Source organism: Trachinotus anak, unplaced genomic scaffold (genome assembly GCF_046630095.1).
Source record: "Trachinotus anak isolate AG129_WGS33_773 ecotype Australia unplaced genomic scaffold, CSIRO_AGI_Tana_v1 ptg000015l, whole genome shotgun sequence".
Classification (NCBI taxonomy): Eukaryota; Metazoa; Chordata; class Actinopteri; order Carangiformes; family Carangidae; genus Trachinotus; species Trachinotus anak.
Window position 1 is genome coordinate 2,961,243 of NW_027273866.1, and position 277,675 is coordinate 3,238,917.

Below are 277,675 nucleotides of genomic sequence, written 5' to 3' on the forward strand. Positions count from 1 at the left end.
ATCTCTTGAAGGCTAATTTCTTCCGAGAGCACTTCTTCATCTAACGCCTCTAACATGTCTAACTATAACTTACTGTACACTTTCAGAGCATGTATTTGCCTGATCTTCTTGTATTTTGCCTTATTGAATAGATTTTATGCCAAGATTTCCTTCTGTGCTGAAGCTTTAATGTTGTCCCTCACTTGTAAGGGGCTTTGGATAAAAGCATTTACCATTAAATAAATAATCATGAAGTCCATATGTAGGCCTCTCCAGTCTGAACACACTGGTACTAAACTAGTAATGTCTTTAGCTAACAGCAGCTTCCTAGAACATCTAAAACAACACTGTGCCAAAAAAACACGTGAGAGACATGATAGCAGGGACACAAATAAGCACACACACACACACACACACACACACACACACACACACACACACATTCATGCACAGTTTTGTAATATTGACAGAGCTGCTACCTCATATCCTTACATCCTTAATTCATAAACAAGTGACACACAATGAAGATTTCTGAGGCCAGGGGGATATCCAAGAACCCAAGAAGTTAAAATAACAAGAGAGTAACAAAAGATTTAAGATTTTCATGAGACAATTCACATAAAAGAGAGCAGGATGTAAAAATACAAGCACACACACTCACTCACCCTCTCACCCACACGCACAGTTTTGTAATATTGACAGAGCAGTCGCCTCCCACAGATGAAAGTGACATGCTGGGGAATCCTGAGTAAAAAACTGAGTGGCCAAAGGGATATCCAGAGATGATTTCAAATGAGGACGACAGTACAAATGGAAAATCATTACACCACAAGAGCAGCACAAGAAGCAAAGGTTGGCACATGTTATTTAAACTTCCTCCATAATGCATTTACTAAACCTACTGTATTATTATCTGTCGTTTACTCTGAGGTCATATCAAAGTGTCTGTTTGTTCAGGATCTATGTCCACGGTCAGAGTTGGGTCCAGAAATCTTCCACTGTATCCACTGGTTATCGTGTGTTTAGGCCTGCTAAACACTGTTCTGCTGTTAACTGCTGTTGTTATTGGGATTTACTGTGAGTAAAACTGGTCCAAGGAAGTTGTTGAATCCCTACTCCACTTACTTAGAGTCAGTTTAACGTACAATGTACTAAACAACTCAATAGACACCATTTATTAAACATATATCATTAACTGTCTTTACCCTCTATATACCCAGTAATATGAATTGGTAAAATATATAAAAACTCAAACTTGTTTTCTGAACATCAGTGGCCTTCTTATCTCTGTTAATCACAGGTGGCAAAGTCTTTGAGGAATCCAATCCCCATGAAATAACGGCAGAGGCACTCTTCATTGAGAAGAATCAATTTCAAATAATTATGAATGAAGCTGTCACATCTCAAAAAGAGGCCGAACAAGCATTTAAGCAACAGTTCGGGAAACATCAGCAACTTAAACTGCAGTTAGAGCGGAACAAGACCCTCAGTGACAACCTTCAGAAGCAGCTTGAGATGCTACTAGTGGAGAGAGCAACACTACAGTCCAGTACATCTGATATGTGTGAGAGGCCATTGCATGAATCTTAGGTGCACTCTGGAATCAAACCATTTCTTCTTGTTGTACCTTCTACTAATATTCCTCTTTTAATAGTGGAAAGCTGTGGACAATGCCTCCCTGGATGGTTTTTATTAAACACTTCGTGCTACTTCCATGCTAAATCACAATCCAATCCCTTAAAGAACTGGATGGACAGCAGAGCAGACTGTATCAGCCGTGGGGCCGACCTTGCTGTGATTGATACCCAGGAAGAGCAGGTGAGTCCACTATGCAGTAAACCAGTGGGGAAATGGTGAGCAGCTGTGATAGTCTTCTTCTTCTTCTTGATATTTTTACGTACAGTTTACTTAAAAAGTTTGTTATCTGCATGGTACAGGCTGACAAAATAATCAAGGCCCCTTCACAACCCTTAAAGTGATGAGGGAGTGGCTGTGTCTTGGACAAAATGCCAGAAACACATAATACAGTCACTACAGCACCACCACAACAAAGTACATTCTCAATAGGTTCAAATATAACTAACTCAACACATAAACAGCTTAGTAGAACAGTAAGAACATTAAGAAGTAAGGTAAATACTATTTATTTGCACTGTGTTTCACAGGCTATTGTATTTTTCATGTTGAGCTCACTGTGGGCCAAAATGGAATCAGTATAAGATCAGAACTCAGACCTCACCTCTGTTTACCTTCAGGTAAATCTTTTTGAGCACCTGCCAAAACTAGGGTCAAGTGGTTCAATGTGGTGGAAAAGGTCTTCGGGACTTTGGATTGGTCTCACGGATATTCAAACAGAGGGTACTTGGATGTGGGTGAATAATGTGGTTCTGCGGGATGGAGGGTAAGCGCTTTAACACTTACTATGCACTGTTGGTGTGTTAATGAGTTTCAGATCAGTTGATGTAAACATCATAACCCAGGAAGACCATAAACCTTGTGAACAGTTGTTGGAAATTTGCAGGATTGATGTAAAATTAGGTATTCATGAAACCACAAGTTGAATCTCCCTGTGCTTTTATCAAGTAAATTGAGAAAGAAACACATTGAATTTGTGATTATATATACACTGATTTAATAAATTTTAGTGTGTTAGTCATTTAACATTTTCATTGGTTACATGCTGAATATAACTTGAGCCATGCTTTAGGTACTGGATGTCCGGGGAGCCCAACGACTATGGAGCAGAGGGTGAGGACTGTGCAGCAGTTGTGAATAGGGACAACCCTATGAAGACATGGTTTGACGTAAATTGCGACCTGACCAAGGAATGGTTATGTGAAATGGAATTCAGCCATTCAGGTTGACTTTAAGTGTCAAACAAGCCGTTATATGACAAGAGACAACAAACACCCAGTTCTCTTTCATAGTAAAAATGTATTGTTCGGAGGTTCATTTACTCATTAATAAATGCATTGATTACATGTAAACATCAGTTTCTCTTCACTGCAGTTGTGCTTGAATAGAAAGCAGGTTTAAACCAATTAGCCAATTGGGCAGTTTATTCCATTTGTTTCTACCCTGGAGCACCGAGAATCTAATACAGTAACTTGAACAATTCACCCCCACTTGGATTTTGTAATGTTGAATCACAATAGAGTGCTATTTTTGTAGGCCAACCTGAAAGTTAGCATCACCCTGGTTCCTTCAACAAAAAGCCAATGGAATATTTATATTGACCTTTAAATTACTGCAGACAAAAAGCTGTGAAACAAACAAAAGTTTATGATACTTAGGCTACATGTTTTGCACAGAAAGATAATCTTCATAGATAAACACAACTTTTATTAAAAATACAATCAGTTACGTAAAAAAAACTTATATTAGCCTACAAACAAACAACAGTAGTTTGATTTAGCATGCTTACCTTTTCTAATAAACCTTTCCTCTTACAAAGTTAGTAATAGTTTGCAAAAGTGTGAGTATAAACACAATGAGGCTTTCAAACCTGACTGGTCAGAAGATCAGTTTTCGTGTTAGGCATAATGACATTTAATGTCCACGACAACCTCTGTGGTCTCAATTATCCACTTGTTAGTAACCAGTCTTTTTTTTTTTTTTTTTTTTTTTTTTTTTTGGAGAAGTTAAAGCATAAAGAAATCATGACTCAGGTATTTGTGTATTTTATGTTGTAGAATAAAACCACACACACACTTTATTTCAGTCATTTTACCAAAAACCTATTTAAAAAACAAGGGCTTAGGGACAAGGGAATCAGAAGTGCTGAAATGCTAATTACTCGTTCCTGCAGCACTCTAATAATATAATGGAAAAAATAAATATGCCAGAATAAAAATAAAAAAACCAAATGTCTCATATTTATATTAGCAGCAAGATAAGTGGGTCTAGATGTGAACACAAAACCACTGAATGTTGTATTTACAGTGCATCCAGAAAGTATACACAGCGCTTCACTTTTTCCACAATTTGTTATGTTACGGCCTTATTTCAAAATTGATTAAATTAATTTTTTACCTCAAAATTCTACACACAATACCCCATAATGACGAAGTGAAAAAACATTGCTTAAAATTTTTGCAAATATATTTAAAAAATATAATAAAAAGGCACATGTACATAAATATTCACAGCCTTTGCTCAATACTTTGTTGAAGCACCTTTGGCAGCAATTACAGCCTCAAGGCTTTTTGAGTATGATGCTACGAGCTTGGCACACCTACATTTGGGCAGTTTCTCACATTCCTCTTTGCAGAACCTATCAAGCTCCATCAGGTTGGATGGGGAGCGTCGGTGCACAGCCATTTTCAGATCTCTCCAGAGATGCTCCATCGGGTTCAAGTCTGGGCTCTGGCTGGGCCACTCAAGGACATTCACAGAGTTGTCCCGAAGTTGCTCCTTTGTTATCTTGGCTGTGTGCTTAGGGTTGTTGACCTGTTGGAAGATGAACCTTGGTCCCAGTCTGAGGTCCAGTTCCTGCTGCCAAAAAACATCCCCACAGCATGATGCTGCCTCCACCATGCTTCACTGTAGGGATGGTACTGGCCAGGTGATGAGCGGTGCCTGGTTTCCTCCAGACATGACGCTTGGCATTCAGACCAAAGAGTTCAATCTTTGTTTCATCAGACCAGAGAAGTTTCTTTCTCATGGTCTGAGAGTCCTTCAGGTGCCTTCTGGCAAACTCCAGGCAGGCTGTCGTGTGCCTTTTACTGAGGGGTGGCTTCCGTCTGTTTTCTGTACCCTTTCCCAGATCTGTGCCTCGATACAATCCTGTCTCGGAGGTCTACAGACGATTCCTTGGACTTCATTGCTTGGTTTTGCTCTGACATGTACTGTCAACTATGGGACCTTATATAGACGGGTGTGTGCCTTTCCAAATCATGTCCAATCAACTGAACTGACCACAGGTGGACTCCAATCAAGTTGTAGAAACATCTGAAGGATGATCAGTGGAAACAGGATGCATATGAGCTCAATTTTTCACTTTGTCATTATGCTGTGTAGAATTTTGAGGTAAAAAATGAATTTAATCTATTTTGGAATAAGGCTGTTACATAACAAATTGTGGAAAAAGTGAAGCGTTGTGAATACTTTCCGGATGTGCTGTACCTCCTTTAATATGAGCTAAAATAACTTCATCACAGGTGTAGCAGTTCTTTTAAAAATCACCTAATGAATTTAGTGGAGATAATTTCTCTGATAATTAAGACATGATGAGTGATTTTTAGGTTAAATACAACTGTATTTATGCCATAAAAAGTTAAGTCAAAAGTTAGGGAGCCCAGTAATACAAAGAAGCACTCACGTTCAAGCCACTCTGCTTCTTGAGGGTATAAAATAAGTGGCACATAAAATGTTGGGTAGTACCTGCCTCAATGGCATGGAGTAGCTACAGAGGAGGGAAAATGGTAGACAAACATTTCCAGGCAGTCTATGGAAAATTTGGAAAGGGTATGAAATTTTCTGACAAATTTCCTTCTTTGTCCAGTTTGTCTAGGCCAATACATTATTTGTGGTCAGTCATCTTGCTGTTGAGTTTCTCAAATTAATTTTTTTTATTTCTACATACAAATAAATTCAACTAATTTCAGTTTCATTTTCGTAATATTCACATGTTTAGATAACACTAGGAAGTAAAGAGGGAAATATGCTGGGAAATATTTCTCTTTTATTTATTGGAAGCTTTAAGATGACAACATTTTCATGGACTGTAATCACAGGAGGATCCACTTTTCCTAACGACCAACTGATAATACTGTGTCCAGCACTGTTGAATGTGGTTTTGCTGATATCTGCTGTTGTCATTGGGGTTAACTATAAGTATGACAGTTGAGAAAAAGTTTCATTTCCTTCTTCTGTGCACTTTCACTGACATAAGACTGCAGAATAGACATTTTTTAACTTATACAAGGGTTACAATTGTTTCAAGCTATGTTCAACTATGCTTTACAGAATGAGAAAATTATGTAGAAAAGTTTGTTCAAAAACATCATTAGGAGTTTTCAAAGAGTATTATTTTCATGATTTTATATGATTTACAAATGGTCTCCATTTTTAACTAGACCTGTCAAACGGGAATCCCACAATTGGTCAACCAGACTTACAAATACTTCCAAATTTGTAAGTATGACCACGTAACAAAACAGAGAAAAGCAGTTTCAATATCCAACTTTACTAATAAAATAGTTTTGGACTACACCATTATACACAGCTTAAGACAGTTGTCTTTGTGACATTGTATTTTCACCTCTTCAACTTATAGATCCACTAATCTTTGGAAGACTCCCTTTGATGAAAACTGTGACGAGCATCGGTTACAGTAGATATGTGAAATGCCATCAAAATGAACTCTGTATACACTCCTGAAGTACTGCTCAAGCAGAAAACATGAACAGACAAGTTACTGTTCTGAGCAAGATACTTAAATGTGTGTTATATGTCTGAGCATTGTTCACTTGAATTTATTGTAACTTAAATATTTTGCAAAGAATAATAAAAACTGTATGAAAATGGATGAGTCAATAATCAATGAATAATATATGTTATTGTAATAAGGCCACACCACAACACATAGTTCAAGCTGATGAAAATAAATTTAGGGGTGGATTTCCAGTATTGGTGGGAATATAAAAGAGAGGGCGAACAGATCAGCGGGCGGTAACTACTGTTCTGCAAAAATGGAGAAACAACAGAGAAAAATGAATGAGAGGCACAAAGGGTCATTTCTAAGAAAAGTTTTCTTCAACAAGGATGAACATTCTCACTCTTCCTATGGAATATTTGGACAAGGTATGATTTCAAAATCTGACGCATTTCTAACATTTTTTCCCCATTCCTTCATCGTGGCTTTCTTTATTCTGTCTTTCTCTGTGCAAATTGCATTGTGATTTTTAAATAAACTAATGGTGTTGTTATCCAAATGTTACTGAATGGAGCATATTCATTATATTCAAGACCTCTTAACAATTATTACATTTCATGCTCTTTTACCTTGCTTTCACTAGTATCGCTTAAAATGAGCATAAATATTTCAAAGGGTCTCTTCACCCAAACTGACAGTTTTGGTTGTATTTCCATCATCTACTGTGTCGTCTTGCACCACCTCAATGAAATGGAAATGAACAGATGTTGTGTATGGTGGTCAAGGTATTGAGTAAATACTCAGAACACTGACAAAAATCAATTCACTAACCTACAGATATCTCAAAACCAAAGCTATCTACATCACTAAATACCAGAAATTCAGAAGGAAAACACATATTTTTTGTATTTCACATTACTGCTCCTGTAAGTGTCTATGAATTACAATATTACAGGTAGAAACAGATCCAACAAATGGGTTATACTGTGTCTGGGACTGCTGAACATTGTTCTGCTGACAGTTGCTGTTGTTCTTGGGATTAACTGTAAGTATGACGATGCTATTTCCTTTTTCCCCTTATGTGGATTTTCACTGTAATTAACAAAACTGAAATGACCCTGTACACACAAACAACACAAACAGCACGAGGTCAAGAGCAACATCAGCAGATTTATGAGGCCATTCTCATGCACAGCAGTGCTTTGAACTACATTACATCAACCTGCTAATATGCTGACAATCAGTCTTTTAAAATGCTAACGTTTTGCAGATATTAGCCAGTTACCTTACAATAATTTGTTCATCCAAAACATTTGGTTTGACAGCATCTGAATTTTTTAGTCATGAATGAAGATTTCTGCTGACACACAAATAAAAATGGGGAAATGTTACAACCTTGCTTACCCTTATTTTAATGAGAAAAGGAAGTGGAAGTTGTATTGTAAAACAACGGATGAACTAAGGACACACCAGAAACAAACAAACAACCAAAAAAAAAAAAATATATATATATATATATAAACACTTTTCTTGCAGGAGCTTTTTAAGGTTACCATTTGATTACCTTTGTACTTTGCACATATTGCATCATAAACAACTAACGTTAACAATGTTCGGTATCTTACTTTGGCATGTTAGCATTTTAACATTTGCTGATTAGCACTAAACCCAAACCTAAGGCTGATGGGAATGTCATTAGTTTTGCAGGTATTTCATTGATCAAAAACCAAATGTCTGCAACAGACTCCATGCTGATCCTTCCAGTACTGTCGAGATATCTCACTCAAAACCACAAATATCAGCATAAAGGTGGTGCTTATCAATGTACACGTAAAGACTGTGACCTGCTGTTGGTGCTCCAGCTGCTCCATTTTGCCATCTCAGGAGCCAAACTGCTGACCACATGAGGCCTTATGCACATTTCCTTCCAGAAATATCTAAAAATTACAAATCACTGTAAATCAATATGATTATATGTATTACAGTATAAACTGTAACATTTAGATGTAGGCTACTGTATGTCAATATAAATATGTTATGTAACATTTCAGTTGTCAGCTACAGTATGAAAACTTTAAGAAATGGTATCTGAGTTTTTACCATGTAATTTACGCCCTGATTAAATCCACAATAAAAAAATTTGAAACTCAAACTTTCACGCACGTACAAGTTTCTGCATTTTTCCTCAACAGAGTTCAACAAAAAGTTTTAAGACAGTGGTCTATGTCTTTGTGACACATTGTGTTTTCATCCCTTCAGGTGCCAAAGTCAAAGAGGGTTCCCTCCAGGTTTCCCACTCAGCTGCAACACAGCTCATTAATGAGCTGAACTACCTCCGTAGCAACCACAGCGATGTGATCGAGGCCGAAGAGGAGGCCAAGAAGGCGTTAGAGAGGGCGATCAAAAACCATGCACAGCTAAAGGTGCAAATTCAGCAGCTGACGACCATCAATGACGGTTATCAGAGACAGATTGAGGCTCTGAAAACAGAGAAGACAAATCTGAAGTCCAATATATCAGCTTTGGGTGAGACGAACTGTATTATAGTTTATAAAAACTTTTTTATAAGTTTATAATTTTTCATTTCATCTGTTAAGTTAGAAAACTAAAAAGCACTCAAAGTGAACAGGACTCTTTTGTTTCTCCCAGAGGGAACCTGTGGCAAATGCCTCTCTGGATGGATTCTTTTCAACTCATCCTGCTATTTCTTTTCTTATACTGAATCCTCCACTGTCATAAAGAACTGGCCTGATAGCAGAGCAGACTGTATCAGCCGTGGAGCCGACCTGGTTGTGATTGATAACCCGGAGGAGCAGGTGGGATGTAAAGAAACAAGGAAGAGGGGGAAATACTGTGGAGAATACACTGTGCCAATAATGATGTTGAAATGAATATTTTTTAATTATTATAAATGGGGCCTTTAAAATATCAACCTCTTTGTTTGCTTACGCAGACATTTGTGAGTGACAACATCAAAATTTTGAAAGGTCGTCGTGGCAACTGGGAGAGCGGATTCTGGATCGGCCTCACTGACATAGAGACAGAGGGGACGTGGGTCTGGATTAATAATGTCACTGAGGTGGAACAGAGGTGATGGATTCTTTACGATTATTTTCACCTTCTTACGTTCATTTGATGACAATAAGTGATGCCCCGTCACCATGACTAAGTAAAATGGAGTAACTGTTTTTTTGAATGATTTCTCTAAGGTACTGGGTAGATGGAGAGCCAAACAATCACGGACAACGGGGAGAGGACTGTGGACTAGCAGTTTATAGAGCCACGAATCCCTGGAAGACCTGGTTTGATGGAAAGTGTGAGGATCATAGGTTTCACTGGATATGTGAAATGCCATCAAGATAAACGGTGTATACACTCCTGAAGCACTGCTCAAGCAGAAAACATGAGCAAATGTTTGGAAGTGTCTTGAATAAAATACCTGTAAGATGTGTGCTGTGCTTCTGGACATTCACTTGAAGATATTCTAACTGTATTTCAGTTGTCATTATGTGGTATACTTACAGACATCTGCACGCACTGCTAGCGGCTACCCTGCAAGACACAATACTTATTTTGTTGTTTTATGCACACAAAATAAAAGATAAAAATCTACCAAATCCCAAATGAACAATATTTTTTTTTACCACCGCGTCGTCTAAATTTACTTTCAGACGGGACGTGGCAACGTCACCGCTGCGCTCTGAACCCCATTATTTCCAAAGGCTGACGCGCAGGCGCAGAGCAGCCATGGATGAGCGCGACGCGCAGCTCGCTGAGCGTTTTTAAGTATTTAAAGTTCCATGTAGTTGACCTTTGACCGCTGTGACGAACACCTGCGCGGCAAATAGATACAAACTAAAGTAAACGGAAAGTCGACCTGGAAGCGGTTGCTATGGAAAGAGAGCCCCTTCACAAGCCTAAATTCCCCCGAGCTGCTGTCTCTACCTGAGGACGCCAACACCAAGCCGCTTCTTGCCGCTTCACTTTTTCTTATTAACGGGGCTAATGCTAACACTTGTTTCTTAGCACTGGAATGAAAAATCTGTGTTGCTGGCAACATCCATGCTCTACACACGGCGGGAGCTACCTGCTTCGTTGTGACGTGTCCCGCTAGAAGTTTTGAAAACTCCGCCTATGTTTTCTCTGTCTTCCGGCAGCTGTGTACTCGACCGTTAACCAAAACGTCTGCAATATCCTCAGCATTAAATATGATTAAACTGCCCTCTGTGACTGTGTGAAAACATATGTTTATGCCACATTGATGAGATTCCCATGAGCCTAAACCTGTTAGCATGCTGCCCTAATGCAGCCCGGCAGTGCTGCTAGCGTGGCAGAGGACTCTTGGTCATCTAAGAAACCATCCGTGTGGGAATCGAAAAGAGGAATACTGAGCCACTGAAACACCAAGTCACTTCAACACATTCTTGCATTTCTGAGGAAGTGATACAGAACACATGCAAGCACACGAAACCTTGATGAAAACCACCCTGTGTTCTCCATGAAACACTTGATTTTCCTAAGAACACATCTGCAGCGAACTGGACATCAGTGAGAAATGAACAGATATTTAAGGGGTGGATTCACACTCAGACAAGCTCGTCCTCTTTAGAGATACTAAAGGAGAAGGCAAAAAGGTCATTGGGCAGTTCCTGCAGCACTGCAATGGAGAATCCACAAAGGACAAATAATAGGCAGAAAATATCATTTATACCAAAGTCTTCTCAGGTTTTCTTCAACAGCAACGGAGATTTTCATTCTCGCTATAAAATATTTGGACAAGGTAGGACTTTAAAATCTTAAACCGTGTCAGATACATTTTTTTACTTCCTTTCCATTTTTCTTCATTGCATTCTTTTTTTACTCTTTCTCTCGACACGTGAAATCATGAGTCATCTATAAAAGCAGATCATTTTTAAGTAGCTGAATGTTATTAGTAAGATGTAATTGAATAAAGAGCATTGCTGTGGATAATCTGTTAGGCTAAGTCTTACTACCAAGCCTCAGTGTTTGTAGCTATAAAGTTGTATAGTTCCCATGGTTATCACCTATCAAACCCTTTACTTTGTTTCACAAATGTGATTTAAAATGAGCAGAAATATTTTTTAAGGGTCACTTCACCCAAATTGATAGTTTTGGATTTAGTTGCTACATCTGTTGACTCCTCTTCCACCATCTCAATAAACTGGGTGTGAACAGATTTATTGTGGTCAAAGCACTGAAAAAATGCAATTGACAAAATGCAAAAATGACAATATTCACAGGTGGAGATGGATTTAAGCGACCAGCTATTCTGTGTCTTGGACTGCTGAACCTTGCTCTGCTGATAGTTGCCATTGTTCTTGGGATTAACTGTGAGTATGACAGTTCATATGAAAATGAAACCTCATTTCTCTCCTCTGAGGTATGCTATGAACTTTGGGTAATTCCCTCAGGCAAAGTCTGCAGAAATGCAGATTTACAGGAAATTTGCTTAAAGGGCTTAAATGTCTGGTAGACAGCCCTCATGCCCTTGATGGTTTTACAGTTGCACAACCCTAAGCCTTCATATAATTACTGGGAATGCACCTCAATGTCTGTGAGTCTTTGAGGGTGGACATTGGGATTGGGCCCTTATACAAGAGATAATTAATTACAAACAGCACCAATGGTATGAAATGGTATACACTTCCTGTCTCAAAAATGGTCAAAAATGGACATAGGCTCTGTGTCTGAAAAGTGAAGCAAATGCAGAAGTGCCTTAAACCTGCATTCTATCTAATGACCATCAGGGGCGACTCCACTGGTTGCAAAAAGTCCAATTGTATTGAAGTCTATGGGAAAATGGTCCCCCTTATCATTTGATTCATTACAGCAGTACATGCAGCAAAGAGTTGCCCTCACAACTCGGCTATCAGGTTGCTCCTGAACAATATTTCATGGCCAATACTTATTGAGACGTTTTACCTTTAGGGGCTATTTGTAAATTTTAATCTGTCACTGAATATGGTTTCTTGCCAAACTTACAAATAGCTCCTTTAAAACCACAAAGCTCAACCTCAAACCAACATTGCCATCCATAGAACTGTGCTGAAAATGCAGCTGAAATAAATATTGACAAAAGTGAATCTTGCCATTGGGCCATTTGAAAATTAAAAATGTTTTACCATGTAACAATTTGTTCATTAGGAACATTCAGTTCAACAGTAGCTGAATTTTTACCAATAAATTTGAAGATTTCTTCTGACAAAACAAATACAAATGGGGAAATGTTGCAACCTTGCTTAACCATCATTTTTAGGATGAGAGGAAGTGAAAGTTTGTTCCACAATGTTACATAACATATTTATTAAAATATTAACATGTGATTAGCACTAAACCCAAACCTAAGGCTGATGGGAATGTCATTAGTTTTATATATCAATTGCACATTTCCTTCCAGAAATATCTAAAAATTACAAATCATTGTAAATCAATATGATTATATGTATTACAGTATAAACTGTAACATTTAGATGTAGGCTACTGTATGTCAATATAAATATGTTATGTAACATTTCAGATCATAACTGTTGGCGTTTGGTTTCATGAGTGTTTCTGAAGATAAATATTTTAAACTAGAATATAACAGGATTTCAGAATGTGCAGAGTTGTCAGCTACAGTATGAAAACTTTAAGAAATGGTATCTGAACTTTTACCATGTAATTTACGCCCTGATTAAATCCACAATAAAAAAATTTGAAACTCAAACTTTCACACACATACAAGTTTCTGCATTTTTCCTCAACAGAGTTCAACAAAAAGTTTTAAGACAGTGGTCTATGTCTTTGTGACACATTGTGTTTTCATCCCTTCAGGTGCCAAAGTCAAAGAGGGTTCCCTCCAGGTTTCCCACTCAGCTGCAACACAGCTCATTAATGAGCTGAACTACCTCCGTAGCAACCACAGCGATGTGATCGAGGCCGAAGAGGAGGCCAAGAAGGCGTTAGAGAGGGCGATCAAAAACCATGCACAGCTAAAGGTGCAAATTCAGCAGCTGACGACCATCAATGACGGTTATCAGAGACAGATTGAGGCTCTGAGAACAGAGAAGACAAATCTGAAGTCCAATATATCAGCTTTGGGTGAGACGAACTGTATTATAGTTTATAAAAACTTTTTTATAAGTTTATAATTTTTCATTTCATCTGTTAAGTTAGAAAACTAAAAAGCACTCAAAGTGAACAGGACTCTTTTGTTTCTCCCAGAGGGAACCTGTGGCAAATGCCTCTCTGGATGGATTCTTTTCAACTCATCCTGCTATTTCTTTTCTTATACTGAATCCTCCACTGTCATAAAGAACTGGCCTGATAGCAGAGCAGACTGTATCAGCCGTGGAGCCGACCTGGTTGTGATTGATAACCCGGAGGAGCAGGTGGGATGTAAAGAAACAAGGAAGAGGGGGAAATACTGTGGAGAATACACTGTGCCAATAATGATGTTGAAATGAATGTTTTTTCATTTTTACAAATGGGCCCTTTAAAATATCAACTTCTTTGTTTGCTTATGCAGAAATTTGTGAGTGACAAAATCCAGAATATGAAAATCAGTTCTGAGTGGTGGCTGAACGGATTCTGGATGGGTCTCAGTGACACAGAGACAGAGGGGATGTGGGTCTGGATTAATAATGTCACTGAGGTGGAACAAAGGTGAGAGCTGGAGAATATTGTTGTTAATGTTGTAGTGATTTTGGAATATTAATGAATAAACAAAATGGAGTAACTGTGTTTCTTCTGAATGATTTGTCTCAGGTACTGGATGATAGGAGAACCAAACGACCAAAATGGAGAGGACTGTGGGATTGCAGTTTCTAGCTTTGATAATCCCTGGAGGACCCGGTTTGATGGAAACTGCCACAGGAAGCAGTTACACTGGATATGTGAAATGCCATCAGAATAAACTGTGGATACACTCCTGATGCTCTGCTGAAGCACAAAATGAAAGCATATTTTTGGAAGTGTCTTTAATAAAATACCCTCAAATGTATGTTATGTGTCAGAGCATTTTTCACCAAGTCCACACTGTCAGCTGTTATTCCTTTTTTTTTTTTTTTTTTTAAATCTATTTACCTCTAACCAGGAAATATCTGTGTCAGGAGAGCAAAATACTGGGCTATTAAAACACTAAAGCAGGAAAACATACACTGAGAGCATGGAAGAAGTTTCAGAGGACACACACACGCGCACACACACACACACACACACACACACACACACACACACACAAAAACACAAGTAGGGCTGGATTATTCAGTCAAATAGACTAAAATTTCAAACGATTTTCTCGAGCAAACTTACAAGTTCACACTCAGCTTGCTGCTTTATTTAGTAACTTGTTCATGATAAATATGAAATTTGACTCAAATTGTAGAAGTGCTCCACAAAAATAACAATATTTAACATGGCTGTAGGGGAATGTTAGGGAATAAACACATTTACTTGAACAGGGGCATGAGTGCTATGGCCTTTAATGTGATACGCTCTATGTGCAGAATTTCATTAACCTTGCACTATTACACAGAAACTTTTAGGGTTAAGATTCTTATAGATTATTGCTCTTGCTATTTCTTCATAGCAAAACAGTACATAAAAGCCATATTAAACTGTGAGATTATGTGATACTGCAGCCACAGGAACATGCTGCATGGTAATTGGATTAAACAGAAATTAATTTAGGAATGTATGTGAAGTAGGCAAAGTCTCAGCTGAAATAGTGAAGGTCTTCAAGATAGATTCTATAAAACTGGACCTCAAGAAAGAAAGTGGAATCCACCATAAGGTCCTCATTATGTCATCATGTGTCATTGCTGTAGTAGACGATGTTCCAAAAATTACTTTATGAAACTTTATCATTCTATAAACTTTGTACGAGGCCTCTACTTAGGTGGTTCCCAGGAATTATTTCACAATAGGAAGCAAAGCCTTATCCTTGATCCTTCTTGTGAAATTGTTTATAATTTCACTTCTCTTTCCTGGTGAATTACAGTAACTCAGACTCCATTACGAAGAATCTATTGTTGAGCTCAGCACTGGCAGCATCAAGTGTCAAAACACGGCAATGTCCTGACAAATCATCTTTAGCATGTGCTCTCATACGACGGATCTCATCTAAACAGTCAGAATGGAGAGGACAGGAGCCTCAAATCATGATTTCGATGGCGGATTAAACACACTGATTTGTCAAGAGGACTTGTATGACGAGGAGCACCCCCCTTACCAAAACAAGCAACAAGGTACAAAAAAGCATATTTAAACTCAACTGCTGGTGAGCACATTAACAGTAAAATGGTCCTGGAATATGTGCCACTACGATAATAGAGTGTTGTTAGTACAGTTTTGGGATTCATGATATTGAGTTATTATCTGTGTCTAGTGTCCATGTCCATTATAGCACCTGGGAGACATGGCAGGCTGGCTGCAGTGATCCTGGTGCTACTCGCCGCTGTGCTACTGATAGTTGATATAAGTCTTGGGGTCCACTGTAAGTCAATATTTGTGATTGTTTTCTTGATTCATTAATTAATTGGTAGTATGTTATATCAGAAAATAGAATATGTCTATTACAATTTTATTAATGTCATTAGATATATAGTTTTGTCCATCAAAGAGTCCGAGGCAAAAAGATATTCACTTAACTGTGATGTGAGCAGCAAATTCTCACATTTAAGAGGAACCAGGCATTTTTGCTTGAAAATTGACTTGAGCGATTAATCAGTTATCAGAATAGGTATTAATTAATTTTCTGTAGTTGGGCTTATCAATTATTTGACTAATCATTGCGTCTGTAGCCTGAGCTAATGTCGCTTATTGCTTGTTTTGTATAACCTTAATGTTAATGCTGAACAGAGAATTTTTTTTTTTACATTTTTGCACAAGGAATTATTTTAATTATCTGATTAATTGAAATAAGTAGTTTTCTGTCAATCAGCTGATTCATTAATTGTTTCAGTTCTGTCTTTGATGAAACAGTGTACGGAAACGCTACACATTAAAAAAAAATCTTTCTCTTTCTAGAAAAACTAGTTAAGTGATAGGTCAGGTACATACTGTGTGTGCAGCAGCTTTAACAAATGTGCATTCTGAATACGTCTAGGGACTGAATGTACTATTTTTGTTCATGCTGGACATTTCAGTGAATAATTTTGGAATGCATTAATCTTCTAGTTTAAATACTTTTTTATGGTGTTTTAGCTGAGTGTTTGCCATACTCTAGCAGGGAGAGAGACGAGACACAAATCTGGAGGAGTAAAAAAAAAAAAAAAAGAACAACAACAACAATGAGAGAAACAAAAAGACACGCTATGAAAAACTGTCTGTCTTCAACACTTTCAGACAACAAACTCAAAGATACCCACCTCACAATTGCGGACACAGAAAACATCGCAAACGAGTTGAACAAACTCCAGGAAACTTACAAGACTGCCATCGAAACCATGAACGGTGCGAATAAGGAGCTGGACAGTGAGAAGAGTCGACAGGCACAAACCAACTGGGAGCTTGAGCACCAGACAAGAAGAAAGGATGACTACGAGAAGCAGATTAATACAATTACAAGGGACATTGAATCAATGAGATTGCACCTACCACTTATTAGTGAGACCTCTTTTACTATTTTTGTATAGCAAATGTATTGAAAGCATACTGATATGTTTATTTCTGTCGTTTTATATCTTTGTGTTATTCACTGTTATTTTCTTTGGCAACAGGTAATGGCTGCAGACATTGTCCCCCAGGATGGATTTTGATGAACTTCATGTGTTATTACTTCCCTTTCTCGGACACTGGTGGAGTGAAAACCTGGCAAAAAGCCAGAGATTTCTGTCAGACGTATGGTGGTGATCTTATTGTCATAGACAGCAAAGACAAAGAGGTTGGTTGATATTTCTTTGCAACACTGTTTTTCTAAAATTTCAAAATAACAAAAATGTATTTTTTTAATTGTGTGTAATTGTGTGTTTATATTTCTATTTGTTAGAACTCAACTGTAAATTACTTGAGAAATCATATTGACCACTCAAAACCCCTCAGTGGCTTCTGGATTGGACTGAGAGATTTGCAAAATGATGGGATTTGGAAATGGTTGGATGGAACAGTATTGGTTGAAGGGTAAGAGTTAAATATGTCTCAAAAAATTCATAAAACAAGAGCCAGATTTTATAGGACTTTCTCAACATAACATCGCAGACGAGGTCAATTTCTGGTACATCCAGTTAGGTAGTGAAGATTTACAGGATTTACATTTTTATTTTTAAAAGGAAATTCCTACTAATTGATTGTATCCTCTTGCATAATTAGTTGGAACAGGAAGGGATTATATTTTACCTGCTATACCTTAACCACAAGCAACAGCAAAAAGTTTGCTGAACAGTCTGTTCTCTCCACTGCTTTGCCATAAAATAATGTAACTTTGACAAAAAATGAAAGACGACGCTAATGAATTACCAATTACATATTGTTTTTCAAACAAATGTGACATGAACAGACATGATTGGCCACCAGGACATTTGGGAAAACAAATTTTAGCTTGAGCTTTTGTAAAGGGGTGGGAAACAATGTCAAGAATTTAATAAAAAAAATTAAATTCATGTAAGAGAGGTCAACCAGGGGCTTGCTGACCGAATATTTCAATCACTGATTTTTTTCTTTTTGATTCCCATTCATTTGAGACAGCAGGGAAAAAAATGAAGATGCAGACTGAGGGAAAGCAAATATTATGTCTCAGTAAACGAATCTATTATTTTCTCCAGGTACTGGGATGACAATGAACCAAATAATGTCAACAGTGACAACTGTGCAGCATTGAATCCCAGTGAAAACTTCTTCAAGGCTTGGAAGGATGTTTTTTGTGGTGTTATGATGAAATGGATTTGTGAAAAAGCTCCAACTTCTATGAATTAGAGGAGTGTGTTGCCTGATTTGCTCGCAAACGCACAGAATTTTTACCGAATCAGTGCTTTGGCCTACAGGCTACATACTGTACACATGTGCATGCTACCGTTACAGAGATCTCTGTGAGCTTAGTCTAATAATCTAACAACTGTACACAACAATTTCAGTGTTTTCATAATTGCTGTTTGTCCTGATGTCTGATAGCTAACACTGTAGTGTAACAAAGATTCATTTTAATGGATACTAAACCATTTATAAATGCCTTATGAATTTGCAATAAGGTGGTGTTAGTATGTAAATATGGATTGCTTCATCAAGCTTTAATGGGTAATCAAGTCTGCAGTAAATTAATATTAAAAGAGCTGGGTAAAAAGACCAAGCAAATTACATTTAAGAATACAAATGATATACAAATTGTTAATCTGTTTATAAATATTTTATTGGCTATTAATTAGAACATAAACCTGTGTTTAAATATGATCTATTAAAAAGTGGCATTGATTTACAGTGGAGATTGTTTGTTCAATCAATATCTTTAGCTCTAGAAAGCACCTTGTAAGTATTATTTCCCATTTTGCAACTCATATATGAAGCTCCGGCTTCTAGCCAGTTAGCTTAGCTTAGCATAAAGACTGGAAATGGAGATACAAGTTGCCTGGCTTTATTTGACGGTTATGAATTCTGTATTTCATAAATGTTAATCAGCACCTCATAAATTCAATTGACGCAACAGCCTGCAAACAAGCTTACAAGCACAGAGTGAACAGTGGTGTTATATTTAACATTTATATGTGAAAATGAGTTGTACTGTAATGAGTTCCACAGGGGGTTGACAATGGTATTGTAACATACTTAAATGAAAAACTCAAACTACACGTGCATCTGTATGAATGATGTTTTACCAACTATAATCCAGTCACACAAAGGCATCCAGACCAGGGTTCAAACACACACGTCTGCCTTATCACAGGCACAGACAAGAGACAAACAGATCAATAGGTACTACTTTCACCAGTGTAATGGAGAACTTGCAGTCACGGTCAGAACATGAGGAGGAAATGTCAGTCGAACAAAAGCTTTCTCAACTTTTCAGCACAGATGGGCATAGGCGCTCTCAACGTTATGCATTAGGACAAGGTACAAATCACTTTAAAATTAAATCTTCTGACTTGTCTTTCACACCATCACTTCACTCTTTTCTCTCTTTACTCCCTGGAACTAACCCTGTGTGACTTTAGCTCATTCAGTGACATAGATTTTAAATATATGTGAAAAATGTAATAATTTTTAAAATATTCTGTGGTTTACAACCGAAAATGAGATGACTAAACTACAATGATATTTGTGCTTTCCCCTGTAACCTATCAGTAGGTAAAAAGTCACACTGATAATGCTCTTGAGTGCTTACTTGTGGTGATATACATTAGTAAGATTTTAATTCAGAGGAACATTTTCAAGGTCTGTTGACAAAGGGAGCTGGATCTGCGTTTCCACCCCACCGACTGGTATTACTGGGTCTGGGCCTACTGAATGCTGTTCTGCTGATAGCTGGTGTTGTCACTGGGATTTATTGTGAGTATGAGAGTTCACAGAAAACTGCAGATTGCTTATAAGTAACGTACAATCGCTGTCCTTTTGCATTCTCAATTTCTCAACATGTGCTGTACGGGCATGTACTGCATCCAGTGGCCATTTTACAGCTGTTACAGCAGGAATGTGCATCTCAACCTTTCAGGCAGATTTGTTGTATATCATGATATGCAGTGAATTATGTGATCATAAACACACTTAAGCAGCAAGTGAAAATGACTGAAGACTTAATTCAGCTCTGTTTCAATGCAGTTTGATGTGGTGTGAAACGAAAGGGTCGTATCTAATACTTTGTCATTTCATGGACTGATATTTTGGTCTGTAAAATGTCTTAAAATAGAGACAAAGTATCATCACAAGTTCCCAGAGCCCATGGTGACATCCTCAGGTTGTTTGTTTTGTCTGAACACCAGTTCTTAAACCAAAGGTACTCAATTTACAATTATGTGAGACAAAGAAATGCTAATACAAATTGAATCCATTATCAGACTTGTTGCTGATTAAATTATTGTTGATCAGCTGATTCATTAACTGTTTCAAGTCTTCACGATAAAATGCATTTTAAAACAATGAGAGTCTCTAGTAGTGACACTGTACTTAGGCACTGCTGTGTTTAAGTGCTAAAAATGGCCTGCTCCCATCTTCACAAAGATAGTGCTAACATGCTAATGTTAAGCAGGTATAATTTCTCTCCATCAGCGGGTTAGCATGCTAACATTTGCTAATTAGCACTAAACAAAAAGTGTAGCTGTGGCTGATGGGTATGTCATTAGTTTTTACAAGGTATTTGGTCATAAACCAAAGTATTTTCACTAATTAAAATATCATGAGTGTCAGTGTTGTGGCAGTTCATTTTGTTGATGTTGAGATATTTTTATTGGGTTAGTGAAACGGTGATCATCAAAGTCTGTCCTTCTCTTAGTCTGAGGACCTTTGATTCCCAGAATCCAACAGTTGTTGAGATAATTCATTCATGATAATTCTGCCACAGTTCCTCTTTCTGTTTGTTATGATGAGCTTTTATGCCTCAGGTGCCAAAGCCCAAGACCTTCAAATTTCTTATTCAGCTGCTGCACCCCTCATTGCTGAGCTCAACCATCTCCGCAATCACAGTGGTATCATCAAAGCTAAAGTGGAGGCCCAGGCAGCATTAATGAGAGAGCGTGCCAGCCACCTGCAACTAAAGCTGCAAGTCAACCAGAAGAAGACAATCAGCGATGGCCTTCAGGAACAGCTTGAGACCCTTTACACAGAGAAGACAAATATAAAGAGTAATCTAACTGCTTTAGGTAAGGCAGACTTCCAAAATGTTCAAGAAAAAAGAAAATGTCATGGTTGAAATTGTGGAATACATGTCATATCGTTTCTAAAATAGTCTTTGACAGGACTTTTTTTTCTCTTGTTGCAACAGAGGAAAGCTGTGGCAGATGCCTACAAGGATGGATGTTTCTTAAATCATCCTGCTATTATTTTTCTTATCGCTCTTCTAAAAACAAGAAGAACTGGCCTGATAGCAGAGCAGACTGTATTAGTCAAGGGGGTGACCTGCTTGTGATCAATAACTTTGAGGAGCAGGTGGGTAAAAAAAAAAAATAAAATAAATGCAGAAAAGGGTTTCAGTCTCAGAAAAATACAAAGATTATAAGGAATAATACCTCTCACTTCTTTGGATGTCTCTACACCTGATTTTAAAGTCTCATAAAGTTCATATGTCATGGGTCAGTTGTTCACGTTTAGTATGGAGGAGAAAATAAATGTATCTTAGGTGAAAATGTGTTCATTGATATCTAACTCATGTTGGACTGCATGAATATTCCTTTAAAAATTAGTTTCATATCTGTGAGATTAAAGCTGTTATAAGTGATGTTTTTATATCAACATGACAATGTGATGAACCCACAGAGCGTTATCATCCAAGTCTGCAGCTCCCCCTGGCTTTACAGACATATATAGTGAGATTCAGCTCATTGTTTCTCTGTTTGGTCCATAAAGTTACTGATTTGGTTCATTCTGACCACTTTTAAAGGGTAATTTTCTCCGTACATAGAAGAGAAAAAAAATAATTGATTGACTTTCCCCAGGCAACACACAGTAAGAGATTCACCCTACAACTCTCCTCACAATTCCTCAAATATTGCTACATCCTGACTGGAGCCTGCATGTTTTATCTGTCCCTTCAAACCAGGGACTCTCTGACCCCATTGCGTAAGAAGCAAAGTGAGAAAACAGATCAGGGAAAATAGGGACTTCACAGGCTATTTGATTCATTTATGCAATTAATGTATTAACTCCTGTGTATGCGTTTTTAAAGCAACTCATGAGTGACAACTTTCCAAAGCTGATGAGCAGTGGTTCATATTTTGAACAAGGCTTCTGGATCGGCCTCAGTGAAAATGTGGCAGAAGAGAAATGGGTCTGGGTTGACAACACAACTGTGGTGGAAACAATGTAAGCATGTCACAGATGGCCATCACTTACTGCTGATTACTACGATTTGAATTTGAATTGTCATGACGAACAGACATAATGGAACTAAATTCCTCTTCTGAATGACTTTATGATTTATTCCAGGTACTGGAGAAATGGACAGCCGAGCCGTAATGAACCTCAGAGCCGGGGCTGTGCTGCTTTTAATTACTATTCCGATGCAAGGAGGACATGGTATAATGCAAACTGCCATGACCATGAGTTGAAATGGATATGTGAAATGGAGCCAAACTAGACATGATGTCCCTCAAGAAGAAATCCCAATAGCAGGACCATTAATTTGTGTCTATGCAAAATCTTTAAAATAAACAACAATAAACTTCAGCTTAATACATTAGCATCCATGTTGTATGTGATCATTCAAGGTACACACACTTCTTCAGGTAAATGAAGAATGACATCAAGCACCTGGTTTACAGTATAGTTGCTCTGCAGCATACAATTTAATTTAATTTCATGGTAATTTAGTTATGTTTTGGCAGAAAACAGTAATTTGAAAATGCCAAAAAACTACCAAAAGAAACACTAGAGACTACACACATGCACACATACACACACAAACACACACACACACACACACATTTGCTCATGATACCATTTCACTTGTTGATTCCTTTGGAGGTCCATGGCCATAACAGAGCAAACAGGTACAACTAAAAAAATAAAGGAGCTGACTGATGAGTTGATCCCGCTGATTTATATACGGTAAATGAAATAAATCATACTTCACTAAATGAAACAAAGAGTGACACCTAAAGAGTCATGTCTTACAAACTGAGTAAATTAAAAACCATTTTGTTTAGGTGATTCAGAAAATGGCGCAGCTTTTCAAATTACCTGCACTCCCTGTAAATATTTAACAAATGAACTTGACTTTCTGTTTGTTATGTCCCACACCCCCCTACACACGGGGCAATGTCCTGACAAATAGTCTGTCTCAGGGACAATCACGTCCAACTGCTCTCATCTCAACAGGCAAAATGGAGGACAAAGAAAACTTAGCTGGCACTTTTGATAGCACATATGACAAACTGGACAGTCAGGAGGACTTCAACACAGATGATCAAGCTTTATACTCAAACCAAGATAAGCAACAAGGTATACATTGACATTTAATTATTTGGTCAGTATCTAAAGTGACTTAGAAGTGAATGAGACGTGAATAATCGACAGTGTACATCAGCAAGAATCTGATTATGCTTGTTCTTTGTGCCAGACTCTAAAAAAGTGCTCGAAACACATTACTGTGTTTATTTCTGTCATTCTTTATACACATCCTTGTTTTCCTGCAAGTTATTAAGTGCATGCTTTGAATCTGTTTTTTTTTTATTACTCTATATCTTAATCATTAATTATCATCAACAACCAACATAAGACATCTTAGTGAGGTGTTATAAACATCCCTGCTCGTTTAGTCTGGTTATTTCTTTAGCTTTATCACCTGTCTGTATGTGGCTCTGACATTGATCCACTACTTCTCTGTGTCCGTGTCTCCAGTGTCCATGTCTGTGGTGAGACCTGAATCCATTATGAATCATTACAGGCGGCTTGCAGTGAGCCTGACAGTGCTTGCTGTCATTCTTCTAGTCATTGATATTGGCCTGGGCGTCTATTGTAAGTCACTGTTAACCTATAGGACTTATAGATTTTTAATATTGCAAAAATATTGCATTAAACATATTATGAGGTGACATGCAATCACAATGTCAAAGGTAAAAAATAATCTTTGAAGTAACAAAAGTAAAGTCAACAGAGGAGGTACAGCTATTAATCATTGACATATTGAACATGATTTACTTTAAAGATGCTATAAGCAATATCTTTAATATTGACTGTGTGTAATGTAAAATGTGTCACTCGGAGCGGCGACCACACCTGACAGTCTATGCAGCATTTTGACTTCTTTTAACACACTGTTTTGGTTTTGCAGCTCACAACTTTATGCTGTTCTGGTTCACCACTGTCACTGATCCCATCAGCTGCACGCCACCTGCTCAGCACTAAACAGCAGAAGTATTTAGCAGCTAAAGAGCCAGATATTTCCCTTAGGGGGAAATATATAATATATAATTAATTCATTAGGAAGACACTATCTGCTCTGTGCCTGCTAACAATTATTACTGCTAAATTCTGGTTACTTACAGCTTGTGTGACACTTAAACTCAAAAAAAAGGCACCACTGAAAAAAAAATGTGAACTCTCTATATCACATGTGATGGTGGGAGCATATAGTCTCTAGCTCGAGTGCCAGCACTGAAACATTTCTCTTACAGCTCAGCAGGACCCTGCTGTGAACTAATGTTTCATGACACCTTGCAGAGATTATACACAAAAAATACAATAAATTAAACTTTCTGGAGCTGAACATGACAAATAAATCTTTGACCATATCAAGAGTGAAAAGTTGAGAGTAGAAGTCTGATAAGTGTTAAATGTTTTTACAAAGCAGTTACACAAGCCTGTGCAGTGTGCATCGATAGTGTTATTATATAATGGTTTTTCAATTAAATATTTTTCTGCTACTACTCCTGTGATCACTTTTGACTTTGAATTTACACTGTACAGCAGGTAAGTACAGGTGTCCTGAAAAGAGTGTAAAATGATGTTTACCATGCTTTTCAAAAACTTCAGCTGATTGCTCGACTCCAGTAACGCTATGTCTCTTCACCACTTACAGATAGCAAACTTACTGGTGGGCACATGACAATAACAGACGTCAACAGAGAGATCACCAAACTGCAGGCTGTTTACAATGCTGCAATCCAAAGCAGGGATGACACCAAGAAGGAGTTGGCAAAAGAGATCAGTGAACAGCAACATACCACTTGGGAGTTGGAACATCAGGGTAGAAGAAACAAAGACTATGAAAAGCAGGTCGACAAGATGAAGACAAGAATTTCAGTATTGAAAACCCACCTACCAATGATTAGTAAGAGCTTTTTTTACCTGTTTGTATTATCGAAGTATTAAATACATAATTATCATAGTCCAAACCAAACTAAATGTTTCCATTTTCAGCGGAAGGCTGCAGACACTGTCTCCCCGGATGGACTTTCATGAACTCAGCATGTTACTACTTTCCTTTCTCTGACACTATTTCGCGGAGACCATGGAATGAAGCAAGACAGTTTTGCAAGAATCAAGGAGGAGACTTGGCAGTGATAGAAAGTGTAGAGAAAAATGTAAGACCATAAAATTAGTCAGTGCATTGATATTTCTGGACGTTATGCATAACGTCTGTATTTGTGTGTGTATATTTCTGTTGACAGATGGGAGTGACTAACTTGATAAACAGTTATAATGACCCCACAAGGCCCCTAAGCCAGAGTGGCTTCTGGATTGGACTGAGAGATGTAGAAGAAGAAGGGATTTGGAAATGGCTGGATGGAAGAAGACTGTATGAGGGGTAACAGTTACACACCTGAGCATACTGAAAAAATGGAGTTAATATTCTCATTGTAGAAGCTTTCAGTGTTGTAAATAGGAGATATTACGGCTCAACAAAGAAACCTATCATTTGTTTCAGGTACTGGAATGACGGTGAGCCCAACAACCAAAATAATGAGGACTGTGCAGCTACGTATCCCAGAAGCAACCATTTTATGGCCTGGAATGATGCTCCATGCAGTTATAACCTGAAATGGATTTGTGAAATGGCGCCAAGGTCTGGAAGTTAATGTAATTTTTTTTTTTTTAATCACATGAAGTTTTTGTTTAATTATTTGAATGAAGAATTGACTCCACCTTAAAGATTTTTATGTATCTTCTCAACTGTTCTTTTTATTACCATGTCAAGCTACAAAATTACAAGTAAGGTTAAAATATGAAAAATACATATGATTTGTGAAATGAACTATAAAATGTAGATTCATTATTTTACTGTAATAAACTTAATATTTACTTTAACTATGTACACGTGTATTACTACTATACAGATCTGTACACTAGTTTACCAGTTTATCAGGAAAATACACACCTTCAGATAAATTGTACATTCCTTCAAGTCATATGATGCAAGAAGTGTGGCATAAAGCATGCAGAGCAGAGTTTGGAGTGTGATTTAGCAGGAAGTTAATGTCATAGACATTAATCATTACATAAACTATAAAAACCACTTAGTTGAACTTAATCACTGGAGCCAGGTTGTTTGGTTCTAGCATTTTCCAAATAGCTGCCATCTTGGCCTTTTCACACCCTGCTGCTGCAAGGATTTCTTAAGAATGATGTGAAAAGCAAAGAACTACCAGTGACCATGGATTTTGTAGGTAGAACCAGCTGGTAGATCAAACAGACATCCTAACAAGGTAAAATTGGGCAATACACAACATATGCACCACTGTATCCTATGGGAAACTCACTCTGTTAAACTTTACCTATTACATAAGGTATACCTGAAAACTGGCAATTTAGTGTGTATACACAAACTAAAACTAAGGCTCATTTCTTGATTTCCATGTCAGCCTTTTAGCATTTTAATGACTTTGAGTCTTAAAGCCTGATGGCTATCCCTACGTGCAGTGTCTCTGATCTCACAGCAGCATCATTCAAATCGCACCCCTCTTCCTATGCACGTTGGTCGGACGCTCACAGCACTGCAAAGTGCTGCCGAAGTTGCTTGAGAAGCTGCTGAGTGTCGACATGCTCGGGAAAGGCATCCTCAGACTTCTGGGCTGCAGTGTAGCTGCTCTGAAGGTCTCCAATCTAGACACAGACAAAAAGATCACTTTGGTAAACTTTATCATTTTGTTTATTGTCTCTTTAACGACTGCATAGTGTAGATGTTCAGATCAATAAACAGTAATAAATTACCTTTTCAGAAAGAATGGAAAGATTGAAGTGTGGCTCATACATGTGAGGGGCCAGTGATGCAGCGGTCTGTAGGAAGGCTTTAGACTGGATCAAAGATAGGACAATCATTTATATTGTCAACAGGATGATATTTAAAGTAAATTTAACTGAAAAGAACTCTTAGCTTATTTTCAACCCTAATCTTTTCATTGTATTGGGAGGATGTGAAAAGTTAATATAAAATGTCTCACTGTTTTTTGTGTCTGCAGAGCTCACCTCCACCACCTCTATGCCAGATAACACATTTTACATCACTTGAGAGACAGTACATCATTTTGTTCTCTTTCTGCTCAGTGGCATTTTAAGTTCAGCTCGAACACAATAGCTGTTTTTTATTTTCTGGAGAATGTACATAAACAACTTTTATTATTATTGATGCACTGTGGCAATCAGACTTTTAGGCCAACAAAACAAAATGAACCACAGGTATATTTTTCTGCCGTTTCACATCTAAACATCCCCACACAATATTAGTATTATTAGTATTTGTACTGCAGGTGATGGCTGGCACCAAGCTGCATGTGACACGCATGTGACACTCAGCCCAGGGAGCAGGCACACACTCTGTTCTGCTGTAGGATAACCACAATTTCATACAGTACTGTATATCCCATAATATCTTGTCTTATATCATGATATTAATGCTAAATTGATTTATAACCCAGCTCTTAGGAAACATTTTAAAACAGTCAATACTGTACTGTGTGTATTTGAGAAATATCTCTTGGTAATACAAGTTGGTATAACATTAATAATAATGATAGTTTAATGACTCTCTAATCGTGGGCTATGTAACATCATCCTCCAGCATTTAAAAGGAAGGCAATTTGATCTCATACCTCATATTTTAACAGACTAAAAGATATGACTTCACCTGTTCAATATGACCTTTGCGCAGCTCCAGCACAGCCAAGTTGTTGTAGGCCTCAGCATGGTCATTATTAAAAGCCAAAGCCAGTTTAAAACACTGATAGGCCAGTGTCAGGTCTCCTATGCCCTGTAAACATAGAACACAGGCACTTTATACCAGCTTCTATTTGTATGTTGTAAGCTTGTGAGCTCTGTTTGAGAGCAGTTAATATTTGGTTTGTTTTAACTGTAAACTATACATATTATTAAATCATCAGACATTTTGGGATATATTTGGGTGTTGCTAACTCACCACAGCAACGTGTCCTATATTGTACCAGACATCAGCCTGCTCCTCATCATTGTCCACCAGGGTCAGAGCCCTCTCAAATGAGGACAGAGTCATGTCATACTGCTGGGCATAGAAGCAGCACAGGCCCAGGTTGTTGTACAGCTGGCAGTTATACACCCCCATCTGGAGCAGCCGTCTAACAAAGGGAGAATTACATTTAATCATAGATGGCAAATAGCTCCTCATTACCTATAGTGTAACAGTGTACTAAATAAATTATACATAAAAGTTAGTCTGACCTGTAGAACCTCAGGGCGATCTCCGGCTGATCAGTATAGAAGTGATTGCTGCCTATACAGGCTATAGCTTCCACATGAGTGTTGTCCTGCTTCAGGACATCTTTGTAGTACTCTGTGGCTGATGAAATGTTGTTCATCTCCTGCAAGAATATCACAATATAGACAATAAATATGGTTTCCTATGTCTTTTGGTCGTTCTGCCTCGGGGGTGGAGTACAGGGAGTCTATACTAATAACCATCATGACATATTTTACCTCATGAATGCGAGCAATTCCTGTTAGAAGAGTGACCTCACCAGGGAAGTGGTCCAGGCCTTGTTTGAAAAGGTTGAGTGCTGTTATTGGTTGATCAAGACGCTGGTAAACCTATGGGAAAAAAAACACACAAGGTTTGTTATTTCATTTATTAGCAAACATTTGGCTCAGAAATAGGTAAGAAGGAATATTTTCCATTGTGCAACAAGCTGGTAATGTGATGTTTTGCTATGATGTCTCCATCACTACCTTTGCCAGGTAGAGATATGTATCCACCACCTCTTGGTGATTGAGAGCTGAACGAAACTGTTTTTCTGCCTCTCTATACAAACCAAGCCTGCAAAGGTCAGAAATATCAATCATTAAAGATTATAAGAGTGCACTTTTTAGAAATGGAAATGATATACTGAGCTAAAATAATGTGGATGTTTACTTGCCTGTAGTAACATTTTCCCAGCTGAACTTTCCACCACCAGTCTTTGAACTGAGCATGTTCAGTAGCTTGAGCAGCCAAATCTAGAGCCTGGTGAAGAAATATTAAGTTTTTGTTGCATGACTAACAGTCAGCCAATTCTCTTTATGCTGTAAATCTATGCACTACTTACATTTTTCACATCGTTTTCATGATGGAAGATGTACTCAAACAGTGTCTGAGGAGGGAAATGATGGTTACTTGACATTTGAGAAAAAGCAATGATCTTAATTAATTTTTGCAAGTCATAGTCTCAGTCTTACCCTGGATAAATTGGGCTTCTGGGAGTACTTGGCCAGATTTAGTCTTGACAAGTTAATAAATGGTCCATCGGGATTGGTTAGCATTGACGCCTGGAGAAACAGTGAAACAACATATCATGCTAAATGACACAGGCTTTCTTCATCGTCAGTAAAATGTATAACACAATAAATAATAAATATATATGATTTATAGGAAAGTGCAATAGAAAAATGTTACCAATCTGACAATGATAACATATTAAGTCATGTGACAAAATTCTATACAAATACATCAATAAAGGTTTGTTCTATTTTGGTCAGAAACTGTGTTTCCCACATGCACATGCAGCCTTTATGTTGCTGCAAACTTTCAGGCATGTTTACTCACTGTTCCCAGACGAATGAATCTACCAGAAGCACTAGTGACAGGGCGAGCAGTGCTTGCAGTGCGGGGAGTTTTGATGGCCTGCTCCATTGTCCCAGGTCGCCCTGACTGTGTGCTGGGTCTCACAAATCCTGTGATAGGACGCCCTGATTGTGTCATAGGCCTTGAATTCAGAAAAGAAAACACAGATCAGGCATCTATTAATTTATTGAAAATGTCATCAATGATAAAATTTCAAGGCAAATTTTTAAGCATTGCCTGGCAGACTGTACCTGACAGCTGGTGTGGGCCCTCCGCCCTGACTTGTTCCAGGGAGCCTCAGTGATGTTCCAGGGCCTTGAAGAAAGTCAGATCTTATCAGTCTAACAAATTTAACCATTTGGTATCAGTAAAAAAAAAAAAAAAAAGTAGAGTTTAAACTTACGTGCAACTTGAGCAATAGAGCTCTCATCCAGCATCATCTCAGCAATCCCCTCCTGATCAACCTCAATTTCATCTATATATACCATCTCTGTTAGAGCACGAGTTTTCAAGCTCCATGCAGCCTATAAAAAACACCATGTCACAGCTTACAATCACTAGGTAAACATGTTGCAGTAAGGACCACTGTCACAAGACAAAAGATTTTAAAAAATGACAGAGAGGAATAGTCTGCAATCGAGGTTACCTCTGCGATAAACAAGGAGGAGTCCTTAAAACAGCATGCATTGAGTTAGTGAGAAAAGAGGAAAGTTGAGGACAGATGTGAATAAACGAAAATAGAAAGGAAAAAATTAAAATAATTGAAATAATAGTGCAGAAGAAATCAAAGGTTAAATGAAATGCAATGTCCAGGGTATCTTCCAGCACAATGAGTCAAGAGATACCAGTAAATTCAACATTAGCTAAATGAGACTATAAAAAACTACTAGGATTAATCGGGGCTATGCACCAGTTTCTACAGGTTGCCTGTGTTAGCAAATTATAAGGCTTCGCTTAATAGATAATCGCTAGCATGCTAGGCTAGCCCGGCTAACTGTGTCACAGTACCTGGTCATATGGGTTGTCTTGCAATATTTTTGTACAAATATCTGAACACTGTTGTAGTTTCCGCCTCCTGTAATAGCTCCACGCCAGAAACAAAGGGTCCATCGTCACTTCCATTGCTTTGGCCGGTAAGAAAAAAGGTGCAGAAATGGATTAGCAAGCTGTTTAGCAAAGCTGGGACGACGGCGAAGCTTCCTCTGTCGCTGGGCAACAGCGGAGGAGGTGGTCCTTCAATGACGTATTTCCGCTAATGAAAGAAATGCCTAATTAACCTTTTTTTTTTTTTTCAGAATTTTTGAAACGAAACGACAGAGCAAGAGTGACATACATAACATGAAATAACAGTGTTTGTATCATGCATTGAATAGATAAAGTCCTAAATGTCAAAAAAGAAAAAATAAATTTACTAATTTGGCAGACGCCTTTGTCCAAAGCGACTTACAAGTGAGTAAAGCTCCAGTGCAGTAGGAAACCTTGGCGTAAGTACAAAGTACAACATCTATTTAATAAGTGCAAGGAAAATGAGGATAAAAAAAACAAAAGAATAGAATAGAAATAAAATGTTTTTAAACAACTTAATATGAATAATATTAAGTGCAAACGGTACATCTTCCTCAGATCTCTATTGATAAGCTTAAAAGACTCAGTGCAGTTTCCAAACACAAAAATGAATAGTTCACAAAAAACAATATATATCAATATATTTCACAATTCTGTTAAATATATATTTATTTTAGGGGAGTGTTTTTTCTCTCTGTGTGTAAAATTCACCCATTAATAGAAGGAGTCAATACTAAATTAATCAAATTAAATCATTGCCAGTTTTATGTTATCCTTGTATAATTGCTTGAGTCGTGACGAGCGTGTCCTCTCCTGCTTTGTTTTCCTCTGCTCCTGATTTAAAAGATCTGATTGGAGGGCAGGCTGCTCCGTCATCTTTGTGGGCGGTGCTTGCGGAATAACAGTACAGCTCCATCTTTGTAGGATTTGACAGGAGCTTTGACCTGGAGCCGAGGAGGACCGCGATCCCGGGACCGAAGAAGTACAAGCAGATTCTCACAATGAACACAACCGCTTAGAAACCCGCTTCTCAAAACAGAGACAGAGGGCTTTCATCTTACCAGACAGCGAGACTATCAGCTCACACGCCCCTCAGAAATGCCCAGTTTCAACGCTCTCCCTGGACTGGTGAAAATCCAGCGGAACTGATGGGACACACGGGCTTAAAATAAATCCTTTTTGGTGAATGACACTGTATCAGAAAGCCTACGTGATAGCGACAGAGAGACACACACGGAAGTGCGGACATGGCTGACAGGACTGCTCCCAGCTGCCACCTGAGACTGGAGTGGGTGTACGGATACCGGGGACACCAGTGCCGCAACAACCTGTACTACACCGCCGCCAAGGAGATAGTCTATTTTGTCGCCGGTGTGGGGGTTGTGTACAACACCAGGGAACACAAGCAGAAATTTTACCTGGGACACAACGATGACATAATAAGGTAGTGTAATTATACATATATGCACACACACACACACACACACAACAGTTTGTTTCAGCACCTCGGACAGCACCAGACTCACAGCAGCAGAAGATGAATTGATCCTGTAGTGTTGTCATTGTTGGTGCTGGTGTCACCTTGTGTAATGTAATTTGATATTTTCTAGCCCCATAGGGAACACACACCTACACAGCACCGCCCCCCTAGTTTGTAATGGGGTCCAGTGTCTTGCTCAAGGACGCTCCAGCAGGGAGATGCCTTGAACCAGCTCTCCAGATTGGAGCTTCCTCTCTCTCACTACTAAAGATCACTCTGCTGCCACTCCTGATGTCATCTCTTCTAGTTGCCGGGCTGCTAGATTAGTATATCAGGCTTAAACATTAAAAACTGTATTAATCATTTAATCTACAAAATAGGGAAAATGCTGCTCATAATCTCCCAGAGGTCAAGGTGACAAGATTTTTGTCAAATTAACAGTCTAAAACTCAAAGATACTTAATTTGTAATCACACTGAACAAAAAGCAGCAAATTCAGTCATCAGAGAATGTGGACAAAAAAGAAATTGCTTAATAAAGGTCTTGATTAATCAGTTATCAGAATAGTTGACTGCCAATTTTCTGTAGATTGTCTAATCAATTACTCAAATTGTATCTCTTTTATGACTGGTAGCAGACATGTTTCAACATATTTTAAAGCTTTTCATCTTCCCATGACAGTGGGAGCAGTTAAGTGCACATCTGAAAAATGCACTTGGGCATAGCTGTCCTTGAAGGAATCCTTGGATTGGAAAGGGTTAACTCATCTCTGCATGGCCAGACGGACCTGTTCTTTGATGAAACACAGCAAAGTAACCAGTGTTACATCACACATCTAATGATCCTGCCTTTCAAACCGTTTCTCAGTGTGCCACACAACAACAACCTGTGTCCAACGCTCCAGTGCTTGTGTTGACATGTGTGTGTGGGTTGGCCTGGAGATGACTAACATTATATTCTGTGTCGGTAGTCAGCTGGGCTCCTGCTCCATTATTAATCGGACAATAGAGATACTAACCCTCCGCTGCCCTGTGGGTGAAGTGCCTGATTCTTAGCCGCAGGAGTCACTGACTGATCCATATTTGATACAACAATGCAACATGTATTTGTATTACTAATAAATAGCCAAAAGTAATGAATTGATTAAAGAATCAAATTCATCATCCATACATCTGTGTTCAGTATTTTGGGCCTTTGGTTGCCACATTTTTTTCTGCAGCCAGGCAGTTTAAAATACATAAGACCTTCTGTGATATGAACACACAGTATTTACACTACAAGCTATGCAGATCTCTTTGGGCTGTCCATCATTGCTGACACAGACCAGGCAATAGCCACACTTGTAACAGTCATTTTAAACTCAGATCTCAGAGAAGGGCTTGTGAAGCTCTCATAAACACTCCCTTAAGGCTGCTATGGCACAGCCAGGAGCAATCCTCAGCAGATTCAGCGCTGAATAACTGTCGGACTGCTCTCACGTTGCACTAACTCATGTGGAATAGATGCAGCCCCCTCAGATAGCACTGGGATTCAGATCCCTCTCTCTCTTTTGCCCTTATTTTTCTTTTTCCTGGTCTATTTTGATTGCTGCTGTATCTTGTTTGTGGGCTACATATAAATTGGTGTTTTACCTCATGAGTTAATTGCTGGCCTTGTTTCTCGCTCATGGTTTTACCTCGCCCTGCAGCCTCTTTTAACTGCTCTCCCAGTCTGACATGGAGGAGCTAATAGGCAGGGTCTCACATGAATGAAAGGATGGTCTGGTCTGTGTTTAGTGATGCTTTTTGAGGAATATAAATGGACATGGTACCGGGCAATAGCAGAATAGACTGAGAAGAATGTTAATAACCTGTAATTAAAACACAGTTCACTTTGAGGCATGTTAGTAAAATGAGTAGATGATAGTAAAAACGGTTATTTGCAATCCTTTCCTCGCAACTGTTGTTGTTCCACGTTGCATTTATTCTAGTCTGAAACGCAAAGAACCCAAGGCTACTGCTAAAAAACCTGCAGGCGTTTGTCCATACTACAAAGCTTAATCTCTCCCTTTTTGCAGTTATGCTGACATGCAGGACATGCACATGCACATGAATGCACACAACAGTAAGACATGCACACCAAAAATAAATCGGGGCAAATAAGCTTGAAACCTTATTTGTTGTTTCTGCACCAGAATCTAAAAGCTTCAGTCGTCAGATGCTTTATTTTGTCACTCTAAATCTTAGCTGATTCATGTTGTTTGTTGGGATAGTGAGTGAGAGTTAATGAGAAGCTGTTATGGACACAGGAATAAAAGGCTGTCTCATATTACAATATCTTGTTAACTTTATGATGGAGCACAGCCAGAGTTATGGATTATAGAAGCCAGTCCGAGGCTGGTCTTGTTTCAGTGGGCTTTGAAAGATGCAGTGAATACATTTCTATTCATATTGTTGAAGAATTTTCATTCAGCTCCTGATAAATTTTTTTTTTTTAAATCAGTGTGAAGATTCATACAATAAATGTGTCAGGTTTGCAGGCGAGAGTCTGTATGAGGGTAATGGTGTGAACCAACGCTCCATATTAACGTGAAAGTCTGAAACTGTCAACCATGTTGTGTAAAGACATTATAGTGTGCTTTAATATATAATATGTCTCTAACAATATTACTTTTGCACAAATTGAAGCCTTGCATGTAAAAACTAATAACTCTGGTGTAATAAGCGAGTGTGTGGGAATGTGCGTTCAGGTTATTATAGCTGACAGTGGCCATGAGAGGTAAAAGACATGATTCACATTTTACTGTATCCATCTTGCTTTGTTTTAATCCTGTTTAATAGAGAGTCATGGTCTGTGGCCTGTCTTCTGCTTACTTTCCTTCTGGTCTCAGTAGATTGTCAGTTGCTCCTGTGCTCAGTCATTTATGATTGGGAAATGATTTGGTTGTTTTTATTCAGTCCACAAGCTCATAAATTCCAACCACTGTCACCATGAGGAAAAGCAGAAGTGGCTCCAGTAAAAAGGATCTATTAAGGAGATTGTAGAAACAGCCAATCATAATAATAACCTTTTCTGCTGGTGACAGTTGGGTCTGTTTCCTTCTCTGTCTTACCTTTACACACATTTGCAGGTGCCCGTGCAGAGTGTCAGTGAGATGCTGAGGTCTCAGGTCTCAGGTCTCCATCATCACCGCGAGTAGCAGCCAGGCCACTCACTCTGTGAAAGGCAGCTTGGTCTCTAAAGAGCAGATCTGTCTTCCTCGATTAGGATCCTCCAGAGTTCAGTACAGTTACTTAGCGCAATGGCATGATTCAGCATAGACATTGCTGGGATTTAAAAAATAAACTCGGGCAGGTGTTGGTTATCTGATGAATGTTTTATCCAGATGAGGTGGAGGTAGCTCAGGTATTGCTCTTATCATTACTGTACTCTGACTTAGATGGAGCCAAACTTTAATTTTATTATAGTGCATTTAGAAGTCAGTAATGACAAAATTAAATATCACAATATTTTTTGACCAAGTACTTAATATTAATGATGTATACAATGGCATATACAGTATTGTGGAATTAAATACTGGTGCTTTTATGAGATATTTACAGTATTGATTGGTAATGTGGATACAATGAGAAATTATTCTTGTTTAACTATTCACTTTTAAATGTATTGTTTAAAAAATGTCAAACAATATCCAGTTCCAGTTTCTAAATGGTGAAGATTTGCTGGTGTTATGTTTCAGTAAACTGTATATATTTGAGTCTTGGACAGTTTCTTTACATTTCATAGACCAACCAATGAATTGATTCATCTAAATGATAAGTAGAAGATTGCAGCTTTTCAAACAAGGTGAGATCTGTATCAAAAATCTCAGGACAAAATAATATATATTCTCTAAATATAAAACATAAATGATTTCACTTATTGCTTGATTATTAAATTAATGAATTATTTACTTAATTGTTTCAACACTGATATTGATAGACAGCACCAGCACAAGTGACCTTGGTTTTCAGAAGAATTACTTCTGAAACGTTTATATTATTCTGAGTGAAGCTTTTCCTCACTTGGGCCAGAAACCAGCCCAGGGTCTTAGCCCATGTCACCCCCTTTAACTCCCTCCCCTTTTCTGTCCCTTTAACTCTCTAATCAAGCCAAGCACCACTGTACTCACCCACTGCTTTCTTTCATTTTATCCCCTCTATTTTTAGTTTTAAGTGCCTGCTGTATGGGCAGGTGTTTCAGATGGGGCTTGGTGAGCAGCTGTATTAAAAACACTTTGTACAGTCCTGGGAAATATCCCAAGCTGTTTAAACCTTCAGAAATGTGCTAATCGTCCGCTTCCTTTTAATCCACTGTAAGAAAAATCAGACAAAGGAAACTACTGCTGGAGAATGTGAATCAGAGTTGTCTCAGGAGCTCGCCATATCATCAGGGACTGGCGTCATTCTTCCCCATGTGTAGCTGTCTCCATTCATGAGTCAAAGATAGATTGCTATACTCGTGATGCAGAAGGGAAAACAGTGGGTAAAGGTGTAACTCATGCCCTTCTGTCTGACTTAGTCGACCTTCGTCTCCTCCTTTTCTGTATCTAAGTGTGAAATCAGCTCTCCAGGCTGTTTATCTGCCTCATATCTACATGAAAACAGGCTGTTTAATTGCTGCAGTATTTAGCTAGTTTTGTACTACAGTTCCTGCCAGATGGAGACAGCCGCATCAAACAGCCGCAGCCTATATCAAACAGGAGAACCGTGGTGATGTACTGCAGGCTAAGTCATTAGCGATGGCATTTAGCAAGCTTTTCAGCTGACAGACATGTAAGTGAAACAGCAATCTTGTTGTTGCTGGTTTTAAGACTGCATTGATTTTCACCAAGCTGTAACACAGACATACTACACTTATTAAAGCCATAAGTAAAGTGATTCCAAATAAGTATCAGTGTCTCCTGCACATATTTTTGACCTGTGTCAAACCAGATAGATCTGTCGTGCTGTACTTGTTTGAGCCAAAGCAGTTTTCTCTGCTGTGTCTGTCTGCATCTCAAAGTGTTCCAATCATTTTTCTCTTCCTCTGAGTGCTATTATTAGCTGCTTTGCTCTGATTATGTAATTCATATAAAAGTAAGATGAGAAATTGTGCCAGGTTGGAGAGAGGTTCAACAAAGAAGGTGGGGAAGCGGATGTGATGGGAGAGAACAAGGAGGGAAGGTTGAGGGAGGACAGAGATCAGACCTGTCACGTCTAACCCACCTCAGCTTCGAGAGACGTTACACCAGCAGAGCTCTGTCAAGTCCTTGGTGACAGCATGTTTCGAATGCAGATGAGGTGTCACGAGTCAGACAGAGCGATTCACACTGAAAACTTGGAGAGGAGTGAAAGTGGAAGGCCACGTTTGTCGTGAGCTGCTTTGACTCAGCAGGTTGATGCTGCACAGCCTGCGAGGCCTCTCTGACCTGCTGTCTCAATACGCACCAGGATTAGAAATTCTGGAGAGCAGTTGGCAAAACAGGCAGTCTGATTGTAAAGGAGGGAGCTCCGTCGCAGCAAGAAATATATAGGCCAGGACAAGGCAAGAGGAAGAATTGCCCAGTGAATCACTCAGGCCTGCCTGGAACGTGACTGGCGGCCACTGAAGGGGGGGGGGGGCTTTATACAGCAGGCTGTTGCTCAGCTGTAGAGTGGGATTGCTTGTAGGTGGGGGGACGTACAAGTGAGGAGGGGAGGTTATGTAACAGTGTTACAAACATATGCCTGGTGATGCGAGGAAACCCCAGATGAATTAGAAAAGGTGAAAGGGGCAGAGAAGGGTCCATGGGCTGCTGGGAAAATGAACCAAAATGGAGAGAAATTAAATTCACAGATTCACCAATACTGCTTTTTATATTCTGTGAGCACGCTGTAGGCACGCATGAAGCCAAGCTGCATGTGTGTATTTGAGCATGACTGAGTTAATTGAACCATGTCACCTCATCAAGCTGCCCCTCTGCTTCCATATTCAGGCCCATCACAGACTTAATGTGTTCATCTCATCCCAGTGGTTTCTGCCGCCTCTTTGCTCTCAGCACACACACGAACACACTCTCACAAGCGTGCAAAATGGTAATGCTAACCAGATGTTTTGCCTCCCCTTTCACTCTCTCTCTGTACAGTTTAGCTCTCCATCCGGAGCGTGTGTTGGTGGCCACGGGGCAGGTGGGCAAGGAGCCTTACATCTGTGTATGGGACTCCTACACTGTGCAGACTGTGTCCATCCTCAAGGATGTGCACACACATGGCATCGCCTGCCTGGCCTTTGACCTCGAGGGACAGGTACTGTTGAGACCCGATGATACTCATTTTAATGAAAGAAAGAATATGTCACAAAATAAAAAGAACAGTGCTGTCTTTGTCTAAATAAGGTGTGATGTCAGAGGATATAGACAGAGACAAAAGTGTCAACGGAAAAGTTCGGTTTGAGCAGCACAGCAGCAGCATCAATCAGAACTCCACTCAAAAGCTGTGGGCTTTTTGCAGCTCGCCTGCTGGGCTGAGTTTCTGAATGACACATCTGTGATTACTCCAGCAGCATTAGCTGGACAGCTGCACACAGACATGCTCTGCTTGAGAGATTTTAAAGAAAAACAGTCATTAGTGTTTATACTACTGCATCGCAGAGGCTGGCAGCACCGAGCAGTGTTAAGGTGAGAGAAGCTTTAGCACATGGCAATCCTTAAAATACTCAGTGGGACCATGCAACATATACACATCATTTTGTTAATCACCAGAACATTCAAGAAAGCTTCCTTTTCAGCCGTTTCATGTTATATTTTTAGCCTACTCTCTGCAGACCTGACACCAGTTAATGTTTACACATTGCTGCCTCCACCTAATAAAAATCGATAAAGTGCGGAACCATCTCTTGGTTTTTATCTTTGCGTGTCTCTCTCTTACTCCTGTAGGAGCTCCCAGAGCGGAGCTATACCTCCTGTATTTTGCAGTAAAAGACAGGGAGATGACCCTGTGCTATTTTCCTGCTCGGGTAGAGAGCTGGGGATTTAGATGGAATATGACAGTGTTTAAAGCCAGAGGAGGCTCCATCGCTTCTCAGTTTAGCGGCTCTGTTTACTCTCCATTTCTCCCCTTCCTTGATCAGTGGAAGTCAGAGCTGAACTACGGACAATCCAGAGGAATCCCTCTTGCCATTACCCTATCCATCTATTAAAGCAATATCAAAAAATACACTGATGTTTGAGACATCTCTTCTAGATATTTCAGTAGGAGATGCGGTTGTGCTGTAAACTCATGACCTTTCTTTTCACTTTATACTAGTTGTTCTGACTATTCTAACCAGATCTCTACATGCCACATAATTCTGGGGCTGATGTCATATTAAGGATACAATAACATTTGTATATGGTCGCTCATGTCTTGATTAAAAACTTTTGCTCGGTATATTTCCCCATGAAACTCTCATTAATCCTCAACATGACTGAGAGTCTGCAGCCATGCTAGTGGCTCTGTGCCTCAAGCTAACATCCACATGTTAACATGCTCACAGTGACAATTCTAACACGCTGATGTTTAGCTGCTATAATCTTTACCCTGTGACCCATGTTAGTTTACCATGTTAGCACGCCACCATTAGCTAATTACTGTCGCACCAAACACAATGTACAGCTGAGGCTGACGGGAATGTCATTAGCTTTGCAGGTGTTTAGCATGGGTGCATTATGGGAGCTTTTAATTCATCCATTGTATTTGGTCACAAAACAAAGCACTGGGCAAAATTTCAACCTGAGGATGGTTTCATATACAGCTAATTTGCCACAGCAATGACATTTTATAGGAAATGTAATTTGACTGGATTACGTTTACGTACAGAAAAATTACGTTTTCTATAAATGTAGTGATGGTATATTGTTAATTCATGTATTTGGTAAAAGTGTCAGTAAAATGGTCATAAACAGTGTTTTTGTTCTATGCCAAAATATCCAGTCTTGCAGTACAATATCCACTTATGGTGGCTACGGCATAATTAAGTTATTACAGTCAGTTGTTTTTAGGCAACAAAAGCGCTTGGTTAATGTTTGGGAACTCTGGCCTCCTGTGTGAAAGTTGAGAACTTTGTATTGTATCCACCTCTACCACCTCCTGGTAACGCTTCTTTCATTAAAAACCACAAAGTAATCAGGAAAACAGTTTAGTAGTATATGAACTTAATTTTTAGGAGACTGGGTTGTTCATCCTGATGGAAACATAAATGTCCCCACAAAATTTCATGGCGTGGCTGACCAGCTGACATCCCTAAAGGCTACACCATACGCAACCCCATCATCCACATGGTTTCACTGGATTCACACAGGACCTTTTTTACTTATCAATAAAACACAGACAAATCCAAGTTAAAACAGTGCCTCACCAGAGACCATAGCCAAACACTGATTCAGCAGTAGATCAAAGAGGACATCCTGTAACATGTAAAGCAAGCTGGAGACGGGTTTCCATAAGAGCTGCGCTCTTCTTTTCTGCTCCACTGCTGCTGCTGCTGCTGCTGCCTACTCACTCAGTCAGCTATAGGAGGCTCCTCCAGCAAAAGCACTTAAACGTGCTCACTGGAAGTGCCAGGGGCTGGACAACTGTTCTGTTCTGCTCTGTAGCTGTTATTAGCCCTTTCATCGTGGCCTGACCATGCTACAGTGGAGGTAGCTAAGTTTGTTTTGCAGTGATTAGTGCAACAGAGCAGAGTCTGTTCAATCTGTGATGTGAGTCTTTTTCTTTGCTCTCTTTGCAGTGTTTGGTGTCCGTGGGCTTGGACTCTAAAAACACAATCTGTGTGTGGGACTGGAGGAGAGGGAAGGTTCTGGCAGCCGCTCCCGGTCACACAGACAGAGTAAACACTTTCTTCCTCCCCTGTTTCCATCACAAGCTCTGTATCGACTGCCTCAATTAGCTATAAACGAAGGATGGACAGCCTGCCCGAAGGGGACATAAATAAGTTAGACCTGATTGATTGTGAGCTTTTCAGAGCCCGTCTGAAAAGTTGCACAGCTAATGAAAAGGAATTTTAAAAAGATGAAATACAAGCAGCTGTTGCCCACACACACACACTATAACACAACCAGTGCAAACACACACACATTTCTCTCTTTTGATTACCTCCTTTTTAAACCATTTTGATCATTACAAATCTAGACTCTAGACCAATATTTAATGTATTGTATGTTTTCTTCCCACAGATATTTGACATATCCTGGGATTTGTACCAGCCGAGCAAACTCGTAAGCTGTGGCGTCAAACATATCAAGGTACAGACGCTTCCTGGTCATTTTGCGCGCTGTAGTTGGCTCAGAGAGCTGAAGTTCTTGTGCCTCATTAGCATAAATATCTGAAAACAGATTATCATTATTAGAAAGTTTGAAGAATCTGTTGACTCTGTGACCCTTTCTCCCTTGCCTTCTCCACTTTGTCACCATGACCATATCAAAGCCTTAAAATAGATGTATGCAAATTCACTTTATTCCAGAATTCATGCTTATTAGGCACTTAACATAAGTAGGAGAGGCAATGACTCACAGTCTCTTCTCTCAAATTTGGAGTAATCTGCACTGCAGAGAGGGAAAATGTTCTCTTTTTATGGGGGACCATGACTCTGCTGCTCAGCTCCCCTTTCAGCTCTCCTCATTCAGCTTTGAAAAAAAACCTCTGCTGTACAAACTGCAGCTGTGCTTGTTTCTCTGCACAGGCCTATCTCTGTCACTGCTTTTTTACAGAAGAGTGGTGTTCATAAATCTTCAATGAGTTCATGCAGGGTGTCGTCACCAAGCCTTCCCTTGGGATACATAGTAGTGTTACTTGAGTGGCGTGGCCATTAGGAAATAACAAGGAGTTCAGAGCCGCAGAGGAAGCTTATTTCCTAAACACTGGGAAAAGAGTGAATCATGCTCGGATAGGAAACGTGCCCACTGGTCCTGCGAGGCTAAACATTGCGGCACGCTCAAATGGGTTTGATGCAGTTGGGCGGCTTAGCCTACTGTACGTATTCCCCAGTGGTGTAACATCTCACTGATGACTCTCTCTTCTCAATCCTGCTTGACCTGCCTCCTCTTGTAGTAATTCCCCCCTGAACTCTTCCCCCACTGCCGTGGCACAGATAGCCCCTCCGGCCACCGCACCCAACCCCCCCAGTCCCTGCTGAATCCCCTGGTCTCTCTCTTCTTCCTCTCTTTCCCTCCCTTCTGGTTTTCTGATGTCAAGGCAATCCAGCAATTGTCCCACATAATTCCTCAGCCTTCACCCTGCAGACCATGTGACATCTGCTCCCCGGCCCTGTGCTCGCTCAGCGATTATAGCACTCAGAGCATCCAGGAGATTTAGCCCCAGTAATCCACTCACTAGCAGGCTGAGGAAAACGCAGCCTCTATGATGAGGACTGGGGTCGCTGGCAACGTTTTACTCCTCACAGGCCTCCTCCAAGCTAATCAAATAGACTTTTGTGTTTAGATTTGTTTCAGACCGCTTAGACCTTAAGCCCCCCACCCCCCTCCCAACACACACACACACACACACACACACACACACACACACACACACACAATCCACCTACCAGTCATTCACCCACTGTCTGACTGGATGCTGATTAAATACCACTGGTTTTGCATATCGTAGCCCAGTGGATCCCAACATTTTTGGCTTGTGAACCCTCAAAACCAAGCAATATATGTTAATCTTAAATTGTAGTCTTTTATTTTTTGAGGTCTGAATAGATACGATCGTTCAGTAATTTACCAAAACAGCAATAAACTTAATAAATAAACTTTTTTTTTTTTTTTTACAAATTCATGTCTGGTTAATTACCTCTGGACCCATCAGATTTATCTTCCATTTATTATAAATCCTGTATACTCAACATCACAGTTAACCAATTGCAGACCATGCTGATGTGTTTCAGAGGTTTGAAGATATTTTTTCTATGTTGTCGTTGAGCTAAACCTTGAAAACACACCAGCACTGTCCAATAAGGAAACTGTGAGTGCAAGTGTTCTGACACATGTATGTTTTGTGTGTGTTTGTGGATCTCAAACTGCCTCAGAGGTGAAGTTGAGTTTGACACCATGTGGATGGATGACAGCAGCTTTGAGGCAAGGAGCTCCCAGCAATGCTGACAGTCAGTCATTTAGTTTTCCCTCCAGCGAGCTGCCACAGAATTGACCTCTGCTAGCGTAGCATTTAAGACTCTGACACCATTCAGGGTCATTGCAGTCTGACAAAAGGGATATTATTAGATAAAGGAGCGAGGGGCGCTTCAGTGCAGTAGCTCATGAGTTACAACCTTTTCTGCATTAATTACATTTTAAAGGTTTTTCTTGGAGTGATGGTTAAGGTAACTGAGCTAATGACATACCACTTATCCTGGGTTAAGAGAAGCAGCTTCCACTGTGCCACGGGTGTTATGGCAAATGCGTAAGAAATTATATTCAGAGGAACCCACAATGTTTACTAGGTCTTGATTTCAACTTAAAGCAGTTTCATTTTCCAGCACATATCCACCTTTCCACTGTGCTTCTCCTCTCCCTCTGTGCCTTTCTCCCCTGTGCCTGGCCTCATTATAAACCCTTCCAGCATCCCGTCTCCTCTCCGTAATTCAGCAGTGAGGGGATTAGCGGGCGCCCGCGTCTCACTGCCTTATCAGTTGCGGGCAGGGAGGGCTGTGCAGTCATGCCGCATCCATCCCTGCTGCCTCTGCAACAGGCTGGGCCACAAACCCCCCCCCCCCCCCCCCCCCTCCCCAACCAACCCTTACACATACCCAGCACTTGACGCACTTCAGCCAGCACATACAGCACACCTTCCCAGATTACTCACCCACCTACGATCTTCACTACTTAACCTTCAGCCTCGACCCCACAAGGAAGCTCAGGCACATGCAAATGCTTGCTCAAGAGCTCAGTCAGGAGCTCAGGTTCAGGAAAAGTCCTGATCTGTTGAGGTGCGTACACGCCTCGGATGTTTGATGGCAGGCCTGTATCTGAGGCTGTGATGTCTGTCTCTGATAATCGATCCCTCCTGCCAGCACACAGCAGCCCTATCAGTACGGAGGATAGGTGTTAGTGAGGGTGTGACAGGGTGTCGCTGTCAAAGAGCTCATTTCTTCTCTCTGCGAGTGTTTATAAAGCCAGTGCAGATCAGTTTTTCTCTGCTCACAAACAGCACACCACCATCTACATTTTCTGCCTTTTCGAGCAGTATCAACATGGTTTGAGGAATCACCTTTAATATATTTTTGCAATGAACTCATGTCGGCTAATGTGGGGGTGAATCCTCCTTTAAGGAGAGCAGAAAAAGGAGCTGTCTCTCTGTCATTTTCATGTGCCGACGGCCGTGTCTCAGCATGCGAGACTCCGCGAGCTTCCCTCCCTGTGATCTCATCTCCATGCAGACAGAGCGTCGTCTCTCTTTACGCTCTCTCCTCCTCCGTTTGATGGATTTAGCCCTCAGACGAGGCCGTGCCCGTGCATCCCGATGACCTTGTTCATAGATAATGAGCCTGCGTGTATGCGTGCGTGCTGCCTGTGTCTGTGCATGTTGATCAGGTGGTTACGGCACTGACCCCCAGCAAGAGTTCCCAGTATCACATGCACAGGAAGTGGGGTGGGGGAATTTGAATTTGACTTTGCTTTTTTCAAGGTCTTTGTGTGTGTGTGTGTCTGTCAAGCATAAATGACTTGATTGTTTTCACTGTGTAGTATACAAATACTACATAATTGTCCATTTACTCTTTCAGGACAGGATTACACGGGGGATTATTAGCCACCATACTCTTTCACTCTTCCCGTTTGTATTTGCAGTTTTGGAGCTTATGTGGTAATGCTCTGACACCCAAACGTGGTGTTTTTGGCAAAACGGGGGATCTCCAAACCATCCTCTGCCTTGCATGCGCCAAGGATGAGGTCACGTATTCAGGTGCCTTGAATGGTGACATCTACGTGTGGAAAGGGATCAACCTGATGAGGACGGTTCAAGGAGCTCATGGGGTGAGTTTACAAAATCAGGGGTTGTTTTTGTGCTTTGTGGCTCAGGCGTCTGCACCATTTACAGAAGAGACGCAGCCAAAGCATCGACTAAACTTAACCATGATCGAAGCCATGCATGCTGGCTTCATTTGATTCTGCTCAGTAGAAAAGGATCAGCCTTTTGCTCAACAGGATTAAATGATATCTATGGGATCAACAGCTGGGTGAGGGGATGGGTGGATGGGGGAGGGGATAATAACTACAGTGCATGTTCATTCCTGCTTTTTGTACCACCAAATGCCTCACTGGGGCCCCAACAAGGTACCTCTCTGTGTATACAGTAACTCTAATGAGTCCATCAGTAAAGCCTTCCAATAATAATAAAATATGACACTTCCTGTCACCTAGTTCTGCATTATCTTGAGGCCACAGTAGCAGGTTTGTGATTGTGAAAGCCTTGTTAAACAAATGCCCGGCTGAGCATCAGCCACGCTACGCAGTCTGTAGCTGGGGCTGGTTCTGTCGTTGCTCATTTATTGTGCAGATCCTTACTGACAGCCTGTCATTTCCTCCAGTCAGGGATTTTCAGCATGAATGCCTGTGAAGAGGGCTTCGCCACCGGGGGCCGAGACGGCTGCGTCCGGCTGTGGGATCTCAACTTCAAACCAATTACTGTCATTGATCTCAGGGAAACAGATCAAGGATATAAAGGTGATGTCAGGCGGCCTTCTTTTTTTTCCTTTAATCTGCAGACAGAAAGGTTGCAGGCCAAATTGTGGTCTCCTGAGGCACTGAAAGAGTTGTATAAATCTACAAGCAGTACATCCTGTTAGATGAAAAAGCCATTTCTCTTCTCCTTACTAACATTTTCTGTCTTGTTTCTCTATTTTCTCCATCTCCTTTATTTGTAATCTTGGACCTAACAGTAGCTAGAGGTGAAAATAGCCGAGGTGGGTAAAGTCATTGAGGGCGGAGTTAACAACCATGTCAGTCTGTTCGTAACAGTCCCCATATTGTTCTGCTGTTCCTCTTGTTGTTAGTAAGTCTGAGTTCTGTTGCAGATGTCCTGTTCACATATGTAAAGAGCACATGCTTCCTCCATCTTATTCTTGCTGTATTACCCAGAGTTAGTTGCGGATTGGCTTAACAACATGTGCTGTCCTGTTACAATTTCTGTCCTAGGTAGCCTGCAGACGGCTATTATCAGCTCCTGTTGTTATTATCCCTGTTGTGTCTCTTATAATAACTGTATAAGCATTGGCAAATGTCTGTCTGCTCTCATGTTTGCATGTGTTTTTGTTTTTTTTTATTATAAGTTTTGTCTGATTTTTATGTGCGTGTTTATAATAGGGCTGTCTGTGCGGAGTGTGTGCTGGCGCGGAGATCACATCCTGGTGGGCACGCAAGACAGCGAGATCTTTGAGGTGGTGGTCCACGACCGCAACAAGCCGTTCCTCATCATGCAGGGTCACTGTGAGGGCGAGCTGTGGGCGCTGGCCGTGCATCCCACCAAGCCTCTGGCCATGACAGGAAGTGACGACCGCTCCGTCAGGTGAAGCTTCAGTGTCAGCCTGAGAGTAGCACGGACAGCGGGAGATGCATACAGCTTTGGAGGAAAAGATGATGTCTTGTTACCTTTATTTTGTTAAGTTCCAGGCATTCGTACTCACTGAATATCTACTATACTTGTTTTAAAAATACTAAAGGGGAGTACACTCATTGATAATGTCTTCTGTTTTATTGTTATGTTTTGGTTTTTTTCCAAAATTTAACAAAAATAAAGGGCTTCAAACTGTCGGTGTGCCGCCATAAACCAAATACACAACAGGAAAGACGCCACAAACACCATCGCCTATTCAATTTGTACTGGCAGACCTTTTCTCTTATTGCATTTATGCTCTGGTTGTTTGAATCTTTGTAATCTCATCACTGCTTTGCTTCTTCATTTGTCCTACTCCCAAAGGATATGGAGCCTTATAGATCACGCGCTGATAGCCCGCTGTAATATGGAGGAGCCTATCCGCTGTGCCGCTGTGAGCACTGATGGCATTCACCTGGCGCTGGGAATGAAGGATGGCTCATTCACTGTTCTAAGAGTCAGGTGGGTACACAACTCAAAGGGCATATGGAGAAAATTGATCCCCAGTGAATAACCTGTAAAATGAAAGGTTCCATTATATTTTGTCCATTTGAGCTCTTCATTTAAGCTACATTTGTCTTCTTCCCTTCAGAGATATGACAGAGGTGGTCCACATCAAGGACAGGAAGGAGGCCATCCATGAGCTGAAGTATTCTCCTGACGGCGCCCATTTGGCCGTCGGCTCCAATGATAACTCAGTGGACATCTATGGTGTGGTGCAGAGGTACAAGAAAGTGGGCGAGTGCATCGGCTCCAACAGCTTCATCACACACATGGACTGGTCCACGGACAGCAAGTACCTGCAGACCAACAATGGCAGCGGCAGGAGGCTTTTCTATAGGATGCCAAGTAAGCACAAGGCAGTCGATTTTACAGTGTTGCCAGCTGAATTAGTTTTATTCCAGGACTAATATTAAAGAAATATTAAGTCAGAAAGAGGAGTGTTTCTAGGATGTAATGTTGTTACAGAGCTGCATCGTGAGATAAAATATGTCTGTCCTCTGTTGAGGTGGGAAGGAGGTGACCAACAGGGAAGAGCTGAAGCTGGTACAGTGGGCTTCATGGACATGTGTGTTGGGCCCTGAGGTTAATGGGATATGGCCCAAATACTCAGATATCAATGACATCAACTCTGTGGATGCCAACTTCAACAATCAAGTCTTAGTAACAGCTGACGACTATGGATTAGTCAAACTTTTACGGTATCCATGTGTAAAAAAAGGTAAAGAAGATCTCAGTATCGAAGTACAAAGTTTCTGATATTATCATCTGCTGTGTCACTGATATGTTTCCTCTTGATTTTAGGTGCAAAATTTAAAAAGTATTTAGGTCATTCAGCCCACATAACCAACGCTAGATGGTCACATGACTACCAGTGGGTAATAACTATCGGTGGTGCTGATCACTCCGTGTTCCAGTGGAAGTTTGTCCCTGAAAGGAAGTCTAAAGAAGCTCTGCATATAGCACCGCAAGGTTAGATGACGCCACTATTTATATCATTGTTTACTGTCATATGGGAATAATTTATCATTTTCCTCCTAAAATTTTAGGATTTACATTTTACCTTCCAATCAATCCATTTAGGAATATTGCAGTGTTATTTTTTGACGTAGCTTTCTGTGGAGGCCGACGACTTGCATCACTGATATTACTTGCTTCACAAAATCTGTGGCTGTTGCCAACAAGACATTATCAAATTAGGCTAAGTGGTGTACCTTGATGGAAATTTTGATCTCTACTCAATCTCCTACTCAAATAACGCAGAACAGAGTGTGCGGGAAAAATTCCTAAAAGAGTTGTAGTTTTTCATCCTGAGAGTTAGATGATGATTCCTCTTTCCTGTCTGTGCATTGCATATGGAGTTGGAGCCAGGAGGTGATCAAGCTAGCTTAGCATAAACACTGGAAAAAGAAGGAGACGGCCTGTCAGGCTCTATCCAAAGTCTATCCAAAACAAATATGTCTGCAACACTGCCAACACAAACAGACTAGCATCATTATTATCTGTCTGAAATTATGACTATGTCTGCTACTTCAACAGTGATTATTGTAAAGTCAACCCATTAAAAGAAATAATGTGTCATGGTACGTTTCTTAGTTACCTGTAAAGGGTTGTATGAATGTAGCTCACGTAATGTGTGCACCCATACTGCTCCCGCCAACCTCATGAACTTGATGTGCTGAACCCCCAGAGAGAAATGTACTCGATTGTTCCATTCCCGTCCTTTTTTTTCTTTCTTTTTTCTTTTTATTGAAGTATCATTTCCATAAAGCTCTACAAAGGAGCGGCCATCACATTAATTAAGACAAATCCAATAAAAGTGAATGAAGCTTGGAAAGTATAATTGCATTGTCATTCCCAAGTCATATTTCTTCCAGAGGCAGAGCGCAGCTGTGCTTTCTGAAATTAAAGCACATCCTAACTGCCTTTCCTTTTAATTTTCCTAATGGGTCTTGTGAGTGGCCGCCCTTAGCTGCCAGTTCCGCTTATTGCCTTGTCTTGGCACGGCTGCACTGTGCTGCATCAGCATTTTTATACATTTGTCTTCAGCGATGTCACTGTGAAGCATGACTGCCTGATAAATAGGAGATGTCACAGTATTATTACAAGATCGACCCTCACTCCTACTGAAACGGGGTGCGGTGTTTTGTTTTTTTACTGTGTGTGCAGTGGGATATTTGTCTGATATAGAGGCAGGGGAGGATATTACACATGAGCTATGATGCAACCTTGTTTCCACTTGCAGAGACCTTGGCAGACTCCAACAGTGAAGAATCAGACTCTGATCAGTCAGACGTACCTGAGATGGACTCGGAAATCGAGCAGGAGACACAGCTCACGTATCGGAGACAGGTTTGTAACAAAATCAAGCGCACACTCCTCTGTAAAACATGTCTCAATGGAAATCATAGGATTTATTAAAGATAGAGAAAGTACACACTTTTCTTTGTGCGTCCAGGTGTATAAAGAAGATCTACCTCAGCTCAAAGAGCAGTGCAAAGAGAAGCATCGAGCGACGGCCATGAAGAAGAGAGAGCGAGCACCAGGGAGCGGGGTGAAGCTGCATTTCATCCATGGGTAGGCAGAGCCCGTAATATCACAAGGCCAATACTGAAAGATGAATTTAAATTAGCCAAGCATTTCCAAAATGGAGACCTTAACCCCTTCTTACTGTCTCCTTCCCCTCAATCATTCTACAATGTGCTTTTTTTGTTTTCAGCTACAGAGGGTACGATTGCAGGAGCAACCTGTTCTACACCCAGACCGGGGAGATAGTCTACCACGTGGCTGCCGTTGGGGTTGTGTACAACAGACAACAGAATACACAACGTTTCTACTTGGGCCATGATGATGACATCCTCTGTCTGGCTATCCACCCCCTCAAAGACTTTGTAGCAACAGGCCAGGTAGCTGCCAGCACATCTAACTTAAAATATTCAAGTTTTTTCTGTGATTAAGGCTTCTTGGAGCTGAGAGAAGCTTGCTGTTTATCTACATCAAAATTCCAGTGTAAAGTAGAGACTTGTTTTGGTCTGTTCAGGTTGGCAGAGATTCGTCCATCCACATATGGGACACAGAAATGTTGAAACCCATGTCGGTGTTGAAGGGCTTCCACCAGCTCGGAGTGTGCGCTCTGGACTTTTCTGGTAACACACTGCTTTTAATTCACCTATCAAGACAGATTCAAGATAACATATGTTTTATATTCACAAATCCCCCCAGACATCCTGCTTTCATAGTGGAACAAAAAACCTCTCTCACACATGAGAAGAAATGGGTAAATTCACAAGACACCCAATTTACAAGCAGCACTGCTGTCTTATAGTCGCAGCGGTCTGACAGCATCAAGGTAGAGCTGTTCATCTCGCTTCCCTTAATTGGCCCCAGACAGAAACAGCACAGTGATCTGTATGTCAGTGTCAGTGAATCACCTGCCATAGATCAAACCCACCGGGCTGCTTTCATGTTGCTAACAAGGGCCAAACTTCACTGAACCAAAGCAGCAGCCGGCTCCATCTGTGCTGCACTGAATGGTTTTGGTTTTTCCCTCCACAGCGGATGGCAAACGGCTGGCCTCCGTGGGCCTGGACGACAATCACACCATTGTGCTGTGGGACTGGAGGAAGGGAGAGAAGCTCTCTGCCATGCGGTTAGTAGAGTCATATTAGAGTGTTTACATGGCTGCAGGTCGGCCTTTCAGCACGCAGCAGCTGCTGTCCCCACATCCGGAAAGCTCTGACAAACCCTCCTGTTCGTTCTAAAGATTGTTTGAGCGCTCTTCGTTTAAATATGGACATTTATAGATGAGGGTTAAATTGAAGCCACTTTGCTGTGCAGGGCTGAGAGCATGATCGATGGAGGAGAGGAAAGAGGGAGAATTACCTTTTAGATTAGAAGGCTGCTCCACTGCAACACAACCTGACAGAGCCTGAATTGTTCTCAGCTGTAGATCCGTGATTAAAGAGAATTACTTTAAATTTACATCTTCCATGGGATTATCCTGGTGAGTTTGGGCTCCTAAACGTATTAGATTTTATTTTGAGATGGAAACATATTAAGAAAAATGTGTTTTTAAAGGAAGTACAAATAATACATAAAAGCAAATGAGTTAGAAAAACAATAAGTGATTAGAGGATGATAGAAAGTAACAGGAAGTAGTAAAGGCAATTGCGCACAGTTTGCCCTGATGGCTTAAACAAATTGGACCATAAAGACTGAGTATAAATCTTAGGTCTTGTAACTTAAAAGAGCATTAAGATAAAGGAAGACATACTCTGGCTGCATTTGTTCCGAGCCAAAGAGTGTCCTGATCCTGAGCACAAGTGTGTGTGACAGACTGATTTCCTATACCGCCCAGTGAGACAATGATGCAAATGACTGCTGCTCACATAAGATGTAGCGATACACGTGACCAGATATGGGGCACACACACCAGGCATGTGCATCTGATGCAAGTGGATTACTCTACCAGACCTGCGTTATGAATTGCTGTAAAGCATGTAAAGCATGAGTTGTTAATTTGTTCAGAACATAATGAATGCTCAATTTACATAATGAATTCCAATTTCATGGTAGATGAAGTTATATAACCTGGAAACCAGAGGGGCCCAAAAGTATCTAACTGGAAAACATCTGCATCCCAAAATAGCTTTGCTTTTGCTTTGTTGCTTGATGTTCATGTTTAGTATCTACTCCATTGAAACACCCCGTGGCTAGTGTGGAGCAGTGCATTGCGGGTTGCTCTCCTGCGTGTTGTGTGCCAGGCTCTCACTGTAGCTCAGGGACAGAGAGGATCAGAGCTGCACTGATCTCCTTTTGCAGACCCTGGTGGGCAGTGCAGTGAGGCGGGCAGAGGGAAATGGGGCCTGACAGAGTCTGGCTTGTACACTGCCACTGTCTCATCTTCAGCTGGGTGTGAGCAGGAGAGGCTGGAAGAGGGTGCAGGGTAGGAGGGAATACGGAGAGGTGGGAAATGTAATCAGGAGGGGCTGAGCTAAGAAAACATGGAAACAAACAGGGAGGAGATGGGCGTAATGTTTCTCTAGCTTCACTGAGAGTGAGATTAATGCAGCACCACAAAGGGCAACAATTAGAGAACTTTAAGTGTCAGGCATGGTCCATTGCATCAGACATGACCAGCCACTGGTCCTTAATGTTCATATTGTGTAGATTAGCAGGCAGGAACAAGAAGACAGTCACAGTTTGCTGGATTCTTCTTCTGGTGTGTTGGTAATAGTTGTTAGGGAGCTAAAAACAGGGGGTGGTCCCTTTGTTATTATTGTACACTCTGTCTCTCTGTTTGAGAGCTCACAGGGCTGATCGTTTGAATGGAAAAATGATGAATCAATAGGATTTAGTCCATAAAATACACGCTTACATTTTTTTAGCATCAGTTGTACAATCCCTCGAGTGCCACATTCAGTGGCATTTTTTTTGTTTCTGAACATTTTTGACAAAATCAACACCTAATTCCTTTGAGTTCACTTGTGTCTTTGGGGGGTATTCAGATGGAGCTAGTTCATTGGGCTAATTGTTCAGTTTTGTTATAATAACATGTAGTGTCATTGTAAATTCAGTAACATTTTGATGCAAACAGTGCAACTCATTATGGTTTTAATCACAACCAGAGCTGTACCATTTCTTTGCCATGATCAACAGTCCTCGGTGTAGCCTGCTTCGTGATCCTCTTTAAATTTAAAGTTCAAGTTTATGTGATAATCTAACTGTTAAAAATAATGAAGTTATATATTATTTCTCTGAAGGTCCATACATAAGAATAGATGAAACATAAAAACATCTTGAGAAAACTTTGTGATACGTTTCAGGGGGAGCAAGGACAAGATTTTCGTTGTCAAAATAAACCCCTACCTGCCTGACAAGCTCATCACAGCTGGTGTGAAACATATGAAGTTTTGGCATAAAGCTGGTAAGACCCCTCTTTTCTTTTTTTTTCTTTTTTTTTTATTGGCGAGGAGTGACTCTAACAAGCAGAGCTCTGGCTTAGCTGTGACACGTCTTGCTGTGAGCTGACGGTCTGTTTCTCTTTCAGGTGGTGGTCTAATTGGACGCAAGGGGAACATGGGGAAGACGGAGACAATGATGTGTGCAGTGTACGGCTGGTCGGAAGAGATGGTGTTTTCAGGAACATGCACGGGGGACATTTGCATCTGGAGGGACATGTTCCTGATGAAGACCGTCAAAGCTCATGATGGCCCTGTTTTCAGTATGCATGCCTTAGAAAAGGTATGTCAGTCCCTGTCTTACTCACTTCTTAGCTGAAAACACATCATGACCATCTAGACTTCTGTTTTACAACTAAATGAGTTAACAGTTTAATTAAAAGTTTAATGTAAAGGCCTAGTTTTGTGAGCAATTTCTTACTATCAATGTGACAGACATTTCTATTCTAGCCATCCTCTCTGTTATGTTTCTGTTGTATCAGTGTCAGTCACATCTGAAGTATCTGTTGTATGTGCCTTTTTTTTGTAACTTCTTCCTCTCATAGCTTATTGTATGTAAAACAAAATTTATTCTGTTAGTGACATGTTCAGTCTGCAGAGATCTTTGCGGCTTTAAACGTGCTAATGTGCTCCTGTAGGGATTTGTGACTGGAGGAAAGGATGGTATCGTAGCTCTGTGGGATGACACTTTCGAGAGATGCCTCAAGACCTACGCCATCAAGAGAGCAGTCCTAGCTCCAGGCTCGAAAGGTAAAAAGGTCATCCTGTTCTCAATGGCCCTTCTCTGCCCTTGAATCATTGTTATGCCTCTGTGGTTCCATAGATATAATAAACCATCCAATGCAAATCCATTCAATGCTTTTAGCTGAAATGAAGATTGCCTCCTGTGCCCTGGTTCAAGTTAAGGTCTCTGACTTTATGCTATAATTCCTCGACTCTGCAGGGTTGCTGCTGGAAGACAACCCTTCCATACGTGCCATATCTCTGGGCCATGGCCACATCCTGGTGGGGACTAAGAATGGTGAGATCTTAGAGGTGGACAAGAGTGGCCCCATCACTCTACTGGTCCAGGTAAGATAAAGATAAAAAATAACCCCAACTCCTGTTGCACATCTACTGTAATATTACACAGTCCATCAGCTCCAACTTGTGCTTCACTATTTCAGACAGAGTATTCATGAGGACGTTAGCCTCTCCTGCAGTATAATGAGCTGGGGGCCTGTAAGGTCAGAGCCTTTGTCAGGGTGAACTTTTTCCAAGTTAGTGACGGTTTGAAAGGTTGAAGATGCACTGGATGTCTGGTGGACATCACAGTGAAACAACCTCTCTCTGTCTTTGTCAAAGTAAAATGTTGTTATGAAACTTTTGCTTTGATGGTTTGTTCAAGGACACTCTAACTAAAGATAATGTTAGACTTTAAATTTCTCACACCTTTTATGACACAATGAATTACTGCTGCTGAATTTAGTTAAGTGGTCCCGCAGTGCCTCCCTCCCAGGCTCCCCTGATTGTGCGCAGACAGATCAAATGCTATTGATTGCCCTTTTCAAATGCTTTAAATGTCCAAACACATTCTGATGGACGGGATCCACCGACAAGAGATGAGAACCAAAGGTTGTACAGGTAACAGGCTTACTATGTTTGTCATTCAAGAAGAGGAAGAAGAAGAAGAAGAAGAACAGGGAGGATACAGATGTTGCTGCAAAGAAAAAGCAGTTCATGGGAAACTAAATGATATAATTAATATATTGTGTTTAATACATACTATATAACTATATATATATATATATATATATATATATATATATATATATACTATATAGTACACTAATGACAGTCACTCACAGAGATATATGGATGTAGTTATGCATGTAAGAAAAAGAGAAGTGGACAGCCACACTTGTTGCACTGTGACTGAAATCAAATTGAGGGCAAATACAAAACAACAAAGAATTAAATTATATAAATGAACAAGCAAACTCTACTCAGTAGTCTTAAAAGCAGCCGTCCTTACTTTCACAAACTCAGCTTACTCATAATGGATATCTTATAATGTAATAATACTTTTTTGAATTGAAAGTGCTCAGACTAATCCTACAGTATTATTTAACTAATATATTTGTAACAAGTTTAGCCACATCTAAATATAGAAGGAAAAAAAAAGAAAAGGTTTTCCAAAATAAAATCCTCAATGTTCATGTTAAGTAAATTCTTTTTTTTTTCCTTTTTCAGGGTTTTTATGCTCCTTTTTTCCTTTGTCACCTAAGAGTAAGTTGGCCAACAAAAATTTAAACTTTATGTTATTGTATGTGTCTACAGGGCCATATGGAGGGTGAAGTGTGGGGCCTGGCCACTCATCCCCATCTCCCTCTCTGTGCCACTGTCAGCGATGACAAGACCCTGCGCATATGGGACCTCTCACCCAGTCACTGCATGCTGGCTGTACGCAAGCTCAGGAAAGGTGAGTCACTGTTATGAACATATGAGTATATTTTCAGCCTGACAAGAAATTCACCGGTCCCAGGGGTTTAACAAGCACCTTGTCCTCCACAGGCGGCCGTTGCTGCTGCTTCTCTCCTGATGGCAAAGCCTTGGCGGTGGGCCTGAATGACGGCAGTTTCCTCATTGTGAACGCAGACACCCTGGAGGACCTGGTGTCCTTCCACCACCGCAAGGACATCATATCGGATATCAGATTCTCTCCAGGTCTGCACCTCACCTCTGCATTTCTTCTTCAGTGCAAAACTCCCTTCAAATCGAATCCTGTCTGTGAAGCAAATCGGCCTCTAAAATCTCTGTGCGCTTCAAAGCTTTATGTAGGATGCTGTGCAAAAGTTCTGCAGGTATACATATTTCCCTCCCAATGTAAGTTGGGGAGATATAGCTGCAGGCCTGACCTAAATTGATGGCTTTCTGTAATAAGGCCAGACGGAGAGACAGCAAGAGAGGAATGGGAAACAGTAGGGGTGGACAAAGTGAGAACAAGAAACTAAACTCTCTTTCGCATGGACACTTAACCTCAATCCACACTGCAAGTGATCCTGTTTCTCAACCCAACACCCATGAACCCCTGAGAGCCTACATCTTAGACTTGAAGTCACTGTATAGAGCAGAGTAACACTAAGCAGGAAATAGGTTTTAGTATGGTTGAAACACTGAATCTCCTTTAACATTTCTTATTTTTTAAAAAAGTACACTTGCACTTTGTTTCACAGTTGATGCTGCCTGCGTGTTGTATGTAGTAGCAGCTTAGCTGGTGCATTTTCTTTGTTTTTTAATACCATTAAGTTCCTGCATTTACACATGTTATTGTTTATGTTGCCAGAAGAGGAAAGGTCAGGGGATCACCAGTTGTTTGAAAAGACTGTGTGATTATCATTAATGACTGTGTAGAATCATGCGGCGGTAAAACTAGTCGACGATGAGACATTTCACAGGATAAAAGAAAACTTTGAACTTTGCAAAAGGAAAAGTCAGGAGATTGCCACAATCAGCAGGATTCATCCACTGGGTACCATGAATAGCTGTACAATCATGGCAATCCATCCAAGAGTTGTTTAGATATTTCGGTCTGGATGAAAGTACCAAACCCCCAGCCAACTGACACACAGACTCACATGATTAGTTTGGTTAAAACTCCTCAGTCCTGTTGATCCTTGGTGAAGATTATTATATATTAGATATTATAGAGACTGAAACTTTTCTCTCTTTTGTTGGCTCAGGTGCTGGGAAGTATCTTGCAGTGGCGTCAGGAGACACTTTTGTGGATATTTACAATGTAATGAGCAGCAAAAGAGTTGGAGTCTGCAAAGGATGCCTCAACTACATTACCCATCTGGACTGGGACAAGAGAGGTAAACATGCTTCCTTATTGTCTTTGGAAATCTTTGTAAATAAATGCTTAAGAGCCAATTATGCATTCAAAATGTCTCACTTAAAAACACCATGCCCCTCTGGGCTCTTTCACACACAGGAAAACTACTTCAAGTCAACACAGGTGCTAAAGAGCAGTTTTTTTTCGAAGCTCCTCGCGGCAAAAGGCAGACCATCCCGGCCACAGAGGTAAGCAGGGAGAAAAGGCACAGGAGCAGCCGTGGTTATGGCGCTGTTGGCCCACATTTTCCCCTTGGGATCAGAGGAGGCTCGGGGAAGGGCAGTGAAGCATTAACACGGCCCACTTTTCACCAGTATCATTCTAATTTTGGCAGTGGAAGTGGGATAGTGTTTAGGGTCCCTTTAATACAGTGAGACATTCAGGCACCTTGCGAGGCACACAGCGGAGGGGAGCATGGAGAAAACAAGCGTCAGAGATGATAGATGCTGCTGGGTCTAGGCTTGGTGGCGCCGCCGATGTCCTCTATTACATTTGCTCTTCCATCTCACCTCATTGTGTTGCATTTATTCTCTTGTGCACTTGATCACAGGATCGTCATTAACAGGCTGAGACAGCAGTCTGCTCTTGGCCCTGTTTTATTTTCTATGGATTTGCAACCATTCGGCATTTTAATGTGGCCGTCTCAGCAGACTGTCTGGACTCTATGTGAAGCTCAGTGTCCCAAACCTTTCTCAGTTTAAGTTAGGTGAGAACTGCTTTTTATTATCGGACACAACACCCTGCAGTAGCCTCTGGAACCTTTTAAAGGAAAAATTAATCACTTTTGGAGAAAGGCTTTCTTGCATAGAGTCAGATGAGAAGGTTGACAGGTGGTAGGTGGATTTATCACACTCTTCATGGTGAAGCACTTGAGTGCATTTCTGAATTGTGTTATATTTTGCTGTCCTTATGTTTGATATTTAATACTTTTCATGTGAAGTGCTGTGTTGTTTGGTAAACACATACATCTTTACCTCCGCACTGACATGGCTCAGGTGGAGAAGATCGACTGGAGCACGTGGACGTGTGTCCTGGGAACGTCTGTTGAGGGCGTCTGGCCTGTGATCAGTGAGGTGACAGAGGTGACCGCTGCCTGCCTTAGTAACGACAGGAAGGTGCTGGCAACAGGAGATGATTTGGGATACGTCAAGCTCTTCAGATACCCTGTCAAGGTAATACCACAATCCACATCTCTTGGTATTATGTGGTTTGAACATCTCAGGTTTAAAGTTTTTACAAATCTTAATTTCTGTGTTGATGTCACAAGTGTTACAGAAATGTTGTCCCTCTGCCACAGGGGAAGTATGCAAAGTTCAAACGCTACGTGGCCCACAGCGCACACGTTACCAATGTGCGATGGACCCATGACGACAGCCTCTTGGTGACAGTGGGTGGGGGTGACACTTGCCTCATGATCTGGGCCCATGAGCCTGAGGGCCACCGGGAATTCAAACAGTGTGACAGCGAGGAGTCAGACATCGAGAGTGAGGATGACGGAGGTGAGAGACTTTCTTTAAAGGTTTTTTTTTTTTTTTTCGCTTCTGTTGCTGAAGCAAAAATCCGTCTTCCATCAGGTTATGACAGTGATGTTACGAGAGAGAACGAGATCAACTACACCATCAAGGCCTTATCCACCAACATGCGACCCATGACTGGTGTGAAACCCCACTTGCAGCTGAAAGAGCCCTCTGTGGATGAGAGGTATTTTAAATGAAGCTGTGGAGAGGATTTGCAGATGCTCGGGCGCGCTTGAGCAGTCAGTGAACAACTCTTAGGAATTTCAGCCAATCACAGTACAAATAATAGCGCCTCTGCATCAACATAAAGCCAGTCCTGCCTTCCTCAGTCAACATATCTTTTCTTTTCCTGCGTGAAACTCTGACCCTGTCCCTGCCCTTTTGAAATAACTCAGCTTTTTCTGCTTTTCTTCTTTCCTTTCATGGCTGTCCATCTGTCATTATCCTGCTTCGTTCTTTAAATCCATTTGAAGACAAGGGGTGGTCAGGTAAGCTCTACGTATATTGACTGATTGAAAAGATAAAGCATCCGGCAGTAGTAGTTAAGATATGTGTAAACTGTTTATCTGACTGCAGTAGTTTGTTATAGTCTGTGGGCTACATTAGAGACCATGTATGGCATGTTCACTGTATGAAAAAAAATCAAGACAGGAAGTTATTTATAAGTGCATTAAAGGTAAAAGTAGTAAAGAACAGCGGAGGAATTTACTCTTTCACTTCCTATAGATTTGCGTCTGTGAAGTTTCCTCTATAAAAACCTATCCATCTTAGTAATTCACTTTTTTTTTCATGTAGTAATGAAGTAGCTGTTTTGGTGTCAATTCACTCAATAATGAGCTGCTGTTCTGACAAAGTGGGCTAAGAGTTAAAGTGGAGCTTGAATTTAATTTGTTTTAGTGTCCACATTAACAGTGAGCAGAATGAAATCTGAACGGTTGTACGTGAAGTGTTTTTAATTGTCAGTGACTCCAGGGAAATGACTTGATTAAAGTGGATCAAGTTTTAACTTCATACATCAAAGTCTTTTTAAGGAAGTATTGATTATATGGCTGGTTTTAAACACTGTTTACAAGCTTTATCGCATTTTTCGTCATTATAAAACATGTAAAGTAAAATAATGTCACAGACTTTAGATGCCTCAGGTTTATTGATTCATTAGTTTAGTGACAACTTCCAGATTTGTTTTTGTTTTTTTACAATGATGCAAACATCCGCGTAGCATCTTCTTGGCAGCAGTTGTCATAGAAATGGACTTTGGTTGTCATGGCTACATGACGGTGCTGACTCCTGTATTTTATGTCCTCAGTGGCTGTGGTGTTGTGTTACGTGTGTCCAGCAAGCAGCAGTGAACACTGCAGGAAACCTTTGTTCTAATTCTTGCTTTTTCTTTGTTATTGCTGCCATGAAGAGGGTCAAGGTAAGTCACTTATTCTGCTGTTCATTCATATTTTCTCCTTACTGTTACTTTTTTGGCCTTATTTGGACATTTGTAGATAGACATAAAGAGATTGGAGTCTTGGCCTGCCTGTTATAGACACTTGATAGTGTTTACCCCTCCACACACTGCCCTGTCTGTAAAACAAGGTCATGATGGTAACAGTTCATCCATACAGTCTTTGCATTATTAATTGTTTTCCATACCATTGTGTTTTAAACATACACTTAGTAATTACAGACATGTTTTTTTCTAAAGGAGGCAGGAGCCAGCTGTTACTCAGCTGACCCGATAAATGAAAAGGACTCCAAAACTTTGCTGTCTGGTTGTTAGAACAAAGACAACTGTATTTTTCAGCCCATAATCCTGATGTAGGTTTAATATTAATATTAGTGATGTTTTTGAATGATGTAGCAGGACTGTCTGAAGATGTGTGGACAGACAGACAAAGCAGCTTTGATTATGTGGTTCTGATATTTCATATTTGTTGTCAGGTATAGTTTTATTTTTACATTTAGGGATAGGGTTACTTCTACTTCCATTGCTTTGCTGGTAATACAGACCCTGTACACACTTGTGATGCAAGAAGCCATAACATAAAAAAATATATATATTTCATCCCAGCTTGATAATGGTAACTCCTGTCATTTCAGAAAAAAAGTGTACAGAATGTTATTTCCTGGATCTTGAGATAGAAGTCACTTTTTGTTCAGATAATCATGTAGTATTATATAGAACAGTCCCAACAGTAAACAGTGTAATATTATCATTATCATCATCATCATCATTATAATTATCAGTATGATAAGCAGGTCCTCAGCCGCCCTCTAATCCCAGCTGTCTGTTTCAGGCCTCCTGTCAGCAGAGCACTGCCTCAGCCGGAGAAGCTGCAGACCAACAATGTTGGCAAAAAGAAGAGACCGATCGAGGTGAGGTGGACTTCACATGCTTAGCAAAACAACAACAAACTAATAGATACAGATGGTGAATTTTATGTACACAGAAGGACGCTCCAAAATGCTGGTCTCTAATGTGATTATTTCAGCTGAAGATGCTGTGTGCTCGCACTCAGTGTGTGCAGACAGCGTCACTGGAGACTCTGATTATTCTGTAATCGAATAATGACGCCATGCTTCAGCCATGAGCTGGCTCTCAGCATCTTAATTGTCATGGTGTTGACCTTTCTGACTTTCTGGCGGTGTTTTTCTGACTCTCCCACAGGACCTGGTGTTGGACCTGGTATTTGGTTACCGTGGCAATGACTGCCGCAATAACGTGCACTACCTGAACGAGGGGGCGGACATCATCTACCACACAGCCTCAGTTGGCATCGTGCTCAACTTGACGACCTGTAAGTAGACAGGCTGGCAGTCGAGAAGACATGCTAACAGAGTTGCTATTTGCTGCCTGAAAAGCAAACATAACATATATGTATTTTACCTTATATGTGTGTGCGATGTGTGTGTGTGTGTGTGTGTATGTGTGATTTGGGTGCGGTTTTCTTGCAGCCTGCCAAAGTTTCTATGTAGAACACAGTGACGACATTCTGTGCCTGACAATCAATCAACATCCCAAATTCCCCAACGTGGTGGCAACTGGCCAAGTAGGTATGTTTGTGAGAAGTTGACCTCCTGTGTCACCAGCCGCCTTGTTTTTCTTCCCTGTATCCTGTGTTGTGCAATGTGCAGGGGGATTATTGTACATGACTGACAGTCATACCCCTCCCATAAGCTTATCAGTGCTATAAAGCAACTAATGAGCAAATTAGCTGATCATTTTTGCATGCAGGAATAGCTGTGGGGTTGTCACTCTATACTGGATTCTTATACAAACCTTCCACGAGGAGTAAAAAACAGGATGGGGGATTTTACTCACAGCTGAAACTCTGAAAGTTAACACATAATTTGTGGGCCCTGTAAATTAATCTTATTTTCTTTAATTTCAGGTGATACTGGTGACATGTCAGGTAAGGACAGTATGAGATTAATCTTCATATAAATATAGAACCATGTTGTTTTTAAGTGTTCATTGGAAATCTGTACGGTTTTAACTCAATTATATTCTTTACATCACTGCCACCTAGTGGTTATCTGATTTGAGACATATCTTTCCCCATGTAAACTTGCTTTATTTCAAATTGGAATAAACGATCCTAAAAAATTATTGAAAAGCTATGAAAATAATACGCTAAACTAGCCTTTACCATTTTAGTTTACATTTTGTCTTCATTCAAATGTGAACTTGTAGAAACCCTATAGAACCAGCACTGAACAATTTCAATTTTAACTTCAAGTAATTCATAAATTTGCTAAGGTTTGCACATGACACAAGTGACAATTAAAAGCAAACGGGAAAAAAATGTCATGAAAATTAGATTCCAAAACATTCGTTTCATCTTGCGTCTTCCTCAGCCACATCTCCATCTATTCATGTGTGGGACGCCATGACCAAGCAGACGCTGTCGGTGCTGCGCTGTTTCCACTCTGGAGGGGTTTGTTCTGTCAGCTTCAGCGCCACAGGAAAACTCCTGCTGTCTGTGGGCCTGGATCCTGAACACACTGTCACCATCTGGAAGTGGCAGGAAGGTAAAAAAAAAAAAAAAACTTAATTCCTTCAATTTTGGAGATTGTGCGGAATTGAAAACCGCTCACTGCACTCTGCTTTGTTTCTCAGGTGCCAAAGTGGCCAGCCGGATAGGCCACACTCAGAGGATATTTGTGGCCGAGTTTCGTCCAGACTCAGACACACACTTCGTGTCTGTGGGGATCAAACATGTGCGTTTCTGGACGTTAGCTGGTCGAGCTCTGCTCAGCAAGAAAGGTGTGCTGAGCTCCATAGAGGACGCCCGGATGCAGACCATGCTGTCTGTAGCATTTGGAGCTGTAAGTGATTTCCAACCACTGTAATACACAATGTCTATTTTTGTTCAAATGTCTAAATGATCCTAACTAAAACCAGTTTTGTGAAATCTTCAAATGTTGCTTGTTCTTACCAGATATTACATTTTACGTCATAATTTGAATCTGCTCATATTTAAAGCTCATCATCCCAGACTGTCTGCTTCGGTGTGCTGTGAATTGTTTCTGCATTGCTCGCTCTGCTCTCTTAGGCCACTAGATTAGTGCAGATTTGTTTTCTTTTCAGAATAACTTGACATTTACAGGTACCATAAGTGGGGATGTGTGTGTGTGGAAGGAACACATTCTAGTAAGAATAGTGGCCAAAGCTCATACGGGCCCTGTGTTCACCATGTACACCACACTGAGAGATGGCCTCATTGTCACCGGAGGCAAAGAAAGACCGTAAGTGCTACTCTGTTGTATTAGTACATTTGATCACCCATCAGTTAGCTCCACTATTCACATATTGATGGACAGCAGGGGTAGATGGCGATTTAAATTTTATCATATATATGACAATCTTTGGAAAGGATATTTTGATATGAGTTGTAATACCTTAATTACAGTATGTAAACTGAAGTTTTTCCACAAGATGACAAATTTCACGTCATGTCAGTTACATGGCTTTGGTTTTATAACTGTGTGACATTAATGATATTGTTTCTCACATTACCATGAAAAAAAATGTAAAGGTCATAGCAGGAAAAGCAGGTTTAATTCATACCTTTGGTCTGCCACTTTCAGCTATAGGCCTTTTTCATTTTGACTCGTCATAGAAGGAAAAGCACAGCTTTTTGTGTATGTAAATAATTATGTACATATTCAGATTAATGTAATAATAAGATTAAATATATAAAAGAAAGAAATACATGCTGTAGATGTACATCACTGCCCCTATGATCACCATGATATGTGTTTATCTTTAAATTACCCACATCTTGTCTACAGTAAATTGCATCGTGAATTTAGAACATGAATTACATAAAGGTGTAATTTTCCTCAGATAGTGGATGAAACAGAAGATGTTTTCCTCCACAGGTCAAAAGAGGGAGGTGCTCTAAAGCTCTGGGACCAGGAGCTGAAACGCTGCAGAGCCTTTCGATTAGAAACTGGACAGATCATAGACTGTGTTCGCTCTGTATGCAGAGGAAAGGTACTTTACAGATAATATGCTGCTCAATATATTCCTCCGCTCTCATTTTACGCTTCACTGTCTGTCTGTATTTTGACACTTTTTCACTCTGTGCTGTGTCAGGGTAAAATCCTTGTGGGGACCAGAAATGCAGAGATCATTGAAGTAGGCGAGAAGAACGCAGCGTGCAACATCCTGGTGAACGGACACATGGACGGACCCATCTGGGGCTTGGGGACGCATCCGTCTAGAGACGTATTTCTGTCTGCTGCAGAGGATGGGACTGTTCGCTTGTGGGACATCCCAGAGAAGGTCAGCTATGTCACCTCCAGCCCCTCACAGCCACTCAGTCTGATGACAAAACTATCAGCATTTACATATTTCTCTCATGTTATCAGGATGTTCACAGTTCATTTCTATAGTGGAAACTTTAAGCTGATTTATAACAATTTGTGATCGCCTTGCATTGTCTTGTGGGGAAACAGAAGATGCTGAATAAGGTGAACCTGGGCCACCCGGCACATACCATCAGCTACAGTCCTGAGGGAGACATGGTGGCCATTGGCATGAAGAATGGAGAGTTCATCATCCTGCTGGTTGCCTCACTCAAAATCTGGGGCAAGAAAAGAGACCGGCGCTCCCCTATCCAGGATATCAGGTACTGGTAGTAGAGTAGAGCAGCAAATATATTAGCTTAGTGATATAAGGGAAAAGTAGTGTCTTGAGCCAGAACTCACCTTTTATGAAATAACTGATTAGCATGTCTGTGTTGTACCCTTCAGTAGCTCTTCAGAAAATTATCAGCTTTTTGTCAGCAGTCTAAGCCAACGTGTTCATGTGGACCTCAGGGTGATTTAGTGGGTGCCAAATGGGTGTGGATTAAGACCAAGAAATTTTCAAGATTCTTTTCATTTTTTTACCATTTACAACTGTTCTGGTTCAGGTTTCAGCTTTCAGTTAAAAATTCAAAAAGCTTTGTTCTTGAGGTGAAAAATGCCATCGTAGCATGGGTAAAAGGCCAAAATAGAGAAAAACATGCAAATTTAATTTGGAGCTAATGGCCATCATCTTGACCCGGTACACACTGTCCAGTTGCGGTTCCATATAAAACCCAATCAAAACACACACAGTACCTGTTTGGGCAAACACCAGTGGCTCCTCCGGGGAAGCTGCAGACACAAACAGCTCAGCCCAGTTTTAATCCTGTTTGGGTTGATATTGAAATGTTGCCGGCGATCAGGATGCATTTCAGTTTGCATTCGCAGTGGTTTCCTGGCTTACTGCTTATTCAAATGATTTCCATGTATATTATGTGGACTATTATGTTTATGTGTAAATGAATATGTATTAAAACTGCGTTTATTTATTTATCTGTATGTTAAAATTAAGTAAAGATATTAGATATACAGCACAAAATCAGAAACCTGTCAAACCTGAGTCTACACTGCATCTCTCCCTCCAGGTTCAGTCCAAATTCCCGTTACCTGGCTGTGGGCTCCACTGAGAGCGCAGTGGACTTCTACGACCTGACGCTCGGCCCACAGCTGAACCGCATCAACTGCTGCAGGGACATCCCCAGCTTTGTGATGCAGATGGACTTCTCTGCTGACAGCGCTTACATCCAGGTTTGGAAACATCACAGGCTCATCATCTTTGCAGTGAGAGGTGATGGCTCTTTTCACCTCTAACCTCCGATGTCTTGAATCAGATATCCACAGGTGCTTATAAACGACTCGTGTACGAGGTGCCGTCTGGGAAGCAGGTGACAGAGCAGACCCACATCGACAGGATTACCTGGGCCACGTGGACGAGGTGAGGGACACACACCATCATCATACGTATGTTGAAAAAGGTGAAGATGACGTGCTGAGTCTGAACCCCAAATGTTGTTTCTCTCTCTCTCTCTCTCTGTGTTACCAGTGTCCTCGGGGACGAGGTCATTGGGATCTGGTCCCGTAACACAGACAAAGCAGACGTCACCTGTGCCTGTGTGTCCCACTCAGGCCTTAACATTGTCACAGGCGACGACTTTGGAATGGTAAAGCTGTTTGACTTTCCATGTCCAGAGAAGTTTGTAAGTATAACTAAATAATACTATTATTACAGTTTGTTTGTTTTTTTTGAATGTTTTGGATAGTAATGTGATGAAAATATTACTGCATAATTTTAAATGTGAAGTTTTTCTCCTTTCTGAGCTGAGCTCTTAAAGAAACTGTAAATGATTTAAAAATTCATCAGCGCCCTCCAGTGGTAGAATCATGAAAAAGCACTAACCCTCCAAACACTGCAGCATGGTCTCATTTTCCAACAAATAAAAAGTCTTTAGAATAATTTGATGCTATGATGCTATGATCATATAAAAAGTCTTCATATAGTCAATTTAAATTCATTACAATACCATCAATTTTTTCAACCTGTGATCTACATTATTGTGCTATTACATCAGTCAGCTTTTCAACTACTCAGAAAATAGTATTGCTAAATTTGTGTGTTGACTTAACTGATTTTATAGCATGTTTCACTGTAAATGTGTGCTGTAAAACAATAAAACTGTTAACAGTAGTTTGAAAAATGCATCTTGAATGATGTGAATATGATCTCTTTCAGGCCAAACACAAACGCTTTCTAGGTCATTCTGCTCACTTGACAAACATACGCTTCACAAACGGAGATCGCTTTGTGGTCAGTGCCGGTGGAGATGACAGAAGGTATGACTGAGGATCCAAATAAAACCTTGAGTTTACCAATCACATGACAATCAAATATTAAATTTGTCCTCTCCTTTTTCTTTTTTTTTTAAATCTACTCTCTAGCCTCTTTGTGTGGAGGTGTGTTCATGCCCCTCATTGAGGATCACGTTTGGATCCTCCTGCCTCAGAAAGTCCAGGTGTCTCCCAGCACGGCTCTCCAGAGAAAAGAATCAGCTAAAAGATGCATCTCAAGAAAAACGGAGGAGGACAGACCTGGCAGCCTGTAAATGAGGAAAAGCGGTAATGCGAATTACTGCCTCAAAAACTAGGTGCATGCATATGTGCAAGGCTCATTTTCATCACAGCATCCGTCCCGATTGTGAACACAGGTGGAGGGCGTACAGCCCTGCTCTCACAGCATCACATCATTATTGAGGGAAAAAAAAAAATCATCTCTCTAACACAGTGTGTGCATATCATTTCAGTGATACATTTTTAGAATGAGCGAATCTGTGTACATGTCCCAAATGGCAATTTTGCCACTTGGCAGGCCTATGAACGTGTGTTAGTGACAATGCCATTTTTTAAACATGTAGCAAACTGAATTAGCCTTAATCTGAGTGTTCAATTTATGAGGGTTTGGATTCTTTTTGTATTATGTTTGTTTTACTTTTTGGATCATGTAGTCATTTGTTTGTTCTATTTTTACTGGTAATTCCAAATCCTGTGGCCTTCCTCCTGAATGTAACATCCACTGTTATGTTCTGGATGTCAGCATGCCAAAGCATACTATGCACTGTACACCTGACCTGGTCACTGTGTTACCCTGATGGTTCATTTATGGTTTGTTCATGTGGTTGTGTTGTTGACTGGTTGACCTCAGACCTCCCTCAGCAGTGTTCCCCTCATGACATGTTAACGTGCGTACTCGTTTGAGGATCAGTGTGTGGTTAATGGGTGTGCATGGCTTACTGGAAGACAATCTGTCCGAACCAAATTCCTCAGAAAACAAAAAGAACAGTTGTAAATTGATGTTTCAATGCACTGTTGCAGTTCTTTCAGTCACTTTTCAGTGTGCTGCTACTGTATGATGTATTATTGTTGCATTTTCAAGAATATGAATGGTGTGACTTTTTTCAACAGTAAGTTAATGTTTTGTGTAATCAGATATATTGCTTAAATGGAATGTTTTATCAGAGAAAATATGAAAAGTGCAAAACATTTTGCTCCTTGTATTAAGACTAACTAAGAAAAAACGTTGCTGCATATTTTGATTTACATTACACCAGTGTAAATATCATTTGTAGATATTCTTTTTGTATATTTTTTGTGAGATGTTTCTTAAATTCCACTTTAATAAAAAAGGCAACCATGGACTTGAGCTATGACTGAAAAGCGTTCACTGAGTGAAAACTAAATCAGTAATATAATAATTCATAATGCTGAGGAACCAATGTAATGACACCAGCAGTGCGCAAACTAACCTTTTATCAATTATCAATAAATAGAAAGATTTCCTTGCTGCTCTTTCATGATTCTGTTGTGAGGAAGTGGTTCATGTGAGTGCTATTTAAAATGCACAACAGGATGATAACTTAGGACGTACATATATTTTACACATACATATAATTTTCATATCATAGAGAAAAGACTGAAGGATGAAAATATCTGATATTCACTCAATTTTATTAGAGATGAAACAAATATAACATATCTCTTTATATTCATAGATATGGCCTATATACATATTTTACATACAAAGGCAAATCTAAGCACTGAATAGTCCAACACTTCAACTGATCCTTTGCTTTGTTTGAGCTCATGACAAACTGTGAACTCTGCTCTCAGTGAGCATTGTTGACGATCACTATCTGCAATGATTAATCACAGCCTCTGCCCTTCATTCAAAAAAAAGTGCAAGACTATCTACCGGTTTTACTGTTGACACAAAATGTAGTTATTAGCAAACTGAATTAAGAATTCAAAATATCAGATAGTTCAATATAACATAATACCCCGAGCTAACAGTTTATTAGGTACACATTTACTGTTATAGACAATCCAATATAATAGCACTGCAATAAATTATACCTTTGTGAAGCTTATAATGATCAGTTTTTGTTGACGTTGTGTAAGAGAGGTTTTGATTCATCCCTATGGTAATTCTTTGTAACATGGTAGGCTGAAATACTTCTAATAGTTTACTGTATTTTGTAAATGTGTACCTGATAAATTGGTAAATCGGTGTATTAAGTAATATTAATGTGGGTGACAGGGAAGCAGGGTCATAGTTTGACAGAGAAGGAGCTGCCACAGGAGCAGCCATGATCAGCTTGAGGATTCTTCAGCACTAGGAATGTGGAGCGGATCAGCTCCTGGCTGAAATCCACAGTGGCTCCTTTCACAAACTCCAGGCTGTCCTGGTCGACGATAATGCCCACTCCTCCCTGCTCAAATACTCTGGGGAACAGAGAGGACAGAAGTGATTTAGTAAGGATACAATGTGCCTTTCAGGAAAGAAAGGCTTGAAAGGTAGATTAGTGGCAGCTTACCTGTCATCCTCATTCCTGTTACTATCAACAGAAAATTTATACTGGAACCCGGAGCAGCCTCCTCCCTCCACGTGTATTCTCAGATACTCGCCCTTCTCCATGATCTCCCCTAGTCTCTGAATTAGAGGGGGGGGGACATGAGCATGACAAATGAAGCGCAAAGCACAAACACTTCACATACATTCATTAAAATAAGAGGCTGTATGGAAAGTGAATCACATTTTAGATATCACAATCACACTGCAACCAGTCATAATGCAATTACATCTACATGCAGCGATGATGCTCGAAATGATCATGTACTGTCCTTCAACACATCACATGCCAAATGACAAGTGGAGACCTCGATCATTTTGCTTTGATTGGTCAAAGACAAGTTATCAGTGTGGTGACACCACAGAGCCTTGTGTCTAGGATCAAACATTTTGATCTGTGATCAAACCTGCACACTATTGATCACTTGTTCTCACATTATTTACAATATTTGGGTCTTCAGACCGTCACCAATATGTGAAAACATTGTTGGTAGAGTGAGCACAGTAACTGACAGTGTGTAGGAGCCTTTGGTTTCTTCACAGGCAAACATTTCAGATGTAGAGGAACCACGGCACATGAATGTTTGTCTGAGGCTCCCTATAAAGTTAGACTCTAACCTGATGTAATGGAGTGGCATTCTTAATACAGCTTTTTAATATACCCACATCCCCATAGATTCTTAATCGTAGAAATGTGCTGACCTTGACACATGACTCGGTGAGGGTAACTTTATCTTCAGATGGACCTGACGCCGCTGACTTCTCCTGGGCTGAGGCGCTGCTGAAGCGCTGGAGCCCGGCTGTGAGGTTTGGAGGCGGCCGGAGAAGCCGCTGACTCACGCCAGGGTTGTTCAGGAGAGCAGAAACCCTGCAAAACATTGACACGTTAAGTTGAGATCGTATGAAAGCAGGACTAGTAACGTTACTGGCCCTAGTGGTACTTTGGTAGCGTTAAAGGCTAGCTTGCTAACTATCTGGCAAATGTCAACACACAGCTATTTTTCTACCGAAGAGGTTGCTTAAATGTTAAAATTTAGATCGGGGACATCCCCAATAATGTATACGATGTTCAGAATATAAACGTTACCTTGCAAGGCTCAACAATTTTGACTTTGACGCAGATATCATTGCTCCTCTCACGTATGACATCTTCCATAACAAATGTTGGTAAGTCCCGCCCCTTCAGATGACGAAATAATGGCCTCACTCTCATTGGCTAGATTGGATGTCTTGTGAAAATGAACTCGCCCATATTGGTAGAATGCGGCCAGTTGATTCGTCAGTTTACCTGCCAATCATGAGGCATTCGGGCTAAGCCCTGTCAGATGACTTCGGGCTTTCGGTACCGTGGTTTTGCCTCTCAGGCACAGCTCGACCGGGTTGTATGCCGCCTCCTACAAGAGCCACCGATCAAATAATTACACTGAGTTCACATTTACAAGTAATTGGTTTCGTGTTGTGCTTGAGGCTCGAATCTGCCACTTACAGCGCGGGAAACGGGAGCTGTGGGATGAGGGGGTTTCCTGACAGGCTACACTTCGGGCGATAAAAACATCGGTAACATATAAATAGGCGTTGCTTGAATCGCATGATACAGGGAAATAAAGAGTGAGGGGTTCAGTAGCATTTCCAGTTCGGACGCCGACTGAAGCTCATCAAAGGTACAGTTTGTCAACTCAAAGTCTGTCAAACGTCTTTGTCCTGTATCATTTTTGAGAATCACGATGTTTGTGCTGTTTTACAACATGGCTGGGTAGTCGAAGAGTATTCTCCCTGTTTGTGTTCAACTTTGTAATCACTGTTACATTGGAGACATTTGGGGAAACAAACAAGAAGTCATGTGATTCAGCACTTTCTGCTGACTACTCGAAGGCAGAGTGGTGCGATTAAGTTCACTTTAACATTGCATCATGGATATTTCCTCATTTTAGGGTCACACAGAAAGAAAGAAAGAAAGAAAGAGAAAGAAACATGGATGTCCGGACTGGTTTCATCGTCTCACTCTGCCTGATAGGATTCACCTGTGCGGTGCCAGTGAAGTATTTAGACTGCGGTGAGTTTCACCAGACATTTCTCCCGAACATCTACACATGAAGACTTACTTCCCTCTGTGTTTTAACCGGAGATCGGCCCATAGTTGTGCTATTACCTTTTTAAAATATCAGGACAAAAAAAAAAGAGACCATATTGATATTTTCAGGTGTCTTGTTTTGTTCGGCCATCACTCCAAAATCCAAAGACTCTAAAACGACTTTGATTGAATAGTTTGCATCTCTCACGCCTTAATCTGCATATGTCCCACAGGCATTGTTTCTTATCCAGCTCACAGTATGTGCTCATGTGGTCAGAGGTCACGCTCCTGCGGAGATAAATGTCCCACGACTCTGTGTCGCATAGATTTTATTTTATTTTTTTTTTTCCCCCACAGGAAATTATTCAGCCGAGTAGCACAGCTCATCCCAGCAAACTGTCCCCAAGAAAAATCAGTGGCGTGCCTGTTTCACTTCCTGTGTTAACCTAACCCATACAGCCACAGTCAGTCGGTTTCCAGTCAAATAGTTTTGACATAAGGTCACTTCATGAATGCAAGAAATGTGTGGTTAGTGTGATAATCCGCTGTAATACCTAATACCTATGAATAATCTCACACAATACTTTTGTATTACTTGAAGTAACATGCTTGTCCCCCATACTTCACTATGCACTATATCAAGAGTCAGATTAAATCTATTGTCTTGGTTTAGTGATAAGTCTGAATCTTCCTTTACAGTAGTGTGTGTGTGTGTGTGTGTGTGTGTGTGTGTGTGTGTGTGTGTGTGTGTGTGTTTTTATTTTTTGGCACTGTGTGCTGAGAGCTACTGGAAACTAGAGTTGATTCTGAAATTAAAATGTCCTACATGACTTTTTTTGTGTTTAGTCTAAAGTGAATTCATGTTAAAATCTAAGATTTGTCTTTAAGCACGTGTCAGATCAACCTAAAATGTTTTTTTTAAATCTTTAATTGCTTAAGTAAAAATCAGTAACAGTGTCTTAAGTTTGATTATTATTGGCTCCCTAAAGCATGAAGCAGTCAGATGGCTTTGGTGTTTGAAATGTGTTGGTCACTTCTAATGGAAAAAAAACATTCAGTATAAATATATTGGTATAATATTTATTATGTTTTTAAAAAGGCTTTCCCCCCATGTTTTCTACAGGCTCCACTACTGGCAAAGTGGCCCTGGTGGACATTGCTCCTTGTGCCAGTCAGCCATGCCAGCTACACAAAGGACAGTCCTACAGTGTCAATGTGACATTCAGCAGTGGTGAGTGGACTATGATTTTAGAAATTTCAAGAGTCACAGCACAGGTGATTTTGTTTGCTTGTGTGTTTTTTTTTTTTTTTTTTTTTTTTTTTTTTTTTAAAAAAACCTTTGCTCTCATTATATCATGTCTTGACTTGTTGTAGCTGTGGATAGCCAGACGAGCAAAGCAGTGGTTCATGGTATCATTGCTGGAGTTCCAGTCCCCTTCCCTATTCCCATGGAAGATGGCTGCAAGTCTGGAATCCAGTGTCCCATCCAGAAGCAGCAGAGCTATCACTATCTAAACTCTCTACCTGTGAAGTCTGAGTATCCCGCAGTAAGTACGACATGTGACATTGGCAACCATCATTTCTAAGATGGGGTTTGTTTTTTTTTGTTTGTTTTCTTAATAACAAATTAAGAATCTGTAACTGTTCAACAATGGATATGCTACATAAAAACTATGCAAGTATTATTGGCAAAATGTATTTGGTATTAAAACTGTATATAAAGTTTTTTAGTAAAGAAACTAGCCGCCACTAATTAAACCAGTGAAGGGGGTAAAATGTGCTATTTCCTCTATAAACTAGTGTGAAATGAAAATACTCAAAGCACAAGTACTTCAAATGTGTACAATATGTATTCAGGTCCATGCTACTACTTGAAATTGGATAGCATTTACTGATATCTAGTCAGCCATGAATTAAAAAAATAAGGCAAATGCATGTTGTATTACACTACTTGCATCTTCAGTTATTCAGTTCAACCCACACACTTTTGCTCTTGGATTGAACTGGGTCCATGTTGGATGATAAAATATTTTGTCTCATACTCAGCGATAGGAGGGGGGGGGGGGGTTTTTTTTTTTTTTTTTTTGCGCCTCTTTTTTAAATACAGGTAAAGATGTAGGTTTCTCTCTCTCCCTTGTCTCGGTGATTATTTTGGCCTCTTACCTCTTACTTGTGTGTTCCCTTTTTTCTTTTTTAAATAAAAGGTCAGAGAAATGATGTGCACCTGGTTCACTAACTACTCCTTTTTCACATTTCTAGATAAAGCTGGTTGTGGAGTGGGAACTGAGAGATGACAACAAACAAGACTTGTTCTGCATCAGGTTCCCAGTTCAGATTGTGAGCTAAATTGGCAACAACACCTCAGACATGTATTATTTTCTTTTTTTAAAAAAAAAAAAAAGGGATTCAGCTTTGAGTAAAAATGTAAAGATCTCCATTTTATTCATTCATTCATTCATTCATTAAATTGATTTTTAAGATGTCTTTCACGAGTTTGCAAGACTTTGCCTCATACACGCATCTTAAATCCTACTGAAACAAATGAAAGATTGATTACTTTTTTTTCGCTGTGATCTTCCTAACAGTTGATTTTTAAGAGTTGTGTAAGTGAAATGACACAGGTTAATGTTTGTGTGAATGATCCTGGCTCAACTACATTTCACTATGATGCAAATGTCTTGGCTTACTGGCTGCTGTGTAGTCAGAAAAGGTACACACTGTACTTTTTCTTTACTTCAACTTTTGTAATATTTCTTACTGACCTCGTGCTGTCATATGAAAAGTAAATTCTAATAAAGAAATCTAATGTGTACCCAAGTTTCACTGTATGTGAATCTGACATGTGTAACTGTTAAGTTGTTTAAGCAGTTTCTTTTTAGTAAAATTTGTGCTAAAAGGACTGTTACAGCTGTTATCAGCCTTTGTTACATAGCTGTCAGTCAGTGTAGCTGATGGTAGTACTGCGCAGCCCAGCTTTGCAACACCTGGTCATGGTGGTAAGATATGAAGATTAACAGAGCCTTAAAATGAGTTTAAGACTTTACTGGGGAAATAAAAGAAGCCTTGACATACTTTTGAGATTTTATTGGTCTGAGCAAAGGCCAGCAGCAAGGAATAACAGTATGTATGCAAAGAGAACACATTTTCTTAAAGATTTTCTAAGACTGACATGGGATCATAACCAGGTCACGTACGATAAATCAACAAACTAAAAGCAGCTCTAGAAGTCCTTCCTGAATAGAAGCAAAGGCTGTTTGAGGAAAAGACAAAAGTATATAGTTAAACCTCCACAGAGAAAGCTACAGTCTGGAATGCAAGCTTGAGATGTAATGTACTGTGGGCTATGGAGGGAAAAAACTAATATCTAAACACAATTAACTGTAATACTGAATACAGTGTCAGTCTATAACATAATTAGAACCTTCAAAAAAAGTTTTTTTTCACCTAGTGTCCATATGAAAGAACAGTCCCACAAATTCATAAACTCCCTCAACATAAAATAAGTAAAACATAATGTGTTAATTTTTGTACTTTTCTAACCAAAAGTCAGTCGTTAAGGCAATATGAGTTAGAGAGAGAGAGAGAGAACAGCTTTGGCTCTTTCACTGAGACACCTGCTGAATGAGAACTAGTTGAATATATTTGCGCAGATATCAGTCATCAGGTCACAGCTTTAGTGCAAGCAGGGCAGAGGGAGAAACTGAAGTACTATCAATACAACTTGCTGCTTCTTTCTCAGATCGCTTTGATGAGTACAAAAGGTTCACAGTTACAAATTTGCAACGTGGAAACTGAAAGATCTTTCCACAGTTTAAGTCAACAACACAATGTTGCAACACATCCCATACAGCCAATCCCTAGCACTCACTGAAGTATCAAACATGGAGTCATTCGATGATATGAAACTCGGAACAAAGCAAAGTTGATAGGGCAGGGTACCCCTTATTGTAGTGGTAGCTAGGCAGGTGGACATCACATGATAGGCTATAATATTTGACCAGACTTGGTTATTATTGGCTCACAGCCAAATACACCCACATCATCAGCCCCTGTTTCGCTTGTATAACTTATGCAGCATCTCGGTCCCTTTTTCTATCGTCCATTTTGCTTCAGCCTCTCGAGCCGCTGGAGCAAAGCATTTCCAAAAGCTTCTCTGTAACCTGGACTCAGCGTGTCCAGAAGCGAGTAAACAGTCTCATGATACTGGTTGCTCAAATCTTCGTCCACTTGATCGAAAGCATGGCCCACCACCTGTTTGGGTAGAAATGAGTGTGTTATTGTGAAACTCTGCATGGTTTGGGGTCTTTAAAGTGCACATGATGAGGAATAAAACAAGAAACCACTGTCTCACTGTGTCTTACCCTCAGTCCTGCCTCTGTGAGTTCCAGACAATAGCGATTTCCCTCTCTTGTTTCCACGTTTATGTACGCCACGTCCGACGCACTGTTGAGGCTTTGTGACACGTGCATTTCAGTGACAGCGAAGAGTACGTCATTGACCACTGCTTCTGCCTCCAATCTCATGTCCTTGACGTCACCAAGCTCAACACAGTCCTCATCAAATGAAGAGACAATGGGCTCCTCAGGCTGGCAGTCTATCTCCATCCCCTATGACAGAACATCAACATTACTGACTGACTCAGCTGGAGCCCAGACTTGACTGTATTCTAATAAAATTAGCTGATTCCCAAAAGGAAAAAAAAAAAAAAAAAAAGAGTTCCCCATCCACATGAGTACACTTCAGTAACACTACAGATTTCTAGGACAGTGTCAGAACAAGCTGTTGTTCACTGTCATGGCAACAAACCATCCTGTGAAGTATTATCTATACTGAGAACATAGTACACCGAATGAAGGTTTTTTAAACTACATCTCTAACAGCTGGTCATAAACACTTAAAGATGTGTGTTTGTGCGACAGTCCGCAGCATTGTAATATTACAAGGGTTCATACAACTGCAGTCCTTCAGACATAATGTAAGCATCACAAGATGCGTCTGAAACAGAAGTGAAACACACGTGCATCTGACTGCTCTCTGAACTCTTTTTTTAGAGTGCAAAAGAGGAAATGTTAAACCAGTATTTCAAGAACTTAATCACCATGTTGAACCTACTTTAATATTTCATTAATTTACCGAACCTACACAAGTGCCAGAGATAAATTGGTATTTTGTAACAAATTTGAAGTATTCAACGCAGAAAACTTTCAGAGAAAATGGTTTAGTGGGTCCCGACTAGGTTTAGTTGTTATCTATCAAGTCACAGAAAGCCCAGATTTAAACCCTGCTTTAACCCCAGTTTAACCCATCTTAACTCCACTTAAACTCTAGTTCACTGATGCTTCTCATGCAATCTGACAGATTCTGCCAGGGAGACTTATCCATGAAGACTCAAAGCTACAGTATACCTGCTGCCAAAAGGGGGTTTCTACAAAGTACCAAATTAATGGTTTCAGTTTTTGATTTTTAATGAATTTACAAAAATTTTCTAAATCTACAAAACATAAAACATAAAGGGATCTGAATAATTTCTATACACACAAACACACACAAAATTTCTGATTAATAGTTTTGGTGTTTAAGTATCATTTCATTCAGATGCTGCTTCAGTCACTGAAGATCACTCTGAATATAACAAACTGCTAAATAACAACTCAAACACCTGTTCCAGTTCTACACACCTACTATTTGTACTCTGGTACATTTGTTGAAACTTGTCATGTCCCATTTATGTCAAGAGGTATTACGTTGTGCATTCCTGTATGAGCCTTTTTCCTGCATGTCAGCTGTAGCATGTTGCTTCTCATCAGGTTTTGTCACCTTTCATTCTGCTGCCTGGATGCCTTTATTGGTGAGGAGCCCTTGTTAGCAAGTATGATTATGATTTTATGATTTGTTCCTTTTAAACTGTATATTAAACCACCTCAAAGTGCCAGGGCTCCAAGTTGACAGCACCACCACAAGATCCCATTGTGCCCATTTTCATGCATTCAGTAAGAATAAGCAGATTAGAGTTAGATACAGATTTCAATAGGATATACATTTATTATTATCACTATTTTGTTTTTTCAGGGTTTCTTTTTTGGGTTTTGATTAAACTGGCTCGAGACAAGACTTGTTGACATTTGCCATTCCTGAAGTTTTCTAGACTGAACCCTTAATGCTGTGTTGGCAAATCAACGAATCGACAGATTAAAAGATAGCTGAAGACCTACTGGCAAATGCACCTCAGCAGCGGTGGAAGTATTTTGATTCTTTACTCAAGTAAAAGTCGCAACACTACAATGGAAAACACTCAATTACAAGTAAAAGCACTTCTTTCAGAATTGTTACTTAAGTTATAGTATTCATGTACATGTGACATTATGTTACTGTAGTTGGTCGAGGTGGAGCTTATTCCAACAATATCATACAGTGCTGAGTAGTCTGATCTATAAATATGCGTCATGTTTTATAAGATGCTTATATGTTTTGCGTGTAAAATCTTAATTTGTAAAGTAACTAGTAATTACAGGTGCCAAATAAATGTAGTGGAGTAAAATAAATACAACATTTCCCTCGAAACTGTAATGGGGTAGAATCATAAAGTAGCATGAAATACTGAAGAGCTCAACTTTGTGCTGAAATGCAGTACTTGAGTAGTACACTGCCAGAAGTACACATGTACCACCGCCCACCACCCAGGTAATAGCGTTAATGTGAGTGATATATTAATTACATGAACATCACAGCGACATCTTGAGGACTCTGAGCAGCCCTCTTGTTTAGCTAGCTGAAGCAAAACAAGTGTTTTTTACTGTCATTACAGACATCATAGTTGGTGGTGAATCAATGCGTGAGTTTCATGCAAATGTTATATATCAGCTCATTCATATAGTAATCTAGGCTGCTCTTCTGTGGCTAACTTAGATGTCAAACATTTGCTGTATTTTGGGGTAAACTCTGGGAGAAGTAACAGCTAAGTCACTGCTCTGTTTAACGGTGGCAAAATAATCGACCGCTCTGTAGGCTATAAACGTATCTCAATCGCTTTGTTTAAAAATGAATATAACATGATGTTAAAAGAGGTAATCGCGTTTGAGCTGAGTACGCTGCAAAAATCCTTTCAAACCAAACTGCGTTCATTTTTCTCACCTCCTCGCTGGTTGTGTTCTTCCGGCTTGTGGAAGCTTCCAGCCCACACCGGGCTATGTGGAGAAGGTTCAGTCAAGTGAGAGTCACCAAACGTTAGATAGATATTTAAGTTTAGACTCAGATTTATGCACAGCCAGAATAAAATAAATAAATAAATTTAAAAAAAAAATCAGTTTAACGCACTATGCTTCCTGTTTCTAGCTTATCTCATGTGTCTAGATAATTACCTCAAATAAATCTTGACCCAATGGTGGACTGCACAGGTCCGCTACGTAATGACATCATTGTCTAATCCCTTCCCGGAGTGTGCAGGCTTAGTCGGTGCGGAGTCATGAAAGTGTTTGTAAACAACTCAGACAGAAGGTAACTTAAGAGCTGCATTAATATCTTCAACTCTGCTCACTAACTCATGCATGTCGGTGTATCTTATTGGCATATATATGTATATTGTTTTTGTCAGTGTACATCTGTCGTGTGTTGGTAGATAACTTGGGAAATGTTGGCTTTTAGGTTAGCTAGCTCACTAGCAAGCATGTACCATTTCAACCTTAGCCCGCTGTTAGCCGACAATGCTAATGTGCCCTCACTCTGCCGACAACAGTGGAGTTCGCTAGCCTCACACTTGCTAGCCGGCTAGTTAGCTTGTTGACATGCCTTTGTCTAGCCAGCGGTCAAAACGCAGCTCCCGTCTCCTAAGTACGATGACAGCCGTGTTTAAGTAAACACAGCTAAGGGTAGCTGATGACTAGCAAGATTGTGGCATGCTAACAGCTATTTCGCAAGCGCGTTTAGCTAGTTTGTACTGGCTGTAGAATGGGGGCAAATGTGTGCTGAGAATAACACTTGACAGTTCATGTGGCACTGTTTGATAACGCTACTCAGTAAAACCTTAAACCGGTCTCTGTCTTAAACGAACACATTCTTGGTGGTCGTTGTTTTCGGCTGTGTTGCAAACATCATGTGTTGAGTCTCATGTTGTGTGAAGTGTCAAATTACAAAAGGGGGCACCATGTGTATGTGTTTTCTGTAGGCGCAGCAAACTGGAGTCGGACCAATTCCCAGACGCATCCCTGAGAGTCAACGCATCCTCCAAAGTGTCCCTAATCTTGGGATATGAAGGATGTTTGAACTCACGATTTCTTGATGTCTTTAAGTCGACAGGATGACACAACTGTAACACCACTGATTAATTCATAGCTGTTTGAGTAGCTATAGCATTCCGGTTGCAGAGCCTCAAAATCCCTTTCATTGCCAGTGTACTGTACACCTGTTGAGTTAAAATGCCTTGGCCATTTTCGGAGTCCATCAAGAAGCGGGCCTGCAGATACCTCTTGCATCGCTACCTTGGTAACTTTCTGCAGGAGAAGCTGAGCTTGGATCAGCTCAGCCTAGACCTCTATCAAGGCACTGGATCACTTGCCCAAGTGCCATTGGATAAATGGGTATGTGTAATGTTACCTTTGTAGCAAAAAATACAGCAGATGAATGTATTTGATTTAAATACAGAATCTGCATGAACTAAGAGAGCCTTCAACATTATGTCTTTTTCCTCAGTCTCTCAATGAGCTCCTAGAGACTGCAGATGCCCCTTTTGAGGTAATCGCAGGGTTCATCCAGACAATTTCTCTAACCGTCCCATGGGCAGCCCTACTGCAGGAAAACTGTGCCCTAGAGGTCAAGGGTTTGGAGATGGTGCTCAGACCAAGGCCGAGAGTGGGTAAGGCCACTACAACACTACCTGTGAAAAAAGGGTTGCGAAAATATGTTTACATTTTATGTAATTTTGTAAAGGTGTAAGCAAGTTGGTAATTAATTTTACTGAAAAGCAAATTAATGTGTCACCACTGGCTGTTTTTTCCAGCATCTGGCATTGAGCCCATGTACTGGTCCAGTTTCATGACGAGCAGCATGCAGCTTGCCAAAGAATGTCTGAGCCAGAAACTCACCGACGATATGGGAGAGAGCTTTCAGCCTTTTGAGGGATTAGAGAAGTTTGCAGAAACGATAGAGACAGGTAATATGATCATAACGTTAAGCAACATTTTATTTTAAGAATTTTACTTTGCTAGCATTAAGAGGTTAAGATGTTTACTTTGCTAGCATTACATAAACTGATTTTTCTTTTCTCTCTTGCAGTTCTGAGAAGGGTTAAAGTGACATTTTTAGACACCATTCTCAGAGTCGAACACATTCCGGAAAATTCTAAAACTGGAATTGCTCTTGAGATACGAATCGACAAGTAAGTTTGGACAGTCAGCGGGACAACAGTTGACTTTCCATAATAATAGAAACATTTATCAACACTTAATAACTGAATCCAGGTAAAAGTCGTAGTCACGTATTCATTTCCACTCTTAAATCTAAAACTATTATCAATCACAAAGGAAAAGTCGTAGATGAGGGGAAGCATTAAAGATAGAATTACAGTTTCAGTGTGAAAAATGGCTGCTGCCCTATGGAAGATGACCCCAGTTTGAAGTACATACTGTATAATGTAAATCAGTTGTTGATGCATCAATCTTCACTGTCATACTGTAGCTCCTCGTCATGCTAATTTTGTATTGTGGTTATTTTCAGGATTGTTTACTGCGATGAAACAGGCGAGGAGAGTTCAAGTGTGAATGTGCATCAGCCAACCACTTTTGCACATAAAAACCTGCAGATGGAAGGCATCACCATATTTTGGGATGAGTTTTCCGATGTGTCTCGAGCTGGCTGTAAATCTTCACCCACTCCAATGGTTGGTGTAGCGAGTCTTTGAAATTTGGCGTAAAAGGGTTGTATGTATAAACCTTTTTTTAAAAATATATCTTATTTTCCAGGAAACTGAGCCAAAGCTCTCCCCTAGCTGGAATCCCAAAATAATTTGTGAGCCTCATCCCCAGTTCACAGAGCCTGTGTCCTCTACTACACCCTTTGAACCTGTGCAGGTTGGGAGCCTTGGTGGTAGAATTGAGTTGTCGCTCACTCTGAAAAACAACCTAGCTATGCCTGGAGCAAAGGTAAATCAAATTACAAAATATTATAAAAATGTCCCTGATTATTTACTCAGTATATTGCACTTGTAATGTCAATAATCAGGCTGTCTGACATGCTTTGCTTTTCAGCTGGATGTTGTTGGACATATTGATACTCTTATTTTCCTGCTGTCCCCGCGCCAAGTTCATCTTCTTCTGGACTTGTTTGGAGCTTTCTCTGGTGGAGGTGAGCACCAATCTGTTGATGGATGACTTGGACCAAACGGGGTAAAATTGTCCCCACATGAGTTATTTACAAATAGAGCAAACAGAGTATTTCTTGCTCTTTGTGTGAAGGTGCCCGGGAATGGGCTAAGGATAGGAAGAGTCGACCCATACAGCAGGAAGATGAATATCGTCTCCATATGGAGCTGAACCGCTGTCTGAAGAAGGATACCGCTGTGCCAGGAACAGACCCCGACCTCTTTGAAAGCCAGACCACCAGAACTGTGTCAAGTCGAGGTTGGATTCAAACACTCTAACCTTGTAATTTCTTACAAGTCAGATGTCATTGTTGCTTTTATCTAATAAAATGTGTCCCTTTCTTTATTTTTTGGTTGCTGATGTAGATGATGTGTTCTTCTCCATGGCTGACATGGACATGTCTCACAGTTTGTCATCTCTGCCTCCTCTGGGTGAACCACCTACTGTTGACTTGGATTTGTCACTTAATAGCAACTACTCTGCCTCCCCAGGAGAATCTCCCTCTGGAAACGCTGCAGTAAGTCCCAAAGTCATAGAGAAACATTGAAATATAATGTAGCTGAGTGCGTGGACTGTCAGTGATCTGGTTACTTAATTAGTTAATTAGAAAGCAAGGAGGTATTTAAATGTTTTGGTTTTTTTTTATCATTTGTGTTGTAGCTTGAAAATATTCCAAATGAATTGTTCTCACACAATCTGGCATCATATCTGTGTTTGCAGGCTCTGTGGGATGATTACATGGATGTACCAAGACAAAGAGAGAAGCAGGCTAATGAAACCCCTGTCCAGTCACGGGATTCACAGCTCCCTCAAAAATTACTGAGACAGACTTGTAAGTATAACAGTACGACAGTATATTTTTAGAGTGTTTATACAAGTAACTGTTAAATACTACTCCCTCTGCAACCATGTGCTTTCAAGAGGGAAATTAATTTGCATGTTTTCATTCAAACCAAAGATTACATCAGCTTATCTCCCTGACTGCTTCCCCCTCTCTGGTTGCAAGTGTGCTAATCAGTGATATCAACTGATAAAGTGTTTCTTTGGTCACTTTATCTGCAACTCTCTCCCCTCTGACCCTGAGTTTTTAAAAGACTGAAAATAAAGTTTCTGTATGTAATGTATATCTGTCATTGTTGCATTTCAGCCCATCCATCAAAAACCCATGGTGATGAGTCAAGGCCAGAGCTGGTGTTAAAGCTGACACTGAGCAGCCTGGCTGTCTCTGTCCTCCACATCGACCCGCTGCCACCACCAGATGCTGCTCCCAGTCCCCTTGGCCCCATGGCTGCACATTTCTTCAGCATGGTGGGACCAGGCCTGCTCGCCCCAACTGCTTTCCTTCAGTCCCGGACAGTGTTTAATCAGGCTTGTCCCCATGACCACCTCAGGTGCGCTTTTATTTTCCACTAATTCCTGTTGTGCAAGGTTGTATTTGTTGTCTTGCTTACTGTACGACAGGGTGAATGATTTTGGTGTGTAAATACCTGTCTGGCCTGGCCTTATATCTGCAGGTTTGTGGGCCAGGGTCTGAAGATAAACTATGAGCACTGTCAGGGATCAAGCTTGCGGACTTTTAGCACCGACGTCTCCCTTAACCAGATGGAATTTCTGGAGTGTCTCTTCCCCTCTGATGCTGTCATTGGTGGCTCCCAAAGAGGCATTCAGTACACTGAGGTTAGAGTTTCAAGCCTGAGCTCAGCACATTTTGCACTTCACTGAGCTTTAGTTGGTTAAACACTGCATATAAACTCATTTGCAGCTGGCATGGCATTAGGAGTGTTTCTCAATAGTGTTTCTGTCACACTTCAGCTCCTGACATTTGACACCACAGCCAGTGCTGACGCGCAGCTTACCACCTGCCTTCACCTGCTTTACAAACAGGCTGAGCGCAGGGGCCCTCAGGTAATAGCATTTGTTAGTCCAATAAGGAACCAAAACACCAGCTCTTAATACACAAAAACTTCATTTTTTTCTGCATGGTTGTCTGCCATCCACTTTGCTTCTCTGAGCAGGGCGGCCAGGTTCGCCTCAGCACCATTCCCAGGAAAGCTGAGATCCAGGTGGAGCTGGGCCCTGTGCGCTCTGAGCTGGACATCAGCATCGTAGACCGTCTCAACTCACTGCTACAACCTCAGAAGTTGGCCACCACAGAGATGATGGCCTCCCATATGTATACATCCTATAATAAACATGTCAGCTTGGTAAGGTTCCTCCTAGCAACCGTTGGTTTAATATTAAAATAATTTTTTGAAATATGAATAACTAAGGTATAAAGATATAATGTCTCAATAATAATTATTATTGTACTCTGTCACTATCTTAAACTGAGATTAAAAAAGGTAAATCAGTTGCATCTTTACCAGCTTTATATCATTGTATATAATCCACATCTTTGTGTCACTGAACTAATTTCACAGCACAAGGCCTTTACAGAGGTGTTCCTTGACGACAGCCACACTCCAGCCAACTGTCATGTATCGCTGACTGTCAATGCCCCAGTCCTGGGCCTTGCAGTCCGCTTCCCCATCCCTGACCTGCGCTCTGATCAGGAGAGGGGCCCTTGGTTCAAGAAGTCCCTGCAGAAGGAAGTACTCTACCTGGAGTTTGAAGACCTGGAAGTGAAAACGGAGTTTATAGGTGGCAGCTCCCCCGACCAAACCAAGATGGAGCTCACTTTTAGGGACCTTATTGGTAGGTGGTCCAAAAAGTTTCCAAACTGCTTTTTAAAGATTTATTCTAAATGAGGAGCTGCTTTCTACCTGCTCTATATTTTTTTCCTTTATTTACAGGGAAGTTCCAAGAGGAGCCAGATCAACCAGCTGCCCGGTTCCTCAGAGTGTCCCACACCATGGACGGAGACATGGCAACATCTGAAAGTGTAAAGTTTGACTGGCCGAGGTAAATTTATCTAATCAATCTCAAACTGACCTGTCCATTCAGGGGGATCCTTCATTGATGTTACATTTTTCTGAGCAGGGTTGTGCTGAAGATGAACCCCACTGCAGTCCACTCGATCCTTGAGCGTGTGACAGCTGAAGATGATGAGGGGGCTGAAGATCACTCTCTTGAGGAGGAAGAGGAGGAAGGAGCTGCTCATTCACTGAAGGATGTGTGTGACTTTGGGAAACCAGAGCCGTCACCCTTTTCTTCGCGTAGGGTTATGTATGAGAATGAGGAGGTGGGTCATGGCTGAAGAGCAGCATTCATTAAAAATGTTAAAAAAACAGACAACTACTGTTCATATTAAAAATTAAGTGAATGCAGTGGAGCTTAAAACATCTGCTAAATATATTGGCTTAGAAATTATCCAGGTGTATAAACACTACTCTTTTTATATCATTTGTCAAACTCAAAATCCTCCCAGTTTGAACCAAAGTTAATGACATGTTGTAAATGCACAGATATGCTTGACAGGAGGATAAGACTCATTTGATGTGCAGCAGAAAATATATTTCCTTATATTTGAAAACATTTCTTTGTAAATTTGCTTAATCGAAAATTTGGTGTTGCAGTATTGATGATGACATTGGTCCAAAGCAGGTGGACTTTGTGCAGGTGCATGAATTTGCATTCAGGAGCGAGGCAATCCTCAGGATGATGTATGACAGATGCATCATTATGCAAAAAGCAACATGAGCACTGCTTTGCATTCCTAACCTGTTGACAGAGCATGTGGTGATGAGCCCATGTTTATAATTTTTTTTTGAATTTATTTTTATTCCAGATGGTTATTCCTGGTGATGTTGCTGAGATGACAGAGTTCCAGGAAAAAACCATGAACAACTCTCGCTTCATCCTTGAGATGTGTTTCCCCAATGTGCAATTAGCGCTACCCAGCAAGGCATTTTATGAAAAACTACACAACAGGTATGGAATTAATAATATTATATTAAAAAGCAGCATGGCAATAAAAGTACAGCAGAACAAGTTGGTAAATATTAGAGTTAAGGTCATGGAAAGAAAGATGGCTAAAGTCTGGGTGATGTGTTTGGCCAGTAAAGCAATTGAATCTAAAATCAATGTTCATAATATTTTAGGATAAACAATGACCTGCTGTTGTGGGAGCCCACTGCTCCATCTCCAGTGGAAACCGTTGAGAACATGCCATATGGAGTTGGCCTCTCTGTCGCCAGTCAGCTGATCAACACTTACTCCAAGGACAGCTTCAGCCAGTTCCGCTCTACTGGACCTGACGGTGAGGCAGCAAAAACTTTTCACATAATTTCTCAGACTACATTTTTTAGTAACAATTTGTGATATGGGGTCAGTTTAAAACACCCTGCAGCTTTAATCACTGCATTGACATGCTTTGTGTTGTGCTTTCAGAGGAGACTAGCGGCTCAGAAGAAGAGAACATGCACTATTACTCTCCTGCCTCTGACCTGGGCCCTAGGTCTCGCAAAAAGAAAAAGCCCAAAACCCAGAGCAAGACCTCCCAGAGTCTGTTCTCTGTCATCCTCAGTGTCAATCATGGCCTGGTAGCTCTTCAAACTAATGCTAAGGTAATCTTTGTGAAATACTTACTGTTCTCACAGGTTTCTAACATTTTGTTTATCAGATAGTGGGGTTGAGCCTCAATCTTTTTATTTTTTACAGAAGGAGGATAAAAGTGTTCTGAAAAACAAACATGGCGAGTTCTGGCTGGAGGTTAAAAACACTGTGCTGTTCAGTGTAACGCAGTATGAAGGCTACAAAGACCAACACTACATCTGCTTCCACACCAGTAGCATTTGCATGTATCACCAAGGTAAACCAACTGCACTGGTTCACTATAATATTATGTTCTTGTAAATATGTGATATTTGTTAACAATGTGAGTACTCTTCTACTGTATCTACTGTCTGCTGTTCTGTCATTCATATAGTTGTTTTTTTTTCACTCTGTCAATCTGCTCAGGACTTATGGAAGGAGGCACTTCTGTCTCAGACATCAAGTTGCCTTGCAGGACACATCCCCATTGGCTAGAGCCAACTATCTACCAGTCAGAGACGTCTCCTGAGAGATCCTCAACACCCTCAGAGGGTATTGGTCTGGAGGCCCGCAGCATGGTGTCTGTCGCTGTCAAAATCTCATCACAGAATGCAGAACGCAACGTCAAGGTAGAGACTCAGATAAACCTACAGGTTGGCCTCAGAACACCTTGATATAAATTTTTGTTCTGTCCCCTTATCAAAGTGACCTCAGGATCACATGCTGCATTAGAGTAGTGTATTTGAATAACCTTTAGAGGCCTGAAGATGTAAAATGATCAAAGGAAAAAAGCAAAGATTAGAGAAAAGTTGGGAAAAATATAATAGAACTTTTCTTCTTTCTTATCCTGTTGTGACCCCGCAGGTTTACCTTGTGACACTGCCTGGACATTTCCCACAGGGGTCAATTTCTTAGCTCTAATGACTAAGACTGCCTTGGTACTAAATACTGTGGTTGTCATTTCTGCAGACTCAACCTCAGAGCCTTTCGTGGCCAAATTTGCCCTGCAGATGGGGCTAAAGTCAAAATTAGTGTTTTTTTCTGTTTGTTCTCTCAGTTCTAAACCTTGACCTTGCCATATAAGAGCACAGTAAATACTTGTGTTTTATAAATGGGTCCATTGAGCTCTCGCAGTCATGCCACAGTAGGAAAATAATTGGCAGTTAAGTCAACGTTTTTTCTGCTAGGAACCACCAGACATGATTATCAGTTGATTATTGATTCATTTCCAAAACGACACCCATGCAGTTGCATCTGTTTTAACACAGATTCATTCAGTCAGGCAGCAGCTCTATTTGGGGAGAATTATTGTTGAAAGAATATCAGCCAGCTTGCTTTTGGTTAGCTGCTGACTGTGGTGATGTGTGTTAATGCAGGAATTTCTGGTTGCTGTTGGAGTGAGAGGGGCCACACTTCAGCACAGAGTTGTCCCCCCCAGCCTGGGTTGGTATGACCAGGTAAGACAAAATGGCTCCACCATTTCACTACCTCTTACTAACCAAAGAACAGTTGAAGAAAATATCTTGCAATAAAATCAAACCTTTGTAATCTTATTGCTGATTTATGTTCAACAGATTGTTGACTTTCTGAATGTTTCTGATGAGCCTGTGCTGGGTTACGCCCCTCCTACATCTGTCACCACCCTACATCTACACCTATGGAGCTGCTCTCTAGACTACAGGTAAAGAGCACCTCAAAACTCAAACTCAAACTCATTTAAAGGTTATGTGTTCTCCTTGCATTTATTCGTGTGCTGTTCTCTTCACAGACCCCTTTACCTGCCACTCAGATCGCTCCTGATTGTAGAGACGTTCAGCATCTCCAGCAGTGTCTCTTTAGATCACTCTTCTTCAACACTCAGGTATAAAATAGTCTACAGTCTCTGGTTTTGTAGCTGGTACGAGATTGAAAGACATAATTGCAACTGAGTTATAGAAACATTTGTCTTCGCTAAGCAGAACATGTTGATTGCAGGATAATTTTGGACGAAGCTGCTCTGTTCCTCTCAGACAAGAGTAATGCAGTTTCAGTTAATCTAGCACGTGGTAAGTTGACTTCAGTGGTTTTGAGTAAACTGCTTGACATGTTTTAAAATGCAGCATTGACCAATGTTTATTTTTGGTTTTTGTCACAGATTATGTCCAAGTGGTAGACATGGGGACACTGGAGCTGAGGATTACAGCTGTCAAACCTGGAGTGGATGGAAAGTTGGTAAGAGTTCTCTCTCTCTCTCTCTCTCTCTCTCACTCTCTCACTCTCTCACTCTCTCTAAATGGCATTGACATTTTAGACTTTTTCTCTCAAGAACAAAGATCACACATTTCTTTCTACTTTTTCACCATCTCTTGGGTGACAGTCGGAGCCCAGATTTGAGCTGCGCTGCTCCAGTGATGTCATTCACATCAGAACATGTTCAGACTCCTGTGCCGCCCTTATGAACCTTATCCAGTATGTAGCCAGCTATGGAGACTTGCTGCCCCCTGCAGAACCAGAGGCCAAGCACAGCAGCACTTCACAAAGAACCAAGGTCAGTGGTGACCCAGATCATGAGCCAATATTACATAGTTACAATACAATTTCAAACCCCCACCCGTCATGTGTGCTTAGTCTGAGTGTATTTTTGGACAGGCGGAGTTTCCCAGCCGGCCCACATCTCAGACCCCCCTGCTCGCTGAGACTGAGCAGCAGATGTTGCAGGATCTGATGAGTGAAGCCATGGAGGAGACTGATGGGCAGCATACACCAGGCCCACAGCAGAATGGTGCGGAGCTTGTTAAGTTAGGATTAAAGTTGTAAATCCTTGACTGATGTAACTGCACTTTATGTGATTTTGTAACATTTCACACATCTGCAGGTGCACACGAGGAGCGGAACCATGACCATGACCCACCTCGCTCAGACCTGTTCCTGTTCCCAGATGAGAGTGGCAATTTTAACCAAGATTCAAGCCCCACTTACCCCATGCTTCACTCTCCTCTCATCACTCCTGTCCCTAACCTGGCCCAAGAGACGGATGACTTTTGTATCCTGGAAACACCTGGTTCTAGAGGAGAGGTTGGGATATACTCATTCAGACAGTTTTGGCTTTGTGACAGTGATTGACTGTGATTTTATATAACTTGTGTTGCCTCACTATAAGAAATCTTTGTCTCAGGATCGTGATCAGGAGCCAGTGGTGAAGCAGCTTACTTCAGACCCAGTGCAAATCAAAGATGACCACTTCAGTCAACCTCTGGATGGGAGTGATTCCAGTCGTGGAGCCATGAACTTTCCCATCCCAGAGGTGCGCTACCTCATCAAGGAGATCTCTGTTATCTGGCACCTTTATGGTGGGAAAGACTTTGGGAGTGCAACTTTCACAGCCTCTCCTGCTCGAAGCCGGGGGTGAGTCATGCAACATGCTGTTAAATTGTGAAGACAATTTGACAATTGTTTGAACGTGCTTAATAGGAAACAGACTGTTTTAATTTTAAATTTTTTCTCACGCATGCAGGTCTACACCTCATAGCTCCCCCTCTCAAACTCCAGTCCGACAGGCCAGGGCTTCAGGACGGGCGGGAGGTGGAAAAGGAAGGAACCCCGACGTCCTGATGGAGATCCAACTCAGCAAGGTAAAGTTATTTTCGGTTTATTATGATACACTCAATCAAATGCCTTCGGTCATTTCTTCACTGTTTACCATCTTTTCCTTTACCTTAGGTGAGATTTCAACATGAGGTGTACCCGCAGGCCCAGGCGGCTTCTGGGTCAGCAGTGGACCAGCCAGTCTCCCGACAGGTGTTTGTTGTGCAGGACTTGGAGATTCGAGACAGACTGGCTACTTCACAGATGAACAAGTTCCTCTACTTGTACTCCAGCAAAGAAATGCCCCGGAAAGCCCATTCTAACATGGTGAGAAAGGCAACACACTCAAATTAACCCAGTCTGAAGTGTTGTCCTGGTGTAACTTATTGTGTGCTTTGGCTCTTAGTTGACAGTTAAGGCACTGCACATGTGTCCAGAGTCAGGCCAGGCTCCTCAGGAGTGCTGTCTGCGTGTTTCCTTGATGCCTCTTCGTCTCAATATCGATCAGGTACAAGACTCAATACAGATCCTTTTTCCATTGTTTCAAATATATGGAAAACTCAACATCCTTAGTAAAATTTTCGAAGTGATAATCCTGTTTTTTTTGTTTGTTTGAAGGATGCACTATTCTTCTTGAAGGACTTCTTTACTAGTCTTGCCACTGAAGTTGAGTTTTTCTCACCGCCTGCACAAGAAGGTAAAACTGATCTTTCACACAAACATCCTTTGTTGTAAACCATATTTTCAAGGCAAAGCTCCTGATGATGTTTTGTTTTGCAGCTGTTTGTGTTTCCATGAAGAAAGCAGCTGCCCCTGAGATCTCCTGCAGCTTCTCCAAGCACATTGGCAGCAGCCAGGACCCGGCTCCCATCATCTCAGTGCCTGCTCAGAGACGTTTGAGCCACAATGGTTTCTCCACATCTGGCAGGGAAGAAGTGACTGATGAAGCTTCTGCTCCTTCTTTCACGGACCAGCCAATCTTCTTTAGGTCAGTGTTAAAGAAATGAAATAATGAAACCCCTTGGAAGTTGGAGTGAAATATTTAGATTTGGTCACGATTTCTTTTCCTAACAGGGAGTTTCGATTTACCTCTGAGGTTCCTATTCGCTTGGATTACCATGGGAAACATGTTTCAATGGAGCAGGTACATGGTCTAAGAGCACTTTGCGTTAATTCCACATCATGTTATTGGTGCTTTGTGAATAACTTAATAACTTTTTTCTTTCAGGGAACATTTGCAGGGATCATTATCGGGCTGACACAGCTGAATTGTTCAGAGCTGAAACTGAGACGGTTGTGCTACAGACAAGGGTATGTTTATCTCAGTAATACTGTATATCATGTGAGGGTTTTTTGTTTATTAGTTGCAATTTTTCCACACACCACAAAACATGATGCATCAAGCATGTAATTCACTATTCCCAATATACTAATACTTGTCTTTCTTTCAGATTATTAGGTGTGGATAAGCTGTTTTCCTATGCAATAAACGAGTGGCTAAATGACATAAAGAAGAACCAGCTGCCAGGTCTACTGGGTGGTGTTGGACCTATTCACTCACTGGTACAGCTGGGTGAGTACAACGCATGTTCCTAACCCAGCATAAGCTGTTTTGTGTTGATTTTGTGTTTTCAGATGCATTTATATTTCAGAATGCACATTGAAAGGTATCATACATGATAAAAGCAAAAAGTAAAACCAGTAATATTGTGAGATTCAGCTTCTACTGCTGAACTTAAAAGCTTCCTTTCCTTTTTCACTACCATATTCAATACAATAAATGTTATGATTTACTTAATAGAGCACTGTGAATATACATGTGCAGTATGTGAGTTTACTGATCCAGGTATGACTCTCAGGTTCTGTATTTCCCTGTTCTTATGATGAATGTTTTGTTCAGTTCAGGGATTCAGGGACTTGGTCTGGCTCCCGATTGAGCAGTACAGGAAAGATGGTCGGATAGTCCGCGGGTTTCAGCGCGGCACTGCCTCCTTTGGAACCTCTACTGCTATGGCTGCTCTGGAGCTCACCAACAGGATGGTGCGAACTATACAGGTAAACTGGCCTGTCCACTGTCACTAAAGTGACTGTATTCATTAGTACTGCCTCCGTGAAGCATCAAATAATTACACAGCTTTGTCTGATTTTTAGGCAGCAGCTGAGACAGCTTATGACATGGTGTCTCCAGTGCCTGATGAGAGAGACACAAAGAGGATAAAACGGTTCTCCCATTATGGACTGGCTCATCAGCCTGTGGACCTGAGGGAAGGTGTAGCCAAAGCCTATACTGTGGTAAAAGAGGTAAAACAAGCTTAAAGGAATATTTCCACTGCAGTGACATTAATGGGAATAAACTGTTGTTTATATATGTAATCGTATGGTGTTTCCATCTACAGGGGATCACAGACACTGCACTGACCATCTATGACACAGCCACTCGGGAGCATGAGCAGCGTGGGATGACGGGGGCAGTGGGTGGAGTTCTCCGACAGCTCCCTCCAGCAGTAGTCAAGCCACTCATTATGGCCACCGAGGCCACCTCCAATGTTTTGGGTGGGATGAGGAACCAGATTCACCCTGATGCTCGCCAGGAGGAGTCGCAGAAATGGAGGCAGGGCGAGGAGTAACTGTTGTTGCCATAATGGTACCTGAAACCATGACTGTGCAGACGCAAAGAGCTAATAAATGTGTTGGATACTTTCTTCAGAGCATTTCTGAAGAGGAACATCTCAGCTGTGCATTACAGCCCTAGTGTAAATAAAATACTGCTCATCTCGTGGCAATTTGAGCTCCTGTGATTCAGCTTGTGTCAGCTTACCAGTTCCCTCACAGTGCCTTCATGGTTATCAGCATAGTCTGACTGTGTGTTAAGTCAAAGGGATGTATGATGAATGAATGAGCCACATATCATCTTTATGTGGATTTTGTTCTGTTGTAGAATAGACAATGGCATTTTAAATATAAAATAATGAAGAAATACGCTGTTGTCTCATGAGGTGCAAACATTTGCTTCATTCTCAAACAGCTGTTTACAAGTTGTGTGGTTGCATTCGCTTATCCTACATTGTGTTGACGAACACTAATGTTATAGGTGTAATGACCCTTAATTTATATAACATGTACTGTATGTGGCCGTTTGTTATTTACTGTAAATATTCCTAATGTGTAACATTTCATGCAAATATAAGAGCACTAATATAGAGACTGAATGTGTTACAGCTGTGTAAAGTTCTGTAATCAGCACTTTTAAGTGACTTGAAGGGTTATTTGCCCAAATTTATGATAGATGGGAAGATCACCCAAATTTGATATAAAGTTTCACAATTTCATTTTGAGCTGTGATCAACGTTGTGTAATTTTCACGAAAGCTGCTGTCCTGAAAAGCTGCTTTTTACATTTAAAAACAGTTTCAAATGGGTTTTTTTTTTTTGTCAGTCTGCTGCTCACATTTCCAAATTGTAGATACAAACTTGTAAAAGGAACTACATCAACTCAAATTCTTCAAGCAAAGTCTTAACATTCTGCTCGATGGATTTTTTTTTTTTTAAGTACATGTTTGAATATTGGTACTTGCCGTGATATGTTGTGTTGCAGATATTTGATTTGCTTATTTTCTTGTTTATGTGGAAAGAATATTTCTTGTACATACGTGTACAGATGATCCTTGAATTTGTATTAAAAGCATGAAAGGGAATTAAAAATGGTTCAAGTCACCACAATGGAGTGTGGCTTGGGTGATCTTGCTTTTCATAATCTGAATCTAATGGACTTGTAGGTGTTACTATAAATCTATACATTCACACCGGTCTGATATGGGAGATTTTCACGGATGGATTTTTCTGTTTCGGGTTTTTTTTTTTTTTTTTTTTTTTTTGATGAAAATATTTTTATTTTGATATGCAGTCGCTTAACTCGTGCTTTTATTATGAAAAACCAAGGTTGTGAAATATATAACCCGTTAAATCGGAAGTTGTCCTTGTTGGCATGGCAACGGAACGACGGAGCAGTTGCTTTACTATGTTTTTAGGTTTGTTCGCGTCCACTTTCTGTAAACATCAGCTCTGTTAAACCCTCGGCGATGGTGGACGTAGCTGCCGATTTGAGCAGTTTTTCTTTTGAGACTGGACTAACTGAAGATGAGGAGAAGTTACTTTACCTTCGTGGACGAGCGGCGGGACTCGCTTTCTGCGGGTGCGCGCACGCCCTTTACCTGTGCAAACTCATCCGCTCACTGAGGTAACTTATCTTTTCAGTCCGTGAGGGATACATTCACAGTGGCTATACTGAGAGTCTGCGGCAGTGATTTCGGTCTCTCTGACTCATTCAGACGTGTGCTCAGAAGCCCCACAGCACAGACAGACTCAGTGGCGTCAGGTGACCTCTGTGTGGGGATACTTGGCCTGGGTCACATGGGGAAACAGCTGCTTCTCTCCCTCCTGGAGATGACTGACATCAAACCATCACACATTAAGGTCTCCACAAGAAGACCAGAAACTGCAGGTACACTGATATATATATATATTTATCCTAGGGATCCTTGTGGCCGATTGAAAGCTCATTCAGTTGTTCCAGTGTAGTGAAACTTACTAAATTAGCCAGGGTGGTTTAATGTTGACTCATAAATACTAATAAATGCATTTTTTCCCCCCTTTTTATTGCTAATTTGTCACAAAATCCTAATAATCCCAATGCTAATCACAAAAAAAGCAGACAGCTGTCACCACTAATGTAAATACATTGACATGCTCAGTTTAGACATTGAGTAGTTTTGAGGTGCTGGTCATAACCACAATATATTCATGAGTTAGTTATTAAACATGAGTGTCTTTGATTAAATTGCACCATGAGCCTACACTGAAAAAGTAATATTTACATACTCAAGATCCTGTTGTTACGTTCGTTTTGTTGCTTTTGTGTTTCAGCAGAATTTGTCCAGACCGGGGTCGAATGCTTCTTTGACAATCGCAGACTGGCAACATGGGCAGACGTTCTGTTCCTCTGCTGCCTGCCTTCTCACCTCCCCAAGGTTGGTGGTGATCTCCACTGTCGCCTGTCAAAACACTGCCTCGTGTACAGCGTCACCTCGGCTGTGCCTGTCACCAGGTACTCATACTCATGCAAACACTCAGCTGACATTCTTCTGTATTTTCTGTCAGTGTATCCTGTATTCTGCTTTGGATTTCTGTTTCAGATTAGCTGAACTTCTTGGACACAACTTCATTATAAAACCTCAGTACGAGGTTGTGGGTGGTGACACTGCAGATTTGTGGCTTTCCTGCACTGATCTGTCCGCAGCTTTGAAAGATTCCTTGCTGATAGAGGCATCATGTCCTCTTACAATGAGTGGTATGTCATGTTGATTTATTGTAGATGTTGAACTTGTCATGTCATGTCACGCTTTGCCCTTGATTTGACATTTATTTGTATTAATTCAGCTGCGTTCCTCTATAGCTGTCTTGTGACCCTCATATACCATAGGTGCCATCACTCTGAGTCCGAACTGGGTGTGTGCAGTGTTGTACAGCCTGCTGAATATCTGCACCTCTGCCAGTCTGCCATCCAGTGATGCCCTCTCTCTGATCAACGGCCTCTTCAAGGAGAAATGGACACACACTGTGCAATTAAATGCGCAGAGTTTCATCAGTTCAGCGTATGCATCTTCCCTTCGTGGCGATGAGTGAGTACAAGTCTGTATCGTTACAGGATGCAATGCTGCTTGTGTTTACCAGGATACTGTTCCTGCACAATAAGCTCTAAACTTCACTGTTATATAAGAAATGAGTAAAGGGATAGAAACAAAGCACTAATTTAAATTACTGTTCTGCTTTGACTTTGTTTTCCCTCGAAGGCCCTTTCCCTGGATTTCCCTCACTGATGCCCAGACCAAGGAGACACCACTGCTGAGGTTCCTATCCAGTAATAAATCTGTGCAGCAGTGCATCTCTGTGGCATATAAATCACTGCTGGAGACACCAGTATCATTGGACAGTTCACTCTAATCTTATAATTAAGGATGTGCACCACAGTAGCAGTAGTAAGTTTAAAGACTGTGTCCCTTTTGTTACACATACAGTTTTGAAAATTGTAATGGATAAATTTGAATGAAAGGGTCTCCACAATGTTTTGTGGTATCTACAGTGATGCTATTTTTAATATTGTTGTTTGTCATACATAAACAGTATGGTAAATATGTAGGACAAATTACTTTTTACAATTCCCATAAAGTAAAATAATTGGTATATTCTGTAATATATTGCAAACACATCATAAATGAAACCTTTGATGAGAACATCTTGATGTCTACCAACCTCCCTGCAGTCTAAAAATGAAATAAAATAAATCTGTCTCTCCTCATATGACTTGGTTTTATTGTTTTAAAATCCATATAACTTAGGTCATATTCTGCGGGCATTTTCAGAGCAGCTGCTGGAAGCCCTCGGTAAAGGGGAGTCATCCCTCGCGCAGGATGTCTGTACCGCCGCAGACTCGCCGATTTTCGTCAACACTCGAGAAAACACGGAAGTCTCAAAAATTGGTCTGTTTTTTTCCTGTCAAGCAGCGGCACCGTGGAAAGATCCGTCACATGATTGCAGCGATATGGAGGCGTCTTCTGTCCCGACGGCCTGAGTTGGATCGAAGTAAAAGTGTATCGAGTTGGCAGATTATCAGCGTTACACTGTGGTAAGCTAAGTTTTACTGCTGCACTTTTACTGCTTGTTGGGTCGCCAACGTCAGCTAACCTAGCTAGCCAGCTGCAAGCTAATGTCAGTTTGCCAAGATGGAGCTAGTTAATGAGGCCACCACACACACACACACACACACACACACACACACACACACACACACACACACACACACACACACAAATAAATACAAATCCTTTACACTGCTTTAGCTGTTTATTTACAGGTCTTTGGTTAACATGGTCCACTGGTGTCACACAGCAGACTGTTTCATATCTGAACTGCGTTAGCAGGCTCGTTTCAGTGTTGTCATCTCCTTCCCTCCCTGTGGTTGGAAGGGGCGGGATTTCATCGTTTCAGCCACGCAGACTGAGGTGTTTGCTTTATCTTTACAGCCATGGAGAGATTAGAGGCTACATCAGAGCTCCAGTCGCGGCTGTCATCCCTTTCCTTCTCGTCTTTCCCCGGAATAACATCCAAACAGTGCGACAACAGACCGCTGGACAGGTAACCTGTTGCTGCAGGAAGTATTTCTTATAGCGTTAATGTCAGGGCTGATAACGTAATTCCAGTGATGTTTATTGCATCCTAATGTCATCAACCTATAAATATTGGGATTTCTTTAATGCTGCTGTTCTGTCTTCACTTCAGGCTGCAGAATACAGATCTTTCACAGAGCTTTACCCAGTCTGAAAACCAGGCTAACATGGATGAAATCAAGAAAGATTTAGGGCAGCGTTCAGAGGTAGTTAATATTTGAATATGTTAGGGAAGCTGTCACTGAGTGGCAATAAACAGGGAAATACAATCTAATGTAATATTTTTGTAATAATGTGTCTTGTATGTGTGCATTTTGAGGATAATGAAGAGGCCCCCGCTGAGCCAGCCCTGGGGGAAGGAGGCGAGGAGAACAACAGTGCTGGGAGCTGTCAGCTCTCCTCTGAGATGAAAGGTGAGGACCTGCTGAGTGTGCCATCCAGACTGCTGCTTTGTTTTATCTATGATTTCAATTCAGAGGCTTCATAAACAGGTTACAGTTGTGTTCATAGTGTAATACAAGCTCTAAAAAGATAAATGTACAATTTTATAAGGATTATCTAAGGTAGGTAAATCATTTGCTGTTATGCTCTTTGTGACCACACTGCCATTTCTTCCTCCTGATGGTAGCCCAGATGCCGCCCCTGAAACCTCCAACAACATGGACATCTGCTGCACTGAAGGAGCTGAAGGCAAAGCTTCGACTGGAGAAGGACAGCGTGGTGACAGTGTACCGAGGCGACATCATGACGGTTCACGTGCCCACTGTCCCCGAGGCCAAAAAAGTGTGCTGGGAGTTCGCTACAGACGGTTATGACATTGGCTTTGGAATCTATTTTGACTGGACTCCCGTCACAAACCGATCGATCACAGTGCACATCAGTGAGTCAAGTGATGACGAAGATGAGGAGGAGGAGCTCGAAGGTTAGTTGGATGACGTCTCTGAAAATACACGAGTTGTTCTTCATTTATAAAACACACCCTAGTTGAGTTTTTATTGTGTTTTCCTGCAGCTGGGATCGTAGGCAGTGTGTTTACTTTGTGGTTTATGTGATTTCTGTTTCAGGGCCTGTCAGTAACGGAGATGTTGAGAAGGGCTCCAAAACTCAAACCAACTCAAACTTGGCTGAAATCTTACCTGTATATCGTCAGGACAGTCACTTGTCTGTCTTTGGGGGCAGCCACGATTTTCCAGGTGAAGGCACTTACCTGCTGAAGTTTGACAACTCCTACTCACTATGGCGAAATAAAACTCTTTACTACAGGGTTTATTACAGTGCCTGAGATGTCAATCTATCGTTGAAGAATGTTATTCTTAATAACAATGAATTATTTTTGATTCCATACTTGGTGAAAAAAAAAAGAAGTTATAATATAAAAAATATAGGCATATCTATTTTTATCACTACCAGCTTGTGTTACCACATGTTGAATTTCCGTATATTGTCAGATAGTTTTGAATGCAACATTTGCTCCAATGTCTTGCTGATAGATATTTGAAGAAGCCTTGCAGAGGTGCCATTTTCCCATGTATGCACTGTGCTATTTGGTGAAGTGCCCATCATAAAATATATATTGTCTTCTGCCGTAAGATTTCTATGGTAGCAGTGATCAGGGAACACCTGCAGAGAATATATTTCACCTGGCCAGGTGCTTAATCAGTAGTTCTCTAAAGAAATGGAGGTTTTCCGACACGTGTGTGTATGCGTGCACTATCATCATGATTGTTCATTTGCTTGTTGTTGTCGTATTTATCCTTCTGCTTTGTAGTGTAAATTATTTTTACCTGTGCTAAATCTAATCTGTGATAATGGACGATACAATTATGAAATACAACCTCTGTGCACAGACATGTCTTCTATCATAGTGGTGTGTTGGTAAAAGATATAAGTTGAATGTTCTGAAGCAAGTGGTAACAGTTTTTCAGAGTGTGCTTTTTATGACACAAATAAAAGCCATCCCTTATCACTTAAAGCTCTTATTATGTAATATAGATTCAATATTTACATTTGGCTCACCCCCTTTAATTTGCTGTTTCAAAAGTAGGGAGCAGTTGTAATATTTAATCTAATTGTACTATGTGCGCTGCAGGTCTATGTAAGTGAAAGTCAGTCTATTTGTTTTTGAATATCCTCAGTGTGTCAGGCATACTTTGGATTTGGTTGTGTTGAATAGCTTTGTTTCATCCTGTTTTTAAAATCCGTGCTTCTACCATGTTCACTTGTGCGCATGTTTCCAAAGATGTCACAGATTTGGCTGCTAGCACCATACACGATGTAAAGCAACAGGTTTAAAGCCTTCCATGTTTGCTGCACTGTACCTTCACTGTAAGTTATAATGATATTTGTTCCTGAAATTTATATTCCACAATAAAGAGAATATTGTCTAGTTGTCGTTGTGATTAATTTGCGGATTAGATCAATTCTGAAAAAAAAAAACCCACTGTGAACAACTGTCGGTAGTTTGCTGTACAGAAGCTAAATGTTGCAGCATTATTAACTTGAAAAATGTCATTAAGACTCGCTGGTGTGTGTAGCGTCTCATTTCACAACGGTCTCATTGCAGATCCAGGATTAGAAAGTGCTTCAGGATGGGTCCCTTGTGTTTCCATTAAATTGTGGCATTAGGGGACTGATGTCATTGTTACATAGGGGCTGATGAAACCAGGTTTTATTTTCAGCTCTCCCCAAAGGCCAGTCAGAATCCAGAGTTACATCAGGTGCCACTCAAGTTTTACTGGATTTCTTAAAAGCAGTAATATATACATGTTCTTAAATTGTCCTTATAAGATGCTTCTCCAAATGTATTGTGTTTTAGTTATAAATCCAAGTTCTACGTTAATTCAGTGTGACTTTAATGAGAAATGATTTGATTACTCTGAAAGGTGCAGTAAATTACTGAATGTACTGATAAATCATTATTCTTTTTACAGGTGATCAAACTACATTTTTCCATACAGTTATGAATATAATTATCAGCACCAGCCAGCAAACGTTTCATCTATTTATTTTTGTGTCAGTGATGCTGATTAAGCTCTGAAGTCATACAAACTGTGGCTTGAGGCGTGTAAAAATAAAAATATAGCTTTACACTTGTCATTTAATCTCCAATCGATTGAAGAAGAAAATCGGTTGATGACTCTATACATTTTCCTTAACATTACACAGAATGTAAATAGTTGTGATCTGTGGTTTTCCCTTCAAAAATGAAAGGCTCAGAATGCCCTCAGAAGGCTATATATGTATATTTAAAAAAGATATATATATCCAAAAAAATCATAATAATAAAACTTTTTTTTTTCCTTTAAGAAACTCCAATGTACATATTGCACTGTTAAAAGAAGTTCAGTAATATTTAGCCAAATAGAGGCTACTTGCTAAATTGAGCCACTCCTGCTCTTACTTAATTGATCATGCTGCGTCACAGGTGTGCGCTTTTACAGCGACCTTGAGCCCGGCTCAGCCAATCACAAGCGTTCACCGAAGCTCCATGTTGCACCCAAGTGTGCGGGATTTCATACCGCGACGTCTCGGTCAGAGGAGTCACCTGCGACCCTGAGGCAGCATGGGGAGGCTGAATTTTTATGTCCTTTGGTCTCTTCGAGACGCTCCACGCCAGTTTATCAGGTAGACCTTTCTGGAAACCTCCACGAAGCCGTTTTCTCTAATTCAATCACGTTGACCGGGTCTTTCCTTTGGCAGCAAATCCAACCGAAGGTGCTTTCAAGTCCACATCCCGCTGCCTCTGCCCAAGCAGCTGGTCATCTTTGGTCTTGGAGAGTGGCCAGGCAGTGACACAACAATCTCAGTCGAGGTTCTGGTCAGTGCAGAGGTACAGTCCCAGAAAATTGGGACTCTGTCTTCCCAAGCAAGGTATGTGGAAGAAAGGCATTTGAATACCTGACACACAAAAAAAAAAAAAGGTAAGGTCTAAATCTGTGAACTCATCTGTGACCTCAGGTGCCTGACTTGGGAAGGTGACTGGGGCACGGACATTGTCACAGTGGCAGCAGAGAGGGGCAGGAGAGGAGTTTATGGCAAGATCGTGCTCACAGTATGTGGAGAGGTATGATGTTTTCAGTAAATCAAAGTTAACTGTCCCCTGATAAGGTTTACGTCAGGAAAACAACCATAAGAATTCCAAAACTTGCACTGCAGCGCATATACATATATCTGACTGTGACGCTTAATATTTGTTATAGTTGAAGATGCACGTTTTAGAAGGACAGTCTGTGGGGTTTTCATTGTGTTGTTTCATATGCAATCGCTTGTGACCAGCCACAGGATGAAGCCAGTGTCTTCAGCAGTACTCCTCTTGTTCAAAGGAAATGTCTGTTTCCAGAGCAGCACAATGAAACTGATCTCTGCAGCACATTACATGAAAGTGCTGCAAATGAAACGGTAAGATGAGTAGGGTCAGAGTAGTTTTTCAGTTCTCTACGCTTTTGCTGCAAATTTTCTGTCTTGCCTTGCAGATAACTCCCAACTCCTCACACTTGGGTGATAGTGTTTGCTTTGCTGAGATCCAAGTGAATAAAATCGACACCAGTGATTCCACTGTGGGAAATAAACCCCCAGTTTGGCCTTCGGTAAGAGTCATGCTTACAAATATATGTCTGCATGTGGCCTATGTAATTTAGTCTGTGTCTCGCAAAGGACAAGACACCCAGGCGGACAGTTATCAGTAAGCGAGGTCACATGACATGGAGCTCAGAGGACATGGACAGTCTCACTGAGGACATACACCAGGCTTCAACCCCCAAGAAGAAGAGGCTGAACAGGATGAACAGCCGGGAAGAAATGACAGTGCAGATAAAGAATGAGAACCGAGAAGGTCGGTGACAGATATATTACATCCATCTTGGTCACATCTGAATGCACAGAATTGGTTTTGACAAAGATCTTGATTTAGTTTCGGTGTGCCCATCGGCTCGCTGGAGCCATACGATGTGTCTGAGTGACCCTGACACTGCCGTCCTCATTGGAGGGGAGACAGCAGATCAAAACTACTGCAAGGACTCCTTGTGGAAGCTCGAGCTAGGTCGGTGGAGTTTGTTGAATTATTTGTTTGGCCGTATTAGTTGTTGGTTGAAGTCCATAAAGCATGTCACCACATTTAAAGTGTATAGCACCAAAGACAAATTAGAAGGGCCTAAAATACCTACTTTACATTAAATGCATTACCACTTGTGTTGGTAACTTGGCTACCTGACCTCTTCCCAGACAGTGACTTCTGGTTCCCCATGAACTCCGCTGCATCTGGACCTGAACCACTGTGTGCCCAGGGACACTCTGCGACCTATGACCCAGAAACCAAGTCAGTCTTTGTTTACGGTGGCCTGAGGGAGGGTCAGCGCTACAGCGAGCTGTACATCCTTAATACCCTGACCTGGAAGTGGAAACTTGTCACTGTGGGTTTGTTGCAAGTTACTAACATGTTGTAGTTCTTGAATTCTTATCAAATACTCAAGCAGGGATTGTTTTTTGTGGATTTACCTCCTGCAGGCAAAGGGGAACGTTCCAACTTTGGCCTATCACTCTGCAGTGTTTTATAAAAAAGAGCTTTTTGTCTTTGGCGGAGTCCAGCCGGGCCATTCTTCTGGGGATAAATCCTGCAGTAATGCTTTGTACATCTTCAACCCAGAGTTTGAACTTTGGTACCAGCCCATTGTGGAGGGAGACAGACCTCTGCCTCGGTTTGGGTTAGTGTCCTTTTAAAATAGCTAAAGTAAATTTACTGTAACCTTGTTTTTCTCTCTCTCTCTCTCCAAGAATAACATCATGATGTTTGTGTTGAACAGGCACTCAGCCACACTTCTCTCGCAGAGGCTGATAATATTTGGTGGCCGGAAGACTGCAGCTTACCTTAATGATCTCCACATTCTTGATCTAGGTAAGATACACTTTCCCCTGCTGCATGAAGTGGTAATTTGTGTCCAGGTTTGCACTGATATTTATTTTGTGTCTTTACTGCATGAAGGATTCATGGAGTACACAGCTGTGAAGTGTGGGAACATGCCACCACTGCCTCGAGGGTGAGTTCAGAGCTAATCAACCTTGAGGAATGTCATTGATGTACCCATCTGGTTTAAGTATTTTTATGTCTTGGATGGAAACTGTATTTGAATTTAATGTGTTTTAACACCAAATATCATCTCTCACTCTAGTGACAAAATTATACAATCTTCCCTCATCATTGTTTTTCTAACCAAACATGAAATGACATAAATGAGTGGTTGTAAAAAATACCTATGTTAAGACTAGGTGTAGAAGAATGATGGTACAGGTAAAACCCTCTTGCATGTAAATGGGCAGGTTTCATGCAGCGCTCCCAGTTTCAGACAACAGGATTTTAGTCAGTGGGGGCTGCAGTGCAATTGGAGCCCTGCAAGACATGCATATCTTCAGCATTGGTGAGTACTGACCCTTTCACTCACTTCCATCAATTGAATCCATATAAATAAACTACTGTATCAGTGTCATCCATTTTGGACATAATCATTTAATAAGGTTTGTGTTTGGTACTGACACAGACGTGAAATTTCAGTGTGTCACATGTTGTTTCGTACAGTGACTGCCTTAATTTCTTCTCAGGTACCAACATGTGGAGTTCAGTGGCGTCTCCTGTGCTTTGCTCCAAGCCTCGTGCTGGACACAGCATGATAAATTTGGGCTGTTCCTTCCTAACAGACACTGAGAAGCATGAACAGGGTGAAAATGTCAAAGTCCACTGCACATTGCTGGTGTTCGGTGGCTCAGACTGCTCTGGTACCTTCTACAACGACACAGTGAAGTGCACAGTAGAGGTTCCTGGTGACAAGTGATGGATTCATTGGAGAAGAAGAAATCCAAGCAGGACAATTGTTTTTCTAATCTTTAAAAATGGAGGATGATGCTGTGATCTAGTATCTCAAGGTTTATTTATCTTAACATTCGTTTTTCTACTTGGCTGTCTTTCTTTAAATGTTGTGTAACTGTAATAATGTATTTGACAGTTTAGACTTTAGCCTTATTTTTTATTCCTTTATTCCATGTGAGTCTTTTCAATAACCATCTATGCTTCCACCATACAGCCAATATACTGCAAGTGTTGGGCACTTTGCATAACAAATCTCTGATCTGCATGTTCCACACATTACTTCCTGCCCTTTACCTCTTCTTCACATATCAGCAGTAAAGTTCTAGACAAGGCAAAATGGATAAAATTAAAATTTTTATCAAAATGTTAATAAATATTTAAAACTCAAAGTCTCTATTCTTGAAAGTTATTTAAAATAACAGCACTGGAACAGGATTATTATCAAAGTGTTTTATTTAAGGATGCATAGAGTTGCATGACTGTGTCCATAGCTGCCGAGCTGTTTATGCACGCAGATCAGCAGGTGTGTCTGGTTGAGAAGATGGGTGGCTCACTTTGAAAGCCTCAAATTCAAGTAAGGTTTGATTTAACCTTTCAATAGTTGGATACTTCCCAACATCCACTTTGAACCTGTGGAGATTAAAGACATTGAGGGGTCATTCTTACTTTTATAGCTTTTTTTTTTTAAAGTTCAGCAGAGCAGAGTTCAGATATATAGGGTGGATTTCATGTAAACTGTGTGTGTGTGTGTGTATGTGTGTATATATATATATATATATATATATATATATATATATATATATATATATATATATATATATATATATGAGAAGATATATGGTAACTCTATCAAGTACAAAATGTTACAATATTCATGTTTATCTTTTTGTGTTCAGGGCGACCTTACCTCTCTGCATTGTAGACTTGAGGGACCAAACAGATGTCTGCCATGGATATCTAAAAGGTATGAAATGAGTCAAATGAGAAGTGTTTGCTGTGTGCCACACAGTTACACTCATAAAATATGATCACCAGGCTCTTACCTCATCACCTACACAGAACTTTCCTGCTGTTTGCTTTAGAATGGGCTCAAGAGCTGGATGAGAACAAAATAATATGTCAGCAATATCGTAAAGACTCAGGAGAACCACCTTTGGAATGTGATATTATGAAAATTAGCTTCCACCAACCTTGGAAACCACGATCAATGAAGTGCTGAGCCCACTGCACCTTCTCTGCTCCTATTTTCTGGATCACGTACAAATTCTGAAAAACCCAGGATTAAAAGGATATTCTGAAGTTAACCTATGTTGTGACATTAGGTGACTATTATTTCACACCTGAGCTTTTTTGGGAACCAGAGTAGCGATACCATTTGAACTGTCTGTTTCAGTTATCACTCACCTGTAAAGGCTGTATCCCAGAGGCAATGAGATCACTTATCATCCGAACCTGGGCACGCTTCTTCGGGTCCACTGGAAGCAGTCGAGGTCCTGGCCTCGTCTCATCGATGTACTGGATCACTGCCAGCTGTGTGAGCAGAAACATTGTCACTGGATTGTTACAGTTGCTTGAACAAAGTACAGTGTTAGGATAATACGGGTGAGTAGTTCAGGGACTCACTGATTGAGAAAGGGTGATGCCATCTATTTCCACTGCAGGCACTTGTTGCATGGGGTTTAATGTTTTGTACTGTTCGGTAAGCTTGAGCACATGGAGAGTCTTTGTGAGACTGATACAGTATTTTGTTTAAATGTTAGTAGCTGATAATATGGTTTCATGTTATTTCATCATACATAAAAAAATGCTAGAATACATTAATTAGATATATCTCCTGCTGTAGATTTGTAAATTATGTCATAGTTGCATCACTGTGGATTGTGAATAAGTATATTGTACCTGCTGACCTCCATCTTTGATTAGATTGACTGGAACCTGGTCATACTCAATACCTTTAAGAGCAAAAGCTGGTGCAAAAAAAGTTCATTATCATCTTGTTGACATCGAAATGATTTAAACACAAGCTGAGGCAGACAAATGCTGTGGCATGACTTACCAATGCGAACCCTCCAGGAGCAGGAGCTTCTGAAGTATCCATGAAGAACAGGCTGCAAACAGGGAACCAAATGAAAACATTAAGTCCATTTGAAAAAGCACATCACACTTCCCCCTGATATAGTTAACTTTTCATGCGTCTGCTAGTTCACCTTGGTTTTGGTTGCCATATCTTTAGTTTTCACAGTTTGACTGTTACTATCAGGTTTTCTACAAAGTTGACCACATCCTCATCATCCTCCAGCAGCCAATAGGATGTGCTCCCAGAACTCCCTCCTACCTACTCTTTGGTCCATGACTAAGCAACATTTGGGATGTCATATGGTTCACATTAGCGACCTGCTACACACTCACACACACAGACACACACAACAACAGTTATTACAGTACCTTGGCGAGGCAAACAAAGGACAAGTGCATTGTTGTGGTGGCGATAACGTTATCACTTTTATTTTTTATGATAAATGCTTGCTCAAAGTCGCCGATTGTGTCCTGCACATTTCACAGCAAAGTCCTGCTTTTTGCTTCGACGATGAGTACATATTATGTCATGTCGACAAAGCTCAGCTACACGACCACCTTCTCAGCGTAAAGCGTGTGTTTTGCAGTGGGGCTCTGGTCACAGGTCAGCTCCCGGTTGCGTAACTTCCTGTCAGTAAATGGAAACTGCCAAATTATTTTATCCAATGGTTAGTCGACTTTCCACAGTTAAGGCGGGATTATGTGAAACCCCAACTAGGGATTGGATAGAAGGCACCAACAGTGGCTGCCCTAATCTTGCAGAGCGAACACGGAGCGAATAGCAGGCCGAGGATCTCCTCAGAGCCCGCCCACAGGTGATGCATCCCGTGAGGTAGAAAGCTGAATGCTGTCTGCTGCTGGCCACTGTCCTGCTTGTGGAGTTGGTCAGATCAAGTCGGCCTAGCACAATAATACATTTGCAGCATGGCGTCAACAGCATTAAGATCAGTGCTAAGGACAAAGGTAAGATCTGAAGGTTTTCAAGCCTTAAAAATCTCAATAAAGTTGCAAATGACGCAGGCAGCTTTGACAGCTGACATTGTTTACAAAGTGCCAGGTGTCATGTGCTGCAGGATTTAGCTCTGGATTGATTTATTTCAGATAGGTGGGATTAACTTCAGTTGTTTGCTATCGTAAACAGACATTTGATGCATATTCTGCATGCATTGATTGTACCAGTTCACTCCAGTGAGCTTGACTTTGTCCCTTTCCTAAGTCCACACTGTAGCTGCTTATTAATCCTGTAGGCCTGCTGCAACTGGAAGAAGCTCTTCAGAAGTTCTGTGCATTTAATGTTTTACAAAATAAGCAAACCAAACCTACAATTATTGAGTTTGAATAGATGGATAATATTTATTGCATTTCATGATTTCAGACACCCTGCTGTGTTTCTTTCTCAGGTGCCACTTAAAGTTGGCCGCATGTGCTACTCCTCTTCGGTGGTGAGTTGAAACAATGCACACTATTGCCATTCTGCTGTTACAGTTTACATCAAATGTCATAGGTGGATAGGTAGATGTGGATGTGATGCAATGTCTCTCCAAACAGCCCACCACCAAGCTGTTCATCGATGGGAAGTTTGTTGAATCCAAGACCTCTGAATGGCTGGATATTCACAATCCTGTAAGTATTTCACTTGGCCTGGATCAAAGAGCACCGCTCATTCTTTTTTGGGACAGCCTTTATGTACTTTTGGTTTCAGTATATCCTGTATTATACTACACCGTCATGGCCCATGGAAGCAAAGTCTAGAGAGTTGCTTGACCTGTTACATAATGTTGAGTGCCTGCTCCTACAAACTGGTTTCAGCGGTTCAACATCGTACGGTATTAAAGTTGTACATTGACTCATCCTGATGGCCCCCTCTCCTGCAGGCTACCAACGAGGTGATCGCCCGCATACCTAAAGCCACTCAGGAGGAGATGTTGGCCGCCGTGGACTCGTGCTCTAGAGCCTTTCACTCATGGTCTGAAACCTCCATCTTGGCTCGGCAACAGGTCTTTCTCCGCTATCAGAAGCTTATCAAGGACAACATTGTAAGTCAAAGGGTCAGAAAGTGTAAGGTGCAACCGAAAACCACAGTTTCCTTTTTATTAAGTTATGTTTCACACCCGTCCCACATTACTTCAGACCCTGCTGTTTACATTTGAGATAAAAGTAGAATACAAAGGATGCCAATTGTTTTGTGTTTCAGAAAGAACTTGCTAAGGCCATCACAGTGGAACAGGGAAAGACCCTTGCAGATGCAGAGGGAGATGTGTTCAGAGGATTGCGTAAGTCTAAGTCGCTCACACACATGCACAGAGACACGTTCACAAAGGGCAATTAGGTAAACGTTTGCATGTAATATAGACTCTCACTTTGTTGTCGGAAGAATGGTTAATAAGTTATGCAAGTTATGTGTCAGAACAAAGGGCAGTTTACTTCATGCGCCCCTGAATGATCACCACTGATAAGCACTTCAGTGCAATTACTGCATTGTGGAAATTCTTATTTTGTTATCAGTCAAGCTTTTATTATGAAAATATGTTGTGCCTTGTCAGTAAAAAATCTTTAAACAAGATGATAATCTTAGTACAGTTTCTATTTTTAATTTTTTTTGTTTGTTTTTGTTTTACTTGATATTTTTTCTTGAAGTAGGTGGATTTCTTTGATGCATCTGCAAAAACAATACAAATCAGATTAACTCGTGTGTTTGTTTGCTCTGCAGAGGTTGTGGAGCACGCCTGCAGCATCACCTCTCTGATGCTCGGTGAAACCCTCCCCTCCATCACCAAGGACATGGACACCTACACCTTCCGCCTGCCCCTTGGGGTATGTGCTGGCATCGCCCCCTTCAACTTCCCTGCTATGATCCCTCTGTGGATGTTCCCCATGGGCATGGTGTGTGGCAACACCTACCTGCTGAAGCCTTCAGAACGAGTGCCAACCTGCGCCATGCTGCTGGCCAAAATGCTGCAGGATGCTGGTGCTCCAGACGGGACGCTCAACATCATACATGGCCAACACGCTGGTAAGAGCTGGCATCTGTTACCTATTGTCAAGATATACATACACATTCTGTGTTGGAACCTAATCTTCAGTGTAGATACAAGGCAGTGTATGGGATGAAACTGTATTATTTAGGGCAGGTCAAGAAGGCCAAATTCACTAAGATATTATCTGGACATGTCCCCTTGATAAGATGACATACAGAATCTCAGCATCTGAAATTAGCAGCCAGTAAGCATCTTGGTCATGTGCCACAATAACTGAAGTTAATTACTTTTTTGAATCATTAGTGGGACACCTTGATTTTATAGTCTTCTGCTTTTGTGTGTAGTGTAGCCAAAACAAATCAATTTGATATTTTTTTCTTAGTGAGTACATCATTTAACTCACCTTAATTTAACATTCAAGTGGAGCTGAAATGATCATTCAATTAAGCAATTAGTTGATCAACAGAAAATTGTCTGTTAGAAAATGACTAAAGCAATTAATCAGCAAAATACTAAGTAAAAATACCCCACATATCCCAGATCCAGCTTCTTCAATATGAGGATTAGGTGCTTTCTTTTAGCAAACTTATAGCAAACTTGAAATGATGGATCTGTCAAAAAAAGTGGAATGATGCAATTCACATTTTGCAAGAGCTCAGGGATTTATTTATCTTTAAATAGTTCACTCAATAATGATGTGAAAGAGGAAGTTCATTTCAGCACTGTTGAACATTAGCAATTCATTTTGTATTTTTAATTCATAACTGACAAGAATCTATAATAGTTGATAAGTTTTTCATTTTTTTAATTAATTGCATGACTTCCTGTATAATGCAGTAACACAGTATTTGACAAATCAGCAGTTATTAATTATTATAACTGATGAAAGGGTATTTAAGTTAATACATTTCTGTTTTCCTGCCACAGCTGTGAATTTCATCTGTGACCATCCAGCCATCAAGGCAATCAGCTTTGTTGGATCAAATCAAGCTGGGGAGTATATTTATGAGAGGGGCTCTAAAAATGGCAAGAGGGTCCAGTCAAACATGGTGAGTATCAAATGATAATGCAACACTAGTTTGATGCCTGACACTTGCTGTAAATATCCAGCAGGTGGCAGCATTGGCCCACAGATTGTTGTACATTGAGCCCTGTCATTGTTGAAGAGCTGCAAAACAAACTACAGCTGTGCATCACTGCTGGGGACCCAAACTGTGAATTATAAATGTTCCACCTCTTTATTTTTATGTGTCCATCAGTCCTTTCTGTCACACAGACTAAAATATGGAATAAGTTCACTATGTAAAATTAGTAGATTGTTTGTTTATATTTGCCTGATATGTTCTCACTTGTGACTAACCAGTTGCTGTCATGTGGAGATCAAACTGCAGAAGGCTAACCACTTCTCATGTACCGCAGGGAGCCAAGAACCATGGTGTGGTGATGCCTGATGCCAACAAGGAGAACACTCTGAACCAGCTCGTGGGTGCAGCGTTTGGGGCGGCAGGACAGCGCTGCATGGCTCTGTCCACAGCCATCCTGGTAGGCGAGGCACGGAGCTGGCTGCCGGAGCTGGTGGAGCGCTCCAAGGCTCTGCGCGTGAATGCAGGTACCGCGCCCCGTCACCCCACCCTTCACCTCTGCCTCTCCTGAGCCCCTGTTCCCCTGAGGGCCTTTGGTTTAGTCATCCTGGGGCCACCCACACCGCCATAACCACACCTCTTGCCTTTTGCCCTGTTGTAACTTCACATTGGAGTCAGCTGAGAGAGGGAGCTTGTTGAGTCAGCCATGCTGCAAATTTGTGGCCAGATCTGCGGCCTAGACCTAAACAGCGGTTCAGAGCATCAAATCCTTTGAGAAAGGAATCTGATGTGAAGTAAAATAGAGAATGATTCTCCCTGTCCGCTATTTTGTCTAGTACACAGGAAACCCGTAATTATCCATTTTTGAGGGAGTGCCTCTGTGTGCCCCTCATCCTGGCTTTTGCGTTTGTGGCAAAAGAAGCATTTGAATGTCTGTGCCCTTGATGTGCTCACATCCATCGACTGCCACAGCATGTAACCTTATAGCTTGTTGTTTCTGGGGCCCTGCTAGGAGACCAGCCTGGTGCAGATGTGGGGCCTCTGATCTCTCCTCAGGCCAAGGAGAGAGTCTGCAGCCTGATCCAGAGTGGTGTGGATGAGGGAGCAAAGCTGCTCCTTGATGGCCGAAATGTTAAAGTGAAGGGTTACGAGAACGGCAACTTTGTGGCTCCCACCATCATTAGCCATGTCACGGTATGTGGGTTTAATATCTTTACGTGCACACAGTAAATGTATTTGTATCAGAGTACCATTAAAAAGAAACTAAACTACCAATAAGCGTGTTCACCTTTGTGCCCTTACAGCCTAAGATGAAGTGCTACACTGAAGAGATCTTTGGGCCTGTGTTGGTTGTTCTCGAGGCAGACACTCTGGATGATGCCATCGGTTTGGTTAACAGGAACCCCTATGGCAACGGTACAGCTATCTTCACCACAAATGGCACCACTGCACGCAAATTCACTCACGAGGTGGATGTGGGCCAGGTGAGTGGCTGCAGCCTCCAAATGTGGTCCTCTGTTTTGGGAGAAAGGAGACATTCACATCCCTCTGTCATGTCTATGCAGCATCTGTAGCAGGGAGCACATTACATTTCTGTTTGAAAACCGTAACACTCTAAAAAAAAAACAATTATTTTCCATGTCAAGTATAGCCCTGTTTGCCCCCGACCTAAAATACACACATTCAGCAACCCCCTTCCCTCCACTTCCCCACCAGTCAAGACTACAAATAGCCACAGCAAATATGTGTCTGTTAAATGAAAACAGGGGGACATAGAAACATTTTTCTGGGTAGTATTCGAGGAGGGGAAATCTTAAATTAAACTCAAACGGGATTCCTAGGATCCTGTTCAACATTATAGCATAAATATGGCCTGCTTTTTTCCCTGTTTGTTTGCCTGTGGAGCCTAGTTATGCCCTGTGTTTGCTGTTCACATGTCGGGGAATGCTGTGCAGGCCATGTGCTATACTCCTCTCCAAACCTCGATGCAACAAACATCTACTTCTCCTTTTTTTTTTTTCCCCTGCACCTTCGGCAAAAGGCCTTAGTGCGTCCAAACTTATTCTCACTGTTTCAAACACTCTAAACCAACCATGCCATGCCTTTATTGCCTTCATAACAAAATGTTTTATTTAGTTTTTCTTCCCTTTTATGAGAGCATGCTATGCTTTCAAAACTGCAAATATAAGCCACAGGTTTAGCTGTGTTTATTGCGATCGTGTAAGCTTGTTTTTTAAACAGCATAGATGTACCACATCTCTCATCAGCCACATCTTACTCATGCTAGCAATTTGGGATTCCTGGGAATTGCTTTACAAAACTTACACTTATGGAAATGAAAGGGACAATACTTGTTTTCTGCAGGTTGGAGTCAATGTTCCCATCCCTGTTCCACTGCCAATGTTCTCCTTTACTGGTTCAAGAGGCTCCTTCAGAGGGGATATGAACTTCTATGGAAAGCAAGTAAGTATCTCACAAACAATAACACAAACCCAACAACACCACAAACCTAAGTCTCAGTTGTGATGTAAATATTTTTTATTTTTTTCCCCTCTCAAGGGCATCCAGTTCTACACACAGATCAAAACTGTAACCTCACAATGGAAAGCTGAAGATGCCACCTTGAAAAGTCCTGCAGTTACCATGCCTACTATGGGACGCTAAATACTCCATACAAATGCTACTGTTCAAAAAATAAGCCAGCACACCTTAATAACTCTTCTTCTATGCACAAAGCGGACTATGAGTTCATAAATACTAAATACTCCCCTTTGGAAGATTTTATATCAGATGTGTGTGTATATAGAGATATTCTTATATGTAAACCACTGTGGCCAAGGTTTTAACAATGCAAAAGATCTGTACAGATTAGGCAATGTTTGTATGGATACACATCACTTCCTCAAATACAATGTTGTCAAGACTGTCACTGCATTTCCTTCCACTTACCCATTATCTAATGATTGTTTACAGATTATAATCTGGGACAAATTTAGGTGTCAGCACTTTTTAGTCAGAAAGAACATCTCAATTGAGTGAAATGATCCTTTAAATGGGTTGCAACAGAATTCAAATAAGCTTCATGTATGAAAGAGAGAACTGCCATATATACATGCACGGTAAGATATTTATAATGAGCACAAACATCTTGTATTCTACTATACACATGATTGACACTCTGTGGGAAGCACACAGAGCAGAGGCAAACAATCCAGAGTGTGATGTGCAATGTAGAGGCCACACAGAGGTCATGTGGTGTGTATATCCGGCAGGCTGTTTGGGTTCGAGGGCAGAACAGACTCAGGCGCCTGGGTGATGAAGGTCGCCAGGGAGAGCTCCTCTCTAATTCTGGAAGACAGTCATCATTATGCAACACTAAAGTGCGGCCGTCTTGATAAATCACACGTAGGGACTCATGTTCTCACAGCTCAATGCTTTTTCAGCTAAACATGGTATGTGGGACCAGTAAATCTGCACAGGCTTCGTAATTGCAAGGAAGAGGAACAACTTTTAGTCTAGTACATTCCTTTAGTGTCTTACCCAGCAGCATCACTGTCAATAAAGTTCTTCTTCTCAGAGGAGGCAGACAAGGCCAGATGGTGGCTGACTTTCCTATCAGGAAATTGCAGAGTTGCAGTTAAATACAGAACCTCATCGTGAAAAACCATGTTTTAGCACACGGGTGTCTGTTCACTCAGGCCTACAGTCTGTCTTGGAAAGGGGTTACTGTGGGTCAGCTCAATGCACATGGACTTTGATGCTAGTAGCTGACTATTGAGTTGCCAAAAGTTCTGTGTTACCCCGCTGGACTAGGTGCCAGACCACTGTTAACATGTATATACATCCCCTCTTGCCTGCTATACCCCCATACATCCAGATCCCCTGCATACTCCTTTCTGAAAATCATGTTTCCAGCTGCTCTTTGACCACAAGTGTTCAAAGAACAAAATAAACTGCTGGTGCACGTGAAGAGGGGCCAATAGGCTGAAAGCAAATCGACGTGACCAGATGTTTGTTTCCAAGCACACGACTCTGCGGCTGGGCCTATTTTTACTATTGTGCCCAGACTCTTTCTTCATTCTTTTTAAGCAGCTGGATGGAAAAGAAAATTGGTTGAAGCCTAACTGATGTTTTATGGTATCCTCTTCTGCCGAGAAAATGGCTGTTTAAAACATTAAAAAGAGGGAGGAGTCACTAGAGGTTCAGCCTGAACTACTGCTCAGTGTCACTGCACTTTGTTCTTCATAGTTAATTGATGCAGAAGTTTAAGTTCATTTTAGGGGATTATAAATGGATTTTCATGTATTACCTAGGATGAAGTCAATGAGTGATGAACAAGCAACCAGACTAAGTCTTTCTAAGTCAAACAAACAATTACTGAGAACTTTTATTACCTTTCCCTCTGTCCATTCATTTTAGCAAACAGAAGCCTGAGCACTTGTTCCCTCTGCTCCCAAGTGAGATCTGAGATTTCAACTTTGCTGCCTGGTTGATGTGTCCTAAAAAACAGGAAGATGAAATCAAAATTAACATCAACCTCTGCTATTGTACAAATTCATGTAAATATACAGTATAGACTGTATGAAGATGGACCACAAAGAGTGTTGAAATGTGTTGGCCACTGAATGAGCTGCAGGTGACTTGGCACTAGTAAACATGACGCATTAAAAATATCACAAAAACATACAGTTGGTTAGGTTATGGAAATGATGGGAAGTGGACCTACCACGTTGCAGCTGCCTCCATGTCTGAATAGACAGAGTTGGTACTATGGGGGCTTTTATGGAAAGTGCGGATTGGTGGGAACTTTAGCTTTCCTGCCGTGGCTTCTCTCAGGTTCCAGCGATAAGCCTGTAGAGCCTCCTTTTTGTACTGCAGCCTGCTAGCCATGATCTCCTTCTTCACCTGAGCCAGTGACTCATGGAAGAACTGCTCCAGCTCTGTGCGCTGCTCCACAATGGTGCTTGCTAGCCGCTTGATGTGCCCTAATTCTCTCTCTCGCATGGTGAGCACCTTCTGAAGCTTCTCCAACTCTACCTGGCTGGCCTGGGTCGTGACCTGGATCTTCTCTTTCTCCTCCTTTTCCTCTAGCTCAGGTTCCCCAGCCTTTTGCTCCAGGGCCTGCTCCAGGGAAGCTACCTTGGCTCTCAGTTTAGATAGCTTACTTTTTTGGGCCTCCATCTGAGCAGCATTCTTCTTTACCGTCAACTCAAAGGTGTTCTGAGTGAGTAGAGAGAAGAGCACAGTTGTATAATAGACCCACCTAATTTACTTTGGAAAATCCTTTCATTTCCATGCCAATATACAAGATGTAGAGGTAGAACAGATAATGATTTGTGTGCTAGACTGTGCTGCTGAGTGAGTGGCCAAAGCATCAACAGGGAGGGTTTACTCCCTTGATGGACTGTCATCATCACTGGTAAGATTAATGTGCCCAATATTTATTTATCTTAAAGAATCAGAGCCAGAAACCTGCAAAGGAGAAGCCACTGAATTTGAACCCATACACCAGTGGAAACTCACCACAACCACTGACCACTGAGAGGCTGGGTAGTAGTCAGGAGGTGGGGGGGGGGGGATAGGAGTAGGACCACAAGGAAAATACACAAGGTCAGCACAAGTAAACAACACAAGGGCAAAACCACCTGAAATATATTCTGGACAGATCTGACAAGTGTTTCATAACTGAAATGATTGAAAATGACTTTATGGAGATGAATGCTCTCTGTCCAAGGACTGGTGGTGCCTAATAGTAATGTTACTGTTTGCTGTCCTATGGTTCAAACATACCTTGTCCAGTGCCAGCGAGGCATTTTGCTTTGCCAATGAGTTTGACAATTTCTGCAGATCCTCTGCCTCCTTCATGTGATGTTTCAGTGCTTCATTGAGACGGACATTCTCCTTAAACACAGAACGCGAGGCATCGTCCAACTGCCTAAACAGTTTACAGTACAAACAAATGAGCCACTGAGAAATTTGTCTCTAATTATGAACACACCACTATGAATCTTAATTTTGTGCCTGACAGCATTTGTACACAGGTTGGATTTATTTTAACCTGCACAGCGTGTCCCAAGTAGAGTAGAACAAATGCTTTATGTAATATTTTAAGACTGTTTATTAGTCAGTGAAGTAAAGCCTTTAAATGTGAGGAGATTGAGTTCTGACCATGTTGAGCATATCGCACGTTTTTGCTCTCAGTTTCTTGGTTCTTACACAGAAAACTGAATTAAGCAAGCCACTGTACTTGGGTTCTAAATACAACCTAAGTATGTTCAAAAGAAAATCAATTACTGACACTAGGACCAAAGCGACAGGACCACACCAGTATCAATGTTGATGTTTTATGAGCTGTAAAAAAATAACTAAACATAGCTGAGGCGAAATATACATCCCATGGCCTCAAAAGTAATAAACTATGATCATCCACACACGCTTTACACTCTCCTCCCTTCAGGACATTCTGGGACATCTGAGGATGTGATCATTGGCTTAGGTGACATACACTATAATGAACATGACAAACTGGTGTGGTCACGAAAATAACATTAGTTCCAGTTATATATATATTTATACACATAAACACTTATGTGAGTAAATTATTTTTTCTTTGCACTGTGAGCACATCAAAGTGCAGTTTAAAGAATAAAATTAGGCACAGTGGAAACACACTCACACAATGGCTTCATTGTGGGCCTTGTCCACCACCAGGGCTATCTTTCGCTCCGCTTCTCTCTCCAGACGAGCCTGCAGGGAAATTTAAAAAACTCATTCACTGTTCCACCTGAACAGATCTATTTCATAACAATGTCACCAAATCATCTCTCATCTTATTATTACCATATGGATGTGAGTGGGATAATTTTAGATAACTCTGTACTGCTTGATGATACCTTTTCTTTGAAGAATTTGTACTCCATTTTGTTTAGGTTTTCCCTTTGCTCCTTTTCAGCAATATCCATGCTGTCTCTCATCTAGAAAATAAAAATTCATGGTTACTGGTAGCAGTTTAGCACCCTGTCAAAAAGGACAACCATTGTTTACATAATAGACCTCATGATTTCCCTCACATCATTGAGCTCCTGCTCCATCTGGGCTTTCCTCTTCTGAAACTCCTTAATTTTCTTCATTCCATCCTGGATCATGTTAAAGTCACTGGATTTCTTTCTGAACAGTTCTTTCATCTCATTGATTTGAAGTGTGTAATCTTCAACCTGTTGAAACCAACCTTATAATTAGATGCACAAATTGAAAAACATATTATATTCAGACCAAAACTGTAAAAATGTATCCTCTAATCTATATACTGCTGCAAAGTTCCCATAAGCGCAACTTGTATCAGTTTTAGGGAAGAGGATTTTTGTCCCAAAGTTCACATCAGCCACACTCTGTTAAAACCAACTTTAGGCACAGATCAGTCAGCCAAAATACCTCAAGATGCTACTGTGGAGAAGCTACTCTGAGCAAAAATGTGACAAAGTGACCAAAGTCATGAGAAACTAGCAAAACATGCACCCACAAACATGTACATGACGACTAAATGAGAGGTTATCGACCATCTGATTACAACTTTAGGCCTAATCGTTATTCTTCAGATTACTCTGAATACGTTCATCTACATCAATGCACCAGTCTGCAGTATTTACACAAGTTGGTTTGCATCATATGCAATTTTCACTCTCTGTGGTCTATCAGATCATGAGCGTAAAAATATATCCACCAGTTTAAAGTTAACGGTCATTAGCATTGCATGCACCCTTCTTGTCCTCTTGCTGTGAAGTAAGTGCAGTTGGAAAGGTCTTTATAGAAAAAAGATTTGGATCACTGAATATTTCAACACTTAAAGAGTTTCATCATGTCTCTCCTAAGACAAAAGCCAGGGCATTTGCGTTCCCTGGGTGCCTCTGATGGAGTAGTTTCCATTTGCTAAGTCAATTTTTAAGATGAACCATTTTATCACCTCACAATGAGAAAGGGTCTGTGAACAACATGTCTTGAATTCACATCTTTTGAGTCAACCACAGGACAGTATTTTCTCCCCGCAGTGGACATATGTGACAGTTCCATACATGTCTAAAATAGGGATGTTTCAAGTTGGTCCAGACCATGCCTCTTATTTCTTCATCAGAGCTTATTGGACTCTGTTTTACCAGCATGAAGTAAGCTGGAAGATTGAAAACAGCTGCTAGCAAAAGAAGCAAAAGGGTTTTTTTGTACCTTTTTTTGTCTAGTCAAGCCACTTGAATTTTGTCAGTTTGATAGCTTGATCTACAAGCAGTAGAGGTGAGGAGATGAAGGAGTGACAATAAACGCCTTTGGTGTCTGTTATGTAACTTATTCTGGTTTTTCAGAGTAAGGATCTGTGTGACATGTGAGGTATGGTGAACACATCAAGATCAGCAGGGCCACTGCCTTTTCCCGACCGAGCACTTTTAAATTATGTTTATTTTCTGTGGCCACTGACATGGATTAAAATAACGTTAGACCATGTAACTCGGAATGTGAGGGTTTGTTGTTTTTTTTTTTTTTTTTTTTTTTTTTATGGCCGCTTTGTTTGGTTGTTGTTTTCTTACATAATAAATGTCAACATAATTACACACAGGACAGCTGTTAAAACACAGCGCAGCACATTTTTTAGATGCTACAGGTTGCGCACAGTAAATCACAGTAGTGCTGTATCATACTATGAATACGCCAGCTTGTGCATGTTATGTGGGCCAAATGAGAGCTCGACTTGCGTTTCTTTTCCTGTGGCAGAGTTTTAAAAATGAACTCACCAGTTTGTTTTGCTCTTTACGTGCAAGCGCGTCTTGACTTTTGAGGCTTTCCTGCAGCATATTGATCTATTTAAAAAAAAAAAAAAAAGTGACAGCTTGTTTAAAAACGACTGAGCCCGTCGCTCTGTGCTCATTTACATCTTTACAAACCAACTCTCCCACCTTTTCTTCCTTGGCTGCATCCTGTCTCTTCAGAAAACCTGTTACATCTATGGTGTCCTTCTCGGCCCGGTACAGCTGGTTGGTGAGCTCCTCATTCAGCCGCGCCAACTTGCGGCAAGCCTCCCGGTACTGCCCGAGCGACTGGTCGGTGACCTGTAGCCTCAGCTCCCACAGGGCAGCGTTGGCCTTGGCTTTCTCGATGTCGGTCTCTTTGTCCGCTTTTGACTCCTGTTTGCCGTCTTTTTTCCCCTTCCTGTGACAAAACGCGGGGTTGTAACGTTAGCTTTCGTTTGAAGGTCAATGCAGTGCACGATGTAGTGTACGAATGCAGACACTCACCCGGCTTTCGCCCTCTTCGCTTTGGCAGCTTTCTTCCTCGGCATCACTGCCACTTTTGTCGGCTAAAATACTAAAGAGAACAAACCTTTGCTGCCATGAAGAGACAAAGTCGGACGGTAATTTTTACAGTTGGCCAACGGCAACGACAGCGAGAACCTGCTGCGAATGTTTGTGTGGTGTTGTTGCCATGGAGACGATGCAGCCAAGCAAAAGGTCAAGTTCCTCTGCTTCACCCTCCTGTTATGTTCCGGGTCAAATTGACCCAGTCAAAGTTTGAAGATCTAGGAAAAATAGTTGAAAGTATTTTTTTCAGTATGAAACTTCTTCTGCTTGCCTTAATTAGTGTAATCAACATATAATATGAAAATGGTTCATCTCACATATTTGCAACCACCCCCTGCATGTTTATATCAAAATTTAAATGTTATGTTTCAATGTTATGTAAAGCTATTGTGTTTCATATGTTGGTCTTTCAAAAGCAATAAAGTGGTGAAACATTTAAAAAAAAAAAGTTTGAACATGCATTTTTTTTTTTTATGAAAAACGAGTGAATTATCCTTATTGAACCATTACCTGTTAGAGGTAAGGAACACCATTGCACTAAATATTGATAGAATAGTTAGTAATGGAGTTAGTAATGAAATATCCACAGTGCTTGTTAGGATTTTTTTGGTTTCGGACATCTTTTGGATAATTAAACATGCACTGGGTCAAATTGACCCGGGAACACCATTGCTGTTCCTGACAAATGAACATAACAGGAGGGTTAAGGACCTTTGACAACCTGTTGTAGCCTATTTTTAATACACACAACTTAATTCAAGCTAGTTCACAAAGTTTTGTATGAAAATAATGCTGTGGCATTTTGACAATTTTATGTCTGAGATGCATTTTAATAGACCTGTTTGTAAAAAAAAAAAAAAAATACATACAACTTACCCATTTAGCAATGCATTCACTTGGGACAGGTTTAGTTGCTGAATATATGGCAGAGGCAAAAAATGGCAAAAAATTTAGGCTGGCGTTATTCACAGTTTTCTGTATAAAACAGATGATGAAGATTATTGTATCACCAATGTTTTGACCACACTGGGTCTTTTTCTAGGCAAGTTTAACACAAATATAAATGTAAAAAAGTTAACGAAGCATTCACAATACCAGCACCCTGAAACTGAGGCGGCTAAATGGAACCCAGACATCTTTAGTTTTATTATTTACGCCTGTGCTTTTTCTACTGACATGGCAAATCAAAATCAAAATCACCAAATAGTTGATAGATACCTTTTTTTTTTAATCACAAAATAATTTGTGTACATTTTGACAACACAAAGACATGACAGGAAAGCTAAACCTCGCATATGTCCCAGCGACATTCAGATATTGGCGAGTAATCATGTTTGTATACTGTACAAAATGGGATAGCAGTACTACCCCTTTCTATATAGAGATTTAGATCTTTTTCAGTCTATAAAAATATCAGGAAATGGTGTAAGGGGAGGTCCAACCAAGAGTCCAAAACTGACATATTAAACTTTCATGTCAGTTTCAATTATATTAAACATGGACAGACATCCTTACATCTGAGAGACAGGAACCAGCAAATGTTTAACAATTTTGTCATCCATTAACTGTAAAGAGTGAGATACTAATAACATTCAGAATACTGTTGGACTGATTCTCAAGTTTGTCTCACTCTTTGAAAAATGATCACCAGCTTAATGCAACTGTTAATTAACACCCAATTAACACCCATTTCCTTACTAGCATTTACTTACATTACATTGCATTTACTCATTTGGCAGACGCTTTCATCCCAAGCGACCTACAAGTGAGGGACATCACCGAAGCTTAACCAGTTTGTGGCTATGGCTTTATTTAATGCTTGGTTGCAGTTTTGTATTTTAATTAATCAACCAATGACTGTTGCAGATTATAAGATACAGATGTTTTTCAGCTCAACAACCTCTGGACTGACACAGAATGGCTGTATTTGTCACTTGTCTTGTAATTACAGGCTTCTCATGCTGGGCTCTATCAAACAGGATCTGTTTGCACATGATCTCCTCCCACATGATGACATGAGATACATTTGGCCTTTGTCAGCAGTATTGTCCATGTTGTCCTGAAAAGAACTATGTGTTACTTGCTGCCATGCCCACAGTTGTTTTTTGCTGTAGTTATGGGAAAACCACTAAGATCAACGTAAATGCAGCTGGCTTACATCTTCGAAGAAGCTCATCCAACAGAAACAATGTAAAGTTAGCTCAGGTCATGAACCAAGCTCCAAACCACTGAGTTCTCCCCATCATCTTGTTCAGCTTTCTGCAGGAGCCTGAGAGTGCCCATGTAGATCATTCCTCAAACGAAAAAGTAGATATCGCTAAAGTGTTGGGTGTAGCTACTGTAAACTGAATCATATAGGGTCGCTCTCTGCTCTGGCATCATGAACAGAGTTTGAAGACTAAATTTAAAGGTAATTACTATGACAGTGAGGAGAGAAAACTGAAATAACCCTGAGCTTTTCAAAGCTGTCATTATCACTGGAATTGTAATGACAAGGTTTGGGTCTCTTCAATTGACTTTTTGGGGTAGGACACCCACAAACATGGCATTCCTGAGGGTAACATTGCAGCATATTAATGATATATTGGACAGTGTAGATTACAAACCTGGGGTCCCCACTCATGCTTTACGGTTTCAGTTAACTTGAAACAAAATGCCAAACCTTGTCTTCAAACTACTTCTTGTTTAAAACATTGTGCTTGTAATGTGCTGCGTCATGTTGTAGAGGGACAGTTTACATCTAATTTAAACAGAAGCAGCGCGTATCCTTACACAGTTTGGTAAAATAGATTTTTCACTAGTTTAGTTTAGTTTAGTTTGTTGTTCAAAATTTATAACATTTCCTTTGTAAAATCTAAATTCAAATGAGATACTGGGAGATCATATTACCCATATTGCATTACATTACAATGGCAAAATAAAGTAGGTGTGAGTTTAGAACTAAAACATGATTCATGCACCAAATGCCCTGGATTGCAGCTGTTCAAACACTGAACATTATCTGTGTGAATTGCTACATTAACCACAGGATGTGTCTGAACAGTAACAGCAAGAAAATAACTGACAACAATTTCGAATTGAACACACAATGCAGACAAAACTTTAAACTATCTAATAGGACGGTTTTATTCAGATTTTATCAGTCAAATTGTCACACTGTTAACATGCAACCAAGACATCTATGGGCACTAGTCAGCGAGAGGTCCTGCACATGTACGCTTTGATAGGGGCAAACGACCATTCTGGTGAGCCACAGGCTTGAAAAAAGTAGCCACAGTATTTAGAAAAAAGGAAGGAGGAAAGAAAGTCCAATATTTTTAGTCCAAATTACAGTGTTGGAACAGTGCTTTGCACAGTCGAGTGTCCTGGGAGTGGAGTGGCATGATGGGTGGACACTGGTGCCAAGCCCCACCTTCCCCACATTGTCCTCTCTGTGGACTTCCTGCATTTTCTTGTGCCTATCTGCAGGACCTCTGTCCTCCCCTTACCCTCGTGGATGGGCTGGCCATCAGCTCGCTTTCTGCCTCAGTTGCCTGGTGCATGAGTCTCATGTAAGCACATGTTAAGTCAGGGTTGGGACAGGGTCAGTTCCCTAGGGACACCTGAATTGCTAGACTACCAGCGCCTTCTTTTTCAGATCTCTGCCGTCTTTCTGTTGATATAAAGTGGGTGAAAAATATCACAGCCCCGTACAAATCTCAGTTCATGTAAGGTCTCTGAGTTGATGTGCCCCTGTGCCCTGCTGCTGTTGGATGTCTCTGCATCCTGCAGTTAAAGCCAGTAACTCTGAACATTACATGAGAAAGCATTAACTGATACACTACAGCATGGCTTATGATGCCGTGCCAACCACCCACCTAAAGCAGAGAAACAGCCACTCATGCTTTTCATGCATTCTCTCGTGAAACGTGCCTTGCTGCCCAAATATTTTTCCCTTGGAAAGCCTGTGGTTAACACAGGGATGAGTGGGAGTGAGATGATTGCTAACATTCTTTTAACTTTTATGCCAGCTGGAGTGCAGGTCACATTTGCATTTTTTAAGGTTGGTGAAACTGCTACAGTGGATTTAATGTGGTGATTATTGCAGGATCGTGAAGAGGAGGCTGGGAGAATTTTTATTATACATGCATGATTCATTCAAGCTACTGAACATGATTTAGTAGAGGTGGTAATACATAATAAAACGATCCATTCTGTCTGCTATGAGTTCCAAGAGTTCTGACTGAACTCTTTTTGAGTTTCTGTTTCATTTATTTTCTTCCCCACAAAGCCCCAAAATATTGAAACAGAGCGACACCTACCAGCACTTACAAAGTAAAGGTGAAAACAATAAAAATATTTAATTTCCTCATTTTAAAACTGCTGTAATTAATTTCAAAACTCTACAAATGTGCCTTTGTAACTGCTAAGTAGAAACTTACATGACTCCTAATTTAGGCAGCAGCCAAATTTGAGCACTTGTCAACTTGTGAAAATCCAAAGAGCTGCAGGGTGAAGGAATTTCTGAGTCAGATTACTACACAAGTCTTAAATACACTCATAAAAAGTATTTTAAGACCCTTTCTTTTGACTTTCTTCACTGTGAGCCATTCATAGCCATTCATTTTGACTTCTTCATAAACCCCATTCTCCTTTGCTACGGGGATTTTTGGGCTCCAGAGTAACCAGTAAAGATGAGGAGGGGAAAAACATAGCCAAAAATAATTCTCCTCCTCCTCTTAAAAAAAAAAAAAAAAAAAAAAAGATGGGAAAAGCTGTTGGTAGGCAGGTAGTCCGTCTCCAGCTCAGCTCACAGGAGGGGGGACTCCTGATGGAGTTGGGATGGACCGCCACAGGATTGGTGGATGGCTGCTCTTGGTGTGGCCCCTTGCCAAGCCCTTATGTCTTTATATACTGTAAACAGATGACCGGACAGTCCTGAGTGTGCACCGCATCCACTCTGCCTCTCTCCATCCCCACCGCTCTCTCTTCAGGGCCTCTCTCAGTCTTTCCCTGCAGCATCCATCCAGGTTTCTTCTCCTAAACTCGCCTTCTGGTTTTTTTTTTTTTTTTTTTTTTTGTTTTTTTTTAACTCCAGCTGTCTTCTCTCTCCGGCACGATGACCACGCCGAGCCTTCTCCTCACTTTATCCATGTGGCTTCTGGCTGGGAGCCTCATAGCGGAGGCGACTTACTACCGGCACCACCGCTACGTCCCCCACTTCTACCGCTACCGGGAGCACTCCGCCAACACGGAGAACCTCCTCCCTGAGGTCTCCAGCCCGGTGCGGGAAGCCTCGCAGCCTACCTACCCCGAGATCCCCGAAGTCTTCCACCCGGCGCCTGAAGTCATCCCCCCCATACCAGAGGCTTTCCACCCGGTGCCCGAAGTCGTGCATCCTGCACCTGAGCCTTACCACCCACCTGAGGTTTACCAGCCGGTCCCTGAAGCCTCCTCCCCCGTTAATACGAGCCGGGTTTTCCATGGGATCATGTTTGACGCTGGGAGCACAGGCACCAGGATCCACATCTATAAGTTCATCCAGAAAGACCCTGGTAAGTGCAGCACTGTGTCTCTCCTCCCCTCCTTCTGTGAACCAGTAGTGAGGCTCTACACATGCAGTTGGCTCCCACTCTGTCTGCCTGCTGTTAGGTCATTCACTGTGTGGTGTAAGGACAAACATGCTCTGACAAAGTGCATGGGCAGTACAGTTTCTAAAAGTAACCAAGGTGGACATTTGATTTACTGGTCTGGCTCAACTGTGTAGGACGCAGACCTCTGAAACTGAATCAGGATGTAGGTGAAGTGCTGTAAAAGAAAAAAAAACTATGCAATTACATATACTGAAGTGTCTTTTTTGTATATCTCCAGATACTATATTGTTACCTCTCTGGTTTATGATGTGTCTACTGACTTCTTGTTTTAGTTGAGCTGCCAGTTCTGGACAATGAAATGTACCATGCAGTGAAGCCGGGACTGTCTGCTTACAAGGACAACCCTGAAGAGGTATGTAGGCCAATGCATGTTTACACCATCACTTATTATCAATTATCAGGTATATTAGGGAGTTGTTCACTGTCTGCAAACCACCAAACCACTGGGATTTTCTTTGGGTTGGGCTCATGTGATGTAAACACATTATAATTACAAAAATGCCTCCTGCTGATGCTGTCACTACTGCCCACTCCTGTCTGCTGTATTTACCTGCCTTTGATTTCAACAAGACGTTAATACATTTATTCATTTGTTTGTGAAATATCTGTCTTTCTGCGTGTTTTCGGATTTGCCACATATGCTAATTCTTCTGCCTGTACCTGAATGCCATCTCTCCTGCAGGGTGGCAACACCATCAGACAGTTGCTGAAGATTGCCAAGAAGACAGTCCCAGAGGAGGAGTGGAAGAGGACCCCGGTGGTCCTGAAGGCCACAGCGGGTCTGCGTCTGCTCCCTGAAGACAAGGCCAACGCTCTTCTGAAGGAGGTGAGGCACGTTTTCTCTCTGCCCTCAGACAGTTTGGCACAGGCACCACCCGTCCCGCCAAGGAACGGGATGAGAAACCACTAAGTGCTTACAAGTGTCACTGAAAAAAAGAGAAGGCAGCAAGTCTGCCCGTTTGGTGGCTATCATGTTGCAAAAAAACAGCTGTTGTGGGGTTGTGTGGAGTAACCATATTTGTCATTTAAAGTATTAAATCCAGGCTTCTGTTCCAGCCATGCTTGTGGCCGAGTTATCTGTCACTCTAAAACAGAACGGTTTGACTTCCAGAGACTGGAGCAGTATAGTTGGCTGCGTAGTTTGGTATTATGACATTGTTTTAGACACAGGTGGTAGATAATTTTAATAAAATGAGGATACGTGTCTTCCACAGGTACGAGACGTATTTGATGAGTCCCCTTTCTTTGTGCCAAACAACAGTGTTTCCCTCATGAATGGAACAAATGAAGGTAGGTTATCTTTTATTGTCCTGTTACGTAATTGTGCCATATACTCCACATAAAACACCACGATTTCATTTTCATTAAAAATTTTTGACTGAGATGTTGTCTGGCCAGGTGTTTTTACTGCCTCATTCACTGAAGATGTATCAAACAGCGCTGCTCTCATTATTGTTTTTACAAGAGGTCTGTTACTACCTCATTGAGACAAATAAATATGTCAGCGTGAGTCGTTGTCCCACGCCCAATAATTTAGTGTGATCCTCCACATCACTCATTAAGACACCCTCACTGTGTTGTGTTTCATCATAACTATGTGCCATTCATTATCTTCACTTTATGAGTGCAATAACTTGACATCTGAGACAATTGTAATTACCTGGGCTGGTCTGCAATCCTACATGTTAGACCAACACTGGTACTTTAATATCAGCCTAATGAATGAGAACATGACTAAAAGTCAACTCCTGTTTATTTATGTGAGCTTGAATACATTTGAATGGGAAACTTTTGCATGGGGTCAGTTGAAATCACTTCTCAGGTTTTTGTTAACGCAGACATTTTCACCCATGTGCTGTTTTAGGAGTCCTTGCCTGGGTCACAGTGAACTTCCTTACAGGTAAGACATGGCTTGTGTTTTGCTATGGTAGTGTTAGTGGTTAGAAGGCTCATATCTGAGGCTCCTGTGTACACAGAAGTCAGGCAGTGAAAGACTCTTGTCTCCTGTCTGAGGTTATGAGCTTGAATCACTGGCCCCACTCAGGTTGCAAAAACAAGCAATATTTCCTCACATTTTTCACACAGCTATGGCACCATCAAATTTATTTTAAACAACAATAACCTTAGCTCCAAACCAATAATGAATTTTCCTCTTGGTGGGCAAAACATGATCTGTAAACATGCATCATTCTGACACCGCTGTTCTGTAGCAGGAATACATTCTAACTAAAACTGGGGATAAACACACAAGCTCACACAGTAATCCTTCATCCAGTTTGAATTTAACTTTGTGCTTATTTGCTACAGGTCACTTGTACTCCAACACAAGGAAGACGGTGGGGATCCTGGATTTGGGTGGAGGATCTACACAGATCACATTCCTTCCTAAGTCAAAGGTGAATTAAATGTTTGATGTGGTAAATACCTCTATTTAAAAATGTTGTTACCAAAAAAACACACAACTAAGCGTATGTTGTTTATCCAACAGAAAACTGTTCAGTCTGCTCCCCCCACTTACATTGCCAGATTCAACCTGTTTAACCACACATACCAACTCTACACACACAGGTAAACAGCAAAGATGCTATACTCTCTTTGCCCATGAAAATGTACTTATTAGTACCTGTAGAGTAAAACACATGTATCTATCTAAAAACCTAACAGAACTGTATGTCACCATCATGTAGTTACCTTGGAAATGGACTGTACGCGGCTCGACTGGCTACTCTTGGAGCACTAGGAGCTGATGGTAGAGTGTCTAGTACCTTTTATCACCTTTCCATTTGCACTCATTCTTTCCTGAATGTAGTCATTGGAAGATGGCTAACAGCTGTTTGTTTTCCCAGGTCTAGATTGGAAAGTCTTCACCAGTTCCTGCCTCCCAAAAAAGTTCAGAGAGGATGTGACTTTTGGAGGAACCACCTACAAAGTTAGCGGGATTCCAGACGGTAAAGATAAAAGCACTTTGAGGTTTTGATTGCCTTCCCAGTGCCTCGGATCCAGCAATCCATGCATTCCTTTCTTTACTTCTGGAACACAATAGAGTACAGTATAATACAGTCTCACATGAGGACATTTATCCGCCGAAGTTCCTGTAACCTTGGCGCCAAACGCATGTTTTGCCGTACACTCTCTCTCTCTGTTTTCCCTCTTGAACAATTATACTGCAGTCAACCTTGTATTTAAACGAAAAGAAAACTGTCAGTTAACTTCACAAATAAGGCAGTCACTCCCTATACCACAGTCAAGTAGCCAAAAGATGCTGGGCTTGTCCCCGAGTTGTTATTTTTTTTGTGTAACGAGCGGCTTGATCTGGACCGCTCACAATTATGTGGTAAAAATAGACAGCGCTAACTGCCGCTCTTGTCAGCACATGGTTTTGCCGGTACAACTGCCGGCAAAACTGTGCCAATCATGGGGCTGTGTGAAACTTGTCCTTCTGGGGCTTCCCTTGGTGAGCCCCCAGTTTCAACATGTGGCTGACCTCAAACTGAGACTCTTCCGCTTGCATTCCACCCGTTGCCGCTTCCATGCACCTTTAACTGCAACCGTTTCATCATTTAGTGAAATTATTCTGTTGCATAACTACATCTTCTACCTTGTCTTTCTTCAGGCTATGCAGGCTATAAGCTGTGCTACTATGAGGTGATGAAAGTAATCAAAGGAATAGTGCACCAGCCTTATGAAGTTAAGGGCAGCAGCATCTTCTACGCTTTCTCCTACTACTTCGACAGAGCTGTGGAGTCTGGCCTCATCGGTGAGTGGGCACAGACCAAAGCGTCACCTTCCAGCACCATTATCTTTCATGCTGATTATCATCTTTTGCACAAAATAGGTATTCAAATTGCATGTTTGTTTTTTCTCTCCACAGATGCCAGTCGAGGTGGTGCGATTGAAGTTAGGGATTTTAAGAAGAGAGCCAAGGAAGGTAAGAGTTACATGCCATCTTCTCAAGGGTTGGGTAAACTTGTGTATGAAACCAACAATCTTACAAGTTATATATATCAGTCAACCACTGAAACTTCATGCAAAACAGTTCGTGCTCTAAACAGCAAAAGCACTAGCTTGTTTTTCTCCAAAACACTTGGTACAATGGCGCCAAATTGGCATGGCTTGTCCTGTCAAAAAAGAATTTATTACAACAGTAAAATGTAACCGATTATTTGCTAAAATGTGTTATGGAGGCGGATTATAAGACAAATGTAGTTTATTATCGAGTAAATATATGTTAACATCACTATAAAATGTTTTAGTATTTTTAACCGATACACACCATGCTTATCAGTTCAAGTTTGTGACACTTGTAATGTCCGTGTAGAACCAGATTTATAGCTAGTAGGAATGAGTCGGTGTGTTATATAAGGCTGTTTGTGTTGTGAGAGCACTGTCACATGGTCTCGAGGAACAAGTCTGGCTCAGGCTGGGCTGGCAGCTGAGCTGAAGCTGTCTGTCTGGCCCAGGCAGGAGGGCACCTGACAGCCACACAACACCTAGGGGCTGACACATGCTGAAACACACACACACACACACACCACCCACCTGCAGCCTTGTGCTGACCCTCAGCTGTTCTCCTCACACCTCCCTGTTTATTCAGCCAAACAAAACAGAAAGGTCATCTTTTAATCATGTAGCACAGGGGTTAGAAAAGGTGTTTTTTTGTTAATACATTGAATGTGATTATATGATGCAACAAATGCTGTTTTTGTCAGATGTATGTGAAAACTTTGTTAATGTCATGTCTGACACCTGTGGCTTTTTGCGTTCGCAGTGTGCAACAAAATGACCAAATACCGTGCTATCAGCCCCTTCCTCTGCATGGATATGACATATATCACATGTCTGCTAAAGGAGGGCTTTGGCTTCAAGGACAACACTGTGCTGCAGGTGAGCAAGTCAGAGCCAGGTTACTGTGGGCAGTGGATGTGGGACTCAAAGAAATACACTTTATGAAAAGCTGCACGACAAACCTGCCATTCTGTCTGTGCAGTATTTCACAAGACTACAACAATTTTCAATCTGCATGACAGTAGGTGAAGGAAATTGTTTGCTTCTCTGTGGTTTTGATGGCGATCCTCCTTCTCACTCTGTTCAACAGCTTGCAAAGAAGGTGAACAACGTGGAGACAAGCTGGGCCCTGGGGGCAACCTTTGACTACTTCAGAAACCTCAACATCCACTAAGGACAGCTTGCTGTCGCTGCAGCCGGCACTGAGAGGGACAGTCTGTCACTGTGGGGCTTCCCTTCCTCCATCCACTCATCCGATCAGCCCGTCCCCTCACAGACCACCTCCACGCTCCTTCACCCACCATGCCCCTCCTCTTTTCCTCAACCTCAGCACCCCGCGAACACTCCGAGAACTGTTGAAAAAGAAATCACTATATTTTTATAAGGCCAGCTATTTCTACTGTATGTTGAGCTCATGACTGATGGGCCGACTTTATTTTTGTAAAACGTTTACATTTTTGATCCCTTATGGGTGTCTGATCTGAAATGTCTTTCTCACCTACCTGTAAAGTGTGTAGAGGGGAATTTAGAAGCAATACAACCAGTCATGGTATTTTGGTGCTTACTGTGGTGCTGGTGTGCACTGTACAGTACAGTGGAAAACCTTTAACTTGTTGCTGAAAGTGCAACCATAGTTGTCTTTCTAAATGCTTGTAAATCAATCTTCTTTTTAATTCTAGCAGTAAATTTATCTCACAGGACCCTAATTCATTTGCCCCTAGCCTGTGACAAGTTAGACATAATTTGAAATCAAGCAGATGAAAACCACACAGCTTCTATTCTTCAACTTTGCACATAACACTTTATTTGCAGATATTGTAGCTAAGACGTGATCAGATGCTTTGATGTCGACTAGACTAGAGTTGTACATATTCATCACTAGTGTTGGATTCATCATGACTCAGGGGGGCAGAGAGAGCACTGTGGGGAGATGCCTCTCACAGACTGTGTTGTACAGCTTTTACAAATATGAGGTTAATGCCTGTATTTTTCAAGTTCAGCCATTATTGTTTGTTTTGTCTAGAGTGGAAAAGGCCTTATCAAGCATGGCTAAATTGCAGGGGCCTCAGGTCTGAACTGTATTTTAGACTAGCAAAAGAAAAACCTCTCATCAAGGGAAGATTCTGCGTCCAACAACATCATTTACAGCCATTAAATGCAACAAAAAAATATAAACAGAAATTATGTAAAAAAATGTTTGACACCCATGACTCCTTCACTTGTTGCTGGCTGCTCAAAAACATTAGTAATATTGAATTCTGTTTGTCATATTTCTTGTGAACTGTACAAATATTTAATTACTGAAAGTTTTATCTAATGTAGAGTATTTTAATTATCCTCATCAAATATTAACTCTTGGACTTTCTGTGTAACTGCTCTCTAAGCCATGCCTTTGCTGTCTTTTCAGTATTCAACATGTTCAATAACTACTGCTGTATATACATAATGTAAACTTATATTCGTGAAACACTTTGACAGGAACGGCTTCTACATTGCAAAAAACTTTATGCTGCACAATTGCTTATAAATGCCTCTATGTTCATCAGTATGGATAACCTGATGACTGACAATATGTAAATTGTTTTTATTAAATCCAGTGGAATAAGTGTATACTATACATGTATGTTTTAATAAAAACATCAAAACTGTGCTTCGTGTATAGTTGTACTTTGTTTGATCTAGACCAACTCCTTCATTGTCTTTCAACACTGAATTTACGATATTATCCAGGACTGTACAGTTTCACATAGTAAAACACAGTAAGGTGCTGTACTCTTGGATAATTCAGAATTTGGGGCTATTAATATTATCTGCAAAATAGTGAGGGATTTTAACATAAAATCAACAATCTTTATGTTTTTTATATGTTGCAATATGCTGTAGACAGCTGCAAAGTAGTGCACTATTTGCTCATTATTTATCATATATCATTTGTTTAAAGCACACACATGAAAAAAATTACAGTAGAGTAAAATAAAGCTTTATTATATTAGTTTTTTTACAGTCACATTTTTTACAGCCGTTAGAGCTCACAGTAACTGGAGATCCATCAACGACCACTGCATGATGAATCCATCACTTGCTGGCAAATGCTATGATCTGCTCCTGCAGAGGCAAAAGGGACATCAACTCAAAAACTGTGTAGCCTTTAAATCGTGCTTGCTAAAAGCCTGTTACAAACGAGTGGCACTGCAGACCTCTATACAAGACCTGTAAACCAGTGAAATCACATCATTTAATATGGAAAAGATGTCACATTTAACTTTGCGCCTCCATAGTGAAATGCCTTTACAACCAGTTACAGTTGTGTTGGTCTGAATCACTTAGTAGGGAATAAAGCCCTTTCACATGAGTGGTCGGTAATAAAAGGGGTGTGAAAACACAAGCCAACACCGCTGTCCGCTGCCCCAGGGCCAGCCCTGAACCCCACCCACACACTTTTGGTAACACTAAATTTGGGGCTAAACTTAGATGCCATAGTAGTAGGTTCAGAACCCTTGAAATTATAGACACCGCTAAAGTAAAGCTCTGTGTAATCAGAAAAGAGGGTGGAGGATGAGTTGAGTGGAGGCGGAGCTTAGGTCTGACAGGTGGTTGATATTATCTGAGTGATGGCCAGGTTCACTGGGATGTACAGGAGGTCATGTTTGGAGGTAGGACCTAGAAGAGCGGGAGCTTACTTTTAGCGCTGGGAGCATGTTGGTGGCCTGCAAACCCAAGGTGCGTAGGAGAACCACAGGAACAGAGTTAGTGGAGTAGAGGCGTTTCATGAGGTCAATGGCAGCCATCATGGGCAGATTGTGCCGCTGACGTTCAGTTTCATATTCTAAAAGGTGCTGCATTGCTCCTGCACAAACAAACGACTTGGGGTTAAAACTGAGGACATAGTTTAAATTTGTGTATGTCTGTCATATGTTTTCTACATCAAGTCATGGTGCTATTTTGACTTCAGAACATTCAGCAGACAGAAAAATAAACACAATATCTCATAACAGGATTTCCATTTTTACAAAAAGCAACTTACATACAGTTCCTGGCAGAATGAGCAGAAAAACATCAAAGAAATGCTGCCGGAAAAGCTGATGCTTTTTATAATTCAGATCAACAGCATGCATTTCAGCAGGGGTTATGGAAAAGAGCTTAGGGGAAACCACTGCTCTATAGTTGCAGCGCTTGTGTCTGTTTAGAGTTCTCACTGACCCAGGTCCTTCCCGTTAAAGGCCGCCTGGCTCAGGAGCTGCGTGAGGCAAGCCACATCCCCAAAGCCTAGATTGGCTCCCTGACCCGCCAGAGGATGGACACGATGGGCTGCATCCCTGCAAAGACAAACATATCCTCCACTATCAAAACACACTCGCATGGTGGGTTATTTTTTATGCACACTGTAAAAACAGAAAGTCATTCCCTTACATGTGAAGCATGAGATTAACTGAATGTAAACAAGTGAGCAATTAACAACACAAAAGATTTTTAGGACTCCTTAATCTCTCAACTCGTTTCATCTCATGTGCAGGGCATTACTTTCTGCACACCATCTTACCCAATCAGAGCCACCCGGTGCCTTATGTACTCTGATGCGTGACCCATGCCCAGTGGGAACATGACCCGAGTCTTTGGGCCGATCCCTGCCACACTAGGAGGGAGCTGTCGAGGTGAACCTGCAGACGGCATAATGGTCGACAGGGCACCACGGAACAGAGAGCCCGCCGTCTCAATCAGCTCTGACTGGTTCTCATTATTCCACTGTCACAACACGCACAGACAGGCAAGAAGACAGAGACATAGTCACAGAGAATGAAAAATGGCCAGAAGAGAGAGAAAACAGACATTATCCCTTTTGAGTGGACAAAGAAATTAGCTGACATAGAGGCAAAGCTGAACTCCAGGCCAGCGAAAGTGCTTTTTTTCCCCTCCCTAACTAACTGGTTTGGCACGGTCTCGGGAGCTGGGCTAATTAAAAGAAGATGCCGGCCAGGCTATGCAGTTGAATTAGCTCTGTTTGAAAAACATTCCATGCAGTAATGGTCGACACTGGGAGACCACAGGTTTAATTAGCAAACCAGGCCTGAAACCAAACGTGACTCAACCGTGCTGACCCCGTCCATCAGCAGGCCCAGTAAAAATAGCCAGCTTGGGAAAAAGGAGTTTCTCCAAACATAAAAAAAATGGATGAGTATATCATTCCCGTAGTGAAATATTAGTATTGTATAAAGTCTGGCCAAAACAATGACAATATTGTTTGTGTGAGTCACTGGAAACAGCTCAACATCTGAATACTTCTATGGAGAGCCCCTGCCACAAACAGTACCTTGCACACAAATAGAAAAATGTTGCAATGTCGCTTAGTGACAGATGTGGAATCTGAATGTAAAATCAACATCAGCTGTTAAATAGGTAGAGACTTACGAAGGCAGAGTTGATGGCGTCGACAAAGCTCTCCTCATCCAGCTCCAGCAGCTCCTCAGCGAGCCGATGGCTGGTTGACCACACCAGAGAGCTCTCTGTGTCCGACAGCTGCAGTGCACAGAGCATGGACGCTGAAGCTTCATCAAATGCTTATGTGATAGATGGATAGTTTGCAACAACTTCTATAACAGTAAATGATGTAGACATATTACCGGTAACATAGCAATTGGTCCCGTTGGGAGGAACCTCTGCCATGCAACATTGTTCTCCGTGGGCTGTCGAAGGCATAAATTAAACTAAATTAAATATTACACAAAAATTGTTTGGCATTGTAAAGCTATATTTTAATTACATATTGCACATAAAAACAAAATATTATAAAGGTTTCTGCTGGTGGGTGTATTGTTCTCTGCATGCTGACAGATGTGACATTAAAATAACTATGATAATAAAAACACTGAACTTCAGTAACATGCAGTAATGTTTGCTTAAATATGTTTATGTGCAAATTTTACACATTATGAAAAGTATTAAGAATTACACTGTATGCCTGTGTTGAATGTAATACTCACTTCTGATAGGTGTAGCACAGCAACAACAGCAGACTGGTCATAATTCCACTTGACTGTTGGTATCCCTAATTCCCTCCTCACCATGGAGTTTGGTCCATCTGCACCAATCTGAAAAACAGATGAGAAAATGAAGAAAAACAGTAAAAACCAAAAAGCAGAAGGACAGAGGGACGAGTAGAATTTGTGTGGTGGAATCAAACTGACCAGCAGCTTGGTCTGAAGAGTCTCTCCGCTGGCCAACGTGACCTGGACCCATGGGATGGAGTCTGCTGCGTGATGGGGCATGGGCCACCTATACTTCACCACCTTGGACCTGTACTTGACTTGCACATTATCTGACAAACAACAAGGACATAAAACTGGTGACTACAAAGGCAGCACGAAAGAAAATAACGTAATGTCTCTTAAAATAAAATGGCAACTGCTGTAACTCTCTCACAACAAAGGGATCAATCTTGATCCTCTGTATGTATCATGATTCTAAATCAGTGCCACTTTTTCCTTCAAAAAAAAAAAAAAGAGGATGGTTTGCCTGCAGCTAAAGCAGTGGAAGATCTATAAACCACCTCATAAAACACTACTGGTTTTCCTCCCTGGAACATGGTAGCTGCCGAAGTTCACATCTGACAATCTTCTTAATGGTCTTGGCCTGCCACATTGCACTGACTAATAGTGTTTATCTACAAGCACACCACGCCACACTTGGCACACGCTGCCGGCTTGTTGAATTTTGCACTAAAACTGCCCATCTTCCTAAAATATCAGCAGCTGGTCATCCCAAAACATGAAAGGATCCCAAGCTGCGTTGGCTCATGCCGACTTGGAGCAGGACCCATCCACAGAACGGCTACTGGTTCCTGAACACGGATGTCAAATATGGGTTTTCAGTGATTGGAGAGCAGGGTTACATTGAAAACAGCTGCTGGGGAGCATACTTTTCATGTAGTGCTTCTAGAGCATAACAACACCAGGGCTAAAATGAGAGGAGAGAGAGCAGCGGACAAATGGGAGGCACATGAGGCAAAAACGTGCTGTAACCACACATCCGTTGTTTGGTGCAAAATGTTGAAAACTGTTTATAAATATGCCACTTTAACTGTCAAGCCCAGAGCAGGGTCAGGCTTTTATTTGAGAACCTCACAAAAGTTGGTCTGATGTCTAACAGCAATGCAGGACTATACACTGTCAGCGCTTTGGTGTCTTAAGAGGTGGCAAAAGCTTGGGAGCACATGGCAGCTTTAAATAGGTCACTGGACCACTTCACGTGTCCTCAGAGGGTGCCGGGGCTCTGCAGTTCCCAAACTAACTGTGAGGTTTTGATTGAAACAGCAGGAAAAACACGGATGGCTCCAAGAGCTTAACTTGTCTTTAAAAACAGTCACTGGGAGAGAGAACAAATAAACAAAACCTGGGGAATAGGATGGAATAAATGTGGTGGCATTAGCTGCCAAACTCAGCATCCATTAAGCAGATGGAACAGGAGTCAAGAGGTCTTACAGAGCTCTGCTACTGTGTGGGGCTTCATGTTTTAATCATAAATGTTGTGCTTACCGGACAGACTGTCCAGCTGTTTAGTGAGTGCAGCCACAACGATGTCGTTCTCCACGATGTATGCCATCTCGTCCTGCAGGTTCTCCTTATCGAATGTGATCAGGGCGTCGGAGCAGGCATCCCAAACCTAAATGAGAGACCCATTATGCCTGTGGTCTACAAGTCTATCCTTAAATGCACCTCCTTTCCATATATATAACTGGGCACAGGAGCGTCGCTTCATTGGGCTGAACACATCAAAGTTGTTAGTTGCTGTCGGAGGTTGGCACAGCCTACATACATCAAACCCAGAGTGACGAGGGTCACCGGCACCCCTCTGGCTGGGCTGCTGATTTCAGCTTAATGGAGCTCTTGGAGGTGGAGGACCAAATGACATTTTGTGATGTGGATTTACTCAAACATTTTCTTGGAAACACAAATAACAAATGACATGTTTGTGAACATTACAGAGTGAGTCAATATTTATCCGCAAAAGCCAAAAGCGGAAGAACGAGATATAGTTTTAGGCTACTGTAATTCCAACCCTGAAAGCACCGTTTGAGTTAAACATTAGGGGGTGAAAAGTGTTTGTACAAGGTTAATCCTCTCCTGGGTTGTAACTATGGTGACAGAACCCATCATTCTGCAGTAATATGCTGCTGCACTACTTTTTTCCAACTTGCCATAAAGTAGGGGGATATACCCTACAGAAAACCACTAATGGCAGTGGGTTCGCAACTTGTGATAAGTGGTTGGGAAGAAAGATTTACTGAGACCAGCCCAAACATTGTTTTGGTTTTGTTTAATGCGGGGTGAAATGATGCAGCTTTGGGGTAGAATGAGTTACTACTTTCTGTGCAAGAATTAAACAATACACTTCCTTGCAACTTTATAGAGAATAATGTGCGCAAAATGAGGCCTTCATGGGAAAAACTCGGTCTGCCTTCTGTTTCGAATCTAAACCCTCAATGCCTACTGCACATTTAAGGTGGAAGAGTATTTTATTGCATGGAAAGAATGTTATTTAGAGCTGACCTGCAGTACCTATTTTCCAGTGCTATGGCTGAGATGTATATGACTGCGTTTCAATGGGCAAACAAGCCAAAACAGTGGTAGCAGAGTGAAGGTATAATGGGAGAGGTACACTACCATAATCACTGTAAAGCATTGCATGATGACATCCTAGGCCCAGAGAGAAACCCTGTGGTTGAGTGTTTGGTACGCACCGACCACATCTTACAAGCGGGACTCAGCCTGCACCCGCAGCCGTAAAGCTGGTTCACGTTGCAGCAAACAACCACTCTCTTAATCTTTCATCTTCTTCCCGTTGTTCACATGAATCTTCATAATTAGAAGATGTGGGGAACGAGTACCAATTTGAAAATGTCAAAATGATTTATTCTTCATAGAGAGGTGGCTTTAATAAATAAGACCTAAATGTTCAGAAAGCTATCCAGTTCTCTGAATGAACCAGGAAATGGATGTCTTTTTTTTTTTTTTTTTTTAAATATACCTTATGTTCTTCGACTGCATAGCTACTTGAAAAGGTATAAATTGCAGAAAGGAATGAACAAAAAGCATGTTACATGAAACCACTGTTTGCCATTTTAATGTGAACAATTACATACCATATACATGATTGCATGATACTGTATTGTGTTGCTTGTTCATTATGCTGAATGACTGAGTAGAAGCTGAGTGTCACAGATTTTTCTCTCCACAAATTGTATGGTACTATGATTGATGGATGACAGAAATACATACAGTATGCCAGTAAATTAGAAAGTCTGGAGGACATATGCAGAAAAACCCAAGTTGTGTAACGGACGGATTTTGGGAGATGTTCATTGTTGCAGAGGGTTGCATTTTTTTTTTTTGCCTGTAAATGATACTTTCTGAACTTTTGACACAGCACACTGTACAGTACTGTACAGATAAAAAAAAGCAACAAAACATAAAAGAGTACTGAAGAGCAACATACCTGCATCCTTTTGTACGGCTTGCACCTCATCTCTGTAATGTGGTCCCATGCTCCAATACCTGTGTGTACAAACACATAAAAAAAATTACATTACTAATCTAATGCAACAATTCATGCCAGTGTATCACAAAAAATCCTAATCATACTCTAAAAGTCAAACCATGACTTCTGTGAGTTTTATTAAAAAACAAAATAGAATAAAAAAGAAGTGCATATATTTACATAATGTGGGTCTATCAGGGTCAAGTGTGCACTGCGACCAACAGCCAGTGATGTGGATGTGTTTTCCACTGTACAGTAGAATGAGTCAAAGTCCAAATTTGTCATAAATGTGACTACCGACTACTATACGATGAGATTACATTGAAAATCATTCATCAATTACTCACTGATTATTTGTTTTTGTGCTAAATGCTAGAACTATAGCCTACGCTATGTGATAGTGGGGATCTAAATTATCAGTACAATAAGAATTTAAGGCACCATGTAAAGCTATTGCGACATGTGGCCATGTCAAAGGAGGGTAGCAGTGCTCCATAAACATGGGACAAGTTCACTGTATGTCTTTACTTAGTGCGCAGATGCCTATGGGAGGCAATGATGTCACAACCAAGCACAATGTTTCACATCAACTCTTTCACACTGCACCACTGCATTCCTATCAAATACTCTCATAACATTTCAGAGTGTCAAAATCAGAAAGGTTTCTGATCAGATAAGGGGCGTAACACTATGAAGTCAGTGAATTGTTCACAAATAATGCCAGGGAGCAGAGTTTATTTGAGATGTTAAGCAAAACCTTAGCCTCTGTCTCTCACTTTCAAGATTATTATTATCTGAAAATATTATCATGGTGCACTGAACCTACCTGAGAGATACTATATTTGTTGTTATCCATGCTCTTATCCCTGAACTGTTCAGATGACCACATGCTATGCCTGATGTTATTTTAAGACACGAGTCAGGATAAATGTGGCTGGACTTAGGTGTCCAACAATCAGAGTAATTTAACCTAATGATTGTTGTCTGCATAATTCCATGCAATAACAAAACGCTCTGTTTAGGGCTGATGTTCATGTTCAGCTGTTTTTCATGGATTCTAGACCTTAGACAGTAATTTAGGACAAAGAATATGTTTCACAGACAAGTCCATCAAGTCACACTTCCTGAAATTCCTGACTCTCCCTTTCCCTGGGTTCCAAAATCTAAAATGCTGAGATAGATAAGTACAAAATGGCCCTGTAGAAAAACTCACATCCTTTAATATGAAAAAAGAAAACTGCGTCAGTAGAAATCTCAGGTGACCAGGTGAAAAGGTGAAGAGGAACAACTGAGGTCAGATATGATCCCTGCTAAACCTGGGTGACTGGACAGTGTCTGATCCCTGGCTTACCTTGTGGGAGCCATTTACTAGTCTGGCACCACAAGCTTCTCACAGGAAGGAAGCTAATCACCACATAAATAACTTTTTGATTTATTTTTTGTGTGTCAATACAAACACAACAAATCTAGCTGTTTCTTTATGTTAGGTTGTAAGAGGGTATACTGTACCACTGAGGAGGGTGGTAGAGCCTGGACTGATGGAACTGACTCTGGTACTGTAGGTGTCTGGGACCTTGTCCATCACTTTCTTGTTGCCGGCTTCAAGCAGCAGAATCTTCTTACCCACCAAGTTGGGATCCATGCCTGTCAGTAGTTCAATGTAGTATAAAAAAATGACAGCATATATGTAAGATAAGTCTAAGCAGTGTTACCAGAGCAGCCTGAATTATTAATATCTTCATTTTTAATAGATTTTAGAATAAGTGTGGCATGTTTCTATGTAACTCTCTACATAGAAGCACGTTTGGGTGACTGAAGAGAGTACTGCCTAATACTGTCTTCTCACATTACGTTTAGTTTTGATGTGGACAGGTTAATAATAGCTGTCTCGCTAAAATGTGATCACTGAATGCTAGGAGGGCATCACTCACCAAGGGAACATGCCATTGCAGATCCAACCATCCCTCCCCCGGATATAATAACATCATAAACTTCATTCTTGCCAGAATCGTCTCCATGTTCTGCACACACTAATCCTCGTCTGCTGATTTTTACAGCAGTTACATGCTTCTCTGTTATGAAACACCGGCCAAGTCCGTTACAGGCCAGCGCCGCCCTTGTGAGCTTGTGCATGATTCAGTCGTCACCCTGTCTTCATATGAGACAAGCCGCGTATTCAACAGGTGAGAGCAGTCGACCTCCGCAGCCAGGATACTTTCATATGACAATCAGACAGACGATTCCCCTTGAATGTGTCCTATTAAGAGCAGCTGTATAATCCTGCCATGTTGTGTTGACAAGCGCTCCAGAGGAAGTACTTCCGGTATTACGTCCAATCACAAAAGACGTCCGTCTCAGCAGGCGCTGCCGCCTCTGTCCACAGACAGCGCCAATGGTACCAAAACTGACGGCTGAATGCGAGTACAGGGGACTTGATTCGGTTCAAGTGTTACATTAAGACTGTGTCAACTTTATATCAACAACAGACGTCTTAAGCTTACCATATAAGCTGCAGCGCATCTTGTTAGCGAAGAGTTTGGAAAACGCTTCAAGAGAGAAGTACTACTTCCCGAAACTCGTCTTTTGCCAGGTTGGCGCCTCGTTATTGCTTTTAAGTTGAATTTCTTTCGTTTATAATGTGCATTTAAGTGACAGAAAATATAAAAGGGGTGTGTATATAATTATAAAAGTAATTACGTATTGAAATTGTAGTTAAGCTAACGCTAAATCGCCTACAGCCTGCACTGTTGTAGACGCAGAGGTCTGGTTACCATAGTAACCCCTTCACGCAAACTGACTGGAGATGTAGTTTGAGCTGTGTGACTTTTTTATTTCAATGCAATATCAAAATATACATGATCGAAAAACTAATGAGTATTCATCATTATCATTATTGATATTCTTATTGATTAGTAAGTCAATTATTTTTTGATTAATTGATCAATCATCAGTGATGAGGTACATAGATGTTCTAGTAAAATATCACAGTAGAAGAAGTAGAAGAAGACCAGAGGTAAAAATACTGATTTTGCATATTGGCTCATTTAAGAATATTTATATTATTGGATTAATTGAAGTTATCAAATCTGTATTGTAGTGGAGTACAAGCATAAAGTAGCAGACAATGAATATTCTAGTAAGGTACAAGTACCTCAAAATTGTACTGTAATGTACATATTTATTTTAAGAGTAATGGTTTTGCACTGAAATGGCCTGTGTGTTTGTTTTATATATATATATATATATTTCACTGCTGATACTCAATGTGTAATGTTTCTGTAGTGGAATAGAAATATAAAGTTGCATAAAATGGAAATACTAAAACAGAATACAAGCACCTCAGAGCTGTAATTAAGTACAGTACTTGAGTAAATGTACATAGGTACTTTCCACTACTGTCGACTGTTTACCATTATCTTTGTAAAACGTCATTAAAAAGTGAAAAATGTCCAATACAGTTTCCCAGAGCCAAAGGTGACATCTTCAAAATTTCTTGTTATGTCCGCACCACCAGAACCCAAATAAATTCTGGATATAATGATATAAAATTCAGAAACCCAGCAAATCCTCATTATTTAAGATTAGAGCTGTAAATTACAATTACATTTCTCATAATTTTCATGAATGATAGTTAATGGTTAATAGTCCACAGTTTTCCAGAGCCCATGGTGACAGTATTAAAATTCATTCTTTGCCATACAGATGGTCCAAACCCAAAGATATTGATTTACAGCAAAGAAAACAAGCACATGTACACCTTTGAGAAGCTGGAGCCAGGGAATTACTGACATTTTGCTTAAAAAATACTTGAATACTTGAAAAAAGCAATACACACTTGAAATTAATAATAAGTTATCAAAATTGGTGTCTGTTCATTTTCTGTCAATGAGGTAATTATTTAATTGATTTATCATTTCAACTCTATTTACAATGTTGTGTAATGATTTAAGTAAATGTACAGTGATCAAATAATGTGACAGTATGAAATTCAGGAGTAATATTTACATTAAGTGTGTCTTTGACATTTTCATTCTGGCATTGTTTGTATTTCTGTATGAAATATAATAAATAATAATTTGAGACAATTGAAACATTAGAAGTTTGGTATTTCTGCTTGATAATTGACTTGAATGACAAATTGTCAATTCAAAAAGCTGATGATTAAAAACCTATGTTTTTTTTGTTTTTAATTTACAGGAATAAAGAAACGTTCATTTTCTACTTTTTTACTCTACTCTCCATGGGTTTTTTTGTCAGACAAACATGTCAAAACTGGAGGCCTTGCTGGAAGATGGACTCAGATCAGAGTTAATGCTTCAGCAGCAGCTGAAGACTCTGGGTGAGGCCCTCAGACAGCAGCTGCAGGAGACAGAGAAGAGACACACAGAGGAGTTGGAGAGGAGGATTCATCAGGACACTCTCCTGTCAACAGATATACACCAAGAGTTCACTGATAAAAAAGAAGTGAACCATCAGACCAAGTAGGTTTGCTTGTTTGTTTATGTTTGTTTTAATTATATTATACCCATTTTCTTAAAGATCTTTACTGATTTTGCAGACATGTAGGAATGAGGAGATCCATCGCAACATCTGGCCTGACCTCAGACAAAGAGACCCCTCATCATCTTAGACAGTTAGAGAGGCCTAACTCATCTTCTCCAGCCTGGGTATCTACAACAAACTGGAAGCATTGTTCTCTCAGAAGTTCCCCTCTAACTCCAACCAAGACACAACTTTGTGAACAGGTAGCTTTACTTAAAACAACACAGACGACCCAAGAGGAGGAAGCCGAGGCTGAATGTCAGAAGAAGTTCTGTGCTCTCCCGGTCCCCAGCCATGTCATCCAGCCCCTCTATCAGGAGATCATGGATGTGAGAGAGAAGGAGAGGAAGCAAGGTCACGAGCAGAGGAAAAACTTCTTGCTCTCCATACAAAAACCTTTCAACTTCCAGGAGAGAGAAAAAGAAAAAAGGGAAAAGCTGATAGCTATGTTAAACCAAGTCTCACAGGATCAGAAAAACAAGGTTCCAACTGTCAAAAAACCTCTTCACAAAGAAGAAAAGGACTTGCTAGATTCTGAGTTGAAAGGTGGGTTGACTGTGTGATTTGTTTCCCTCCAAATAGGATGATAGTAGTAATGGAGTGTCTGTTACTATATACTACCAGCCTAGAACGATATAGGTGATTCTTTGCCAACTTTTTTGGCTTGTGAAATTGCATATGTCAGTGAGTTGTGAACAGTTCAACCAAAGAGTGACGTTTTCTTCCCAGATTGTTACATTTTTATAATAAAAATGAATCATCTATAATTCATACTGAAAATAATGAGTATATATATATATATATATATATATATATATATATATATATATATATATATATGTTCTTTAAACTTTGAATGTGTCTTGATTTAATAGCTTGTAAATGAGAGACATATTGCAATCCTTTACACTGTTACACACCTCACTGATACTGTGTCATATTGAATGCATGTATGAAGTGCCTCTCATGCACTCTACAGTTATACACTCTAATACACTTCTACCTTATCTGAATGTAATTCTGTGCAGACCAGGAGACAGGTTGCAGGACTGTCCACACTGAGACGACAAAGCGACGGGAGAATTCCACTGCATCCTGCAGCCCGAAACTTCGTACTGCTGAGCGCACCAGGAAGGAAAAGCTGAGTTTCCTGGATGAGAAGCTGAGCTTCCAGCCAAAAATCATCCATCAGGTCCCTAATTTCAGCAGGCTGCACAAGGCCTTGCAGACAGAGGCTCTGAGAAAAACACAATGTAAAGAAATGACAAAGTGTCAGCCTTTCCATCTCAGGACATCAGCTCTCCCTGCGAGGCAAAGCAGGATGAGCCCAAAGAACTCACAGGTAAAACATTTTCTTCACCTCAGATCAGTTGTTTTGTTTGCTTTGAGGATTTGTTAAAATTGTTTAATTGCTTATCTTTTTAATTGCTGTCATTCATTCATTCTTTACAGTGCAGTTGGGTTTAGTTACTATTCTAATATCAGATAATTTTAGTTTATTTTCTATTGTTTTTCATTATTTCAAGTTCTAGAATTTTCATGGTTAACAGATTCGTCAGAAGCAGTATTTATGTTAGGCAGAGGTCTGAGAGTTAAGTATTACATCAGTGAATGTGAAGGATAATGCCTGTCATGAGGAGACAGTGTCTCTAGAGGACTTACATAAGAAGACATCCAGGTTTTCAAAGCACCAGGCTCAGATAGTTTCATGTTACAGTTTTCATCACTTTTTTGAAGTCTCTCACATCTTCTTTGCTTGATGGAGGTTCGAGAGACATTCATACACAACTTATCAGGTCAATACCCTTCTCTTTTTTAAGAAGGACAAGAAACCACGAGACTTCCTTAAAGCCCCTAATGGTCTAAGTGACAAGTAATGCTGATTATGTACTTAAAAAGGTCTATATCAATAACGATTGCATTAAATGTACAGAAACTGACCTAATAAGGGCAGATGTTTACCCTACTGTTTAAACTGATTGTTTAATGGTCTACTGTGTATTCTGTAACACCCAGAACTGTTTATTTCATAAAAGGAATTTGACAAGGTCACATTTTATTAAATTTTCTGTGTCTTTGGGAGCAATTTGTTTGATGATAAAAAGATTTACTGTATGGTTTAAGTTTTTGTATGCCTTATGTGTTATTTTTGAGGAGGTTCAGACCACTTCCCTCAGATGTGGAACTGCAAAGCTATTTAAAATTTAAAATATGTGCAGTAGGCCATCTTCCAAGAAGGAATATTCCCCTCCCTTAAATGGTTGTATTTCAAACTTTCTGCACCTCATAATTTATGAAGTTTAACTCAGGCTTTCTACATTTCTACAGTACTTGATATACTGTACAAACATACCGTATTTGAACAAATTTTTGTCCCTCAGGGCAAATAGCAATATTTTTCTTTGAGCTTGATCACAACAAAAATCCCATATAGGCCCACTGAAATTTGTCATTACAGAGTAAGATTAATAATAACAATAATTAAGTAACAGTAATTAACACTGATCCAAATTGGTAGGATGAACTTTGTCAGACATTCATGGGCAAATTCTGATTCAACCAGTGACTATAAATATATATATATATATATATATCCGCCTATGTTGTGTCATCTGACAGAAAACTTGAAATACACATTAAGTCTTCTAAACTAATTAAGTTGATGCAGTATGTGGTCAAGCAATACATTTTGTTTTCATTTCAGCAAACAAAAATGTTTACAAAGTTTTTTTCTCTCATTGCCAGGAACCAAAAATAAGTAATTTTAGTAGAAGCAAGTCACTTGGGGCTTTAACGTCACTGTCCACAGACACACTCCCCATGTACATCACAGACGCTGCGAGGAAGCGCTGCATAGCCATCAGGTGGACTGGATTATCTTAGCATGATTGTTGAAGTTTAGATAATAGTTGTTTTTTTATTTCTGCACACTAAGTATTTGGATCTGCTGTTATTCTGAATATTTTTGCCTTCACAGAAAATCAATGGAGATGAAGGAGAGTAAGAATCGAGAGAGTGCAGACTGGTTGAGGAAGTACCAAATGAGGTCCCAGGCCATGAAGAAGACAGTTGCTCTCCATGCTAAGCTACTGGACCCGCACAGCAGCTTGAAGGAAGTGAATAGCGAAAAACTGAAGCACCACATGTGAGTGCTGGTCAAGTGAGACCATTCATTCTTGCATTGTTGCAACCTTTGTGACTCACATCACAACGACCACAAATTCCTGCCACAGCAGCTCAAAGTATAATCTTTTCTTACATGAAGGGTGGCTGACCAACAAAGGACGAGAGAGTACATGAAAGAGTTACGGGACATGAAGGCACGAGTTAGTGAACGCCCTTATTTGTTTGAACAGGTGAAACAGGTAAGTGACCTAAAGCTTAAACATTGCATCATACTGTAAATGATATGCATCTCCAGTGGCATAACTCTGAGTTTTTACTGGCAGAGAAATGCAAAGGCTCATGCAGAGCAGACATACAAGGACAAGCTGAGGAAAGCTGGGTTTGAGGAGCAATTTGTTGAAGAAAATGGAGAAACAGCTGAAGGAACATCAGTCTCGTCCAAATCTGACGACAATGCAGATGTGAATAACCACAGCAATGTAAATAACACTCATAGCAGGTATGCAGAGTGAGAATTTTTAGCAAGTTTTGTTCATCCACTATGTAATCCCACTGTGTCCGGTAAAATTATGAATAGCACTGCTGCTGTAGAGCCAAGGACTTCATGTGGTTTGGTCACATTATATTACATAATTTTCTGAGCTTGCCCCACAATCTTTAGCGAAGAAAAGACAAATACTGTAGCCAAGTAAAAGTTCGATGTAATTACAATATAGCCATTTTCTAACCCAACATGTCTGATTTAGGGAAGAAAATGTAGACGACGGGGAGAAAATTGAAGATGTGGAAGAGGAGAGCGTGAAGTCCAAAGGGGAAGAAATGCCATGATCAAAAAGGTTCAGACGGCACTGAGTTTTTTGTGGCCTCTCCACTAGAAAACAACACTGTCCTCAAAAATGATTCATGTCACAGCTAACTACCCGCACCAAGCATTTGATAGTTTAAGATGTGCAACCATAAATTATGAAATTACAAAACATCTGGACTTTACAGTCACAAATGTTGGGGATTACAACTGGAAGATTTTAGAAGAGGTTTATAGAACTGTATATGTTATATGTATAAGTAATTAATAATTTATATGGTTTTTAACACACATTTATATATATAGATCTGCATAACAGCAGATGAAACTGAAAATAAAAAGACTACTTTTGGTTTTATGACAACAATTTTACTAAGGAATATGAAGACTGTAATTTCGAGGATGATGAGCACTTGGTTACCAGAATAAACAGTTCAAAAATAAAATGAGGACACCAGTTGAAAGTCTGTGACACTGATTTGTGTTTTACCAACTCTAACTTTTGATAGCCATATAAAAGGGATTATACTTAAGCAGTGAGATATTGTATCTGCCACTGCTCTTAGTTGTATTTTATTTAGTTTATTTAAAAATCACATACATGTTTTAATCGGACAGACCCTGTGTAAGGACACCAGGCTTCTGACATGGGCCTTTCTCAGGGTTGTATCTTCCAGTCATTTCCACACCCACACTGCCACCTAAATAAACAGCCCTCACTGTCCATCTGAATTCACACAGACCAGTTCAGTGGTCTGCTCTGAGCCCACAGACCCACATCAAACACTCTTGTTGTTACGCCTTCACTCTTTGCTTGTTCTTAGACAGCTGAGAGATAATTTTTGCTTACAAACCACATGGAAATGTCTGAATATGCATATAATCATCATCAAAAAGTAATCATGGAGACCAGTGCATACCATATGGTTACGTTTGTAGGCTAGTGGGTCATATGTTCAAGCTACTGAAGTCAGAGTTTGCATGAGTTCAGGGCAAAATATCAGCAGAAATCACAGAGTGATTTGTCTTAAAGTAACACTATTGAAATCTTAAGTTTGAAATGTACCATGTAGATAAACATCCACTATGTCCCATACAATTACGGTACAATTTTGTGCTTCCAGACTGATGTGCATTCAGAGAAAAGGTGACTGTAACATTATTCAGTATGACCGTCAGGGTATTAAAATAAGTATGATTCATTTTTCAAAATTACAAAGATAAAAAAATTAAAAAGCCCAAATTTTGTCACATAGTTCTTATAAATGTAATAAATTGTCACAGAGTCCCTTTCTTGAGATCTCAAACATCACATGACAAAGCTTCAAGGGCTCCATCCTGTCAGGTTGTCATGGGAACCGTGTATCACTCCCCTCTTTGCTTTATAGTCCCTCAGGAGAACACTGTGCACCTCTGATTCCCCGGTGCACGGCTGAAAACAAAACCAATCTCACCCAACATGTTAGATAATATCCGAGTGGGAACCTGCATCCGTGAAATGCGTGAGGGAGCAGACGCCTGTGGCATCTCTTTAAACAAACTGTAGAGCCTCGGATGTGTGTGGAGGCTGAGAAAGGGAACAAACACATCTCATTTAGATTAATGAGAGGCCGTGCTCTTGGCCACCAAATGTTATGATCACGCTGTTTGAGGAGTGGCTCTACTTACTGGATGAACAATATAATTTCACCAAGGTGGCGTGTTCAGGTCTCTTATTATTCTAGCCGCTGTACAATATTAAAATTCCCACACATTTAATTCTGTAAATGCATGGTTTGCAAATGTAGGCAGCCGAGTACACACCCTGAAATAGATGATATAGGCCTCAAACGGATTTCACCTGCATTAAAATATCAGCAATTTCACTGTAAGAACTGCTTAGGTTGCTGATTTTGTTGTGTTGGACATTTTAATTTATTGTTTATTTGAATTCACTGGATCGTAAAGTAAAAGTGCAAAGGCCAAGTATTTACATAAGTGCAGTTTATGTTGTGAGTGCAGAGTTGTGTGCACGTTGAGTCTCTGTGTGTTTTAGTCCTCGGTTCACCTGCAGGAGGAGCTGTGGCTCGCTGCAGCCTCTCTGGAGCAGAAGAGAGAGATCCCTCTTTTTCTCCTTCAGTGGCATGAATAATATCCCCAGTGCTGGAGAGAGAGCATATCAAGAGGCAAACGGGAAGGGGAGAGAGATAGCAGCCAGTTTGACAGATAAGAGCGTGGCAGAACTTGTCTCCCTGACTGCACCGTGGGCCGGGGAAAGAGAGAGCAAGTGCACCAGAGTGTCAGGCAAGGCTGCTGCCTGCAAACACTCAAACACACTCACACACACACACACACATACACACACAAGACCCCTCAGCTTGGCTTCACCAGAAGAAGTTCAGAGAGAAGACTGACCTCAAGAAGGTACAGTATGTGTGTGCATCTCCTGCAGCCATGTCCCCCTGAAACCTTATTAGCAAATCAGCTGTGTTGCACTCACTTGATGCTCCACTTTGTTTTCCAGGTGGGTTTGGCAGAAGTTTCGTGTGTGGATTCCCTCGAGTATTATGGCTTTCCTCAAACTGAGGCTTCTTGTCCTGTAGAGGAGTTGTGTGTGTTCCCCTCTAGAAGAACTTGTCTCGTGTTACCAGCCCGAGGGAGGATGGAGAAGCTGTCAGGGAAGGACAAGGAGCTGATACGAGGCAGCTGGGAGAGCCTGGGCAAGAACAAAGTTCCTCATGGTGTCATCATGTTTTCCAGGTAATGTCCCACACAGTCAGCATGATTCAGACAGAATGAGACAGTAAAGTGACTTGTAAGAGAAGAAAACATCAAGGATGATATTCTGTAAGTTATCTCTTCATTAATATGCATTCTAATAACACTTTGTGCATAAGTAATAGGTTCTTGCTATTTTCTGTGTTGTTGTTCAATAGCTGTGGTGTTAGAATATGTAACACAGGTGTGCAGAGAGAATCATGCTAGATCCTTCGCTGCACACTTTCGCCATGCAGACACCGGAGGCTTGACTTGTTGCTTGGCGACAGACTGCAATAATCCACAATTTACTTTGAGACAGCTGCCGTTAAATCAGACACTAGCAGGAGAGATTTGTAGATGTATGATTTATAGATTGATTCTGTGTCTGTGTGGATGTTTGGCAACCCATGCCGTCTGTATACACCTATAGAACAGTGTGGTATTTGTCTGTGGTAGACTGTTTGAGCTGGACCCTGCGCTGCTCAGTCTTTTCCACTACAGTACAAACTGTGGCTCCACACAAGACTGCCTCTCCAGCCCCGAGTTCCTGGAACATGTCACCAAGGTGAGCTCTGTCCACCGCAGTGACCACGACAAGTATGCAAACATTTGAAGCCTTAATTTTTTCTCTTATGGACAGTTTTAAATGCTTTGCTTGTGTGTCTGTTATTTTGTATGTGTGCCAGGTGATGCTTGTGATCGATGCAGCAGTCAGCCACCTGGATGACCTTCACTCCTTGGAGGACTTTCTCCTCAACCTTGGGAGGAAGCATCAGGCAGTCGGAGTCAACACACAGTCATTTGCTGTAGGACCAACATCTCATACTACAACTCTCAAAAAGTAATTTCACAAGTGAATGGGCTGTGGGAAAATATGTTTTTCTTTTTCTGTTTGTGTTCTTGTTTTTTTTTTATATATACTTATGCAGATGGTGGGTGAGTCCCTTCTCTACATGCTGCAGTGCAGTCTGGGCCAGGCCTACACGGCACCGCTGCGTCAAGCCTGGCTCAACATGTACAGCATCGTGGTAGCAGCCATGAGCCGAGGGTGGGCCAAGAATGGCGAGGACAAGGCCGACTGAGGCGCACAGCGGGAGCTGCTGAGCAGTTGCTGTCAAATCACTCAACATGGTTGCCATGGAATAAGGTTGTGTAACTTGCAGCATTGTGGCTTTGGCTGCTGTACATTTGCTCTGTGAGTGGGGTCGCATAGCGTAGCGAATGTATGGTGTGGTTACACTTTACAATTGGATCGACCAATCGCAGAGTTTATTTTCTTTGCTGTGGATGTTTAGCTACCAGATGACGCTGTGAGGATGTGAGACCGCCTGGTTTGGGTCATCTGAGTTTGGACCCGTAATCTGAGCTCCTAACTCTGAGAAAAAGGAAAACAGTTTAGTCTCTTTGTATATAATGGCTTTGATATATATACTCAAATGATACCAGTGACTGTAGTGGTTTTTGTGATGTATCTTAAAAGAGTTACACAATTGTGAAACAGTAGATATTATATTTAGGCATCACACACTACTCAAACTGTGATAGTTACTGTGGCCAGCACGGCAGCTCTCTATCAAACTGGAACACAGTGATACTTTACAATACATGTTCAAACCTTTGGGACAAGCAATGTGACCTTAAAGAAAGAAACTCCCATCATCTTAATCACAATCATTACTGTGTGTTTTTGTTTTTTTTTTAATTAATATTGCACATCATTACACCTCTTTTTGTGTTTGACTTTGTTATCAAATGTTTAACCTGTTGACGATAAGCAAAGCAAATTTTAAAAACGAACCTAAATAGATAATGACAAGAACTGTTATACTCTCTGATAGCTTTCTTCAGTGATCTATGACTGTTAAGGCGTCTGTGTGCACCTTTCTCGACATGGTGTGTGATGCTCTCCCCTGTAGAGTATTTCAATAGGCTTCAGCTGACTGTTAAACTCTCACTAATAGACTGTTATGTGACCTTTGGAGTTTAGGAGTAAAGGCCACCAAGGATGAAATATAACATATTTGCTCCCTAGCTCTCAGTTTCCAGTCATTGTTAGTGTAAAGTAGTTTTGCTGTACTGTAGTCGCTTATCTCAGTGATGATTATTAACTGTGTTGTTGTGGCTACAAATGTAGTGTTACCTCAGCTTTGGAGTTGAAGATAAGCAGAGTGGCCTGTGTTTCCCCTGCACAGAGCATCTACATGGATTTGTTTTGGATTATGAAACAGTGACTAACTTAATTGATGACGATTATCTTCTCAATTTGTTAACACTGAACAAATAATACAGAGATACTGTGTGCTCACACCATCCAGTATGTGTGTATTATTACTGCTGCCATAACACTGTATGTCTCATCCTCAGCTGTTATTTACATTCATGATCATAATGCCAAGTAACTTAGCAACAGTGCGCCAAGTATTAGATAATAACACCATACAACTGTAAATCCAAGCTGCTGATATGTGTTATTATCGCTTTAGTCTGAGTTTACATTTATAAAGTTTATTTTTATATTCGGAAATGTTTGTGTAGTTAAAGAGCATTGATTTTGTTTTTGTTTTTTTCAAATGTGATGTACAGTATATCCTCTAGACATATAACCTTGGATTTCCTGTTAATGAACACAATACAAGAAAACTAATAGGCAAATTTGCTACTTTTAAGCGCATTTTAATTTATTCAATATAATAGAAATATTATCAACTAAATGTTCAGTCCTTACAGATAATTATAAAGGCAGAGTTTTCTATTGATCTATTTTATCCCTGCATAGTCTGTTCAGTCCGTACTTTCCAGCTCACAGGTGTAATGTTTGTTAACCGTCTGTGTAGGTGGTGTATTATTTATAGTGATTCTTTTCTTAGCATCAGTACACAGCCCTATGCAGGTTGTTGTTCTCTTTGTCTCTGTTTCCACTTTACCTGACATTAGGTCTTTTTAGCAGGCATGACTGACAACTGGCATGTTATCCTGTTAACAGCCAGCTCTGTACATATTGGGTGTGTCACTGTCTACCTCATCATTATCAGCTGCTACTGAACAGCGATAACTTCACCTAGTTATCCTTCAACCAAAAAAAAAAACAAACAAAAAAAACTGACAAAAAAAAAAAACAAAAACGCACATTATTAGTTAATACAAGCACGCACTCTTTGTAATCTGGATTCCATCCTACACTTTAAAGGAAAACATGTTGTGTGCTTACTGGAGACTAAATAAAGTGATTTTCTGTGGATATTTTACTGCTAAATGAGGTCAGTGTGTTTTCCTCTTGCTCTCCGATTGTTTGTCTCAGACTGATGATGGTTACAACACAATGGTCAGCGTTTGAAATCAATCACACAATGCCTGATTTCCTTCCCACTGACAGCCCATCCCCTAGTGTTACATAAGATCCAAGCGCCGAGTGGCTCATCGCCCTTGGCTACAGAGACGAGGGCGACTTCAGGCACATCAGCCCACTTACTCATGCAACTGCACAATGTCACATCACGACTGTTTACAGAATTTCACAAAATTGTCAGGAAATTCACAAATTTCTATTCTTAAAATGTGGACTTTTTTTTGTTTTTATTTCCCTCCAAGCACAAGTAAAACCCTGACAGATATTTGCATGCGTTTCAGCTTGAACACCAGTTAGCATGTGTGTGTCCTGTAGGTGAAGCTGTAGTAATGAGGGAAGTGGAGAAGGGGGGGTAGTTATGATGATTTATCTTAATACACAGAGCTCATTCCTCCCACATACACAATTTGGTTGTATCATTGTAAAAGTCACGTCCGTTAGCTGGCTGTCTCTTCTGCTGTTGGAGCAGTTGCTGACATGGCCTTAATCTGTCTCTCTGCACTGCCAACAGTATCCTCACTCTCTCTGTCCCGCTGAGAGTCTGCTGTATTTATGTTGGATCCATGCTCCATGTCTCCTTTCAGCCTACAGAGCACTGAGCCAGAGCTGTCTGGTCACTGGGCTTCATCGAGACTCCGACTTAACCTTCTCTCAGGTCACCAGTGGTTGGATTGCAACAAAATTCTGTAAGCTGCGAGCTAAAATAGAGTGTGTGCTCATTTCTTGTGGTACCTCTCTTGTGGTAATTAATTAATCAGTCTGTGTAGTTCCACAGTCTTACCTTGCTGTGAACCAGGATTTGCTCTGAAGACTGTCGTCTGGAGAGGAGTCTGTGAGAAAAGACAACACGGATTATTTTTAGAAAGTCTGCAATGTGTTTTGGAATGAAGGGGTATTCAACGTTGTCATGGCAACTGTTAAGTGACTGTGTGTGTGTGTGTGTGTGTGTGTGTTTTTGATGAAGATAGGGAAAGCAAGTCTTTGCTCAATCACTCACTCAACCTAAATCATGCTGTGGAGAGGAGTGAGGAGAGGACAGGTTAATAAGGTTTGCTCTGATAGCTCTCGAGGAGCTGCAGCCTGCAACACGAGCCTGCCGAGCAACAACCACAGCAGTGGGGATGAGCTGCCTGTCAGCAGCTCGCAACAGTTAGTGCAGCCATGAAGCACAATCAGTTAAAGGATAAAGCTGGTGTTATTCATGTGTTTTCTGAATGTCAACAAATCCCACGAAAACACTGAAGCAAGGTATTTGTCAGTCTCTCAGTGCTTTCTGATTTACCTATCCTGTTTGTGATGGTTAACACTGAAGGTGTAAATCTTTAAAGACACAAATACATTGTGTCATTGAGAAAAGGCTCTGTCTGGGCAACAAATGTTTTTTTGTTTGTTTTTTTTTTTTTTGGCTGGAGATTAATACAGTTTTGGTGTGTTCTGAAGTGTATTCTCATTCAACAGTGTGGCTCACTGATGTGGTTTTAATAGTTTTTGGGCAACAGTGGAGGTCTATGGCACAGAGGAACAAAATATCAGGCTTTGGCTACACAGACCACACTTATCAGTTAGGATTAGGTGGGTATGTTTTTTGTTTTTCCTGAGATTTGCAGACAGTTGTGAAATATTGCCAGTCTTATCCTTTAATAAAGCATAAGAGCACCAGTTCAAGCAAAGAAATCTGGCAAATTCTTCAAGGACAAATTGTGGGTTTGTACAGGGTATCCAACTAAATCCACTGATAATTGATTTTCTATGGTTATTTCCTTGTTCAGCAGGTAGTCCAAAAGTATAACATGTTAAGTAGCAATTGAGGTATTCATCAGCAGGGCTGTACTGTATGCCCTGCAATGACCTGGAGTGCTGCATTAGATAACTGTTCTTGACACCATTACATCTAATGGAGGAAGGCAATTTATTCCTTTGACCTTTTCAGTTTAAAAAGGTAATCCCCGCATGGAACACTTCCTGTCAAATTGACAAAACAATATCAGCACAAGGTTCACACTGAAAGTTAAGAAAGACTGTGTGTTATGATTGTAACAGCTTGGACACCTACTGTTTCCAAGGCCAAGAACTGACTTTCAGTGTAAGTTTTTAAGCCAGTGGTTGAGAACTCTTTACAACACTCAGTTACTGACAGCTACTGATTGGACTTTGTGGTAAGATTATTTTGTTAACTGCTGTTTCCAGGGTCAAGGATGGACCTTGAATCTCAATATCCCGCTGAGACTTTTGCTCCAGCCTGGATTCCACTTTGCACTACAAAGTGTAAATACACGTATATATATAAATGTTGGAAGAATCTACCATACTCTAGGGCAGATAGGGCAAAAAAAAAGTTCCATACTAATTAGCTAGCCTATACTTTGAGCTTCTATATTATGTAAATATTAAACATCACCAACTTGTTAAACTGTATTTGCATGCTGAAACTAACCCACCTGGGAGTGACAATATGGTTGCTGAAGGAGGCAGAGACATTTTCTATTCTAGGCATCTGGGCAGGAGAAAGGCGAGCGGCGGGCCACGCACCCAGAGGAATTCACCTTTCACTGAGAAGCAGGCTCTCAGCAGTTGCCACGGGTGACAGGGGAAATGTCAAGGACCTTTCTTTCTTCTTTTGTAACTCTTGGTAATGAAGCAGCACTGTATATAATGATAGGCATGTTTTGGCCCCCCCGCCCCTTATGAACCCTTTCTGTGCAGGAAAATGACATCCAGCCAGGGTGAGATGTTTTTTTTTTTAAGAAAAAGAAACTTGTGTACCACTTTGCTGGAACAGTATCTTCCATTGGCACTATGGTGTTACCACTTTCCAGTGTGGTTTGGATAAAAGCAGAGGCTCATGCAATTAATTGCACCATCCACCCACTGATGTGGTTTCAGGGGCCCATGAGGTCTATAGCGTGTACAGAGGCTTGTCCAGAGGCTAGTTTTAAATGCAGACACGCTGCTTCAAACGCTAAGCTAGCTAAGCTAACCATTACCTGACTCTCCCCTGCTCTGTTAGATGAAAGTATCTTCTCTGTGATTGTCTTTGGAGAGGTCAAGAATCACTGTAATCTGACATTTTGGAAAATGTGTTTATTTGTTTTGTTGTCCGGAGTTCGATGAGAGGATTCACTCAGCAGCCAGTTGGCTGACACAAAGCCTTGAAAGAGGGGAAAATAGCTAGCCTGCCTGGACTGTCCAAATGTGAGAAGATCCACCCAGCAGCTCCCCGAAAGCTCACTCACTAATTTATCTCTCTAGTTCACTGTGCACAAAACCCTAAATGTGAAAAGTTTTAGTTTTGAAGGTTATGTGCCAGCTGCATTTTGCACTCAGTTTTAAAACCAGACAAACCAGACAAACCTAGCTAATCAATGAGCTTTTTTATTTTGTCACCATTAGTCAGAGCCAAGCTGGCTGTTCCCACCTGTTTCTACTCTTAATGTTAAATTTACACTACCATGAATATGTGAATGAGCGTTATCGATCGTACTTTCGAAAATCTTATATTATTATACAAAATACTATTAATTTAAATGGTCAACTGTAGCATCAGTCAGAAACTGCAACTGACGAATGCTAAAAAAAAACCTTTGCAGATTTCCTGAAATCATCCTGTGCACATTACACCACTACTTACCACATGAAGTCTGACTCAATGCCTCTCAGAAACCCTTCATTGTAGACCACAGCAGAGGAGAGTAATGAGGAGGTCATGGCACAAGATGAGTGGATTGAGCTGAATTAATTTTAATTTCAGATCACAGCAGTTCACTTTTGACAGATGAAGACTCGTTAGCCTGACAGATCAATCTCAAAGGCAGACTGTCCGTTAACCTCAACCTTCTTGGCGATAACAACCCACATTTACAGCAGGCTCAAGTTTGAAATCATGTACTTATGAGACACACGTTTCATAACCAAGAGCAAAAAGGAATTGACACGTCTGGAAAGCTAATGTAACTACCCGGTATATGAACAGACATGACAGGATACAATAAAACTAGTTAAGCATGAAAATGGACAATCCTCCCTTGCATGGCCATTAGAGCTAAGAATATCCTAATATGTTTTATTTAGTATTTTTCAAAGGAAAGCACGTTTAATGATCTGTGAAACAAGCTTTTGAAAGAGAAACCCACAGGAGATGCTCTTTGATGTTTTTGTTTTTTTTTTTTTTCCAAATAGATTTTACTTCATGATTCTCTGCACTGACCACTTCATACCCTCTCTGCTGCCAGCTTTCATCTGTTTTATACAGCATGAGGAACTAGAATTAGATTCCTTGTAAAACGGAGCAATACATTTCATTTTATGAAATAATATGCCATCAACTTCATGAAAGTATAATTGGAAAAAAAAAAAAGTTTAAAAACTTCACATCACAGGCATTTGATTTTATATGATTAAAGTTGTCATAAACCCTCGCAGACAGAACACAAAATGGACTCAAATCCGTTCTACTGACGGGCTGTCACTGTTAGTCAAACGCGTTGAAAGACAAACGGCTGACAAAGAGCTACATCATACAAAGGTCTATATGGTCAAAGGAAACAGCAGCTGAGAACTGAAAGGATATTGGTTGAAATCAACAACAAGGCACCAACAAGGCCACGATACAAAACATCTTTAAAAAAGCGACACAACTGCTGTGACATAAAGACACAGTAAGTTAGCTTAGTGTTGAGCTTGACAGTTCATTCTTGGCCTAAGAAACAGCATTTGACAAAGCAATCTCAGGATCCACTTACTTGCTTGTTCCAGAGCTTTCAACCAAACCATACTGTCTTCATCAGCAGATACAGTTTGCTGAGTTATCACAGAATTGTATATGTTCAATCTTTCCACTATACTGAGCACCTTTATGACACTCTCATACATGTTGGCGTAAAACATGAGATTTATGGCTCATTCTTGAAAGCCCCAGAAAAAAAGCGAGTAAGGGGACCTTGAATGGAGACTGTTTTCTCAACAAGGTCAAGAATGAACAATAAAGCTCAACATTTATACCAACATGGACAAAGGTCCTCGAAGTGCACAGAATAGTTTAGAACGTTTCCATGACGACTGCCGATGAAGACCATGTGACATCAACGAAAGCACTTCAGGAAAAGGTAGAAAGTGGATCTTGTGTGACAATTGTTTTGTTAATATCTCGGTGGAAGGAGTTCGCTGCTTGACTGTTTGTGAGAATGAAAATCATTACTCTGGGCTGTTGAGCTTTTGAGTTTGTTCTTGTGTTTTCAAGACTTGGTTGTTTCCCCGCTCTTTAGTTTTCAGTCCATGCAGCATATTTCAGGCCATGCTGGATTGTCACACAAAAGGGAATTTTTCTTCAAGGCACAGCAAGAGACATGGAAAAACAAACTAGTTTACATTCAGTTTGATGAGAAAGAATTTCGTCTCACCATGAGGAAATAAAAATAACTCCAAAATATGAAACTTGCAAATATACAGACTGACTTTAAATCAATGACATTAACACGTGTGAAACTAGATTTTAAGGATACAAATGCATACCTCATTTATACAACACAGCTGACATGCAGTGGACTGTGACTGAAATCATGGTGTAGAGTAGTGTTTGAATTTTACTGTTCGTACTTCTGATGTTTTAGCACAGAAACATTTAAACACTAAACAAACAAATTTGAAGTAAATGATTTTGAGCCATTATGGGAACAGAATACCTTTGTTTTCAGCATTTTTTTAAACTAAAATATCTAAATATAATGGCTTTAGCAGTAACACAAGGTGCAGTTACTTTCTGTATTTCACATTATTAGCAAAATGGATGAATTCCTCTAGAGATTTCCACTGTTGTCTTGAAGTTAGAGAAAGTAGAGTCTGCGACATGTTTTTTAAAATGTTGTGAAGCCAGGGTGTGCTTCTAATTTTCGAGTTGTTTGCTTTCTTGCTGAGAGATGAGAGAATTGATACCATATCACATTTATCTGTTAAATATGAAGCTACTGCTAGTGGCCAGTTAGCTTAACTTAGCTTATCTTAATTTAGAATAACAATAGATGCAGTAACTTCCTGGAGTCTCTGCTAGGAACAAAGTTACTATGAAACTGTCATGTCTCTGACTCTGGGCTAACTGTTCCCCCCTGTTTCCAGTGTTTCAGCTAAGCTAAGCTAACTGGCTTGGTGGTAGCTAGGTGGTTTTGCTCTTCTCATCTAACTCTCAGCAAGAAAACAAATTACTGTACTGTATTTTTTCCAAAAACTATTAAATTGAAATAAATAAATAAATAAATACAATTGTACTACATACACAGCCAAAACAGCATAATTAGGGAATACTCTGATTAAAATGGGACAGCTCTGCAAATCCTTGATCAGTCTCCAGTGGCCCCCACGCCCCACCCAAAGCACAATATCAATGACACCAAAAATACTGTAGCAAAAATAGCAACCTTGAATTGATAATAGTTACAACAAGCTTCAGGTACAGTCAAGCTGCTTGTGCCTCCGTGGAGAGAGTGTACATTTATCGCAGTACATCTCTGAGTTACATTCGGCCCTCCGTCTGTCTGCTCTCTCGCTGCAGATGGCTTCACAACTAGCTGCCCTCACCCTCAGCCTCCCCGAGCTCTGCTGCTGAGGAACCAGACATCACCCAGTGCCCAGACCACTCTGTCAGTCTGCCGGGGCAAGCCTGCTCACACCACCCACTCTGATAGGAACTTTCACCTCCACTCATGTCCAAGTGGCACCGCATGGACAGAGTATCTCTGATAGTTACCCAAAGGCAATTCCACCCCATCCACTTCAATTACTTTTAACCTTTTTAACTTGCAAATGAAGCCACAGACGATGGCCGAATCCCTGTGATGGAGCATCCAACAGTTCAACTAAAATAATCTGTACATTTAAGATTGATGTGTGGTTCGTGTCCGTTTGTCTATGTCTATACACTGATGTTGTGATGTTTATATGGATCCTGCTCCTGTATTCTCAAACTCCTTCACATTCTTCATCCTTTTCTAACAAGCCCAGTCTAATCTCAGGGTCTGAGGCAGCTAAGTTGGAGTCTGAGGTCAGTGGTGAAAACGCAGCATTGCACAATTTAGCAATCTGTGTTCCCTTGGTGAAGGACACGTGGAAATCAGCTTGCGGGCTTTGGTGTTACTGGTAGCCCACAGGACTGTCCATGAGCGGGCTGGAACAGTATGGGTCTGGAGGGTCTTGGAGCTCAGTCTCATGGGTCTGGGCATGGTCTTCCTCACCCTCCTCCTCCTCCACCGCGTTGTGGCTTGAACCCTGGGAGCTAGCCATGGCGCCGTAGCTGTGGTGGGCCGGGGAGGGCATCGGAGTCAAAGCCAGCTCTGGCTCCAGCAGCACGGACGCCACAAACAGCTGAGGGAGCCAGATCAACATACAGTTTATGATGGTGACGCACAGTAAATCACGGTGGGAGTACGGTTTTAAATTTGGGTTTTTATTTTCCCACTTAAGATGTAAATATCCCTAGATTGTATCGTGATTATTGTATTGTACACAGTCAGTGCAACATCATATCTTTGCAGAAAGTTAAGATCTGATACTAATATGATCCTCTGTTTTAGTGGTTATAGAAGAAAAATGTGGTACTGTACATTGGAGGCAGTGGTGGATGTTACAGTACTCCTGTCTGCATCAGTGAATTCCCCCTCCGTTGGCTGATCAGACATCTGAAACAAAGAAAATAAATACTATTCACTGAGTATTAGTGCTTCTTCAGATAAACCTGATGTCACTGAGTTATAGCGGAGCTGCTCACCTGGTAGCTCGTTGACTTATCTGGTTGCTTCCTAAGGCACAAGCGGAAGAGGGAAAGGGCAATACAGGAGAGCAGGGACACTAAGGTGAAGAGGGTGATGGGATGCACTGGACCTTTAGTAATGAGGACAGAGTGAAACAAATTTAAAACAACCATAATGCATAATGCAATCATAGAAACTGTAAGAGGATAGAAACTGCAGTGATAAAGTACCTAATTTGAGCATAGAGAAGAAGAGCAGCCAGAACATGCAGAGAAGGGGAGCCACGATGACCTGGCTGATGGCCGCTCTGTGGATCCGCTGGTTGAGTTTAGTGGGAACGTATGCATAGTAGATGTTGTATCGATCAACCATGTGCTTCAGGATCACATAAAGCAGACCTAGGGGGGTACAATAAAACACACATACACTGACTGATCAGTACCATAAGTATATAAGAGCAAGCAGACTTAGGAAATCAAGCCCAGTCCAGGCTTCAGGAACAAATACCTTAATAATAATAAATGTATTATGTACTTTTGCACTTGGCTTCCAAGATTTGGTAAAAGAAAAAAGCCACATTCAATGCCTTCCATTTCACTTTATATTATGCTTATGGATACTGTATTACTATTATTAGTTTGCATGTTAGCAAACTCATTTGGAATTAATTGAAAGTGCCATGTACTGAAGGACAAAAGTGCAAACTTTGAACAGAATTATCTCTGAAACTTTTATCAGACTTGATGGGTTGTTTAACTTGGGGTATATCCAATGAACTGTCATGAAGTAGGCATGGGGGCTGGCTGCAGTGTGACATGGTATTTTAAAAGGGGACATGAACATTTTGATTCATTTTTCAAATTAATGTTTTGCCCTTGGGCCCTTAAATGAAAACCTGTGTTGGTTCTTTGTTATTACACTTAATGAGGTTTTAACTCAACCAGTGAGATTATTTGCCTCGGCCTGCCACAGAGAAGTGTTTGTAAGACTCAAACACTGATCTGCAGGAAACAACACAGATGAAATACATGGAGCAGCAAGGTATGAGGTATAAAAGAGCCTGTTTGGACTGATGATTAGGCTGCAGAAGTAAATAGAAGCTTGGTGAGCTCTGGGCAGAGACAGGAGCAGAGTGGGCGTCTGGCTCGCAACTCACTCTGTCTGGGTGTCTGGGACTACAGCAGCAAATTCACACAGTCTGCATCAGACTGGCAGGCAGTAGAGGAGAGTGGGGTTAGAGTATGAGAAGAGACAGCGCAGACACACATAAAAGAGAGAGAAAACAGGAGAGAAGGACGAGGTGGATAGGGATAGAAAAGGGCAACAGTGTGTTGCTCACCGAAGGGCGTAATGATAGGACATGTGATGCTGTAGGTCATGCTGACTGCAAAGATACACATGGTCCAGGCGTACTCCAGACCAAACTGGAACTCGTAAGCCTGACTCTGCGGACAAAGACACAAACATAGTGAGCTTTTTAAATATGAAATCAGCGCTCACCGATGTAAGCATGAAAGGCTTCACTGACCCGTTTGACATGAATCCGCTCAGCCTGGGACTTTGCAAAGCAGAGGCGGAGGGCGTACACTGTCAGTGCCGGGATACGAAGCAGCTCCATAGATGTGCCAATCAGGCTGGACGTGATCACGTAGTTTACAAAGAATGCACCATTGTCAGGAAGAAACACACACCTGCACCAAGAAAGAAGCATTGAGTGTTGGGCTGCAAATTAAATACCTTTTTAGGATCCATTAAACTCTTACTATATAAAAAAAAAAAAAAACAGGCTTACTGAAATTTGACATTCTTCTCATCCAGGAAGTTGACATCAAAGAGCCAGGTGAAGAACAGGTCCAGACTACAGAAAGAATAAAATATGAGAAGGAGATACCTCATGAAGAATTCAAAAGTGGGAAAAATAAAAAAAAAAAGTGAACAAAAATAAGAAAGAAGCAGATGTTTTTTTTTTTGAGTCTGTAGATCTGGTTTAAGTGTACCTGGATAGACCGAGTGAGGGCAGGATGATGACCATGAAGACCAGCAGTAAAAAGCACTTGTGCATTGTTACTTGGTTCTCACCAGATCTGAAACATTAAATGACAAACAAGAGATCATAAGGACATTGTTGCGCAATCCATATTTCGTTACAAAACATACCCACACCGTTCCCTTCCACATAATAAATGCATTTATGTGAAATAATGGATCGCAAAGTCAGCTGACTGTTGGGTTCATTAGCACGAACTACACTTTTCACTTCAGTAAACAGTTGATTTGCATTCGGCCCCTCGCACATCACGCCTGCACAACACGTTTGTGGGGGTGGTTATGTAAAGACAGGGTGCTCATAGGTGCTGCATGAGGTTGTCTTCCTATGCACAGTTGTTCTGCTCCTCCTCCTACTAGTAGTCACCATGCAGCGCTCCTCTGCGCATGGTGACTACTGTGCATATCATTATCCTCACATGGAGATCTCTATGACAACCTGCCCAGAATAACAGTGCAGGGAGAGTGACAGAGAGAAGGAGGGAGAGAGAGGGGATAGATTAAAAAGAGCAAGAGGGTGAAAGAGAAAAAAAAATAATGGAGGTTAAAAAAAAAAAAAAAAAAAGGAAATGCTGAGAGTTCAGAGGAAGACAGGCAGCTACATATGAAGAGTCCATTTGAGGAAGTAAAGGACAGGCATTTCCATTTCAGAGGAGAGCGGTGGTCGATGGCTGGTGAGTACCTGGTCCAGTGGGACTCAAAGAAGGCTGAGTAGTAGACGATGAAGGGCAGGAGCACCGAAAACGCCCACAGCAGGAGGGTGGGGAAGAACTGGGTAATGACAGGGCTCTGTATTGGAAAGCAAAAATGGCTGATTAATGACACTGAAGAGTGTCAAAATAAAACACTGAGGTCACAAAGTTCAAATCAATCTCAAACTCTGACCCGCAGACTCTCCACAGGCTTGGTGACGTTGAACTTGTCCATGGTGTTGACGATGATGGCAGGAGTGGTGAGGAAGAAGAGCAGCAAGAAGAGCAGGATGTTGAGGAGGACACAGCGGAGCCACCAGCGAGATCCACACACTGACAGGTTTTCCCTGGTGACAGGAGAAATAATGAGCCTCAGTTCACAATCATCCAGCAGGACAGACGGGACAGTTAACACATTTTCTCCCCTGACACGCCTGTACTGCATGTATTGACATAAGCCTGAAATAGCCGGCTCAGTCGTTTCTTCTATGTGACTCTGTGATTGTGTTTCCACTGCACTGGACTGGAGAGCAGGTTGGGAACAGCACACTTCAACGCTCAGTTTTAACGAAGGAACAAAAGTCCCCGCTCAGTGCTCCAGTGGTCTATTTAGTGCAAAAACACACTCTCATACAAACACACTGCAGCCGGTCAGGCGTAAAGCACAAACAGTGAGTGCTACCATCTCTTTGGTTAATCTCCCATACATATGCATCACTCATTTGTTACATAATCTCACTGGGACTGCTGCATTTGCTTTCCAAGATGAGAAACATTGTGGCTAATCCAATCATGGGAAGGGAGTGAGCTTTAAATGGTGTTTGAGATCTGCTACACACAAGCAGCAACATACTGATACATCTTGAAGGCTGTGCTCAGTGCTCAGTGAAAAAGAAATAGGAATAACACTAATGCCAAAGCTGAGGTGCATGATGCATAGATAGACTCTTTGAGGTTCATCATTGGAAGCTATTGTTTCACAGACAAGCATCATTACAGAACTTTGGTTGAAAGACTAGTCTCATGATCTCAAGGTTTTCAAAGATATCAAACGTGTCAGGCTTAATTACGTGGAAATCTGTCTAAATGAAGCATGAGACATGTTGAACTGGATATTACAATCTGTGTCTCTCTGGGTTTCCACTGGGTGCTCTGGTTTCCTCCCACAGTCCAAAGACATGTTGGTTAGGTTGATAAATTGCTTGTGCTATAGGTGTGAATGTGACTGGGGATAGGTTACAGCTCCCTGCCAGCATGCACAGGATAAGTGGGTGTAATACAGAGGTGCAGATGCAAAAGGTTTATAGTTCATGGTATGATTTTGTCAGTGTGGAAAATCTGACTGAAACTTTGGGTCTAATTAAGGGAAAATTCAAGAAGAATATTGAGACCATTGAGGTTTAAAAACCTCAGTGATGTTGGTACTGACCAGATGATGTCACTGGGAGCAGGTGCATAGCTGACCCCCCATTTGTGAGACTGCACCACAGTGGTGATGCTGGACTGCTGTGGTCTGCGACGGCAGTGCACGCGACCGTAGTCCTTCACGATCCTGGAGAGCAAAACAAGATGCATAAGGGTGCTGCAGAAATCTGCATCAGTGTTCAGCCTCCTGCCTGCTTTCATGCCTCTCCATGAATTTTAAAGTTGCTCCCTGCTGTGACGTGGTTTCTGTGATGAGGGGATCTGAGACGTGAACCCCAGTGTCGTGCTGTTGTTTACTCACACAGCAGTCATCCTTTCATCACGGAAAGTCACAAAGGCGATGCCTAGCCTCTTCATGGAGATGCGATTCTTCTCAGCATTGAACTCGTCCGTCCGCTTTTCCTCTAACTCACTGTAGTACTGCTCTGCATCCACCTGCAGAAAAAAAAAAGTTAGAGCACACATTACTCACTGCATTTTTCACTCCCAGAGATCCCCAGATGTGCAGTGGCAAGATATGTTGTTACAACGTTTACCTACATTTGGACTGCAGTGCCATCCAGTGGTAATATCCTTTCTGTGCAGCACTACTATGCTGCGACTCAACAAAGAAACCCATGTGCAAATCCCAATAATGCTGATAAAATTTACCTTTTCAAAGCCGCAGATGTCGCAGCAGAATATCTGAGCGCATGGATGGGTCTTGATCATGATCTTCCCCTCCTTTTGGGATTTTGTGGCAAAATATAGCCTTCCTTTCATTGCTTTGCGCCTGCAAAAAGCAACATCCTCAGACAAGAGCCTCACAATGATCACAAAACTGTGTTGCTCCGACCTGTAGCAGTTAGTGTACCTCTCCAGGTCCAGCCTCATCAGCTTGTGGACATCAAAGCAGAAACGGATGTCAGTGACAGTGCAGCTGGGGTAGGCCTCACTAATGAATGGAGCAGAGGGATTGCATCATAAAGAGTGTACTGAGATTGAACATGTATGCAACAAAATTAACTTAACAAAATAGAGAAATAGAAATAAAGCAGTAATCGTGTGTACTGAAAATGCTTGGTGATGAGTCCTGGGTCAGAGATCTCTCTGGGTATGGAGGTAATCATCAGTGTCCTGGCGACCTGCAACACATAATGCAACCACAGAGTAATTTAAAAAAATCCATCTTGTCAAGTGGTTTAGAATCAAATGTCTATTGTTTGGGTTGCCATTAAATTTGGTAGTACAGCCTCCAGAACGGCTAGCATCGCTGTAGACTCTATTTTCTATTTTGGGACCCTGAAAGTCTTACTTTCTTAAAACCACAAAACACATATATATGAGCAGTCTGTCCTTGTCTTCTGTCAAACAGTGACACAATTTTTTTTGGATTGTGTTGGAAAAAAAAGGTGAAAGTATTTTCATATTTTCAGAAAATAAATCTCAAAAATAGAGAACTTGACTTGATAAGATGGACGTGTTCGCAGTGAAAGAAGAGCCAGGCCGTGATGTTAACACAGTGTGATGTGACAGTGACACACCTTCTCGTCCTCTCTGTACTCCAGCCGTATCGAGTGGTGAGCCATGCACAGCAAAGTGATGATGAAGTAAACCAGAGCAAAGATGCTGTGGAGCCACAGAAAGCTGTTCCTGTCAGCCACAAAAACACACTGCTGTAATCCACACGTGTTTCTGTGATATGTCATGAGATTTGATGTCACTCGTGCAGTGCTGGACTCACTTTGCACTGACATTAGCCAGTGTTGTTCTTCCAAAGTTTTCAGGACTGTCTCCTGTAGAAATAATGAAACATGACAGAGTGAGACCTTTTAATTTTAAAATTACTGAAAGGAGAACCACCCCGCCCCCCCCTGTCTTCCTCCTGCCTCTTTTGTCTGGGGGGGGGGGGGGGGGGGGGGGGGGGGGGGGGGGGGGGGGGGACGACAATGAAGCAATGTCACTATTTAGAGAAAATGTTTTCCTTCCAATTTAATAAAATCTCTGTCATCTCAATGAAATCTCACACAAAATCCAAACACCACACATCACAACTCTGCTTTTTTCATTTGGGCACCCTTTGTTTGCTGTTGCCATGGCAGCCTGTCAACGGGTGTTGGTTTATTTAATGACTAGGGTGACACACTAGTCCATAAGATGTCAGCCAGCAGTAATAAAAAAGCTTCTGCGGACAGCCCAGCTCCTCGTAGACCCCATAATGGCTCCTGCCTTCATCCCGTTCCTACATAAAAAGCACACAACTGCCAAAAGGCATTTCTGCTGCTTTTTAGCAGCTGGTTCTGGTCACCATCCCACCCCTGACACCTACATGTGTATGTTGAGCGGAAATGAAGCACTTTCTATTCCTACAATCTGACTTGGGGAAGCACTTGATGAACTGCCACTGGTATGCTAGCAACTCCCATTAGATGAAGTGTGTGTATGTGTTAAATGAAAATAGTTTTACACCATAATATTGTTTTATAGTTCAAGTTAAAACGATCCTTTGATGATTTCAGTTTTGATCTTATTTCATTTTTGGAAGACGCTTTTTTTTTTTTTTTTTAACCTCAGTTTCACCACAAATTATTTTTAGATCTCATTTCTGTGCATTTAACCAGTGTATTCTTTGGTGTGTAAATGTGTGTGATTGTCTCTGTGTGGCCTGGCCTCTCTCCCTGTGAGGTGCCTCTCCTGAGGTTAAGGATATCCCCTGGCTATTCAGGCTCTTGGCTAGCTGGACCATTGTACAAGGACCAAAATACCCAGGAGGTTCCCGGAAAAGTTGACCGGCAGGATCACAGCCAAAGACAGCAGGCAAACGACGGTCATGAGCAGGATGATGTGGCGCTGGAAGGACAGGTATGTGATGGCATCAATGCCGCATTTGCTACGAATCTCCTCATCCCTGCAGAAAGAGAGAGAGTTTAGACCTTCAGGAACCCCCAGATACTTAGTACACAACATGACAAAAACAAAGACGCTGCAAAATGAAATTGTTCTTGAAGTGTCAGTGATGAAATTTCCACTTGTGCAGATGTAATGTTACTCAGATTGGTGCAGTCTTAACCAAACATATGCATGCAGTCCTGTCTGTTGCCAGGACAAATAGGCCTATACAGCTTATACCTCATCATGAGTAAAACTGTGACACCACTATTTGATGCTAGAAGTTGTGGTTACCAGGCAGGAGGTTCCGAAAACCCAGTGTCATAAAATAGAACAAAACAAACAAAAAAAAAATGCATGAAAAACAGAAGAAAGGAGGTGTCCACTGGTCTCATGGCAGCCCACACATTGCGAACTCGCAGGGTGGGTTTGCACTTTTCCCAGGGATCCCAGGGTGAGCCACTGGCATGAGAGCTAAAAACAGAAGCATGCAAACTCCACCATAATGCTATGGAAACCATGGACACCATGGAAATTGCTTTTTTTTTACGGGCTTAAATGTGTTGTGTGCAGTCAGACCCGAGCAAAGTGCAAATATGCAACTGGAAACCATGGCACCAGCGGTTGCATGAGCCCAGACTCGTTTGTTTTTGCTGCTAAATGAGATATAACACAAGAGTTTACATTTGACAGTGAGCTCAGCTTTGAAGACAGAGGGCCAATAAAAGAATGGAAGCTAAGATGAGAGAAGGGTAAAATAATTACAAGGGCAACTGCTTTGTGTACTTACTTCATATGGTAAAGAGATGAGAGCCACGAGCAGAAGCCCTGGAAGGAGAGGAGAATCATAAATCATCCAATGGATTGGTTATTAAAGACAATAAATGACATATGTATGCAAGTCTGAGCACACCACATCTGTCTGCTTGCATGTATCCATTATTTGCATAGTAATAAGCCCTGCAGAGTGACATAGAGATGGAGGTTTAATAGGTCTAGCCTGGAGCAGTAACCACTTTACTGCAGCCTCAGCTTTGTGTAGGCACAGGGCGATGACTCCAGTCTGACTCTTTGTCTTACACCGCTGTAAACATGCAGCGAGTGACCTCAGTCTATCACACAGGTGTCATGGTGTCAGATATTCCAGCTGAGTCATGAACCAAACTTTCCTCTTACGACAGTCGACGCAGTCATGTTAGACAGATTATAAAATGCAGCATGCGGCATTTTTAGCAATCAGCGTCACAGACAAATTAACTGTGACACCTCGTTATAATTACTGTAAATAAATCAGTTCATGATCAGGAAGACTGGCAGACTGTCTAACGCAGTGGTATTGTTGATTATAGCGTTCTCAAAAAAAATGAGACAAGTTTTTATGTCCCACAGTGCTCCCTCCATCATATTATGCAGTGTAAAGACAACTGGAGTCTGCCAGTCTTCTCCTCAAATACTATGCTCCTTTACTCTAATTATACTATTTATTTCAATTCAAGGTATCCTGTGGAGTTTTTAACCACCAGTGGTGCTGTGGAGCAGTGTTAGGATAAGCAGGTCCCTTTATGGTTTGTGTGTGTTGTACCAGCATGTGCATAAGAACGCATGCCACAAGAATGGGGGTGACATAACATAGCATCACTGCCATACAGGGGGATACAAATGTCAACTTTAACATTGTCTTTTGTATAATGTCAGAGCCACTACATGAACGTCTCAGGCCTTGCCCCACTGTAAAACAAACAAACAAAAAAAAAAAAACACCATTTGTGGTATAACCTAGTTCTGTGATGAAATGCCAGCTTGCTACAGATTGTCCTTCCTGGCTTCATCTACTGCACACGTGATCATTCTGTGTCCCAAGCTGCACTGGGCAGCATTAAAAGGAGAGACAGTGGAATATTTTCCATTCTGTGGTGTGGAGTTGTTTGGTTAATCTCTTTCTGCACCGGAGTCAAGGGTGTGCAGGGTGACAGAGCTGGTCGCTGGGCCGGTGGGGGAAGGAAGCCAGAGCACTGAGTGGAAAATGTGAAAATGTCTAAATATTATCACAGCTCTTCCTCAGTGGACAAAACTAAAGATGGCAAGGGTTTTATCCCAACACAGTGGTGGCATTGTTTAGCAGAGCTAGTTCTAGTTAAATATACCCAACAACTTCAGATACAAACTTCTAAATATTCAGTCTTAAAGCTTCAGTATTTGAAGTTTGACTGACATATGATGATCATGTTAGCAACTAGTTGCCTATTTACACACCCAGCAGACAAGGGGCTCAGTCCTATATTCATTCTCTTTTAGCTCTGGTCTTGTTTCCACCATTTCTTAAAATATTTGGCTCTTTTGCTTCATGTTCACCAGGTAGTTGCCAACTTTGTCTCTCTGCAGTTTGGACAGGGCAGATAGCATGCAGTGGGTTTATCAGAACTTTTTTTTGTTGCTGAAAGCATGTGTTGCTGTGGCTGGGAACTACTTTGATAAGAGTGGAGCCTAAGAACCATAAGGTCAAAAGAATGAACTAAAAACAACAACAAAAACAAAACAACACACCACAATTCTGAGGGGAAAACACAGTAAAGTCAGAATGTACATAATGCAAGTTTCAAAACTTAAACAAGACTTTGCAAATATTTTATGAGGTAAGAAATGACCTTTAGGACACATAAAATATGTTTTGTTGAGAGAAGCTGAATGTAAAGTTGTTTATGGTGAACTCCACAGGGTACCTTTAATTGACCTGAGAATGCTGTTCAGGGGTCCCTTGGTGCTTTTAAAGACTGATGAAAAACTCAAACTCCAGACTCACCATGTCCTTGGTCTCAGAGTCAGAGGGGCTGGTCTCTGAGGGTGACTTCTCTTTCTCACTTGGTTCTCCATAAAACAGGGATGTGAGACTGAAGTGAGCAGACAACATACACAAAGAAATAGCAGCATCATCACGCTGATTGTGGCCTGACATAACCTTATCAGACTCTAATACTGTATATACTAGTATTAAAGACTTTAATACTGTATATACTAGTATTAAAGTCTGTGCTGTGAGGGAGGTCATAATGTAACTGCTGCAGACAGTTCCCATGCAGTACCTGTCTGAAATCAATCCCAGTGTGCATGAAGACATATTAAAACACAAACAATATGGTCAGATCTGATAAAGCCAGTGTGATGATTGAGTTTGTGGATATTTCTCCGTGGGCTGTACCACTGACAGTTCAACAGCGTGTCAAATTAAGCAGCATAATTGAATTAGTACTAGAGAGGACCGCTCGGCAAAACACACAGATGCTGCTTGCCCTCCGGTGCTATGAAGCTGCCATCGGTCAGGCAGAACGAATCAAGCCTGCACTCCCACAGAGAGGGGACTCAGGTCAAGCAGAATAAAACCACTGCAGACTCATGCAGACTGCTGCGTGAACCTGGACTCATTTCGATCAACACGAAATTGGCAAGAGTTGATTTATTGTTTTGAGGGTATGTCTGGTGATATTCTTTACTTTTCTTACTGTAGACAAATCACATGAAAAGGTCCAAATCAAAAATATTTTACTAACAAGTATTGTCTGTGTAGCCAAAGTTTATTCTAATGTTCTGGTGACTAAAAAAAATGACAAGCAACAAATGTGTTAATCTGCAGCTGAAAGTAGACCTGAATAAATGCATTCATTAAGTACTTGTATTTGAGTGATGTTTGCTATAAACTACAGTGCCCAGCTGTTTTAGGAAATTATTTAGGATTCATATCTTCCATAGGAACTGATGAACCTGGGGCTGAGTGCCACAGACAAGACAGGGAAGGCACCAACTACTGAGAGAATACACTGTTGGTTTTTGGTCTTTTCATTTCATTTGTTTACAATAAGAAAACCTATCCAATAAAACCAGCCTTCGAGTCTTGTCCTTTAAATTATTTATGAAGTGAAATGTGAGTTATGATTTGATATTTTTCTCTATTTTATATGACTCTAAATCTTGTTTTGGACTATTGATCAGACGAAACAACAACAATATGAAAATGTCAGTTTGAGAGTTTTTCTGATATTTAATGCTCTGAACAAAACAAAAACAATCAATGGATGAATCAATAATGAAAATATTCAAGGTACAGCTCCTAACTGAAATGAGTGATGAGATTTTTTCCATCTAGACCACTGTATGTTTATATATAGACTGTACTCTATACACTGTACATTTGTATGTCTAGCTTGTGTAAACACAAGGGGTTTCAGTTTCACTGTGAACATATAGAGGGTATCGATCACCCCAACAACATGATTAAAGCTGAAGCTGCCTGCAGTAATTTGCTTTCTATGCAGTACCATGTACACTCAACAGAGGGAGCTGGAGGCTGCAGCATCAGGACTCAGGAGCGGTTTCACTGAGACTTATTACTCCATCTTAACTGTTGACAACGCTCACAGACGAGCAAGTATATCCAATTTTTTATTGCAAGACAAACAATGAGGGATTTACCTGTCATTTTCCATCAGCAGAGCCAGGCGGCCATAGTCCCATGCAGCCTTCCTCAGACAGGAGAAGATGAGCAACAGGAACTGTAACACAAAACAAGAACATGAACGCAGATCTCCTGGGAATCTGACTCACACAATCACACACACTCCATGTTCTCATCTGCTCTGAGTCTAGAAAGCCCTTATAAAGAGCCTACAGATAATTGACAGGTTAAAAAAGCAGCAGCAATAATGAGCCATCTTCTTTCTTTAGAGTAGTACGTGGTTGTCTTGGAAACTACCAGCGACAGGTCAGCATGCACGCGCAAACACATGCCGTGCACTAATAATGAATGAGTGTGGTCAATAGCAAGAATAATTTTAAACAGCCTCCATTCTGTTTCAAATGGAGAGCAAACTACACATCGTAATGAAGTTTAAAATACCCTATTCAACCGCATATTATAGTGCACAATGGTGGACTCATGCTGAACAGCCCTGGTTAAAAAGCTAAGAGCATAACTGGAACACGATGGATGAATGCCGACAAATACAAATGGAGTAAAAGTGCGGATGAATGTTTGATTTTAGTTATGGCATTAAATCATTTGTGCATTTGTGCAAGAAGACATTGGGTTAAGTGGACGGGGATGACAGCCATGTTACTAGGAAGAAAGCTCCCATGAATCTTGAATGATTCATTCTTTAGTGATCTAAAGTCATGAATAGACAATCAGGGCAACCTTTACTCAGGCTTGAAGATGAATAATGAGTGTGTGTTCACATCAGCAGACAGGGCCCAAAATCCTTTAAATAAGCATCTCCCCTCCATTATCCTGCTATTTCCTCAGTGTCCATCTCCTCCCTGTTGTTTTATTTTATTTCGTCTTGATGCGTGGGCACGCTCTCCTCAAGTCCCACACATGATTTATTCTGTATGATGATGGAATTGATGCAGAGGCGTGCTCCCGTCACTTGGGGGGGAAGCGTGCTTTGACTCATGCTTGTCATTAAGAGACAGCGCTCAACCATCTGTGTTGTCTTGACAACCAGGCAGCGATAACATGAGCCAATTAAAACATAGAGATGGCAGATTGAGAGTGATATCAGTGCAGAGATCAAGCTTGACAAGGCCTGACAGTGGAACTGAGGTAGTTGACAACTAAAAGTGGAGGCCTATTATTAGCTGGAGACAGATATGCAGCTATGTTTGTAAACGCTGTATTGAACAATGAGGAAGGGAAGTCAAGACATGATGCTTTTGTGCAAATTAATATTATCCATGACATGCAAAACTAATGTGTTTGCATTCATGTACATCATTATGAGGCCCAGATGAGGAGAAGAAAACAAATGAAAAGCTCCACAGTGACACTGTTTTGGCAGGAATTAATTTCCGAAGAGGTTAACTCAGTGTAAAGGCTACTCTTTTAGTTTTCCTTAATGGAGCACCATAAATTGAGGCTGATAAGACCAAATTTGTGACATTTACTGAAGTTCATTGCACATAGAATTCCAAGTCCAAAGGCGAGAGACTTGTGAGACACGGATTTAAAAAAAAGATAAAAATTGAGCAGCACAGGCTGAGATACTCTGACCTTTAGTAGATTATTATAAAGAGTTTATAAAGTTATAAAAGTTATAAAGTTAGGACCTGAGGTGAGGGTTAAACTCAAGACTGGGTTTACTGTCATGATTACAATTATATTTAGACACTTAATAGTGAGGGTTGTGGTTAGAGAAAAGAAATCATTGGAAAGTCCTCACAATGAATTAAAAAAAAATTAGTGTGTGTGCGTGTGTGTGTGTATGTGTGCGTGTGTGTGTGTGTGTGTGTGTGTGTGTGTGTGTGTGTGTGTGTGTGTATGTGTGCGTGTGTGTGTGTGTGTGTGTGTGTGTGTGTGTGTGTGTGTGTGTGTGTGTGTGTGTGTGTGTGTGTGTGTGTGTTGACATGTTTCCAATACCCAGGATGTCAGAATTCATATCACACATTCACCAGTGATGTCCAACATTACTAACACCCCTGATGCTGCTGTTGTACTTCATTATCATCAAGAGCAGAGTGACGTGCTGGACACAGGATGTCCATTAGACAACACATTTTTACAGAAACAGTTCTCTAACCATGAACCAACTCTTGCTGTCTCTTTGTATCAGGGATCTTCATCATATCTCAACATGGTGTTGTCAGTTTGGATATATTGAGAAACCTTAAGTCAAGGCGCCACAAGGTGTGGAATTATAAAAAGAAGAGTTGATCTGGAGTGTAAAAGATGGACGCATGTCTATATATATATATATATATATAGACATGCGTCTATACTCCTATACTCCCCCGGGAGTATAGTTTGGGTTCTGTTATTTTTTTCTCTCCTCTCCACTTGTTTCTTCCCCATTTCCCCCCCGCCCTTTTTAATGGCGCCCCAGATGGCTGCCTCTGTGTTTTGGTGCGCTCTGCACCAATCACCAGAACAAATTCCTTGTACGTAAAAACATACTTGGCAATAAACCTGATTCTGATTCTCATTCTGATTCTGATATATATATATATATATATATAAAATGATAACATGATTGAGAACTGTTTCATATTAAAATTTCCAGTCATATCTCAGTTGGTTGTAGCTTTTCTGGAGCTATTGTGGACACTTCTGATATCATTGGGTGGGTGTGTGTGTGAGTCTGTACCATCCAGAGAACCACATTGATGGCGAGGACCGTGGGCACCCCTCCAAACGGCAGGCCCTGGAGGACACTGCTGCGGGAGTGGGAGCGGTAGCATCTCTCAGCTGTGCTGTTTTCATCCCCAAAGGATTCCAGGAAGCCCAGTGCATTGAGGTCCAAAGCACTCCCCTCCAACGTGGGGGGCGCTCTCGTCACAAACAGCTCGGAGTGAGCCATCAGCACTGGACCATACCTGAGGAAAAAAAACAAGAGGTTAAAAGAGAGGGACCATTAGAATGATAAAGATAAAGGTTTTCTTTTAAGCTTTGAGCCACACCTGTTGATGCTCTCAAGTCCAAGTAGTGACTCTGAGATGTGCACACTGATTCATCACAGATTAGTTATGAGTACTGTCATATTGGGTTGGGCAACAAGTGACAAGTTTGAAAATTGATAATTCATAATTCCATAGACTGTAAATAAAAATGGACATAGACTCTGGGTCTGAAAAGTGAAGCCAATGCAGAAGTGCTTTAAACCTGCATTCTATCTAATGACCATCAGGGGGCGACTCCACTGGTTGCAAAAAGAAGACCGACTGTATTGAAGTCTATGGGAAAATGGCCTTACTTCTCACTTGATTTTTTACCTCAGTAAACGGTTTCCTAATGGGTTAATGGTCTCAGTTGCTTCTTCTTCAATACAAAACGATGTTCATTTTTTTAAAATATGGTCCCATTTTGAGGAAAATAGATGATAAAGCAGGATATGCATTAGGGCATGGCTACCACGTGATTGCCAGACTGTACCACACACAGCGACCTGCCTGACAATCAGGATAGAGCACAGAGCAGGTCAGATCCACCCCTCACTCCTCCTCAGCTCCACCTTCTCGTCCAAATATGGTTTCTTCTGGTTTCAAAAAACATGGATAGTGGCGACCAAATTACAAACTCAAGGCTTCAAAACGGCCGTTCCCAAACCAATGGGTAACGTCTCACTGTTGCCACTGGTAGCATCCCATCAGTTGAATACACACTCAGCCTATACAAGCCTGTATTAACACAGAATGAGAATCACAATGTTGTGTGTGTATGTTGTGCATTTTAATGGAGACAGTGAGTAAGGGTGTGGTGATGGCATTAACTGCTGAAATTGGGACGTAATGGTCTGTGTTTCTTTTTAACATTGTTGTGACTCATTTTTATCAGAACTGTCTGTCACTCACTCTAAGTGCATTGGTCGAATTGATCACCACAGTCCATTAGCAGCCATTGATCTGTGTCTGAGTTTCTTTATCTGACAACTGGAAGTGGAGATGTCACATAAAAGCAACAAGCTGATTGTTAACTCTTTAAAAAGCTTTAATATGTAACAGGAAGATACTAAGATGCTAAGTCCATTTAAACATGTAGACAAGAATATATGTCTGTTGTGAGACTCAATTTAATAGTACAAGAGTAACAGCTTAAACCGTGTGCTTATTTATCCATTTTAGCAGTAAAGCAATCCTTTAGTCCATATTGATGGACAAAACAGCTTTGAGCAGCTTGTTCAGGGTTGGCAGTTATGACCACTTTCTGCGTATTTCCCTCTGTCTGTGAAGCATGCACAGGATATAATCATTCACACTACCATGACCACAGAACGTAGGCCTGAACCATCTGTCCTCCAACAGCACACACTCTCCCTGCTTTCAATCAATACGGTCCCGACTCCCAGCTGCTCTGCTCGTGTACACTCCTCGCTGAACAAACAGTCCCAGAAAATGGAGCAGCAACATTGGAGCGCTGACAAAGCTTTGCATCAATACTGCGAATTCACCTGAGTGAAAGACATCAATCATCGGATTTCATTGGGAAAAAGTCCACCTTATTTCAAATGATGCTGGGACTGTGACAGAACGGCGTGCTCTGTAATAAACACAGTGTTTGCTCTGCAGCAGTAAATGGCAGCCAGAACTGCATCACTGTCCTCTGCTGTCCAACTCTCACAAGAGCTGTGAGGTAACATGAGAATTAAATGGAGAGGAAGCTACAGGCCTCCAAACTGGCACACATTAGTGAACCAAACCTGGGTGTGATTTATCACTGCGCCAATGATGTCACTTCCTGAGAAGCTCCATAACAGTTTTGTCAAGCCTTTACCAAACGGTGCTTGTTGTGCAACAGAAGCCACAGCAAGATGTCTTGTGTAGGAGGCGAGTCGATCAATGGCAGTGCTGCTGGACTGCTGTACATCACACTGTCAGAGAGGTCTGGTGAGGAGCAGAAGTATAAAAATACAACCCAGTGATCTTTTAGTGGCTCCTTCTGCGCCACTCTAGTGTCTGTCTTAGTTTTGAAAGTGTATAGCTTGCAGTCAATATTCAGATACTGTCAGATACACAGCATTTGAACCTCCCTGTGGAGACAACTGGGGATTCCTTTAGGATGGATCACAAAGCAAATCCATAACATACACAGAGACACGCACACACATTCAGAGCTGTCTTTCCACAGAAGCTGGTGTACAATATCTCGTGCTTTCTCTCTCTGCTGATAATGAATTCTATTACTGCTAAAAATGGATTAATAACCACAGAGGCTTATAGTACGAGAAAAGAACATAAAGTTCTCCGAAGAAATATTAAAACAGAGACTTCTACACTCATTCAATAGTAGATTAAGTAAAGGTTTGTGTCTAAAAATGGAATTATCAGACAAACTGATTTACCGCAGAGTCAGCGGTTCAAATCATCCAACGCTTCCAGGCTGAGTCTAACTAGTTTCTTTAGAGAGAATGCATCGCCTTATATAAACAGCTGCAGTAAAAAAATAAACAATTCAGTGCCTATTTTTTAATATTGCTGAGATGAGCTTATGGTAGCAAACAAATCAAAGAGCAGCTGTGTCAACTGTGCAACAGGAGCTAAATCAAACAGAAATGATGCCCTATTATGAAAGAAAAACACAACTAACTAGCTGTAAACTGGAAACACACTGACAAACTCTGACATGCAGAGACTTTAACAGACCTTTATCGGCTCATTGAGCTGTTTTTCTTCTTGCATCAGACGAGTCCTTCACTTTGAACACTACCGGCTGCTGATGTCAACAGTAAAACTCTTCCTCTCCTCCTCCAGTACAGAGCAGGATGCTAAAGGATACAGGCTGACTGTGGCGTGGTTTCACACAACATTTGGACAAAACGTCACTGCATGACTCAGCAGTTTAACTACGAGACTCCATAGATTTGGTCTCTCTGTCTCATCCCTTATGTGCAAACACTCAAACGCGCTCACATGCATCCCGTGGTATCCATTTCTTCTCCAGCTTGTTCAACGGAAAATCTTTAGTCTCTCTGATCCTTTCCCTCTGCTCATTTCACTCCTCCTCATCCCTGAGCCGAGGCTCCAAGCCAACACAGCACATTACAAACTGATGTTTGGCTTGGGAAGCAGTGTTGTGCCTCCCGCTGGCAGCGTGAGTGAAACCTCTCCTCTGTGCTCAGTTAGAGTGTTATGATCACAGATGCTGAAGTCAGTGCAGGAGCCGTGAGCTAGTGATGAGATATACACCTGAGTTTGAGTCAGAGAAGCAATAAAAAAAAAAGAGAAAAAACGCACGCTCAGGTCAGCTAATCTGCTCATTGCACCAGAAAAAACAGCTGAGGTATCTGTGTGTGTGTGTGTGTGTGTGTGTGTCTGTGTGAAAGAGGGTATCATCCCTGAGGTGATTTAGACAAAACAATTAAATTGTAAGTCAGAAGATCGATAACTTGCAATAAACCCTGATTCAATCCAGATATCTATCATCACTCCCATGTAATATTTTGATTAAATCACTTCTGTTGCAGCCGTACGATAGTTTGTTTCAAAGCACCATTATTTTGGTGGTGTCATCACCAAAATAATGCTTTGGCTTAAAATACAGGGAGTCTGCAGCCAAGTTAGAGATTTTATGAGGCTGTTCTCCGGTATAGAGGTGCTTTGAGCTAAATGCTAAAGCTAGCATGGCAGCATGCCCACAATGACAATGGGAAAATGCTAATATTTAGCAGGTATAATGTTTCACCATCTTCAAAACAACAAATGTCGACCTCGTGGTGTTGTCCGGAGATCACTGAAGTTAGAAGGGAACATGTCTGCACAACATTTTGTTGCTGTAGGCTTCCTCCTGGTAGATGCAGAGACATTTCACAGAGTAAGCAGAAACCTTGATCCTCTGGTGGCTCTACGGGAAAAGTCAGGGGATCACCAAAGTCAATAAGATTCATCCAAAAATATCAGCCTGCTGGTGGCAGGTCAGGGGGTGATCAGGATTCATCCTGTGGAGACTGAGTATGTTTGTACAAAATTTCATGACATCCAATAGCTGTTGAGATATTTCACTCCAAAAACATACAGTAACTAGAGCCATCCAGCTAAAGATATTGGGGAGATATTGAGGGATGAAATGCAACATAAAGGACATAAAGTATGTATCTAAACATAGGGCTTGACTGGACCATTGGATGCACCTTTTAAATATACACAACATTGAAAACAACAATCTAATACAGTGCTGCTAGATTACGAACCATGGCTTTCTCAAATCCTGAAAGGTGATAAATACAGCAACTGGACATTCTTTGAAGCACACTGTGAAAACTATGAGACTGCAACAGGACTAGACAAAAAAGACGGTAAGAGTGGCCACTTTGTTGACTGTAATGGGGAAGGAATGCAACATGATACAAAAACATCTTCACGTGCCAGAGCTAACCCCAAAGATAATTCTGGATGCAGCGGAAAAACATTTTGAAATTTCCAGGAATGTGATCTATGAGCAACATGTATTTAACACCAGACAGCTGAGTCAACTTAAAATAACAGAGCAATATTTACAAACCTGAGAAAGCTGGTAGATAAATGAGATTTTGGTCAACAGTGACAGACTGGTGCTTCGCCTCCAGAACTCTGACCCCCGCAGAGCAGGGATACAAACTCAAAAAAAGTGTCTCGCCTTCGACTTCCATGTGACAAGTTTGACCAATATCTTCATGGAAGAGACTGCATCACCGCAGTGACCACAAACCCCTGGAAGTGATCTTCAAAAAAAAAAAAACCTCCTCAAGGCCCCAAAACATCTGCAGAGAATGCTACTGCAACTCCAACTATATCATTTGGTGGTGATATACAAACAGAGGAAGGACCTTCATGTGGCAGATTTCCGGTCGAGAACAGCAGAACCACCAGAGATGCAAACATCAACAAGTGCTTTGTCATGCTGACATGAGAAGCTGGATCTATGTCATCATAAAAACAGGAAACATCTTTACACTTAAACAAGTTTCAAAGGGGTTGGATCCTAATTTCCAGCTGCATGAAAGCCTAATCAATACCATAAAGCATTTGAGCTTTCCCTCACATCGTCAAACTTTCAGTTGGACCAAGACAGATTACATCACCTGCCTGAGGGAATGAGAGAGATAGTCCTGGTCTGCCAGAGAAATGAACCATAAATAATATGTGAACTTACGTTGACCCCAAACCTGTGCACCAATCAACTGCCAGTCACTGTGAGATAAAAGACTACCCCCAAGGACAACTGGCAATCACCATAAATAAAATAATAATGGTTTCAGGGCTGCTGAGCTTCTTGACTGCACTGACTGCAGCTTTGTTCAACATGCAGTTATCCCTGGCACTGTTGTGTTATTGGCAACGACTGTTCTCTCTGTATGAGACAGCAATACCCACATGGAAAGGAAAGGTTTGACATTTCCCCTGCCATTGGCCTAATCTCAAAGGCCCCAAGCTGGTGGAATATGTATGAGCATTTTTTTTTAAATCTGTGCTTTGTATGTTAAACCAAAACTGGTGTTCTGGTGTTTACAGGCTATTCTGTAAAAACAATCCTTCTCTAATTGATTGCAAGATAATGCAAACAATTCTTGGTTAAAACAATGTCAGCTTTAAAGCTGCATTCATTGTTTCTTGGCCATTTGTGGGCAGTTGATGGAATTGCAACAACTGACATATTATCACCACCAAAGTTGATGGTGTGTTGGAAAACAACAGAATTTTTACACATGCAGCAGACACAGATGCGTAAAAAAAACATTTTTGTTTCTGGACATCTGAAAAATTTAAGCCTAATATTCACTCTCCTTTTTGCCTCATTTTAGTCTCCACCGACTCCTGAAAGAAATATCTCTCACTTTAGTTTGCTAGATGCTCACAAGCCAGTCGCTAACTCTGTCTGAGTGTTGTTGGAGCTAGGGAAGGTAGTGTGCAGAGCTTCTGACCTCTTCTGACCAGAACCTCAGAGAGAAGAGCTGACAGAAGCTCAAGGTGCTCCATGGACTGTCACTGAGGGGAAATGCAGAGATGGGTGATGGTTCTCTCTGTGGGTATGTCACTATTTGTCAAACCATTACTTACTGTAGGCTAGATTCATGTCTGTACCTTTGTTGGTTAGTTTCAGCTTTTAACCACTGCTTCTCTTTGTTGTTGTAGTTTATCTATGTTTAACAACACCGTCACACATTTCACTGCCCACTTGACACATATTAAATAACTGGACAGTTTTCTCTGACAGGTGCACCTGTAGTTTCAGACTCTTTTGAGCTCTGTTGGTTCTCTAATGTCAGTAAATTCCTACATCAAAACCCTGAATGACAAACCTCTTTTATGGCGGACAAATGCAGCTAATTCATACTCAACGTTTGCAGCAGCATTGTAGTCATGACTGTTACTTCAGAACTGAAGTCATTTTTTATTGGATACTCATATTTTTTTGTCTACCCCCTGTAGTTTTCCATGAACACACCTGTGGTGTTTTCCCGACGCTTCCTAATCCTGTAGGACACAGGTAAACCCTCCAACAATCCACAGGGACCAGAGACTGAATTTAATAGTCTTATCAAAGACAACTGTAGTCAGAGTTGACAGCACATTTGCAAAATGACAAGAGGGTTGTAATGAGGCTTCTTCAGCCTCTCAGTGCTCCCATTCATTACATTCATTGCAAGAAGTGTCTGGACACTAGAATGTGATTGTTGAACATCTTATTCATTGGTATTAACATGCTGCTGTAACAGCCTCCACTCTTCTGAAAAGGCTTTCCACAAAATTTTGGAACTTTGCTCAGATTTATCTCAGAGCTGCTGGATGGTGTTGTGGTCGCACAAATAAGGGAAACAGCCTCTTTTAGACTTTGCTTTGTGTAGTGGGGAACTGTCACATTAATATTGAAGAGGGCATTTCCCAAATTGTTGCCAAGTTGGAAGCACACTATTGTCCAGAATATCACTGTATGCATAGCATTAAGATTTATTTCCACTAAATTGTAACTGAAAAATCAAAACCATGAAAATCAACCAATTTGTAGACAGGAGCGTCTACATACTTTTGGCCATATCTACTGTGTAATTTTTTTTTGGTAATTTAATGGGGATGCCAAGTGTGAATGCATCTTTTTGTCAACTCTACAGGAGCTACAGGCCTCTGCTGTGATTCCTCTGGTTGGGGGAGTGGTGTTCGGGGGTGTGGAGGGGCAGACCCAGCCAGAGGGGGAAAAAAGGGGCGGAGGTTTTCAGCACAATCTGCTCTCCACCTGCTCAGTGGAGAAGAGGGAGGAGGCTGTGCTGCTTTCATACCTCCCTCTCTCTCCATCACATCACACACAAACACAGATCACTGAGGTGTGTCTGCTCAGAGCACAAAGCTAACACAGCCCCCACCCCCACCACCCCTCCCAGCTCTTTCTAAAGGCTGAATGAGCCATAAGCTGCCCGAAGCGATGACTGCACACACACACGCCTGCTTGCTGTCTGGCTGCACATGCTCAGTAGACCCCCAGGGGAGCGCTGTGCGTCTGCCCTGCTGCTGCTGCTGTGTGAACTGGGCCCATTCCTCATTAGGACCCATCTGGCTTCAGTGATGGCTGGAGTCTAACATGTATGCTGGATGACTCTGAACCAGTTCAGTAACCACAGAGCCCTGTCTGATCTGTGTTTTCACTGCATCCCTCTGAGCCTCTGGAAGATTCCACCTACAGCCTCATACACTGCAAAATCTACTGGAGCTGGTCCTAAAAATGGGCCTGTGATGAAAACCTGAGTCTCAGAGTCAAAATGATCTTCACCCCCACATCTACCACAAAGTGCAAACACGGCTCATCAGAACAGATTCCTGCTCTCTGTAGAGCATCAAAACCATGTTCAAAAGTAAAATGCAATCATGCATTTAATCAATAAAGAGCCTCGTCGATACAATTAAAGTTGGTGGCATCACTTCTTCCAATTTAACAACAATTTAAAGAACAATACCAGTGGTTTTTATCAAATAATTGTGTTTTTTTGCACTATAACTTGATCCCAGTCAGACTGTCAGGTCAGTTTATCAATAAATGTGTGGTGCATCAAATTGTAGGCATGACTCTTTTTATCAATACTGTTTTCCAGTTGCCTTGTATCTGCATTTGATGTGTGTTAGCTACGCTCCTCCTTAATGCCACCAACCATATTCCATAGCATATCACGAGTTCTCCTTCTTCCCTGCTTTAAATTCAAAGGCTTTAACCGTGCTTAAGATTTATTTATTCACTGTCACTGTTTACATTGTAGTTGTGAGGCAACGTGGTTATTAGCAGGGACAGTAGGTATTGTGATCAAGAACATCCCAGCATCTGAGATTTGAGAGGCAGTTGCTGAGCAGCAGCCTTTATAATGGAGAAAACAACCAAAATCTATTTTATTATTTTCTCATCACCTGTGTTTTCTTATTGTTTGTCTTGTGGATTTTTCAGAAAATACAGCTGGTCAATCCAAAATATTTCAATTTCATACTCTTATGGATTCATGGCAGAAAGAAGAGGAGGAGATCAATCGAAATACTTATGGTATATGCTTGTACATAGAAAATAGTGAAAAATTTAGTTTGTTACAAAGCCTATGCTCACAAAAAAGATCGAATATTCTGACCAGTTTACTATCATAAAAGACTAAAAAATAATAATTATCAGTAAATCTTGGCATTTGTTTTTGAATTTTTGCTAAAAAGAAAAAGAATTGACCAAATATCATCAAATATCAAAATAGTTGCAGATTCACTTCTTGTCATTAGTCTACTTGAATAACTGACTAATTGTTTCAGCTCTAATGTGAACTGTAATGTATATCATTTGTAGTTAATGGGGAAAAAAAAGGCAAAACCATGGTAACATAAAAATAACTGACCACAGGCACCAAGATAAAACCCGCTCATATCACAACAGCTGATGTAACTACAGAATCTCTTTTATATCAGATAGATCTTCTAGCCCACAGCGCATTTACAAAAGGCACAATCAATATAAAATGTGTATGTCTGTATATATCAAACGCTGCTTGCTGGTATTATAGTAAACTTATAGGAGCATACACTTTGCTGGGGGGTATCTGTGCACAATACATCAGTGACAATGCTGCATGTGTCGGTATCACTGTGATGGACCCCTGTGGAATAACAGGAGAGTTCACAGCAGGAATCTCAAATAGCAACGAGCCTCCTCTCCACAAAAGCCATAAAAAGAACAAAGGCAAGTCTATGGTACAGCACTACTGTGTTTATATGGCAGGTGGAATAGAAATGAGGCTTTCACAGCTAACCACGCTACACTGTGAACCCCAATCCATCTGTGACACAACATTTTATTGTAAAGTCCACACAAATGTTCAGCACTTTAGAATTAATTTTATTTCAAGAGTACAAATGGAGGGAAAGTTGGTCCGTTAAGTTAATCTCTACCACAGATCCTGAAAGCTGTAGCAGATTTTGAAGATGGACATGAAAATCTACTACACCTTTCAGCATCTGTGATGGAGATGAACTTAACAGACCCACCTGCCCTCTGATTGGAGTCTGCTTTGTGACTGGGCTGTCATTGTCCAATCAAAATCTTGTGTAAAACAGGATCAAAATTCATACATCTAACTTCAGTGTCACACACACTGTGGAAACGTTGGATTTTTTTTACACAGACTTCTGCTCTGCAGATTTATTTTTTACGTTAAAAAAGGTTGAGTTACAAACACAAACGTTGGAATTATTTGTGATCATCATTTTACAGGTTCAAAATAGTTTTGACCCCAATTTGAGCCGGACTAAGTCTGGGCCTACATCTTGGATGGCAGTTAGCTTACAGCTCAGTGAAGGGCTGTGTGAGGACGAGATGGCCGCCTGCTCAAACAGCTAGCTTGGCCCTGGAGGCTATGGATGTTGAGAGAAGATTTGTATCAAGTAAATGTGGAAGAGTCATTTCATAACTCATGTCCCATGACAAGTATAGCAAAATAGGGGACATCCTAGCAGGCATGGAAATTGCCAAAGCGAAGACTGACCCTTTAACTTTAAAGACGACATCTTCTGCTGTTCTGTCCTATAGGGAGTTCTCCCTACAACTTGACACTTCCCGATTCCAGACCATCATGAATGGCAATGTTCCCAATTTTGACAATGCCTTTGTATTGATGTTTGCAATATACTACTACCTCAACATCAGTTGTCCACCAGAACTGGGAGCAACACTGGAAATGTTGCAGAGGTTAGACTCATAACTTACTGTTACTGTACTACACTAAAACTTTTGTGTGCAAATTGTTTCCAATAAATCTTTGAGTAGAGTGTGATTCAGCTGAATAATGAGAAAAACTTGATGTAAATTTGACTTTAAAATTCCAATAATGTTGTTTATACATAAAATGACTAAGTTACGACACATCATTTTGTTTGTGTTGAATTAACATAAAATATAAACATTCATAACCTGATGATTTTATGTCATATAACATATTCCCTGTTAATATGACTAAATCCTCAAAACACAAATTATTTGTGTTTTGTTGAACTGACATAAATTTCCAGCCAGACAAGCGTCATGTAATACAGTTACTTTGTGTCACAATTTTGAATTTACTGTAACGTTAAAAACTGAAGCTTTTGTGTGCAGGTCATTTCCAATAAATCTTTGAGTTGAGTGAGCGAAATGGGATTTATAGTGTATCATCAGCCGCTGTTTTGTTTTGATATTCTGTTTGTGTTCAATCATCTCTTAAGAGGCTTTCATCAAAGTGTTTTCTGACATTTTGATTCATACCCAGCTGCCTGTGACATGTGGCTGGGGAGATGAGTCACAGAAATACATCTCACATATGATGCAATCTTAGATATATCACACACACACACACACACACACACACACACACACCTGCACCCCACATCTCACTCCCATCACCACCACCACTATCATCATCATCACTAGCAGAGGGGACAGGAGAGCACTGGTAGACGTCTGTCTGGTGCTACACAGCAGTGTGTGCAATCTGTCAACAGCGTGGGCCGCTCCTCTCAGATCCTCAGTCTGGGCTGTGTGTAGAGTTAACCCTCATTACCTCTACCAAGGAGGTTACGTTTTCACCTGTCTCTGTTTGCTGGGTTGTTTCTTGTTGGTTTGTTTATTTATTAGTCGGGGTTACACAAAAAGTACTGAATTGATTTGCACCAAACTTATTGGAGGGATGAGGCATGGGTCAGGGAGGAACCCATTAAATTCTGCTGTGGATCCGGTTAAAAGGGTGAATCCAGCAATGTACAACAATGCACAGAGGAGTTGGTACATTTTAGAGCAGATCCAGATACTAATCTGAATCTGGTGGAAGGAAATGCTGAATCCATGTCACACACGAGTTCCACTTATTAATTGTAAGTAAAGGTGAATGTGGCTCCTGCAGCATTTAGGAATGCTTACATTAGTATTTCATTCAACATCCAACTAATAAAATGACATAGTACCAGTTGCAGTTGCCACATAGCAATGAGACAAGTCACACAGCTGTAGAGCTTATATATGAATTGTATAATACTGACGTCATCATTTCACACAGCAGGTAGAAAAACCACACAGTTGTCTTGTGTAAGGATTGATGACAATAAATAAGTAAAACTATACTTGAGAACAAAAGACATGTAGGATTGTTTGGCCTTGGTGGATGTAGTCTAAGTGCTGTACTGAATGCCATTCTAGTTAATTTCTGTATTAATGACAAGGAGTCAGAGATGTAGCCTTAGGGTTGGACAATATAACAACATACATTGTGAGACAATGGGATTTTTCTTCTTTGATATCTTTGAGTGTATTAGACTGTTAGGGGTTATGCTCATGGAAATAATGGATTTTATTATTGGATTATGGATGGATTATATCTATTATTATCATTTTATCTATTTTGTTTGTTTTTAAATCAATGTGATAAATAACCATGACTTCTTGAGTATTGAATTCACCTGATTAGATGTAAAAACATTCATTTTTGGTTACTGTCTCAACAAATGTCTTCTTGCTTGAAAAAAAAAAGTAATACAGTGATATAAAGACTGACACTACTATATAAAATTAAATATACCATGGTATAAGATTTTGGCCACTTCACTCACCCTTATATAGATCATGTATACTAACACTGCTAACTCATAACTAGAAAAACATGTGACCAATGTCAGAACGCTAAAAGTAGTACATAATAGTAGAAAGAATACTTTGTTTTAGAAATAGGGTACAAGATCAACACAATAAACTTGTATGTGACAAAAATTATTGAAGATTGTTAATGTTATTAAAATCTTTTTCAAGAATGAGGTCACGAACAAAGCTTGTTTGATATTCCTGGAGCTGAAACCTCAGTGCAGTGGACATTGTTCAGCTGCACAATGTTTGCTCTGCCTCTTTCACTACTTCCTTGGGAAGCAAAGCAGATTATGTGATTATTTGATGCTTTGCACCATGACAGGAAGCGGTAACTCGCAAAACTACAAAGGGTCTTTGTACATCTACTTAACTGTTTTTGCTGTTTGATTGCTCTGTTCAGCTGGAGCTGTCCACCTGCTCAGATAGAAAAAAAGTAAACCACATGAAACAGATCCATGGAGAGGCTTATGTTTGCTTATGAATTTCTCAAAAGTATAACTCATGTTCAGCAGATGTTGTACAAGCAGACAACATCTATCTCACTACTGTAAGCTCCTTTTTCAATCTCAGCTTAGAGTCTCCTGAAATATTAATGCATGTGTGATACTTGAAGATGATCAGCATTCATTCGCTCCCTTTTCTTGGGAGACTTACTGTGCTCTCTTCCTGGAGCTGTCGCAGATTAAAATTTAAAGTGGTAGCCCACTGAAAAGCTTTTGATTGGACCTTTGCCTCAGCAGTGAAACATGAGAAAAAAAAGGGGTGAACCTAAGCCACAGACTGAACAACCCATTAAAGAAAGGAGTCAAATGGAGAGGAGAGGAGAGGAGTCGATTACATTTAAAATAGCTGATAAAATACATATATTTAATACTGTGCAGGAGTTTATTACCTGCTCATCTGCACTGCCCAACTAAATATACATTAATATACTCATCATCAGTTTGATTGAAAGGTTGTAGATTTTTCCTTGATTTAAAGCATTGTGGTTATCTTGGATTCATTTCCATTTCAAAAGCTACTAAGTGTTTACAGTGACCTTTCAGCCTGCCAGGGATGATGGAGAGGGAGTTAAAACCCATGACTCTCTTATAGTAGTTAAAGTCATTCATTCATTAGAATCATTAGATGTCTTGGAAAGCCTAATACCTCTATTTATGGAGGGTTCATAAATGGGAGCCTGCAAACAGGATGGAGCTCCTCTGTAATTAATGAACAACACTAATTGCCAGCGTCATGGTCCTTGATCCTCTGATGTGATGCTCTGCGTGTGTGTATGGACACCAGCTGACAAATCAGTCATATAATATGACTCTGCTTCCTCATTAAAATTCATTAAATACCTAAATATCACTTTCCACTACAAATACTAAGACCTTTCTCCAAATGAAAGTCCCATCATAAATCTGGCATTTTTAAAGGCCACTTCCCTTCATCATAGTCAGATCCAAATGGCAGGAGTTCATTTAACATGACCATACTGCCAAAAAGTGCAAATTCATCTCGTATATAAGCAGCAATGACCTCAGTTTACCTCAGGAACAGTATTAAAAGCCTGTATTTCTGTGTCAAAACTTACAGTCGGATTAACATGGATTCAACAGGTCAAACTACTTGACCAATACAAGGCTTTGTGTCCATACAACCCCAACAGACTGAATAACACCGGACGACAGCAGAGTGAAGGCAGCATGGTCACAGTATGGCCAAAGATTCCTTATCTGACTTAAATCTACCCCTGACTGCAGGGTTTGGTGTTCGGTAAAGGCTCAGCACCCCCTCTGACTCCATGAGGAACAATAGGTGCTGTAGTGAGAGGAAGGGCTGTACCTGTTTTGGGTGCAAAGGTCTGACACGTTGCCAGAAACATCCTCATCCTCACCAGCCAATAACAACACCGACCCATGATGCAATGAGCTTTAGAAGGCAAAGACCTGACTAAACCTCATAATGGACAATGATAACTGAAAGAAAGGGTGGTCCTCTCTCCAATTTGACAATATTTGGCGACTATGTGTTCCCCCGCTCACTGCAGCGCAGCACTCACAACAGTCTGCACACCCGCCTTCCTCCAGCTCTGTAAGTTGATAAAAACGATTGTGCCACAAACAGCGTCAATAAACCGCTCCAGCGCACCTTTAAATCACCAAATATCCATACATGAGTTTTAAAATTCATATCGCTTACCTCAGGAAGCGTCCTGATCGCTGGCGTCTGGTGGTGATGGAGATGCTGCTGTTTTTTTTTTTTTTTTTTTTTATCCAACACCAAGAAACAAGAGAAACTCCCACCTACTCAGGGACTGTCTGACAATTAAACACCTGATACAATAGGCTGCTAAGGGAGCGTCAAGTAATGTTAAGTGGAATATTTCGATTTGGTCTCTGACTTGAGGGTATGCGAATCAGACAGGTATAATAATGTGATCAGCTATAGAGGTTAAAGTCACTTATTTAGCGGGTTCAGTTATTCGCAGTGTATATTTTGAAAGACTGGAGAGGCGTGGCAGGCGGAGTGGTTGAGGCGGTGAGGAGACACAAGGTAAGCGAAATGTGGACCTCCGCCTGCTGAGAAATATAACAGCAAAACATAACAAATCTACACCACTAATATGACAGCAGTCTGACATAAGGTAAAAATGACTGAGGGTGCATTGCCACCTACAGGAAAACTGTCTTTCTTGCAAACGTCTACTGTCTTGTATTAGACAAAACTAAACCAGTCTGCTTGTCTGTCTCTTCTCCTTTTTTCCGATTTTTGTGTCATTTCCTCAAGTAAATACAAACTGAAGTACTCGCACTTGGCTCTCATGGCACTTTATACTTTTATGCCACAGCATAAAGATCGACATGTATTTGGCATCTATGGTTAGGTTACTTTTCAAAGTACATTGAGATTTTACATACCAAACATGGGGAGCTTATGAAATATGATTCTGCAACTGAGTCATTTCAGAGTAACCTTTGGGTAGTATACATTTACTTAAGTGACGTCCTTAATCGATTTTTAAATACATTTTTAATGATTTTATATACACATTTCCACTGTCTGATATTGATACTTTTACTCTGAACACCTCTTCGATCAATGCCAACAATAAAATGTTTAAAAGGATACCAACAAGGACGCCAACAGAAGAAAATGTCTAAGTCAAACGTTGTGACAAACTGATATCAATTTTACTAAAACAAAAGAAAGCAACAACAAAAGAAAACAAAACGTTCATCAAACACTGTGTTTTCACACAGCCTAAGTTATCCTACGTGGGTTTTGTGCTGTTACTATTATTACTAATCTATATGCATATGGGCTGCCCCACAAGGTGACAATGTCTTTACATATAAAATGTAGGTAAATTAATAATTTTTTTTTTTTAAAAAGGAGAAAACAGACGCATCCAGACCAACAGGCGGCGGTAGACAAAGGAGCAGACACCATTTTAATGAAAAAAAAGACGTCAATGTGGCTCAACAACACCTTGTTCTGTGCGTTTGAATGAGAGTGCCGAGCTGCGAGCGGAGGCTCCGTGGTGCTGAAAGGACAGCTCCTCTGCTCCCCGACAGCCGCAGGTAGGCAGCCCGGACACGGTGAGCACGGTTTTTATCACATTATTACATTCATTGCGTCGTCGTGGGAATGAAATGATTGGCGCCATCACTGGCACCGGTCTGATGTGTCTCCTGAAGAGATCAGACAAGGAGAGGAATCAGCCCTTGATCCGTGTAACATGCTCTCTGTCATCTGGGGCATGAATTGACCTGCGGCCCTTCCCGGTGTTTTCACTCGGAAAGCCCCGTTTAAAGGGCACAAAGGCCCAGTTTTAGGTTCACTCTGTGGTTTGCGCTGTCTGTTAGTGCTGGAGGTTAGCAGATCACATGTGGGAAGGCTGGGATATTCTTAGTATTCTCGATGGCCCCTGAGAATCCCTAGACCCACATTTGCTCAGAAATGAGTTTTTCCTCAGAGCAGACGTGATCTGTTTTAAAGAACAGCCGGATCACACAACGTTTATGATCTGTCTTTCCAAATAGGAGGTGTTTTACTTTCAGTCAGATGCTTTATGTAAAGAGTCCTGACTTCGTAAGACTGGAAGGAACAAAGTAATCTGAAAGCAATCTGTAAGAGCCATGGTAAAGAAACGCAGCTGAAAGATACAATATATTTTGTGATGGTGTGTATTATACTGACCCCTTGCTGCCAAATAGGTCATGATAACATCATGCTTATTGTGTCTTCGTCACTGTCACACAGACATGTTCACCAGGATGTTAAAACTGAGACTTCTCAATGCTGTGGCACCTGCATACTTCTTCACGGCTACAGCAGTCACCTTCATTTTGCACTTCTGCTTCTTCATACCCACAATATTCCCAAACCCGGACACATCATTGAAGGGGTCTACAACTCTTCACACGATTGTTTTCCTTTTCTTGATGTTCAATGCACTGGGAAATTACATAATGACTATCAAATATCCTGCCGAAAGTGCCAATGAGACTGTGGTTCCAGTGTGCTCGCCACACTGCTCGGACAAAGTGGACGCACACTACCTCCTGAACGGCCGTCACTTCTGCAAACTGTGCAAGAAGGTTATTCTCAAGAGGGATCACCACTGCTTTTTCACTGGGAACTGCATCGGCAACAAAAACATGCGCTACTTTATCATGTTCTGCATCTACACATCATGCACATGTTTGTACTCTCTGGTTCTTGGCGTGGCCTTTCTAACAGTGGAGTACTCCATCTCTTTTGAGAACCCACTGACCTTTCTGACTCTTCTCCCACTCTCCACCGGCTACTTCTTCATGGGTAAGTTGCTGTAGCTATATCTCTAGTTAGAGCCACTCATTTAAGATACATGACTTGCTGAGGAATTCACATCCTCCTCCTTTTTAATTTCTCCTCACAGGAACCATCTCAGGCTTGCAGCTGTTTGTGGTGCTGATGCTTTACGTGTGGCTGGGCATCGGCCTGGTCTGTGCAGGCTTCTGCTGCCAGCAGGTCCTGCTGGTGGCACGGGGACAGACCTGGTGTCAGATGCAGAGAGGGCAGCTCGTGGAGAACCGCACCCCCTGGAGAACCAACCTCAAGGATGTTTTTGGTACCCGCTGGATCCTCGGCCTTATCCTGCCAGTGCAGACAGTGGAGATGTGCTCTGATGACACAGATGCACATAAACAAGACTGAGTGATAACCACAGGTCATATCAATAGCTCCCAATAGCTCACACAAGCAGCACAAGTTGTAGAAAATGCTTTCTTGGGATTTCTTGTGGTGATTGATTTTAAGTACTAAATGGATGCTTTATGACTTTTAAAGTACTCCATGAAATAGTTAGCCCGTTAGCATACATTCCTTTAAGGACAGGAGCCATATAAGCAATGTGAAACTTTTGAATAAGTGCATAGTGTAAGTTTATCCTCTAAGCAGCTTTTTACAGGGCAATATTAAGACAAATAATTTTTTTTTTTTTTTTTTTTTTTTTTTTTTTTAGATACAACAGTTTTACATGCACTTCTACATGCTTACATTAAAAACATAAAGGTGGCTTTGCTTAGGTGCATGCATTCATGGGTTTGCAAATTTGTGTTAGGCTATTGATTTGGCAGTGCTCTGAGATTAGTCAAAGTGTGTTGCTCTTCCACACTTCCTTGTAGGATACTACAATGTGACATTCAGGAAATTAGTTTTTATGACTGTAATTCACTTTGATGTTAAGGGCTAGCAGACAGAGAAAACTACAGTTTCTATAGCATCAACTGCCAGGCTTCACATCACTGTTTAGACAATAAACTATTACATGTTGTTGAGCCTGATGTTTCCTACTCAAAAGAATGTGACTCAGACAGTTTGATGACGGTACAGTAATGTGCTCCTTTATAAGAATAGTTGAGGGAAATGAGAAGATGATTACCATATTATTATCCAGGGTATTATTCACAATGTGCCATAAGATTGTGTCTTACATGCTTACTGACCCCCCCAAGATGAGGTATTCACTAAACTGCTAATGATAGGGCCCTCTGTATAAGAATAGTAAGGACTTTTCACTGTTATGCTGCGGCTACAGCTACTGACGTATTCAGCATTGTGTCAAAGATGTTTTGGATTTCAATAAGTATACTTTTTAGAGCTATTTTGTCTATTCCTGTTATACCAATAAAAGCACTCGAATAACAACAAGCTGCCAGTCCTTGTTTTTCAAAACTACACATACTGAGGACAGTGAAATAAATGACTGAGAGGAAGTGGTCTTCAAACAAAGTTTTATGACAGTTCATTATTAGTCAAAGTGACTAAAAGTGACACAGAAAGCACAATTCACAATAATCGGAAAAAACACACCTCTGAAAAGTGGTTCAAAATTATTTTTTTTCACTCTCCTTTTGCCCTTTTAAAACAAAGATTTGATTATTTCATAGTTTTACATCTCCTCATGATTAGAATATATTGCAACAGCAGTGTTTTGTTGCTAAAATAAATAATACAACAGTTGACCTAGACTTAAAGATTAAAACTGAACCATTTATGATGTAATTTGTCTTTATGATTATCATTATTATCTTTCCAATGCAACTCTGAATGTTTTATGGTGCCAGAGCTATGGTTTGTTTTACACTTTCATAGAAGAATGTTAATTCTTTGGAGACTAAAAGTACATTCAACTTTCTTCCATATGAAGCTCACAAAGAAGTACAGAAATCAAAGCTGCCCAAGCATTGATATGAAGTACAAACATAAACATATTCAAAAGGCACAGGCATCCAGTTAAACATTTATATTCACATTATTTTATCAAGACAGAGTGCTCATGTAGAGGAACAAGTCGTAACGTTTATCTAAAAATGTCAGTAACCCTGTAACTAAAGTGCAAGAGTTTGTAATAGGAAACTAAATGAAAATATTTAGGTTCATTTAATACTACATCATATTAAGCTTAAAACTGCAGGAGGCATAAGAATGGCAGCAACATACGCAAAGTCAAGACAATTATATGGCTACAGCACTTCACTTGCTACGGTTTAAGTTTTTGCAAATTCCTACGTTCCTACGTCTTTAAAAACAAGAGCTTGTTTTACCAGTGAACCGGCAAACTAGTTATAGTGTGCTTAGTTTGTTTATATTATTCACACAGCTTTAGTCTTGGTCAAAAACAATATTAAAAATAAATAATATTGACAACAACTAACAATATTATACTAAAAAAAACCTTGAACTTTAACTGAGAGCAATCCACTTCCTGACAAAGGAGGCACCTCCTCTTTCAATTACATTACTATACAATGTGAAAACAAAGTAAACAGAAAAAAATGATTTGAGATGCATCTCAGGAAAAAGGAAATTCAGGCCACATTAATCCATACTGGGTTTTCTGATTCATCTAAAAAGTAAACTGATACTTATACTTTCTCTACAGAAATCACATTCAAGGCATGTATAGGGAATTAACCCCATGTGTCCTCACATGTGCTGTAAGGCATGCGTTTATGCAATTAGAGTTTGACGTATAGTTGGCATAGCCCTATTGCAAGTGATACTTGCTAAGTTGAAACATCAGAGGCAAGAAAATTTCTTATAGGCAAGGGTTTGAAATGTAAGCATGCTTCCTAACTCCAACTTGGTAATAGTGGATGTGATGCAGCTTCATGTGTGGAGCTTAGACCAGCAGTTCTGAATGTTTTTGCAAATTTAAGATGATTTACTGACAACCTCCTGCCAGAGCATGAAAGCATATTGTTTAGTTCTGTTATTGTTTGTTTAGTTATAATGCTAGATGTTGTGTTGACTATTTCACAGAAAGAAAGTGTCTTTGTAAAGATTTGAGATTTATTTTTTCCACATTCATTAAATCATCTTCTGTCCCCCAGATTGAGAACTGCTGGTCACATGCACCAATACATTAAGCCAGGACTGTCTGAGCTTTAGCCCCCCACTGTTCATTATTCATGTCCTGCAGAGAGAGCTGGAGTTTAGTCCAGAGCTGTGGGTCTCTGCTGCTCAGAGCCTCCAGCAGCAGAGCTGTTTGCTCTTGAAGCTGCTGCAGCTGGCCTTGAGTGCGCTTATTCTCCTTGATCAGCTGCTTTGTGCGCATGGCAATCCCCAGCAAGCCAGACTTGCTGAGAATGTTATAAGTATTGCTGAAACGTTTCAGTTTGTTGCTGTGCATCGAGAGGGTGTCCTGGTATTTGTCAGAATGCATCCTTTCACTGTCCACCTCTGTCCTGAATTCATCTGTGCAGGGGAGCAGAGAGCTGGTTCCTGCCAGCGAGTAGAGGTACTTGTCACTGAGCTGCTCCTGACTCTCGGCCGTCTGTGCCTTGGTGTTTGCTGCTTCGGAGTTGGAGATGGGTTTGACTGCAGTCTGCAGTGCTGGCTGTGAGTTTGAGGAGCTGTAGAGCCTCTGGCTGTGGTGGTGCCTCCGCTGTCGCTGGTCGTACACTGATGTTGAGTGCCCCCTAACTCTGGAGGATCCCACCCTCTTAGTGGGCACATCTACGGGGTGAGGGGCGATTCTGGGGTAAGACTTGAGGATGGGCATGTAACCTTTTGATTGTCGGATATTTTCAAAGCATGTCTTTGGAGAACTGCTGCTACCATTTGATACCATAGGTTGGAGAAGAACCACCTGTGATTGAGGCATCACTTCCAAGGGTGACGGAAAACCCCATTGTTTTTCTGCTGGAGCCATTGAAGATGCCTAGAGAAGAAAAACACCTTTAATATTATGCAATAATAGGATACATAATGTATGATACACTAGTCATTAAATATAAGGATCATATACAGAAGGAAAAAAACACTCAAAGAAAATGCATTGTAAGTATTACACATTAAAAATAACAATGAAGCCTTTACATATGCACTCTCTTAGCTCTAGGTTAATTTAACCTTGCATGGTCAATAAAGGCCTGGATATATGAACAAATGAGAGAAAAGCCTGAACCAAAAAACAGAAAAGTAGAAATGTAGGAATGTTTGCTGGTAACTCAGTTGCCACAACTAGTCGACCTTCTCTTATGAATTGATAGAAAAGATTCTGCACTCCTTAAGTTAACAGAACAAAGTCAGACAATCACAGTGAAAAAGTGATTTGAGAAAAAGACTGAATATTCAGGGTCAGCAGCTAGTTTAATAGTGTAAAACACCTTAGATGTGTTTCCTTCCACCTGTTTTTATGATTATTTTAAATTTGTGAATAAAACACCTCAGTGGAAATGCCACAGAAATATTTTTAGGCTGGGGTGGAAAAGTTGATGTATCAATAAAAGCTAAATGTGACAAAGACAGGTGGAAACAAACTTAGCAAATTAATCATGATTTACATGAAGCATGTGACTAAAATGTTCACTGAAGTTTCCGCTCCACTGAGGAGACAGAAAATAGCAGCAGACAAAAAAATACAATATGTGTGGAGCGATGAGCAAAGAGACTGTAATGTTCCTTAAACTAATACATAAAACAAACATAAATGCCTTATTTCTAGCATGTTTTCTACATTGTTTTTCCCCACTTGGGGTTTGATTGTCAACCCCACTCTTTTCCTAAATTTCTCAAAATGTGGTTAAAATTTAACACTTGGATGGAAAACCAACTGTTGACAGTCAGAACGAAGCGCCAAACAAGCCCAGTGTTAAATCTGTTAGGAGTAATGAAATAAACGGTGCTAGGCAGAGACAAACATACACTGTACATTGTATTTTACCTGATTTAGAACAAGGTTGTTCATAATGATCATTGGAGACAGTCCAGCATATGAGCCTCCCATCACAGCCACCTGCGCTCCAGTCAGGTCCTGGCTGAATATGGACCCAGTCCTCCCTGCATCTTCAGAGTCAGTCAGATCAACTGTACTGAGGTACTCAGAGCTGGCATCTGAGGAGACAAAGACAAGCATATGGGTCTCATCATGTTTAAAAGCAACAGATTGATCTCTCTATTGTGTACAGTAACTGAGCTGGAACGTTAGCATCATGAAAACAGTGGCAGATGCAGATAAGCACCTCTAGAGCATCTTGAAAAGGATACCATCAACCTGATGAGGTGGATTATACCAAATCCAGGTCTGTCTCCATAGTGGAAATAAAAGTCATCAGAAAAACTGCCCCAACAGAGGACAGCCTACATAGAGAATGTGACCTAGATCCCCAGATTTGATTAGACTTGACCTTGTTTTTGTCTTGACTGTAATTTTTTTAAAACAGGAAAATGCTAATTACATGCACTTACACCACGTCACAACATGTGCCACTCTGGCAATTCCACCACACGAGTCTCCAAAAATACATGAAGATAAAACATCTATATGGAAACAAGGAATTAGAATGTTTATCTCTGTGGAGCAACATAACTGAATCAAACCTGAGAAGCCTGAATCTCTCTCCAGGTCAGGCTTTGCTGTTCCGAGGTGTGTTGCCCTGGTGAATGCCAGTGTCCTGTGTCTGTCGGGTCTACTAAAGCCGCTCATGCTTGTCCGCTCTGGAAAAATGGACAGTTAAGAGTTGAGGATCAAAACAGTTAGCCTGGAATGGGTAAGAGCAAAGCCTAGCAAAGACCTGATGGATTTCAGTTTGTTTTTGTCTTTAGTCTAGGGTATGTAATGGCAAGACAATAGGGACTGAGACTGAGAATGTTAAGAGACACATTTAACTTAATATGTTGCAGGTCTATCATTTACACTGTAGTTTAGTTGGTTTGTTTCCATCCTCCTGCCATTTCAGTGTCTCAATGTAAGGTTAATTGAGGACTGACTCAATTACTATTTAGCTTGTGCTTATATAAATTATTCACAATAACTGATGGGTCAGTAGGTCAGTGCCGTCTCCCTGATCACTCTCTTTACACGGAGTCACACTAAAATCAGTCGTCTAGTATAATGCAGGGCGATACAATACCGCTGCTATTAATACATACTTCCCTCCCTTAAATACTCTATGGTATTGAAACTGTTATTTTTGCTGCTTATTTTATTTTTTTTGTGTGTTGACTAAATCGTACAGTACCTTTAAAGCATCTGCTTTGTGCTGGTTTTGTATTAACACATCACAATATTAGCATTTGTTTACTTTATCCACTTAATTTACGGAGAAAAGCTTATGTTGACAACTCTGTAGACAGGGTGACATAATATTTTGAATTGGACATGAAACAGGTTAAAAACTTACAATATTATTTTAATTGTAAGATTTTTTTTAAATCTAAAAGGTCGGCCACTGCCACACAACCATTATATTTATATATATGTGTGTGTGTGTGTGTGTGTGTGTGTACAGTATGATACATGAAACACGAAGACTTCAAGGTAGAGAAAAAAAATAGCATTAGCTTGGAGTCTGAACTGCCCAGTGTTTATAACATCGCAATGCAGCTAGCAGTTGTTGATGGTTACACAACTTGTTCACATTAACGTTAGCTAACTGTTAACAACTTGCTGGCAGCTGACCTACACTGCTTAGCTTTAACTCGTCAAGGCAACTAAACTGTGACAAGAAACAACATGTCAGTGTGTGAAATGCAACATTTACGCAGTAACGTTAGTTGTTGTCTGCATCCACTACAGCCTGTTCCTCTGTTTACTGCCTTGCCCCTGCCCTGCTCGTTGTTAGCTCAGTTAGCTAGGTTTAGCTTGGCAACCAACTCATCGCTGTACTATCGGTAACATATTCGGCTAATAGTATAATTTTTTTTTACCATCCTTACCAATACGTCGTTTGCTTGAAAACATATATCCGTTTATATTTGCATCCAAGTTTAAAGTTTTCCTATCGTTGTTCTCGTCTCTTGTCAAGCTAACGTTAGCTACGCTTTATTAAAACTGATCCTTGAACTTCCTCCCTCAGCGTTGTCTTACAGGCAACCGCAGTCCTCCAATGGAAAAAAAAGTATGTAATCATCCAATGAATTCTTTTGTTTTGGAAAGATTCGGGCGTATATTAAATCACTTTATCCTCTCGTGTGGCTCTTTGGATTGTGTAAAAATAATATTGGCCTTGCTAGGATAGGTTACATAAGCATAGGGACCTTTAAGACAGTACTAAGGGCCAAAATGCCCGTGTTAAACGTGACTTGGCAAAGGGGTTGCCACGGAAACGGGTCTGATCCAGATGTTGAGTCAACAGAAGCGCTTGGTTTTGTGGTGTGCGCGGCCCCTGCAGGCATGTGTGGCTCTTTAAATACTTAAAAAAAATCAAAAATAAAATCTACTGCATGTGACACCCCCTTTTATAAAACAAACTATTGTTTGTGAGAATGTGAAAATGACAGCAATTCATTTAAAGATAGGCTGTTATTAGGCTACATTTGTGCAGGTTAGTCTGTGTTAAATAAAATACATAACTCAAGACAGGCTCACAACCATAACAGTTTAATTACAAAATAAATATTAAAATGAAATAAAATGCTAAAACAGTAGAGATGTTACTTTTAAAATTTTCATAGAGATTTTTTTTTTATGTAGTACATGAAAAAAAAAAAAAAAAATTCAAAGGGCATGATTTTACATAACTACTTCAGCTGATTTGTTCCTTACTTTAGTGTTTCTAAAAACAGCCAGAGGAAGACACCTGTGGTGTGGGCGTGTGAGTAATGTGTCACCAGGGTCCACACAAACAGAAATGCTTTTTATATCTGTGAAAAGCTTCTGACCACATTTCAAAAAAATAACAATAAATGTAATCGATATTCTTTAATAGGCATCAATATCAAATGAGGGCTGCTTGAGTGTATTGATTACTGTAGTATTGATCTGCCTATTCCTACCGGGCTTTGTCACATCCGCCCTGCAGCCTACTGCAAACTTTCTGGTGTGTTTTATAATAAACTGATTCCACATGGCTGAGGTTTTGTTTATTTATAAAACAGATTTAATTACTAGTCTATTGTGTCCGATATTTGACAGTTTAATATTTTTATTTATAAACAATGTTCTGTGGACAGTTTCACTTGATAAACTTTTCTGATGAATATTGTTCTGATATAGGCGTGATTGGCAATAAAACACTTCCAATTATAAGAGGGAGAGTGGGATTGTTACTTTCATAACTGATAGATAAGTGTCTATAAACTAATGGTGTGATTGATTGTGACTGAAAACACTGTCTTATGTCTAATCTTCTTTGTATATTTGACCCAAAAAAAATACTTTCATATGGAGCAGTTTTGAACAGTGTTTCCAGAAACACTAGAGGGAGACATTTCATTATTGCTTGGACAAAGCATCTGCACACTCAGTCCAACATATGCTGTTATGACAAGTCAAAGATAATGTTTGAACGAAGACTGACAAACTTTTTACAGGTTGCTGGTCAAAATATGTGTCAATAAATATAGATTTTAAACGTAACCACCTTTAAATACCAAAGAAATCAACAAATTACAATAACTGATACAGTAATAACTAGTATAAAAGAAAAGGCATCAGTCCGTTTGATTCTACATTGCACTGGCTCCCAGGGATATCCATTGTATCAGGTGTGTAACAGCAGTGTTTCCACCAATAACACAAACACACTTCCTGTTGAACCTTGTCAATACAAACGCTCTGCCCATCAGCAGGAGAGCACGTCAACACAATAGTCTTTGGCTGCAGACGCAGCACTGATAGATGAGTGGAGGAGACTCCTGATGCCGTCACTGGGCTGGAAATAAATAATGAGCCACACTGCAACAGGGGGTTGGGTCACCGCTGCAGTTACCTGCGAGGGATCTGGCACCTAAAGGACACAAGAAAGCATAATGCGTTTTTAATGCTGTTAATTGATAGGTGGAGCGTATTTGAATTCTTTCTCCCAAGATTGTGCCATCACCTGTCACACTCTTTCGCTTTCTGTCTCTCCTTTCTCTTCCTTCCTTTTCCTCTTTGCCTTTTCCTACAACGAGAACAAAATCACCAGTAAGCCTCAATTCACCGAGATGGAATATTATTCTTTGCAAAAATCTCAAAACTGACGTTACAACAGTATATTCACGTTCTTACCTTTCAACCTTCACAACAGGTTTCCTGACTCTGAGGAACAAATGTTTTGACAAATTAAAAAGATTATCCGGGTGCAGAGTTATTTAAGTCATCGTAAGTATTTGCCACCCCTGTCTCCTTGAAATGACATTTATATACTCCTAATTAGTTTTTACCAAATATGATTATTATGATTATGTTCACTGTTGACATTTTCTTCCAGTGAAAGAAGTGCTAAATTTATGTAGCAAACACCAGTCACATGGAGGAGGGCGGGGTGGATAGTGAACCTGGAGAGTGGGGTTTGAGTGGTGAGGTTTAGGCTACAAAAGCACTTTCTGTAAAGTTAGGAAAAGACTGTGGTTTCCGTTAGTGCTGATGAAGTAAACATGTCCCATCTCTGTCTCCATTGACTTTTTCAGTATCTGACCAGGACCAAGATCTTTCCCTTTTGTTGCCAAAACCTAACCGTTAAAAACATTATCATGTGTTAGCTACTATGAGCAGATATTGTAGGAAAAAAGTGAAATATGTTGTCAGTGAAGTTTTGGCAGATACACTGTGTACATTTTGTGGCTTGGGGGATAGATTTATGAGAAACCTTTCCTCATTATGTTCATAAAAAATGCAACTCAGTGGCATTACTTTGCTGTTATAAATTAAAGTATACAAATGTCATTTCTAGAGCTGGTATTTTTATACTGATGAATATTTCATGTCACAAATTATGACTTGTTTTCTTACCTACATTCACATGTCTGATGCTCCACAAACGTCATCTCAACATATTCCTGACCCGGCTCTGATGGCCTGATTTTCAACAGCTGAGGGATAAAATGATGTAAGATTATCAACACAGGCAGATACAGTAGGTACAGTAATGGATCATACAAATTCAACAAGAGCAATTATATTGAAGAGGGCCATTTTCTTTACCTGCATGGTGGCGTTTGTGGTGTGGGTGGGATGACACTCCAGGTTCTCGTCCCCACAACAACCTGCACACCTCACCAGTGGCACACAGGAGGGGCTGTAGATATGCTCCACCTCTGTCGGGTACTCCTGCACCACCTCCACAAGCTTCTCGATGGTCCGGCAGAAGCTGCGACGCCACACTTCTTGAAACATTAACACTGTGGATGACAATAGGGGGTTGAGTAAGGACCACTTTGGAATCACAAACCAGTCAGCTTGTGTTTTTCGCATGAGCAGTCTTGTTGACCGAGGACAATAAAGGTGCCGAGCGGAATTTGGGCAGAAAATGCATAATTTGTAGTGAGTCATATTATTATCTGGCCACCGATATTACTGTCACAGTGCAGAGTGCAGCTGATGACTTATTTGAGTTTGTGTATATCAAGATGTTTATGAAGCTTAATCAGAACTGCTGGGAAAAAACACTGCTACTTGAAGGAAACTATACTGTTGACGATGCGTTCGTACACAAACAGAATCTGCAGCAATGCCATGCTCATACCACGCACACAGAAACCTAAAACCAGCAGCGATATGCCACTGTGTATCCTGTTATCATTTTGAAGTAAAAATGTTTGTATAATGTACAGTATGCTTTCCTGTGGGAGTATATGTGTGAAAGTGTCCCAGTTGCACAGACTGTGTGGGAGGAACAGGGATGACTACGGCCGTACAAACAGAGAGGGAAGAGAAAACAAACACTGGAAACATGGCCATGAACAGAACCCTGCTGGAGCTGGAGCTGAGCTACCCACAGGCACCTCTGGGACTGCAGTGACCCCTGGGGTCACCGAATGGAGCCTGACACCACAACAGCTGTTTATAAAAGCAGACAGGCTGGGAGGAGACGTCTAGGGAAGCATCTATGGTAGGGAGAGGAGGCCATGAACCGTTATGTTGTACAGCACAAAGGGCCAGTTCACTGGCCAGTTACTGCTCCTTGAGCTGACTCTATGTCTGCTGCATGTCCTCTTAATCTTCTCTGGCTGCAAGTTCTACAAGTCTTTAACATCCAAATGATTCTCTTTCAGCAGCATTAATTTACAGTGATGTGAGGCAGAAAGAGGATATTAGAGGAGAAGGTGAGCAGTTGGGTAATCCCTGCTTGTCCAGACATGTCCTGTCATTCTCTAAATCCAGATCATATTCATTGACAATGATTTTTGAGCTTAGTCATTCATATTTATTAACAGTGCATGACAAAAAGTATGGGTGAATACACCTCTGTGTGAAGTTACTGTGTCAGGACTGGCATGCGTCAGACTCCACTAAAAACAGCAGTTTAACAAAACAGTTTGAGATACTTTTTCCAAAGTAATGCTTAATAATTCTCTTTCTGTACCACCCATTTGAGAAATAAAACAAGCAGAAATTCCTACCTTCCGTTGTACTGTTTATGCTTGCCAAAGGTAGACTCTGCAAAACACACAAAACATTCAAATTAAACGGTGGAAACTGAAACAGAGTTAAAAAAACAAACAAAAACAAAACAAACAAAAAAGGCAGAAAAAGGGACATGTTCACATGTTTTACACCCCCCTTTCATTAACCAACACCTTTCAAACTTGAATAAAATATACACAAAATTTAAAAACAGCATCGGCCTGAAGTTGGTCCTCTAGTGGTGACAGCTGGAACTACAGTAAAAATAAAGCAGATCATCATGCACCTTTTTTTTTTCCCCACTCTGCAGTGGAAAAGTCTTCCTGACGAGCAGCAGATTCAGTCTCTCATATATATCACGTTCGTCTGCGTGCCCAACTGTTTAGGTTCAAAACCTGTTTCCTGTGGTGTAAGATTCAGCTCTCTATTTATTTTCCCATTGATGGTTTCCTCCTCCGTCTTGATTTTTTCCCATCATCTCATGATAAACAGAGTGCATTTCTCATTCGCCTGGGAAAACACAAAACCTCTAGTTGACTCCATCTCAGGAAGGGAAATCTACATTTTAACAAAATACCCTCCAGCAGACAGCGCAGGACAGGCGGCAGACAACCTGCTTCCGCAATCTCTCGTCATAGTGCTACATATCAGTGTTTCTGCGACACACACACACACACACACACACACACACACCCCTGAAGACATTTACGATGTAACACTGTCTGTGTAGACACTGATAGTGAGATTACTGAAAGTGCTGGGCCAAAACTTGTCATATGATAGAAAACAGACTGACAAAGACTTTCCCTGATGATGGAAGTTAGGACTGTTGCTTTTTACACCATGTCTGTTGCTAAATTGCATTCACTTCCTGTTATGAACCAAAATTAGTTTGAAAGTGAGGATAGCATCTGTCAGCACAGTGCAATACTCTGCCTTTTTTTTTTTTTTTTTTTTTACCCAAACAATGTGATTAAAGAGGAATGTCCTGCTTTGATGATGATGATGCATTCACACTCACACAAACATTTCAGAGGTTCCTGTAAAACTGTCACTGAGATAAGTGTCAGGCAGGTCTGTGTATTTGGGACCGCTCTGTCAGAACAGAGTGTACGACAGACTTCATATCAATAGATACAAGAGCTTCCAGTCAACCACTTAGGTTCAGTCCTCCCTGTGTTAGGGGAACTGTTAAGGCATCTCCCTTTTTTTTCAAAGTGGCTGGTCATCTAGCCAAAGTGTACAGCTGTTCCTCTGACAGCACAGTTTTTCTACAGAGTGGCGTTCACTGAACTGCGCTGGTTTTACAGCAGCACCACAGGATATAAGCTCCACTTGCAGAATATTCTTTATGCACAGCATGGGAAAGTCACAGTTCAGTTTAAGTTATTGTTAAAAGTCACTTCCACTCTCTGGGGCATCGATTAATTTTTTTTCATCCTCTGCAGCAATGCCAGGCTGATAAAATAAATCCTTTTCCAGTGTTAATTGGCATATGATCTGCTCTCTCTCTTCATGTCTATGGGTGTTCATGAGACTGCTCCACATCACAAGGGCTTTTTGGCTCTGGCCTCGGCTGCCGTTGAGAATGTGGTGAGGTGGGGAGGATTTTCTGACCTTGGTCATGGGTTAAGCCTTGACATGGCGAGGAAGCATCTTTGGCAACCTCCTGTGGCTGAGAACAGAAGAGTGAGCTGGCCACATGAAGCTGCCAGATTATAACAGGCTGCATGAGGATCATCACGTAGTCATTCTTTCCTCCTTGTGCACTTACAGTATTAACTGTGTGATTAATGGTGACTGGGAGGTAATTCAGCTCTTGCAGAAAGAGAGAACCACTTTACATCAATATGTGTATAAACTTGTCGAAGAAACCCCACAAGCTGGATCACTTTCTCAGTAGTTATCTCTGGGTTTCACTTCACTCTCAAGGTTTCACTTCTTTCCCTGGTGACCTTTTTCAAGGGTTTTTTCTCTGTGCTCTGTGAGTGTCTAACATTGCCATGTGTCATTTTCATTTACTGTTTTCATAATGTGGGTGTTAAGACCTTTGCAATTAACTATGATTAAGAGGTATGCAAATAAACTTGACTTCACTTGACCTGACTATAAATTCTTTTAGTCTTGGCAAATGAAATACCTCTACTCTGTGTCCTCTGCATTGTATTTACAACATCTGGGGTGTGGAAAAGATATCATTTAGAAAGCTACATTCTAATATTAACTAAAAACAGCAACAACAACAAAAGACAGCCTTTGTTATCATTACACAAAAGGAAAAATGTATCCACTGTTTTGCAGGACTGATTTCCAAAAAAAAAAAACCCAAGTATCTTACTGTGAACGGTCGATTAAACATCAAGAGAGCAAAAGCAGCTGTGGAGTGAAATAAAGCCTTATTTGGTAACAAGAATTGTGTAAATGAAACATATATGATATACACTCACAGAGCACTTTATTTCCTGATTCTGCTTCATGTTTACATGATTGCATAAAACCACTTCTGCAGATTTGTCAGCTGCACATTCATGTTCTACCATATCCCAGAGCTGTTCTACTGGATTCAGATCTGATGACTGATGAAGCCACTGCAGTACACTGAACTCATTGTTATGTTCATGAAACCAGTTTGTACCGACTTTTGCTTCGTGACATGCTGCATTATCACGTTGAAATAGTCATTAGAAGATGGTAAATTGTGGCCATAAAGGGATGCACATGGTCAGCAACAAGTATTAAGGGCCTCAATGTGTGCAAGGAAAATATTCCCCTCACCATGACACCACCACCCCCAGCCTGGACTGTTGACACAAGGCATGTTGGGTCCATAGATTCACGCTGTTGATGCCAAATTCTGACCCTAGCTACTGTGTGCCTCAGCAGAAATCCAGATTCATGAGACTACTGAGACTGCGTGAGACCAGGCAGCTTTTTTCCAGCCTTCAACTGTCCAGTTTTGGTGAGCTTGTGCCAACTGCAGCCTCAGATTTCTTGGCTGACAGGAGTGGAACCTGACGTGGTCTTCTGCTGTTGTGTGTAGCCCATCCACCTCAAAGTTCGATGTGTTGCGCATTCTGAGATGTGTTTCTGCCCACCACAGCTGTAAAGAGCAGTTATATAAGTTCCTGTAGCATTTCTGTCAGCTCCAACCAGTCTGGCCTTTCTCCTCTGACCTCTCTCATCAACGAGGCGTTTCCGTCCACAGAACTGCTGCTCACTGGATGTTTTTTTGGTTTTCACACTACTATTATTTGTGTGAAATAATATATACATGTTATAATATGAAAGGAGCAAATACAAAATTTGAGAAGCTTTACTGTAACTGTCACTCAGTAATTTCATCTGATAAATGACTTAAGCTACTAATCACTTAGTGAAATTGTCATTGATGAATTGTCTAATCTTTTCAGCACTACCATTGGGCCAGAGGATTCCTGTCTAAACCATTCTCATTGGATAATTAACATGTTGGATATGTAATGAGAGTCATAGTCCCCCCCAGGCCTCTCTGGTCCCTATCCCATAGTTATACAAGTTGTTTTCTTTTTCAAACAGCTGGTTCTCAGAAATGTTTTTCTAAGCAGCACAGTGTGCACAGTGTATATGTGCTGCTGCTGAACAGATTGGTTTGGAGAGTGAGGGACAGTTAGTTGGAGCAAGAGATGTTAGATTAAAACATCTGTAGCAGTTACAGCAGTAATGAAACCATGGCATTATGGGTCGTCGTGCTTGATTGCGAAGCTGCTTTAAGAAAATAGTCTTCTATGTTTCTGAATTCTCCAGTGTAAGTTTGTAAGCTGCTGGCTGAGAGTTTGCTCCATCTTCTGGGTCAGATCAGAGGACCTGTTGTGTCCCTGGGCTCCTGCTGTCAGGCCACAGAGGCCCCGGGCCTCATTACTCTCCACTCCCACACAGCTGAACTGCGTCATCTTTAACCTCCTTGCTTAACTCCATCTGTCAGAGGAAGGGCAGTGTGCGTAGGGAGCAAAAATAAAACATGATGGGGACCCAGCATAATGGTCATAAAAGGTTTTTCAACTTTGATGGTCAAGCAGGGAAGGGGGGTGATGGGCAATTCAACAGCAGGTACCATGGTCAGTTGCCAAAAAGAACTGGATACAAGCCAGGCTGGATACTCCACAGTGCAAAATGCAAATCAAATGCAGACAGATTTCTTTGACAGTTTAGCCTAAATTGATAGCACTCCTTCTCCTGAGTGACTGGACTGGAAAAAACTAGAAAAGACTACTTCATTGAGGTTTCTTTTCTCCTTTGGATTGCAAAACACTGACTGTAGAGGGTGAGAAATGTTTGTCTTGTTTCCAAGTAAGTTGAGAAGGAACTTGAAGAATCCTGTTTGTGATGATGAAACTTTCTTTTCAATCTGGGGGATAGAATATGCTAAAATATTAATTAATTGCCATATCTATAATCAGATTTCATTAATATATTGTTGACATATCTATAGTGATGACAGAATATCAAAATGTAGACATTATTTCATATGCTGTACTTCACAAATGATGACTGATGTGCTGGGTCACAGATATTGTAGTTGACAGTGCCAGCAGATTTTATTTGCACTGTTCAAAACAGAGCCAAGGCTCTGAAATGTATCAGTATCAGTATCACAATGTGCCTGTATTTTCATGGCTAGGATTTCCACATATCAAAGTCAGCAGCACTCTACGGTGAAAGTCAGAACACTGGCTAAAAACCACTCTACAAGAACTTTGCCATATTTGGTTTAGTTTAGTGACCTCCGGCTGCTGGAGGGGGAAAATGTGGATTTCAGTTTCAAATCCTTGGGAATCACAGTGAAAAATTAAAACCACAATCATATAATTATCAATACAATCAGATGACACACATGTATCCGATTTACCGCTGCTGTGGCTGTAGTCCTGTATTTTAGGCCTCTTAACACATATATCACCTCAGTCCAGTGATTCATCTTGACTGACTGAGGTTTGCAAGATGAGGTGAAGACTGTCAACAGACTCACAAGTATCAGGACACTAACCCGAAATTACTAAAGATGTCAGAGATCAGTGCAACAGTATATACTTGGTTTCATTTAGAGCAAAAGTGGACTGGCTGAATTTTGGAAAACCTAACTTCTTCAATTCTTCTTGACTCTGGCAAACAATGATCCCAGCTACTGGGCATAATGCCATTATTTAGAAATCTTTCTTCAAAGGTTCAAACTTAACCTTATTCGGTGAGGGTAACAGAGTGGATAAACAGTCTTCAGATGAGATTCAACCTTGTGGCTCTTAAACTGATTTTGGTGATTGCGGAGATGCAAAAAAAGAAAAGCAAAGCAAGGCCTGGCCATAATCCAGGCCAGTGAAACACCTGCATCTTCAACTTGCTGAAAACATATAGGCCAGGCAGAGAGGACTGTGTCCTGGTTTTGACTAAAGCTTGACTGGAGACCACACAGGACAGAGAGCACTAGAGCAGACAGAGTGAATACAAACACAAAGACAGCTTTACGAGTGAGAAACAGAGCTACGTCCCTGCCTCACTGATCTCCCTCATCCATCCTTTATCAAGAGCCAGATTCCACATCATCAACACCATGACCACGACATTAATTGTCAGACCTCTCATGGGGCCTGTAGGTCACTGTATCTATTCTCCACTGCTACAAAAGAAAGCCAGGTTCTGTTTTGTATACACGAGAGGGGTGAAACTGCAAATGACAGCGGTGCCATTACAGGTCTGACGGTAACCAGCTGGGTCTCTAGGGTGGTCAGGTCAGGGCTTGTGATCACAGACTGCTGCCAAAACACCAGCAAACTTCAGCAGAACATGTGGTAGATGTGTCACAACAATTTCTCAAGTAATCTGGGTGAACGGAGCCTTTGAAATCCAGAGTTATGAGTATGTAGCATACTGTCTTGGCAGGTTGTGGTTATTGGTTGTCTGGCCACATGGTGACAACAAGACTCCAGGAAATCACTAGGCCTGGATAAGAAATAGTTAGGCAATTAACGCATTGTAAAATAGTTTTCATACTTCAGCTTTTGTACAGATTACAAGGCAGCTTTCCCCCGTTTCCAGTCTTTATGCCAACACATGCTAACCATCTCTGGCCTCTAGCTTATTTAATGCACAGACATGAGAGCGATATCAATCTTCTCAACAGCCTCTCAAACAGAAAGTGAATAAAAGTATTTCCCAATATGTGAATGTAAAACTGTTCCACTAAGACACATTTTTGTCAAGATAAAGATAATTATCCACTTTAACAGAACTATTTTGTTTCGTTACAAACTATCTTTGTTTTCTTGGATTAGTAAAAAAACAAGGGAGAGGTAAAGGTCAATATAAATGTTGATTTAGATAAACACCATTTCCTCAGTATAAGTCCATTAATGCATGCACAAATGTCCCCCCAAAGACACAAACACACACAACCACTGCATAAACCATGCACCCCGTCCGCAAACATACACGCACACACGACACAGGTCTTGAGATAAGGCTGACCGGTGGTAATTGTGGTCTCTATTACAGTAAACGCTGCTCTCCCTGTGTAAACCACAGTAAATTACATCCAGATGGGAGATTAAAGCTCGCAGAGTAGACGGCTGCCCCGAGCAACGCTGCTCCTCCTCCTCCTCCGCAGGAGGAAGGAGAAATCCATATTTCCTGATTGAGATTGAGACTCTCCCATGGGCCGGGGCATTACAACTAGAGAGAAATACCACAACAGTGCAAATAAGAGCCCCATCAGTCAGCAGGTCACTACCACTGCATGGCCTCACATGCAGACATCTGTACTGGAAGGAAGATGTTCAAATGTAGGCAGAGAGGCACAGACACAGAGGAAAGGTGGAACCTGACTTTTTAATGTTTGATTGTTGATAACTTGAGCTGCATCCTGACAAAAACTGAAACCCACCCTTTGTGTTTTCTGTTGCTGTTAGGTATTTATGAAAGCCTCTGCTTATGAAACCTCATTGTAACAACTGGAAATGTGACATCACACTGTCTACACTAAATATTAACAAGGATAAGAAAAACACACCATGCAGATGATCAGACTCAAGTCTTGTTTTGCTGCTGGTGATGATGTAAAGGAAACACCTGTGTAATGTCACGTCCTCACAAACACAGATATGAGAACAGAAGGTGAGGCTCATTGCCTTCTTCTTTTTTCCATCAGGAACATGCTTCACTGGAGAAGTGATGAGTCTAACTGTCTGACAAAGACAAATGAACTGGGCAAGAAATGTTTCTCTTATCTAGTTTCTATGGTTTTATTCAAAGGAAATGCTGTATTTTAAGAGACACCAACAACGAATGTCATAATCTCATACCAAAGAGGCTTATAATTCTCATCCTTCGCTGATTTTCTTAATATAATGGACTGGTTTTTCTGGATTTGAGCTGAATTCTTATACAGGAGTTTCTTCAGAAACACTGACTCACATCAGTCAGGTTTGGTTGTGTTGATGCAAGATTTCACCTGCACTTTCCATACACACAATCACGATGACAGTAAGAGAGTATTTGCGTGTGCAAGATTCCAGTGGTTTTGTTATAACGTGGGGAAAGTTGTTAAATGGGCAGGAGGCAACAGGTAGTGCAGTTATTGGCAAAGCTCCTTGAATCTGCAGAGTGCAGTACAGACAGGATCTGAGACGTGATAGTCACATTGCTGTGGCTTAAACACAGACACAGGAAGTACCAATAATACATCAAACAGGAAAATGGAGAGTGTCAAGGAATGTGAGCAAAATAACCGGTGCATGGGAGCTGTGTCATATTCTCCATCAGACAGCCCTGGTGATAGGGTGACTGAGAGGCCACCATTGTTCTGAAGGGAAAGCCAGGTGCTTCCACCCACAGTCAAGAGCCATACTGTATATACATGGGACCGGGAGAGTTTCATGATGCATCAATGATTCATGCAAGATGTTAATAACTGACACCTAAAGGCTGTGGTGCTTCATGCTTCTCCTTAAATCTCACCAAGTACATGTCTGTACTTAACCAATGCACTTGCCATAACATAATTTCCACTATTATTTCCAAACTACAACAGCAGTGGCTGCTAGCTTTGTGCTGTGCACTGTATGCTGTTGCCAGCTAAGTAAGATTATAACAGCAGTGATGTCTCAACCACTGTCCCTGCTAATCCACCGTTCACCAATGGTCCCCAACATGGGGGCTGAGTCTACCCCTCAGATTTAAACATAACATTTATTTTTTTCAGACATTTGTCTTATAATTGATTTTCCTCTTGTGAAAACTGTAACCTGATCATTTGTTTTCATCTCTTGTGGCCTCTAAAAATGACCAAAAATGTGATGATGAAAACATAAAATCAACATCTCCTTCAAACATATTCAAACGATAGAGGATTTCCAATAATAAAAAAAGCAATTAACTACATGTTTCTACCCCCCATAGCCAGACAAACACTGGGTTCTGCTGAAAATCCCTGGTAGTAAAGTGGAATGATTAAGCAGTTAAACTTAACCCCACCCTCTCTTGGCTGCTCCACGTTTCATAGCGGACATGAATGACTGCATGAGTCACAATGCTGCTGACGGCAGCTCCAGCTGTAACATCGATGAAGAATCATCATTATCAATTAGTGGCACATATTTAAGGGTAGAGAATCCCAAAGAAAGACATTTATAAATAGCATTGCGAACCACATGGCCAATGTTTGCTTTTTCCACTTTGGTATTCCAGTCTGACAGTTTACTGTGGGAGCTGGCAGGACAGACACCTACAGAAACAGTCTCATTTTGTCACTATGAGCAGAAAAGAGCTGCTAGTATTAGTGTCACTTGTTTGCTTAAAATGTGAAATATGTAGGTCCTCAAATATATTCAAGGCTAAAAACCTCAGGGTGCTTGTTTTGCAATGAAGAAGGAAAATAGAACAATCTTTCCTTTTTCAGGTGCTCCTTGAACAAATAGCCATTAATGGCAACTGAAGGGTTAGAGAAGGACTCAGACCTCAGAAATAACAAGCTCAGACCCTGATAGACCATCTGTATGACAGAGTGGATGCTGAATCTCTGAAATGAAGCGTTTACATTTGCTGTCAGTCTTCATGGCAGTGGGGGGCCATTTAGCCTACTACATGTTGAGGGCCCTGGATTTTGTCACTCCTGTTTTGACTAAGCAGGCCATGAGCTGATTATGAGGATTAGTGAAGATGTGGTGATCCCATGTCTCTCCCACTCACCCTCAACTCAGCAACAGCTGCAAAGTCTCCAGTTAGACAATCTGGTGGGACATGGAGCTTTTTCCAACCTTGAGAGCCTGACTGAGTCTGTGTGTAATAATCCTATATGTGGATTGCAGCCTGGCAAAAGGTTGACTGCTGAAATGTTACTTTTAGTTCAACAGGCAGCGGCAGTGTATGGAGTGTGACAGTAACAGTGACTGGATGCGGGAATGGGCCTGGTTTTGCATTAAACATGAGAGCCATCGGAGACAGCTGCCAGCCTTCAGCAACCTTGGGAGGAAATCAGAGACTGAATGGGTTCAAGGGCCCAAGCGTTAGTTGGCACTATTCCTGCTGTCCAATGCACATCCTCTTACAAGTGTCTCTGCAGCGCCACAGGGCCTTTGAAAGAGGCCTCACTCCTGTTTCAGCTCTGTCCTGTTCTGGCACATTTTCATTAAAAGACTAAAAGGCAATGCCAGGCAACAGAGAACAGAACAGCTTTGTACTAATCCACTGCCGCCTGACAGTGATATGACTAGCCTGAATTGAAGCTTCAATGGAGTTTTTTACGCACAGACACACATACACACACACACACACACACACACAGACTGGTTCATCTTCACTGCCCTGATATTTTACCATGCATGTATCCATTCAACATGCAGATGTATGCTGAGATAAAATACAGGAAGGAGAAACTGTTGGTGCAGATGAAAAGAATTCAAGACTAAAGCCCGAACCTTCTTTTATATTTGTTTTTACTTTTTATAGATATTCGATTATATATCAACCTATACATAGAAAGATATTACAGCCTATATATAGATAGATGTCACTATTTCAATATTTATAGAAGATCCCTTATTTAAGGAGAAATCATAGCATTTCCTTGATGGAAATCTACACTGAGACAAAGAAGGAAAAAAAAAATCCCTCATCAAAAAAGGAGTGAATGTGATCCACGTCTGTGAAACCGGCCTTCAAAGTACGATGCGGCTGTAATTACGAGCTCAGTAAGCGTCGCCAAATAAAACAGTGAGTCACTTTGCATCATGTGTTCCAGAGGGAGTGATGCAGTTTGTCACGTTCCGTCTTATGAATGAAGCGGGATGGCGCTCATTCAAAACTGCACGGAGGTGTCAGGGCACAGCGGACCCTTATCACCCCCCCCACCCCCCTCCCCCCCGCTGACCCAGACGTTTTCTGAATTCATCTGAACATAACATATCTAACAATATGCCCATTTTAACAGGCGATTGCCTCAAAAAAAAAAAAAAAAAAAGAAGCTACTTTCAATGTTTTAATGGCAGACGCCGTGGAAGACCCACATCATCTCCCCAGAGAATGAAAAATCTTGACGGTATAGTCTGGAAAAAAAAAAAAAAAAAAAAAACTTTCAATGAAAGTAAAACTTCTTACCTGTGCAGGTGAGAGCAGCAGATAAAGCGCCACCGCAGTCTCGATGACAAAACCGAGTTTCATTTCGCGATGTCTGCGAGTGGAGAAGGGGGTGGGGGTGGGAGGAGGAGGGTGGGGACGGCTCCCGATGCTTACGATAAAACAATCCAACAAAAAAAAAAAAAAAAAAAAAAAAAAGAGTCCCAAAATACTCATAAAGGGGAAAAGATGCTGACTGAGAATTTCCAAGTCATCTGCTCCCGCTTTACTGTAAGGCTGAGAATGAGAGCAGTCACGTAGCTCCTCCGCCGCCTCTCCGTGTAACCTGATGAAGTCAGATTGTGCGATCTGATGATTAACGAGGAGCTGGGACAATACAAATAATCACCCCAATAAACAAAAGGTGGGGTTTTTTTTGTATATATATTCACATTAAAAATCAACCGAGTCGAAGCACAAAGCCTAAAAAAAAAAAAAAAAAAAGCAAAAGCAAAAAACTATTGTTTGAAGCATGAAATAGCCGCAGCCCAGTTTTGACAAAGTAAAAGCGCAATCTGTTCAGTCCAAGATTTTCAAGTGTTGATCCGCTGCTGGAAAGAAAAAAAAAAAAATGCATAAAGTTGCAGTCTCAGTTTTCACTTCTGCTCTGAGCTCCAGCCGGCAGAACCACACACTTGCTTCTAATTGCCCCCACACTACCTTTTCACAAGCTGGCCATTTAAATCTCCTCCCCTTCTCTGTCCTCTCTGCCCTGCTTCATCTGTCCTCACAGAGCTCCCAGATGAGACCAGCTTTTTTTTTTTTTTTTAATAGCCCCTTTAAGCTGCTGTATGTAATGGTAATTTATGTGATGCTGTAAATGGTTATCACAGAGCTTTTGACACTGTTGCTGATACTTTATTTCTGATTTCTAGACTATACACCACAGGTGATTTACACCACGGAGTATACACAGACTTGCTGAGAAACTTCTTCTGAGGACTCTGTGTGAGAGCTATTCAGGAAGGTAAACATTTAGAGATCTCTTTCAGCGGTGACATGGACGGTATACTCATTGCTGGCCCGGGCTCCAGGATGCACGGAGATTTTCCTCTGAGGCTTTGGTGTTTAGTCAAGTTTGCAGAGACAGAGAAGGGAGATTCCATTACTGTTGACACATAGAGTTAATCTTCAGTGTGAGACTTCTGTGTTTGCAGAAACCCTGAAACGAAATGGATTCCTCATGGGCTTCCACACATTCCTCCAACAGTGCTGAACACACTCCACTGCCTCCTGCTATTGTACAGACCACACTCAGGAGTGTGGAGTTTCTAAACATCTCAGACACTTAAAGCAGAGGTAAGCCATCTCACCCATTACCATCTAGCCGTCCTGGCCAGAGCATCAGTGAGTGCAGACAGTCAGGGATGATGAAAGACATTTCCTTTAATTATACTGGGCAATATCACAGTAGTCTTTACCTAAATTGTATCTCTACTTTGCCGTGATGGATGCTCTTCAAAAGTCAGACAGAATGGAAGCAAAGCAAACTGTGATTCTTCAGGGAATTGGACTCCACAATTATTTTGTTTTAGTCCTGCCCTTAGTGTTCTCACTGAGCTGTCATTGTCTGTATGGTGAACATTTTCCTTTATAGCAATATAAATCTTCTCCTTCTGACTATCTAATTATCCATCTTATTGCTGAAATATTGCTGGTGCAGATGAACCAGAGATGGCCCAGAAGCTGTTTTCTCCCTCCTAAGTAGTGAGATTAATACCTCCACTTTTAGAAAGGGTTATGTAAGACTATAATGATGTAGTACAAGTCAGTTTCATGTTTTGTCTAAAAGATATTTTAAATGGGAGAGCTGAAGATCATTGCTTCCCCTCCCTGCTACAGCAGCCACACAGGCTTGTTTGTGTGCTTAGCAGACAGAACCAGACTCTTAGCGTTGTCTCGCCATCTGCTCAGTGATCTATCTGTGTTTTTAAAGGTGCACCAGCTGATAGGTCCTAATAAAATCACAAATAGTTTACACTATAAATATAAGCTGACAGGACAAACAAACCTGGTTCAAGTCATATTGCACGCCAGCGGAGGTTGATCTCTGGGCTGTCAGGGTGTGAAACAACCTTGAGGCCCTCATTGCTTTTACTAAAACCACAAAGCTTGATGGTGTTAACCATGTGTCTTGTCTTGTTCTGTCAAACAATGTGTTCGGAGAAAAAAAAAAGGGTCATTGCTACTGAGATCGGATATTCATCTTTTTAAAGATTTATTCTGAGGAGACACAATCCATTTAGATGATGGCTCTTTTATGAAAACAAGTTTTAAAAAGAGAAATAGGCTGCTGTTTTCTGCCTGCTACAGATAGATGGGCTTATATAACAAGGAATACAAAGACTCTCAATTTGCTTATTAATATTTAAAATGTTGGAAAGCTTTCACTGAAAAAAGGGCCAAAATGTCAGCTAAACGTCCTCCCTAATTAGGTTTTGTGATAAGGCTTCACGATTGAGGGAAGGTCAGCTGGTCGAATGAATACGTCCCTCACAGTCTGCAGTGTCTCTTGATGTTGTGAGGACCAAATGGGTGGCTCTCAGGAACTGGAGTGCCAAAGTAAGCACATTTCCCTTATGCTGTTGACCCCTCATTTTCCCAGATTGCCGAGTAAAAGGTAAACAGATGAACAACATTAATGATGTCCATTCATCATTGTTGGGGCGGCTTTGGTTTCCTCCACAGTGGGGCCTTGAAGGGGAAGGTGGAGAGCCAGAGAGCCCCTTTCTTTGAAGGATCTCATTAACAATAGTTAGAGCCCCTCAGGGAGAAGAAGTAAGTCACAGTGTCACTGTAATTCTTATAGATTAATTCATCCTTGTACTGTATGTCTCATCCTATGGTGTTCATAACTGTGCAAAATGCTGAATACATATTTAAATGTAAAGAAATGGAGGGAGCAGCCTGGACAAGAGGATTCTGGGAGATGATGTAATATGATTTTACTCATGTTGAACCACCTGGACAGCAGACCCAAACAGGACATGGCAATATTTAACACCCAGACCCCTTTTTTCCTGCCATTAATTAGCTGAGACAAACCATGAATCCTTTCCTCCCACAACAACTGTATTATTGTGAGGAAAACTATATTTGTAATAACTGGTAAATAGGAAGTGCTCCAGCCATGAGTAAAAAGCTGCTTACTGTTACCTAAGGTGATTAGCGTTATATCACAACAGGTTCTTTCATCTGAAACATGTCAAATCCTGTTTACACTTACATACTGCATTGACATATTTATGTCTCTGACATATTTTCCCATGGTTGTCAGGTGTCATCCTGTTTTCATGCTAAGTCTGTTGTTCATATCTGAGCATTGTTTTGTTTTGTAGGAAGCCAGTCAACATGTTAACAGACAATTGGAAGTTATTTTAGCCAGAAGGTGTCATGAATCAGTCACTGCAGGAATCTCCGGATACTGTTAAACTTCATGCAGCTGTGTCTTGGACATCACAATGTCAGTTGGCAGTGGTAACCACAGGCTAAATGAGGATTTAATGCGTGATGTCTCAAAAAATATGGCTCAATTTATCATGTTTAACTTAAGCAATTACAGCAAACCATTCGGTGTTCAGTGTTGAACAAAAGCTTCCAGTGGGAGTATTTCAAATGGGAAAAACTTGATACATTGACATTTTAGGGAATATTTCTTTCTTTTCTAAATTTAGATGAGAGGACTGATACCGATCATGTCCAAGGAGATATATGTGGAGCCAGGAAATGGTTAGCCTAGCCTAGTGTAAAAACTAGAAACAACAACTTTGCTCAGTCTTAAGTTAAAAAATTACTCCCACCAACACTACTAAAGCTCAGAAAGCGTTCTGTTTAGTTGGTTTAAACAGATAATTTGTGGTCTTACAGGGAGCTAATGTGCTGGCACTGTTTCATGCAGGATGGATGGGTGAGCTTAAATTTGTCAGGAAGCTATTACAACATATAACTTTCTCTAAAACTACATTTCTGTTTGTTCGCAGATTAAACAAGCGAGATGCAACATGTTGATCAGTGAGCTTCGCAGATGTTGATAGGTGGATTTTTGAAGGAGAGAGCCAGCCTAACAGTCTTTAAGATAGGCAAAACTAATTCCCTGCTGGCTGTGCTTTACATGCAGATGGTAGACTGCTAACAAGTCGTCACTCTCAGCAAGAAAATGAATTTCCCAAAATGTTAAACTATTTCTTTAGTCCAAAGTCCATACCGTGCTCAAAATATTGTTCCATTAATTTTCATTACACCCACAAAGCGCAAATCTTTCTTCTGATTAAAAGACAACTGGTTCAAGTTTGCTAACGTGCACAGACAGACAGACCTAGTGTTAGGTTCTTTGCACCCCTAGCTCACTGTGCAGGGAGCCCGGTGCAGCAGCACCAGTAGTACTCAGAGAGGATTGATTGTTGATTGTTTGTCTAAAATAAAATTTCATCACCTCCACAAGCTGCGAGGACACAGTCCTGTGGTTGGTAATATCGAGATGGAAAAACAGCACAGAGTGAGTTATTGCGGCTTGTGTCACCGCCAGTTAAAAAAGCTGTTAGCTTTATTAATGGAGAGCGAGCGGTGCAAACTGTGCGGAAGTGGTCCCGCAGTCACAGAGCAGGTTATAACTCAGGCCTGTGGTGCTACTCTAAACTCCATTAAGAGGTCCCACATGTGGGGCACATTCACGGGTTCATGGGTTGACGCTGTTGGTGGTGGTGATTCAGCCTGGGCCATTAAACAGATAAATGAGATGTTTTTAACATCTCTCTCATGCTAAAACATTCTCTTCAAATAATAACCCCCAAATTATGTTTAATGTAAATATAATGTTAGAGCCAGCAGGTGTACTCAGATTACTCTGTAAACATGCTTCCTTGTAAACCAACAGGATCCTTTCATTCAGCTCTCTGACATGTTATTAAAAGAGATAGAGGAGGCTGAGGCTAATGGAATACTTTTAATAGTAAATGTTGCGCTGAGATTGATTGGCAATGAGATTAGATTTATTCTTAGAAGTGGGAGACCCTTAAGTAAACATGAATTCAATCAGGCAGCAAGATTTACTGGACTGCACTCGCACTTGAGTGCTGGTGTTTATTTTTTCAGTGTACAGAGTGATTTCTTTAAAAACCTCAAATTAGTTTATCCTCCCTCAGGGGCTTTGTGTAAGATTTTTAAAAGGTTTCCTCAATAAGCACACACATCAGCCACAGTGACAAACCTGGGCAAACTGACAGTAGCTGTGTAACACCGATGCAGTTAGTGTAAAGATGGTATTAAAGGGTACGTTTTTATAAGCTCCAGTAAATGTTTCTATAGCTGTGCATGAACATGTTGGAATACTTTGACTTTATAATGCTGCTGCTTACAATTACAACATAATTATATTCAGCCTCTGCACCTTCATCGCCTTCTTAGGAGAATAATTGGACATTTTGGGAAATTAGCTTTGCTTTCTTGCCAAGAGTTAGATGAAAATATTGATACCACTCTCATATCTGTGTGGTAAATACGAAGCAACAGGCTCTGTTCAAAGATAACAAAATCCACCTACCAGCATCTCTAAAGCTCCCTAATGAATGTGTTTTATCTCTTTTGTTTAATCTGAACAAAAACCGAAATGTAAAAATGACATGATATGGTTTACAGGGGATTATGTGCCACACAATTTCTGTTCCAAAACGTCTACAAAAAAGAATACTCCTCTATTAAATGGAAACATGCTTGGCTCTTGATGAAAATGATAAGTGGGGTAGATAATCATGGCTGTACAAGGCTTGATCTTTAAAATATCAACAGAGGAAAGTGAGAAAGCTCGAACCACTCACCTTTCTCACATAATTTTAATGAACCCGTAGAGACTCATATTTAAAGGCAGTGACTTCGAGGTTTCGTGGTGAAATGAGCAATTCACTGTCAGAAGAGCTGCCCTGAGAGAAAAATGACAAAAGTAGGCCACGGCCTGAGCAAGTGTTAGGTGAAGTTCATATGTGCACAAGTATTTACACAAACTGCAGCCAAGCAAAATTGTACACTGAGATTTATTTTTGTGTAGAGAAATACATTTACTCAAATAGCTATAGCTTGTAGAACAAGGAACAAGGAAATGGCAGCAGAGCACGGAGAGGATCGGCAGAGGTCAAAGAGCCAGGGAAAGTTAATAACTTGAAATAATAAATAATACAGCCGACTGATGGGAATTTGGCTGCAGTGCCATTTATTATCAAGAGTAGATTTGCTCTGGTTTAAAAAAAACACTGAGCTGGATGTTTTGTGGCTACTGTGCACTTGCTGGGACAGGAGATTTCCTTACTCAAGACAATGTGAATGTTTGTTGTTTTACTCCTGCGATTAAGTGTCTGGTTCTGGTCTCAAAGTGTTGCTGCCAGGGAGATGGTGGAGACAACCAATCCCAGATGGCGCTCTGCCCAGAGGGGACAGATAAACGAGGACCACCAGAGTGGATAAAACGGCCAGACAGTGACACTGGGTCTGCAGGATGGACATCTATTACATCGACTAAGTTGAAGCAAATGCAGTGAATAAAAGGTGGTTTGACCAGAGCATCTTGGATTCTCACTTGGCTCGAGTCAAATGAGCCTCAGCGCTCTGTGACAAAATGGGTATGACTTCCCATTAGTAAAGGAAACACTTTCAATGACACTGGCTGATGTTTAATTTTCCATTACCCTAAAAAAGAAAATAAGCAAATAAATATACAAGTTCCAGGATGGTGAGTCTGGGGTTGTGAGAAAGGAGGAGCCTGTCTGCCCTGCAGTTCGAAATCATTCTTTTCTTGCTCTGTAGATTTCATCTCCATCGCACAAGAATAAACCCTCAGCTAATCCACACATATCCCTCAAATATGTGGAAACTATTGAAGACAATTACATAAAATAAGATATAAGACATATGAGATTATGTTCTTATGATTTGGTGACTGACTTTGAGTGTTTTTTAAGTATGTTAAATTCCTATGTTCAAATAAAAGCTGATCACTGATGATGATGATGATGATGATGATGTTGATCTACGGGTCCTTCACAGCTCTGACATTACACCATAAGACCTTTCAATTCTCTTATTACATTTGCAGAGATTTCAGTAATTCAGTGTGCTTCGCCAAAGGATCTGTAGTGGAGCCAAGACTCTTTTCTTTAGAAACCAACTGTGAGGTCCATTTCTGATGAAGACCAGGACATCCATCCTGTTTGTAAGACTGATATCCCAAAAATATCAAGTGTGACTACAGATTGCTTTCAGACCATACAAAACTGCTTTACGAACGGCGAATGCTTTTTATCTCCTCGGTGATCAACTTGGGAAATGATTGAAAACTGGTGTTTGACAAAAAGATCAACAAAGATCAGAACGTGGGTCTCGTCTGGGTGCTCGGGAGCAGATGTGAAAGAGCTGGGGGGGTGGTGGGGGGGTTAGAAGGTGTCGTGATAAGCTTTGAACCACAGTGGAAGGAGCTGGTGTTGAATGAACACAGACCTCCCCACACCCCGAGCCCTGAACAAGTGAAAATGTGCAGTGCTAATCAGGGGAAAATAAACAGAGCACCACCCCCTGGCATCACAGTAACTAGAGGAATGACTACAGGAGGGTGAGGCCTATCATGAGACACAGTCCACCCATATGACTTTCACTTTTCTTTTTAATGAATTATAAGAATATCACAATTCCCCCAGAATGTGAGATTAGTTTTATATGAAGGCAGAAACATATTCAGACCAGTGATCACTCGTATGTTTTTGTATGGCTTGCTGGGGGTGTGTCACTACGATGCAAGCAGAGGTTCACTCACTCAAATGAGTTACTCTGGATTAAAGCCAACGAGGCCTGAGGGAGCCTGCTTACAAATGGTGAGCCTCGGAGGAGCCAGCGTGCTCTGTCTGGGGGACTCCATCCTAATCTCCAGGATCAGGGGAATTTTCCCATCAAGATGAGAAGCAGATGTCTCTCTTTTTCTGTCTCGCTCTCGCACTGTCGCACCGACTCCGTTTCTGTGTCCTTCCCTCGTTGAGGCAAACCTGGCCCTTCATCCCCCTGGGGATGGGGGAGGAACATGAGCACCATGGGAAGGGTGGCTGTCCCTGAGCCCAATCACATGACGAAGGAGCCCTTTTTGTGGGAGGCACTGCCTTTAGGTACAGAGCTGTGAGCACATGGAGCCGGTCCAAGATCTCCCAACTTTCTCATGGAAAAACACAAACAAGGCGATTTGATAAAAACGTCATGTTCTGGAGATTCCCACTTAAGATGGACAAGCGCTGGTTAGCTGGCTTTTCTAGGTGGACTCAGGCTTTACTGTTTTGTTCCCAGTGTTGATCCAGTTTATGACCCCTGACTACTGGCAGGAAGAGGAATCATGGAGATCAGACATCTTCTCATCATGCCTCTGGAGTTCGTACTTTCATCATAAATCCTCTTTGGCTCTGCCTCATGCACCTGCAGCTCCCCCGAGCCCTGCTCTGACTTCCCTAGAGTCCAACCCTTTGGCTCCTAAGGCTCAGTTCTGACGTGCATACTCTGGCTCAGAGCGTAAACAGACAGACTCGAACTTTGGGCCAGTCACCGGGTGTTTGGTCTGTAAACAGATCAGCAAGAGGAGGAACAGGAGCTCCCACTGGAGATGAGACTAGCAGACTGTCCTGAGGTGGTAGGGCAAAGGGACGAGATATAAGGCTTACATGGGGGCATGTTAAATGTCCATGTTGCCTTGCCATCATCCAAGATAAGGTTTTTGGTATGAGACTGTTTAGGCAGCTAGGATTGCAGGGTGGCCTAGTGGTTAGAAAGATCATCCCTCAACCAAAGCTCCAAGGTTAAAGCCCCCACTTTAAAAAAAATTCCCTGCTGAAGTGTCCTTGTGCAAAATACATTATCCCCATGAGCCTGTATGGTGCTGTGCAGCTGAGCCTGCAGCCTGACTTTATGAGATTTTATTTAATATGATTTTATGATCAACTGCTTCAATTGATGTAACGTGAGGCAGCATGGATTGGGACTAAAGAGTGTAAGTGTGAAAATGAAATTTGTGGATATGGAGTGAGAAAGAAGTGAGCTCACCTCTGCAGATCTCTGTACTCCGGTCGTCATCTGTTTCAGGTCAGCAGGTTAGCAGCTACATTAGCTGCTGCTAGAATAACACACCTGAATCTATAATTGAAAACAATAGTGGTCGAGATGATATATCTAGTCCTGCTGCACTGATTTTGATGTAATTTAAACTAACGTGAGTCCGACAATGTTACAGGAGTGTAATTCTAAATTGGTGTAGCACTCTCTTAAACAATCATGACGTAAGCCTAAGTGTTTAGGAAAAATTCTACGAGGGCATTTTATGACAACAATCAACATTTGCAGCAGAACATCGAGGAACATCTGGACTTTGTTGCCTAAACCTTTATAAACAGTTTGGTGTTAGAAGCTAGAGACCGTGTGTGCAGCCCTCATCATCATCTGCGCATGAAGAGAGCCTTGTTTACATTATAATAAACAGCTTGTAAATACCCTACAACTATCTTTTCGCTAATGCTTAGTCATTCAAATCCATTTCAACATGCACATTTAAAATCTTTTGATGATAGTTTTATCTCAGCGCAGTGTGAAGTGACAACATAATAAGCAAAGCACTATGCACATCTGAAGCCCGAGTCATGGTTGAAGGTTACTGAGGAAGATTACTGAGTCTGGCAGTGTTAATAAGGCTGTGTTTACATTCTGTGGCTCAGTGTTTAAGCAGACCTGAATGACCTGGGATTAAAGGGAGGCTAGTGGTGGCTTGATGGCAGACACCCACACACACTCATACACACACAGACACAGACACACACACACAGACACACACACACACAGATGACAAACTGGTGCCGATGTGGGTTTGAAAGCTGTGTTCAGGAAGTACTGAGTGCTTTCATATCAGCAGGATAGCCAGTGGTATGCATGTTCACATCAGCCGCAGAGCTGCTACCTCATTAATTAGATTTATCGTTTGGTAAACTCTGTATCAAACGCCAAAGCTGTGCAGGCTGGATAAACTGCACATTGAAAAAAACACTTTCAGTAAATCCAACCCAGTTAATTAAACTTAGCACACAGTGAATGCCACGTTTCCTCTTCTCACACCTGATAAAGTGAGTAAGAGATTCCAACACCAACAATCTGACAATTGTTTACCGGATAAAGTGCAGAGGTTTTAGATTGTAGCTGGGGGATGTCAGGGATAGTTTTGATTCTTGAGGGCTTTTTAATAGCATGTTAACATACCACTACAAATGGTCAGGTCATAGAGTGACTTCTGTTGGGTTTGACCTCAAGTCTTGAGCTGGTAAAACAGAATAAACTCACAAGAAACAGTGAGCCACAGATCAGAGCTTTTTAGATAAGACAGCATCTCGTAACAGATGACTTTACACATATACATTGGGCAGGATTTAATGCTTATTCAGTGACCTGTGATTATAGTAACAACAAATGACGACTCTTCACTTTGAAAATGTGATGTGAAAAGAGTTGAACAATCATCAAGTGTCTTTGTGCCTGTGATCAGAGAAGAATCACAGCCTTTTGTTTACACCTGATCCTGTCTTCTCTCAACATACAAAAAGCAAGCACTTAGTATTGAACTCATCTATCATTTTGACATATTTTGAAACTGAACAATTGCCACTCTGCTCTAATGTTCCACTGTCTAACCTCTTGAGTCTCTCCACTCGCACTCCACTACACCTGGCTGTAAAGAAACCCCAGTCTATAGGCACCTGCGCAGCCAGCACGCTGCAGATGGAGAGATTAATCACAGAGTGGATGGTGCGATGCTGGTGATTTATGGGAAACTGTGACGGTGTGGTCATAACACACAGAAATGTATATGCGGGAAGGCCTGGAGACTAAATGGTACAGCAGGAAACTAAATGGGCCATTATTTGGAATTCAATGCTAGGACTCAAACCAAAGGGGGTTCCCCTGTCTGGTAACAAGGGAAACTGAGGGGAAGGAGCAGTCCCACATCTGCCGCCTTTGATGGTGAAGTTGCAAGTAATTCTCCCCTCCCCCTCCGTCCTCTTCCCTGTGGTTTTCCTCATCTTCTTATTATTCCTGCCTCTTGCTGAGAGGACATATTCCCACACTGTGACCAGAGAGAATCTTGGTCTTTTCTGTTGCGACGTAGTCCACTTGTGCTGCAGAGATACGCAGCAGCTTTATGGCTCTGCCGGGGGCGAGGTTAGAGGGGTGAGGGGCTCGCCATCCCAGGGGGACCCCCCACCCCCCCAACCCCCGCCCCCACTCCCCCACCTCTGGCCCAGCTCTCTACAGTCCTCCAAATAACAGATAATCTCTGACAAATGGATTCTGGCAAGTGGGTTTTACAACACGCTCACGTGACACCAGCAATTACACTGGTGCCCCTACTCCCACCCCCTCCCCATCCTCTGCTCCCTGTGTCCCCTGAGAGGATTCTTATCAATGTGAAGAAGTCACTGAAGGAAATGCCAACTTAACTTGAGGAGCCTGCACACTGCTGTTCATCTTCTGTCTACAGTGACAAGGGATTTGCAGCAGCAAAGGGGGGTGGGGGAAGCATGTCTCATAACTATTAGACAGGGTGCCTTGTGGCACTCCGGATGGTGCGCTACAAGATCTCTGTGGTGCATTCTGCTGGGTCCAGGATCAGATTACAGGCCTCGGAGAAACGGAGTGGTACAGAGCGCAGAGCACGGAAGCAACAGGATCAGGCTGAGCACGCAAGCATGGGAAATGTGCTCATGAATTGACAGACCTTTTTACTCTGGGCAGGAAACAGAAATCTGCAGATGTTGAACAGCTGGGAGACATCAGAAAGTACAGCATGGGAAATAAGTACTCATGAAATATAGTACACAGTTCACACTGCTGAGTTTTACATGTAATAGCCTGCAATGTTTTACATCTAATAGCATGTGAATGGACATGTAAATGATCTTCACCGTGTCTGTTTCTGAGAAATTGTGTTTTTTCTCATGTGCACATTCTCCACTTCAAAAAGGCACAAATGACAGTTGAGTGCCGCTTATTTATCTCCTGCTGTGGAAATGAGATGGAAGCTGAGGAAAGTGGAGCAGGGGAAGAGATGAGAGCACTTTGTAATTTCAAAGATGGGGGGCAGATATGAGCTAAAATACTACACTCATTGTCCAGTCCAAAGCAGATGGTATCTGAGATGATGTGATACTTGCAAGCCAAGAGCGAGTCTCCTGAGAAATGGGAAATAAGAAGTGAAGAACCTCAAATTAACAAGAAATGCTCAGTCCCATGATCTGGCTCACAGAGGACATGATGTTATGCAATTTGGCGCTTGATTTAGCCAGTTTTCTGCCGTCACTTTGTGTGGGTGTGTCTATTTACCTTATGAGAATTGATATACCTTTAATGAGAAACAGAGAAGGGGAACACTCTAAATTGTCAAGTCCTGTACCGGATATCAGAATCAGAAACATCTGTTACCGTGCGCTATCCACTGTCCTGAAGATTTTAGCTTTAGATTCACCACACATAGAAAACACGAGTTTTAAAAAGATCTTTAAAAACAAGATTGAAAACAATGTAAAATATGGAGCTATATCTCTTGAGTCATCGTGAGAGGCGATGCTTTTGTTTTTGTGTTTTTATTACATTTCACAAGCATCTGTGTTAAACACATGACCTCAATAGTACAATAAATTCAATGGCTTCAAAGCCCCTGAAAGTCAGCTGCTGTGAAGTCGTAAAAACATAACTCAGCCTGATCACAATTATTAACAGAATAAAGAATGAGCCATCAGGGATATTTCGGGACGTTACGAGGTTCAGCAGTTCACAAACTGTGTTGTGCTATTCAACAAGTAGAAAAATGAATGAAATGCAATTAAAGGGACTATAAAGTTTTGCTATTGCTACATAGCCAACATTAATATTAGCAGCTGTTCACTTAACAGTCAGAAGAAACGCTATGAGTTCAGCATCAAACTTCATTCCTGTACTCGCCAAGAGCCGTCTCCAGCAGTGGGAAGCAAAGCCAATGTTAACTCTTGTCTCTATCACGACTTTTCTTCTACTGAAGTTAGCATGCTAACCAGCTGGCCCGGGCCTGTCTCATCACTTTCCGATAGTGACTCACTGCAGCACTAATCTGCCCTGAAGACATACAGTAGCGCTGCTCAGAGGGCGTATTATATCCTCTAATATTATAAAGACTGTCATGGCTGAAGCTCCTGCCAAGGGAGAATCACCACCACCCACCCCTGGCAAGAAACCACAGTCAGCAGCAGAAGAAACTTACAAATAGCCCCTTTAAGAAGACATGTTGTGTAAAAAATGTTTCAGAAAACAACACAGGGTTTTTTAAGGCAAGACCTAGCTGAAGTCACTTTTATGTAAAGAAATTGAGAAGAGTTAAAAACGTGAGCATTTCTTAAATCTGATACATGAAATGAGATTAACTGCATATATAATCTATATTTTTAAATTCATAATTTATTTATTTGTACTGTGAGTCAAATCCAAGAGAGAGAAATGACTAAGACTGTATGCGTTGAGTTTATGCGGTATAAAAACAAAATACATACAGTTCTATGAAACTTTCCATTCTGGGGGAGAGGAGAACTGCCAGTAACGCAGTGTTTGGATTTGTGACATATGTGTATGACTGAAGCTGTGATATATAGTATGTTAGATGAACACTGTGATATGTGATATAAACATACATTTACAAGCCAAATGTGTCGCACTTAAATCCCTTAATGACATTTGAGAAATTGTGCTGTCATGGATAATTGCAGCCTCAATCAATCGCAAATTAACATTTTATATATATGTTTATGTATTGTTTATATTTTGTTCAATTGTCCCAGTCTGTCATTATCAATACTGATCATTTTGAAGTGATGAGTCAGTTCCACAAGTGACGTGTTTTATAGACAGATTTTATCTCACTGACTGACTATACAAACTGGGGGTTTGGACTCAGCTCTGCTCTGGGAGACCTGGCAATCGCTATAACATCTGAAATTACTCCTAATCTCAGTTCCCAGAAAGTTGTTGGGAAACGTCGTCTCGCTGTGCAGTTGGAGCAACCTGACTCCCTAACCCATTAAATTCTGTTTTTCATGAGGTGCCAGCGCGATAACGTTTGGCATGCATAAGGAAGTCTGGTCAAATCAAAGTGAACACTGACACTGCGGGCTGAGTAGTGAGGGGCAGCGCTGCTTTTGACTGCTGAGACTGAGTCAGGAGACCTCTGGATATGCATGTCAGATAAAGTTCATCTGCCCTTGAATTTAAGGTTGCAGAGTTCATTGCCTAGTTAATTAAATTACATTGAACTGTCAGCTATTAAATACTTGCAAATATTTGAGATAAAAAGGAATGTAACTGGTACAATTCTTTAATCTGTGAAGAGTTCGTCAGCCTCCTTGGCCATTTTCATTTAAAGAATTTTAAGTCTAACTGAACACCGGGATTTTACCTCAAATTCAATCTTTAATACCATGTCTTATGTGTCTGTCTCTGTCTCTACAGCAGTTAAAGCAGCTCTCATCCCAGTTTATGAAATGAAAAATAAAAGCTTTAAATCTAAATCTCCCAAGAGAGGTATAAATAGGCAGGTTCTTTATCCAGACACAGTCCTCTCTGTCTCACAGAGTGTCTACTACTCTGTATTAGGTTGTTTCAAAAGAATGTTGACCTTCACTTGCTTGTTTTACATGTGCTATATGAATATATCATTGTTGCATGATAAAAGCGACACCATAACCATCTGATAAAAACAGCACAGAATTCAAGATCACTAGCTGTTTTACTATAGTTGCATATGTGATGGCAAATCTCTGCAGACCGCTGTTATCAGTGTAATATATTGATCAGTGTAAATAAACACAGTGTTGATAAAGTAATATATGGTATATAACAGTGGTATATAATTAGAAAATGACATATATTGTACAGAATAGGTATTGGCAACAAAAGCAAACAAATCCAGTCTCACAAAGCTAGTGAACACTCACATAAGTGTTTTTTCATCAAAGCAGTTGTGTTTTTAAGCAGTGTTTTTCTTGGATTCAGAACAAAATATTTTAATGAATAATAATCCTACAATCCTACAACAGAGAAAAACAGCCTAATTTATTGCTCATTGTCATTTCCCTGATGTGATGAGAGTGTCGTCTTTGATAATATAAAATGTAGAAATGAGAAAAGGCTCCAATTAAATCTTTATAGAAGAAAGCAGGTATTTAAAAGTCCTGAAAGGCAGCAGTGGGATCAGTTGTCAGTGAGCACCAGTTTTAATTGGAGGAAGTAAATGACTCTTGTGTCCCTCTAGAGGCAGTTTTCTGATTTCCTGAAATCAAAACATATAAAACATAGAGTTATGAATGATTAAATGTAATCTACAAAAAAATAATCAAAGCTCAGCCAAGAAAACATATCCTTGTCTGCTGCATTAATGTCTCTTACATAAATTAAGATTGAATTTAATAATTCATATATCTATGATTAGTGCAAATGAATGCAGTTAAGAAGAACATCAAAAAAACTTTGCTGGTCCATCTGTACTGTGCACCTCCTATGAGAACATCTTCATCCTTAACAACATATTCTGTCCAAAATAAGTGAAAAACCAAGCAGACCACTCAACATGCTTTTTACTGCATCCTAAATCCTTCTTCACAACCTCTCTCAATATATCCCTCTGTATCTGCTGCCTTTTTGTCCATTGTCTTCAGCGTCCCTGTAGCTATTGTGCCTGTGGGAACTGTGGGTCTTGAATCTGTGATTAGCAGGTTGACCAGAGGGTGGCACTCTGGTTACAGCTGTAAAATGATGGTAAGCAATATCTTGTAATAGCAAGGCAGGATAAATATAGGACCAACACTATACTCACATTGTAGAACCAGGATGTGTATAAGAAACTGGGCTCTAGAGAGGAAAATGCACATCTGTCTAATCCACGTGGCAAGCTGCAGGAACAAGAGAGTAAGTGATACTTTCACTGAAGTTAATTTTCAAAAATTTGATTTTGAAAAATTGTGTCAAAAAACTCATCCTAGATACAGTTGTAATCAGTTCTTAATGGATCTAATTCATTAAAAGAAGTAACATTTTTAACATCAGCTTTTCTGTTCATGCATAAAGTTTTCTATTAAGTCATTTCTGCATTTACAAGACATTATAAATATAATATCAATGTAAGCACCAGTGATTGAACAAAGATAATTATGTGTGATGACATCTTGTGTTTCAGTACAGGGGCTCATTTAGTGCCCTATATTATACAAACATACATGCAGTGAAACCTTCAGAGTATTAATAAACCTCACATATAAAATTGTTATACAGTGATAAATAAAAAAAATAAAAAAAATTGTACTAATACTCTGGTGCTTGAGATCCAGTAATGAGAAAAGATGCCATCATTCATTAAAGTTAAGGGGATGACACATGGTAATGGCTGCATTTACTCTGAGTCCACTTAAAAGTTTAATGTTGAATTGAAGTGTTCATGTTGAACAAGAACAAAAAAGAAAACAGCTTGAATTAGAGATTCCAGCTGTGTTCAGAATCACTCCATGTTCACACTTTATTCATTTTCTAACATTTCCTGTGCTTTAATTGTAAGCGTAAGATTTATACCATGATGTAAATAAATAAGTAATTCTGTTCAAATAGATTCTGATCTGTCACAGTACTTTATAAGACAACAACAGGATGTTTAAGGGATATTTCCCCAAATTGTTAGTAAGTTCCTCTTTTACTCAGTTACTCACTGGTAGATGTACAGCAGAGCCAGACTAGTTCTTTCCCCCTGTTTCCAGTCTTTGTGGTATGCTCAGCTAACCTGCTGCTGTGGTTAGCGTCATATTTACTATACAGATATGACAATGGTATCCATCTTCTTATCCAACCCTCAGCAAGAAAGATAATAAGCTTATTTCCTAAAGTGTTAACTTCAATATGTTTTGTGGCACAAGAAATAAAACAAAACTGCTGAATCAGCTGTCTCCATTGAAGAGGGCCGCATAATGTGTGTGAAAGCACATAAGGTGAGTATGAACTACTGTACCATAACAGCTTCCTTTGTGTCACTTGAAGGCATATTGCCTATTATGGCAAAAAAAAAACAAAACCCTGCAGCAGACCTATAATCACACTTACTGTCATCAGATTTGTTGTAGTTGTTTGCCACTAAACTGCTTTTTGGTGGAATTATTCATGTGGCGTTTGCTGACTAGCACTTCCTGACAACATTTATTCCCTTGGTCAGTGGCTCTATGTGTGTGAGGAGCCATAAAGAACAAGAGTTAAATGAATCCAAATGGACATGCAGTAAGGACTGGAGCTGCTGGGAGAAGATGATTTAGAACAATACTGGTTCTGACCCACTCGGCCGTGTGCTCTGCCACACGTCTCAACCACCTCAGCCTGGGCACCAGCCACAGGAGACGAACTGCTAGAACAGTGGCAGCCTCCCACACTATTCTTCATTAAAGGACAAATGACGATGGCTGGTACAGAAGGCTCTGTGGAGAATTTCCAACTCTCTTAATAGATCTCCCAGTCAATACTTATCTCGACCTTGAATTCCCAGCATCAGCGCGCCTCTCTCGCATCAGAGTTCAACGAGTTTGACTCTGAGAATTGACCCTCCTGGCTGATACCCCCACCACCACCCCCACATCACTCCACCCTGTATTAGATCATAGTTAATGAGCTGTGGGGAGAGTAGCTTTAGGCTGAGGGTTCAATGGGGCTATTAATCAGCCTGTTGAGCAGAAGAGAGACACCCATCTCCACTGTCAATGGTAACTGAGTTGATGTACTGCTGCAGTACAGTGCTAGCATCACAAAATCAAAAGCTAACCATCCACAGACAAGACAGTGAAGTCAGCTGTGGATCGATGACTGCTGCGTGTTGGATTAAGGTTTAAATCCTAATTGATTGTCCATTACAGCTCATCTGCCTCTGGGGCTGATGTCCCACTGACCCGGATTGTAGGATGTAGGCACTTGGATTTTCTTAAGCAGAGCGTGTGTGTGTGTGTGTGTGTGTGTGTGTCTCCAGACATGGCTCTAGGAATGGTAATGTTGGTCCACCACTTTGCTCCAGATTGAAATATCTGAACAGCTACTGAACATGTCCAGCAGGTCAACATTTTTACTTATCCAGTGAAATATTTCAACATCTACTGGCTGGACTGGCACTGTTTTTGCACAAACATTCATGCTTGCCAGATTTTTCTAACAGCTTTGGTGATCGCCACCATGAGGTTGACATTTATTCAATTATTTGGTTTATGACCGAATACCTGCAAAACTAACAAGATTCCCATCTAGTGTCAGCTGTGCTGCCATTTAGCAAATGTTAGCATTCTAATACGCTAAACAAAGACAATGAACATGGTAAATATCCAATGTTAGCATTTAGCTCAAAGCACCACTGTGCCTAAGTACAACCCCACAGAGCTGTAGAGTAGCTGTAGTTTAAGCATGATTGGCAATGTAATGCTTGGCATAAACACTCCTTTTTAATTAAACAATGTTGCCAAAGGGGAATTAGAGCTTAGTAATGCTTTATAGATCAGTCATGTTATATGTATATGAACAACTTTAGCGTCGGGTTCTGAAAAATCCCAATGACCACTTGAACCAAATCCTTTCTATACAATTTATTAGCTTAAAACAATGCCGACTTGATGGCTCATAGGGAAAATGAGAGACTCATGAGCATTAAACCCAGTATGGTGCCATATTAGAGAGTGGTGTCAGATTATTATTATTATTATTATTTTTGTATCTCAGAACAGCTCAGCATATGCATGCTTGTCCATTATTGTGTACATTATTGTGTTTCTGTCAGCATCCCTGTGGTGAAATAGACATGAAATATCTGTAGATGCAATTTGTTGAATAGAATCTGTTTCAACCAACATCCTGGAGTGATTTAAATTCAGAGCGGGTGACAGTGAGACAGACCCGAAGCTAATATCGATGTGAACCTTACTCACAATCCCATCTGGTCAATCAGACTAAATGTTCATCCCTGCTGTCGTTGTCCAGCCTTTGCTCCTCAGCCCCCTCACACTAGCAGTCTAATCCATCATCCTGACTGCAGCGAGGAGGGATGGATCATGCGGAAAAGCTACACAGAGGGATTTAACTTCGTTACCTCCAGAGGCCATAAATCTCCAGTGGTGGCCTTCCAGATTCTGCAGGTGAGATCAAGTCAAACTGGCCCCGGGGCAATCCAGCCTTTGTCCGCTTTTATAAAATGAGAACGGAAACACTTTGCATCACATTAATATGATTAAACATGTGACATAACATGGCAGGTATAAAGTATAGATATGAAAGAGAAATGTGACAATATCCTAGTCTGTTCAGAATGGTGCACATGCATGAGGCTACTGTGAAAGCCCAGAGGTGTTTGTAGTTTTTCAGACATTAAGATATCTCAAAGATAAATGAAATCATCACAGGATAAAATATGCGTCTGCTCAACTTGTTCTTGATAAACAGAGTGCCCTAATGGACAGAAACCCTTTAAAGCATTTTATTTGTCTTCCTCCCTTGTTAATACTTAACTGCACTCGTGCTTTTTTTTATCTTCATCTCATGGACAAAGTGTATAACATCTCAGGATATATCTGAATAGATAAAATTTCAGTCATAGGGACACAGGCTGTGATAAAATACACCAACATACAATTATACAGAAACGTACAAGTACAAATATGTGATATGTTACAATAAACAATCTCAAAAGTAGTTACTGACAACCTCCTATCAAGGGGATGGAGACTCTGTAACACTCACACTCATTTGGATAAGTATATTGATTGTTGATATGTCCTCTCATGTACAGGCCACATGTTTAAGATATATTATATACACTGTGATTTCCATTTTGCTGACAGTTGCCTGATAGCGTCACCAGTCAGGCAACATTAACTCGCGTTGTACCTTCTGTGTAATACCTGGCCACATATGGAGCAGTTGACCTTCAGAAAAGTGGATACCTAGACAGCTGGTGCTGCTGATGAAATCTTCATGGGCAAAAACACGTTTGGTTCGATGATGATCATGTATGTGATGCTGTGGATAATTGTCAGCAGGGACTAATGTACACTACATGTGACAGTGATGACACGTGGCACTTACAGTTTGTAGTGTACTGTACATACAGTATTTAACTGCCTTCCTGTAAAAACATGTTCAAACAGGCATGAAACATGGCAGGGCAGTGAACTGGCATGACGGAGAGGCTATGCTCTGTGGATTGTCTATTTTTAAAAATGCGGTCTGGTCACTGTATATTTTATTTATATTGGCATCCTTAAAAGAGAGCAAGCAGGCTCGTTTGCCAATTGTCTCCTAGAGGCAAATCAACTTTTGTTGCTGAAGAGAGAGGAGGAGGAGGAGGAGGAGGAAATCCTATCGGCCCTTCGGTGCTCTGTGAGACTTCATAAGCAGGTGACTGTGTTTTTCTTTGCATGGAGACAACAAAGAAAGGTCACATCAGGCTTCAAGGGACATTATGATATTTTATCTTGTGCACAGGCACAATAGATAAAGAGAGCAAGTAAAATCAACACTCACTGTTGTTGTGCAAGAGAATGGCCTCTATTATAAGAAGACAAATATCACATTTTTTTCTGGCATGATCACACATTCGTTGCCTAAAAATGTGATTATTCATACTGTAAATCAGCTCTAATAGGATTATTTATTCTTCATTGTTCCCACTTTCCTTTCACTCTCTAATTAAAGCCATACATTACCTCAGAGACCCACTGATCAAAGTTATTAAATATTTACCAAGCTTTCAAACATGACCTTTGCAGGCCAACACACCACGCGGACACAGTTGAGCTTACTATATTCAAATGACAGCCCCTTCTTCTGCCGAACGGCCCTCTTTCTCTCTCCCTGCTGCACGAGCCAGGTTATCTTTAGTGCACATTGAATATTTATACAGCAGGTGGCTGGGGAGTTGGTCACTGATCTCTAAGGTGACTTGCTGAGCCTCTGTGGGGGTGCTGGTGCGCTGGGCTTGGCCTGGGATGAAGTCACATGGGACATATTGTCTCCTCAGTGTGTCCTTTTAGTCCACTTAGGCAAAGGATTGTGTTTTATGGTTGAAGGCCTACCACAAGCAGTGAAGAGTCAAACGAGCTATTACAGTGAGGTAGTTATGGTCAAACTCATTTGATTAATCTCCAAACATACACTCTGTGCACACACCTACTGTACAGGCTGCACAGAATAAACACCACTAGACAGAAGTAGAAAATCCCTTGTCACACCACAGGTAAAACAAACAAACAAAAAAAGTGAAAGGACATGTTCAGAGATCTAATGAATAATTGGAGTTTTCAGATGAGGCCCTTTGACTTATTCTCCTGAAACAGATGAAGAGGAGGCAAAGATGAGACTATTGTTATGCACAGAGGATTCTTGTCTGGGGGTACTCTGAATACTAATCATGTTGTCTGAGATTGAAGCCAGCCTCGTTCCATCCTCACTGCTGGGGGACAATTAGAGATGATATTAAATAGGATACGAGGATCTTCCTGTCCTGATAGCTTTTAAGATATTGCTCAGAGGATTCAATGGTTTCATTATAAGTCATTTGGCAATGACACTTCAACACACTACAGTACAGTGCATTTAAAATCTAAAAAGACAGAATTTACACTGACACAGCTCATGCATAAATTGCTTTCTTAATGTGGGTTGTGGCTGCAGAGACTTTTAATGAGCCCTCTGTTGTCAGAGAGCAATTTTCCCTTTGAGCCAAATTCTTTTTTTTTTAATGCATTAGCATCTGATGGAGAATTATAACTTCGACGAGTACCTTAGACATGAAATAGAGCAACCAACGCATAATCTTCTAATGTAGCTGTTTACATTTTGTGTTGCATAAACGATACAGAATTGTAAAGCAGCACAACAAAAGTAGGAGACTGTAGAAAACTTTCTTTGGACTATAGCTACACAGACTTGTAAGAAAGGGTCCAATAATAAATTAGCAATTCTCAAAAGGCGTGGGGAAACTTTCTGGGAATTGGCATTTCATTGCATTCCACAAAGCTGTCCCTGAACTGAATGTGTGAGATAAGTGCTTCTGGAGCACAAACAAACTGAAACAAAAGAACACGAGGTGGAGATTGGTTTAGTAAGTACGAGAGGGGGAGGAAGCACTTCTGGCGTCCAAGGGCATCATAAACCCCAGCATGTGTCTGCACAACAATGCCAACAGGGGCGCAAATTCTCCACACACTGGAAATCGATTTAACACAGAGTATGGAGGACTTGGAAAGAGGCGTATCGGGGAGACTCTGCAACACTGCATCTTGTGTTATTGGATTTGGAGCCCAGTTTTCTGATTTTTTTTATTTTTTTTTATTTGTGCAGCAACTGCAAGCTGGGGGATCCAGTCAAGGGGAGCTTCCCCGAGCCAGCGCAAGAACCTGTGGCCAGCTGAGGAAAAGAGATTGTTCTGGATTTTACCTTAGAATAAAATTCATGTCATTATAAGTGCTTGAACATAATAAGAAAAAAAACTTTACTTAGCATGGCATAGAGTCATGTGCACAAACTTCATAATCTGTAAGTTGGTGTATTTAAAGGAAAATAGTGAAAGTGCTGAAAATAGAAGTAACACTTGTGGCCCACATTCAAATGTAGAGGGGAGTCAATAGCTGTGAGAAAAACCTGTGTTTCTCAAAGAGCGCATACATATTTTATTGTGAACAACAAATGGGAGCATCGCTGAGAGGTCCAGCATTAGTCCACAGATATCAGAGGAAGCAGTGCATGGAAGCTGAAAATAATGTCTTACAAAGTCTTTCTTGGTATATTTGGACTATTTTAGTTTGGGGTTAAATGAAAGGTTAACACTTATCTAATCTCTGCAGGTAGTCAGTCGTATTTGATTTTATTTTTCTCAGAATAGCCATAGACATGCACTGTTTTTTTTTTTTTTAGACTGATCAGCTTTCATTGATTGTGAACAAAAATAAAAGTTGGCTTCCTGAGAGAGAAGCTTATTTTAGATGAAGGAAGCTCACTTCAAAAAGAATCAAATATCAAGATCCAATTCAAATATTACAGGAATATCACAGTGATACCAAAGGCCACTTTAAAGTCAAAGGATCTGTGAGTGTTTAGCGTCATTATAGGAAAAACAATAAGTATATAATAGTAATAAAAGATTACCACTTGGCTGTATCAATAAAAACAAAGGAGTAAAAACTCATTAGGCTACTGAAAACCACAGAGGCGGTAGTTCATTAAATAGGTTGTAGATGCCACACATGTCCTCAAATACCATTCTTTTAGGAACTTGTTTTTATGAAGGCTAGGATGAATGTTGGCTCCTCTGCTCCCGCTGGCAACAGCCAATTATTTCTCTCTGTTTGACTGAACACAGAAAGACAGCATGTGATAGTAGTGACACGCCCCCTAGCGTCTCATGTCTGCCCGGTGACTGGAGTTTGATAACCTTGCTCCTGCGTCCGGGAGCTTCACTGGAGGAATGTGAATGAGGATTTGGATGTCCGCCTCTTGCCTGCTAATTGTTGATGCAGCCCCGAGGGTCCCTCGCATGGTGCTGATCAGGGCTCGTCCCCGGTCTCTTCTCATCTCTGTCCGCTCGGACCTAAAATGATAAGCACCGAGAGTGTTTTGGAGAGCGGAGAGCAGCCTTGCATCCGGCTGGAGCCCCTCAAGAACACACACTTGCCGGGCAAGGCGACGCCGACCGGTGGCAGCCGCGCTGTCTCCATGGACAGCAGCCCCAAAGTGACAGCCAACGGGGTGCACGACATAGAGGACCGGATCCTGAGGATCACCGGCTACTACGGCTACAACCCGGGATACTCCAGTCATAGAAGTAAGTGAAAAGATGCGAAGAAAACAAAGTGCGCTGACGGGATCATCAGTGTGTGCGACAGTCTCACGCATTTGCCTGCCAGGTGTGAGATGGCATGAATTAAAGAGACCTCAATTTTATGAGATTGTGATGAAAAACATGTGTATGAAGGGATTTTGTGCTGATAAAGAAAACAAAAACGCTGCTAATGCTGTGCCACTGGTGTGTGGAGGAATAATGCACGAATCTTCTTCCCTTGCAAATTAGTTTTCATTTGTCATTTTAATTAAGCTATTGCAAAATCCACTATTGCAAACTCAGCTAACCGGGTTTTAATTATGGCTATTATGGAGCAGCATGATGTCAATCACTGGTCCCCTATCAGCAGGAGGCTGGGGGATGCACTGGCCTACCCATCTCTGAACCACACACACACACACACACACAAAGAGAGAGAGAGAGTGAAAGAAAAATAGGTGTGTGTGTGGGTGGGGTGGGGTGGTGGTGGTGGTGGTGGGGGGGGGGGGGGGGGGGGGGGGGGGGGGGGCAGAGTGACAGCAGAGTGTCATGCTCAAATTATGCTGCCATTTCAATTTCAATTTCAGAGGTCATCATTTAAACTGTTGCCTAATGTGGTCCAGATCAAACACATGTTGGTGAAACTCTGCACACAGTCGTTTACATGGCAGCCTCATATTGAATTCCAAATGTTTTTAATTAAAGCAATCAATTTCCCAGATGACAAATAGAGCAGCTCCTCCCTGATGTATGTGAGGACTGCCAGCTATTTCCTGACATGCTTGAGATATGGCAGTGCTTCAGTACGATGAGCTTCTCTGTAATTTTCATTTGTCAACGTGGTTTTGATTGGTAGAGCAATACTCTGAATTTTGCTGACATGAAGACAACGGCTGGGATTGGAGGAGAGAGCTAATGATGCACTTCGTACTGGGGTGATCTTTAAAATCTTGCCCTCCAGTTCTTTTACAGTGTGGCCCGTGCCAGTGGGATTTTAGCAGAGGAAAAGAGCAACCATTGCACTGCTGTGCGCACACCTTTATGTTGATGAAGCAAGGTGTGCAGAGCACTAGGGTTTGTAGCAGTACGGTTGCCAGAGACTCACACCTGTGTTACACAATTGGCCCATACATTACATTGTTTCATTAAAGGGGAGGATGAACCGGCACTTTTCTTGAATAAATCCCAGAAGGTGTAAACTGTCATCAATATGTGACCCTCTTGTGTTTTGGATACTGATACACTTCACCCCCATGCGAATTTGACTTGTCATGCAAGCTTCCTAACATCTCCTTCTGGCTGTTACATAAAACCCCAACTACAAATTCATGACTTAGAAATACATGAAGAAGAGAGTGCTGTTCTCTCAATGTTATGACATCCCTCCCCAAATCTAGTGCTCAACCTTGGCACTCTGTGACATAATGCATTCCTCTGACCGACCTGTTTTAAATCTCAGGGGAAATGAGTGAGTATGCAGATAGGGCCTCATTCAATCAAGAACAGTTCCAGCCGAGGCTCTGTTGGATGAGCTGAGAGCACCTCAGTGGATTTTTAAGATTGAGGCCGAGGAAAAAGAAATGAGTCTGTCTCTCATTAAGTGCCTCCTGTTTATTGGGGCTGACAGTCGCAGTAGATTAACCATGAATGCAATCACCTTTCATTTGAGAATATATCCACTTGTCCCAATGAATCTATTGAAAGAAGACGTGATTAACAAGGGCCGCCCAAAATTTTCAATTGAAACAGATACAGCAACTTTAACAGTTGAAGGTCCTCTGACACAGCAGCAATGATGAATAACCAGGGTAAGATGCTGAAAGTGAAAATTTAAAAAAATCCACTTGTTTCAGCTTCTGAAATGTGAAGATTTGCTGCATTTCGTTGTCATATCACAGTAAACAGAATACGTTTGAGTTGTGGATCGTTGGTTGGACAAAACAAGACTCATGAGTACATCTCCTTGAGCTTTGCAAGGTTAGAACAGTACTTTGTCAACATTTACTGGCAATTCATAGGCTAAACGACTGATCGATTAATCTAGAAAGTAATCGACTGACTAATCAATAATGGAAATAATTGTTAATTGCTGCCCTGGTTCTCAATATACAGGCCTCTATCTGTCCCATCTCAGTGCCTGCTGTATACTTTGGGACAGGAAAATGAAAGATGCGGTGTCGTCTGCGATGTAATTTCAGTTCTAAGGAGCAGGTGTGGATTGTAATAGCAGCCATACCAAGCCTATCAAAGCCAGTGTATCTGCAAGCGGAGAGGTTATGTGATTTGAGAGACATTTCCCATTTCTCTGATAAAATATGCCATCTGTAGCCTCGCGTTTCTCCATCTATCCATCCCCTGATTTTTCTGAGGGTCAACAGAAGGTACTCCAGCTATTAAACAGGCTGTTGCTGGTGCCGCCGGCGTAAAGTGCTCATGAACAGGCCTCTTCCTCTTAAACTGTTAAAGCATTTACTTTGTTTTGTTTACACTATTGTAAACTTTGAGCTGAGAATCACGTGCCCCTCAAGCTGGTGAGTATCATTTTCCATAAAGGGTGACAAAGACAAAGGAGCACAATAAATAGAACAGTAGGCTTATCCTGCCAAGCCTATGGGGTAATGATATATTTAGTAAGATCTTGTTGCCAGTTTGTTATTATTGCCTCTTACCATCTGTGTTGAATAAGAAGATGCCTCTGAGGGGAACTGTGGACTACATTTGGTGACAGGGTGTAAGATGTGGTACTTACTGTACAGTTATGATATAATGGCGTGCGTGCAGGGATAAGACAAGAAGGTAAAAGCCATTCTAAATAAGCAAGGTGCAATATTTCTATATTCCCTACTATTGCACCAATTAACATAGATAACAGCACAACTACAAAAATATGTGCAAGAGACAAATTGAAATGAGATTGACTTTAAATCAGAAAAAGAACAATGTATTGTAACAGCACCCGTTTGGCTCCTGCTGAAGCGGACAACAATGGTGTGTGCAGTAAAAGCTTCCTCAGCATCTCTGGGTAAGCCATTACAATAATTTGCTGTGTTTCGAATCGCTAATTTAGAAAAGGGCGGGAGAAATGACAACTACTTGTCGCGGCTTTCCCGCTCAGCACTGTGCCTGTGTTGTTCACCAGTGGCATCACAGCAAGGCCACAGGCACTCAGGAAAATTATGAAAGAACGGCATAAAAGGCAACAATTTATTACAATGGACTGTCTTTTTATGTGCACTTCAGTCCGTAGGAAAAGTGTACAGCGATACACGCAGAGGATAGACACGCTGTTGAATCCATTCATGCTTGTACTGATTCATTTTACTTTGCAATTTTGAAAACGATTTATAACCAGTGTTAACAACAGGCCAATCTTTCTTTCTCAAGGTCAAACATTCTGTATGTGCATGCGCTTATTTTGGACTGTCCCGTTCCCATGCCTGTTCGCTCTGTGCTATTTATAACCAACCCGGCATCGAATGGGATATGAGCTTTGCCTGAACAACTCCTGGAGTGCTGTTACTCTCACATGCTCCTGGGAATGAGCAGAAACACCACGCAAGTAATGAGTGCAATCTTTCCCTGCTGTTCTCGTGCCTCAGTGCCACTGGTCATGTGTTGTAGTGCTATATGTTAGGTGTCTCAATATTTTTGGCTGGCACAGCAATTTGCTTCATGGTTGAGACTTTCTGTGATCCAAAAGTAATATTACATAATATAAGAGCACGACATGTGTAAGGTGCTGAGTGCAATAACAGTCCTTTCAGCAGCCTGACACTGCCCTCTTGTGGTCTGTTAATTCAACAACAACAATAGAGTGACCACCCACATCTTCCAGTGAAATGCCAGACAGTAATAAACATCAGTACTAGCTACATAGTCTAATTACCACTGCCATGTGCAAATGATCACAGAGAGAGTAATACATTTTATAGTGTCAGAACTGGTTCACACACATCTCGTGCTGTTCCACGTTTAGTACCAATGAAAATGCTCACATTGATCCCACTGAACTCATTCCAGTATTAAAAAAAAGAGCTTAATATCAGATCCATATTCAGGGAGAAGATAAAGTTTCATTTTGGCCACGCTTTGAGATGTGTGTCCCTGAGATTTCAGCTGTCACTGCAAATCATGGTGGGTGTCTGAACTCAAATTAACTCAAAACTGTCATTTGACCATCTCAGAAACAACTGGCTGAACTACTGAGTAGTTTGTTTGTTGTTTGGGTAGTTTTGATTTAAAGTATTCACGGTGAGGTCTGTAGGTTATCCCCAATGACAGGGATGTTGTTGGAGAGAACATGGCTGGATTAGCCCATTGGGGGGGGGGGGGGGGGGTGCAGGGCAAGACACTTTCTAAGTAATAGGTGCAATACTTCTTCATAGAAAATTTACAGAATTTCTTGTGAATTTGTTGAATTTGTCAGGACTGGTTGGTCTCTGGGCAGATAATGAAGCTGACATCTCCAGTAAAGTCTGGAGATGTGTACTGTGTACTCGATAATAACTTGACTATGCGCATACACAAATACACAACAGAGCACATGTAGTACTACAACATATGACCAATAGCACAGTAAAGGTCAGCAGTTCTGTAAATCTTCTAAGAAGCACCTATTTTTTTTCTTTCCAATAATATCCCATCACTGGGGATAACCTACAGATCTCACTGTGAACAGTTTCCATCAAAACTATTTTCTGCAGGAGAAATAGGCCATATAAAAATCGTCTACAGCGATGTCTGCGAATTATCCAACATTGTTTCTGAGACACATTGTTGAGTGTTCACAAATGCATGTTTTCAGTGCTTTAAGAATCACACCACATATGAAAATCCATTCACTGCTACTGATGGTTGTTGATGTTTTCCTATCAAAACCTCGTCTCATCAAACTGAAACTAAAGGCATAACAAAACACCACTAAGGATAAGTGAGAACCTGGTGAACTGACTGGTGAATTGTGTTATTCTGGAACATCTATCCTCATGTCCCCATCTGTGCACCTGTAATGCAATCCATCATATTCACCACAAGGTGTCCTCATCTTCCAATGTTCCAACTACTTTGAGTTGTGCTGATGATGAGTGATCCAGTGAATGGAAACATATCTAACAGCCAGAACTTCATTCAGAGGTTGTCCTGTCCCCATTTCTGCTACAATCTGCATCCCTCCACCCTCTTCTTTGCTCCTGGTTGTTGCTGAGATGTGATGAGGAACAGAGACCTGCTAAAGACAAAGAGCCTTGTACTATACATGAGGAGCATGTGTTAATCTAAATGACAAAAGAGCTTGAATGGGTCTAGAGCATCAGTGTGCACAGGAGACCCACTGTTGCTATGGAGGTAAAGAGGGAGGATGCTGTACCATTTTGTGCTTTGATCTGTGATGCAACTGCACTCTTGTGTTACATACACTCATTTTCCACTTTATTAGGTACACCTCGCCAGGTTATACAAGGCCATGGTGTTTGGGCTTTGTTCAAACTCCTTTAGAGAATTGTTGATATATTACATTGGAGCTGTAATTTATGGTGCTTTTGAATTCCAGTGTGTAGCGTGGAGGTGCACAGTTCTTCGTCTAGGATATGATGCTGTTGGGTTGTGGAAGTGGTTAGAGGACAGAAAAAAAATCACTGAGAAATCACCTCCTCTTTTCAGGTATGGGTGTGAAAGCAAGAAAAGAAAACATGAAAATGAATCCGTGAGCTGGCATTGGACTGCTGTTTTAAGCTAAAGTTAGATACCTAAAAACAATACAAAGGCAGAATAGAGAGAGAAATAATCTCCTGAAAATCTTGAGTCTTTGGTGCAATATTTGTGATTGAACTGTGGCCTCCTGTAGCACCCATGATCCAGGTATTTCTCTTAATCTGATAGCGATTAGCATCCTGGGCTCTGCTGACTGGACTGTTTCTCTGTCCCCTCGCTGTCTAGCTGTTGGCTCTGCTCATCAGCAGGGCTATTTTTAAGTTTAACCCTCCTTGTCTCAGGGGATCCATACCCCCAGCTCATCCCCTGCTTACACCTGACCAAACATTAGTCTCAGCCATGCTTACCTCACACACTTAACGCACAAACATTTTAAACACGGCTGAACCTCACGACATTACTTAATGCATTTGCATTAGTGCTGCACTCATTCTGTCGCACTGGGTGATGAAATAAGAAAATGACATCGGGCTATTGCTACTTCAAAGTGTCATGCCAATATTGAAATCTGCATTCAAACAAATAAATTACCATGGTGTTACTGGAACGTGGCCCTGCATTTTTCCATTGTAACAAACACCCCAACCAGAACTGTGCTGTTTTCTCTCAGCCTGAAGAATGCACAGACAAATTCTCTGATCTGCTATTCTCTCTATAGAAGTGCCAGATCTCTGGCTGATGAGCACTGGAGAGTAGAGACAGGCGAGAAGGGAGGGGCTCAGGGTGATACTGATATAATGACGGCGATCTTGGAGCAAACATGACTGCACAATAAAACTCATTTAGTATTCTTAACTAACCAACTTCAACAAAGGGCTATTGCACTTAATGTATTGTATGTTTACTTTGAGTGCTTTCTCTTTCTCAGGTCATAGTGTTACTGTTCCTGGCTTGGCTAGTATTGATTTTACTGGTGAGAGGGTGAACACTGCATAGCATAGGTTATATTAAGATTGTATTACAGGCTGGGAGGCCTCATGTGCCTGACCGCATACACTAGACACTGATATGTCATTGATGTAAAGGCCCAAGCAACATTTAGCTCCATTAAGTCTTTCGGTAGGTAAACCACAGCTAGAGATAAAATGGTAGGAGGGCTTTCCTTGAAATGGAAACTCCTGACCACAGTCCTAAGGCTGACTCACATGGCCCAGACTGACACACCTGAAGTCCACATTGGCTGCTGATGAGAGTGTTTCCGATGACTGTGCAAGAATGGTGGAAAAAGTATTGAAATCATAAAACTGGACCATGGAGCAGTGGAAGAAGATGGTGTGCTCTGATGAATCACGCTTTCTTTTATATCATGTGGGTGGCCTGGTGCGTGTGCATCATTTACCTGTGGAAGAGAAGGCAGCAGGATGCACTATGGGAAGGATGCAAGTGGATGCAAATGCTCTGCAGGGAAACGTGGGGTCTTGGCAGTCATGTGGATGTTAATTTGATTTGTACAACCTAACTAAAAATTATTGCAAACCAAGTACATCCCTTCATGGCTGTGGCGTCTTTCAAAAGGATAATGTACAGTACCCTGCCACACTGCAGAAATTGTTCAGGAATGGTTTGAGGAACATGAGAAAGAGTCCATGTTGTTAACTTGGCCTCCAAATACCTGAGCATCTGCGGAATGTGCTGGAAAAACAAGTGCGATCCATGGAGGCTCCACCTTGCAACTTAAAAGATCTGGTGCTAACGTCTTGGTGCCTGATACCACGGGACGCCTGCAGAGGTCTGCAGTACAATACAAACACTGGTTCGGTATCTTAAATCGTATTCCCCTTAAAATTTGGATCACTATCTCCTACATGCAATCTGGGTGGAATATGGCATCATCTGGGTAGCATGTTATAGTGGAGGTGTGGAGACATGCAGTAGTGGTGTGAGGTTTATGTGGGTAGAGATCCCTCTTCTAAATACTGAGAGCACTAAAATTACCTCAGTGTATGACCGAATTAACATCTATGGGGTTGTCATGTATTTATGTGTAGTGTGGGCGCAATAGTTTTAGTCTTTTTTCAGAGCTCAAATGAATAATATTGCAGTGGTGAAGCCAACATTAAAGAGCTCTACTAATAATCTGACTCTCAAGGAGTAGTGAAGAGCAGGAGATGTGCCAAGAAGAGAGAGAGAGTCATTGGAAGACAGAGGACAAGAGCGGATAGAGCGAGACAAGGAGGGAAGGAGTGAGGAGAGCCTGGTCAGGTAGAAAGGGGAGGGGAGGAGGATGGAGGAAAGGAGGGGGGGCAGCAGCATAATTAGCCTGGGCTGCTTGGTTACCCTCCAAACAAAGCTGCTGATTTGCGGAGCAAAAGGAGAGGAGGGGAAAAGCTAGTGAGACAGACAGAAAAGAGGAGGAGGAGGATAGAGAGAGATGAGGGGAGTGATTGCGCCATGCCACACACACTTGAAGCTCAGTCTCCCTTGGAGACAGTGGCAGCGCTGGATCGCAGCATGACAGTGAAACAGTAGAGTCTCCACTTCACTGCACTTTTACTGAGCTTTCTCCACTGAGCTGTGTCACTATCCAGACAGACAGAGATAGAGGGAGACAGAGAGAGAGAGAGAGAGACAGAGAGAGAGAGAGAACACCAGCAACAGAGAGAGCCCTGGGCTGGAGAGGAACGGAGAGTCAGGACTGGAGTGCTGGAAGAAGACAGAAGAGTTGACAGAGACCTGGGAGGAGGGGGGCAATCAAGAGCGTGAAGAAGAAGCGGAGGAGTCAGGAGTCTGAGGATGCACAGAGCTAGCAGGAGGAGCTGCTGAGCGTGCAGCAGCCTAGACACATTTACACACACACACACATAGACACGCACGCACACACACACACTTCCCAGGGAAGGACAGTGTGTTGTGCCCCCAGTGGAGGATGAAGAAGCACTCAGCCCGAGTGGCTCCTCTCAGCTCGTACAGCACTCAGGTCCTGACCTGCCCCATCTCTGAAGGTAAACTGAAAGAACCGGAGAGGCCCAGCACGTCATTAATACTAAACTGTGTTTATGTGTGTGTGTGTGTAAGCATGAGCTGAGTTATTGGCAGCATTAGCTCAGACAGGCTGCTTAAAAGTATGGAGCACTTTTATTTTTGTTACTATGTGCAAGGCATTAAAGCAGGTGCAGTGACGAGTCATATTGTGTAGACGTATTCATAAGAAATACTTGTGTGATGTGGATGTTTATTACTTAAATCTGTGGTTTGTTAAATTAAAATCTTAGAAAAATAAGCAAAGGCCAGCTGTTGAATTGTATAATTCTCACCAAGACTTTCTGAGAGTTTTTCCTCTGAATGGTGCAAAAACGCGTCAGTGTCATTTCAGATTCCTGCTGGCACAGCTGAGAAGCTAAATGTGTTGACAGGAAGTGTAGTTGTAGCAGGAGCATATGTTTGGTTGTTTCTGGCTGCCCTGTGTGGCCCAGCACTGAAACCAAACAGGCCCAACTTAGCTGCTTTCACATCTGTTCATTCCTCATCACTAAAAGCCTTGACTTCACCTAAATCCCCACACCTTTTACTTTTGTAACAGAGATTAGGGAGAGATACCGCTGATCACCCTTTCCTCAGTATCATCAGAGCCATTCCATGTCGTCTGACCTAGTTTGGCTAAAGGCTTCATGCTGTTTGACCTGTAGTAAGCCTGCCGAGCGTTGCAGACGTGACTGTGAGCTTCAGATTGGATTCAGCGGGACCCCATCCATCAGTGTCACCGGTGTGCAGCGTCAGTGGCGAGGATAAAACGCAGAATGGATTGAAATGTGAGGTTCGAGCAGCATACTGCGTCACACAGAGAGGATGAGCGCTGTTAATGGGTGCCAGTGGTGAACGATACTTTGCAGCACTGTCATTTCAGTTATGAAACGGTGTAGTGTTAATGCTTTGAAATACACTTCTATGAAACTATGGTGAGTTGTCTACCTACTGAATCTACTGAAAGAGTAATCTATTACATTTGTTAGTATTAGATCTTTAAAATGCTGTTTTTTACACCAGTATCATTGTTGTGGATTGTTGTTCGACAGAGGTGGAAAGGAGCTTGTCTTTTAAATTTAAGCACATACTATAAGCATTTATTTTAACAAGACTGGTAATATTTAGTTATATTTGTGGAGAGTCTATATTTAAAGGTTTTAGCCATTTATTTATTTCTTATACTTATTATTTATTATTTACTTATTTCAGGTAAAAGAAACATCCCTGGGCTCTCCTTTGCAACTTTTCAGCAGCATTATTAGTCAGCAATAACACTACATGTTATGAAAAAACAGTTTTGGCCTCAAGAGCTGCTTTCTTGAGGCAGGGGAATAGTAGAGTTATAATATTACTGCATCTTGGCATCAGATCAGTCCGTAGTGGCTTTTACTTCAGCACAGAAGAGCCTGCATCCAACGCTAAAAGGTTTAGGTTTTGTCAGTGCAGACACAAACCATCGTGTTCGGTAGATGAGGAGAAGCAGAGGTAAAGACAAAAAAGAAAAGAAAAAAAGAGCAGCTTCTCTCCTGCAGTAATATCAGATCTCGGGTTTTCTACTTTGAAACCACCAAGCTCATTAGGTTGATTAAGAATCCTCGCTGTGACAGAATGTAATTAGACCAAATCCCTCGATGATCCTGGAGAAACAAATCTGTATCAGTGTTGAGCATTTTTCTTTCTCCGCATACTGTAGCTCTGCTCCCTGCTGGGATGTATTGTAAGGTGAAACGTTTTATCCGAGGTTTTTATCTGAGACATTTTTAAGGTGATAGATAGTCTGCAATTAACTGAACTGCAAAAGAGTATGACTTGATCTGTGGGAGTCATCATCAGTTTTGCACTTTCTGGATGTTAAAGGCTTTCATCACTACATATAGTTTGAAATGGGATTTGGTTTTTTAATCTCAAGCTTCAAACATTATGGGAAATTTTAGTTATGTGGTGTGGGCTGACTCAAGACCAGTACTGCTTTGACGCAGTGGTGCAAACTAATTACATTTACTCAAGTACTGTGCTTAAGTACAGTTTCAATTCAATACAGTTTACAATGAAATACTATACTTTTTAATACACTACATTTATATGAAAGCCATACTTACTGGATACTTTTCAGATTAAGATTTTACATAAAAACATATTTATAAAATACATTGCATTGTATTTGGGTTTGAGGCCCGAATAGATAAAAGTATCCAGTATTTCACAAATATGAGAGAAAAGTCTTAAATATAATGTGTCGCAGAAGCATCTCTTTCCTCCATACTCTCATTTGGCACTTGAGATTTATCTTTTGAATTTTCCCAAGTCTGGGCATCACTAAACTATCTAACTATACATAAAGTAGTTAAAAATAGTCCTTGAATACACCTTGAACAGCTGCAATGCTAAAATGCGACTTACACTTTGATGCATCAGTATTAACAGTCTAACTGTAAAATGTGACAATTTATCAGTCACTGCAGAATGAGCACGTTTACTTTTGATACTTAGCTGATAATACTTCTGTACTTTAACTGAAGTAAGATTTCAAATGCAGGATTTTTACTTGTAATTGAGCATTTTTACTCTGAGGTTTTTGTCCTTTTACTGAAGTAGAGACTCTGACTACTTCTTCCACCACTGCACTGCATGACTCTCCAATCTGTGAATTCATATTCACCATTCTGTCTTGGGTATGACAGTTACAGCCATCACTTAACTTGAATACTCTTGCTGGGTGCCAGCAATGATCTCATGCATTCATTAGGTTTACCAAATACATTTGGCAGGACTGTGAGTTCCTTTCTGAATGAATATAGTGACCCTCCTGGAGAAAACACCTAAAAACTTAGTTCTGTGATTAAAGGTTTGTTGCCATTTCCTCTTTACACACTTTGATTAATTGATCAGAGAGTTTGTGCTCCTCACACTGTGTTACAAGTTTCTTATGGATGAAAGAAAGAATGACTTCCTTCTGGATACAATCCACTTCCATTAGACATGTCAGTGATGTCACTTGTGCCACCATTGCTTGACTTCCTGCTGAGGTCTCATTGCAGATAACAGACAAAAAGATTATCAGATACAATAATGAGCACCGCTGAGATGTCCCCACTACTGTAGAGGGGACATACAAGTTCCAGTGCTAGCAAGGCTCTGGTATCTGTAGCCATGGTGGAAATGGCAGAGCTTCACGTGCTGAGCTAGCAAAGAGAGCACAGGCTGCACATGTCATCTTTTATTCCTGCCCTGGTGTAAATTGATCACACTGTTGAAAGGTAAAGAACGGATCTAAGCTCTCTCCGGAAATGCTCACACACACAGCACTTCACATATCCTACAGCACAAATAAGGTCCTGAAGCCATTCACTCCTGCAGTCCATAAAGGCACTGGGCCAGATTTCCCATTCTCTCTCTCTCTCTCTTCCCCTCTCTCTCTCTCTCCATCTATCTTGAATGAAGCGAGAGGCTGCCAAGGTTGACTTGACTTTCTTGTGGAATGTCATGTGGTCAGATTTACTCTGCGAACTCCTGACTACAACGGGTGTACAGCATGTGCTGCATCATGAGGCAACAAAGCTATTTATGACATGCACAGCCATCATGCTAACCCAACACATTTTAAACAAAGCTTGCTTTGCGTCATGCATTAGTGCCCTTACAGCAAGAAATGCAAACTGTGGTAGTGATCACAAAGGACGATTGATCAATAAATGCTTATGGGCTGGAGCCCAGCCAGGGGAGTCTTACTGCAGGCTACATCAAAGTGTATATACAGTCATACAAAAGTTTTACAACACACAGCTTTATATTTGTGCTTCTTAATGAAGTTTGAGCAGAGATGCTACAATGCCCTGTTCTTTTCTCCTCTTATCTCTCGTCAGGAGAGGATGGTTCGGAGTCTCATGCTGAGACACCAGGCAGCGAGACCAGCGGAGAGAGCCGATCCTACCACGCCTGCACCAACACAGCCCTGAAGGTGCTGGGTGGCCTGCTGTTGGTGCTGTGTGTGTCTTCCTCCTGGGTGGGCACCACTCAGGTGGTGAAGCTGACCTTCCAGTCGTTCTCCTGTCCTTTCTTCATTTCCTGGTTCAGCAGCAACTGGAACATTCTCTTCTTCCCCATCTACTACTCTGGACATGTGGTTACCACACGGGAGAAGCAGACCCCCATACAGAAATTCAGGTAATTTGTCTTAAAAAGTCTCATTTTAATTCAACAAAAGAATATTGGAGATGAGTGCTCGCCACTGTCAAAAAGTAACTGTAACACAAAGTAAGTTTTTTTCCACATGAAAATAAAAGAAGTCTCATTTAATGAATGTTTACACTCAGCTGCGTCAGTAAAATCAGAGACAAAATGAATTTATCCGGTAGTTGGGTTTCAGTTTAGCTCAATAAAGGACAGCACATCAGGGAAGAAAACACAAATAGATCAAGGTTATCTCAGTAGCAGTAGCTCAGACGCACAAGTAGGCAAAGATCAAGCCTGGTACCAGTTGATCATCAAAGCTCCACTCGTGCCCCCCTCGAGGCCTGACTGCTCTTTTACATGCAACTGGAACAAAATGAAACCACCTGACTGTCCATGTGGAGCCGGGCAACTAAGCAACCAACATTTCCATTCTCGAAGCATGGTCCTCTTTGTAGCAAGGCTAAAACTGACAAACAAAAACACTGTTCCAAGAGGAAAAAGCGGATGACATGTCTTCCTGTGGTGTTCCTCTCTAACAGGGAGTGCAGCAAGCTCTTTGGGGAGGATGGGATGACTCTCAAGCTTTTTGTAAAGAGGACGGCACCCTTTTCAATCCTGTGGACACTGACCAACTACCTGTACCTCCTGGCCTTGAAGAAATTGACCGCCACTGACGTCTCTGCCCTCTACTGCTGCCACAAGGCCTTCGTCTTTCTCCTGTCCTGGATCGTCCTCAAGGATCGGTTCATGGGTGTTCGGGTTTGTATGAAAAGACACACAATGTAAATGATTCTTTTGAGGGCAACCTCTGAGAGATACTGACCTCACTGACGACTCTTAATCTACCTGCAGATTGTGGCAGCCATAATGGCTATCACGGGTATTGTCATGATGGCCTATGCTGACGGTTTCCATGGTGATTCCTTTGTGGGTGTGGCATTGGCTGTGGGCTCAGCCTCAACATCAGCTCTATATAAGGTCAGACTGCCAGGCACATTACAGGTTGAAGTTTGTGTGCTTGTCTTTGCACTGAATTAAAATACTTGTTTAGTCGCTGATATAAATTGTTGTCTCCTCACCATCCAGGTGTTGTTCAAGATGTTCCTCGGCAGTGCCAACCTCGGAGAGGTGGCCCACTTCCTTTCCACCATGGGCTTCTTCAACCTCATCTTCATCTCCTGTGTGCCCCTCATCCTCTACTTCACCAAGGTAGAGCACTGGGGCTCACTGTCCTCACTGCCCTGGGGATACCTGTGTGGACTGGCAGGACTGTGGCTGGGTGAGAATGCATATACATCCTGAGGAAGTTTTAGGATCATGGTTTCTGCTGTGTGTTCCCATGAACAAAACATATGAAGTCATTTTATGGCTGCAACTAACAGTTATTTTCATTGTTTGTTAAGTTATTAGGTTATTAAAGCCAGCCATATATTTTCTTGATTAAAGGTCCCATGTGGAGTTTTCTTGTAAAATTGTGTTCTCATTGTGTTTCTCACCAAAATACATTGTGCATGTTCTTGAGGTCTAAACATCTTGAGTGCATTTTCTTCCTCATAAAACATTTGTAAAGCAGATTTTTTTTTTATATCCTAAATTTTTTCTCCATTCATGTTCACTCGCTCGCTACTCTTCATTAGCTACTCATGGTTAGTGATTTCTATATAAATATGTTTTTGCGCATTACAACCACATCATTGGTCATCATCATAATGTGTGGGTCCTCACGTGTGCGCATGCCAAATAAAACATGGAAGCATGAAAAACTCCAAGGTTCCCAATCAATACAGCTATCCATGATCGATACCCTGTGGTTTGGTCTGTAAAATGTAGACAATTGTGAAAAATGGCACTATTTCCCATAGCCCCAGCTGACACTTTTATAGTATTTACAGTTGTTTTGACTGACCAACACTCCAATATTCGGTTTACTATCATAGTTATTCATTTGTACTTCAGTGTGTTCAACTTCTTTCATGTATTTTACAGTGTTCAACATCTTGGTCCATGTGGGTGTGGTACTGACCTACCCCATTCTCATCTCCATTGGGACACTGCTCAGTGTGCCAGGCAATGCCGGTAGGGTTTCTTGATATGCAAGTATTACCTCCAATTTACCGATTATTATTTCTTGATTATTGTGGTGGAAATTAAAATGATTGTGAAATGAGAGTAAGTGGCCACACATGCTGTGGTTTTGTATTGAAAGGTCAGCACTTAGGGCCACTAAGGCAAACAGATTACACAGCAAGCCTGCCTCCCTTGTCCTGGAAACCCAATCACCAATGTGCTTCAACAGACCCTGCAACTATTCCCTCGCTGAGGGAGGATCAGGTTGCCAAGGCGACACTAAATGCCTGCAGACGAGTTCTTTTCTTTAACCACGATGGACTGTATGAAGGACAGTGGGTTACGCCAACTTGTCCCAGGGCTCCAGACCGCAAAAACACAAGAGGATAGAGTGGATAGCTTGTGCTGATTATAAGCCGCATTTGCTGCACTCATCCCTTACAGCCGCAGTGTCCTGTGGTTTATCTTACTTTATGTAATTAATCTGAATTTGTTTTTGTTTCTCCCCCCCCCCTCACCCTCTCTCGCTGGCCTGCTCTCTGTCTCCCTCTCTTGTTCCTGTCTTCCTTCACCTGCTGCAGCCGTAGATGTTTTGAAACATGAGGTGATCTTCAGTGTGGTGCGCCTGGCAGCCACCTGCATCATCTGCCTGGGTTTCTTGCTGTTGCTGCTGCCAGAAGAGTGGGACTCAGTCACGCTGCGTTTCCTGGCCACCATCGCAGACAAGAAGTCAGAGGAACACGGCGAGGAGCTCACAGAGTCCAGCGTCCACACTCGGAGCCGCAGTCGAGCAAACGGCACTGTCTCCATTCCCTTGGCGTGACATGGCTGAGCTCTGCTAGAAGTCTCTGTTAACCAGCCCTGAAGCCCTGTCTATTCATGTTCCTCCAGTGCCCACCTAGGTGTGTCGAGGTGTGGCGGGATGTTCGTTCCACATAGACTTACTATCAGGAAGACAGGAAGTATTGCCTTGAACTTTTAAACTTCACTCTGGGGGTGCATTCCTGTCTCTGTCACTTCACTACAGCAGGGGAAAGATAACATTTATGGATTTTGATAAATGAAAGAGTGGAAAGTGTTATTTACTTTCTTGAAATACTTGCCACGCTCAGTCCCACTCCTCTCATGCACCCAAACCAAGAGCTGACTAGCCTCCCCTGACCTGCTCTGCAGACTGTATTCTGTGAATATAAATATTGGCAGGGCCAGTTTGGCTCAATCTTATATGTATTTATGATATTTATTTAGAGCTGTATCAATAAGAGTATTAATTTTAAGTCTTATTGAATAGTATTATATACAAGAATGGCAATTATACTATGCGTAATGTACAGGCTCTTTTGGTTTTATAATAAAAGACTTAAAACCCTCATTTGACAGAGCACATTACTAGTTTAAGTCAGAACCAGAATCTTTTATTTTTGGTTATTTAACAATATTTTTGAACATCTTTTAGATTTTCCATTCATTTCTTTGTTGCCCATAAATGATGCACACATTGCTGATGCCGCTAATCACATATCATTTTAAAAATATTGAGTTTAATGCTCTAAAAACACTTGGTCTATATATTATAGGCTAATTTTTAGCTAGCAATTTTAAACTTAATATATTTGAATTTGATTATTTTAGTGTGATAAATTAATTTTTTTTTTAAATGTAAAGGGCACACCTGTGGGGACAAACAGTTCGTAAATAAAAAAATATGTTACTATTATTATTAATAATATTATTGAGGTGGACTTGGACACATAACTGCCGTATTTCTAAAATGCCCTGCTTGCATTTTGTTGCAATTAAATCTGCTCTCCCACTTCAACTGCCAAATAACCATATGCCCAAGCTGAGATCAATATTTTGAGCTAGATTTAAGATATGCTAATTTTTTTTTTTTTAAACTGAAAATGTGGCCATATAAGAACGTATACAAGCCAAATTATTGTTGTTAGCACCATACTTGTATCATTGCCAATTGTTTTTAGCAGAACTAAGTGGTGTGACTCATACAGTATTAGCAATCTGTAAAGTGCATTGCATTGATTTAGCAGTGATGACTTTGCAGAATTCTCCTCACTGTAATATATTATGCAATGCTTTTCTGTGCTGCACTTAGCTGTCACGGACACACACACACTGCAACCTGAAAAAGATTGAGAATGATTGTTTCTACTATAATTTATCCTCTTTCACAGATACTGACAGTCTGTTGTAACTAGGCATGCCTATCTACCTGGCAATGGAAAAAGCCCATGGGACCTGTTTTGCCTCTAGAGCATTAACACTCTGATAGGCACTTGTTAAAATGACTCTCTGGTGTCACATAACATGGTGGCTAATTTAATTTTTAGTCCAAATAGTGCTATTGAGAAGATAGAAGATGAAGGTGTCAGAAGAATAATTTATCCGTATTTTTATATCAGTCTGTCACACATGCACACATTCCCAAGACTCATACCACTATGCTGCCATGGATGCTGGAGTACAGTCAGTGAGGTGAGACCTCTAATGAAGCATTTGCTGAGGTGACAGTTTCAGATAAATGGTTGTGGTGGCATTTTAACATATTGAAATAAATGAGCTAGAAGAAACAGAGGGATGTGTAATGTTCAAATTTTAATTCCATGTTGGTCCCTGGCACCCAGCTGGATACTGATAAGAGGGGTTAATCAGAGAGGGCCCTGATGTCGTAAATGTAAAATACTATTTTTAACATATTTTTAAACACATTCTTATTAAATACTTAGATAGTGGGTAGACAAAATATATGCTGACTATGTAAAGAATTACAAAATGCTGCTACAAGGTCTGGTCATTTTACAGGTTGAATGCCAATCAGCATCATTTGCTAAAAAGGGTTCCAGAAATCAGCACTTTTGAAAGTAACATGAGACAGCTAATAGTGCTCCAAACAAAGCTAAATCATTCCAATAATAAAAAGAGTCTACAGCCATGCTAGCATGCCAGGCTCCAGTAAGGCGCTGCAGTGCTTTGAGCTAAATGCTAACATCAGCATGCTTCAGTAACTTTCTCACAGTGACATTACTAACCTGCTGATGTCTGGCAGGTGTAATGTACAGCCTACCTCACTTTAGATTAGCACTTTTGCATTACATTTGCTAATTTGCACTAAATGCAAAGTACAGCTAACGCTATTTGGAACGTACAGTAATTCGCTTTGCAGGTATTTGATCATAAGCGTTGGACAAACAGAAATTTTGACTTGATGGTGGCACTTAATGAAACTTCAGGGGTTATTTTTTTGTACAGTGTCATTAAAAAATATGTCAACTTCATGGCGATGCTAAAGGAAAACTCAGGATGACCCAAGTTGATAAAATACATCATTTGAGCACCATGAGTGTCTGGAGAAAATTTCACAGCAATCCATCCAATCTATGTCAAGATATTTCATGCCAGTGGAGTGGCTCGAAACCAAAATATAAAGGGGACAACTGCTCCTGCAAAGACGAACAGAGGTCACATTTCTAAGCCAACCAGTGAGGATATAACACATAGTACAGAGGGGGCTGATAAAACAACAACCTGACATGCAACATAATATGACCCTCCTCTGTAACAGCGTTTGTTTTCCCCCTGTGGTTTTCTGAGCTCGAGTGGAGTCACATTTTTCACTCAGTTAACAATTTCCTAAAGAACCTGCCTCATTCTCCAACCCTCTGGGCTTTCCAATAGGGAAGGGGGGTACAGGAAAATGACAGGTTCTTTCATGCATTAACTTATGAGTTACAGAGTAACCTGTAGGGAGAGTTGCTATAGAAACCTTCACCTCATTTTAATGAGAAAGTCAAGTACGAATGCAGGGATGGAGTACGCATCAACTCTTTTAACCGCAAGCAAAATTGTTTATTGAATTTGTACTTTGGCACCAGACAGAGACGAAAATGGGGCAAGCTGAAGTTACACTGTAACTAAAAGTTTTTTTTATAGGAGAGGCCAAAACTCTTTTACATTTTCTGCATGGGAGAAGTCAACACCACCAGTGGACCTACAGTGACAGAACCTCTGTGTGACTCATGAGAAGACATTGAAGAGGTGAGATTATTGATGAATTAACACTCAGTTTCAAGAAAGATACACTACCTTTCAGATTTATCTCACTTTACTGGAGGAAAAGTTAGTATTTTAGTGGGTCAGCCTTTGGGATAGAGAGCAAGACAATGGGATCCACAGGCTCCAGACCCAGGTTGCGTAAAGTCGCCCCATGTAATAGTCCTCAAGAAGAGGGGGGGCAGCTCAAATCACAATGGACCCTCCCTGGTCTGCCGGTCACCGTGGAGCAGCCATCACGCTCCTTGGGACAAAGGAAGACAACCTTACCTCCGCTGAAACAGGAAATAACGCTTTCCTCTCTTTCAGGTTAGTAGAAGTTTGTCCTGTTTGTATCAAATTTTTCATAACCAATTAGGCTTTAATAGTTTTTTTACCCATCACTCTGTGTTGTGATGAACACATTGTATGCATGTATGTGTGCTGTAAGAACCATGCTTTGCAGGAAACCTGCGACAAAAGCAAAGCAACAATTCAAGCATCATTCATTCTCATCCACCCCGAAGACCCCAGGTTAGCACGGCAAAATCAGCTGCCTAGTAGTAGTTTATTTACTATTACAGGCTGATCTTGTTGCCTGATTCATATAAGAGTTTTTTCATCTTTTCAATCCTGTGCCGGGACTCCGGCAGACATAATTTTGCATTATTGTTTGTAACTGGTTGTGATTTTTACCCAGACATCGCATCATCATCTCTCCTCAGGCACTGCAACCACTGGCCCTTCAAATTGGCCACACAAGCACTGACAATCAAATTGCCATGGTAATAAAAATAAAAAAAACTATCCCCGCTGACTGTCCCAGCGTCCCTGTCCTCATGCTTTTTTGAAACCCAATAAGGAAATTTGATGTTTGTTGTAGGGCAGGGACTGCAGAGATGGGGGTGTCCACCAGTTTTCTACAACCGGCCAGACAGGACACGCTGGCACTGGCAGAGTGATTCAGGTAAAGCATCAGGACAATTTACAGAAGAGCTGAAGTGCATCTATAACATCAATAATTCAGATCATACATTTTTACACTGTAGGAGAATTAAAGTGTGCAGTGGCGCTTCAGAGGGGGCGGGAGACTGAGAGAGAGAGAGAGAGGGAAAGAGGGAGGCAGCTGTGAGAGTGGGCCCCTCCTGTCCCAGTGGATCTGATTAAAGTGCTGGTGGAGTGGAAAGTAGGGTGGTCTACAGCCATGACTTGCCCTCAATGGGATCTATTTTCAGGGTACAGGGAACAGAAAAGCCCCCTCTATTAGATACACACTCACAGACACAAAGGAAAGTTTAGTCTTGACAGTCATGATTCTTTCTATAGAGGGCTTTGCTTTAAATCCACTTCTGTCTATAGGACACAATGTTCACAGTGTTTGTGTTTGCTGAAGTACAAATCCAATAAATCAAGTAAACTTTGCACTGTAATCTACAGGTAGACCACTTTCCCGAATGTGTAAATGTATGTGTCTTGCTGTGATGGAATAAATAGTCTGACCCTTTCAGTAAAAGTACCAACGCAACAATATAAAATACGCTTTTTGTCCAGCATTCAAATCCTCTGCAAGTACATAACTATTTACACCTAAATGCACTTAAAGTATTAAAAGTAAAAGAACTTGTTCTGGCTCCAGTGACTGATATATCACTATATCTTACATTATTAGAGTAATACTAATGCTCATTTTAATTATTTTATATTATTTTAAAGTTTGGTAGTTCATGCCAGTGGTCCCCAACCTGGGGTCAAACCCAGACAGAGTTACCAGATAAATCTGGGAGACTCTGTACCTATTTTATGGACTTTTCTCTAATCTTTTCTTTGTTGTGAAGTATTGGATGATTTTACCTCTTTGTGCCTCAAACTTTACTTTAAATGAAACTATCTGAGAAGTGTAACAACTCATAGACATAAGGGGCCATGAGCCAAAAGTTGTTAGGAACCATTAATTTATTTAATCCATGACAGTGCATTGTATTTTATAAGCTTATTGTAAGTGATAAATGTAGTGGGAGTACAACAAGTACAAGTGCAATATTACCCTCTGAAATGAAGAGGAATAGAACTATAAAAAAAGCATAGAATGGAAACACTAAATCAAGGTGCAAGGTACCTCAAAATTGTACCTAAAGTACCCTACTGGAGTAAATGTACTTAGTTACTTTGTACCTGTGGTTCTTGTGACTCCGGTCTTTCTAGGGAAGATTTCTGGAGGCCCAGGCAGCTCTAACTCAACAGGCTCATCGCCATCGGCAAGCTCACCTCCGACAAGCCAGAGAGCAGAGAAGACATAAGGTTGTCTACACAGTTAATGGTGGGAACATACATGATCATTTTAACAACTTTGACAGAGTCTGACTGTCAATTTATCTGATAAGAGGGGTTAATCACTATTGATTGATTCTATCATCATCTGCTCCTTTCAGTTGGACCTTTAACCAGAGGTCCAAATACAGAGGGGATCCGGAGGCAAACACTTGTGAGAAGGCCCACAGAGAGGGACATCTTCTGGGATGAGACCACAGGAGAACGTCTGGACCCCACCTGCCTACTGGAGCCTAAATCTCTGCCTCTCCTCCACCAGCCCAATAAAATGCTCCTGTGCCAAGCCGCAGATGTGATCCAGCATGATCAAGCTCAAGGTCTCAAAAACAGGCATGAGGGAAGAAGTGTTCAACAAACTGGACACAGGGGACTGTTTTTAGACCAGAAAGTATGGACAGCTGAAAGGGAAATTGAGAGAATAGAAGACAGGGCTAAAATACAGAGAGATAGTTGGATGTGGCCTGAGCCTGCCAGAGGCTGTCAGACTGGGAGGATAAGAGGCAAAAGAGGGACATGAGACTGTAAATTGGAGAGCACTTTTTACATTTTGTAATCTGGTTCAGAATAGAGCTAAAACATCAGGTCACATAATACTATTTAATTACCAACACAGCTTCTACTAGTCTTTTTGCTTAACTTGCTTTAACACATTAAAATGTTAATAAATCATCGTGGTCACTGTATTGTATATGTGGCAATCCCATCAAATCGCTGTGCACTATGAATAAACTTGTGATGACTGCATGACTGAGTTCATGGTGCCCTCTATGGGTGAAAGTGATACACTGAAGTGAGAAAACTTGCTGCTGAAGCAGTGAATCCGATGCTCTTTTAGCATTCCTACAAGACTGATAACAAACATCCAAAAATAAATGTAATAAGTTCAAAGAGTTCAAAGGGATTTTAATCAGTGAGCTTTGAAGCTTCTGCTCTATTATTGGACATTTGCTATAGCAATTAGCACAAAAGAATCCTCCAACATCCAAAGATATCCCATTATTTGAAAAGATATGTGGCTCTTGAGGAATAATTAGACTGAGAACAGGAAACTGCTAGTTGCACCATCATTCCTCAAGTGTTCTCCCCGAGGCTGGCTCTTAGAGGGTGAAGAGAGGCTGAGAGGAGCTGGACTCCTATCAAACACCTGAGGCCACAGCTGCCGACAAAAGCCTGGTCCTCGGGCACGGTGTGTTAGATGAACATTGTTAGGATCACATCACACAGCAGAGGGCTGGACAGGAATTAAATCAGCAAAGATTATCTGGCAGTGGTTCAGTGGAACTATTTCAATGGAAGAAATGTGCATTGAACTGTATTAAAGAGAACTGAACAGTCTAACATGAGCTATATTGTGCTCTACCACTGGGTGTCATTATCGGGCTGAGTGACACAGTGAAGTGAGCTCACAGTTGTGGTGTTTATGACAGTGTAGTAAATGTTTTGTTATGGAATATCTTTTGGTATGGCAGATCATTTTGACCACTTACAGCTATTCAACCTCATGATGTATTAATATAATTTATGACAATCCACACTGCTGTTTTATTTTCCCAAATGTATTTTAGTCTTAATTCTTTTCATACATGTACACAAGAGTTTAAAAAAATGACGGAATAAATAAATGATTCTGAAAAGCTCAACAGAGTTAAAGGCCCAAAGCTATGGGCTGAAGGCACTGGAGCAGAGCAACACATTAAAACGAGTCCATCTACTTAGCAAGCCATTCAATCAACAAAGCAAAGTCTGCCAGTGAGAGGCCGGTGACTGCAGACTTGAGGAGCCAGACTGACCACATATTGGGATACTGAAGAGATTTAGAGTGGCCCAACTCTTCAAAAAAAAAAAAAAAAGAAAACTTCTCCTTTTCCAGTTCACTAGCCACACACACTGGGCCTTAAAGCCAAATCATCGAGGAGGGGGAGAGCTGAGAGGTCTTGGTGTCTGCCACTCTGTACTGCTACATAAAAAGAAGGTGAAGGATGCCGTGTGAGCAATTGGTTCCAATTGACAGAGGATTGGTCATGGTCAGCCTTCTGAGTGGAAATCCACGTGAGAATGTAGCATTTGGACCAGCAAGGGGCACAAGAGGCCAACAGTAGACAATAAGGGCACTCAGAGGAGTCTGGCTGCTATGGAATAGTGGGGCACAATCTTCTCTGCTTTAACCCTTCATTGGCTAGTTATTCATTCAACTTAATACACTGAGGTGGAGCTTATGTAGCAGAAATGTAACAGAGTTAGTGAGTACCTCACCATAGTTAAAGGTAAAATTATAGCAAACTGTGGAGAAGTTGATGAAACTCAGTGCATCTCCTCAAAGATCGTCCATATAATTAAGTAAAGATAAAGGTCCCTGACAATTGTGTTATAGCAAGATCAAAATCAAATACTTAATGTTCTACATTAATTGAGTTAAAGCACCTCTGCAACCTCAAGAGGCGACCCAACCATTACCACCCTTGTGACTTTTTCACCAATTAGGCAGGTCCTGCTCACTGAATGAGACAGGCTGCTTTTAAAGACTCAGAGGTCCAGAGGGTCAGTGCTCAATCACAGTCTGGTTGGAGAGGCTGTGTGTTTGAACTAGCCACTAGCTGGCAGGGCGGGGATGGGTTCAAAAGAGGTGGGGGTGAGTGATTGGTTGGGGTAAGGACTCCTGCCAGTTCTAAAAGAGGAGCCTTTTGTAGCCAAAACACTGCCCAGAGCAGCCTGGCCTTTCAGAGCCCAGCCACCCTGCTCCTCCAGGCCCACAACAGCTGATGACAAGGTCCCAGCTGCTAATTATCCGGCTGATGGAGAGTCACTGAAGTGGGACTGTCAGAGCGAGGGGTGGCCCTTGTGTCTGCAATGGGATAAATCTGGGGGAGGGTGAAGGTTGTGGGATAAAAGAAGTTGGACTACAGGGGCAGGTATTTCTTTTTTTAAATATCCATCAACAAAATCAACTTCTGCCAGTCAAAGTTTGCACATTGTGATCTGTCCTGAGTTAAACCAAAATATTTAACCTTTACATATGAATATTAGATAACATGTAAAATCTATAAACAATTTCTTTTTTTTTTCACTCCTGCAAAAACAAGATTGTAACAAATGAATTTAATGGGGTCACATATCCAGTCTGGATGACTGAATATACTTGACAGGGTCCTCAGTCACATTACTAAGTAGTGAACTCTGCATCTTTCCACAAAGCGACTCTTTATGGACCCATACTACAGCATCATCTGGCCAGAGGACACTGGAGCAGTACCTGTTGAATTCCATATGAAGTACTCTTTGGATTGCAGTTCTCGGGCTGAAAACAAGACAGAGTATTTCTTTACTTCCAGAAAATGTGGAAATAGCAAAAAGATTGTGACACAAAACATTGTAAGCTTACCTGCTACAATCCGTGGTTTGGCAGAAGAGTAAACCTGCACTGAATGCTGGTCCACACAGCATCCAGACAGTGTCATGTCAGGCACCTTGAAATACAGCTGTGAAGATGACGGTGGATGTGTTAATCACTTTACAAACTAATGATAATAGATAAATTGCTGCAACATGCTGCAGCTGTAAATGAACAAATCTGATCATGTATCATGAGTCCTAAAATTAATATGGTCAATACATTAAGAACACACACATCATTTTTCTGACCCATGTTTTCGCTGTAACATCACCAGACATATGAACTTACTTTGATGTAGGCTGTAAGTTCTGTGCAGAGGGGGTCAGTAGGTCCTGGTGTTGGCCCAGAGAAGGTGATCCTGCCCTCCATTGTGACTTCACGAGATTTAGGGAACTTTTGTCCTACATATGAGTGAGGGAAATCTACTCTTTAGTTTCTTTTTTCAAATACACGGCTGCGGTAAATGTGTCTTTTTTTTTTACAATCAGGCTAAGGAGCACTGCACCTACCCAGGGTCCAGACCAGCAGGTTCTTCTCCTTTGAAACATCCAGTTGTCCAGAGCTCACCTTGACATCCACAACACCCATCTGATCCCTACACAAGACACATGCGGCCCACATGCAGACATAATCACAATTATTAGAAACCATGCTGAACTTTGTGGTACTTTTCAGTTCTGAAAATTTTCATCAGTGAAATCATGATTTCAACCACATTCATCTGTGTTTTAAATGGAAATACTAACACAGAGGCAAGTAATGAAAGCAGATTGGTTATCTTGATTGGACCATTTTTAAAATTAGAGCGTTTCAGCAGAAAAATCTGCTTATATAATAAATGCTAAAAGGGTGTTTCTATGTAATGTTTGAGAATATTTTATCACATGGTTGTTTGAGATCTGGTCACTGGGTTGTTTCTTGAGTGTTGGAACACCAATTTATTCATCTAAGGCAAGTTATTTTGTGCAATGTACTGAGACCAGTGCAGGCGTTTTGGAAATAAACTGTGCAGTTTAAATGAGGATCCAGGAAGGTTCTGTTAAACATTACACAGGCCGATGTGAGAGACCATAAAACAATTATAAATTCTCAGTTAAAGCATATATTATAAACATATATTATAAAGATTAAACTAAATGCTCTGATCAAAGAGACCTTTATTTCTTATTAGATGACATGGATCATGGGGCACCAAACCTCTTTGCTCTAACAGGAAAGACACACCTGTGAGTTCTCAGATCAAAAATATTTTTGTCCTCTTGCGCTGTTTACCTGTTAAAGAAGGGCAGATGTGCTTCACAGTATTCAAAGCTATTCTTCACACTTTCATGAAGTTTGAGGGTTACTGACACGCGCAGCTGGTTCTCTTCTTCCTTCAGTTGATAGGATCCAAGGATAGGGGGGACAGGAACCTGTTGATAACGTTGGAAAAGTCACTTAACATAGCAATGCTAATGTGAGGAATTAGAAGTATGTAAGTAGGAGCTGTATGTCACATCTCTACCTGAGATGTGTAGCTGCATAGTCTGAAAGGCTCAAGAGGAGGGGAGAAGGGGAACTTATACGGCCCAGAGAAAGCTGAGCCATCATAGTTATCTACGCTGCTGGCAGTCAGGATACTAGAATCCAGTGAGGTGACGCAGGGATGGACCAGGATGTCCTGCAGCGGAGAACCATTTGGTGGCAGTGTGAGGGTCACTGTCACATTTGGGAGCACTCCTTCCACTTCACACTTTTGAGAGATGGGGGATAAATATGTGGAAAAAAAGGAAAAGTTAGTAAATAGCAAAAGATTTATAACATTATTTGCTTTCCTTTCCACTGTGCACTTACTTTGCATGTCACCGTGCCATAAACATCCCAGAGGTCCTGTCTGCTCCGGTTACCATACTGCATGGAGCGTACTGTTTCCATCAGTGCTACGTTTACAACAGCCCGACCGCGGTGGAGCCCTGTCTTCCAGGCTGGCTGCTTCTGGTTCCCAGCAGGTGTGGACACTGTGGGCATAGAAGGTGCCCCCAGTACTGGCACATCCAGGGGTGTGCCAAGTGGACAGACCTGCAGGAGTACAGAGGGCAGCATTGCCAGGCGAGAGACCAGCCCCTCACTATCAGGTTTACTCCCTGAGCCAAGGAGGAAAGTTTGCAGGCCTTTCAGGAACGTGAGGCCCTGAGAGACAGACAGCAGGTTGGCCAGGGGTGGCCGTGGCTCAGGAGGGGCATCCACTAAAGACAGGCAAGCCAGGATAAGAGGCCCTTGTGAGATGGCCAACACCGGCCAAAGCGTTCCCTTTCCAGGACCATCCACGTGAAGCTCCAGGGCTGGTGACCGCTGGCGATGAAGGCAATCATCTCTGAGAGCCACATAAGGCTTGTCTGAGTCTGAAAGGCCCAGCTCAGTGAGCAGGAGCTGCAGCACAGTGCTTTCCTCTGGGACTGCTACATATGAGGAACCTGCCAGGCGCTTTGCACGGTGCTCCACAGTGGAGAACCTCCTGTTGGAGGAGAGACAAGACAATATAACACACAGCAGGCTGCAAGCAGTGTGACAGCAGAGGTTTTAGGATACGAGACCGCTGCTCCAGACTAGCCTAGACTCCAGAGTATTGAAGTTAACGGGAAGTGTAAGTATTAGATAAAATACCTTGAAAAGCGTATCGACACATTTTCTCCCTTCTCGTGAGAAATAATCCACAAAGCACGCACGGTCATTTGTCCAACTGCACTGAAGTCCTCAAACTATGGAAAATTCTGACTTACAACATATTAATGATCACATATTGTCATGCGTTTGCTGAATTCGTATGTTCCTGACTCTGTTCGTGTGAATTTCACTAACGCAGCAACCAACTTCCTGCTGGTGTTTCATGTGACAACAATCACCAATCAGCCGACATACGCGCCTGCGCACTTGCAAGCAGCTATCCCACCCTACTCTCCCATACAGGAAGCTGGACTGCTAACCAGCTAGCTGTCAACAAAGGGCAAAACTGTACCAAATCAGCAAATCGATGTGGAAGCCGGCGGTATTGCCGACTCTGAGCTCCTTCTCTTGAACTTCATTTCACTACGCCGCCAGCCGATCCTTGAACATGGCGACAACTGCTCAGCTGTTCGAGGTAAAGTGACCGGAGCTGTGTTAGCTGTCAGGTTAGCTAGGCTGCTAACTATCGTTAACGGTAGCTTAACGGTACCGTCTGTATTTATCATCTCAGTGTGTAATTAAGGATTAATAATGATTCAAACGACTGGGAAGGTGTGGGCTTCATGTCGTAAAAACATAGAAAGAAAATAGGTGGGCTACTGTTCATTTTGAAGTGTTTATAATTCGAGGAAATAGCAATGTTATTGGCTGTAAGTATACGTTGTAGCGTTAACGTTTTACCAGTTACCCCAGGTTGTGTGCTTTTACCATCGCTTTAATAACTTAAGTGTTTTGCTGATCATATTTAGCGGTAACCATCAGCACACCCATTACTTTCTCTCCCCAGGAGCCCTTTGATGCAGATGAGTACATTGAAAGGTTGGCATGGAGGACTCCTGGAGGAGGCTCCAAAGGAGGAGCTGAGGCATTTGACCCCAAAAGGTACAGTAGAAGCTTCTTGATGACATCTGCAGCACACATCTCAAATGCCCATGAATGTGAGGCAGTGGCTCACTGTGATCTCATACCCCAGGTTTTAACCTTGACTTTAGTGACAGTGCCAATGTGACACCTGCCCACTAAATACAATTATGCACTCTATTAGATTAAAAACAACACATTGCTGTTACCCTGTCAAGAGTATTGTTTTGCACAATCAAAATGAAAAACAGACAGATAATTTTCTGTATAAAATTCTCTCACATGCATTGAACTTTATTTCTTGTTTGTAAATTTAGCTGAAATACTAATATGACAAGTTCAGTTCTTAGAGAGATGCTTTATTTGTGAATTTATTATATTATAACTTATTAATATGCAACATAGCTTTTCTACTCCTGCCCACTGCCATGTGTAATCATCTCCTTAACAATACAACATCTTGGTGTGACTTAATACTGTCCTCCTGACCTATTCCACAATGGCTGATTAGATGCTGACAGCAGGCCACGTGATGCTAACAAACTTCTGAAGGCATCAATTGCAAAGATGCCCCTTTTTGAATTTAGTTTCAGAAAACAATTAGCTATATCTTACATTGCAAATCTTTTTAATATATATTATGATTTGTTCATTTACAGCTGCCAGTATCAACTAGTGAAATACTCAGAGTGAAACTGAGTTAGTCCTTTTTCACTTATGAAAGCTCATCTTGGTCTCCTCTATGCTCATTTAATGTTTTTGATGGTTGGGTTGAAGAAAAACTGGATATGTATGTGTCTAGGATTTTTTTTCATAGTATTTTCGCTGCTTGTTGTTGTGTTTACACTTGGGGACCAAGTTACATCTCGTAAGCAAAAATGCCATAACAGTTTAACTGTACTATAGATCCATCCTGCCTTATCTACTTCCTTCACAAAACTGTTGCCACCACCTCCTCGGAAGCTCTTAGCGAGGAGTTGAAGACAACATATCTGTGGAGGCCACCATACTGTGAGTCACCAGCCAGGGAATGAGTGTCTATTGGGAAGGGATGGGAGATGTCTTTAAGCTGTAGCCATTGCTGAGGGAATTAGTCAAGAGATTATACACTCATCATTTTGGGATGTTTCCTACTCTGTGAAATGTGGTGCTGACTTAGAACATTTGCTCTGCAGTCCTGATGACACTTAAAATGCAGCTGACGAAGCTGCTAGTTCCCAGAGCTTCTTAAGTCTGGGCACCCAGGAATTAAGCATCCGGTGCTATTCTGTATCTATTAACTATAACTGTGAGGTCAGTGGGACAGATTTAACCTTGTGGTCTGCAATTACTCTTCAAGAGTAAGAGCAATGTTTGTGTGTTTTACCTGATGTTTGTTGAGGATTTACTGCATCTACATACCTTCTCTCATCTGTGTTAGGCTTTTGGAGGAGTTTGAGAACCACATAGAGGAGCTGAAGCAACTGGATGAGAGGATCCAGCGGCGAGTGGAAAAGCTTGAGCATCAGTGTCATCGTGAGGCCAAGGAATTTGCACACAAAGTGCAAGACTTGCAGAGAAGCAACCAGGTGTGTTGTGAGGTCAAATATAACCAGTAAGTTTTATTATTTTATGTCGCAGAATTTCCTCATCTTTACTTCACATCTCCACTGTTCTGTATCAATCCAGGTGGCCTTTCAGCATTTCCAAGAGCTCGATGAGCATATCAGCTATGTGGCCACCAAGGTTTGTCACCTAGGCGACCAGCTTGAGGGGGTGAACACACCCCGGCAGAGGGCCGTGGAGGCTCAGCGTCTGATGACCTATTTCAATGAGTTCTTGGATGGAGACCTACGCAGTGACGTCTTCAACAACCCAGACAAGGTGAGTATGCAGTACACGTTCCTCCCATTCACTTCAGCGGAGGTGTGCGTGTGTGACCATTGACGAGGAGCCCTGCTGTGATACTGCTGGAGGTGAGAATGAACAGGATTAGGAGGTAAACCATCCATATTAATTTGTCAAGTTTATCCCTTTAGTTGGATCCCTCGGCTAATTTGGATTAATAAACTGTCATTTGCTGTCTGACAATAGCTGGCTGATTGACTCGCATGGATGTCAACATGCTCATGTCAACCCTAATTGCATTTACAGTAGGTTGTCTGGGAGCAAGAATTTAGTTGGTCCTCAGCTTTGTGTCGCATTACAGCAGCAAAGAGCTTGTGGCATGATGGTACATGTAAGGGCGGCGATAACATGGATGCTTGGAGATGGGATGCACACTTTGACATAGCTCCTGCCTACACAGAGGCCATGTTGATGTTAGACAAGTGACCCCTGAAAGTTGGATTTTGCAGTTCTGTAAGTGACAACGAGAGACTGGGATGCTTTAGATTAATTCCTGTTAGTGGGAACGTCATTAGTGGATGCAGAGCAATGAGTCTTGGGGTCAATCCCAGAGACGAGAGCTGGAGATGGAGCTGGTTTTCTGGAGAGGCATGCAGAAATATCTGGCCAGATTCCTTTTCCTGAGCATACCTCCAGACGAGGGGGAAAGAGGAAAGCTGCAAGTGAATAGCTGAAGGGGGGTGGCTTTGCTAATCCTTCTGAAAGGGAGGGCTGGGCCGCCAGCGTGGAGACAAGTGCTGCTAAACCCTGACTGCAGGGAGACGGCTACATTACTTACATGGGATTTAGCTAATCTTAGCTGGGGGACAGATACTTAGAAAACCTTCGCCGAGCAGAAAGGCTGGATCCTCCTCACGGGAGCAGAGTAATGATGTTAGCTGAGGCAGGCATCTGCGGGAACAGAGGAGTTGCGGACGGCGGGCCTTTCGTGGGTCTGGGGCTTTTTCAGCCAGCGTGTATGTCAGGAGGGGCGGGGGGAGGGGGGTTCTCGACAGGGTCCCCTTTTTTAGACAGATATCCCTGGCCGGACAGATTATTGAAGGCGATTTAGACTCCTGTGGGATTACAGCCCATTCAGAAAAGGCATGCCAATAAAGAGTTGGATGTGCTGCTAAGTCAGGACTGCTGCTGTTGCTGCTGCCGATGCCCAGGTGAGCGCAGCCTGTCTGTTATCAGCTCCCTGTTCAACATGGGGAGGTGGAGGAGGGCTTCTCTAAGATGATGATCCCCCAAGTGGAGACACTGCCGGCGGCCTGCCCGCTTTCTGTCTGGATGTCCACCTCTCATGGTTCTGTCGTGCTCTCTCTCTTCTTCCCTCACCTGACATCTCTCTCTCTCTCTCTGACACACACACACTCCCTCACTCACTCACTCACTCACTCTCTCTCTCTCTCTCTCTCTCTCTCTCTCTCGCCTTCAGATTAAGGAGGCTGCTGATATCATTCAGAAGCTGCATCTCATTGCCCAGGAGCTGCCATTCGACAGGTGAGTCAGGCATCCTGGAGGCAGCTTTAGACAAGAGCACTGTCTAACAAGGGGAAGGTGGTGTATTAGTGATGTTGACTATTCCTCACAATGTAAGCCCATCACAGAAAGTATTGAAGCATTTAAACTAAGTATAATTATGTTTGTAGAAATAAAATGTACTTTAACTTTTGACATTAATAGTGGGATGTTATTTGCAATTGTCTCCTGGATGATTTATTATGTTTTCCTCTGACAGATTTGCAGATGTCAAGGCGAAAATTGCTAGTAAGTTTGTTACAAAACTCATTATGCACTGTTATCTGCACTGCAAAGTCCCTGAAAAACACAATAAAAGTTAGCTACAAATGATTATTTATATAAAATATTTTTTGCATTTCTTTGTGTTTGATTGCATTTGTATCCAGGTAAGTACCATGACCTGGAGAGACAGTTAATCCAGGAGTTCACCGCTGCCCAGCGCAGGGGTGAGATTGGACGTATGCGGGAGGTTGCAGCAGTTCTATTACATTTCAAGGTGACATGGAAGAATCATATTTGTTGTCTACATTAGATTTTTGTATATATTTGAGATAATATTTCGTCTTTTTAAGTCTTGAGAGTGATAATTGAAATGGTCACTTGATTTATACATGTTGTACTGTACTAACTCGTTTTCAGTTAAAAGTAACTCCTGTGTCTTTTTGTACAAGGGCTATGCACATTGTGTGGACGTCTATATCAAGCAGTGTCAGGAGGTGAGTGTAAAAAGTTCCTCTTGTAAATCATATTTCACTTTTTTGGGGCAGGTAATATCAACAGTCTCTTGATTAACCTTGTTTTGTCTCCCTAGGGGGCCTACCTGAGGAATGATGTGTTTGAGGATACTGCAGTCCTCTGCCAGAGGGTCAACAAGCAGGTGGGCGAGGTCTTCAGCAGCCCAGAGACTGTCATGGCCAAACTCATCCAGAACATCTTCGAGAACAAATTACAGGTATTTCTACTGCTTCTCATTTGCTGAGTGTTATGTCGATGTTCCTCATCTGTCATGTCATATTTGACTGGCTCTGCGTCTGCAGGCCCACGTTAAGGAAAAACTGGATGGGACTCGACACTCTGATGTGGAACAGTACCTCAAGAACCTCTATGACCTTTACACCAGGTAATTAACTTGTTCACCTATTCTTTTATTCATGTACCGTTTACACAGTTGCCTTTATGCTTTCATTTTTACACACTTTTCTTTACACATTGACCAGGACAACAGCACTGGCCACGAAGCTAACAGAGTTCAACCTGGGCTCAGACAAGCACACTTTTCTGTCCAAGCTGATAAAGAGCATTTTCTCCTCCTACCTGGAAAGTTACATTGACATGGAGAGGGAATACCTTCGCACTCGAGGTGCCATGATTCTGCAGCGATACTATGACTCAAAGAATCACCAGAAACGCCCAATTGGCACTGGCAGGTCAGACACTGGTTTTCATTGCCGGATCAGGCTTATTTTATTTGAAAGTCTCTTATACAAAATAATGAAATTTAATGTACAAAAATAATTTCAATCTACATCCTTTTACAGTATTCAAGAGCTGAAAGAGCGGATCAGACAGCGCACCAACCTTCCCTTGGGCCCTAGTATTGACACTCATGGTGAGACCTTTCTGTCCCCAGAGCTGGTTGTTAACCTGCTGCAGGAGACACGTCACGCCTTTGAGAGATGCCACAGGGTAAGGCTACTCTGCTTTGGAAAGTCTTCAAAGTCTTTTTGAGAAAAGCACTTTAGAAATAATTATGTGTCATCTTTATTTCTGTTTGGGGTGACACAGCTTTCAGATCCCTCTGACCTGCCCAAGAACGCCTTCTCAATTTTCCTGCTGCTGGTTGACCATCTCTGTGTGGAACACATTGACTATGCCCTGGAGATTGGCCTCTCAGGTACAACCAACTGAGCTCATTTCAGCCATAATGTCGACATGCTGTCTATATGTTACTGTGCTGTGTGTGCTTTGTAGAACCCAAAGACCAGCTTTAGCCACACCCACCTGCCACAACCTAAAACATGAGACAACTATACCTAACTATGCCTCCAGGTAGACCGTGTCTAGAACAGAACAAAATACACAATAAAGAAAAAAATAGTAAGTAGTGGACTGGGTTAGTGTTAAATAGATCCATATTTCTGTCTATGTTTATACACAAATTCCTCCCATCCTCACAAAATAAAGCTGAATTTCTTGACCGGCTGTGGAAGATCCTTTGAGATGCCACATCCTCATCAGCCTCTTGTAGCTTTTTGGTCTTGAAACATGAACTTGACAATGCAGCATATGAGATAAAACCTTCAAGCCCGTTCCCCTTCAAGCCACATCCAAATCAGTGATGCCACCACCGCAGTTGTTTTGCCTTTGACACCTGAAGGAAAACCTGCTGCTGTGGCATCACTTATTGCAGTCAGTTACATGTGCCTACCACTGTCTATAGCCTTTCACTCTGTCAGGGACTAGATGCTTGTTGCTATGGACACCATTCATCGCTGTAACCAACAGATTTTGTGGTAGTTAACAATTGTACAAAACACACAAAAAAGATAAATATCCAAGTTACCTCACTGTGAAGCAGGTTGTGTGTCTGGCATTTCTTTACATTGTGTATGTGGCTGTATAATAAGGAGACAGCTTATCATTTTCAGGCAGCTACAGTGGAACTAAACATGTATTTGGTATCTTCCAGTGGTTGATTCATAAGGTACATTCTGCATTAAAGGCATGCTTTACTCATGTCACCATGCTTTGATTACTTTCTCCTCACTGTCTGATGCTGAAGCGGAGCATTACTGTGAATGAGAATCTCTGTTTCATGTATTGTATTTCTGTAATGTCGACAACAGCAGATTTCTGCTCTTTGTGAATCATACTGATGTATCCTTATACCTTCCCTTTGGTTTATTGTGTGGATTTTTTCTCCCTCTCTTTTATCTACAGCGATTCCTTCAGCAGATGCCAAGAATGCCAACCTGTACTTCCTGGACGTGGTTCAACAGGCAAATTCAATCTTCCACTTGTTTGACAAGCAGTTTAATGACCAGCTAATGCCTCTAATAAGGTAAGTTTAGGGTTAAAATCATATGTATTCCAGAGTATTCGCCTCTGACCTATCTGTCATTTTTAGATAAAAGGGAGTCCTCTCATTATACCTTTCTAAAATCTCTTCCCAGCTCATCTCCAAAATTGGCGGAGTGTCTGCACAAAAAGAAAGAGGTGATTGAACAGATGGAAGTGAAACTGGACACAGGAATTGACAGGTCAGTATGTTTATAACAGGTGTCAAAGTCCTGTCATGTGAGATGTGTTTTATCTTTTATATGTGAAAACTACAATCCTTAATGGAACAACAAATGGTCGTTAAAACGGCATTTTGTTTATATTTCTCGGCTACACATAGAACACTAAACTGCATGGTGGGGCAAATGAAGCACATCTTGGCAACAGAGCAGAAGAAGACTGACTTCAGGCCTGAGGACGAGAACAACGTCATGATCCAGTACACTACAGTAAGACACACAAGTCCTCCGCCTCTGAGCTCACATGCAAAACAAAACAAATCAGCAAATGCAACTTGCAAATCATTTACAGCACATGTGTTTGTCTTGTTCTTAGACTCAGTTCTTAAATATTGAAAGTTTCTGAATTTGCCTTTGGTGTCCATCAGTTGTTTTGCCAGCATCTTCTACATGTTTCCCTGTGTGTATTCCTCCCCGGCAGGCGTGCTCCAAGGTATGTGCCTATGTCAGTCGGCAGGTGGAGCACGTGCGGAAGTCCATGGATGGCAAAAATGTGGACACAGTGCTGACGGAGTTGGGTGTGCGTTTCCACCGACTCATCCATGAGCACCTACAGCAGTACAGCTACAGCTCGATGGGAGGCATGCTGGCCATCTGCGACGTGGCTGAATACCGACGATGCGCCAAGGACTTCAGGGTGAGCGGGGGGGCATAGGTCCAGGATACACTGGTCACAGGGCAAAGCACGACTCTTCCTGCAAAGGCTCTACCTGTGTTTGTTATTAAATAAACTGCTCAGGCCAATCTAGGTAAATGTTCTTAGCCTTTGCTAATAAGATAGACAGCAACTACGGATTATTTTCATCATCAAGATATGTTTTTTTTTTTTTTTTGGTTTTTTTTTTTGAGCAGTTACTTTCTTTGATTATTTATGTAGTCTATAAAATATGAAAAAGAGACAAATTGCACTGTGAATTCCACGAGCCTGAAGTATTATTGGCTTCTTATTTTGTGACAACAGCTGTTATAACAGGGAATTGTTTTGTAATTACATGATATGGAAAATCTGCAAATTCTCACCTAGGGGACCCTGAAACCCACAAATATTTGATAATTTTATTTGATAAATTAATTAAATTTATCAATAAGTTATAAAAATTCTTGTTGATGAATTTTCTGTTGATCAACTAATCAGTTAATGGATTAATCCTCTCTTTATGTCTAAAGGATGGCAAAAACGTGTTTTTCAAGCACTGAGGGTACAGAGATATTGATATTAGATTTGATGGGTACATTTGAACATAATACATTTTTATGCCTCCTCATGTCCTTCTAGTGCACAAAAGTTACAATACAAAGAAAGGGGTGATTTCTCATTTAGAGCCACTGTCATGACAGCCTTGCATGTGTGCTTGTAGTGACTTGAAGGTTGTGTTTTCGTGACTCTGTCCTCCAGGTCCCTCTGGTGCTGCAGCTCTTTGACACACTCCACGCCCTCTGTAACCTCCTGGTGGTTGCCCCTGACAACCTGAAGCAGGTCTGTTCAGGTGAGCAGCTCACCAATCTGGACCGGAACCTTCTGCACGCCTTTGTCCAGCTCAGAGTGGACTACCGTTCAGCCAGACTGGGCCGACACTTCAGTTAGTGAAAGATTCACTTTGCTGCCCTCCGTCCAGTAACCCAAGCTTTGATGAGATAATGCACCTTGAAGATACCCATCCCTGCGTGAAAGAATGCATCGGTCTGGGCCCAGCATACAGACTTTACTGGGATTGCTTTGTACATGATGGAGACAGAGGCTACTACTCCTTGAATGTGGGAAATGTGCATTTTACCATTTATTTCTCCAAGCTGAAGAAATTTAAATATCTATTGACTTAAGAATTAATTTGTTTTTAAATACTAATCCATCACCAAGCCTCATGACTATGATTTCTCACATATTCTAAGTAAACGGACAACATTGAATTCTGTGCTTAAGAAAAAAGGAAATTTTTTTTGATTGTGCCAAATATATAAATTTAGTGGCTGCACTTGTGCGCAAGAATAGACCCTAAAGCTGCTGTAAAGGGAGACTGTCAACAATCACACAGTTAAGTCAAACATCAGGCCTGCAGTAGTACTGTCTTTTGGGAACAGCTTCCCTTTGTAATGAACTGTAGAGAACATAGACAGCCTGACCAAGCATGAGATAGAGCTCTGTCTGGATAAGAGAGACACATGACCACCTCTCTAACCTCTGGGCTTAGACCACAAAGTACAGGTCAAGAGGCCATCACAGAGAACTGCGATCTGAACTATAAACAGGTCTGAGACCCTCTCTGGAGATTTGGGTGGTCCCTCCTTAAACTCAGATGACTGGTGTGATGGGTCACTGAGTATGTGTCACTGTAATTGCACAGATCAACACTTGCTCATCCAGCGGCGCACACAGTCCAAAGACATTGCTGACTGGATCTGCAATGTTTCTGGGTCAGGAGACTTTGAAATGTTGACCTCTGCTGATTAAGGAAACAAACTAGAGGGGACTTCTTCACACAGGGCTTATTGGAGGTTCACAGTCACTGTCTTCTGCACTAAGGCAGAAGACAGATCATGTCCCTCATGCCTGAAAATGTCTCCTACACAAAGCTGCTCCCACTGTACTGCTGTTTACCTTAATTAGTGACTCATTAAAAAGATGTTGCATTTTGGTATTGTCCCTCCTCTCAATATCCTTCATAAATGTGGAGCTGTGAATCAAAAGTTCCTGCAGTTCTCTCGCGAATGTCACTTTCAAAGTGAGATGAAACAGTCTTCCTTTCTATAGAAGTCATCAAGTATTCATGGGAATTCTTGCCACTAGAGTAAAGTTCTTTCTTAGACTTCAGGAAGTGAGCGGAGCCAGAGGGGATTAGATATCTACGAGTTGATGAATTGTGTGCAGTAGTCATGGACTGGGGGAGAGCTAGGGAGATAGAGACGCCTGAGAGCTCAGTTCCAGCTCCGGCTGGTTAGTGTTGTGTAGAAGGTACACACAGTGCTGTGCAAGTTCAAACAACATAATTAATTAGGTTAATATTAATATTATCAATGCCACATAAATTCAATTCTCTCAGCCCTAATCACAACTGGATAGCTTGTAAAAATTATTTTGTTAGGCCCTGATGCAAACAGTGAGTCTTTTCCAAACATTTGAAAACTATTTGTTTTTGCGGCGATTAATGTACGCGCTGCAGGAAGGGGTTGGGGGAGAGGAGCCGGGCCAGCGACGATAACTGGTGTGGAGACGAAGGCAGAGGCACAGCCTGGCCCCAGGGACTCCCGGCACAGGCACATGGAAGAGGGGGAGGGATGTGTTTTTTGGGGTGGGTGTTTGAGCAGGTGGAGGGGATTAGTAATACTGTCAACACTGGAGAGCTGGATAAGACTGTCCTCTCTTACTCGTCAGTTTGAGCAGCTCTTGCATACACATTCAGACACATAAAGACGCCAACACATACAAACACAGGGGCGTCAGGACAGGAGAGGGAAACTTGTCTGTGGTTGAACTGACCATGGATCTGTTGTTCATATTCCACCTTTGAGTCTGCTTCTTGTTAAGAGTTTTACTCATCCACATCCAACAACCAACACCGCTCAATAAGCACCTGTAGTATGCTGCATTTCTCCCAGTCATTCAGATACTAGGAAACCTGCTTATATCAGTGTTCAGCTTTGAATTAGTACTTGTAAACGTGACCCCGATCAACGCACCCACAGTATCAATCTGTATTGTGATGCTCTTTGCTCTGCACAGTACCCTTTTGAACCTTTAAACAGGAAAATACCACAGACAGATTAACCTAACAATGAGTTTTTAAGCTACAACGAGGCCGCAACCCAAATGTTTTGAAGATATAAAAAAGTGCAAATCACCTGATTTTTAGATTTAAATGGAACCTTCTAAATAGGACTCTCTGGGTGTAAAAACACTCCAGCCTCCATATTCAAGTTAAAATTGAAAATTAAGACCTCTGCAACTGACTCCTGTCTTGCCCTGACCACAACCCCCCGTCATTTCTTCACCCTTGCACATTCATCTCCCTCTCTTCTCCTCCCCTGCCAAATCATCAACCATACTTTCCTGTTTGTCCACTCTTTC

At 41.1% G+C, this 277,675-nt stretch overlaps 28 protein-coding genes and 1 long non-coding RNA gene across 46 annotated transcripts; 19 read left to right on the forward strand and 10 right to left on the reverse strand.

Moving 5' to 3' along the window:
- Positions 1-678: 678 nt before the first annotated feature.
- Positions 679-3,839, forward strand: LOC139632985 (C-type lectin domain family 6 member A-like). Its single transcript, XM_071498299.1, has 6 exons — positions 679-831; positions 937-1,056; positions 1,280-1,543; positions 1,634-1,797; positions 2,235-2,380; positions 2,687-3,839. Exons 1-6 carry the CDS (start codon positions 762-764, stop codon positions 2,841-2,843), a joined length of 921 nt encoding a protein of 306 aa, XP_071354400.1. The 5' UTR covers positions 679-761; the 3' UTR covers positions 2,844-3,839.
- Positions 3,840-6,613: 2,774 nt separating this feature from the next.
- LOC139632984 (CD209 antigen-like protein E) lies at positions 6,614-9,806 on the forward strand. The gene is made up of 6 exons (XM_071498297.1): positions 6,614-6,783; positions 7,311-7,400; positions 8,615-8,881; positions 9,005-9,171; positions 9,309-9,445; positions 9,565-9,806. The coding sequence occupies exons 1-6, from the start codon at positions 6,672-6,674 to the stop codon at positions 9,716-9,718; spliced, it is 927 nt and encodes a 308-aa protein (XP_071354398.1). The 5' UTR covers positions 6,614-6,671; the 3' UTR covers positions 9,719-9,806.
- A 296-nt stretch (positions 9,807-10,102) lies between these two features.
- On the forward strand, positions 10,103-14,357 carry LOC139633325 (CD209 antigen-like protein C). Its single transcript, XM_071498928.1, has 7 exons — positions 10,103-10,133; positions 10,877-10,903; positions 11,617-11,706; positions 13,190-13,456; positions 13,580-13,746; positions 13,884-14,020; positions 14,123-14,357. Exons 1-7 carry the CDS (start codon positions 10,103-10,105, stop codon positions 14,268-14,270), a joined length of 867 nt encoding a protein of 288 aa, XP_071355029.1. The 3' UTR covers positions 14,271-14,357.
- A 987-nt stretch (positions 14,358-15,344) lies between these two features.
- LOC139632828 (C-type lectin-like) lies at positions 15,345-18,766 on the forward strand. Of its 2 annotated transcripts, XM_071498045.1 has the most exons (6): positions 15,350-15,603; positions 15,744-15,851; positions 16,703-16,963; positions 17,077-17,240; positions 17,346-17,476; positions 18,118-18,766. In XM_071498045.1, the coding sequence occupies exons 1-6, from the start codon at positions 15,492-15,494 to the stop codon at positions 18,266-18,268; spliced, it is 927 nt and encodes a 308-aa protein (XP_071354146.1). In that variant the 5' UTR covers positions 15,350-15,491; the 3' UTR covers positions 18,269-18,766. The 2 variants fall into 2 exon arrangements, with proteins under 2 accessions (XP_071354147.1, XP_071354146.1); XM_071498046.1 differs by lacking the exon at positions 15,744-15,851 and having other exon boundaries at positions 15,345-15,603.
- Positions 18,767-19,229: 463 nt separating this feature from the next.
- On the forward strand, positions 19,230-26,029 carry LOC139633326 (macrophage mannose receptor 1-like). Its single transcript, XM_071498930.1, has 12 exons — positions 19,230-19,396; positions 19,718-19,831; positions 20,881-21,138; positions 21,261-21,424; positions 22,161-22,297; positions 22,421-22,568; positions 23,215-23,434; positions 23,834-23,950; positions 25,014-25,265; positions 25,355-25,518; positions 25,606-25,742; positions 25,863-26,029. Exons 1-12 carry the CDS (start codon positions 19,279-19,281, stop codon positions 26,011-26,013), a joined length of 1,980 nt encoding a protein of 659 aa, XP_071355031.1. The 5' UTR covers positions 19,230-19,278; the 3' UTR covers positions 26,014-26,029.
- Positions 25,970-31,232, reverse strand: ttc8 (tetratricopeptide repeat domain 8). 2 transcript variants are annotated; one of them, XM_071498043.1, is made up of 15 exons: positions 31,008-31,232; positions 30,646-30,669; positions 30,403-30,523; positions 30,251-30,314; positions 29,982-30,141; positions 29,615-29,704; positions 29,485-29,529; positions 29,317-29,402; positions 29,129-29,216; positions 28,880-28,990; positions 28,625-28,764; positions 28,347-28,521; positions 28,059-28,181; positions 27,146-27,229; positions 25,970-27,037 (listed from the first exon to the last, which is right to left on the reverse strand). In XM_071498043.1, exons 1-15 carry the CDS (start codon positions 31,119-31,121, stop codon positions 26,921-26,923), a joined length of 1,542 nt encoding a protein of 513 aa, XP_071354144.1. In that variant the 5' UTR covers positions 31,122-31,232; the 3' UTR covers positions 25,970-26,920. The 2 variants fall into 2 exon arrangements, with proteins under 2 accessions (XP_071354144.1, XP_071354145.1); XM_071498044.1 differs by lacking the exon at positions 30,646-30,669 and having other exon boundaries at positions 31,008-31,231.
- A 614-nt stretch (positions 31,233-31,846) lies between these two features.
- Positions 31,847-68,537, forward strand: eml5 (EMAP like 5). Of its 2 annotated transcripts, XM_071498173.1 has the most exons (44): positions 31,889-32,508; positions 38,669-38,828; positions 41,290-41,388; positions 41,735-41,803; positions 45,344-45,529; positions 46,084-46,219; positions 46,859-47,060; positions 47,472-47,609; positions 47,740-47,996; positions 48,157-48,369; positions 48,453-48,620; positions 49,894-50,000; positions 50,107-50,225; positions 50,368-50,554; positions 50,689-50,794; positions 51,204-51,297; positions 53,474-53,574; positions 53,698-53,891; positions 54,247-54,358; positions 54,552-54,679; positions 55,928-56,069; positions 56,162-56,314; positions 57,331-57,462; positions 57,582-57,670; positions 58,478-58,654; positions 58,780-58,981; positions 59,057-59,183; positions 59,473-59,487; positions 60,408-60,416; positions 61,285-61,363; positions 61,656-61,785; positions 61,943-62,041; positions 62,380-62,400; positions 62,846-63,019; positions 63,108-63,316; positions 63,579-63,736; positions 64,373-64,487; positions 64,590-64,778; positions 64,952-65,124; positions 65,929-66,091; positions 66,175-66,278; positions 66,387-66,540; positions 67,074-67,174; positions 67,280-68,537. In XM_071498173.1, the coding sequence occupies exons 1-44, from the start codon at positions 32,312-32,314 to the stop codon at positions 67,314-67,316; spliced, it is 5,925 nt and encodes a 1,974-aa protein (XP_071354274.1). In that variant the 5' UTR covers positions 31,889-32,311; the 3' UTR covers positions 67,317-68,537. The 2 variants fall into 2 exon arrangements, 1 of the variants encoding a protein (XP_071354274.1); XR_011693640.1 differs by lacking the exons at positions 61,943-62,041; positions 62,380-62,400; positions 62,846-63,019; ... (8 more) ...; positions 67,074-67,174; positions 67,280-68,537 and having other exon boundaries at positions 31,847-32,508; positions 60,306-60,416; positions 61,656-61,716.
- A 286-nt stretch (positions 68,538-68,823) lies between these two features.
- Positions 68,824-70,948, reverse strand: isca2 (iron-sulfur cluster assembly 2). The gene is made up of 4 exons (XM_071498186.1): positions 70,831-70,948; positions 70,446-70,611; positions 69,709-69,824; positions 68,824-69,616 (listed from the first exon to the last, which is right to left on the reverse strand). Exons 1-4 carry the CDS (start codon positions 70,890-70,892, stop codon positions 69,442-69,444), a joined length of 519 nt encoding a protein of 172 aa, XP_071354287.1. The 5' UTR covers positions 70,893-70,948; the 3' UTR covers positions 68,824-69,441.
- Positions 70,949-71,071: 123 nt separating this feature from the next.
- LOC139632910 (NPC intracellular cholesterol transporter 2-like) lies at positions 71,072-74,626 on the forward strand. Its single transcript, XM_071498188.1, has 5 exons — positions 71,072-71,404; positions 71,675-71,796; positions 72,938-73,045; positions 73,189-73,361; positions 74,074-74,626. Exons 2-5 carry the CDS (start codon positions 71,715-71,717, stop codon positions 74,158-74,160), a joined length of 450 nt encoding a protein of 149 aa, XP_071354289.1. The 5' UTR covers positions 71,072-71,404; positions 71,675-71,714; the 3' UTR covers positions 74,161-74,626.
- Positions 74,187-79,233, reverse strand: gskip (gsk3b interacting protein). Its single transcript, XM_071498189.1, has 3 exons — positions 78,946-79,233; positions 76,176-76,421; positions 74,187-76,065 (listed from the first exon to the last, which is right to left on the reverse strand). The coding sequence occupies exons 2-3, from the start codon at positions 76,416-76,418 to the stop codon at positions 75,907-75,909; spliced, it is 402 nt and encodes a 133-aa protein (XP_071354290.1). The 5' UTR covers positions 76,419-76,421; positions 78,946-79,233; the 3' UTR covers positions 74,187-75,906.
- Positions 79,185-93,916, forward strand: atg2b (autophagy related 2B). The gene is made up of 43 exons (XM_071498172.1): positions 79,185-79,308; positions 79,976-80,387; positions 80,500-80,662; positions 80,807-80,959; positions 81,082-81,184; positions 81,523-81,685; positions 81,768-81,947; positions 82,053-82,149; positions 82,260-82,424; positions 82,532-82,683; positions 82,887-82,998; positions 83,314-83,557; positions 83,681-83,843; positions 83,979-84,071; positions 84,182-84,370; positions 84,587-84,860; positions 84,959-85,067; positions 85,146-85,347; positions 85,894-86,036; positions 86,207-86,364; positions 86,496-86,671; positions 86,766-86,916; positions 87,066-87,268; positions 88,016-88,096; positions 88,214-88,320; positions 88,408-88,500; positions 88,614-88,684; positions 88,774-88,850; positions 88,996-89,166; positions 89,268-89,400; positions 89,494-89,693; positions 89,794-90,023; positions 90,133-90,250; positions 90,339-90,530; positions 90,610-90,711; positions 90,822-90,900; positions 90,984-91,191; positions 91,278-91,347; positions 91,432-91,514; positions 91,655-91,776; positions 92,104-92,258; positions 92,355-92,504; positions 92,600-93,916. The coding sequence occupies exons 2-43, from the start codon at positions 80,226-80,228 to the stop codon at positions 92,828-92,830; spliced, it is 6,228 nt and encodes a 2,075-aa protein (XP_071354273.1). The 5' UTR covers positions 79,185-79,308; positions 79,976-80,225; the 3' UTR covers positions 92,831-93,916.
- A 241-nt stretch (positions 93,917-94,157) lies between these two features.
- On the forward strand, positions 94,158-96,556 carry noxred1 (NADP-dependent oxidoreductase domain containing 1). 3 transcript variants are annotated; one of them, XM_071498180.1, is made up of 6 exons: positions 94,158-94,439; positions 94,543-94,703; positions 95,126-95,306; positions 95,395-95,549; positions 95,682-95,880; positions 96,052-96,556. In XM_071498180.1, the coding sequence occupies exons 1-6, from the start codon at positions 94,282-94,284 to the stop codon at positions 96,200-96,202; spliced, it is 1,005 nt and encodes a 334-aa protein (XP_071354281.1). In that variant the 5' UTR covers positions 94,158-94,281; the 3' UTR covers positions 96,203-96,556. The 3 variants fall into 3 exon arrangements, with proteins under 3 accessions (XP_071354281.1, XP_071354280.1, XP_071354279.1); XM_071498179.1 differs by having other exon boundaries at positions 94,164-94,439; positions 94,531-94,703; positions 95,129-95,306; XM_071498178.1 differs by having other exon boundaries at positions 94,165-94,439; positions 94,531-94,703.
- Positions 96,557-96,712: 156 nt separating this feature from the next.
- On the forward strand, positions 96,713-99,811 carry tmed8 (transmembrane p24 trafficking protein 8). Its single transcript, XM_071498181.1, has 6 exons — positions 96,713-96,884; positions 97,282-97,393; positions 97,538-97,631; positions 97,745-97,838; positions 98,054-98,347; positions 98,490-99,811. The coding sequence occupies exons 2-6, from the start codon at positions 97,284-97,286 to the stop codon at positions 98,705-98,707; spliced, it is 810 nt and encodes a 269-aa protein (XP_071354282.1). The 5' UTR covers positions 96,713-96,884; positions 97,282-97,283; the 3' UTR covers positions 98,708-99,811.
- A 1,078-nt stretch (positions 99,812-100,889) lies between these two features.
- LOC139632903 (rab9 effector protein with kelch motifs) lies at positions 100,890-104,670 on the forward strand. Its single transcript, XM_071498174.1, has 13 exons — positions 100,890-101,049; positions 101,125-101,295; positions 101,383-101,488; positions 101,701-101,823; positions 101,898-102,011; positions 102,079-102,256; positions 102,335-102,463; positions 102,646-102,833; positions 102,928-103,124; positions 103,224-103,315; positions 103,403-103,457; positions 103,738-103,835; positions 104,017-104,670. The coding sequence occupies exons 1-13, from the start codon at positions 100,988-100,990 to the stop codon at positions 104,244-104,246; spliced, it is 1,743 nt and encodes a 580-aa protein (XP_071354275.1). The 5' UTR covers positions 100,890-100,987; the 3' UTR covers positions 104,247-104,670.
- Positions 104,671-104,716: 46 nt separating this feature from the next.
- gstz1 (glutathione S-transferase zeta 1) lies at positions 104,717-106,974 on the reverse strand. 3 transcript variants are annotated; one of them, XM_071498183.1, is made up of 9 exons: positions 106,727-106,974; positions 106,338-106,389; positions 106,181-106,248; positions 105,905-105,985; positions 105,686-105,811; positions 105,472-105,547; positions 105,325-105,377; positions 105,189-105,238; positions 104,717-104,911 (listed from the first exon to the last, which is right to left on the reverse strand). In XM_071498183.1, the coding sequence occupies exons 1-9, from the start codon at positions 106,754-106,756 to the stop codon at positions 104,785-104,787; spliced, it is 663 nt and encodes a 220-aa protein (XP_071354284.1). In that variant the 5' UTR covers positions 106,757-106,974; the 3' UTR covers positions 104,717-104,784. The 3 variants fall into 3 exon arrangements, with proteins under 3 accessions (XP_071354284.1, XP_071354286.1, XP_071354285.1); XM_071498185.1 differs by having other exon boundaries at positions 106,809-106,960; XM_071498184.1 differs by lacking the exon at positions 106,727-106,974 and adding an exon at positions 106,489-106,640.
- Positions 106,975-107,165: 191 nt separating this feature from the next.
- Positions 107,166-113,343, forward strand: LOC139632904 (methylmalonate-semialdehyde/malonate-semialdehyde dehydrogenase [acylating], mitochondrial-like). Its single transcript, XM_071498175.1, has 12 exons — positions 107,166-107,320; positions 107,758-107,799; positions 107,906-107,980; positions 108,232-108,393; positions 108,552-108,630; positions 109,068-109,370; positions 110,263-110,384; positions 110,755-110,944; positions 111,430-111,611; positions 111,722-111,901; positions 112,782-112,880; positions 112,977-113,343. The coding sequence occupies exons 1-12, from the start codon at positions 107,282-107,284 to the stop codon at positions 113,079-113,081; spliced, it is 1,578 nt and encodes a 525-aa protein (XP_071354276.1). The 5' UTR covers positions 107,166-107,281; the 3' UTR covers positions 113,082-113,343.
- LOC139632905 (basal body-orientation factor 1-like) lies at positions 113,169-119,901 on the reverse strand. The gene is made up of 11 exons (XM_071498176.1): positions 119,696-119,901; positions 119,357-119,609; positions 119,195-119,260; positions 117,488-117,631; positions 117,311-117,391; positions 117,094-117,164; positions 116,208-116,352; positions 115,144-115,637; positions 114,812-114,916; positions 113,958-114,029; positions 113,169-113,765 (listed from the first exon to the last, which is right to left on the reverse strand). Exons 1-11 carry the CDS (start codon positions 119,737-119,739, stop codon positions 113,666-113,668), a joined length of 1,575 nt encoding a protein of 524 aa, XP_071354277.1. The 5' UTR covers positions 119,740-119,901; the 3' UTR covers positions 113,169-113,665.
- A 4,758-nt stretch (positions 119,902-124,659) lies between these two features.
- entpd5a (ectonucleoside triphosphate diphosphohydrolase 5a) lies at positions 124,660-132,046 on the forward strand. Its single transcript, XM_071497705.1, has 13 exons — positions 124,660-125,292; positions 125,664-125,743; positions 126,074-126,217; positions 126,606-126,681; positions 127,256-127,291; positions 127,699-127,787; positions 127,880-127,959; positions 128,079-128,140; positions 128,238-128,339; positions 129,005-129,148; positions 129,263-129,319; positions 130,160-130,275; positions 130,487-132,046. The coding sequence occupies exons 1-13, from the start codon at positions 124,857-124,859 to the stop codon at positions 130,568-130,570; spliced, it is 1,506 nt and encodes a 501-aa protein (XP_071353806.1). The 5' UTR covers positions 124,660-124,856; the 3' UTR covers positions 130,571-132,046.
- A 308-nt stretch (positions 132,047-132,354) lies between these two features.
- coq6 (coenzyme Q6 monooxygenase) lies at positions 132,355-141,567 on the reverse strand. 2 transcript variants are annotated; one of them, XM_071497707.1, is made up of 12 exons: positions 141,429-141,567; positions 140,437-140,571; positions 138,886-138,944; positions 136,926-137,052; positions 135,579-135,709; positions 135,375-135,482; positions 135,015-135,077; positions 134,803-134,910; positions 133,937-134,139; positions 133,597-133,712; positions 133,077-133,243; positions 132,355-132,501 (listed from the first exon to the last, which is right to left on the reverse strand). In XM_071497707.1, the coding sequence occupies exons 1-12, from the start codon at positions 141,445-141,447 to the stop codon at positions 132,472-132,474; spliced, it is 1,266 nt and encodes a 421-aa protein (XP_071353808.1). In that variant the 5' UTR covers positions 141,448-141,567; the 3' UTR covers positions 132,355-132,471. The 2 variants fall into 2 exon arrangements, with proteins under 2 accessions (XP_071353808.1, XP_071353807.1); XM_071497706.1 differs by lacking the exon at positions 141,429-141,567 and adding an exon at positions 140,859-141,229.
- On the forward strand, positions 141,379-148,476 carry fam161b (FAM161 centrosomal protein B). 2 transcript variants are annotated; one of them, XM_071497702.1, is made up of 9 exons: positions 141,379-141,517; positions 143,185-143,408; positions 143,486-144,015; positions 144,498-144,811; positions 146,215-146,333; positions 146,447-146,614; positions 146,735-146,834; positions 146,919-147,094; positions 147,342-148,473. In XM_071497702.1, the coding sequence occupies exons 2-9, from the start codon at positions 143,191-143,193 to the stop codon at positions 147,421-147,423; spliced, it is 1,707 nt and encodes a 568-aa protein (XP_071353803.1). In that variant the 5' UTR covers positions 141,379-141,517; positions 143,185-143,190; the 3' UTR covers positions 147,424-148,473. The 2 variants fall into 2 exon arrangements, with proteins under 2 accessions (XP_071353803.1, XP_071353804.1); XM_071497703.1 differs by lacking the exon at positions 141,379-141,517 and having other exon boundaries at positions 143,275-143,408; positions 143,467-144,015; positions 147,342-148,476.
- A 369-nt stretch (positions 148,477-148,845) lies between these two features.
- On the forward strand, positions 148,846-153,392 carry ngb (neuroglobin). Of its 3 annotated transcripts, none has more exons than XM_071497716.1 (5): positions 148,846-149,803; positions 149,983-150,139; positions 150,596-150,704; positions 150,826-150,945; positions 151,069-153,392. In XM_071497716.1, exons 2-5 carry the CDS (start codon positions 150,042-150,044, stop codon positions 151,219-151,221), a joined length of 480 nt encoding a protein of 159 aa, XP_071353817.1. In that variant the 5' UTR covers positions 148,846-149,803; positions 149,983-150,041; the 3' UTR covers positions 151,222-153,392. The 3 variants fall into 3 exon arrangements, with proteins under 3 accessions (XP_071353817.1, XP_071353816.1, XP_071353815.1); XM_071497715.1 differs by having other exon boundaries at positions 148,848-149,803; positions 149,904-150,139; XM_071497714.1 differs by lacking the exon at positions 148,846-149,803 and having other exon boundaries at positions 149,819-150,139.
- A 3,811-nt stretch (positions 153,393-157,203) lies between these two features.
- Positions 157,204-190,165, reverse strand: tmem63c (transmembrane protein 63C). Its single transcript, XM_071497701.1, has 23 exons — positions 190,016-190,165; positions 175,383-175,611; positions 172,717-172,796; positions 171,053-171,140; positions 169,043-169,080; positions 168,129-168,271; positions 167,108-167,159; positions 166,908-167,016; positions 166,435-166,508; positions 166,238-166,318; positions 166,036-166,156; positions 165,686-165,819; positions 165,389-165,511; positions 164,153-164,306; positions 163,950-164,056; positions 163,219-163,305; positions 163,014-163,079; positions 162,750-162,912; positions 162,561-162,666; positions 161,452-161,619; positions 161,239-161,351; positions 161,075-161,149; positions 157,204-160,835 (listed from the first exon to the last, which is right to left on the reverse strand). The coding sequence occupies exons 2-23, from the start codon at positions 175,593-175,595 to the stop codon at positions 160,605-160,607; spliced, it is 2,526 nt and encodes an 841-aa protein (XP_071353802.1). The 5' UTR covers positions 175,596-175,611; positions 190,016-190,165; the 3' UTR covers positions 157,204-160,604.
- Positions 190,166-190,246: 81 nt separating this feature from the next.
- On the forward strand, positions 190,247-194,008 carry zdhhc22 (zinc finger DHHC-type palmitoyltransferase 22). Of its 4 annotated transcripts, none has more exons than XM_071497710.1 (4): positions 190,247-190,369; positions 191,210-191,415; positions 192,080-192,637; positions 192,738-194,008. In XM_071497710.1, the coding sequence occupies exons 3-4, from the start codon at positions 192,082-192,084 to the stop codon at positions 193,013-193,015; spliced, it is 834 nt and encodes a 277-aa protein (XP_071353811.1). In that variant the 5' UTR covers positions 190,247-190,369; positions 191,210-191,415; positions 192,080-192,081; the 3' UTR covers positions 193,016-194,008. The 4 variants fall into 4 exon arrangements, with proteins under 4 accessions (XP_071353811.1, XP_071353812.1, XP_071353813.1 ...); XM_071497711.1 differs by having other exon boundaries at positions 191,210-191,397; XM_071497712.1 differs by lacking the exon at positions 190,247-190,369 and having other exon boundaries at positions 191,163-191,415.
- A 69-nt stretch (positions 194,009-194,077) lies between these two features.
- cipca (CLOCK-interacting pacemaker a) lies at positions 194,078-199,817 on the reverse strand. The gene is made up of 4 exons (XM_071497708.1): positions 199,526-199,817; positions 198,188-198,304; positions 197,532-197,701; positions 194,078-196,526 (listed from the first exon to the last, which is right to left on the reverse strand). Exons 1-4 carry the CDS (start codon positions 199,548-199,550, stop codon positions 195,729-195,731), a joined length of 1,110 nt encoding a protein of 369 aa, XP_071353809.1. The 5' UTR covers positions 199,551-199,817; the 3' UTR covers positions 194,078-195,728.
- A 358-nt stretch (positions 199,818-200,175) lies between these two features.
- Positions 200,176-215,430, reverse strand: pgfb (placental growth factor b). Of its 3 annotated transcripts, none has more exons than XR_011693687.1 (7): positions 214,761-215,430; positions 204,134-204,170; positions 202,716-202,912; positions 202,528-202,603; positions 201,801-201,830; positions 201,631-201,693; positions 200,176-201,537 (listed from the first exon to the last, which is right to left on the reverse strand). XR_011693687.1 is itself a non-coding variant. In XM_071498546.1 (7 exons), exons 1-7 carry the CDS (start codon positions 214,953-214,955, stop codon positions 201,516-201,518), a joined length of 624 nt encoding a protein of 207 aa, XP_071354647.1. In that variant the 5' UTR covers positions 214,956-215,426; the 3' UTR covers positions 200,176-201,515. The 3 variants fall into 3 exon arrangements, 2 of the variants coding, with proteins under 2 accessions (XP_071354647.1, XP_071354648.1); XM_071498546.1 differs by having other exon boundaries at positions 202,524-202,603; positions 214,761-215,426; XM_071498547.1 differs by lacking the exon at positions 214,761-215,430 and adding an exon at positions 204,424-206,624 and having other exon boundaries at positions 202,524-202,603.
- Positions 215,431-238,305: 22,875 nt separating this feature from the next.
- On the forward strand, positions 238,306-254,962 carry slc35f4 (solute carrier family 35 member F4). Of its 2 annotated transcripts, none has more exons than XM_071498880.1 (7): positions 238,306-238,680; positions 251,214-251,514; positions 252,063-252,282; positions 252,376-252,501; positions 252,610-252,802; positions 253,510-253,599; positions 254,172-254,962. In XM_071498880.1, exons 1-7 carry the CDS (start codon positions 238,452-238,454, stop codon positions 254,411-254,413), a joined length of 1,401 nt encoding a protein of 466 aa, XP_071354981.1. In that variant the 5' UTR covers positions 238,306-238,451; the 3' UTR covers positions 254,414-254,962. The 2 variants fall into 2 exon arrangements, with proteins under 2 accessions (XP_071354981.1, XP_071354982.1); XM_071498881.1 differs by lacking the exon at positions 238,306-238,680 and adding an exon at positions 247,128-247,328 and having other exon boundaries at positions 254,172-254,562.
- A 3,370-nt stretch (positions 254,963-258,332) lies between these two features.
- LOC139632819 (uncharacterized) lies at positions 258,333-259,958 on the forward strand. The gene is made up of 3 exons (XR_011693632.1): positions 258,333-258,422; positions 258,521-258,604; positions 259,840-259,958. It is a non-coding gene; the product is annotated as an uncharacterized lncRNA (long non-coding RNA).
- Positions 259,959-261,720: 1,762 nt separating this feature from the next.
- Positions 261,721-266,246, reverse strand: ap5m1 (adaptor related protein complex 5 subunit mu 1). Its single transcript, XM_071498031.1, has 8 exons — positions 266,000-266,246; positions 265,190-265,850; positions 264,861-265,088; positions 264,629-264,768; positions 263,866-263,951; positions 263,645-263,757; positions 263,345-263,441; positions 261,721-263,260 (listed from the first exon to the last, which is right to left on the reverse strand). Exons 1-8 carry the CDS (start codon positions 266,065-266,067, stop codon positions 263,178-263,180), a joined length of 1,476 nt encoding a protein of 491 aa, XP_071354132.1. The 5' UTR covers positions 266,068-266,246; the 3' UTR covers positions 261,721-263,177.
- A 17-nt stretch (positions 266,247-266,263) lies between these two features.
- exoc5 (exocyst complex component 5) lies at positions 266,264-276,245 on the forward strand. Its single transcript, XM_071498030.1, has 18 exons — positions 266,264-266,474; positions 266,847-266,941; positions 268,341-268,488; positions 268,589-268,783; positions 270,228-270,292; positions 270,531-270,559; positions 270,700-270,809; positions 270,985-271,029; positions 271,125-271,265; positions 271,351-271,433; positions 271,531-271,740; positions 271,852-271,999; positions 272,099-272,207; positions 273,254-273,374; positions 273,487-273,573; positions 273,714-273,822; positions 274,034-274,249; positions 275,009-276,245. The coding sequence occupies exons 1-18, from the start codon at positions 266,448-266,450 to the stop codon at positions 275,195-275,197; spliced, it is 2,127 nt and encodes a 708-aa protein (XP_071354131.1). The 5' UTR covers positions 266,264-266,447; the 3' UTR covers positions 275,198-276,245.
- The last annotated feature ends 1,430 nt before the right edge of the window (positions 276,246-277,675 follow it).

Excerpts from the sequence above, each read along its gene's own strand:
- ngb (XM_071497714.1), top strand. The coding sequence starts at position 149,883 with ATGCTCCACTTTGTTTTCCAGGTGGGTTTGGCAGAAGTTTCGTGTGTG. Across the intron at positions 150,140-150,595 it reads GGTGTCATCATGTTTTCCAG|ACTGTTTGAGCTGGACCCTG; the intron begins GTAATGTCCCAC and ends TGTCTGTGGTAG. Across the intron at positions 150,946-151,068 it reads TCAACACACAGTCATTTGCT|ATGGTGGGTGAGTCCCTTCT; the intron begins GTAGGACCAACA and ends ATACTTATGCAG.
- ttc8 (XM_071498043.1), bottom strand. The coding sequence starts at position 31,121 with ATGGAAGTGACGATGGACCCTTTGTTTCTGGCGTGGAGCTATTACAGG. Across the intron at positions 29,705-29,981 it reads GATTCATTCGTCTGGGAACA|GCGTCAATGCTAACCAATCC; the intron begins GTGAGTAAACAT and ends CTGTTTCTCCAG. Across the intron at positions 28,522-28,624 it reads ATCGCCCTGAGGTTCTACAG|ACGGCTGCTCCAGATGGGGG; the intron begins GTCAGACTAACT and ends TCCCTTTGTTAG.
- LOC139632910 (XM_071498188.1), top strand. The coding sequence starts at position 71,715 with ATGGATGTCCGGACTGGTTTCATCGTCTCACTCTGCCTGATAGGATTC. Across the intron at positions 71,797-72,937 it reads AGTGAAGTATTTAGACTGCG|GCTCCACTACTGGCAAAGTG; the intron begins GTGAGTTTCACC and ends TGTTTTCTACAG. Across the intron at positions 73,046-73,188 it reads CAATGTGACATTCAGCAGTG|CTGTGGATAGCCAGACGAGC; the intron begins GTGAGTGGACTA and ends GACTTGTTGTAG.
- entpd5a (XM_071497705.1), top strand. The coding sequence starts at position 124,857 with ATGACCACGCCGAGCCTTCTCCTCACTTTATCCATGTGGCTTCTGGCT. Across the intron at positions 126,218-126,605 it reads CCAACGCTCTTCTGAAGGAG|GTACGAGACGTATTTGATGA; the intron begins GTGAGGCACGTT and ends TGTCTTCCACAG. Across the intron at positions 127,292-127,698 it reads CACAGTGAACTTCCTTACAG|GTCACTTGTACTCCAACACA; the intron begins GTAAGACATGGC and ends TATTTGCTACAG.
- LOC139633325 (XM_071498928.1), top strand. The coding sequence starts at position 10,103 with ATGGATGAGCGCGACGCGCAGCTCGCTGAGC. Across the intron at positions 10,904-11,616 it reads CTGCAGCGAACTGGACATCA|GTGGAGATGGATTTAAGCGA; the intron begins GTGAGAAATGAA and ends CAATATTCACAG. Across the intron at positions 13,747-13,883 it reads TTGATAACCCGGAGGAGCAG|AAATTTGTGAGTGACAAAAT; the intron begins GTGGGATGTAAA and ends TTGCTTATGCAG.
- LOC139632905 (XM_071498176.1), bottom strand. The coding sequence starts at position 119,739 with ATGCCGAGGAAGAAAGCTGCCAAAGCGAAGAGGGCGAAAGCCGG. Across the intron at positions 114,917-115,143 it reads ATGGAGGCAGCTGCAACGTG|GACACATCAACCAGGCAGCA; the intron begins GTAGGTCCACTT and ends CCTGTTTTTTAG. Across the intron at positions 114,030-114,811 it reads ATGAATGGACAGAGGGAAAG|GAAAGTCAGCCACCATCTGG; the intron begins GTAATAAAAGTT and ends ATTTCCTGATAG.
- isca2 (XM_071498186.1), bottom strand. The coding sequence starts at position 70,892 with ATGTCATACGTGAGAGGAGCAATGATATCTGCGTCAAAGTCAAAATTG. Across the intron at positions 69,825-70,445 it reads TCACCGAGTCATGTGTCAAG|AGACTAGGGGAGATCATGGA; the intron begins GTCAGCACATTT and ends CCTCTAATTCAG. Across the intron at positions 69,617-69,708 it reads AACAGGAATGAGGATGACAG|AGTATTTGAGCAGGGAGGAG; the intron begins GTAAGCTGCCAC and ends TCTGTTCCCCAG.
- atg2b (XM_071498172.1), top strand. The coding sequence starts at position 80,226 with ATGCCTTGGCCATTTTCGGAGTCCATCAAGAAGCGGGCCTGCAGATAC. Across the intron at positions 86,365-86,495 it reads CCGCTCTACTGGACCTGACG|AGGAGACTAGCGGCTCAGAA; the intron begins GTGAGGCAGCAA and ends TTGTGCTTTCAG. Across the intron at positions 88,685-88,773 it reads TTCAGTTAATCTAGCACGTG|ATTATGTCCAAGTGGTAGAC; the intron begins GTAAGTTGACTT and ends TTTTTGTCACAG.
- coq6 (XM_071497706.1), bottom strand. The coding sequence starts at position 141,060 with ATGCACAAGCTCACAAGGGCGGCGCTGGCCTGTAACGGACTTGGCCGG. Across the intron at positions 135,483-135,578 it reads CTCTTCAGACCAAGCTGCTG|ATTGGTGCAGATGGACCAAA; the intron begins GTCAGTTTGATT and ends TCTGTTTTTCAG. Across the intron at positions 134,911-135,014 it reads GACCAATTGCTATGTTACCG|CTGTCGGACACAGAGAGCTC; the intron begins GTAATATGTCTA and ends TGTGCACTGCAG.
- LOC139632828 (XM_071498045.1), top strand. The coding sequence starts at position 15,492 with ATGGAGAGGACAGGAGCCTCAAATCATGATTTCGATGGCGGATTAAAC. Across the intron at positions 15,852-16,702 it reads TATAAGTCTTGGGGTCCACT|ACAACAAACTCAAAGATACC; the intron begins GTAAGTCAATAT and ends CAACACTTTCAG. Across the intron at positions 16,964-17,076 it reads ATTGCACCTACCACTTATTA|GTAATGGCTGCAGACATTGT; the intron begins GTGAGACCTCTT and ends CTTTGGCAACAG.
- gskip (XM_071498189.1), bottom strand. The coding sequence starts at position 76,418 with ATGGAGATAGACTGCCAGCCTGAGGAGCCCATTGTCTCTTCATTTGAT. Across the intron at positions 76,066-76,175 it reads TCACAGAGGCAGGACTGAGG|GTGGTGGGCCATGCTTTCGA; the intron begins GTAAGACACAGT and ends CTACCCAAACAG.
- eml5 (XM_071498173.1), top strand. The coding sequence starts at position 32,312 with ATGGCTGACAGGACTGCTCCCAGCTGCCACCTGAGACTGGAGTGGGTG. Across the intron at positions 50,226-50,367 it reads AAGCTGCATTTCATCCATGG|CTACAGAGGGTACGATTGCA; the intron begins GTAGGCAGAGCC and ends TTTTGTTTTCAG. Across the intron at positions 58,982-59,056 it reads CGAGAGTGAGGATGACGGAG|GTTATGACAGTGATGTTACG; the intron begins GTGAGAGACTTT and ends GTCTTCCATCAG.
- gstz1 (XM_071498183.1), bottom strand. The coding sequence starts at position 106,756 with ATGCACTTGTCCTTTGTTTGCCTCGCCAAG. Across the intron at positions 105,548-105,685 it reads CTGGGATACAGCCTTTACAG|AATTTGTACGTGATCCAGAA; the intron begins GTGAGTGATAAC and ends TGGGTTTTTCAG. Across the intron at positions 105,378-105,471 it reads CATTGATCGTGGTTTCCAAG|CTCTTGAGCCCATTCTAAAG; the intron begins GTTGGTGGAAGC and ends GTTCTCATCCAG.
- pgfb (XM_071498546.1), bottom strand. The coding sequence starts at position 214,955 with ATGAGTATTTTGGGACTCTTTTTTTTTTTTTTTTTTTTTTTTTTGTTG. Across the intron at positions 201,694-201,800 it reads CCTGTTGTGAAGGTTGAAAG|GAAAAGGCAAAGAGGAAAAG; the intron begins GTAAGAACGTGA and ends TTCTCGTTGTAG. Across the intron at positions 201,538-201,630 it reads AAAGCGAAAGAGTGTGACAG|GTGCCAGATCCCTCGCAGGT; the intron begins GTGATGGCACAA and ends TGTGTCCTTTAG.
- noxred1 (XM_071498178.1), top strand. The coding sequence starts at position 94,282 with ATGGTGGACGTAGCTGCCGATTTGAGCAGTTTTTCTTTTGAGACTGGA. Across the intron at positions 94,704-95,125 it reads AAGAAGACCAGAAACTGCAG|CAGAATTTGTCCAGACCGGG; the intron begins GTACACTGATAT and ends TTTGTGTTTCAG. Across the intron at positions 95,550-95,681 it reads ATGTCCTCTTACAATGAGTG|GTGCCATCACTCTGAGTCCG; the intron begins GTATGTCATGTT and ends CATATACCATAG.
- LOC139633326 (XM_071498930.1), top strand. The coding sequence starts at position 19,279 with ATGGAGAACTTGCAGTCACGGTCAGAACATGAGGAGGAAATGTCAGTC. Across the intron at positions 19,397-19,717 it reads ACGTTATGCATTAGGACAAG|GTCTGTTGACAAAGGGAGCT; the intron begins GTACAAATCACT and ends AACATTTTCAAG. Across the intron at positions 23,951-25,013 it reads TATTGGCCTGGGCGTCTATT|ATAGCAAACTTACTGGTGGG; the intron begins GTAAGTCACTGT and ends CACCACTTACAG.
- ap5m1 (XM_071498031.1), bottom strand. The coding sequence starts at position 266,067 with ATGACCGTGCGTGCTTTGTGGATTATTTCTCACGAGAAGGGAGAAAAT. Across the intron at positions 263,758-263,865 it reads CCTGCTGGTCTGGACCCTGG|GACAAAAGTTCCCTAAATCT; the intron begins GTAGGTGCAGTG and ends ACTCATATGTAG. Across the intron at positions 263,261-263,344 it reads CAAACCACGGATTGTAGCAG|CCCGAGAACTGCAATCCAAA; the intron begins GTAAGCTTACAA and ends TCTTGTTTTCAG.
- exoc5 (XM_071498030.1), top strand. The coding sequence starts at position 266,448 with ATGGCGACAACTGCTCAGCTGTTCGAG. Across the intron at positions 271,030-271,124 it reads ATATCAAGCAGTGTCAGGAG|GGGGCCTACCTGAGGAATGA; the intron begins GTGAGTGTAAAA and ends TTGTCTCCCTAG. Across the intron at positions 271,266-271,350 it reads TCTTCGAGAACAAATTACAG|GCCCACGTTAAGGAAAAACT; the intron begins GTATTTCTACTG and ends CTGCGTCTGCAG.
- zdhhc22 (XM_071497709.1), top strand. The coding sequence starts at position 192,037 with ATGATAACATCATGCTTATTGTGTCTTCGTCACTGTCACACAGACATG. Across the intron at positions 192,638-192,737 it reads CACCGGCTACTTCTTCATGG|GAACCATCTCAGGCTTGCAG; the intron begins GTAAGTTGCTGT and ends TTCTCCTCACAG.
- LOC139632984 (XM_071498297.1), top strand. The coding sequence starts at position 6,672 with ATGGAGAAACAACAGAGAAAAATGAATGAGAGGCACAAAGGGTCATTT. Across the intron at positions 6,784-7,310 it reads CTATGGAATATTTGGACAAG|GTAGAAACAGATCCAACAAA; the intron begins GTATGATTTCAA and ends ACAATATTACAG. Across the intron at positions 7,401-8,614 it reads TGTTGTTCTTGGGATTAACT|GTGCCAAAGTCAAAGAGGGT; the intron begins GTAAGTATGACG and ends TCATCCCTTCAG.
- LOC139632903 (XM_071498174.1), top strand. The coding sequence starts at position 100,988 with ATGGGGAGGCTGAATTTTTATGTCCTTTGGTCTCTTCGAGACGCTCCA. Across the intron at positions 101,489-101,700 it reads TGCTCACAGTATGTGGAGAG|CCACAGGATGAAGCCAGTGT; the intron begins GTATGATGTTTT and ends GCTTGTGACCAG. Across the intron at positions 102,464-102,645 it reads CTTGTGGAAGCTCGAGCTAG|ACAGTGACTTCTGGTTCCCC; the intron begins GTCGGTGGAGTT and ends ACCTCTTCCCAG.
- tmed8 (XM_071498181.1), top strand. The coding sequence starts at position 97,284 with ATGGAGAGATTAGAGGCTACATCAGAGCTCCAGTCGCGGCTGTCATCC. Across the intron at positions 97,632-97,744 it reads ATTTAGGGCAGCGTTCAGAG|GATAATGAAGAGGCCCCCGC; the intron begins GTAGTTAATATT and ends GTGCATTTTGAG. Across the intron at positions 98,348-98,489 it reads TGAGGAGGAGGAGCTCGAAG|GGCCTGTCAGTAACGGAGAT; the intron begins GTTAGTTGGATG and ends TTTCTGTTTCAG.
- LOC139632904 (XM_071498175.1), top strand. The coding sequence starts at position 107,282 with ATGGCGTCAACAGCATTAAGATCAGTGCTAAGGACAAAG. Across the intron at positions 107,981-108,231 it reads GGCTGGATATTCACAATCCT|GCTACCAACGAGGTGATCGC; the intron begins GTAAGTATTTCA and ends CCTCTCCTGCAG. Across the intron at positions 109,371-110,262 it reads CATACATGGCCAACACGCTG|CTGTGAATTTCATCTGTGAC; the intron begins GTAAGAGCTGGC and ends TTCCTGCCACAG.
- fam161b (XM_071497702.1), top strand. The coding sequence starts at position 143,191 with ATGTCAAAACTGGAGGCCTTGCTGGAAGATGGACTCAGATCAGAGTTA. Across the intron at positions 144,812-146,214 it reads TGAGCCCAAAGAACTCACAG|GAACCAAAAATAAGTAATTT; the intron begins GTAAAACATTTT and ends TCTCATTGCCAG. Across the intron at positions 146,835-146,918 it reads TGTTTGAACAGGTGAAACAG|AGAAATGCAAAGGCTCATGC; the intron begins GTAAGTGACCTA and ends TTTTACTGGCAG.
- cipca (XM_071497708.1), bottom strand. The coding sequence starts at position 199,550 with ATGTTTTCAAGCAAACGACGTATTG. Across the intron at positions 197,702-198,187 it reads GAGAGATTCAGGCTTCTCAG|ATGCCAGCTCTGAGTACCTC; the intron begins GTTTGATTCAGT and ends TTGTCTCCTCAG. Across the intron at positions 196,527-197,531 it reads ACAACCTTGTTCTAAATCAG|GCATCTTCAATGGCTCCAGC; the intron begins GTAAAATACAAT and ends TTTCTTCTCTAG.
- slc35f4 (XM_071498880.1), top strand. The coding sequence starts at position 238,452 with ATGATAAGCACCGAGAGTGTTTTGGAGAGCGGAGAGCAGCCTTGCATC. Across the intron at positions 251,515-252,062 it reads ACCCCCATACAGAAATTCAG|GGAGTGCAGCAAGCTCTTTG; the intron begins GTAATTTGTCTT and ends CCTCTCTAACAG. Across the intron at positions 253,600-254,171 it reads CAGTGTGCCAGGCAATGCCG|CCGTAGATGTTTTGAAACAT; the intron begins GTAGGGTTTCTT and ends CACCTGCTGCAG.
- tmem63c (XM_071497701.1), bottom strand. The coding sequence starts at position 175,595 with ATGGCTCACTCCGAGCTGTTTGTGACGAGAGCGCCCCCCACGTTGGAG. Across the intron at positions 169,081-171,052 it reads ACTCTGAGACCAAGGACATG|GGCTTCTGCTCGTGGCTCTC; the intron begins GTGAGTCTGGAG and ends CTCTCCTTCCAG. Across the intron at positions 160,836-161,074 it reads CATCCACCACTGCCTCCAAT|CTGTTTGTGGCGTCCGTGCT; the intron begins GTACAGTACCAC and ends TGGCTCCCTCAG.
- LOC139632985 (XM_071498299.1), top strand. The coding sequence starts at position 762 with ATGATTTCAAATGAGGACGACAGTACAAATGGAAAATCATTACACCAC. Across the intron at positions 1,057-1,279 it reads TGTTGTTATTGGGATTTACT|GTGGCAAAGTCTTTGAGGAA; the intron begins GTGAGTAAAACT and ends TGTTAATCACAG. Across the intron at positions 2,381-2,686 it reads GTGGTTCTGCGGGATGGAGG|GTACTGGATGTCCGGGGAGC; the intron begins GTAAGCGCTTTA and ends GCCATGCTTTAG.